The sequence below is a fragment of the Telmatherina bonti genome (assembly GCF_933228915.1).
Source record: "Telmatherina bonti genome assembly, chromosome: 16".
Classification (NCBI taxonomy): domain Eukaryota; kingdom Metazoa; phylum Chordata; class Actinopteri; order Atheriniformes; family Telmatherinidae; genus Telmatherina; species Telmatherina bonti.
This window is the reverse complement of record NC_136614.1, coordinates 25879574-26167931: the sequence shown is the minus strand read 5'-3', so window position 1 is coordinate 26167931 and position 288358 is coordinate 25879574. Positions and strand designations below refer to the sequence as shown.

General features: G+C 39.1%; 2 protein-coding genes across 2 annotated transcripts; one reads left to right on the top strand and one right to left on the bottom strand.

Annotated features, from left to right (window-relative positions):
• Nucleotides 1–49921: 49921 nt before the first annotated feature.
• LOC306767777 (MAM domain-containing glycosylphosphatidylinositol anchor protein 2) lies at nucleotides 49922–262165 on the bottom strand (the record flags this gene model as incomplete). The annotated part of the gene is made up of 18 exons (XM_079255897.1): nucleotides 49922–50010; nucleotides 51296–51392; nucleotides 51877–52007; nucleotides 58472–58633; nucleotides 63001–63156; nucleotides 65885–65905; nucleotides 76960–77137; nucleotides 90190–90338; nucleotides 104528–104800; nucleotides 118693–119013; nucleotides 132375–132612; nucleotides 132712–132803; nucleotides 149215–149484; nucleotides 149675–149807; nucleotides 154801–154997; nucleotides 178446–178620; nucleotides 189539–189678; nucleotides 262093–262165. 18 exons carry the CDS (start codon nucleotides 262163–262165, stop codon nucleotides 49922–49924), a joined length of 2895 nt encoding a protein of 964 aa, XP_079112023.1.
• Nucleotides 204002–217272, top strand: LOC306767595 (low choriolytic enzyme-like; the record flags this gene model as incomplete). The annotated part of the gene is made up of 8 exons (XM_079255670.1): nucleotides 204002–204150; nucleotides 205684–205829; nucleotides 214839–214895; nucleotides 215072–215218; nucleotides 215319–215436; nucleotides 216691–216869; nucleotides 216953–217034; nucleotides 217146–217272. 8 exons carry the CDS (start codon nucleotides 204002–204004, stop codon nucleotides 217270–217272), a joined length of 1005 nt encoding a protein of 334 aa, XP_079111796.1.
• Nucleotides 262166–288358: the final 26193 nt, after the last annotated feature.

Below are 288358 nucleotides of genomic sequence, written 5' to 3'. Positions count from 1 at the left end.
TTATGGAGACAGCAAGCTAACAAAGCGAGAACTTGCTTCATTTTTTTTAATGCTTCATTAAAAAAAAAAAAAAAAAAAAAAAAAAAAACGGCATAAAAATACAGCATAGACATGTAGGAGCTAAAACTTGTAATATAAGTGAAAATCGATCAAAATTTGGGGCAACAGTAGCCAAACTCCAGTAACCTGAATGTTATGGGAGGTTAGTTTATTTTTAACAAACCTAAACGGCATCTACTACAAATTGTAGTTCTTAGTATTAAATAAAGCAATAGCTTTGGCACATCTTAGGTCAATAACTTATTGTTATGAAAATGTCAGCATTAGCCCTTAGCTTATGGGACATTCCAGTAGTATCACTTGACTGGTTGCTACCTTAGTTTCCAGGCTATGAAGATGATGCAGTTAATGTATGGATTTGAATGCATTTTTGCGGCCTAATGAATCCTTTAAGTTAAATGTGATACATGTGGCTGTTGAAGAATGAACTAGAGCTCCTTCATGCTTGACAAAGGTGAGACGCTCTGTAGCACAGAAATTATAGTTATCATTTTGATACTTATTTAATATTTTCAAGAAAAAGAAGAAGTGCATTTATTGCATGCAAACCAGCCTAACTTATATGAAACGTTTAGGGAGTCGTGTTATCTTTGGTCTGTATTTGATTAGCTTCAACTAGCCGCATTTAGCCTCTGCTAAACAGCAATACATAGAGTAGACGTATAGTGCAACCTTCTGCAGCTCATGAGCCAAACAGAGAGTGGGTTTTGCATCTACACTGTTCTTTCAGACTCCACCAAGTAAATCCTTAGCCATTACGTTACTCAAAATTTTGGGAACTCCCTAAGAGGTGAAGTTAATTAACTCAAAACTGGAGGAGAGAATGTCAAGAGGGCGCCAAATTCTTACCAAAGCAAAAACAATTTTAACCACATATGTAAGACCTTTTTCTTATTTTATATTCTTGATATCTTTGCTAATGTCGATTGAATACAATTTTAAAAACCTGCGTTAAAAAAAAAACAAAAAAAAAAAAAACCCACCAAAAACCCAGACAAATTTTATGCCTGAGTGGGTGTGAAAAAACTTTGATGATAAATGGAGTGATCTCTGCAAAAGTGAAGTGACCATTACCAAGGGTACATTGCCATCATGGATTTAAAAGAAGTCATGTACAGAGCATTGCTAATTCAATTGCCTCCACATCATCAAATCCAGTGTGATGAACCTGGCCCTCTCACCTGCAACCTGCATAGCAATCAGCCCTTCTTATGACCCACTCCGCCGACCCCCGCTCGCCCTCTCTCTGCCTACTTCCTCATTAGTGCCTGGCTCTCGATGAAGAAAAATCCATTAGCAATCCTTTTCTCTCACACAGCACAAATCTGGAATTTTCCACTGTTTGTGCATTCACTCAATAATCCTCAGTTATTTGCATGCCCAAAAGCGTAAGCACACTCAATGCTGACTTGATTTATATTTTGCTGTCACTGTTCTTACTCATGGCATTCTGTTTGCTTCTTTCCACAGCTTCACACACTTCAATCCCACTCTTCCTCAACATGCCTGTGAAATACCCAGAGAGCCCGCATACATGCTTCCTCCCACGCACCACTCCTCTGGCACACGATGCATCTTGGCTGAGAGGAAGATGATGCTCAAAAGATCTTCCTGCTTCTTGGATCTAAATTGGACAGTCCTGAACTCTGCACTTCACAGGATGTCCTGTGGTTACAAACATGAAAAGGTGAGGACCCCACACAATGCGGTGCTTCACACATTAAGTTTGCGGGGGAATTTTGCCGCTCCCAGGATGAGGAGGATTGGATAATCAGAGGATATTCAGCAGCACATATGTCTCACGTGAGTGATCATGTTATCCATCGCCAAAACGAGTGGAGAAATTGCAACATAATATAGCAGTGAGATAGCAGGCCTAAGTTGAGTTGGGGAGCTTAACATATTGTATTTATGTAAATCTATATGTCTCTCTCTCTCTCTCTCTCTCACTATATATATATATATATATATATATATATATATATATATATATATATATATATGTATATATATGTGTGTGTGTGTGTGTGTGTGTGTGTGTGTGTGTGTGTGTGTGTGTGTGTGTGTGTGTGTATAATGATTATTTAAAAAGAAATATACCACAATGATCGTAAAAATGCAGCCCACAATTACTGAAATAGATTAGGGAAATGTATAACGATAGTGGTGCCAGCACAGATGAATTAAATCTGATGGTGTAAGCATTCAATTGATCTGTTTATTTATTTATTTACTTTTTTGTACCTGCATCGCCCTGAAGCAGCATGATACAAACTAGACTAAATCACACCAATTAGGTAGCTGTGATAGAGCCGCCTCCTCTTAATCTTTGTCTCCTAATTAGCCATTTTTGTGCTGCAATTTTTCCTAATTGAAAATGTCATGAAAATGTGTTCAGCACAAACAAAGCATAGCTAATTGTGCATGAAACAATGGTAGGCGTGAGGAATGATTTAGCTTGTAAGTGTGAGTATAGTATTGGTTAGTAAGTATGTGCATACAGAGCTCTGTATGTTAAGCAGTGACTGACCAGTGATGGATTTTTGGGTTTTGAGCACATTAACAGTTGTGCTTGTATTATATTATTACTACTCATTCTGCCAACTAATACTACTTGGCAGGCAGGAAATAATTAGCATATTTAGAAATCAATTAATATTAAATTAGACACTACTTGTAGCCACTTTTAGGTATAAATGAGCTGTTTTCATGCTATTGATGCTGTTGGGAGAAAGCACGCCAAAATGCATGAGCTATGTGGCTGCTTTGAGAAAGGTCTCCTCCCCTCACATCTTCCTTCATTAGCGACGATTTGGGCTCCACATAGTGCTGCAAAATCATCAAATGCTTTTTTTTAAATAATAATAAAACCAGATGAAATGTTGACAGAAATTTATTTGTGTACAATATTTAGTCAAAGCAGTTGAATAAAGTTTGACAGGTAGACTGTTGCTTCATCGAGGCAGAATGTGACATGAAGCTGATGGGCAAGGCCCAGAGTCTGGATGCTGGTGGTGGGCGTCATCTTGAGAAACTAGAATGCACTCTCTGGAAGGAGAAGAACTGAGTTGAAAACTAATGAAAAATGACCTGATTGGCTCGGTGAGAGAAAATACAAAGGGCACTGGACCAGACCGTGATGTCACAATTTAATATTGAAGATTTGATGGCGTGGGAAACAAGGCAAAAAAGAGAAAAAGAGTTGATGGACCAGGTCTGAACTTTCAGCAAAGCTTCATTTGTGTTGTCACAACTCTGGTCCAATGATCTTCATGTCTGTTGCTTTTCGAGCCAATTAGTTTGATCCCTGTTCTTTAAAACTCTCTGTGCTGTCTTCTCCCACCGGGCTAAATTTCTAGCAGCCCGCCTCTTTCCCATCTCCACATCTTGCTGACACCAGAGGAGCCTCATCAGAAGTGTTTGCCACTTCCTTTCGCTGCTCAGCTACCACCCACATCTAAAACCCATGGAGTCCTATCCTGTCGCCATCCTTCGTGGTCCATCAAAATGATGCATCAAAGTGTACTTGCTGAAACAAAATGGTTTAAAATTCTCCTCTTGTGCATCAACACATTTCTTACACAGCTTCTTAACTGTTGTGTTTTTCACTGAAATGCCGCTGTGTGGTTTATATTTTACTTGCGATCATGGGAAGTGGATCTCCAGTATGAAAGGTGCTGCTGACAGAAGAAGGAATCCAACAGGTTTGTGAGTCAGCAAGGGCTTTTTTCTTTTGTTGTTGCTTTTTTTTTTCTTTTAGTAATGTTAGCACACAAACATCTGTGCTCTGAACTGTTTTAAAAAGAAATATATAAACTGCTCGTCCAATCTCGATGCAAAATGGGGAGCAGTCTCAAAGCAAATAACATTATGTTTGTACTGATGAACATGAAATCTGTATAATTATTATTATTATTTTCCTGGCATGCATGATTTCCATTGTCACGTATTTCAACAGGATGTTTGGATAAGGCAACATCAATGGTAAGCATAAGACTCTGATATGTCTTTTCCGCTAGACAGTTATGTGTTTAGCTACATTATAATGCAACCCCTCAACGATGGACTATGTCGCCTTGTCTTTTTTGGAAGCATATCAGGAAATGTGATGACACTGTCTTCCTCCATGCAGCTGTTTTCATGTTGAATTGGCATGGGAAAGTGTTGTCTGTCAACACAAATCAACCAGCAAACACACTGACATTCATTATGCACATTTCTGGGCACATCGCTGCCCCACAGCATCCTGTGGCTGAGAAACTGCTCTTCATCATTTTTTTCCCCAGACCAAGGCATCATGCGGCGGCTGTGTTTTTGTTTTACGGCACCGTGTCACATGCCAGAAACCGGACATCCGTACGCTGGCCATTTTGGACACTCACCTTGACTGAATCATCAAAGAAACATGACATTAACAAGGACATTATCAGTGGACACAAACAAAGAAAGCGAGAAAGTGACAAAGCAGAAGATGAGATAGATGGATAGATGCTCCTGCGTCTGAATAACAGGCTAATGTAAGAACAGTTATTTTAAGCATTTTTTTCTTTTATTTTTATTTATTTTTATTTCCATGTTTGTTTTTATATTTTTTCCATTACGTTCAAATAAACTTTCTAAATCAAATCAATGAAAACATCACATTGATTTTTACTTGGTGGAGAGACGGAGCTGAGAGACGAGACAGGTCAAATGTGATAGATGCCAAATTAGCCCGTGTTAGGGGGCACTGAAATACAAATATTATTTTCAGTAAGCTCAGTAGCAAAACTTTAAACACAACAGAATTGCAGAAAACAGTACCAAATTATTCAGAAATAATAAAAATCATGAAACAACATCAGGAGATTATTTTGTGTTTTTATAATAGCCTCCATAGATATGTCATTTTATGGTTTTTGTTGTGTTTTCTTCCTTTTTAGTTGTATTTGTTTAAGAAAAAGACCCTCTGACTTTAAATATTTCCCATTGAAGATGCTGTGAGCACATATGTCAGAATATCATAAAATGCTCCGAACTTCCACAGCAACTGCGACTGTGGACGTGGATTGCAAATAAAGTGCTCAGGGTCTTTCTCAGGCGGCAGTCTTCCAGTGAGGTAATGGAGCTGCACCATCATAAAGAGGGTCTCTAATTTCAAATGTGCCACTGTATGAAAATCAGGAAACATATGAACTCTAATGTTCATTATAAATGTTTTTTTTTTTTAATTTTTTTTTTAAGAAAATGTCAAAACTTAGTAGGTTGCTTTAAAAATCAATGTTCACTGACCTAAGTGAAGGCAATAATGAAAATAAACTATTGGTTCTTATAGTTAGTGGATTATAAAAGCAAAGTTTTTTATATTTTAGTGAAAATGAGCCAGCTGACCTGATTAAATCAGTGAGACCATGTTATGACCATATGTCTTCCACATACTAACAAAGGCCAAATGGGGGTATGTGAAGGTTCCAGCTGTCATTTCAGCAGTGCCAGGATATCAACTACACCTCAACCTAACCTTGTCATACTTCCCATTGCACACACCATGGCTGGCCCTTCTCCTATTTTACAGTCTCTGGGGTTAAAAGCCTATGGCCTTTCTTCAGACTAAGCCTTGATCATGCAGATAATGACTTTGGGGAGCAAGTCAGGCTGCGGGACTCGAGGATACTCTGTGCACATAACAGGCAGCAGATGGGAAAAAAGACTGTCAGGATGACAAGTGCACATTTTCACCAGGCAGGAGCTTATGATATAATGTCTACTCATTCCCAAATTATTAAAAAAGGATGGGCAGATCAAGGCTTGCATTTGTGTAGATGTCACAGCCAAGTCTTAGCCTCTGGGAACTAGCCTGACTGAAATATATTTGTGAAAGATCTGTGAATAATGTGGGGATTTTTGTTGAACTCTAATTATGTAACAATGTTACAACTCACAGTCATAGCTTTGGGTGAGGTCAATCCTTTTTCCATGTCACACAGAACAGACCAAATTCAACTTTTTGTCAAGGACAGCAGAGCTAAAACTGTCTCCGAGTCTGCAAAATTTACTTGTGTTCAGTAGATTTAGTGCATGAATAGTAATGGAGGTCACTTCTTCTGAAGGCACAAGAGGCAGAGCTGCTCTGACACACTTGCACTAAGTCAGAGATGTCAGGGCAAATTCATTCCCTTTTTGTTTCATTATATTTGGTGCCCTGCTTCTTTCCAATGCCCTCTTTTGTGCATTCAGGCAATTTAGAAGGGTGCCCATTCTCCAGAGGTGATACAATTTCCTGCTTCTCTTGAGTCCCCCAGTCAACATGTCTCACTCTAAATCATAGTCAAACCTCAAGCTCATTACTAGCTGTAATCATGCAGGGAGAGAGGTGGGTAACATATTCATATGGGAAAAACTTGGCTGTCAAGTGGCGTGCAGCACATGCAAAATGACACCACAGTTTTACCAGAAACTCAAGCTATCTGAGACTGCAGTCTTTTTTTTTCTACTGTAAGCCTGAAATGAAGAGGAATCCCAGCCATTTTGTCTCTTCATGCTCATTTTATAGCCAAAGCACTCAACATCAGAGAATTTTACGACCAGTTTTATTTCCAGCTTTGTCTCTATCCTCTCAAAGGTTGATACTATGTTTTTTTCTCATTGTCATCAAACTCCATCAAACAGTCTGCGATGAATAGATATTAACAAGTACCGATTGTATACTCCGCAGTGTAGCACTCCAACTTCTGAAAATCCATAAATAAGGTGCACTACTGCAGCAGCAGACATTTTCTTTCATTATACTGAAGCACTGTGCTTTATTCCCATGTGCACATTGCTGCGGCCATAAATAATGACTAGGTCATCTAATGTGTGCCAATCAGTGGCTGCAAATTCACTATTCATTTGTTTTAGGGATGTGGGAAACAAAGTACAGTCCCTGGCTGCTTCAGGGACTTCTTTTAGAAGGTGAAACTACACAATTTGACCTATTTTTAAAGTTAATTCCTAAAAAGGAATGAATGGATTTTGGACAGTCATGAACTGCTTAGATATACTCCCAAAAAAACTCTGATAGACAGGGTGGATTTGTTTACAGTCAGTAAAATGCAGCTGCAAGGTGCAGGGTAATAGCTAAGGTGATGCATCGTATCTCTTTTAACAATACTAATGTACTCTAAAGGAACCTAATTGTGTTATTAACCAAAGATAAACATTGTGGCCGTGCATGGTTTGCATGGATGTAACACATCTCAGTGCAGAGCCTGGCTTGTCCGCCAGGAGAACTGTGCAGATGGCCACAGCTGTGACACTTTGGCATGACCCTCCTCCTGTGCCGGCCAGTGTAAACGCTGCAGCTGTGGTGAGCCTCTGCCACACTCTCCAGCTTAGTCCTTCTCAGTCAATGCTCTTTTCCTCTCAAACACACACAAGCAAACAAGCTCCTAGTCTCTGAGGAAAACATATCTTCATCTGTGAACTCAGAGAAAAACAAACTGCCGTCAGAAAGCAACATATGGCCCACTTCTAATGGAACACATCTCCTGGGCTCTGGCTGATGCTGTAGCATAAAGGACCCATTGACTTGAATGTTTAGAGCCTGAGGTGGGATTATTTGCCATATATTACAGTTTGCACAGTTTTTAGCGTTGCATAATTTCCTCTGAGGTTAATAAGGGTCTTTATCAGCTTTAAATTCAAAGGAAGCATCAAAGATGAATTTGGCAGCGAAGAGACTCACAAAAACTCTGCTTTATATGTGTATTGCTGGTGAAGTGAAATTATTTACTAGCATAACCTTGAAGAGGGGATGTTTCTTGAGTAGGAGGGAGAAACAGATAGCAAACAAAAGAATACGACTGTGAGAGATGATCTTAGATTGGATATACACGACATAAATAGCAAAATAGTTGCAGAGCGGCAGCAGAGAATGTTGGCAATGTACTATAAAAGCTGAAGGAACACTAAAAGCAGATTAGACAATAAATAATTGTTAGACGAGATGGCAAACAAAAGCAACAGGACAGTAAAATAAGACAGTAAAACCATGACAAACCAGAAACAGGTAAACTGGAAAAACACAGCTGTGATCACAGTTAAAAGGTTGTGTTGCAAGACATTCAATCAAATACATAAATGAAGCGATAGCATTAATCCACAGTCAACAGTTAGTGTAAATAGTGATTATGCTACTCATTTGTAAACACACATATAGAATGCAGAGTGCAGGCAGATGGAAAAGGTCTGGATGTTGATGCTGCCCTTAACTGTCTCACCTGATCTGCTCCACATTTACAAAGAGCCAAATCCAATCTTAGGATTTACAAGCAACAGAAGATTGTGTCAGGACAGAGGGCCAGAGGTGGTGCCAAGAGCAGATGGGTGTCTTGTAGGGTACGAGCTGAAAACTGATGTTACTTGTTCCTGCTTTCTAAAAATAACTGTCTTGACCCAATCACCACTGGCAAGATGAAAAATAAAATATCATAGCTTCCCTGCAGCTTCTTCTGAGACTCGCAGTGAAATGAGGTTTGCTGAGCTTCTGCTTTCAGGGCTGCCATACAATTCAACAAGGTGTTGGAAACATTCTGCAGAGAATTTGGTCCATATTGACATCATAGCATCACACAGTTTCTGCAAATTTGTTGGTTGCACATCCATGATAAGAATCTTCCATTCCACCACATCCCAAAAGCCCTCTCTTGAGAAATGGTGACTGTGGTTGCTACTGGAGTACAGCAAACTCGTCACACTCAAGAAACCAGTTTCAGTTGATTAGAATTTCGGGACATGGTGCATTATTATGTTCAAAGTTGACATAAATAAATGGGTCAATGTGGCCATAAGTGCCATTTTTGCACTTCAACATGCTAAAAAATGGGAAGGAAGCCAGGATATCTTTTCCAATGCATCCTTCTTTCTTTGGCACCCTCTCATTGGTGTCCCATGCTCACTGATCCAATCCAAAGATTGACACATTGCAGTCTGTTGCCATTACTTCCCATGAAACTTGCAACTAAGAACAAAGTTGCAACAATGTCCTGTTCAAATATACTGTGTGTATTTGTTGTTTAAAACCACATGGTGAGAAAAAAGAATCCAGACTGCTGGATGTTTGCCATTCTCTTTGTTTCTATGTCACATTATGCTTTGTTTTAATTCAAGGAAGATAAGTTTTTGGTTTCTGTGGAAACAATAGAGATCAAGACTGACCGTATTGAACCACACCAAACTGTCTCATCCTGAGCCAGACCCCTTGATTGAAATGGGGCTATTTGGGGACGGACTGGTCAGCAACAGCACTAAGGTCGGATGTGGTGTTTAAATAATGCTCAAGTGGTCCCCAAATACCACCTGCTGTGCCATGCAGCTGATTCAGAGAACCACCCACCTTCTCTAAAGACAGTTCATGATGGATGGCTTCTGTTATGGCTGACTCTCTTCCCCTACACACCAGCCGTGTGGGAACTGCTAGCATCCTCTGGCTCTTTTTATGACACACTCCTCAACAAAGCTGTTTCGGGCTACAGCTCTTACTTTAGCATTTAGATATTCACGTCCTGGATGAGATAGAATGTCTGTAAAGAGGTTATGAATGCATACGTGTTCATGTATGTGTGTGGGTAGTCATTCAACTTCAGCTTTGTATATTGAGCAAGTACCTGAAATGTCTTATTTTATAATTCAAGGTACATAGCTGCTAAGATGAATATCCTGCTATGGAACATTCAGAAACAGATAAAAAAAAAAAACAAAAAAAAAAAACCCTAAATTTAATATGTGATTAATCACGAGTTAAACAAGGACACTCGTGCAATTGATCGCTGTTAAACAAATGCCATCCAGCAGTGGAAAAAACGCTTAGAAGGTTCATTTCTAAACTATTCTTTGAGTGAAGAGATAGTTTAACTTCTATAGTTTAAGTATCTCAACTTGGTAATTACATTTCTGACCACATTCTAACAAAACAGATTATTTTCATTTGCAAAAATTCAGATACTGAAGCACATGTGTGCTCTATGTCACTGTTTCTCAAATGGAGGTACGCATACCCCTGGGGGTACTTAAAGGCTAAGTGAATTTTTTGAAAACAAATACCTTTTTATGTTTTCTTTAAAATATCCTTAGATAAAATCAAATAAAATAATATAAAATTACAGAAACATTTAATATATTTCAACAAATGTAAGTGTGCATTCATAAACTGGATTTACATTTAGACTCACACCATTTCATTCCTCCTAAAATCCCACATTCAGACATGAATTGAACCCTATCTGTTAGGAGCCAAATCATATTCGTCAGTCAACAATTCATCAACAATTGTCATTGTTTTGCATGGTTAAAGTTTAATAAACTAAACACAAATGACAAAGTGCTGTATTTCATGTTTCTTTCTTAACCAAAAGTATTTTGTAGTGGTGGGGGTACTTGTCTAAAAATCTTTTTTTTACAAGGGGTACTGTGTTGCTAAAAGGTTGAGAAGATGTGAGAATAAGTGTCTGAGGGCTAGCTGCCCTGACTTTTGCCTGCACAGTTTCTTAACACAGTTATGAACTCATAAAGCCACCGTTTTCCTGCCACCATGCTTCACAGCTTGGATAATGTTTTAGTGTTGATGTATGGTGTCTTTCTGCCTCCAATAACAGTTGAACAACAGTTTAACCAGTTGCTCTCAGCTTGTGTGATCTGTAAAGGGCAACTGTTTGAGGTAAAGCTGAAGCAGTCTTGTGATTCTGATGCAGTCTTCAGAAATACTTTGACAACCTTACTCAGCTTCTTGCATCTCTGCGATGGTTCATCCTTGGCCTGTTTCATCTTACACATTGACCAATATTTCTTGAGAAGAAAACTGAACTTTTGATTGCTTTTAAATCTAAGAAGAAGCTCTTGTTTTGAAGCCATGGTTTTAGTGCCATTTCCATACTTTTGTCCTGTTTTCACTGACTGTGTTGCTATGACAGCCAACAATATGAACGCTCTACAATATGAACAGCTGGAACTTGGCTGCAGCTTTTCTCTCCCATTCAGGCATTAATGAGTTTGCGTAGGATGTTGAGCAACAAGATTATATTCCACTTCATCCTGAATTGCTAAAATGCCGGCATGTGCATTTCAAAGTAAAGGTAGGAGAAAACATCCTATTTTTCTTTAGACTGGTCTGTTCTCTATGGAACCAAAAAGCTGTACATGCCTTACTTGAGAAAATTGTGTTCACATTGAGCTATTACTCACAATTTAGGTTCACTGCCAGCATTCAGGGCCAGCAATTAGCAGCCTGGTGTGCCCTTTATGTGGTGACATGGAAAGTGAGGGAGTGTTATGCTTAACCCGTGTGAATGTGGTTGTGGTCCAATCAGACTTAGCTTTTACATGTGTGTTTATTATCCGCCAAGGAGATTATGTTTTCGTCTGAGTTTGTTTGTTTGTCTATTAGTAATATTACTTAAAAAGTTATGGATGGATTTTGATGAAATCTTTGGGATATGTTGGGGGTGTCACAAAGAACAAATCATGAAATTTTGGTGAAGAGCCGGAAGAGATCCTGAATTCTGGTTTTTAAATAAAAAGTACAAAGCAGACGCCGCGTCACTGGCTACCACGTCATCGTATGCAGTAGGTGTGTGCGTAATGAGCGTAACTTTGGCTATGATTGGCCGATCTGTATGACCGACCCCTTTCTAATTGTGTGATACGGTAGAATCGCACTGATGTCATCATGTTTACCTAAATGTGACCAATCGACACCGACAAAGCAGGAAATGTTTGTGACGCTGAATGACTGACACCTGTTGTCGTCCAATCAAACTGATGTTACCGGGCGCAAAATTGGGATTTTGTCCGCCTAAGTACTCCCGAAGAACAGTGAGAAACGTAGTTGCTTTACTGAACGCAGTTTTATGTAGGTGGATTAAAGTTTTGGTGGTAAAACAGCAAAGGTGAGACAGAATATGTAATGATGTTTTTATAAACGTGATGCATAAATTCAGCCTTCTTGAGTGAATCTTGGTCATAGCGACATTAAACTGGTATGTTTGGAATCTGTGGGATGTGTGCTTTCAGTAGAGGTGATGTTTGTTGGGTGGACAAAAGGGTCCAATATTTTTTTTTACATATTTCTGCGGACTTTGTTTACTTGGTCTTTTAATTACCTCCCCCAAGGAGGTTATGTTTTTCCCAGAGTTTGTTTGTTTGTTTGTCTGTTAGCAACATTACTCAAAAAGATATGGATGGATTTTGATTAGATTTTCAGGATATGTTGGGGGTCTCACAAGGAATAAATGATGAAATTTTAGTGGATATCCGGAAGAGATGCTGGATTCTGGATCACTTTGAAGTTATGTTGGGTGTTAATCACAATATGCCTGGCGAAGGTCTGCGCTCTCCGAGTGCTTTTCTAGTTATAGATGTTTTATGCTTATTTAATTGTTTATAGTTACCACTTTGTTTGCTGTGAGTCTTTTTGCATTGATCATACTTTGCATGTAGGTATATAATAGTTAACTTTACTTTAATTGCACAATCCTAAAATGTACAACATGCTTGCGTGTTGAAGTTGTACTTTTCCCTTCATGACAGTTCATTTTAAATCATAAAAGAGGACAGAAGATTGATATGAAAGTGAGAAGAGTTTATTTTCCGACATGGAAACACGCTTATGTACTGTTTCAGTTATTATAGAACTTGTGTTACAGTGTTAAAGTAGTTCTGGTTCGATACTGTGGTATGAAGCCTACATATTGCTTTTCATCTGCAATGAAAAATTTAGAACATGCGTTATATCACCATCTGTCCCACAGAGACATAAATATCAAAGCACATTCTCTTGGTTTTGCTTCAAAACATCCATACAATTCTCTTTCTACTTCTCCCTGACATCACAGGCATTCACTGATGCAACTTGTATGCATATTCCACACGCAAATCCAGCACGTACATAGAAAATTTACAGTAAGTGTTGCAGCAGTGGCGTGAGAGTAAACTAGTGCTAACTCCTCCTTTTTTTATTTGCCTGCCTGACATCAAGTCCTCCCTGCTCATAAATGAACATAGATGCTTCTGTAATAGAAGCTGCTAACTCAAAGACCATCTCTATTGTAGCCAAGACAGTGCGGGGTATGATATATATTCCCTGCTGATATGAAAAACAAGTGGGAAGAGCTGAGGGATTGTCTGGGCCCTCTTATCTGACTTCTGAGAACCTTCATCATGCTCCCACCCAGCTCCCCCTTCTGTGCTCACTCTTGCCGCTCTTCTTTCTCCCACTCTCCTGATCGTCACAGTGATAGCACAGAGTGATGAAGGGGGAGGTATCCATTCTGGAGGGATAACAATGTGTGCTTAAGTCTCCTAACTAACACACCCATATTCACAAAATCCCCTTGATGGTGTTCTTAGATCAGCCTATTTGTTATACATAGTCTTCTTTTCTCATGTGCAAAAGATGTTAAAAGAGACTCAGTGTTGCCTCAGCATTATTCACCACTAACTGTACAGTATAAGATGTGAATGTGGAACAGCAGCCTACATTAAACATGGTTTATTCATTGTCTTTTGGGATGGACATGGATTTTAGGCCAAACAAGCATAATGCACATTAGTAATGATGAATGAACACTAAAAAAAGACACACACAAAAAAACCGAAACAACTGATATCTAAATTCTACGACAAGTTTCTTCAGGTTCATTCTGGAGAACAATTGTTTCATAAGATTCAACGTTATAGAAATATATTGCATTTGAATAAAAAAAAAATGTATATGTATATGCTTGAAAAGTTCCATGTGAGCAAACACCTCCGTCTTTGATGTTTGATTCTCCAGGAGAGAGTATGAAGCTTGGTGAAAGTCCCCTCCCAATTTTCTAAATTTCAAGGTTTTTATCAGGAGTTCCTTTTTCTACTGCAGGGATTTTCTTTTATTTACCTGCAGCTTTAAAGATCCTTTGTGCATTTCCACAGACTTTTCCTCAATCCAAAAATTTCCCAGAAAAAAATGAGCTTGTGGAGGGATGGGACTGTTCAGATTCCCTGAAATCCTTGAAAGTCTTGGAAAACTTCAGATCAGCTTTTCTTCCGTGTGGCGCCAGTGTACGACTGCAAGTATGTTTTTTATTACTTTGACAAACTTAACTCAGCGTTTTGAGCGTGCTGCCCTTTTTAATGTTTCATTTTGAGAATGTATATTATGGTGATTGTCACTGCCATTATATTTACAGTTGTACATCACTGGTGAAATTGATGTGATAAGATGTAAGAAAACTCTGAAATCTTCACTTCCCACTTGTGGATGTACAGCTCAACAACTATGCCTATGTTGTGCATGTATGGAGTGTGTGGGCAGTAACATTTGACAATGTTTGACATATGTACATGGTTCTGTATGTAAATAAGGCATTAATGAGCCTTAATTGTGGCTAGTTTACCATCCATCTAGCTTTCTGTCTCTTCTCTGAACTCTCCCCTGCCAATACAAGTCAGTCTGGTTATTATCTTAGCTCTTGCTCCGTCACTTTCTTTCTGCTCCCTATTCTTTGATAATGTCTACATCGGTTTCTTTGCTGAATCATCTATGGTGTTTAACCAAAACAGCAAGTGTGTGGATATCTAGTTGCTGTTTAACATGGTTCTGTAGAGCAATACACAGCTGTCACAGGCTTTGATGCCGTCAACTACAACTGTAATGCAAAAATATATTAATACTCTGCACTCTATATCAGCTGATGCACCATGCTTGCTGGGGGCTTTGTTTGACAACCACATACAAGGAATAAAGGATCTGTTTATATGCATCAGAGTATACCTGCCTAAGACATCACATGCAAGCGAAACACAGAAAACGGTGGTGTTCTTTTACCTGAAAGTATTTGTTACTTGCATATTTCTGTCTGGACCCATTGTGTAATGAGTCGCCTGTTTGCATCAATTGGGTCTTTATTTCCCCTTCATCACTTAGATAACAGTTATCAGTAAAAGCCTGGAGCCATCTTGGCATTTAATGGCTGATGATGAGTCATCTAATAACCTCTCCTGGCATCCACGTGTCTGCTGCAGCCAGGTCGTGTTCTGCAGTTCTGTTCAAGTCCTCTTGACAATTACACACTCACACTCACTTCCAAAAAACAACTGTGTCACAACCACATTCGATCTCGAGGTCACCTTTCTAAAGGAAAAAGCTGGACCAGTGGGTTATTGTAAGAACGTAGAAATACAAAGAGACCACACAAAAACTTCAGTATAATCACAAAGCCACACATTGTAGAAGAAGTAAGTGCCACAGTTTGAACACCCACATATACATCCCCATCCAAAAAACACACACATATACACACAGTAATTAAACACAAACCTCAGAGAATAAGAAAGCTTGAATATGGAATCTATTGTTATGGGCCTTAAGTCAGCAGGCAGCTTGTTCCAGAGAGCAGGGCCATAGTTAATTGAAGGCACACACTCACCAGATGTGGATTTAATTCTGGGTACAGCAAGAAGATGATTGGCTTATAATCAAGTCAGAGTTACAATATTCAGCCAAGTCATTTAATGTAATAAAGACTACTAAAAAACTCCGTCCATTTCTTAGACACCAGTTGGGAATGGTAGCCCTTTGCCATGTTTCATGTTTGACAGGTTTCATGTATGAACACCACACAGAGGACTCTTATTTGAACAATTTGTTATTTGCCATAATATTATTTAGACCTTTATTCTTCCCTTTCCCTTGATTATTGGTCAAAAATATGCCGTGTTAGGACAATAACATGGTAAATATTTAAATTAGTCATTTCAGGTCCAGATTTATGACTGCTTGGGGTCTCAGGTGTTAGAGCTGCTTGTCTTGTGACCTGACGGTCTATATTTTGAGTCCTGCTCCCATGTCTATGCAGAGTATGATTGTTCTGCAGTTCAGAAAAATTCTGCTGCTCAGGAAAAATATGTATGAATTATGGAATAAATTTCCAGAAATGATTTAATTACTCCCATTTTTTAGCTTGATCCCTTATTTTAAATCTCACCTGTTGATTTTTGTGTATCTGTCCACCAACAGATAAAAAAGACAGATGTGATACAATCGTCTTCTGGGCTGTATTTTGCCATGATGACTCACACACTCATATACACACACACCGTCACATCCCAGAAGCCAGTCGTTTCCTGCTTTGCATAAACCAATAATGTAATGGAGAAAAGGCAATTCCCTGATGAACTCTGTAATGAGTAAATTAAAAATATTACAGATGAAGAACATATCAAACTTTTAAAGTCCCTTCAATCTAAGACCGTAAAGAAATGTAATGGCAGTCAATAGACGTAATGTTGCAAATTCATTGAACAAATAAGATGAGTTGCTTGCAGTTACACCAATTGACTTCAATAAGAACTGAGGGTGAGCTGGCTTGAGTTTTGTTGTGATGGATTTTAACTGAGCCTGCTAAGTCGCTCGATGAGCTCACCCTGCTCTGCACTGTGGGCAGTAGAAGGGTGGGGGTGGCTTTGTTTTGACACAAAACTTCCTTTGACGCCTCAGGGATAAGGTGACCTCAACAAAAAGAACAGAGGGAGAATGTTATCTTGGTGCAGAGGCCATGTGTGTGTTGAGAATGTGTATGATGGTACAGATGTAGATAAATAGCTCAGTGTGATGATGCCAACTGAAGCAGCTAACATGCCACGGTTGGCACAAAGGATGCCTGAGGCAGATCGCAGTCAGCACAATCAAGTTGTGGGTGGATTTATTCCTAATGCATTATCTAGAGTTAAAATAATAATGTTCAACCAGAACTGAATGATAAGCCAGAAGCACATATGTATTTCTTAACATATGTGTATTTCTGGGTCTTAAAACTAAAATTGAGATTGAAGCTGCTTCAGACTGTTTGCTATTTAACTAGTGGCCAACAGTGTGCGACACATTTGGTCAGAATGATTAAGAAATTTACTGTAATTCTCAGTTAAATTGCTAAATTACACAACAGTAGTGACTCCTCCATAGTGCAGCAAGTCCATACTGCAACCAGGCAGATGTAGGGCACAACAATACGTTGAACAATGTGCATTTAAATGAATGAAGTCAGAGCTCTGTTGCTGAGTTTCAGACCACCTGACATTATTGTCTTTATTTCCAGCCAGCTTCAAATTCTAGTTGACCTACTTTTGTTGCTATCAGAAAAATGCTTTTTAAAATAATTTTTTGGCAATTAAACAAACAGTTCTCACCATCATAGTTTGTTTAACTTAAAATGTTAGGTAATAATGTTATATCAGTTCTTTGGTAAAGGATTTATATCCTGTCTTACAAAATGACTTCTGATTAGTTTTATACTTCCTTTTCTCCAGACGGGAATTAGAAGTTATAAGAAGTTATTAGAAGCTGTTCGTCAGAGGAGTTGGAGAACTTGGGTCCAGCTCTTTGCAACAAATCAGCACTGAATAATATGCGGCCAAGGCGATAGTGTGGTATCTATTGTTTCTGTATTTTAATAAAGGAACTATTGTGGGGAGGGAATAAAAAACAGCAAAAATCTAAAACCAAAAAAAATGCAGCTTGCACCACTACATGGCACCTATCTGATGTCCTCTTCTGTTTGATTTCTTGCTTGTTTTGTTCTCTTTCTCAGATGTGAGTCACTTTGGATGAAAGCATGACCTAAATGACTGCAGAAAAGAATAAAAGTTTGTCATTAAATGCAAAAGTAATAAAGCATGTGGAAAAAAATAATTTTAATAAAGAATGGCGCCAGAACATTGCAAGTTGAAAAATAAGGTACATTAAGTATGTGACAATAAAACTTAACAATCTACTTACAAATGGGGCAAATGATCTAGATAAATATGGCATATATGGACCTACACACCCAAGGGGCAGAAATACAGGAATGTGGATCGGAAATCCCAAATTCAAAATGGGAGATACTCCCATTGGTGGTGGATAATGGCAACTGCCAATACCCAGTGGGACTTCTAAACCCAGACTGATACACTGGGGACAGATAAACTGGGCATTGTAGTGGTTGACACACAACAAAAGAAGGCAGTAGTGATAGATGTGCTCATCCCTAGAAACAGCAACATCAAGAAGAGGGAGCGAGAAAAACTTTAAAGAATACAGAGGGGAATACCAAGAGGATGTTCAGAAGATACTGTATAGGAACAGCGGTGCCAGTGGTAATTGGATCGTGACCCCCACAAACTAGGAGAATGGCTCCAACAGATCCTAAGAACCTCTGTCCAGAAAATTGCAGTCCTAGAACAGAGAAGAAACTGCATATAATCTTTAAGCTCCCAGAAGCAGGACGGCAATGTGTTGGCTTCCCCAACTTTACTTAAATGCATAGTCAGCTAAAAGACCAGGCCATTCTTCTTGTAAGATTTCAATGTCTGATATAGCTGCTCAGTGGAGTTGAGATATGGTGTCTGGAAAGCCAATAGCACAACTCAAAAGTTTCATGCTATGAAATTATTGGTGTGTTCATTCTGCGCTGCACTATGAGTAGTAGCAGGGTAACAGGAGACTTCTTTTGACGCCTCAGGGATGAGGTGACCTCAAACAAAAACAAAAAGAAGGATAATGCAATCTTGGTGCAGAGGCCGGCAGTGCCCTCAGGACACGGCAACAGGTTGGGCAATTGATTGCATTTATCAAGTGAACTTTAAATTTTACTATTTAAAAAGAAAAAAAGTTCCAATTGGTTCCAGCTGGTATCAGCTGTAATGCTGCAGATTTAACATAAAATAGAATTTTTAATTTATAAATAATATCAATCTAATCGTTTTACCTAATAATCAGGCTGTGAGGCCAAGATAAAAAAAACCTACAAAGCAGTATTATGGTTCTGACCCATGGATCAAAATATCTGACCAAACAGCACAAATGGTGTGCATAGATGTTTCCATTCACACACGTTTAAATCCTGTTAAACATAAAAAATGCATTGGAATGATCAGTAACTAACCTGCACAAGTACTTTACATTGGTTTATTTTTGAGGAAAGCTACAAGAAGTCAGCCAAACTCATCCTGTTTATGTTGTGCAACTTTACTTCTGTCAAACATAAAAAAACAAACAAACAAACATCTGCAGCATGTAACATACTGGAAATGTAGCTGTGATTTACTTAGAGTGAGTTTTTTCCAGCTGTAGACGATGCCTTCAGAGGTAGAGGAGAAGGTGGGACACATGGATCTTTGGTGGCTGTCTTGCCAGGTCTCTTCAGATTACTGAAACCATGCAAACTTTGCAGAGGCCATGGATGTGTTTTGAACATGTATAAATATGTAGACAAATAGAAATCGGATGGTTGCATTTGTCCCTTTTATGATATCAAGTGTATATTTATACAATGATGGACACATCTTGTTTCTCATGTTTGCATTTGGTCATATTTTGTTCTTCTTTCCGTCTCTCTTAGGGATCCTACCTTTGTCTTTTATCTGAGCGTTTCAAGCTTAATAACTTCCTAGTCATTTTTATTGTTTCACTGACTGACATGTAATTAACAGCACAGGACAAAACTGGTGGAAAATTCATAAAAACAGAAACAACCAACAATTCCTGCACAGTTGGTGCTTTGGGGATGAGATGACAACCTGCCAAGCTTTCACCATTGTTTTAGGCCACTCTGTCGAAACAGACTCTGCTGGGGGCTGTGGTTGTTTGTTTCAAGGCTTTCTTTGTGTTCGACATCAACTACACCATGCAGTGCCTCTCCATCTGGGAGCTTCTCCAACATGCTGTGTATAATATTGATGGACATGAGTCCTGATTTATGATGATGTTCGGGAGGAAAGAAGTGTTCATCTCACAGTAAAAGATCATAAAGGTTTTTTTTGTATTTTATTTCAGGAGACATGTGGACACCAATTTACGGGCATTTTTTAATGAAATGTCTACAACATAGTTTGTTCTCAATGTTACAGCAAGATAGTACAATATTAGTACATTTTCCACCATGAATTTACTGTGTTAACATTGATCTGTTACTGGGTGTGGAGTGACCAACTCACTCCAATGCACCTCAGCAACTGGAGCACATTATTACCACATTGGAGATCAAACAGCACAGAGAACCTTAACCCAACCCTAGTTCATACGCTAAATTCTCCATCACATATCAGCTCCATAAACTTTGGGCATTGGTAAATGGACTTGTGCTTGTATAGCACTTTTCCAGAAGTGCCAACCACTCAAAGTACTTTACACTACATGTCACACTGGGAAACCTGGAAATGATCCACCAACTTTCCAGCTGGAAGACGACTGCTCATCCTAAAGCTGCTTTCATGCTTCTGTGTTTTGTTGAAGTTTTTAGGAGCTAATCCTTATAGTTGTTGCTTAACTTGGCTCATTTCCACCAAAAGACAATAAACATATTATTGCAATGGCGAACATGCTGTTGGTGCACTGAATGAGAAATAACAAAATTGGATTTTCTAGTGGAAACTTTGAATATCAGACATTTTTTATTTCTACAAATAAATGCATAAATGCTACAAAGCCCAGAAAAATGATTGCAGAGGTGTTCAATTATTGTACATTTCTCATGGTAATGCTGTTATTGGAGGATACAGCTCGTGTTTTAAGGTCTCTGGACTATGAGGCGAAAGTTTTCAGATGTTCAGTGAAGAGGTTAGTGACATGTCTTCGGTTAAAAAAAAAAAAAGAATAAAGAAGCATGAAATAAGTGGTTACTTTTTAATATAGTATTTGTTTATCGTTTTATTATTTTTGACAATACTGGGCAAAACTAATAATATCTATTCATCCATTATTGTGCCTTTTCTGGTTTTTCACACTAAAAAAACAGAAAAACCCTGCATCATTTACTGAACAACATGGATAGCCCATGTTTGTAATTCTCTTCGAAGCAAGGGGCAATCTGGTTATTGTGATGTTTAAAACCAAACCTTTGGATATGACTACAATCTGTCCCACAATAATTCATCGCTCTACCTCTTTCAAACAACGTCACTCAGCTTACTGGTTGCGCTGCTGCACAGTGGGCCGATCCGGTGGGATGCAAAGGAGGCTTCATCTAGAAGGGGACAGTACATCAGCTGGACACTAATCGGCTGACTCACCTTCACAATGCTCCCCTCTGGGATGGGCCAGAGGACTACCGAAGGGGAAAGGCGGAGTGAAATCAGACTGTGAGCGATTAGGTTAATGAAAGAGGAAAATGGAGTGAAAGGACAGGCAAAGGTGGTCCTAAGGCAAATAAGTTTAGAGGAGAGCTGAACCAATTGCACTGACAGCTTGAGAGAAGAGCATTGAGTTACTGATTGACAGAGAAGAAATGAGAGCCAGGATACACTGTCAGCAGGTGAAAGAAGCACTTTGAAATGTTCTATTTTGAACCCTTATTTATATAAACTGCTAGGAGGTTAATGAAGGCACCGGTGTCACACAAAAGTTTTACAGCTGTCTGGTTCAACTGACTACCTGTATGTTTAGATAAAATCTACTTTTACAGCTCTGCTGGGCAGAAGTTAAGTGAAAACAAAACTGTATTGTTCAGAAGCCCACAACACTGGCAGGAATCCAATTACTCTTATTCTTTTTTGTGGTTAGATGTGACTTCTGAGTCTATGCAGCTAAAATACACAAGTACAAGAAGTATTGATATGATTTAAATCTATATAATTAATTAAACATAAATATAATAAATGTTGCACATGACTTACCCAGAGATTGGTCTCTTCAATCTGTTACATCCAGGCATCTGCCGTGAGCTCTTGGGTGAAGGAGGCAGACAGTCGCAAATTGCTATGGACACGCCACTGATAATTTATATGTCTAGGCAGATGCTAAGTGCCTGCTTAATCTAACAAAAAGATTGTAAGACACCATTAAAAAAACTTGCAAAGCTTGCTAAATGATTCAATAGAAGTTGATAGAAATCACCAGACTCCCACATTTCACTTTATATGTTATAAAAACCAGTAGCATATGTTGACATTTTCCTCTCAACAAAAAGAAGTAGAAATTGTTTACACCTCTGTAGCAGGGTCATCCTGCCAGTGAGTCAACTAGCTTCAGAGTGAAGCATTAATTTACTAATTCTTTTGAATGTACAATTGACAGTTGATATAATACAGTAATGTGAAAAGGCAGCGTAGTGACCTGACTTTTTACTTGAAGAACTTTTATATGGGCAAACTGACAAAACAAATCCTTGTAACCATATGAGAGGAAAAGGGCTGTGTCTTCATCAGAGGGTGTGGCCTTGAGCGTAATACAGCAAGTTACTTGTACAGCTTCTCTGCCTGGCCAGGAGGAGGTGCTGTTGAGTCGTTTTTAATTAAGCTATGAAAAGCACGAAATGCCATGACTTTTAAATCAATAGACACTACAGGCTTTAAGAAGCTATAATTTGAATGGTTATATAAAAAATAATGATAAAAGAATGTGATTAAAATAAAAACTAATTTTTAAAATGGTATAAATTATGGAATAATTTATGAAAAAATTGAACTTAATCCTTTCTGCCGAGGGTAGGCACTGCCTACCCTGACTGCACACCAATGGATACATGCTGGTCAGGACCCTTGTTGTCACATTGCAGCATTATTATACAAAGGTTTTTAAAGGTATAGTTTAACTGGAAAAAAAAAAACTTTATTTAAAACCAAGCAGTATGTCAGATTTACCACTGTTTGACATCTCATTCTGCAAAAAGTACTTAAAGCACATGTGGAGAGCCAAAAACAAAGTTAAATTTTGGCATGACAAAGGTAAACATAGTTTTTTCTGTGTTGCCTGTTTGACCTTTTCTCTTTGATGACAGTAGACGGGGCCAGCGTAACGTTGTGTGAAAGACATCGGCCCTGTGACACAGCTGATGGCTGACTTCTTGTTGCTGTATACGGAAGCGTTAATGTGGTTTCGTCAACTGGTTATGTGGACAGATGACTATGAGTCCCAATTTGGTTGTTGAATACTTTTATGACCTCTGAGAAAGTTATCAGCGTGCCTTTCCCATCACTCCTCGACTGAAATGGAATTGAATGAGATCTAGTTACCAGCTAAAACGAGTCAAACAGTTAACTGCGAGTCTGACGTCAGCACTAAGGTTAGGAGGCAGAAGTTTGAGAGGGTAACGTGTGTATGCAACCAGGTCCTGAGCAGACCTAATTATAGACAGTATTTCATAACATTACACTGACATAGCCAGTGGCATCGGCCAGTTTTTATCGCCTTGGGAATGAAAACAGGTTGCCTAAAGACAGATGTGAAATTTCTTTCTCTTACTGAGAAGCTTAGTGTTTGGTTTTACAAGCCTCTGCCAATTCATAGACACAAATAACTACACATAATTTGACAGGTACTTGCCCTAAAGTTAAGGATAAAAAAAACCCCCAAAAAAACCCACCACAATTATAGAATACCTTATAACTAATCAGTTCCTCAAGGATTTCCCAGCATAGTCTGATTTAGCTTTTGTGAAAAGTTTAGACAAAGTTTGCAGTGTTTTGTCTTGTAAAAACTGCCTGAAAGCTATTTAAAATATTATTTGTTGTTTTGTACATTTGCTCATCTATTCTCTATACTGCTTATTCCAATTCATGGTCATTGTTAAGCTGAAACCTATCCCAGCAGTTAACAGGCGAGAGGATACACCGTGGACAGGTTGACAGTCCATTGCAGGGAAAAGAGAACAACAACATCTCACACTCGCTCTCATTCACTGGAAAACATTTGACCGTGCGATGGACTGGCAACCTGACTCTCGGCCAATGATTGGCAGGATAGGCTCCAGCTTCCCTGCAACCCTTAATTGGACGAAATGGTTAAGAAAATGAATGAATGAATGAATGAATGAATGAATGAACGTTACTGTCAACTGATAACTTTTATTTGTGTTTGACCATAACAGGTAAACCTAAAGTAATTGGTCAAAAGTAAGATTTTTTTATGACTTTTAGCTACAATGAAGCCTGAATGATGATAATTGGTGGGGAGAACTTAGTGTGGTTCTAGCATTTTGTATGTCCAGGAACATGTATGGTTATTTGTCCAATAAAGTATTAAGCTTTATTATATATATATATATATATATATATATATATATATATATATATATATATATATATATATATATATATATATATATATATTTATTAAAATAAATTTATGGGACAAATATATAGTGTTATAGCTCAATATCTCAGTAACTGTCACTATAAGCAGAAAAAGTTTTAAAACTTATCAGCAAGCAAAAACTGAATCTTCATGAAGTGTTCTTTAATAATGTCAAACTTCATGATTACTGGTTATCAGTGAATTCAGACAGTTATTTCAGCACAAAGTGATTCGTGTTGCCATTTAGCTGCTGACTTTTCAGTCTCTGGCATTTAAACAGGTTTTTATCTACAACCCTTTTACTTGATTAGCAGAAGCCTGCTTCAGCGTATCAGGAGAGCAAACAACAGTGGCTGATGTGTTTTCCGTATTTGGGGTAATCATCCAAAGGTAGCCTGGAGGTATAACATTTATTGCAACAGTCGATTATGACATGATAAATGGATGCACATATACGGTCAGAAAGAAATCCATTTTCTGCATGTTTCTGCAGCAGAAGGGAACCGAGCTTTGGTAAAATTGAATTTAAAGTAAACATGTTTTTACATTTGCTTTTTGTGCATTTAAATACATTTTTAGACTAATGAGAAGTGACAGTGGTGATTACTGAAATTTGCACCTTTGCATGAATATGTGAGCTTTGCCCCAGGACATAATTATCAAGGCTATCCTTGTGTATCAATTGACTGCATATATTAATGAGTTGGTTTTATTTTCTTAAGCAGTGAAGTGCAAACCATGCACACGGTGTTTTGGTTGATGAAAAATCACAAACATTCAGCAGAGTGTGAAATAAATTCTCCTGTGATTTGTGTCCTAATCGAAAGGAAAAGAACTCCACTGAGGAACGTAGTGTCACCATATTTCATCAAATAGTTATCAAACAGTTGTTGCTTCACATTTTAGAGATGACAAATTTCACATTTGGAGATCAGAGGAGTTGCAGGATGGAGCTACACACACAGTTGTCAAACTTAACAACTGAACAACTGAGCTGTGTAACCGCGGATGTTTTGATACGTCAAAATGAAATGTCATTTTAGACTTTAATCACGGTTTTCTCACATGTCAAGTCACAGTTTTACACATTACAAACTTGGTAAGATTATGGACTACAATGAGCTCAGTTAGGGTTAAGCTGAGTTTATTATTTGTTTATTGTTTTTATCTGTTTTTATATTTTATGGTTTTAGATTTTATTGTTTTCTTTTTTTTTATATTGTTTTATGTTTTAATATGTTAATTATATTATGCTTAGCACTTTGTTCAGCAGTAGCTGTCAGAAAGTGCTTTATAAATAAAGTTGACTTGACTTGGCTTAAGCTTTACATGGATAACTTCAATAATTTCCTTGCCATAAGCTTAAAACTGTTCTTCTTGACCTGATTTCCTGGTAAATAAGAAAGGGTTGTGCATCTTGGACTCCTTTATCTGCAATCAATAGTCAGCTCCTCTGTGTTGTTGAAGGTTGTTTTCTGTGCATAAAACAGCAAGATTGACAATTTCCTCTCCTCTTCCTATGAAGTGCCATTACTCTTTGAAGTGACTTTGTCGGTGAATAGAAGAGGCTGAGCATTTAAATCATTACCCTGGGGAGCTTTGATGTAGAGCTCTGGAGTGGAGTAGGTGTGAGAGCCAATCTAAACTATCTGAAGGTCTGTTTGCGAGGAAGTCCAAAGTCCAGTAAAGTACTGGAATCATCCTTAACTGAATGCCTGTGGGAGTTGGACCACACTGTTTAACATACTGTTCATGCAACTGTATCTATTAGTAGTATAACAAAATAGTTGATGAGTTTTGATGCTTAACATGATCCCTGGGTTGAAAGTGTGAATGAGGATTCTTCATCAGGTTCCAGATGGGTCAAGCTTTGAAAACATTTTAATCTTAAAGGGGTGCTATTATGGTATTTCGAGTTTTCTGAGCTTTCTACAGTGTTACTGTGTTGAATCCTCATCAGACATGTGAATGGCACTGTTTTTCATCACCTAAACACGTGTTCGAGTTTGAGTTTGAGTTCCAGCACTCTCTCTGTTCGGTTTCCATGGTGATGAAAAATGTGTTGTTTTAGAGAGTTTTTTCTACTTGGAAATCCTTGTGACGTCCCGGGGGATAAGGTTCGGTGATTGGTTACCTTCTACTGGTTAACAAGGGCATGTACAAATACATCAGGCGGGTGGAAAACGTGGGATAAAGTTATTTCCAACGATGGCTGGTGAGTTTACCAAAGAGAGACATCCTGCTGCATTCGTTGCTGTGGGTTGCTGTTTTCCACTTCGTTTTCAGGGTCTGATTCAGGTTCCAACATGTAGGGCTGTATGCTATGTGTTGACATTGTATTTTATTTTTTTATTGAGTTCATATTAGCCTAATCCTTCTGTTTATGAGATGTTACAATGACGGCGAAAGCAGTGGCGGTGCGCGCTCCCGATGTAGTGCAGTGGTGGGAGGCGGAGCTTAATGCGGAAGAGTCTCAAACCACTCTGTAGGCTGATCTGACAGCCTACAGAGAGGGTCGGTCTGAAGTAAATAAAGCCATTTGTGACAATAACTCGATCAACCCCAGCCCTTCTGGTCTCAGAAAAAAAAAAAAATTAGCCTGAAATGCACATAATAGTTCCACTTTACAGACTGAAGCTACCACCAAAAAGTCTGCTTGAAAGCTGGAAAAGCTCAGTAATTTATTCAGTCTGTTTCTTTGTGCTGCCTTTCCACCTGCTTCCTTGTGTGTGTGTAAATACTAAAACCTGTGATTCACTGTGATGACCCTGAAGGATCCCAATCTACATTGTGATAAATCCCACAGGATGTGTGGGATCTCATGCCACGTGAAATTTCTCTCAATATTATTTTCTTTTATTTAGCTGGTTCACTGAAAATAAACTACAGTGACAGAAGTTTGGTATTTTGGAAGCTTTAAGCAATGTGTTGGAATAAACAAATAAGCCTGAGGGGAAGTTTAACCCTATAACTTACTGTTCAGGTGAGGGATTTAAAGGACAGTAACAAACAAATAATGCAATGTTCCCCATAGTTTTCAGACACTTCTTTCAATGCCTTTGTGTCTCCCAGTTGAAAAATACAAACTTTTATGAACCACCTCTTGAATTGCTATTTGCTGCTTAATACCAGCTATACTGATCTCCATTTACAACTATCAGCGCATTTTATGTTGAGTTTATGTCTTGGATGGACTTTCTTTACACCCCAAACAAACAAGCTATGGGAGATCTTAGCTGCCTTGTAAAGTGGTAAAACAACAACTTGTTGAGTGCTGGAAATGTTTCTGAAGCATTTCTTTCATTTAATCTCTGTGGCAGGTTTGCACTCCCACCAGCACAAACATGGTCTGCTACTTAAGTATTCCATTTTAAATGCAAGGAACTCCGTGTGCCTTTAGTTTTCTTTTCTTTGTTTCAAGGTGGATAAAAGCTTCCTGCAAGGTGTCTAGAAAAGGACAATCTTGTTTGAATTCTGTGTAGGTGATGGAGTATATGTGATTGCCAGGCCTGTCACCGTTGCCGCAGCCTTAAAGCATTGTTCAGATTGGGCCTGTCACTGTGCTGATTTTCGAGAAGCATTCATTATCATGATAAACTCCCAGCAATGTTCCACATGAGCCAATTTTTCTCAAACCATAGACTCCTTTGGGTTATTTTAGACACCTCAGGACATCACAGATTTCATCTTGGAATACAAAGTAGACAAAACTATACCTCAATTTACCTTTTCTGTAAAAAAAAAAAAAAAAAAAAAGGCATAAAATAGCTTCAAAAGATAAGCTATTTTCTCCCAGATATATGTATTGATTTTCAGAGCACTCATCCTACAGAATATGGAGTGGGCTTAACTATCCACGAGAACGACGATCAAAATAGTCTATTTTTACCTGCTGCTGCCTTCCATCTCAGCTGGAGAAAAATTAGACAGCCCAATGAATGTCAAATCCGGCTCAACATGAAAATGCTCGTGAACAAATATCTTTAGCAAACTCACAAATTCACCTCACACTACAGTGCAGACATGTCTCTCACAGAGGATCAGCAACCTCTCATAAAGCAACACTGCAGAGTTCACAACCACTGTTGTCAGGTGACTGGAAATGCTCTCAGCAGGGGCTTCTTGATCCGTTAGAAAAATAAAAAAAAAAAAACAACAAAAAAATCCCTTTGAAAAACTAGTGTTCACATGTGTCAAAGGTTATGCCTGAATGAGAAGTGTCTGATTTTATAGAATTAATAGACGAGAAGAGATTTTCTTTTCTGGCTGAGGAAAAAGGGTAAAACATCCTAAAAAGGTAGACATTGTCCACTGATTTATTTATTTATTTAGCTTTTTCCTTGCTCCTGCAGGATCCACTAAGTGGTTTTACAGTAAGCTAGTGCCACTTCATCCCCAGCAGCATCTCGCTGCACTTTCACAAGAGTGTGAAATATAATTGGACACCTGCACCCAAGAAGGACCAAAAATAGCTCTGTGTTTACACTAGAGCTCCGAGGAGAGAGAGCAGAGCCGCCTGAGTATCACTGTTAACCTTTGTTAGACTGTTAGGCTGTTTCATTACTCACGTCTGATTGCCCCTCCGCAGCACAGAAATACAAATCCACCCTTTGTTCCTGAGAGCAAAGTGGAATTTCAACTGCTTTTGTATGTCTTTGTTGAAATCTCAAGCTTGCACTAATGTTAATGCAAATTAGATTTCGTGCCCTGCATTTATTTAAGCACAGCTCATTCACAAGGAATTTCCAGGAAAGTTCAAGGATGAATTCAGTATGAGGATGGATAGAACAGTGAGTAAAGTTACACTACCTTCTACCTACTTTTACATTTTCTATACGTCTCTTTTGTTCTTGACTTCAAGCTATCCCAGTTATCCGCTTAGCAAACCACAATTTTTTCATAATCGTAACCTAGCTAAGCACTGCCAGTTAAACGAGAAACAGAAAAAAAGAGTTAATCTCTCAAACAGAACTGAAGCAGGGTCTGTTGGACGCAGCAGAGCGAGGAGGCTTGCCCCACTATTTACAGTTCTCTCTTGATCAATAGATGCTCCAGGCAGTGAAAACTTCACTGAACCAGATCTACATCTCCACCTCTTACCCCCAGGGACCCAGAGATGGCTCTCAGCACACAATTAAAATTTCACACTTGATTGCATTTCACAGACTGTCAATATCAGGATAATGACTAATACCGAAGTTTAAAGTAAACATAAAGTAAGAGGTGGCTAAAATGCTATCAAAAGAGAGACACAAAAGTACAAATGTGTTTGAAAAGTGTGATTCAGTTGTGTTGCGATTGCATTAAAGTGTGGAGTTCCCTTTTCTTTCTCTCGGTTTGGCTTTCTTGTATGTTTCCAACTGCTTCAAAGTCAGTGGTGTTTAACATCTGTGCATGTGTGCAAGGTACTAAAATTTACTGCAAAGTGAGGCTCACTTCAGACAACACAAAAGCAAACAGAATTCAGAATTACAACTTTAATCCAAGCTATATAACGTAATAAGTAATAAGTCAATAAATATGTAAAAAGTATTTACTGGCTTCACCATCTATCAGTATATTTAGCTGATGGTGCTGCCTTGGGGCTGAAAGAGTTTACACAGCTAACTTCTTTACATAGAGACGTTAATCAGCCATTATATCTTGTATTGAGGCCCTGAAACTGTCCGCAGTCCCATCAATACTAGTAAACTCCTCTAACTTAGAAAGTGTTTTTATCAGAAACTGGGTTCAAACCAATTCTCAGGACACAGTGCAATATTTTCCCTTCATGTGGTTTCTGGCTCTAGCTCCATGAATAGACTGCTCATCCTTCAGTCAGAATGTGAAGAAATTCAATCCTCATCTTCCTGCTCAATACTGAAGTATTAATACTGAACAGCACAGTCAAATTTACTTCACCAACTGAATGGTTGTAAATTTTATTCCTGAAGAAAAACAACACTTGTAGAAACATATTTCATGAATAGATCTGTTAGATCTACGTTCTTTAACTCCAACCATCAGGGGCCACTTTCCTTCTAATGTTTCTTTTCTTCACCTAACCAAGCTCTAATTAATGGGCCATTCTCGGACTTCTGGCAAACTATTTTATTTTAATCAGTTGGAGCAGGGAAACATCTAAAACCTTGGAGTTAAAGGACTTTGAAAGAGAACCTCTGTAATGCTGTAAGTTTAGCAGAGGGATCATGAATTTTATATTACTGTGATGACATTATTTAATGAAGACCTGCATTTGTAACTTCTACGGCCAAAAATAAAACTGGCAAAAATGTTTGGAGACAGTTTAGAGACAATTTAATTGCTTTTAAATTGCTCCGTAGAGGAAAATTAAACACGGTTTTAATTAAGGTAATTACTAGCATGCGAACATGTGACCACATGATCAGATTTAGAAAGCATTATATTTACTCCACCTTGTCTGGCCAGGTTTTGGCAGTAGACGTGATACAACAAATAGAGCTTGTAATTGTCTGGCATTAAATATAGCTGGATAAAAAAAGCTGAACATACAACCTGCTCAGTCATACAGTTTGCAGGGTGAGCTCAGTCACAAAATCTCAACACAGTCAATGACCAAAGTAAAACTTTTAACTACAGTACCAGTTTAATTTAGTTTAGTTTATGTAGGATCCCCATTAGCTGTAGCAAGCTACAGATATTCTTCCTGCGGTCCGGCACAATTATAACATCAAAAAACAAAAACTTGTAAAAGTTACACAGCACATCAGCACTTCTGTTCAATCATAGAATACAAGCTATTTACATACTCAAATCCATCTAATTACATCCATTATTGCATACTAAATGCATGCATGTCATTCATGTTATATCCAGTACTCAATCGTATTCTATCATATAAACAGTTTACTGTAATACACACCCTATTCATGCACTAAATATGCTGACTCATAATTGAAATCAACCTATATAAACTAAAACCAGCCAAACGTTTGGACAGACTTTTTCATTGGATTTAATTGGAAAGTGTGTCCAAACTTTTGAACGGCAATGTAAATGACATGTACAGATGCAGTAAAAAAATCTGGTCACAATTTCTATATTAGACGAACACAGATAACATCAATGCAATGAAAAAAAAAATCTGAAATGTGTTGTTAACGTTAAAGTTACTCTGAGAAAACCTTGCTATTTTATGACTGCTTATTGACACCATGAAGGAAAATAAAAGTCCATAACTTTTCACGCTAAATCATTGTCACAATTTGCATCATGGTGAAGGATAAATTTGTCAAATATCTAACCAACTTCACCACTTTACACCGTGGGAAACAAGATGATTTGTTCATTTGCTACTTAACACCAACAAAGTGTTCGCTTCACAGCCAAAAGCGCTTCCAGGTTTTTCCTTTGATGGCAGCAACACTTTTAGCCTGTCGTTCAAGGTCAACAGGCAGTCTGCAAAAGGAAATCCCATCATGGGGATGTTGAGTGAAACAGCATGAAGGTGCCGTTATTTCTTTGATATGAAAAGCTAAGTGTAGCAGCAGAGCCGGTGGCAGAACGCCTGCTTTGTTTACCTCACTATACAGAGGGGCATCTTCTGCTGCATAAAAAAAAAAAAAAAAAAAAAAATCTTGCTTCTTCTCAGTTACTTCCTGCCTGATGTTGAAGGAGAGGGTTGTTGTATAGTGCAGCTACAACCATAAACCTTTATAAAATATGAGCTTAAGACTAACTTATGTGTAATGAGTTACCATGAGGATCCGTAATTACAGCCACACACAAGGAGTTCTGGACAAATGACCAGTTTATTGGCGAAGGAGTATGAGCTGAAGATCAATCCGGGTGACTGGTCTGCAGAAGAAACCAGGCTCCAGCTGGGAGCTAAACGGAATGGCAAATTACTCGTCCAGGCAAAGGCAAGGCTTGGAGATCCAAAGACAAGCAGGGTCGGTAACCAGAAGATCCGAAAAGTAGCGGTGTCCGTCGAGGGCAAGGCAAGGAGGGTAAACCGGGGGCATGAAGCAGAAGGTCGGCAACTGAGGAACAATCCGTAGAAAGCTGGAACACAACTAGACATAAGTCTGATTATTATCTGGCAGAGAAGGAGAGATTGGAGGGAGCTTAAGTAGGCAGTGAGAAAAGGAAACCAGGTGAACTGAATGAGACCGCAGAGGCAATTAGGAAGCCAGCAGGTGGATCGAGTTACCAATGATGAACGCCAGGAGATCAGGATGGCAAAAACATGACATTATGCCAACATTGGTGGCACAGCACTCATGTCCTAACTGTGAAAACATTATTTCAATAGTTTTAAAACAATCATAGTTCTCGTCAAATTTATTCTTTTTTCAACACAACCATCATATTTGTGGTAATTTTCCAGGTAATCTTCGTCATATGTAAATACAGCATGTTACAGTGGAACTTTGTCTTTCCATGGTTTCCTTTAGGCCGTTACATCGCTGAGTTTAGGGAAAGAAATCAAAACTACATGGTTAAGATTTGAAATTGATCACAATAACAGAAAAATTTTCTATGCTTCTAAAAATATAATATTAAGAATATATCATATCACTGTGCACATACAGGAGCTACTCTGTGGATGGCAGGATTGCTTTATGGTTAGGATTGCGTTGAGAGCTTAGAGTTGTGCCCTCAGCATTTCTAGTTTCATATATTTGCCAGGTGGCAAACCCATTTTTGGCAGGGTCAGTAAGGACTTTTGTTTTTGTTATTCTGGCACAAATTCATTTCAAGCATTTAATACGTTTTAGGTGATGGACGGACAGAGCAGTGGGCAAACAATGTCAACCGTCGAGTCACACTGGCATGGCAGAGAGAAAAAGAAAATTACATGAATACGCATGAGTGACAACTCCAGGCATTGTCAATGTCTTGGTACCAACGAAATGTGACAGGCAGAGGTATGACAATGACAACACCCATGAATTCTGTGCACTTTATTCCTGGTTGTTTTTCTTCACCCAGTAAAAGGTTTAGTCCTCTGGGAGAAGAGCTGGGACTGGAAAGCTGCTTTGTTCCTCTCAAGATGAAACCACCACAGCTGCAGAGCAAATCTGTGTCTTCCTGTCAAAATAAAGAAAGTAAATGAAAACGGTCTCAAGCAACTTGACAGTCACTTAATTAGAGGAGAGATTTGGAATGAATTTGACTGAATTCATAAAGATCTCATTTTTAGATAGGGTAAACATTGGTTCACTGCGGTGTAAGATACTATTTCAAACCTTGCAAAGCTGAAAGTTGAATCAGCAGAATTTGCCAAAGTCTTGTTATGATTTCCAGCCAGATAGAGAGTGGGGGGGGGGGGGGGGGCTCAGACACACAGTTGAAATATGTTAGCACTGCAAAGCTATCTGGTCTGTGATAGATGAAGAATTGCTCAGTGATTTACAATGTGTCTGGCTGTCCATATCTACAGTGTCTGTTTGTCTGACCACTCTGGTAAAAACAAAAACAGAAGGAAACAACTGCTTGCTCTAAAGTTGTCATCTAATGCTAAAAGGTGCTCTGCAGCTATTTTCTGTCCTTCACAGGAAACTTCAATGAAAACAGAACAAGCAAAAATGACTGAAATAAGAGTAGAATGAAGTTGTAATGCATGAATTTTATTTAAGTTACCTTTTAACTTTTTAAGTATATTTGTCTTCTGTCTTGGAGTAAAATCATAGTGGAAAGAGAACAAAAAGACAAACTAACAATTTTTCCTGTACATTTATCTTACAACAAGACTTTTTTTTTTTTTTTTTTTTTTCAATTTTACATAGCACAATGTGTCAGGGTAAAGTTATCCCATTCCTTAAAGCTGCTTTAATCAGTCCATGAAAGCATGAAAGTGTCACATGTGAAACCCACAGAAACTACCCTTAGATCTTTAACAATAAGCATAACATTGTGCTTTTTGCATCAACACAAAATTATAGGTGAAAGATACATGGCAATGTCTGTCTGTAAGGGGGTTTATAGTTTTAAACGATTGCTACATGAGAAAAATTATGCGGTTTTCCAAAAGCACACAAAGAAAAGATTTGCGAATCTTTGTAACACGATAAAGATAAAAAAACTTTTTGTTGTTAAGTAAGGTTCTTTCAGTTCTTATTAGTACTAAAAACACTTTTCTTGTATGCAAAACTCTCTTCAGGTCTGTTTACCGATTCTCTACAACAACTTTCTTGTGTTAGCATTTTGCAAGAGAAACAGATTTATCTGATATATATTTAAATCCACCCTCTACCTGAAATGTTCTCCTTGCCGCTGGCTGAAATGCAAGCCCAAAGCAGTGTTTTACAGCTGAAGAGGAGTTTGTTTCAGAAAAATCTCTCATTCTTCTTCCAATAAAATATTTGTTTGCATGACATAATCTTGTTCAGGTGTCTGTATGCAAAAGTTGTTCACCAAATATTTAGATCACCACTTTTGTTACTTTCATGAAGAAGAAACCAAACCCCTTGATTGAGTCATCTTCCCTCTAAGACCTTCCACGAGTCGTCCTCACTTAATGTTTGCTGTTTTGGAAAATGTGTCATTTTCATATATCTTGTTTCTGCTGTAAGCTAGGCAGGTGTTTCAAAGAGCCTGTTGTTTCTGATTATTCAGACAAGGTTTAATAACTTGCCTCTCCCAACACAGACTGCGTGTGGAGTGGCGATTTCCTGATGAATATTAGCGTTACAAGCTCTATAATGTCTGAAACTTTGGTTGTATGCATGCATGTATGTGTTTATAATAACAAATAAAAAACTAAAAAGGGATAACTTTACAACCAATAAAGGATGTGCAGCTTTATCCTGCAAAATGAATCTCCTGCCAGTACTGTGTCAGCCTCGCTGCTCGCCATCTGTAAAAGACAGGTAAAGATGAGGTACAACTAAGGGAGAAAAGAAATTGCAGATTTTTATCAAACCAAATCTGAGACAAATTAGAGACGTGACTTTGCAAGTAGGGGACTTGAAGTAAATGTAAACTGAAATTCCTCGGCTCATATTTATGGTACTGAGATAAGAGAGTGCTGGGGGAGGATCCTCATGGCGCTGTGTAATCAGGACACAGTGATGAGAAAAGGTCATTTGTGCTAATGCAACATTTTTTATCCCGTGAGAAAGACGTCAGTGCTGATAGATGATCCAAAGGTCACCTGTGTCATCACGCCCAATCTGTCCTGTTGGGTGATGCAGAACAGATCTGATGAGTGCCCTCCACAGTTTGCGCTCCATCGGGGAACACGTTAGCAAACAGCTCATCTGGTGGGCGGGTAAAGGCCTGGGTGGAGCTCGCTCCCTCACATGATGAACAACCTTCCGGCAACCTTGCTCACAAGCTCCGACGGAGATGACAGCACCGCGGAGTTGAGGGAATCCTGTGCGTTTAACTTTCATTCATTTCCTTTCTGACACGGTAAACATCTGGGAGTAGATTCATGTTCTTTTGATCTGTATCAGCAACTTTAACAGCAATGAAAAGCCTGTGCCCTCACACCCGAGACGCTGCTCAGACAAACACACAACTCACACTGAGCAAATGAATCACCTACTTGATATGCACAGAAGCAGTAATCATTATCTAGCAAGCTCATAAGCATTATACTCACAGCATTCCAGTAAACAAAGCTTATGAAATCACTTTTTGTCAATTAGCTCGGTGAGAAATGATCTAGAGAAAAAAATATGAACATTACAGATGTGATTTGGGAAATAAAGAGCAGCATTGTCTTTATTCGTGCGCTTTGCTATGCCTGAATTAATCTGTAAATCATTATACAGTTAGGGCTGATGAAATGACAAACACAAAGCTCTGCCAGTGAATGCAAAAGGGAATATTTACTCTGAGAAATCAGACTTACATGTTTGATTTAAACCGTCAACGGATTTTTTTCTGGTCTTATCTAAAGACGAGTATTCACAACTGCAGAGAAACTTTCTGTTCTGCAGAAACGGGTCACGCTTTCCCCATGAGGGAACTACATGAAAAACCACGCCAGGAGGTAATCTATCTTATATGCGAGACAGTATTATAGTACAACAAAAAAAACCCCATAATTTGCCTTACAGGGTGGCACTCACTGTCATCAAAGCTGAATCAGGAAAAAAAAAAAGCTAAGATTAACCAGTTTCTCTTCTTCTGTTAAATCACCTGAAAGGATTAAACTGAAAGAGTAAAGCAGCTTGCGGTGCTGAAGTACCCTGCATCTGTCCTGCATATAGCAGGTTCATTACTGCATTACAACAGCTGGAACCCCTTTTAGAGCAGATGTGGGAAAAGGTGACTGCAGTTCTTTTTAGAGTATATTTAGTTTCTTTTGTATTTCTATCTAGTGGCCACAATTCAAAGGAAGATCTGATGTCTTCCTCCTGTGACGTGCGCTCTTATCAAACGACGCAGATGTCTGAGTGGATGCCAGCGGGCTCAGGTCTGTGATGAGAACTCCTAGTTATGAGCGGTGGCACCCGGTGCTAGCGCTGGCTAGCGCTGGCTAGCACCGGGGAAAGAAATCAAAATAAATTATTCAGCCTGAAATTTTGCATCATCACGGCTCAGATGGCAGCACATGAGAGGGATTCATTTATGCAACATCTATGAGGGCACACGGAGAGATGTCTAAAAGCCATAAGCTGAGGTAGAAGTGCTCGTAATGTGTATGTGTGGAGAGGCAAGTCACAGCTCATAATGGACGACTTGATAATGCGAAATGCAGCGGGAAGTCTTTGTATTAAAAATGATTAAAAACAACACCAACAATACAAAACAAGACACATAAGCCTCCTGGATTTTTTACTCTTTTTTCCACTGAATTTTGATGATAAGATGCGTTGTCGTAAAGTCTTTGTGGTCTTTTGTAAAAACCTGCATATCCTCATTTCAAAATCAATAACCTGTGCTTATTAAGATGGAAAATGATGCTCTGCAGCGCTGTAGTAAGAGTCCCAGCCAATAAATCACATGCACTCCCAGTGGTGTGACTCTTATAGGTGTGTTGCATTTACGTTTTGCAAGCAACTAACTTTAAATCTGAGTTGAATGCAAATTAGTTTCAACGCAACACTTTCTGATGGTGGATCAGTGAGGTGTGTGAGTTTGTATTGATGATGTGCTGAACTGTACGGGCCTCAGATGTGCCTGTTGCACATGTGCCTGAACTGAATGACTTTGAGTGGATGGACATTGTTTGACTGACACGGGGAGCCATGTCAGAGGAGAATTAGTGGCTCATTAGCATTCCATGACATTTTCCCATCCGTCCAGAAAGCAGTGGCAGCCTGTAAACAAAGTGTCGTTGCGGTGCATGGCAAGGAGAAAAGGGAATAGAATTTAATGTAAAATGGCATTGTTCGGTGACTAAGATACCAGGTGCACATTTTAATGTGGCTCTGCAGGGCAACCTCTGGCTGGCTGAAACAGAAGAGGGAGACGATAAGGAAGAGAACGAATGGAACATGCAGCAGGGTAATTGAAAGCGCTTGTGGATTTAAAGGCCAAATGCTACCAGGGGTTATCAGCAGCAGAAACAATATGTTTGTGTTTATGGAACTAACTTATTTTCCATAGAAAAAAGGGGTTTTGTCATCCTTTAGAGAAGGCACCCGAGATAGAAATGAGATCATAAAGGCCACGGTCAAACTTTAAACTGCCTTTAAAATGCTGTTGAAAATGACTCATAGCGCCTTGCTTACAGGAGCAGTGTGTGGATTGTGTACCTGACAACCTTTTAAATAAATGTGCTCCACTTACCGCCAGCAGGTCCCTTTACCGTAATTGTTTGTGTCCTGATACGAACTATGTAATGTGGTGTTGATCTTATTTTCTGCATAAATCTGCATGCACTGTGAGATATGACTTGATATCAGTAAAAAGCCTTATCACTGATGCAGAGTGTAACACAGGTTTTACTGATTTTATATCATAGAGTTGCCAATTCCCACAACAACAAGGAAGTGTACAAAAATTGCAATGGTTTTGTCATGTTAGAAGAATGCACGTACACAAAGGTATGCCCACACATCCTAGACAAATACACACAGCCATAGCATCCTCTGCATTGGTGAGCAGCCTTAGGGAAGCCCTGAGGCTAAAAGGACAAAGATGACAAAATATGCATCTCATAAAACCTCCACTGCCCTACTGTTTCCCCTGGGTAGGATGCAGGCAAATAACACAACTGGCAGATGCCTCTATTTTGGTAAACAGTAAACTTACCTTTCATGTGTGCAGTATAGACACAGCTCAGCTCTGGGAGTAAAGCTACCATATTGTGGAAATTGCCCTGTGACATGTCTGTAAATCTGTGAATTTTCTACAACATATGCCATATATGCAATAAATTGCAAAAGAATATGTTTTAAATTTAAAATGTGTAGTTTTTCTTTAGATCCTGCATCATTAAAGGACACCTAAAACAATTTTTGGTAAAAGATTATCTTGTAATTAAAAAAAAAAAAAAAAATCAAGGAATAGCTGTCAAACTTACCTTAGTATATAGCAATCATGTTATTACATTTTATTGGATTTTTTACAGGTTATAGGGACAGGACACAAGTTGCATTATCAGTGAATTGTATGTAGAAAATAACTTTTTGATTCACTGACTGGTAGATGACAAAAACAATTGTGATACCCTGCTAAGTCATGAACATCAGCACATGTGAGCTGCTTGCACACACCCACTGCTGTTTTACTTCTGTATTAGGAGACTTAAAAGAAAAACATTTGAGATACACAGATTTTAAATTTCCCTCTAAGAAATTAATATATGTCATTACAGCTGTCAAATCTCTAATTGCTGCCTAAACAATCAAGATTTTACTTTGACAGCCTTGAAAATGATTAACTGTAGGTTAACACAAAGTCCATGTACCACATCAGTCACAACTGTAGACTCCTTTTGACGTCTGACTACAGAATAACTAAATTAGAAGAAGTTGTGCTGGGAATTTGGCTATTTTAACGTAGGGTATATTGGAGCAGAAGCAAACAAATGAAAATAACTGGCCTAAAATGATTTGCAACTTGGCTGTGTAAGAAAATTTTAAATAAATGTCAATACATTTCAAAAAACAAAACTAGATTTTATTGGAGTTGAGCAGCAGAATACTATAAAGTGATAGTGGGCTAACTTGTAGTCTGAATGGATTACATTTCAATCGAAATTTTAGCCTTTTTTTGTCATAAGACAACACCAATGGAAAGGAAGAATTTGTGAATGAGTACAGCGTTATGACGGTTTTTGAATTGACTGAATAACAGAGAAACTACTTGTACTAACAAACAAACAGAACAGAGGAGACATACTGACATGCTAATATATTAGTTATGGCTCCATTTAGCAACATTTGGCTAATTCTCCAGAAGGCTGTGACTACTTTAGAAAAGGAAATTGTTGATGACACTAATAAAAGCAGCTTTATTTTTGACCTTACATACAAATTTAGTTAGAAGATTTCTTGTGATGATGAGACGATGAAGACTATAATAACCATTAGCTAAACTGGCAGCAGTTAGCTTGGCGTGTCTTTACTTTTGGAAAGAAAATGAGTTCCCACTTTTCTCTATTGTATCACTCCATTACAAGGGATGATTTGTAGCATTTCAGTCATAAACAATATGCTGCAATAATGTTAACCAAAGACCAATTATTTTTATAAAGGTAGGTAACTTTACTGGTGACCATCCTGTCTCGTGCCTGTTAGCTGCTGGGATAAGCTCCAGCCCCGCACCGCCCCCCGCATCCCCCCCCCCCCCCCCCCCCAAGACCCTGTTTGGGACTAACTGCCTGACGGGCAGATGGATAGTCAACTTGTATTTCTTGCAATTGGGCTTTCTGAACTATCAATATTCGGACCTCAAGAAATACTTTTTTTTTTTTTTTTTTTACAGTTTTATGGTTACATTTAATATCTTGTAATAACTTTTTTTTAATGACAGTTTCATGTTTATGATTAATATTATTATGTCTGGTCACATTCAGTACAATGTAGTTTTCAGTCTTTCAGTCAGAGGAGTTGCTCTGTGAAACATGCTAATATAAATATTGTGGGTGTTTGTTAGGTGCAACATACTTCAATATTTCCTCTGCCGACATTTGTCCTTTCACTGTTTTTTTTTCGGGGTTGACTCAAATCTGTCATGATGCTAGTATTAATGTTACCTCTTTTCTAGGTTTGTTTTGTCATTTTACCTGTTGATCATTACCTGTTAAACTGTTGGTGGGGATGGGTGTTGTTTCATTGCCACCATGATACCTTGAAATTCACCTAAATGGACGACTATCATGGGTTTTGGTGTCGAAAACACCATTGAATTTTTCTGACCTTGGGGTTATTAGGGAATTAGTTTGTTGGTTTCCTTACATGATTAGCATGTCAAGAAGGAAAACTGGAGTGTACAGGAGCTTCTGTTCATGTTGACTCCATAAGCTTCCCTCACTTGTCAGTCTCCTGCTGACTAACCTTTGGATGACTTTCAAGTCCCTCCGCATGCATTGTTATTCCTCCGTCTTTCCCTCAGATGTCTTTTTTCCTCTCCACAATAAACTCTCATGCTCTCAACTCTGAGAGTAAAAAGAGGCTCTCCTCAGATGGACCACAAACTGGGAAGTACCGTCAAAGGAACAATTTGCACAACACAAAAGCTTTTGTTTTCAGTCCTTTAAGAAGGAGACAGGTGGTCACTGTGGGAATAACTTGGCTTTCTGTCTAAAAACTAAAGGGCAGAGTGTATACAAGGCACAGAAATAAAAAAAAAGGATTTGTATCTGTGCTGTTGCTATTGTGTTTTCATGTCTACATTTGGCCATTTTTTTTTTCAATGTGCTTTAGTACTTTTACATTGATTTCTTGAGATACAGTGGACATTATAAAGTCTGCCAAAAAGCTTATTTTACTCCTAATGTATTCAAAGAGAAGTGATTTCTCACCCCAGTTTTTTTTAAACACAACTGCGGGCCAGTACAGTTGATGCTTGCTGACTGGTGCCAATTAGAAAAAGGTTATTTATTCATGTGACCAGCTGATCTGTCTTATAAAAGTCTGACTCAAAAAAACAAATCTGAGACAGAAATATTATCACAGCTTTGAAAGTATCAACTTTAAAACACATCTGACATAATAACATTGGATGCTACATGAACTTCTGTCCTTTTTCCTGCTTCATTAGTTCACTCCAGAGACAAACACAATTCGTCACATGAGCCACACAAAATATAGCTTTTGCTGACTTAAGCTTGATTTATGCTTCTATTTTAGCTTTTTCTTCTTTCCGGCTGTTCCCTTGAAGGGTCAGCACAGCAAATCACTCGCCTATATCTAATCCTCTGCATTCTCTTCTCTTACGCCAACCAACTCCATGCCCTCTCTCGCCACATTAGGCCTCCTCTTTGGTCTTTCTCCAGGCCTCCTGCCTGGCGGTTCCAACCCTGGCATCCTTCTAACATTATATTCACTCTCTCTACTCAGTTCATGCTCAATACCACCTTAGTCTAGCTCCTTTGTCTCCAAAACATCTACATTGTGTTGTCCTTCTCATGTACGTATTCCTGATACTATCCAGCTATATTATCCATTCATTCATTATCTGAACCGCTTAATCCAATCAAGGGTTGCGGGGTAGCTGGAGCCTTTCCCAGCAACCTTTGGGTGAGAGGCGGGGTACACCCTGGACAGGTCGCCGGCTATATTAGTTTAATGGTATTAATGCTTCTCCAGTGTGTATGCATTGGGCTGTGATGGCTTTGTTTGTGGGTTCATGATTTTCTTTATATACTTTATATACCTCTGTTTCATTGAGTCAGTTTTGAGCAAAAATGACAGATGAAATGGGAGGAATACATGGGAAATATTATACATAAGTGTATATCATAGACTGTACATAAAGAGATGGACAGAGCATCTGTGACGTCACCCATGGGTTTCTGAAGAGCTGAACTGAAGCTCGGTGGGCGGTTCCTACCATCGCCATCTTGGCAGCGTCATGCATGTCGTCTCGCCCGGAAAATACAAATATGGGCCAGGGGGTGGAGCTGAGAGGGGACCCATGAGCGTCATGGAGGATGATTGACATCGAGCGAACTTCGAGCTTTCTGTAGCTAAAAGCTAACCAAGCTAACCCGGAGATAACAGGAGCTAACCAGCTAACGGAGCGGGCTAGTTAACGTTGTTAACTGGCTAAAAACCGCGGTTGTTCTGCGTTCTTCTGACTTGAACCCGGAGATCGGTACCTGTCAATCAAAAGGACACGTCCCTAAATATGCCGAACTTGGAGATTAAATGACTTTAAAATAGGTGAATTAGAAAAAAATTCACTCCCCCCACAGTTGTCATGAAGGTAAACTTGACCTTTTTAACCGAGAATAGATTTTTGAACCAGGCTGTAAACATGTTTATTTCTGCCGTGAAGTTGGTCTTTTTAACATGGGAGTCTATAGGAATTTGCTCTGTTTTTCCGCCCCTAGTGGATGAAGGGGAAATTGCAGTTTTATGCACTTCCGCATGGGCTTCACTTTTCACCGCCAGAGGTTGCCGCTTGATGTATATGTAGACTAGACTCCTGGAAAAGATAAGATGGTGTAGCTACCAAGGCAGAAAACAGGTCATTTTGTTCTCATCACGAGAAGGAAGGAACACTGTGCTTTTCTTCTAGTGTGGGAGCACATGAACAATTTCATAAAGGAAAGACCTCCAGTCCCCATCCACCACCACGCTGGAGCAAATACACCCTGAGACTACAGGAAGCCCTACAGGGTCTCTGCCATCACTGTGCTAATACAGTGAAGCAATCATGTTACAGATTTCTAACTATACAGTATATTTTGCAACATAGTATGTTATAAAGTGCTGAGATTAAAAAGAAAAAAGCTAAATAAAACAAAAACATACATTTTTTGGCTCAGAGTTTGAAAGGCTGCTCAAGCAGCGAGCCTCTTGGGACTGAGTCCATCCATTGTACCGGAACCCAGCTCACCCACCCAGCATCCCATGTCTGCCTGCTTCTCAGTGTAAATAAATTAAATACTAGAGGGTGTCGCCTCCCATAAGACATGCTTCACTGCCCACACATCAGGACACTCTGCCACTTCATGTGCCGTGTAACACACTCAGATTGTTGATGAGAAAAATCAGCTTGTTTTAACTTGTTTTCTTTTCTTACAGTCACCGTATAGCAGCTCATCCTTACAGGGTTAGGGTTAGGGTTAGGTTTCATATAGTTAGGTTTCAGCAGTTTCATATAGAACAATGTCCAACACATAAAATATTCCTTTTCTTTATTTTTTTTTTCATTAGTTGCAGGTATGGCACAAAAAAATGGGTGATAAATCCAAATAAATGCAATGAGAAAAAAAAACCAACTGATCATTCGTACATAGATATAGAGCACAAAACAGAGAAGAGTGACAGGTCATCGTTACAGGATGTCTGCACAGAACAAGATAAATAACATCACTGAAACACAGCTTTTGCAACAACCTTGATTTTACAGCACTGAATTTAATAATTTCCACTGGATTTTTTTTTTTTTTTTAATATTAAATTGAAATGGAAGGTGTGTGGGTCTCTTAAACGGATATCTACATCTGTCTCCCTGCATGGAGTCAGTTGCAATGCTGGGAAAGAACTGGAGTCTGTAAAGGCCCGTGATTACTGACCAGAGTGGGTAAGAGAGAAAGAGAGGACAGAGAGAAGAAGAAATCCACCAACAACGAAGACAGCTGTAACGCCAGAGAGATACTGCACCAAGAGGTGGCAGGTTTCTCTCTTGTAACGTTGTCACACTGAGCCGCCGCGCCATCAAATAGTGACATTCGGATTCTTCCCTGACAGTGGAAAAGGAGATTGGATTTTTTTAGTGAGATGCGGCAACCTCTCAGTGTTGTGTGGAAGTGAAACTCACATTAAGGGGACTATTTTGGTCTTCTAAAACTGCAGTAGCAACAGTTCCAGTTGAATATCAGAGAGGTTTTTGTTTCCATTTGACTCCTGACTGCGAGAAATTCACAGCAACTAAAAAATTTTTTCGAAGCGGTTCGTTGTTCACCGCAACACTCCCCCACTTTGGCACCGGATCTCTTTAATGAATAAATATCAGGAAGGAAGGGTGATAACAGGGCTGCTGTTCGATCACTTCAGTGGAACTGGATGTTTTTTTTGTTTTTGTGGGGGAGCAAAAATGGCATTATGAATGGCACGATGTGACAAAGCCCTTTTTAGGTTGAACAGAACATGAGAATATTTCCATTCGGATGTTCAGGCTGTTCCTTTTAGACACCTTTTAAACATGAGAATTTATGCTGTTAAATGCAAGGTACGGACAATATATCGTCAGGTAATTACATTTATAACTAAATCAGCAAATACGCAGAAAATTAAGTAGAATTTCTTTAAAAAATACCTCTCTTGTTAAATCACAGGATGAAACATTTTGTGTTTAGCTTCGCGACCGAACGGCATTCCACCCTTTCAGCCAGTTTCTTTTTCATCTTATACTCTGTAATATTACGAGGTATGCACTTTTGGGAATTAAGGCAAAACTTTCTTCTAAATTACATTTTGTCCCATAGCAGCCAGTCATGGTTCTACTCACATGGATAAATTTAATCAAATTTACCAAAGAACTGGGAAATTGTTTCTAGATATTTCATGTTGCTGTAATTATTTTCAATCTATGGCCCACAAAAACTCCAACAGACCTCATCTTCGAAACGCTACAGTACTTCTAATTTAATGGCATTAAGGTAAGCACTGGGTACATTCATGCACAACTGCTTTATTCGTTCATGTATTCATCAAAGTCAAGATGGAGTAACTGAGGCTTTTTAAAATTTATTTATCATTTTTCATTTATTCTTTAGATGAACCAGCGTTTAAGCTGTGTATTTCTTCTATAGTCTGGGACATTATTATATCTAACAAGCCATTTTCTTTTCCCTCTCTGAGCCAGTTTTACGGGACACAGCGTGAAAAGATTAAAGATAGACTTTTTTTTGACAGAGAAAAAACTATTTCATGTTTGCTGTGACCAATGTAATAAAATGCAATAGACACCTTATTTGTATTAATGAGCAATATTTGTCATGGCTGCAAGCCTTTTTTCCCCCCTGAACTTGAAGTCTAAGATACACACCTCTGTACTTTCAAGTGATTTCATTTGATTTCTGAATATTTGAAGACCTTATTACATCGATATAATAAGATATGGGACTGGGAGTAGTGTAAAACAACAGTGTGAACTTACGGTTTCATAAAGTATCCTTAATCTGAGCAGAAACTATAGCGAATGTAATTGTACATGGGTAAAACACATAATTGGTGAAATCTTTTGAATCCTAAATGCAAATAATTTAAGAGTGGAAATGATTCAAGTTGTTGTATAGAGGAGTGATAGGCTGCTTTCAAAACCACCTGCTCCACCAGCTGGATTGATCTGAACAAATTGTACCGTGCAGAAAGAAGTTGGTAAAGAAAAAAAAAGTAGAATTTTTTATAAACTAAAAATATCCAGATTCATTTAAAAAAAAAAAAAAAAAACCTTCCCCTATCAGACTTGTCTACAAAAGAAGTTTATAGAATGGTTTTTTTTTTAGACTAAACTGTACTCATTAGATATTACATTTTTGCTATAATGACTATATTGAGCAGAAAGCACATATAGGAAATATATTAGACTGCTGAGAGGGTTGATAATAAAAAACAAAGAAATAAGAGCTACTTTAGTCTTGTAGTTGCAAATGAACTTACTGTACGTACCACTGCTCGAGTGGTGAAAGAAAGGATAAAAAAAGACACCAAAAAGAGTCTAAATGTTTAAGCCCACTGATTAAAAAACAAAAAATATTCAAGATCTGGCATTTAGCTTGAGTATCCGAAAAAATCTTGAAGAAACTCTTAATTTCCTGATTTTTGTTTATAAACACTTCACACGTTCCACAACTGCAGAGGCCTGTTATCCTAACCAGTTTACTCATACAAAGACTTACATTTGCACTTTGAAGGAGCTAATAGGACTTTTGTTAAAAACTGAACCAGCTGAGAAAGTAAGCTTCTCTTCTGTCTGACATTGCTCATATCGCAGACATTAAAGGAGTGAATTGCACAGAACTGAAAATCAGGGGCATTGAGAGCTGCGCCATTATGAAAATAAGCAATTTGACTGTTTTGTAGTGTGGTTGTAGCCCAAAAGTTTTTCTTAACATAAATGTAAACATTGAAATTAGATGAATTTACCCATCATTTTATAATACACATCATAAAACTGGTATAAATGTGAGGTCTGTCGTAGAGTTTGCAGGCTAGTATTGATGTCTTTTCATTACAGGCAAGTTAAATAAACAGCAGCTCAAAATACTCTGGAAATCTATAGTTTTCTTTTATAAACTTGAAGAGAAAATTTGTTATTTTCATATGTTTCAAAGAAGGTTGATACCATTTTTGTTTATGTTTATTGATCATGAACATCACCAACCAGTTAGCTGAGCATAGCAAAATGACTGGGTGCTGGGGAGAGGGCAACTAGTCTGGTACTGGTCGCAAAATCTGGCTATGAGCACATGTAAAGCCTTTATATGAACAAACATTTCATGTTTTATCCATAGTTTAACCATAATTTGAAAATATAGAAGTGCAGTTTGTGGTTTTTAGAGGATTAATCAGGAGCGGTAACTTTCTTTGACTCCCCCTGAAAAGAGCAGCAAGTCATTGTTTTAAAACGATTTTTTATTAGGGATGAAACAGACAAGGTAAAATGAGTTATTTAGTAACTTTTGGAGGTGTTGTCAGATTTTGTAACTTCCTTTGAGTTTTAAGCTATGCTAGCTGACTCCTGGCTGTAGCGTCACAATAATACATAAACATACACCTCAAACAAATTCTCCATAATGTTAAGTCCTTTGGCAACAATACCAAATGCAATGTTTTATTTAAACTTTGTGGTAATTTCAGTATAAATCAGGTACTCGGGTATGTAAAAGAAACAGTTACAAATTAAACCTATGTAGACTCATATCTGTAGTTTGTTACAGTGAAAAGCCACTTTTGCACATTGTGTTACCAACTATACCACTGGAGGGTGTATGGAGCTATGGGCAAGCTAGAAAATTGATTTGATCTGAGCCTTGAATTTAGGAAAGTCTGCATCAAACAGTTTTTTGTTGGCGTGTCATAAACAACCCATAAAGGTCTGAAAGTCCTCATCATCCACCGCACACAGAAAAACATATGATTCAGTAAAACATTACATCTAGTAAGACTGTAAGATCAACAACGCCCAGAAAGTCCACTTACATTCAGTGTGATCTGTAACTTGAAATGAAAATGACTGAAATGATTAAAATAATAAAAATAAAAATAAAAAAAAAAAAAAAAAAAGAAACTGATAACAGATTGTATCTGAGATGATTATGTCTCGGTAACAAAATCACACAGACCAAAATATTACACTAAGGGTGCCCTGAAAATGCTCATCATTCTGCTCTGTTTTGCGTAGCATATTTATCTTCTTTACATTGTATCGATTTCTTTTCACAACTATTGTACACAGCTTTATGCATGCACAAACACACAACCCACTCAGACTAATCCAGGCTTTAACTGAGAGGCTCCATATGCTGAACCACAACACCCAGTTGGCATTCGTGGGATTTCTTTATACTTCCGATTGCCTTGATATTCCTTAGTGTTGCCGTTACACTATAAATAACTATAAGTAAAAAAAAAAAAAAAAGGTAAATTTGCTGTTAAATAGAGATTTGAGTATTGAGAAAGCCTGAATTTGTATGAGTAGGTCATGCATGTGCAGAGAAATAAAAAAAAAAAAGGACTTTTATATGTTGAGACCTTAAACTGTATGTTGTGCTTCCTGTACTCCAACATAAAACATTTATCATAAACCTTTGAATAGAGCTTCTTTAACATTTACAAGTTATACATTTACCAAATTGTTTTGCTTCTTATGCTTCCATCAGCTTTGATATTTTAGCAATGCAAAGGGAGACAACAAGAAGAGAAAGTAAGTTAAGTCATCTTCAAAAAAACAAAACAAAAAAAAAAAAAAGAAAAAGAGAAACAAGACACAAGTCCTCAAAACATTTCTCATAACCAACAATGAACGGAATTCTTCATTTTCTTATTTTCTCTTTTTTACAATACATTTTTTTTTTTTAAAAACCCCGCTGGTTAAGGTTATGGTCTCAGGTAGATCTTCCACAGTCAATCTTCACAGTTTGTGTAAAAGCAGAGAAACATTCTCGCTAGAGTAATAAAATATCATGACTATTATTGTGGTCATCATCATCTTTTATTTTCATATTGTTCCATATAAATGTTGGAGGATACGGATGAGACGCGTCACCCTAATGAAGAGCTTGCAGCCCCAAAGTTCCTGCTCTCCTCCCTGTACAACGCAATGTTTTATTCCACAGTTGTTCTTCTCGCTTGTTAAAAAAATGCTCTCCCGCAGGGAGGGAGAATTATGAGAAGAGAGAGTAGGGTATTCATTCCATGAAATGTCTTTATCCGTCTGATCAGAAAAAAAACAGAAAAAACGAAGAGAAAGAAAAATCCTCAGCCTCACTTTCACCGTTTTCGCTCTTTGTTTTTACCCTCTCCAAACCTGTGCTCGGGGTCTACCAGCGCTGCCCGGTTGGCTGCCCTTACCTAGAACTCGTGCGTATGCCTAGGCGCATGTGCACACGCAAACACGCGCCCTTGCATCTGCACAAACACACACAGTCACAGGCAACTGTCCCTGTGAGGAATGTAATCTGGGTTTAGCTCAGCCCCACACTCCCTCTGAACACGCATGCCCTCCTTTCAGCACTTGTGGGGCAAAAGAAACATAGAAAATAGCCCATCAGAGGAAACATGAACAGAGACTTGTTCGATGTTGATTAACACCCAGGCTCACGATTCGGTTTGTAATCTGAAGGCACTTTGTTTCATGGCAGAAAGTAAAGTGGCTTCTTGTTTCACAGGCAGACTGACTGAATATTTAAGTCAGACTCCTCTAATCGGACCTTTCGCTACGTTCTGCCTCTTCCATCTTTCCCTCCACTCTTCTTTTTCTCCTCAACCAAACCACATTTCAGCTCCTAAGCTTGAACTTCTTGCTTCCATCCATTCCAGCTGTCTACACCTGCGCTGATTTTTTTCTGCATTTATTATTCTGCCATCATACCGTCGGTTGGCCACTTGGACTCGTGAGCACAGTGTTAAAAGATACATAGGCAGCTACAAGGGAGGAAGCAGACAGAACTAAATGTTGCCCGAGTCCATGTTTTTCTACAGAGCAGCACCAAGCAGATAAAGAAATGCCAGGGTGTGACGTGAGGCTGGGCTAGAGTGAAAAACAAGTGTCAGTGATTGGCATCTGGTGCAAGGAAATGAAGATAAAGAAACACAGAGAAAGGTCTGATTCCATGTGTTTGTAAGCAGGGAAATGTTACTTAATATTCAAAAAGTCCGCTGTGTCTGTATTCGGCCGGCATCCAAAGATATTCCCATAGCTTCATAAAAGTAGTCTTGTGCTTTTCAAACTGTTCTCCCTCAATGCTCGCAAACTCCTCCGCCAAAGTCCAGGCTGATTCGTCGCCCACCTGTCTTTGTGCTCATAAACACATCCCAAGTCCTGCACTGGGGGGTTGTATTCCTTTAAAGAGCTCCCGTCAAAAGAGAATATTTAAGTTTTGTTTTTCTTTCAGAAAAGTTGCCCCCCCCCCCCCCTCCCCCCTGTGGTCTGCGGCCCATCTGGGGACCCTACTGCTTTCAGGATGCATGAATCTTTGGTGATCGGATGCCGAGGGTATAGCTCACAGATGGCGGGTCTGAACATTCGCCTCTGAGATGACAGGGAGAAGGGTCACCTCTGACCCTCCAGGAGGGTCAGCACCAAGATGACACATAGCAGCCATATATGGGAGTATGTGGTCAGGCCCTTGGCGTCGTCATCTAAGGCAGAAAAGAAAAAAACACACACACACACACAAAAGTAGTAACTGTGAGTTTTCTGTGCTTGGAGGAAGAAATGACGATTTTGTCCAGATACAAAAACAGAATAGTAAAACAATTAATCAGCATTTGTGGAAAAATTCCTTCGGAACTTGAATGCTGAGTTTCTTGGAATTTAGTTTCTTGTTTGTCCATCAAATATGAAGCCTTGTGTGTGTGCAGGATTGAGTTTTGCGTCAGTGTGTTCAGATGGGAACAAGCAATATTACAACATCAGTAGCTCTAAACAGTATTTTGTCTGATTCAGTTCCACCATCATGATTATGTATTTCCCTACTTATAGCAAGCATTTAACCAGCAAAAATAATGTGTGTTACCTCCTGTAGAAAACTACTCTGTTACCAAATAAACAGACTTAACAGAGACTTTAAGCAAAACTGCTAATAAATAATTCCCCATAATGCACCAATAACCTATGTGAGACCCTAAAACCGTCACACTGAACCATTCTCCAGAAAAAAATGAGCAACTGTGTTAGTAAGAAGTCACCTCTGATAGGTCCTTATGAGATATTTCTCAATTTTTCTGCCTTATATCACCGAAAGCCATGCAAGATTCATCATGTGAGATTGAATTGCATTATTCATACTACTCTGTCCTCAGCCTCGGCGACTACTGCTTTTTACTCCAAATGAATTTATGCAGTCGCTTTATACATATAATGACAAATAACTTGTAGAACAATAATATTGTGGTAATAAAAAGAATACATCTTGCAGACCAGTTTACCGCTCCTGATTTTCCTTTGGACTAATGGTTATAATCCACTACTGACATAAATAATTAAGAAAGATTGCCCTGATTTGTTTACGGTACGCTAATCGTCTAAGTTTGAGTGGCTTCTGGAAATGATTTTCCTTCCAATCATAAATAACAGGAATTAAATCAAAGGAACAGAGTCTGTCTGGCTAACAATATGACCTTGTCAACTGCGGGCCATTTTATGCGGCCCATTTTCTCCTTTTACCTTCTGTTTGTTCCTCTGGCACAATTACAGTTCTCCACTCAGCCAGCAGCATGGCTATCGTTCATGTAATTACAACCTAGTTGCTATGGCAACCGTGTTTTCACCACGAGAGGGTAGTTCAGTGCTGCTGCCAACTGTCTGAGATTAGATCCCCCTCCCGTAAATCTCGGCTTTGTCTGGTGATGCAAAGAGAACCCGGAGCTTAGATAAGAGGGACAGAAGATGTGAAGGGGTAGGTGGATGTGTGGGGCCACTCACTGGGCTGTGAGTCTTCACACTCCCCCTCCTTCAGCGTGATATCATCGATGGCAATGTCCCCTTCGATGCCTGGACCGCGGATACCTTCAAGAACAACCTGTGGAGAATAAAACACCTTATTATATGTCCAGCCCAGATAAACCACAAAAACAAGGAAATTAGCTTAACAAGATAAAATCTGAGTCGGTACACAGTGCAATTTAGCCTAATCGCCCTTTTGAAATTATTACAGCAGGTGGCAACATTGTGTGTTTGTGGTTTGAACAATTAACCACAAGTGTAGGATGAAAAAAAATGGAGAAAAAAAAATGATTTGACTAAAACTGGAAGACCAATAAAAATTCACCTTGTTGTGAAGTGAAAGCTTCCCGGTGGCAAAACATGAGCAACATTGTTTTCTCGTTGCTGAAAAATGACTATTTGTTGTCCACTTCTCCGCCTGATAATAAAGCTTGTGATGTGCTACATCTGTATGCAGCCCCCAAAGGAAACAAATACCTCACAAACAGGAGAAAGTAGAACAGGAAGGAGAGCTCTGCGGCTGCTCCCTGGACTGATTAGTTTTTTTCTTCTGGTCTCACCTGGAAGGACGACGTTGGATGGATGCTTACTTTGGCCTGCTTCCACCGTTCACCTTGGTTACCACTTTGCGACCACACAGGACTCTCTGAGGTCGTTTGGCCCTTCTGCTTTAGGAAGGCGTTAAGTGTTCCTACGTGGAGGAAATAAAGAGCAACTTACACACTCCAGTGCACACACCCACACACACCAGTGTGATTTCAATATCTACATCATTTTGCAACAGTGAACTCCGTTTAACTTGGTGAATCTCAACCCGAGGGTTGCGATTAGTCCAAGATACTTGCCATTCTCTTACCTCTTGCAGCAACTAATTGGTTTAAGTGGAGGAATAAAGACATATGACTGAACTTTTGCCATTTTCCCCACCGTTTGCTCCCTATCGATGGCTAATTAGGCATCTTACATCCAACCTGAGCTGTTGGCTCTCTCCAGCCAAAGCAAAAGATGATCTTATGATGACTCTTGCCTCGTTCTTTCTTTTAATATTCTTGCATTTCTTTTCTGAATTAGTGATGTCGCGTGTTCAAAACAGCCAGTGTGTTTTCTAGCATGAAGCGAAACTGTGCTGCAACGCCACGCAGCTTTATGGATGAAAAGGTTGTATAGAGAGGTTTTTCAGCCTTGGGCTGCTGCTGGACAGCAGCGTCTCCAGAAATACACATGATACATGTCACTGTGTCATCGAACAAGTCTGAAATGGGGAGTTTTACGGTCAGAAAGTTAGATAATGCATCTTTAAAGTAACTAAACCTTCTTAACCACCTTCATCCTAGGTGAGGCCACAACCACTCACCCTGAAAACTGAAAGGGAATCAGGTGAATCTCACACTGGTGGAACAAACTTTGTAAAAATAATACTGATAAAATAATGATAATACACATATAATAATAATAATAATAATAATAATAATAATAATAATAATAATAATCAGAAATGGCAGATATATCCTGACCAATTTAATCATTTAGAAACTGGTCTGCATCCAGTGGCTTCAGAGCTGCTTTGCAATGTTTCCATCAGTCAGCTGGGAGGAAATAGTCTTTCCAAAGCACACATCAACAGAAATCTGCATATGGCCACCATGACGTTGCTTTCTTTGTTGTAACATGGCAAGCAGGTTTGAGGAGCAGCTACAGGACAAAGTGCAAAGAGACCATGTAATGCTTCGCTTGCCATCAGACAGCTCTTTCTGACAGGTACCTGAAGCTTCTCTAATGCTCTTCTCAAATCTACCAGACATCTTTAAGGAAAAATGTCATTTTCCCAACAGAACACAGAAGTTACTGCCTCAGCATGTGAGTTAATGAGTTAGTTAATGTGAAAATGAAAGCGAGCGGGGCGGCTAGGGGGCTTCCTGATCCTGACTGTAGTAACCTCAACAAGGTTTATTTTTATGCTCCAAACCCTGTTTTGTCCAAAGAAAGAAAGAAAGAGTTGTGTATCCAGAGACCCACAAATCACACTGCATGACAGGTTAAAATCAAGCCATGAAGATGAGAGAATCTCTGTAGACTTAAAAGATGACATTATGGCACAGGGGCATGGAGTATAAAACAATTTCTAATGATTCAAGAGTTCCCAGAGGCACACTAGCTTCAAACGTAAAAAAGAAGGACCTTTGGATCTACCAGCTGTCTGCCCAGAGTTGATTGTCCTGCCACGTTAAATAACCCCCAATAAACCCCAAAAGTTACTTTTAAAAAAGCTGCGATGTCTTCTGAAGATATGACATTGAAGCTGAGCCCGTCAGCAGGACTACATTTTCATCATTAATCACTAAACAAACAGTGTGAACCAGGAGCTAGGAAATTCTCTAATGAGGGTAAAATCTAGGATTTTGTTGCATCTTGTGTGCAGTTTTCACTGTAGCATCCATACAGTGAAGCATGGTAGTGGCTGCACTATGGTGTGGGGTTGCTTGGTTTGTATTTGATCAAACAGTAAGATGAGCAAATCAGGGAATAGGCACTTTTCAGAGATATAATTATAAAGAGATCTCAGAACACGCAACATAAGGAGTTGAAACCGTGACCACAAGTTCATTTTTGTTCTTTTATTTATCGTGAATCTTCTCCTTGATACCACCCACAATGAAAGAGTCCATTGTGCATTCAAGTTCCACTCCAAGATAAATTGGACTTTAAGGTTAATATTCACAGTGTTTCCTGTATTTCAGATTTATATATTCTCACACATGCCAAGCAGAGCCAAAGGTTAAACTCGAGTCATATGAATTGATACATTTATTAAGCAAAAGCTCTGCAAGCGATTATAAATTATTCCGTAGCTAAAGGTAACTGAAGTTAAGTATCACTAATGGGCAATGTGTGATGAGAATTTTTGCTGAATGTAAATAAGTTCCCTGTGGAAGACAGTTCTTAATTCATCATTGGTAACAGACTCTTTCCACACAGTTCACTTTCCTTTTTATCTCTGCTGGTTTTCCACTCAGGAGAAACTACTTATTGTCAAGTCTGCATGTAAGAATGCTGCGTGGCAGATGCATTTCAACCGCATTCACGTTTAACTCTTAAAATAATGCAAACATGTTGTCTCTTACTGTTACAGGGACGGCTATGAGGTTTAAATTGAAAGCTCCCTTCAGTGAGACCTCCTGTCAGGCCTTGGGCTTTGATATAAAACCGGAGGCTGACGACACTGAGTGCAATAGTATTATCTTCTCTATGAAGCACACCAATTGTGCTATTCATTTATTTATTTTTTATTTTCCAAGCGGGTGGGTGTGAGATAGTGTAGTATCCTTTTCTATGGGCCCCAGCAGGAGCAGTACCCAAAGACCCAAATCAGGTTAGCATTAACACAACTGCCAAGCTCAGCGAGACCACTGCATTGAAGTCAAGTGAATTTCCCAACTGTGCTAAGCAGCATCTGTGCGTTGACACAACGGCAGCAGCGACTGGGACTGCAGCTTGGCTCTTGATGCATCTTTGCCTCAGCGAGGTGTCTCATTACAGCTCAACCCCCTCAAACAAAACATCCGTGTGAAGCAACCAGGGAAAAAAAAAACTCTACTGTATATGCCTCTGTTCATATTCACTCATCAGCACAGTATACACTTTCCCCCACGACAGCACAATCTCCTGTGAGAGATGAGCTCACGCGCAGAACATGACCTGCGGTTTCATCTCCTGTTGAAGTGTTTAGGATGTAGGAAGATTCCTGCTGAGCTGGCTCGCATTTTCTTTGAACTCATTGCAATGTAGGTGGTTGTGTCGGTGTCATCACATCCTGAGCAAAGGCATGTGCTGTATATACTTCGGAGAACCTGTGTTAAAATGAATACCTTTGGCAGACACTTGTGAAATTTAAAGAGATCTGAGACCAGAAAGATGTGAATGTGGTGAAAAGTGACCAGAAAGATGTGAATGTGATGAAAAGTGAGAAGTAGCTTGAGGAAATGTTCAATTATGTAATAAGGATGAAAAAGGTACAGTACCACCTTCCTTGCTAATAAAAAAAAAGACTATTGCTACTAAGAAGGTCAGATTTAAAAAAAAAAAAGACTCAGTCGGGGTGCTTGCCTGGAGACTTAATCCTATAAACAAATCCATTGTGGGCTCTAAAGGCAAACTTTGATGTGTGCTTCAGTAATTGAGTGTGACCTTGTCTCAGGTAGCCCCCCGCTAGCAAACTGTAGAGGAATTTCTTTGAGGTTTAGCAACTGTTCTCATCAGTGTGTAGGCGAGACTCCTTATCGACTGATTCTGGCCTTTAGTGCTTCCACGCCAGCTTGACTCTGACTCACCTCAACAGCACAGTCCCAACGAGCATCACACACCCAGAACATCAAGATGGAGCTGTGCCACGTTTGACAGTTCTGCGAGTCACATCTTGAAATATATACATAAAATAGTCCTTTAGCTATTTAAAACTTTTTTTTTTTTGTGAAAAACATTTATATTGGTAGAAAAAAGCACTCCCAAGTTTAGGGTGTATTTCTCCCATGGCAGCAGAAGCAGCATACGAAATGGAAAGTAGCTTTGGAGGATCTGAGCTAGGATTCAAGTCATTGACATTTAGCCCATTCATCATAACACGCCACAGCCTGGGCTGGGTTTCACCATGGATGGGGAGGGGAGCGAAGACAGGGTCTGGCTGGCGATCAATTTGAGCAAATTGGAAATGTCACGGCCTACTCAACCTCGGCAGTGAGCCGGAGGAGCTTTCATCTCCCTGCTGAGTCGCCCTCCAACACCTCTATCCTTATATTCTCGCGGCCGCCCCCGCTTCCGTTTCTCCAGATGTTTGGTCCAGCCCACCTGCTTGGGCACTTCCTCTGAGGAAGTCCCAAAAGTTGTGTGACTAAATCGTAGGCTTTAGGCAAGCCAGCGTGCTGCTGGAAGAGTCAGTTCTGTTAAAACAACCCAGACAAGTTTGATCATTCATTTCATTGCAGATTGCCTGAACTAATCATATTTAAAGTTTCGTCCCATCACATTTCAGGGGTTGCAACAATTTCCAGAAACAGCTGGGGTGCAAAAGTGTTTAATGAACTTCTGATTTGGATTTTTTTTTTTCAAAGATTGAATCATTGTCATTATCTGAGATGATCAATTAAAAGCTGTCCATAAGATTGAGAAGGAAATTTCTCCAAATTTAAGAAAATTAACAAAAAAAATTTTCGGAAATTTTTATGGAAGTTTGACAAGTATTAAAAAGGAGAAAGTTGATACAAAATAGTATATTACTTCTATCACTTCTATGACAACAACTACTACTACTACTACAAACAATAATAATAATAACAATGATGATAAAGATAAATAAAAACTATCTTACATGCCAGCAAATTGTTGAATTTAAGTATAAACAACCTGAAACAAAAACATCACAACAATATAAAACAACCAGAATCTAATAAACTGTGTGTGCTGCACGGTCGAACACACACACATAGACACCCAGCTAATCTCTTTATTCGGATGTAAGTCAGATTATGCGTGTGCATCACTTTTTAAGTTTAAAAAAGCTTAAAAATATTCAGGGAAAGGCAGAATATTTTCTGACTCTGCTGAAATTGTCCTGTTGAATCTTAAGACATTTGTCTTCTCTCATAATAATTCAGAAAAAAAGGACTCTCAATAACAGCTGTAAAATCAGAGAGAGAGAGCGAGCTGGGATGGGATGTAAATATTGATGTTGCATGAAAACATTCACTGATTTTATTGCAATAATCCATAGTTAACCTGAAAAAAAGACCTATTACTTTTGCAATTTTCAAAGCTATTTATATCAATAATGAAAGCCATTAAAAAAATCAATTGCAGTTTAGGTTAATAATGCACAAAAGAGTGTATTTAAGGTGGGAGAAAGTAAACGAGTTAGTGGAAGTGGTTGGGGCTGCAGCAGCAGGTCCAGCAGAAGCTCAGAAACACAAAGCAGGTGGAGGGTGGAGATTGCTATGATCCAATGTCTCAGCAGAACACTGCAGATGAAGCCAAATGCTCGCCGTAAATGTCTGCTCAAAAGAGGGAGCTTAGCTGCCAACATCAGCTTCAGTTGCCACTACGGCTCTCTTTTTCTCTCTACCTTCTTTATCTGAACACATTTTTTTATAAACCAAAATAAATATTTCAGCAAACATTCTGCTGCATTAGCTTTCTGTTTGATGCCACTGTATTTTCGTCTCCAAAAACCCACAAGACAAAGAACACAGGAGGCTTCGTGTGTGTTCTTACAGATAGGTGTAATGCCCTTGTGTGTGTGTGTGTGTGTGGCTGCAGTGGTTTGAATGACATTTGGGTGGTGCCCCTTCACCTGCTTCATAAACACGAGTTGCAGCTTATAATAGGAGATAAACCTGAGATGAGATTTCACCACAACAGACCTTGAGCAAAGTGTAAGTGCCTGTTTTTGTGCTGCAGACCTATTTGTGCTCCCAACTCCCAGATGCACAAACACTACAAACAGCATATACTCAGAGCAGGAGTGCTTGTGCCTGGCTGATTTGGTCCCTGGCGAAGAGAGTCTCTCGTAAACCACAGAGTGCTCCTTCAGTTGCTGCGTTATCTTCAAATGGACCATACGAGGTTGTTATCTCCATTCAGAGATGAATGTAGGAGCTAATGCCCAGGATGGGCGAGTGCACCTTTGAAGGGGCTTGTTGCAAAAATAAGATTTCTTTCCCTGGAAACATCTGTCAGCTGCATTTAGTAAATTTAAGCTTGAAAGCACAAAACTCCAAGCTTTAGCCACTGTGGGGACAAGCTTTGTGGAAATGACTAAAAATGTGTTCCTTACAGGGAAAAGCTGCTGTCGCTCTTTCTTTTCTCTGCAGGCGTGACTGCTGTCCTTCCTCTCCAGCAAACAAACAAAATACACAAAACTGTGCGATGCAAAAGTAGTGGACAGAGACGTCAGGAATTTCATCTACAGGTCTAAGTTTAAAAGCCAGCGAGGTTTCCCATAGATCCTTGGTAATGTACATCCTTATGCAACAGTGAGCGGTTGGGAGGTGCTACTGCTGCTTTAGCGACCAACAGCACGGAGCAGTGGCGCCGCTCTCTTTTATGATTGGTAATGATCTAATTAAGATAATCTTACCCAGAGATGATGCCATTCAGGTGTCTTACCTATGTGTTTTCCAAACATGTGGTAGTAGAAACCAAAGCAGTAGGCAGGTGGGTTTGTGATGCCGTAAGGGTTTTTGGGTGCAATGTTGAAAAATGGGCTAATGAGCCGTGCCTGGTCCCCGTCTTTGCGTGGTCTCGATGTCTCAATGTACATGTAGAAACCTTCGAACACAGAAATTCACACATATAATGAGGTAATGCATTATAAGCAAAATATATTTATTCAAACCAGTTTACTTATGTTCAGGATCAAATCAATTTTCCTTTACTGGACATCAGACAGTAAAGCAATATTCATAGAAATGATAATAATTGCACCAAGGGTTCTGCCAACACACACACACACACACACACACACACACACAAAATGCTCCATTTATTACTGTATGCTGCATTAGTACAGGAACATGTTGACCCCAGGGGAATTACTACATACTTTTTCCCGGTCCACAAACCGACCACTTTGCTTTTAAAGCCTGACAATGGAGAATATAATAACCTGGACCAGTTTAATTCAAGACATACAAAGAGACTGCACCTAAAAAAGGAGTCAAAGCCGACCGATTGTCAATTGTTAAAAGGAATGGTATATCACTGTAGAAAAGAACAGAGATGCTATACACACTGAACTTCTGTACTGGCCCAAGTTTAGCCCCAAATTCTTCCAATTCCATGGCCAAGTCTTGTGGCAGACTCAATCTTACACTGCCATGATGTTTAAAGAATAAACAGCACATTAGCTGAACATGTGTTGTGGTTAGCACAACACACAGGAGAAAGTCACCATGCATTAGTGGGAAAACAGCAAATATTCTTCATAAATATAAGCTTGACACTAACATAAACTGCAAAAGCCTAACAGAAATGAAACCTTCCATACCAAAGATAAGGCGCAAGTCTTTCTCTGAACTTCCTCTTCCACTAGTCACAATAGCCTGGGGCCAATTGGGGTGATAACAGCAGGGTTAAATCTATGCTCCCTCGGTTTGACAGTCGTGCTCAGCAGACAGCCCTCTGATTGTGTCTAAGGCAAAAAATCTGAAGCCAATCTGTGCCTTGCCACAGGAAAAAGTAGGAGGTGTGCGGCTTCACACCCCTCCAGCCAAAATCAAATGGAAAAATCTCCCTCTGTTGAATCTCATATTGGATAATTGTAAGCAGAGAGGAATGGGGCTGATAATGAAATGCTGGACATTCTGAAACCATTAGATGATTAAAGCCAATGTATTATTTACTGCTTCAGCTGCTCCTGGTGCCACAGCAGCATAATGGACATTTATATTCCATTACAGATAACTTCCATCAGAGCATCCATATAGAATCCTCTGATGGATTCATACATATCTGATTTTATTAATTCGTTATTTTTAAGCAACAACTTTCAGGAACGGCTGCGCACATGACGGCTACTGAATACAACTAATACAATAGATGCAGAGATGGAGATGCAGAGGCTCAATTTTTATGATTATTTTAAAGAATATATTATAAAGACTGATCATTGTTCGACTGTGCTTTGTTAAGCAATCAGTGACACAATGAGCACAGCAGTAACCATCTATTATGCAGATGGGAACAGAATCATTCAAACTTCTTTCAGTATTTGACTAAATGCCAGTTTTAATGGCATGTTTACAAATGAGGGTACAACGTAATCAAATTGTCATGTTACTGTATTTTTTATCTTGCCACATCATTTACCAATAATGAGGTACACTCTCAAAAATAGAGGTACAAGATAAGGACATTTCTGTACCTATAGGTACATTTTAAAGAAATGTTCTCTCAAAAGTACAATACTGGTCTTTAAGAGCCCAGAAGCACACCTTCAGAGTACGAAAAAGGGTTCAAAGTGACATAAAGTACAAATTTGTACCATTTCGACCATAAGGGTACCTGCAGCATTGAAAAATGTAATGTTAATGGCTGTAATGTTACAAACTAGAGCAGAGTTGAGTGATGACAGTAGTACTACTTAACAGTCATTTACTACACCAGACAATGAAGGCCAGATGCTGCAAACTAAGTGTATGGCTGGTCAGTATTTTGAGTTTTTGAAGATTATTTCTAGATTAAAGATAAGATAATATTGCTAAGTTGCATGGACCAGGCCTAATGCTGTGAAAACATAAAAAAAACATAACTTGATAAGGTGAGGTTGAACTTGATAAGGTACAAAAATAGACCAGAACTGAAGGGTACAGAAATGTCTCTCAAAAGAGTACACCCCCAGCGACAAGCATTCGTACCTTTTTAGGTACAAGATGGTACCTCTATTTTTGAGTGTGTAATCACAGTGCTTTCCTGTTAATGAGATTTATGAATTTGTGCATGGATTACATCAGAAATAAGAGTGGTGTCCATTTAAACGTGTATCAACAACCTGAGAGAACGTCTGCAGAGCCAGAGAGAGAACTGGGAAAAATGATCACTATCTAAACAGCACAAATCCATAGAAAAGACGTTGAAAGGAGGGCTTTGTTCATTGTCAACACTTGATTTGGGAGCTGTAATGATTGACCACACCCTTGTATGTTGGTGCGATGAGGCAGAGCTTAGCCTGAAGCAGTCACATTTCCATCACAAAAAGCTAAGGGAATGTCACAACGCCCACTTAAACCACAAGGTAACCCACACATTACCAGAATACATGGATACACTGAACCAAGCTGAGGCCTGACCCAGACATACTGTCCTAATCACTACACCACCATGGGGCGGGTCGCGTTGGGAAAGGACAGGTATAACATGCCCTCTTAAGGCTTTTTCACATGTAATTATATATAAATATATGTGTACATACATGTTCCAAATCCCGCAAATGTTCTCCGTTCAGATTATTTTATAAAGTTGCTGCATAATGATTGGAGGCTAAAACTGAGTTATTTTGTTTGTTTTTATATTGGAAAATCTAAAAAATCCATTAAGTTATTAAATAATCTAAAGGCATTTCATGAAACACACTTAATTTTTTTTTTTTTTTTAACATTTTTCCTCCAACCCATTGAGCTTTTATGTTGACATAATGAGGAGCCAGCGTGACGGCATTCAAACCATAATGGTCAACTTTTGCCCAAAAGTCATTGACTGTGCAGAACTAAGGTTAACTTTGATCAAACTCTGGTGTGTGTCAGTTGTCTGAAAGCGGCAAAATATTTGGCTAAACAAAGGCTTTGATGGGATGAATTGATTAGTCATAAAAACAAAGTCCATGGGCATCTGGTGTTTGGTGAATTAAGCCTTTATGTCTCTGTTTTTGTCTGCTTTTATTTTCTACTGCTAATGCTTTCAAGATAGGACAGATGCAGATAAACCCCAGCTGAGAAATATTATGTTAATTATCTTTTAGTTAGTCAGTGCAGACGTTATTGTTAATGTATCTTTATGGTGTTGTACTATTCTTTTTTAAGTGTGTTATAAGTAGTCCAAGTCTATTTCAAGGCTGTTTATACTGTATGGAAATTCCAATTCAATGCAGCCTCATTTAACATAAACCACTTTTCACGTCATTCTTGTAAAGGAAAGATTTGGACTTGCTTTTTGTTGAATATCTAAGTAAACTAAATAATTATATAACTGATCACTTGTCCCAGTAATCATTTGAATGACCCTTTAGAACATTGATCAGGCAAGAATACAGCTTAAAATGGTGACTTTATCATCAAAATGTTTCAATTGACAACAAGTTGTATAGGGTGAACATAGATGACACTTTCAGTGGATTTAGTCTAAAACAATATTTAACCTTGTTATGAAATCATCTGCTGCATTTTGTCCATTTTAAGGTTTCTCTGACAGTAACGGGTACTGGAAAGTTGCTTAAAGGACAAAAGCACGTCCAAGCAGTTTTTCTTTGGCTTTGCACTGCAGAGGGTGGAAGGGAGGAAGTGATGAAGCAGAAAGGTAATGCTTGCTAGATTAATCATCTCCCAGTTCCACCATCGCATGCAGGCTCAACACAGTTTGTTTTGTTTAATGCTTAAAAGGCTGTTCAAGTCGCTGGGCAATTACATCGCAGATAGTTCCACTTATGTAGAGATAGTGGTGTCCCCATTTACTGTCTGCAATACAGATGCAAGAAAGAGCGGGGCTCTTTTTTCTGTTATAATAATTATATAAAAAAGTTTGTATATAGGACTGTGGCAACATCCTGAATCTTTTTGTGCAACTATTTTGAGTGTTTGATATGTGCGACACAGTTCTGGCTTCACCTGCTGCTTCTGAATGTTACTCAAACAATAAATTGGAGAAAAATCATCTCAACAAACACAAATAACTTTTAGACAAACTTTTAGAAGCAGATGACTCAGACACTGAATGGAATACTTTTTGATCGGGCTCAGAGATAAGTCCTGTTGTCAGATAATGACAAAGTGATGAAAGTTACTAACCATCACTTGCTTTTTTTTTAGCAAACTTTTTCTGCATCTGTTATTGTGTTGTTTTGCAGTTAAAAGTAAAATAAAAGCAGCAGTCTAAATGCTTTGGAAAGTCAGATTCTTAATGCTAAAACATTTCCATCTACTTACCCTGCTTCGAACCGGTGTGGTCGGCGCTAGGTCCGGTGTTGGGCGTGTACTTGGTGTCACGAGTGGCAGCGCTGTGCCTTGTCCAATCGAAATCATCGTTCTTGTCCTGGGTGAACATGCAGATCGGCTCTTCCTCAAAGCTGCAGTGGAACTCCCCTGATGAGCAGGAGAGCAGAACCAGAGTCTTACATCTCCATCATCAGAAAACAGTGAGAAGTTACAAACTGCCTGGAAGCTACAGCGCTGCATGTGAGCAGCATGACACCTACTATATATTTATGAGATTTCCCGCTGTGTGTGTGTGTGTGTGTGTGTGTGTCTCAGGGGTATCCACAACAGCCTAATTCATAATTACATCTTTGCAATCCGGTGCACAGGATTTCTAAATTAAGATATGACCTCTATCTGACTACACTGTGTGTGTGTGTGTGTGTGTGTGTTTTGTGTGTTTTATTAGATTTCCCTAATAAAAATGTTTGTTTAATTAATTTCATCAACACTTAACAAAAATGTGTGTGTGGCGGTCCAGTGAGGCTTGATGGATAAAATTCAGCCTTGGGGAAAAAAATTCAATACAAATCACGTTTGAGAATTTTGAAAACAAATTCTTCATAAAGGTTTTTATTTGACATGAAAAAGGATTTCATGAATCTCTTGAGCTGCCTGCGATTTTGAACGATTCTCCTTGAAGAGGGCTGTGTGTGAAACTTGCGTGATTGTCCTTGGGTGTTTTGTAAAGCCTCACAGCACTCTGTGTAATCAGTTTGTAAAACTGACACCATGTCCCTCCTTCTCCATCAAATTCCATCTTCTAGTTGGTGAGCAGGTAGAGATATTGAGTTCCCCCTGCTCTACCTTCTCAAGACTCTGTTTCTCTTCACGCCCCTTTGACTGCAATTTTGTTTTTTAAACAGTGACGAGTGCAGAGGGAATGAAAATGCGCGTGTGTGTGTGTGTATATTTTAAAGCACTGAAACTGTGATTGTAAGTCGTACATGAGGTTATGATGGGTCGCATTGAGAGGAATGTCTAACAGTGAATATGCTAATGAAGACTTGGATATCTCTCTCACACACACACACACACACGGATCTAACACATTCGGTTTAATGAGGGCGAAGCAGCAGGATCAGCAGTGTCAAAACCCCCATTTAATCCATGTAACAAACAAAGCAAAACACATAACCAGAGGACGTAGTGCTGCTGAGCAACGTCCTTAAAGAGACAGCAAAACAGGTGCATTTAGATTCAGGATGGAGAAAATGTGCTCTAATAAATATTCATTGATTTATTAAAACGTAGCTGGGAGCAGTTTGGAGTGGTGACCTTGAGAGGAGTAGGATCTGCAGCTTTTACTCAGGTAATAGAGGTAACATAGGTTGAGGTAGAGTGTAGGTGGACGGAGCGGAGGATGGAAGTGGGCAGTGCTACGAGATACTGGCCGAGTTGTAGAAGTGGAGGAAAGAGCTCCGTTTTCAGGCACTCTTGACTCTTTTCCTTATAGGCATGCAAATGAAATGAAGGGCTTGTGCGAGACATTAACACCCCCATCCAGTGTGAGCTAAACTAAATGTTTTTTGCCTTCTGCGCCCCGGGAGAAATACAAGGATTTGGAGGATAGGTAGGGGAAGGAGGGAGGAAGAGGAGGCATTTAGGTAGGAGAGTTTCCTGCAGGGATTTGGATAATGATGTTGGTGATTAGGATGTTTGTTATTATCTTGGCAATGTTTGCGTGAACACCCACCAAAATATTAATTTATATAAATATATAAACTGCAACACACAGCAGCACACAGTAAACAATGATTAAGTGTGGGTTCTCAAGGCGTGAATAATGTGGAATTTGTAAAGTTTCAACAGTGAAATCCACAATAAATGAGACTAAACATTCAAAGAAAATAAACACATATGGCACAGAGGCGTGCATAAACTGTGCTCACAAGACGCAGGACATGCAAATATAGAGTACTGTGCAAAAAGGTGGAAACGTTCCTCATTTCTTTTAAAGCGATTTTTTGAAACAAATTAAAAAGGAACATCGACGGATATAAAGGGTATATGATAAGACAGAGTTTGTGCAGCTCAAATGAGCTCGAAAAGTCCATATTTGTTTTACAAGCTTTTATCCTTCTTCTCAATTTGAAGCCTCTCAGACAAGCTTTCCTGTCGTTTCTGCAGAAGTTTTCATTAACAGTTCTAAAGGCTTCTTGAAGGACTTCCCAGAGTGGATGGATGAATCTCCGGCTCTGCTAATTTGTTTGTCTCTTTTTCATATTTTTCCTTTAATGCCTGCTACTTCTTATGTCCTTCTTTTGTCCAGTTTTCCATTTTAAAGACAAACTGCATACCGGTTTGAGACATTAAAAAAGTTTTCAGGTGTAGAAATACATTTACAGGCCTTTCACGTTGTGCTATCACTCTTAGTTTTGCTAAGTTGTATTTTATCTACAGATATACATAAAAAGACAACTATTGCTCAAAACCACTTTAAATTGCAAGATTGCAAGAAAGCTTGTCTGCTTGGGTGCAAAATGTAAAGAAATGAATTTTGCACAGTGCTCTACTACTGTACAAACAAACTAAATCTAGCAGCGCCTCAGCTATCCTGCAGAATGTGGCAGCATGCAGAACAGAGCAATAGGCCTGAATGGCAGGGCAAAGGGAAGGAAGTATGATGGGATCTAAAAGAGCCCAACATGTCGAGATGCAGTTTTATTCATAGCTCTTAAGGGAAGGCCTTGCTATTCATAGTTTGCTCTACTTAACAATAATATAACATGCTCAGTGTCAGATCTCTATGGAAAGAAGTCCCCCCCCACTGTTTTCACAGATTGTGTTAGAACAGAAGGGACAAGTTAGGCAAAGTGAGGTGCGCATTACTTACTCAGGTGAGGGTTGATGGGAGCTGTGAAGGAGAATTGCCAGAGACAATCGTTACCACAGAATATCATCGCTGTCATTACATGACACACTTATTAAATAGAAATGTGCACAGAGGAATGCAGAAGAGCAGAAGTCCTTAAACTGGTTCACGCTATACATAAAAAAAAAAAACCCTGCTCCATAACTGCTGTCTGCTCTGTAGGTTACACAGAATGTTACACAAGCAAATACATCGAAGCGGATGCCCTTTCATCTAGTTTTTCGTCTCCTGGCATGTTGCAGAGCTAATAAAAGCCTACATATGTAAAACATTGCTCAGAGGAGGCTAGGAGCAGCAAGTGTGTTAGTGCTGCAGCAATCATCTGCCACACAATACAACAATTACCGAGCAGAGCAAAGGGGGGGTGTCTGGGGTTTGAAGAGGAAAAGGTGACAGCAGCCATTCTCAGCCTGCTATCTGAAGTAAAAGACAGGATTAGGAAGACCTGCCTGATCACATTAATAACTTATAGCTGCTCATCATTACTGCCATTTACCGTCAGCGCAGATGTTCTTGCCCAAGGTGACTTCCACTTAAAGCACTGAGCTTATTTTACGCTTCCATTAAGAAGCCACCAAATCATAGAAAATGAATAATAATCACAAGAGTCGGTCGCTCACCTCACTGCAACATCGTTGCAACATTGGTGTTTACAAAACCGCCGCCATGACAACTTGAAACATTCCCCTGGTCGCATCTTTTAAAACAGACGTGAGAGTCGTTCTGCATTCTGTCCACCCGAACCACAGTTCAATGCCTCCCTCATTGATAATTTAAGAGGCTGCAGCCGCAGCAAACACATAAAGGTCAAGGGTACCACGCCGAGTTGCAACAAGCCAGTTAGTTGGCACTTCACTTTTTGCAGAGTAAATACCATTTAACCTGTCAAGAAGATTCATGAGGGTTTTCATGATCGATTTCCAAACAGATGAGACACATCAGCTTTGCTACGAAACTACGTTGCTGCATGATTTATGAAACTTTCCTCTTCATGGGGCGAATTGATTCTAATCCAGCCAATTAAAGTGAGTAATAACAAATCATTTCTACAAAGGAAAACAGGTACTGAAGAGAGGGAGGTAGTGTAGCTCTGATGGAAAAGTGATTCCTGGTCGTTGTCGTGCTGCTCACGGACAAATGACTAAAGACCAGAATTCAAACGCAGCAAAGCAGACTTGTTTTTACACTGTGTGCCCTCCGCCTTGTAACGTTTTATGTTAAGGACTCCTACATCCCGACAATCACTGCTTCGTACTGAGACCGCAGTGGACTGAACAGAGGAGAACAGTTTACAGAGGAAGAGAAATCACCAAGGCTGTTGCAGAGAAAACGTTTAAATGACATCTTGCAGCCTCAGGCTCGAGAAAAGGATGCTGAGTTTTCCGACAAAACTCTCGGCCTCCCTCCTGCTTGCTCGCTTCTTCCCTCGCAACCTTCTTTTCCCTTCAACTCGCCTCACCTCCTCCCAAATCTTTCCTGTCCCTCATCCCCGCCACCTCCTTCTTCCTTCCAACGCTGCAGCTATGAAAGTATATTCCTTTGTCATATTTCTTACCTGCAGCTTCGACTGACTGACTCACTGTATGTGTGTGTGTGTGTGTGTGTGTGTGTGTGTGTGTGTGTGTGTGTGAGAAACGTCTTTACCCCCACTGAGGAAGCCAAGCTGAGCACTGAACAGACCCGGAGGCTACTTTGGTACCGTTGTGCATACACACACACTCTTGAAAACACACATGCACTAACAGATAATTAAATTTGCATTATGGATGGCTGTGTTGAATATAGAAAGAAACAAAGGGCAAAATAAATCGACAAAATAGACAGAGATCTACTCTAGAATCTAGAGTCAAGGATTCTTCTAAGAAATGTTTAAGTATGTACTCCTGAAAACACAATGGAGAACTTTATTGCTCTCCTTAACAAGCTCTGCGTTGTTGAAGCGTTGGTGTGAAAAGCTCAGAAGCAAACTGAAAATGCTTTAACTCTGCTCCTTCCAGGCAAAAATCAACCGAACAAACAAAAAAAAATTCAAATAAATGGGAAGGATGAAATGTAATTGTTATAGTTGCATCATGTCTGGAGGGATATTAACCTAGTCTGTCGAAAACTTGGTTTAAAAGGCGCTTGTCAATCTGACCTATGGCTTTTAAACATCTAATGCAGGACTGACTTCCATCCAAAGCGCCTTATTCGGATAGAAACACAAAGCGAGCTTGGTGACCGCCAAAGGACATTGGTCCATTGAGGCTGTGCTGACTTCATCTTGGCAAGAATCCACTGGCCTCCGGCTTTATAACAAAGCAGCAGACAATTCTACAGCTGCAGTCAAGTGTCCTCGTACACAACAACAGCCTTCTTCTCTTTTTACCAGACTCATATAATCCACACTTTGGAAAAAAAATCTCATCTATAATGTTTAAGGGGTCTGGGTTGGTGCTCTGTGATGGCTTTACAGCTCAAACCATGAGTTGGAATAATAACAGTTTGGGTAAATGTAATCCAGTAATCTTGCTTTCCCATCTCCGTGACTGAAATAACAAGAACAACATCCCTCTCTGCTGTCCTTCAACTAAAATCTTGCTCTGAGGATGTAGAGCCCTTCGCAGACCCTGTCATTTCTCATAAATAACCATGGACACACCCTTACACAGCCAGCGCAACAGTCTAAAACATGCCTGTGTGTTATTCTGCTCTTGCATCAGTGCTCATGTCTAAAACACATTTATGCAAGCAAGGGAAGTTCCTAATGGACTCCCACGTGGATCGACTTTGAGCTGACTTCAAGTAGGAAGCTGAAGCCAAAAAAGTGTGCAAGCCAAACACACAGAAAAGGACGAAATCAAATCATATATGTCGCCTGACTTTGCACAACAGCAATGAGAACAGCTCAAATCAATCCCAATCCTGCCGCCTGCGCCACAGGAGCAGATTTCAAAGGAATGTCAAACAGAGCAGGAATACAATTCAGGATTCACAGAAGAGTACCTGATACAGGGGCTGAACAGGCAAACGGGAAAAAAAAGAAAACACTCTGTTGCAGCCTCGCACCACTGGTAAGCTTAGATTAGCACAAAAAAACACCAGGAAATGAGGAGAGTCTGTTACCTTAAATCCTTTAGGAGGTAAAGAAGTCCATCTTTCTGCAAACTCCAGAAGCTCACTAATTAATATATCTAATGTAATTTTAGAGAAAAAAAAAAGAACCCATAAAAACTACTATAACTCAGAGATGTTTCATGCTACTGAGCTGCCGAGCAAGAAGAAACTCCAGGGAGTTGCTACTCCCAGTCTTGCTGTTTCATTCGGTTTCCAGTCTTTGTTCAAATCTGGGCTAACTGTCTGAATGAAGAGCTTATATTTAATGGATACATATGAAGGGAGTACTGATCGTCTCATATCCAGCTTGTTAGAACATTTTGATTGCATTTCTTTCAACAGAGCATTTTATGACAATATTCCTTAATATTTCAAAAATCATATCTGCTGAACTACACTTTATCTTGTAGAAAACTAAGCCCTCAAAAGGGATTTTGCATTTAAGTACAGGGTATTATCACATTTACATTATGAGCTCAGAGTCTGTTGCAGTAGTTCTGCTTTTCAGGTCTTTTTCTTTGTATTCTCGACACTTTCTGCTGATTTTAGACACATCACACATTATCCTTCCAGCAGCTAGAAGAGGCAGGGTAACCCACCAGTTCTTATTCCACAATGGATGTCCTTGCATCATGACCAGTTTGTATAACTTATTGAAAACAATTGACTTTATTTTTCAATGGATATTTGCTGAAGACGCCATCAGCTACATCTAGGATTTTGGTACAGTAACATAAGTATTTACTGACTCAGTGTTATTTATATTCCAATCGATGGTTTTAATACAGTAAAACACAGTAAATATATCCAACCATCCTTCCATCCATCCATCCATCCATCCATCCTTCCATCCATCCATCCATCCATCCAGCCATACATCCATCCATTTTCTTAACACTTAGCCCAATTAAAGGTGGTGGGACAGTAAGTATACAGTAAATAAATCCAACCATCCTTCCATCCATCTTCTTAATACCTAGTCCAATTAAAGGTGGTGGCAGAGTAAATATATGATTTTTTATGATCACCCTGGTCTTGGATAACAAAAAAATGTATTTCTTTGCTGAACTCAGCACTTATAAACTTGATATAACTTAAAAAAAAACCAAAAAAACAAAAATAGTTAAATATAATACTGTATAAGACCATCATGACAGCATCGCAGGCTCAGTGCTGTCACCAGACCACCACTGGTCAAACAACATCTCAGAGAAAGAGGAACTTGTGTTTGATTTAAAACTGAAGAAAGGTTTGTTACTGTAAAAGTTCCTCTGAGATGCATTAAAACAGAATATTAGGAAACAACAGATGTGTTGTATCATGCTGCTGTTAAGGCCAACGGGAAGCTGAAGCAGAAGATCCTGCATTGTGGACTGAAAACCAGCCAGAGAGAGAAAAAAGGGAAGAAAGATGAGCAACACCAAACAGATGCTGAGTTTGTCACTGCAGCAAAATTTAAGAGAGCATCTTCAGTGCATGGTGACACAACCATTCGTCATCTTACAGCTAGGGACACTGTAACCGCTTTTGCATTTTCATGCCAAGTCACAGAAAAGCTGCTGCCACTGGCTTCAAGTGCATCACAATAATTGCTCAGCCGACTGGGCAATGATGAGGAAATCTCTCATACTTGCATCTTGGACTCCTTATGTTAAAATAAGACAGCGGTGTTTAACACAACATACATCAAACAAACCATGAGTCCCTTTTTCTTTTCTGTAATTTTTTGAGTCATAGGGAACCAGAAGGTGTCCGAGGGTTTTACATGAGAGGCAGGTAGGGCCAGTTTCACCTTGCAACTCTAAACCCACAATCAGGTATACAAAGAATACAAAAACATGCTCATAATCACGATTAAAGGAGACATTTGACTCTGCCTGACTTTTTCTTCTCTGGCTAGAAGCATTTGGGCTGGATACAGATACATTTTCATCTTAAAAACAAAGTTTTCCTCTACAAATATAACTTTATGGTTAGATAATCAGACATATGATATAGAGAAACATACAGATTAATTATAACCACATTTTAAAAACCCTTCAGTACAGCAAGACTTTTAAATGTTTCTGAAATATGATGCTACTTTTGGTAAACAGATGCCCCACCAGTTCATTTTCTCCTCTGAGATCTCAGCAGAGGCCATAACAAACCACATTTCATCGGTCAGTCGGGACACTGAATGTGACACATTCTCAGATCGGAGAGGATTTGGCTCCGACTCACATTAACCTGATCTGGAGTGTGGAAGAACAAAGCAGCCCTGGAGTCATAATTACTCCAGAATCTCATTGGGCAGACGATTTAAACACCAAACTTACTTTGTTTCTCTCCCTCTCCCTTTTCTCCTCAGTCCCTACTTGGCTGCTTTCACATCTCCTCCTTCGTCTCTCTCTTTCTTAATTAGCCACAACTGTTATGAGTTCGGTTTGTTGGATTCAATTTGATTCACTTCATCTGAATCATATCCAAAGTTCAGCACAGACCACACGAAAGGACAGAAAGCACAGCGGCAGGGAGAGTTCTGCTGTCTCTCTGCCGTCTCTTTCTCTTCAGTTCTCTTTACAACAGCTATGATGAGCTGCAGTGAAAGTGGTTTATACACAACTGCAGAAGAACTCAGCAGCCAGGGATAGACAGAAAGCGGTTTATCAGAATAAACACCTCAAACACCTGTACATCTGTTCACTGGAACTGCTGGGCCAACTGTGGATACTTCAATAAAACTTTCTTTGAATTTCAGCCAGGATGCCATCCAACAGGCTGAAGAGTCAAACTGTATCTGCAACAAGTTGTTCTATTCTGTAGAGAATACGGTGCATTTTAAAGTATTTACTGGTTTGATGTATCTTACAGAACACATATGATGTTCTCCTGACGGCTGGTTTTAGCTGCTTCAGGCTATTCTTTTCGAGTTTAGCCTTACTTGTATCTTCTTTCCTAAGTGTTTTCCCTTTTTAACCTCTTTCACACTGGATGAAAACCAAGCAAAACAACAACAACAATGGTCAGATCAACATCTACCAACGTCTCGCTTTTGTTTCAGTGAGAAGTGGTGCCTTCGTGTACCTCTGGCGCTGGTTCAGAGTTGGTTTAAAGCTAGCTTTGTAAAACACCGGCCAAGATCGGCTTTGGTTTTCTACAGCCAGAATACCATCACAGAACCACTTTGTTGTACTAAATGTCTCCTGACATACACATCCTTTCATTTTTTTTTTTTTTATACAATACTGTTGGTAGTGAGAGATCCAGTTCATCTTCCCAGATCAGTGTTTGTTTCTATCTCTCTATAAACTGATATCTTCATATCACCAATCTAGTTTAGATACACTGCTTTAAACAACAGATGGTGTTTGTGAACGCTTTTCGCAAAGCCAATTAGCGTTTCCAAATGCTGACAGATATTTATGAACGGTGCAGCCAGCAGGATTTATTCAGGTTGTTTTTGGGGCGAGATGCATAAACACCAGCTGGAGATATTAAAAAATCCAGCATTCATAAAAGTATCTGAGTTTTATTTATTCATTTAAAAAGACTACAAACCGCACTGACTTTCGATTTTTGTGACAATAACCACTGTGCACAGAAACTTTTTGTCTTGTGTCAAACCGGCTCCCCATCTGTTTATGGACTAAAATAACAAACAATGTAATATGTTTATTAAATTGTTATTGAGTTGGTCGAAATATACATATACTTTTTTCTGACTGTTTCATTTATTTTTAATGTGTTTAATTCCAACTGCCTGCTCCGTCTGCCCTCAAATTCTCCACAGGGAAAAAATAAAGTTTCTTTGAATTGAATTAAAGTTTTAACTGAATTAACCAAATATGATGCAATAAATTGTTGTTGTGTCATTGTTTTGCACAGCGTCATGACTGAGTGACAACTACCTATTGTCCTATACTACCACTGTTTGGCATCCTAAGCATCCATCCATTCATTGTCTTTTCCATTTATTCAGGATTCAGAATTCAGGATTGCGGGAAGCTGGGCAATTATTGGACGAGAGGCAGGGTTCCCCCTGGACAGGTACCCAGTCCACCACAGGGCCAACACAGAAAGACAACAACAGTTTAGCTGGTCTGGTTGGTTTCTAAACCAAACACTGATATTAAATATTACTGATATTAGATTACTGATATTAAATCATTAGTCTCTGACCCAGTAAAGACCCTACTAGTGCTGCACCAGCTCTTTAAGGATGAACTCAACGCTTTTGCAGATGAAACACAAAGAAGTGGCTCTAAGTAAGGCTCTAGTTCTGATAATCAAATGAAGGAAAATCATGTGGACAGTAATTTTTCACTTTTCAGGCACAACAGTGTTCAACAATATCCTGAGGTCAATGAAGGCTTCTCATCATCTGTAAGTTTTGTAACTTGTTGTCAAATTGTTTGGACAGCTGTGGACCTTGAATCTTTGTTCAGTCTGAACTGTGTTGGAAGAACTTTGAAAAAAAAAAAAAAGATATAAAAAAGTGACAGCATTAAAGCTGGGGTAGGTGATGTTGGGGAGCTAGCAAGATTTGAAAGTGGCACCCCGTCTTAGCTCCTCCCTTCTGGTTTCGATTCTTGCGCAATCCAAGGCCTTTTTATTCGCAGCTGTTTCCACCAATGATTCTTTTTTTCTCAGTTGTTTACCGGGAGGAGGTGAATAAACCAAGCCGGCTATCAGGTATGCACTGCGGGAGGGGGAGAAGGGGAGCCTGGAGAAGAAGCTTGCGAAACATTCAAAATGACCAACTTTTACAGATTTACAGTAAACTGAGGGGTCGAACTATATTTCTTATTGTTTATGATTACAACATGTATAGACTACTATCTGGACGAGGAACCACTTCACCCAGAGTAAAAAAAAAAAAAAAATAAAAAAAAAACAACTCTGAGCAAGATTACCTACCCCAGGTTTAACATGATCAAAGGTCCCCATGCTGCTTTCAAAGTATTCATGATGTTGCATGGGACAAATAACAAAGAGAACACTTAGGGGAAAGGAAACTCATTTTTATTGCCTTCTTTTTGAGCAGATTTAAACTAGAAGGTGAAGAAAAACCAACACAACTCATTTTGGTTTAAACAAGCATTTTTTGAGCCACTCTGCAGGAATCTCTGGCTCAGCTGTGCTTGTTGACCCCACCAACCTGCCTGGTGTTTCACGTTTCTCTCCTCTCTTTCCCCTTCCCTCTCTTTACAGCAAGGAGAAGCAGTCAGCTTTCTTCCCTGGGTCTCATTCTGTTGCAGATTTCTTCATGTAAAAAGGTTAATTGACCTGATGTTGCCTTGATCTGTTGTTGGGTAACAACCCCTTAGTTTGTGTGGACTTATAGTAAGTAAAGGCTAATAAGGGTCCAAAACAATCACAGACCCTAAACCTTACATTTTCCTCTTTCCCGTTGCAAGATTTGTGGCTTTTGATCAGAGGATGTCTAAGGCTGCATGGTGGCGTAGTGGTCGCACTGCAGCCTCAGAGTGAGAACGTTTGTTGGTTCGGGCCTCGCAGGTACTCTAGCTTACTCCCACCATCCAAAGGCATGAATGTTAAGTGAATTGATCAGTAAATTCTCCCTGGTACTGATTGTTAGCATGAGTGCTTGTTTGGCTCTGTGATAGACTGGCGACCTGTCCAGGGTCTACCTTACCTCTCACCCCATGACTGTAGGAATAGTCTCCAGCTTCTCTGGAACCCTTATTTGGACTAAGGAGTATAGAAAAGAACGAGTAATGTCCATTCTTTGTGTTTATATTCTTTTTCAAATTTTATTTCCTTTCTCTCTTTATTATCCTGTACTGGGGTCCAGACCATTTGAGCTAAATAAAGCTCCTAAATTAGTAAAATTACCTTGCTTTTTAAAATTACACAAGAAAGCCATAATAAAAGCAGACTGACTTCATCAAATACTAAAGAAATGAGCTTTGAGGCTTTGTTTTAAATTACTTCAGCACAGAAAAAACTGGACTAGACTTTATGAAAATTAAAAAAAACATAAAACACACAATATATTGTGGCACTGAAGGCAACACATACTTCAATTTTGTGGCTTTTCTTTTTTTTTTTTTAAATGGCTAATTTTAAAGACGTAAAAGTTCAACAATATCCAACAAAAGTTTCTAAAAACATTTATTGAATATTTTCTGAACAGTTGTAATTTTCCCTCCGCAGACCCACAAGTTAGTCTGTTTTTTTTTTTTTTTTAAGATTCTTGTTGAACTCGTTTCTTTTTTTCTTTTTCCTCTTTATAAATCCTTCCAACCATTTTTGCCTAACACTGTTACACACTAAGCAAGGACTAAGAAGCTGGTTTGCTTTGTTGAGGTGGCAAGAATAGGAACAAATTTTTCTGGGGTGGGGTGAGGCTTTGTGCAAGGCGGTGTGTGTGTGTGTCTTACATGCATGATTTTTACATTTTTTGCTTCCTTCTTTTCTGTATTAACCCCATTTACTTGGACTTTATAACCAATCACAACAGTTACTGGATATTATATCAGAAAAAGGTCAACAACAACAATTTGGGTGTGGAAAAAATAATTCTATATAAATATATGTGTGTGTATATATATATATATATATATATATATATATATATATAATTATTTTGGAAAAATATTAGATTTTTCTGTTTTTGTAGAGCTGGGGTGTCCAAAGTCTGTCCTCGAGGGCCGCTGTCCTGCAGGTTTTTGATGTATCTCTGCTCCAACACACCTGGCTTACATGGCAATGAAAGATTAACTTGAGTCAGGTGTGCTGGAGCAGGGATGCGTGGAAAACCTGCAGGATAGTGGCTGTCAAAGCTGGACACCTTTATTGTAACAGCCTGTAACCTGATGACATTTTTTAATGAAGAAAATATTTTCTACAATTTAACTACAGCTCTTCAGTTAGTACATTTACACTTTAGTTCTTTTTAGTGTTGTCTATTTATCAATCAGCATTTCTGTACATGCATCCACTTCTGTTTCTACCTATTCTCTGTCTGTTAACCTTTCTTAATCTCTTTTCTTTATCTGCTCACCTGACAAGTTTCGTTTGGACAACTTACTGATTTTTCTCCAAGATTTTTTCATTTTATTTTAATTTCACATCAAATGACAAACCTTTGCTCTCCAGAAGTCAGATTCCACCTCCACATCTTAAAAACAAGACTACGCCTGTCACTATGTTTGGGGAAACCCTGTTGAGGAAAGGACTCCACTTCTTTTCTTTCAGATGTGCTTTGTGAACTTTGCAAGGATTACAACCTTTGGATATGAAATAAAAAATATATAAATGGAAGAAACTTGGGGCTATATGAGAAACATCCCAGGAGACATACTACATTCTCAGGTGGAAAAAAAGATGGATTCACATCTAAAGATGATATTGTTTAGGGGCAAACGGAGTAAAGCAAAACATGATTCATTTCTAACCAGTTTTACTAAGTCTTATGACCCAAATGACATGTTTGAGTCATCTGATGTTTTAATGTCATAATGAACTCTTCAGCATGCAAACAAAAAGTCAGCCTTTACCCCCATCCAGAATAGATCTGACTCAAGTAATAAAGGTCACAGCAAGAGATTAGTCAGTTGATCAGCATTCATTTGGCTCAAACTGCCGAGCAGCAAAGCAGCCGGATTTCAGGCTATCCTCTGATGTCTGAATGTGTCCCATGAGTTTCAAATCACTTTAATGTGTTCACTTTGTCCTTTTCATCCTCATATGTGTCATCCATAATAGATAATCATCATGATCATCAAAATAGCTGCTGATACCACAGTGAACGGTTCATATTCGTCCATGTACTGGTGAACATGTTTCATTACAGATCATCACAACTTGAGCTTTATTGAAGAGGATTATCAGCTGGAGCTGCACTTCTTCACAGCACCACATCTGCATCAGACCACATGACACGCTGCAAAAGCACAAACAACAAAAAAGCAATAACACACTGTAGAACTTACCGCTGTAGGTGACAATTCGGATTTCAGAGTCACCCTCTCCAAAGCGTGTGATGGGGGTGAGGCGCACCTCGTAGGCTTCGGGCTTTATCAGCTCAGTCAGGTTATGTGTCATGAGCTCTCCTTTGTTGATTGGTCCATCCATAGGGATCTCCTGCTCCCACCAGCGCTGCTGCCCCATCTGGATGGGAGGATGAACCACAAGTAGTTTGGATAATTAAAACTCATCATGGTGCTCTGTGATCTGTTTACACAACATGTACAATAATGTACATTTAATGCGTTACTGAACTGCAAAGTAATCTTTAAGCTGGAAGCAACATTTTTGTCTGTTTGCTGTGTTAGTAAATATCACAAAAAACTGCAAACCTCCAAAATCTTGGTTGTTTACACCACCTTCTGACATAATTTATGATTTAAGGTGCTCTCATGTGTTTTGGTTTACTAACATAGTTTATTTTTTAGGCTTTTATGAAACATTGGAAGGGGGAGTTATGTAGTGTCTGATCTTTAGCATTATGCAAGCATTAGAACCAAACTTATGTGTACTAACTTCATCTTTCCATGCTCCCTAAATAGTCAACTCCACATGTAGAAGTCTTATGACTGGTTCCAGCTCAGGAAAGTTTTTGTCTGCTTTTCAATATAAAGAAAGCTGATACAAACAGTTTGTGGGATTTCAACGACTGGCTTTAGGAGCCCTCACAGATCTGTTTGTGATGCCACATTTTAAGTAATAAATCTGTTCATTATTCATATAGCTGGTGTCTGGAGATCTGATTACTTCCCAAACATCTACACGACATGTCTCAGGCAATAAACATTGTCTCCACAAGCAGCAAGTGGCCAAAAATCAGTTTTCAGTCAAACAACTCAAAACAAATGACCAAAGTTGAAGATCATAATAAGCGGATTGCAACTTGAAATGAAACTTTGTTGACTTCAATAAGCACATGAAAACTTTCTGCATTCATAAATTACTATTTAAATTACTACTACTATTACTTTTGTCAACAAAAACTTGGCCACGTACATAGGGGTTGGAATTAGTTTCTAAAGCAGGTCTGCACCTTGAGGGAAAACTTGCAAATGAATTCAGATTATAATGATAAAAGACTTTTCAGTAAGTGTAGTGTTGAGAATCAATAAAAATCTCAAAAGTGTTTTCTTTTATTCATCATGTGACAATAATCATTATGCACAGAAATATTTTGGCCTGTGTCTAACCTGCTCACCATCTGCTTATGGACTAAAACTTAAAGTGGAACTATTATGTGCATTTCAGGCTAATTTATTTTTTATTTCTGAGACCAGAAGGGCTGGAATTGATCGAGTTATTGTCACAAATGGCTTTATTTACTTCAGACCGACCCTCTCCGTAGGCTGTCAGATCAGCCTGTGGGCAAAACGAGTGGATTGAGACTCTTCCACATTAAGCCCCGCCTCCCGCCACTTCACTACATCGGGAGCTCACACCGCAACTGCTTTCGCCGTCATTGTAACATCTCATAAACAGAAGGATTAGGCTAATATGAACTCAATAAAAAACAAAATACAATGTCAACACATAGCATACAGCCCTACATGTTGGAACCTGAATCAGACCCTGAAAACGAAGTGGAAAACAGCAACCCACAGCAACGAATGCAGCAGGATGTCTCTCTTTGGTAAACTCACCAGCCATCGTTGGAAATAACTTTATCCAACGTTTTCCACCCGCCTGATGTATTTGTACATGCCCTGGTTAACCAGTAGAAGGTAACCAATCATCGAACCTTATCCCCCGGGACGTCACAAGGATTTCCAAGTAGAAAAAAACTCTCTAAAACGACACGTTTTTTGTCGCCATGGAAACCGAACGGAGAGCGTGCTGGAACTCAAACTCAAACTGTGTGTTTAGTTTGTGTTTAGGTGATAAAAAACAGTGCTGTTCAAATGTCTGATGAGGATTCAACACTGTAACACTGTAGAAAGCTCAGAAAACTCCAAATACCATAATAGCACCCCTTTAATCTCAAATTGGACCATATATAAATTGATTTATTCTACTGTTTACTTTTAATATATTTAATTTCAACTGCCTGCCCTATGTGTCCTCTAATTGCCCCATGGGGAAAAATAGTCTCTGAATTGAATTTAATGAAACTGCAATAAATACATAGCGATATGTTGTCGTTCTGTTGCTGTTGTGCATGGTGTCATGTCTGAGTGACAACTGCTTCTCCTGATTCATTTACAATGAATTATAGCTTTTGTGTCTGGATTGGGTGACATTGTGTGTCACATTTTTACACAGTCACATCTGTTTCATTCCCCGAAAGATTCTACACAATGAATTACAATGTTTTGCTGTTGCCTTCAACTTTAAGGTGATAAGAACTTTATTTTAAATATTGTTTCCTGCACTTTGAGCAGCACAAGAACACACATGCTATGGCTTAGCAACCTCACGTGACATGCAGAAATCTAACTGCTTAGTGTGGTGTGATACAATATGATCTCAAAGAGACCAAATAAAGGTTTACGGTGCACTAAAGATAGAAGAGAAGTGTGGGTATATTTTATCCTTGAGAATCGGTTTCAGAGAGAGAGACCTGCCCAGAGATAAGTTACTGCTGGTGCATCACAATTAGCGGCTGTTGTGCTCTTCTCAGCACAGGGAAAATAAGGAGTGAGCTGCTAGCACAGAGAGACACAGATGAAGTGAATGAAGGTGTGATTGCAGTGAGGCAGAGTCAGTGAGTACGTGTGTGAACAATACCAATTAAGTAATTACTCAGAGTCTGCATGATCTGCAATTAAGCGGTGCAAGTTTTCATCACCATTAGCTTGCAGGTAAATAGATTGTTTTGTCTGTCACAGGTAATTACAGATGTTACACAGATGTTGTCTCTACCTAACCTCTATTTTAGGTTTTTGCCTTGCTATTAAGTACCCAACGCATGGCTGTTAAATTGCAATAAATTACACAGTATTGGTCTGATTATGTGTCTTTGTGTCTGTTTGGATTCTGTTAAAAGAGGGTGTATAATGTTCAGCAGACAGTGAGGATGAAAACAATGTTACTACATAAATGTTGACAGTAAGCTGCAGTTTTCTCTGTAGAGATGAATCAGCCTGACCTAAGGGTTTTGCTATGTGGTAATACAGAGAGCCTGTATCGTCTAGAAGATATGATCTATACTTGTAACAAATGACACTGTAGGTTATGCTGTGCGTTTAGCACTTGTCACAATGCAAATTCACATTCGACAAAAATAAAAAACAAAACAATCTTAATCTGCCTGTGTTGACATTACATTTTGCATGTGTGATGCTTTTTAATTCAAATATACAAATCAATTCATATTAAATGATAGCAGATGTGAAAAGCTAAATGTTGCTGCATAAATCCCAAAATATTATCATTCAAGAGTTAAAAGAAAGAAACTGATTTGCTTGCATTTCTTTACTTGTGCCACTAGGTGTCTCTCCCACCTTACACACAAAACCTCTTACGTTTATATCGATCAAACCTTCCTAGTTGAGGACAATCCAAAAACATCGAGGGTGGGAATTAAAAACTTTTTACACAACTGTGAAACGAAGAGAACAGGAAAAAAAGGATACTAAAATATAATTGGTCTGCCTTCATTTCAAAGTTTTAGATGAGACCAGTTTTCTCACAATGAAATATTCATTCGCAACCTTCATCTTTTCTTGAAGCTGTTACTTCCTCGGTCCTCTGAAATACCTTTTTTCAATATGATGAGAAAAAAAGAACCTGTGGCCTGGGAATTGAATGTAAAAATGAAATTTAATATTTTATACATGTCATTTGAAAGACAATTTGTATTCATTTACAGTATTAGCTATGTAACATTTTAAGCTTTTTCTTCCTATGCTGGCTGACTGACTGAAAATGCTCCTCTTGTTTGCAGCCGTCCTGGCTCTTGACATGTTTTCCACTGTGATTTAAAAAGAAAAAGAATTACCTTTTGTTCACCAAGCAAATGCGCACGAACTTCGGTTTTACTTTGAAGCCAGCGAGGAGGCTTGTAGCAGATTTTGAGGGTGTACTTTCCCTTCAAGTCCCATTCACTGAGCACAGCATTAATTCAGGCAGAACATTGCTGTTTAATTCTGCCTTTACAATGACTGACTTTTCATCAGCTGTTTGACTACAAGCTAACCATAAAGCATGACATAAGTATACTCATGTCATGCAAGTATAAAGTGTGCCTCGAATACTTTGTATACTTGCAGGTTTAAGCTGCCTATGTACCGTGGATTTATGTCTCAAGGATTTCATGTTGAATTCAGATTTTTTCCTGCAGCTTCTTGTCAGTTTATATTAAATAAAACAGCAAATGCTTTAAGGGTTCCATTATTGGGGAGTGCAGATGAAGGTTCTTGAGGCAGCCAGGATGAATAAATGAAACTAACTTTAATAAAAATGGAAAATGAACAAAGGCTGACAGGGAAGGCAAACAAGTGAAGAAAAAAACAGAGAATAACCTAACAAAAGAAATAAAAATAAAAGGAAGCAGAAGCAAAGCAAGGAAGGTAAGGCAGACAAAGGGATGGAAAGAAAAGATGGAGTTAAAAACATCCAAAGTTCTGCTGTATTTGACACCACCTGGAACTTCTGATCTCAGAACTAAGAACTGGCCAATAGGCAGCAGGTTATATAGTTGGAAAAACAGCTGGCAAAAGTTTCCCATCCCAAAAATTTACCCGGCACATTTTATAATACAGTGTATATGATTCTTAGTAAAATCTTTAAATATGATAGAAAAGAAATGAGAACAAATAAATCTACTCCGCATTAGATTTGATGGCAATGAGAAGAATTTCAGTAGCTAATTGAGGCTTTAAATGTGGAATTATGTATAATTTAAAGAATACATTTGCACAAGTTTACAGCCTTAACACTCAGTGTTTCCAATTTGTTTTGATGGCACACTGACATGTACATTACTAGTCTCATCGTCGCCTTGCAGCATCTTGGTGAGAGACCACGCTTTTTTTCCCCCAACATGCCAGCAACTGGATATCAACACATTAGCTGTTCTAAACACTCTATGGCTGATTCAGCAAAGAAATTATTGGGCATTATTGGAAGAAGAAAGGAAAAGAAATAAAGAGAATGTCACAAAGGAAAAGGCAACATCAGACTGACTTTTACTGACTAGAACTCAGAGAGAAGAGCCAGAAAGCTAGATGGATGCTGAATTAGTTGTTAATAGGATACACGTTTTGAAGACTGGATGTAGATTCTTTCTGAGGGAAAATGGGAAAGAAAGAGAGCAAAAGCCTTGAGGAAGAGACTGAGATGTCTGGCCAAGGCTTTGTGCAGGATGGGCTAAAATGACTCTCACAATTCTGAAACAATGCAGAATGAGTCAAAAGGATTTTTAAACAGACAAAATAGTTTTTAAGGTGGCTTACTGTTGTGGATCTGTGTTCTGACTCAGAGTGTAGTCATGGCTAGTTCTGAATGAGGGCTTTATAGCAGGCAGGCACACCCCCATCTTTCTGATACTACGTAGCCTGTATGGTATGCAGTACCATACCAGATTAATTTCACTCGTGTGTTTATTCCAGTTCAGGCTAGCAGGGAAGCTGGAACCTACACCAGCAATTAGCAAATGAGAGGAATTTTAGTTCAAAGTCCTGTCCAGATCATTGCAGGGCCAACACAGTGACAAAGAACCACTCTCACATTCGTTCTTAGTGAAATTTTATATTGACCAATGTTTGTGGATGGTGGGAGGAAGCTGGAGTGCTCTCAACGTTTCTCTTCACCCCAGACTTCACCTACAACACCAACATCTCCAGAAGTTCTCTGATGACTCTGCTGTTGTGGGCTGTGTGTCTCTTGGGAAAAAGCTGGACTATAGGTCAGTCATTAAGGACTTTGTTTACTGGTGCAAATGCAACCAAGGAGATGGTGATTGACCTCCGGAGAAGGAGACCACCTCACACCCCAGTGAACATCCAGGGGGAGACTCGCCTCCACCTTCTGAGAAGACTAAGGTCCTTTGGAGTATGCAGGCCTATCTTAAGGACATTTCATGACTCTGTGGTAGCATCTGCTGTTCTCTATGCTGTTGTCTGCTGAGGAGACAGCAGAACTGATCGGGACAAGACACTCAACAAGTTGGTCATAAAGGCCAGCTCTGTCCTGGGCTGCCTACTGGACTCTGTGGGGGTGGTGGGTGAGAAGAAGATGTTGGCCAAATTTACATCAACAGATCACCATTATTTATATTTCACTGTGCAACACCTCTGATTTTTCCACTGTGAGATTAAATAAAGTCTTAGTCTAAGTCTACTCAGAAAGAAGCCACAGATACACGAGGAGAACATGCAAACTCCATACAGGAAGGCCGCAGTTCGAACCTCCCCACAGCTGAGCCTTGAAAGAGTGCCCTACTTGGTGTGAGGCCATAGTGCTAAACACCACACCACCGTGCAGCCCATCAATGCCAGTTTATAACGTGATAATAATGGTTTCTCCTGGGCTGAAGTAAATGTCCCTGTTTGGGACCAAAGCTCTTAGTGCTCTGATTATCATCAGCATCACTATTCCCTTTATTTTTCACATCTTTTCTACATTCTATTTCTCAGCCTCTAATAGTGTTCAGTGTCCGTGGGTTATTTCTTCTTGATGTTGCATGTTGCTAGATCAGACAGCAAACAGTCCAAATTCTGTTTGCTACGACAATGATTTACCTGATTAACCCACACCTGTTGTTCAGTCTAGACCTGCAAGTCCCACATGATCTGTTATCAGTCATTCTGGCTGACTGACAAGGTTCTGCATTCTTGTGAGACTACTTGGATTTGGGGCTGCATACATGGCTGCATCTTATCAGTTATTGACTTTATCTTTGTTATCTATTATCATTATCTTTTGCATCAGTTTGCACTGAAAATCTTTGTTTAAAATTGCACACAATCGGATACTTGTTTCCTGCTCCCTGGTGGATACCAGGAACCAGAAGGTTACAATACAAAATTTTGACTTATCACATGGTAATAAATGGCTATTTTTTATTTTTTTATTTATTTTTTTTTACATTTTGTTAAAAGGGACCAATAAAGAGTTCAGTTTAAAAAAAATCTTAAAGCTTTTAGGGGGTGACATTATTTGTTTCTGTCCTATTAACTTTATTTCTTATGTTTCCCACAGAAATAAACTGCCATGTGGATTTAACATCATATAATTGTGGCAGGTTTTCTCGCAGGTTTTATATCAACTTCACCAAACAGTGAGACTGATCAAAGTGATAGGAATCGCCAAAAGGAACATAGAATGATCAAACTCACAGCGTAATATCAGACAAGATCTGATCTGCTGCAGCTTGCCTGCAGGTAATTAGCATGGCTCTTATTGATCTGCTTTCTCACCGTTCTTGTCAGCTCAACCAAAGAGGAGAAAAAAGGGAGCTGAAGCAGTATGAAGAGTAAAAAGATGCTGTTTTAAAACTGCAACATGCTCGCGACAGAAAGTTTGATGGTTGGATTATAGAGAAGAAGGTCTCATTTATATGTCACCAAGTTAAAGATTAAACATTCTTCTCAACATTTTAAGCAAGATCATAAAGTTATTGAGTCTGTATTCTTCAGTTTTACAGAAAAATGAATGAAAAGATTGTAGCAAGATGGACAATCATACATTTCAGCCATAAGATACATTTTTTCAAAGGTCTCAGCTTGTTAAAATGATGACTTTACTTACAGTCAAACAAAACATTTATATTATAAGATAAATTTGATTTAGACCTTACTCTGCCATGTAAAAAGCTATTTCTGATCACCTACATCAAAACAATGTTATATTAAGAGTAAGCTATAATCAAATTGAGCTATGTGGAGTTTACTCAACTAATTCAGTTTTTGGCATGCATCACAGATAGCCAGGACGGCTGCTGGTTGACATAAACACACTTATGCAAAGTAGAAACCCAATTTATGCTGGGTAGTTTGAATGATAAAGAGAAAATACAGCCATGCATGGGTGCAATTGCCGGCATAATGTGGGTGTGACTCATGAACTAGATTATGCTTTCCGAGAAAAGCAGAATATGCAGGAATATAAACAGGATACTTAAAAATGATATAGATGTCATATCAGATATTGGTTCTTTTACTAAGTAAATGAATGGATTATAACATAATTACAGTAAAAAACAAACTGTAACAGAATGCTGTGATTTACAAATCTCATAAGCAATGTTTTTTTTTTTTTGTTTTTTCTTTTACAATTTATCATAGCAAACACATTAATGGTGATAAGGATTTCTGAAGATTGACATGAGAAATTTGGGTAATTTTTTTCATGTTTTAGTAAATACTTATCTTCTCAAAAAATGGAGAAAGTTGTGAGATGAAGACAGACGTTTTTAGATGACAGTAAAGTGTTACTGTTCTTACATACAGTATTTTGTTTTTTTACATTTAGGTTTAACTTTAGCTTAATTTTTTCTTCTTTTTTTTTTAACATGGCTTGAGATCAAACTCATTGCACCAGCAGTGCCATGTATATTAAGTGTTGTAAAGATTGTACTTTTTACAGGATCGTCCCTTTTGCACAAAGATGTTTCCAGATTTCTGGACATTTTTTGCGCTAATTCGCAGTTTATAGAAAATGTACACATAGAAATTTTTAGAGGACATGTATTTTTCAATCATCCACAGTTTTGCTGACAGCTTTTTTGAGCAGATTGTTGAACTTACTAAGACACTCTCTAAGGGGCTCCTTTCATACCCGAGGAAATAACTGACCTGTTGCCAATAAATCTAATTAGTTAAACATGTTCATCCATGTTGGAATTGTACTTTGATTCCTCAAATCCTTGCACACCCATTAGTCTGGACTGCCTGGCTCTCACAGAAAGATTGCCTGATGCCACTGTGCAGTAGAGGCTGTAAGTGGATAGCTGTGGAACTTCAAACGGCACTTTCCTCCGTCTGAAATGATGGAGCGAAATTGCAGTTGACAGGACCTGCAGAAGTGGAGCTCAGATCTGTAAAACCAAGAAAGCATTTGGAGAGAACTTCTTGCTAAATTACTACAAAAACAAATCAAAACCTTTTAACTGCAAAAAGTTGAATAAGAATAAAAAAAATCAGAGAAAGATTTTTTAGACTCTGGACTGGGGGTGCAGAGACACCGCAGGACAGACAGACGTCATACCAGCAAAACATGAAAGATAACCTGAAGATCGAGTTGCCTTTTGCAGGAAGAATGGGAAAAAAATTCCCCAGCAACAACTGAAAGATTGAAAAGGATTATTGTATTTATTGTGATTCCTACCAAACGATGTTCATTTTTGTTGCTTTGAACTTTCAAAAGAAGTATTTTTACGCAAAATATTGAAGAAATGAGACACTCCAACTTACTGCTTTTTGGAAATCAGATCACTCAAACATTTAGTGCCATGAATTTTGACCACGTCTGTGTGTATGGGCTATAAGAGCTAGATCATTCTGTACAGAGTGCAGACAGACAATCAAGCTCCTGGAAAGAGAAGAAGGTTTTGAAGCGTAGCTACAGTATCAAAACAAGGTCAGATGTCACAGCTTTCCACTGCATCCTTGACAAGTGCAGTGATTTGTGTTTTGTGCTTCTCACTGCCTTTCAGCTACAGCTTCATTCCCATTTCGCATGCAGTCAGACTGTCTCTCATGAGGGCACTGGACGAGAACATAAAACAATCCGTAACAAAGTCAAGAAGGTCTCCCAGTTCTGAGAATTCATTCAGAGGCAGTGGGAGAAAATGATAATAATTTTCAGGGCATGGCAGGGGAGCTGCTGGCGGATCTATAAATAGATTGAAGTGGTGAGGTCTGCGTGTTAGAGCGCTTTTTGTTTCTTTCTTGCTTTTTGCTGCACCTCTCTTTCATATTTTGTCTGGGGTGGGGGTTACCTAAACGTTCTTTATTTCCAAACGATGACTTCACTCCTACTCTTTTCTTTTTCTTTTCTCTCATTTCATCTTGCCTTGCCACTTTCTATCCCCAAGTCGTCCTCACCGAAACGCATTCAAAAAGAATCTTATTATCAGTCTGAATCAATACTAAACACTGACAGAATCAATAACGGAGGGTATCATGTTTGGTAAATGTTGCAAATCCTCCTTGCAGATAAGAATTTCTTTCATCCAAAACACTAGAAGATTGGCTGTTATGCCTCAAAGGAAGGAAATAATGGTCACGCACTGTAACCTCGTGAGAGTTTGAGAAAAAAAAAATCATTTGCTCAAGCATTCTTTAAATGTACCACACTGAGTTGTGGGGGAAAAAAAAAGGTTTTTAGGAGGATGTCTGAACTTCAGTTTGTCTGATTTAGCACAGCTGCAGAAATAACCGACATAGTACCAGTTCAAAATAGAACAAATGTAGATTCTTCTCTTGTTTTCAGACAAACAAGCACAAATGTGCCAATGAGCCAATATGCAAAGCAATTCTTACAAAATGGAGCTGAGACAGAAGATGTAAAAATCACAGCACAAACACAACATGTTAGAATGAGTTTTCAAGCTTCAGTTCCTTACGGGTGCAGTTAAAAACAAATGAAATATTTGTCACTGCAAAAACATCTATCTGTCTGTCTGTCTGTCTAGCATACATGGCTTGTTATTTAATTGCATGTATGGTGTTCATGATATTCTGCATTTTGGAGTTAACAGTCTGGAAGCTGAAGGTTGACAGAGCTAAGCTGTGTGATTTTCAGATTCAGACTGATTAACAGGTGATCACATACGAACCAGGCATCATGGTGGTCCACACACTACAGAAGTGATAGAACAGACAACAGCAAAATCAAGAAAAGAAACTGGAAAAACTTGAGATATAGCAAGGACTAATGGAAATGGTTTTGAAAAAATGTGAAAAAGCAATATACATGTGTATTCAATATACATGTGTATTCATCCTCAGATTTACTCATAACTTCCCTTTAAAGAAAAAAAAACCAGCTATAGCGGAAATAAGTTGAAATTGACAAAAATAATACAGTTTTTTTCAGGCGCTTTGGTGCATTTCTCACAACAGAATTAAGATTTGTACAATAGTTAGTGTGTTTCTCAAAACAATTAATACAAACTGCAGAACCTGGTGGATAACCTGCAAAAGCAAGTTACCTGCTAAACCTGATTCTTTAAAAGCAAGTTTTTAAGTCAATAAAACTGTCAGAGCATCTAAATGAAAAGTATTGTCACCACTGAGAACTAACAAGCTACTCAAATGGCTTAGTCATGTTTTCACTGTGACACTCTGCATTGTGAGTGTTTTTAATGCAAAACAGAGATCTTAGAGAAACAACTTAAAAATGTCCAAGACATCACTACACACTGGGTGTACAGCCATCTGAAATCAACTTTACATATTACTGGTTTTATAAAAGTAACTGAATGCATGAAAAACAAGACATCTGATCCACATTTTACTTTGTAAAGTCTTTGCCTTCTGATAGTAATTTACTCACAGCATTATACGAAGCACAGAAAGAAACACACTTTAAAGGAAAGGAACTGAACATACTTAAAACTCCTGTCTAAAATTATATATGCATTGCAACAGCTATATATATGGCTGCTGCGATGTAGCAAGGAAAGTATCTCCTTGAGTGGCGAATCCACCCTCTGCAGGACATTTTGAATAGTAGTTTAATTGTTTTGTACCTAATGACTCAAGCAATGAAATATTTGTTTATGGGGATTATGGGTATCCTGCACTTGTAAGTATACAGTAGTTCATTTTAACGGATACGACCAAAGCAAGTGACATAAAAAATGTGAAATGCTTCTCTGATGTGCTGAAAGGACTAATTGTTGTGGAGTTTGAACTCATAGTTATGAGAATATTGATGCCATTGTGAGAAATGCACCAGAGCGACACTGAAAGACGGTAATCAACAAAAATGTCATTGAAATCGTGATTTATCTTTTGAATTGTGGTTCAAAAGCAATACTTTAAAAATAAACAAACAAAAAAGCAAACGAACAATGAACTAAGCTACATCTCAATGTGGCTTCTGCACCTGCTGACAGGTATTTTAGTCCACTGCTTATCATAAAGTCTGTCGTCATGGCAGTGCTTTTAATAGAAAAGGACATCTTGCAACAATGTGGTCAATGCAAATAAATATTTTTTATTTTATCGGTTTATCTGCAGTCTTTCGCAGGGCCATCACAGTGAGACAAACAACCAACTCACTTAAAGGAAGAATTTAAAGCAATCAATTAACCTAAGAAGAACCTGAGAGGAAGGGTAAGTAATCTGATAGAACGTGTGGAGAACATGCAAATCCCACAAAACAAGGTCCCCGTTTGAGGACTGGACAAAATTGGACAATTTTTTTCATTCATAATCAATGATTTTCTTTAATTTTTTTTCAGCCCAGATAGAACTATAACTATATTCAGACAATAAACACAATGTTGATGTTTCGTTCCTATGGTACTGCATTCATCAGTGATAGTCAAATTTAAGCTGCCTGCAAAATGGAGCTCATTCAAAGTTTCTAAAAGCGGTATCGCACTTGCTCCTGAAAATAATAATAAAAAAAAAGATTATGAAACACAAATTTGCTTTATGCTGGGACTGGAAAGAAAAAGGTAGAGAGGGAAAAGAGAGGAAAGGACGCAGAGAGGAAAGGATGCATTGATTGCCACAAGAGAAAATACAACCATCCTCATCCATCAATGCTGTCTGCCTGTCATCTGCTGAATTTACTGGAGAAGCAGGGAAACCAGAGATATGCTTGCTTATTCTTACCACGGAGTTCCACTTATACCCTCAGATGGATTGCAAAAAATAGGAGAAGTTTGAGGAAACTGCAGGGTATGTTCAAGCAACTGCCCATAACAGGCTGTCAGAAATATTGTCTGAGCCACAAAGAGCCATTGACAGCTTTAAAAACTGCATTCTGAAAGCAACAAGATTAAAATGGGTTTAAAACAAAGTAGCTCTGCCAGTGAGCTACAACTAAGCACAAGTAAACACTTAAAATAATGGTTTGTGCTTCTATAGTGCAGAAACCAACCATCACCTCTGAGGAATTTAAAAGAAACCAACCAGTGGATGTGACTCAATAATTATAGCTTCTGAACTCAACACCTCAAGCTATAAAAACCTCGTGATAAAAGTCCCGGAGAGCAGGTGAGAATGAGTAATAGCTTTAAAAGCTTACTTTAAAGCGGCCAGGAGGGTCAGAATTCAGTCAAGTCTTTCCAGGCCTACCTGTCTGATGCCCAATCTGTAGGCAACGATGCGGTCCACAGCGTTGGGATTTTTCTGGGTCCATTGCAGCTTGAAGCCGTAGACTCTGGGTTTGTTCTGCCAGAGAGGGCTGTAGGTATCATAGTAGAACTCAGGGGCATAGGCTTTACCTAAAGAGAGCATATTAGTAGATTACTTTGAGTATAATGTTGATTGAAGAAAACAGTTGAGCTTTTTTCAGATATGACATGATGGCATCGATAAGTAACCGAAGAGTGGTTTCTATGAGAGGGAAGAACTTCCTTCTATGTGACCTCAAGGCTTTTTACCTTTGCAATCACAAAAAGCCGAAGCTTCTTTTTTTTTTTTCTTCAGTCAGGAGGGTCCAATTAAGATTCCAGATCTCTTCTCATAACATGTAACGTATGGAAAGTCTGTTTTAAGTCCCTATGAGTACAGTTATTCTCTTCATCCACCAGAAAGAAGAACTACTTCTATGTAAGCAGGAGCCTGCTCGCAAATGGCTAATAACAGTAAACCGTGGCTTTCTGCAGTGTGGCCCGCAACTTCCAAACTCCAACAAAAGAGATCAAGTTTAGAGCAAGAAGAGAAGGAGCATGAGTGGAAAACAACAGGACAAAGATGGCTTAGAAGGTCTAAGGAGAAACTCGGAGGAAAAATGGAGGAGAGTTTATTGAGTTTTGCCAGTTCGGCTTCTGTGCCCACATTGAACATGATGCAAGTTTGTTAATAGTTAACTGCTATTTCTATAACCAGAGCAAGCTCACAAGAGTTCTTTTCATTTTTCTCAGCCCTTGATGCCAAAAGATTTGATTGATTTTTAACCTCTCCAGTGAATATTCTGGCTGGATTTTTTTTTAATACTATCCACCATCAGATGACACCATCAGTCCAGGCAGTGTCTTTGGAGAGGGACCAGATGAGAGGAGGAACCACTACAGTCACCAACCTGCACTTCCCCCCTGAATTCTGGATCAGTCCAGTCAAACCCATCAGAAGTGGGTCATTTCAGTCCAAACAGAACCTTCTGAAGACATAGGATGACCCCTTTCCTCTCCTACATGCTGTGAAAATGGTTGGGATGTTATCATAGTCTGATCCTAAGCGTTCCATATTATGACTAAATTTAGATTTTAATCACAAACATCAGTACGTCTGTTTTCTTTTAAGAGTCGATGACATCTAAACACACATGGATGATATGATGTTTCTCACATGTAAGGCTTGTGATTGGTCCAAATGTGAACTCAGGAATGTCTGTGTTCTCTATAAGGGAGCAGACCGAGGGTCTGTATAATTTTTTCACACTTGGCTTGGGAGTAATCACAAATTCTTTTTGTAAAAAACTTTTTGAATATTCATGAAGTTGGTATCCAGAGACCTTTTTACATACAAGCTACTGTCTTCATGTAACCTGCCTCAGACGAACACCTGATCACACACTGGATAGTGAAGTAACGTTCCTTCTGAAGAACTGAGCTTACGTCTTAGACCATCACATTGAGCACTTCCAGATTCAGAACATTAAATAACACCACAATATAATTCATTTATGTTTTTTTTTTTAATTTATTCTGGTATTATTTTACGTGTGATTTTTGTTTGAACATCATATTCACATATCTTCAAATAATGTTTAATTTGAATCATTTTTCTTTTATTTTATTATTCATATGTTATCTTATGTAGCCTTTTGATAAGTTAAAATAAAAATTCATATTCTTAGTTCTTTGTGTTTTCCTTTGTGTCATGATTAATGTCAATTCAAGCAAGAAGTCTACAAATCAGTGTCTTGAGACTAATTAGTTTATTGAATCATATAAATCATAATATCTTTCTCCTGTTAAACAGGAGTGATGACATAATTAGTTATGAAATATTAGTATTTAATCATATTTACTTGATGCTACACCAACTTATTATCTGAAAACTTTTTCCAACTTAAAAAACAAATGGATTGAATAGTTTTTTATATTTATAGGCATATTAAAAGTCTCATATCAGTTAGACTAACTCAATAATCCATTTTTTCTGAAGTCATGTAAATATTGCGAGAGGCGAGCCATTTACTGGTGTTCAGGTCATGTAAAGAGCAAGAAAATTTAATATAAAATCACTCGAGCATCTAATTTGAGTTAATGGTGGTTTTAAGGATGCAAGCAAATAATGTCTGACTACAGACGTCTGCACTAAAAATGATTTCCCAGCAGGATTACGCACCGACATGACATTTTGCTCCTTAGGAGGGGAAAAAAAAGAAACTGCTGATCTTTGAGACAATAAATCAGTATGAATATGAAGGAAATTAATAAACATCTTTTATATTTTATAATTTCACTGTAATTAGGGGCAGTTGTAATACAATGAAATAGAGCGCCGATTATTTTTACGAAATCAGCTTTTTATTCTTTTAAAAACTGCTTCAGTGTTTCTTTAAGCTGAAAGTCATGTTAAAAATGTGCATTGCACCTTGTAAATGTTCCTTTTTGTAACATGAAATGACTTCTTTCGAGCCAAAGAGCCTGTTTAGTGCGACAAAGATGTGCATTATCTTTTATCTCCTGTTTGTTCTGTTTCCATCGTCTCCATGTCATCACTCCCTTTTTGTTGCAGCACTGACCCACATTCTCCTCCACGGATCATTAAAACTTCAACTTATGTTACATGACATAAACTGCTTTCATGATATTGAATCAAAGCCTGGATCATAAATGTAACTATATCCTAAGGGTCGGCGTCATGCAGGGCCAGATTTTATCCGTGCGCCGCGTCCCGGTGCTCACGCTGCCTGCCAGTAAAAATGAATTCATACAGCTAAATCTGGGCATCCAGCGCCAGCCTTTTCTTCTCAATGACATTGTTTACTTTGTTGGGATCTTTGAGGATTTATTTTCTACAGAATTGTGGCGCGAACTGAATAAATCCTTCAAGTTTTCCACTCGCAGTGAGCGAGCTGATTTCTGACAGCTGAAGAAGGCACAGACATGAACGCTGCATTTTAATCAAGATCCAGAAACAAGCCTTACAGGATGACCTTCCAGGGAAAGAATAGTAATTCACCTCAATGACATTTCCCTGTGTTTGTCCCTCTGCTGTTCGGGCTTGTTTACTGAAGGATGACAATACCCGCAGCAGATGATTTTTAATGGCCACGGAAAAGACAGTAGAGCGACCATTGTTACTGCAAACAAAAGCAGCGCTGGGACACGGCGAGGATTATCTGTGTTTCGCACCACTAGGAAAAAAGAACACATGATTTATGTCAGTAATTATTTCAGCCATTTTTCTTTAAGCTGTTAGGGTAGCGCATTTAACCCAAGTTCCTCAATGGTTTAATAGATCTTTAAGATATTTCATAATCGACTCTTACAGGTGTGCTGGAATATTTTCGTTCCTCAGATAGTAAGTATAATAAACATTGGAGAAAATAAATAAACACAGTAAATTTAAAGTGTCTGTCCCTGCATACAGTGAGCTACTAAATATCTTTTATGGTTTATTCTTTTGCGCCACAAACCAGCTTTATTGGGCCTATTAAAAACCATAATGAGTCATACTTTCTGCATTGTGTGGCATGTTTACACCACCCACTTCTACACCACTGTGCTGTGGTAAAATATAAGTCTGAATATTAAAATAAAAGTCTGTTAAGTTGGAGAGTGTTATGAGTGGATGGCAAAGAAGTTTTTTGGTAAACAGAAACAGTGGCTGCATGGTCGAGGGGTGCAGAGATGAGCAAAACATTTGTGGCAAGCATGCGAGAGGCACAACTGGAAAGACAAAACAGAAAGGTAGACTTGACAGGGAAATAAATAAAATTAAAAAAAAGAAAAAAAAAAGAAATATAAAATAAAACCTTCTTGAAGATTTATCACACCGCGCACCGTACTGTTCCACTGTACAGCCAGCTGCACAAATGTGACCTTTATGGAAGAGTCATGAATAGAAATCCTTCCCTGCATTCTCACATTAATATTTATCTTCAGCAAATTGAATTCATGTGGTTTAAGTCGAGCTTTTATAAAGGCATGCTAGGATAAAAAATACTGCAGAATTTAATGGAAAAAAGAAAGAAAATACTTGCTTTATAACATTATGTTTACATTGCAGGCAGTCATACAGGAAACACTTCACCAGTAGAGAGAATGGTTCAATTATTAACCACAAATTCATGAAATAAAGAGTGGAATGTTCATCAATCAGGCTTTTATTAATTTTCTTAACCACTTAGTCCCATTAGGGGTTGTGGGTATTGCCATTTAGTTAAAAAAAAAAAAAAAAAAAAAAAAAAAAAAAAAAAAGGGATAAATAAATAAGAAAGGATCAGAAGAGAAGGATGACGAAAATTCACCTCAAAATCCACAAAGGACAGTCTCAAGAGGTGTAAGCAGAAGGTTGTGTTAGAACCTTCATGGTTAACTTACGCATAACAGAAAATCGGCTGATGGGCCTGAATGAATCCCTACATGCAAGACAAACCAGAACATTAAATAAACAAGCACATGCTTTTTTTAACAGAATGTTGTCGTTTCCCTTTTGGCTTTTCCCTCTGAAGGGGTCTCCATGTGTTTTATGCCGGATGCTCTTCCAGACGTAACCCCCTGCATTTAACTGGACTTGGGACCGGCTCTCAGAGAACAATTGTGTCTCTTTGGCTAAACAGCAGCGAAGGGGAGCAGGAATCAAACCCCAGACCATCAGGTCACAAGACAAGCAGCTCTACAAACTACCACATACCCCCCAAGCTTTTTCCAGGATATTCTGATGGTTACATAAGAACTGATACTGGAAGCAAATATTTTTAGGCAATTGATATATATATATATATAAATATATATATTTTTTTTTTCTTTTTTAGAATTTTTAAACCTTAAAAGATAGTTTTGACTATAAAATCATATTTAATCCATTTTTCTGTTTGATGTCGGAGAACGTCATCATTTTGTCTGTTTATTTACAAAAGCAGACGTCTTCAAAACTTTGGCTTTTTTAAAAATGTCTTTTTTAATCTTATTTTCTTACATCTATATAAAGGATACATACACATTAACGGGTATAAATACATAAATGCAAACGTAAACGTGCCACAGAATGGATTAGCAGCTCGTTTTCGTCAGAATGCCTTTCGGCAGAAACATGTAATGTTTGTGTTGCACATCTGTTAACTGTTAACATTCAGAAAATTGAGCTAAATCTATTAAAGAAAATTATATAAAAAATAACTTCACTTAAAATAACTGTTCACTTAAATTACAAATCATGTAGAAACCCACACTGTAAAAAGATGAAACATGAAATTCTGTTTTATTTGAAATGTTTTTTTTAAACTCTAAAGCAAGAAGAGTTTATTTGTAAAGCACAATTTACATACTAAATGTATTTTAATATTATTTATAATTATTTGCAGTTTGTTATTTTTTTATTCTCAGGTTTTAATCCTTATTGCTTTTAATGTTTTTTTTAAATTTTTTTTTTTTATTGTGGGTTTTCAGGTTCCTTTCATCCCTTGGCAGAACACTGCAGGTTACTCCAATAATTACAGGATAAAATCAAATTAAATTTTATTGATCAAGTTCTTGTCATGACAAAAAGCAACACAATGTGCTGTTTTACACAGTAACAACAGTTTAGGCAAACTGAAATAAAAACATTAATATGAGGCCAAAATATAATAATTTCTAAGGTGCTTTGTTGGAATTAATAGACTTCTAAATATGGTGTATACATTTTAAGACATTTATTATTAGAGTATCTAAGTAAGCATAACTTAAAATACTAAGACTGGAGACATAATCAGGTTACAAGATGCTTTGAAGATCTTGTGTTTTGTTGTTTCAACTCAATTTTCTGTATTTTTTTCCATAATACCCAATTCTTACAACATATCAGAAAATTTGATGTTTCACATAGTGTTTGATGGGCCTGATTAATCCTCATAATTGTCCACAATAAGTCATAATCAATCGTCCACAAACAGTGTGTTTTGTTCTGCATTTGGACCATAAATCAGCTTAATGATGCTTTTGGGCTTCCAACTGCAAATCACTTGGCTTTTATGTGGATAAATCTATTTAAAATACAATATTGTGGTCTGGTGAAAAAGAAGTCTCATTCATCACCCTGATAAAAATCGCCGAGAGAAAAACAAACAAGAACTGGCAACAGAAATAGTGCTGATGATTAAACGATGCAAATGACTTGAAAATGTTTCATATTTTGTGTTGATGTTAGAAAAGAATCCCAGGAGAGTATCAGCAGTCTATTGGGTGAGCGGTTCTGATATTAACTGATGGTGCTGTCACACAAGCTGTCTTCATGTCTCACTGACATGAACAAACAAAAAAGGAAAAGAAAAAGAAAAAGCATACAGGGATAATTACTGTCTGCACCTCGCTTGGCACTTTCTTGCTGTATGGAGCCAGCTGTGTTTACTGCACACCGTACAGCCGGTGTTACATAAGCCTGCCTAGGAGATAGTGACAGATTCATGCATGCAGTTTAAATAGGAAAAGAAGAGTAGGAGTTTGCAGCAGAGCAAAGTCGGAAAAGGATAATTAAGCAGAGTCATGCATTCACTCAGATCCAGCACCATCTGATGTGATACGGTGTGTATTGCTTTTGAAATATCCTTCAACTGAACACTAAAAAATATCAACCTATTTTATCAGGGTGTCATGTTTGAATAATAATATGTCTTGGAAAAGAAAACATAGACAAAAGTCTTCATAATGAATTCAACCTAACCAAATCAGTGAAATGATATTTCCTTAAATGTTATGTGTGGCAAAAGACATTATCTAACCCACTTAACACTGCTTGAACTGGAAAACTTGGGGTGGGAGACATCAAACATAAAGCATGGAGGCCTAATTGATTTGTTTAAAATCCTGTTTAGAACTGCATATCCAATGTCATGATTCATAAGAGCTCGGCAAAAGCTTTCAGGCAACAAGATGACCTTATTTGCAGACTTTCTTTTGCTTTTCAAGGGTTTCAAAACATATTTTCATCTTCAGGAAAACATTCAGTCGTCATTTTGTTTATGGAAGGAAAAACTGACAGAAGCTTTTGTGGCAGAAATGATGGCTGCATGTGGACATATAGCTTAAGAAGACAAACCCACAATGCCAAAGGTAAATGTGGATTCACATTAGAAGAAGTACACCAACAGCATGAAAGAGGAAGGCATAAACAACATTTCTGCTCCTTTCCAGCTCTTAGAATGATGTAAACACAACTTCAGGTGAATTAATAGCAGCACATTTCATGCTACACTGTCTTGCTATTAAAAAACAACTAAGCTAAAATGCAGAAGTAGTGTGTCACCACTTTTACCAGCAAGATGCACAGACAATCAGGAAGTTTAATTTATTTTATTTGACTCAGAAAATTAGAAACTGAAAAAACAATCTTTTGTTTTCAATTCCTAAACCAAAAAAAAAAAAAAAAAAAAAAATGCAGGGAATCCTCATGAAGTAAGTGTCTGTGTTCTTCGTATTCACTTTTCCCCTCACTATGAAAGACACTGCAGAACTTTTGCCATTTTCCACGTCATGCGTCCCTTATCAATGGCTAATTCGGCATCCGTCTTGCCTTCTACCTGACCTGTTCGCTCTCTGCAGCCAGCCACTTGTCCCTGTCATGTGTTCGAAACAGTGTGTTTTCTACATGAAGCGAAACTCATGCAACGTCATGCGGCATCCAGGATGAAAAAGTTTTACAGTGCAGTTTTGCAGCCTCAGGATGCTCCTGGGCTGCAGAAATGCACATGATAGATGTTGATGTGTTATCAAACAAGTCCGAAATGCGAAGATCCAAACGTTACGTAATGCGTCTTTAAAGCTTTACATTATTGCTGAGCAGGTCCTTGCATGCAGTCTTGATGCAGTTAAGAAAATGGTACAAATCTTATCTTCACCTCTGAGTTTCACAGACAAAACACAGTTGCAATGGTTGACCCACACGCAGTTACTCCCACTGGTGTGTGTGGGATTTCACGCCCTGTATTGACATTCAAATGTATGGTTCTAGTTTTAGCATGACCTTTAAACAGTACGGTCTAAATGAAAACAGAACTTACAACAAATGACTAAAATGAATGAAAATCTAAGCACATTATTGTTTATTTCTGCTACTACGCACAGCAAGAAGGTCGCTGGTTCGAGTCTCGGCCGAGGGAGGCTTGCACGGTGTGGAGTCTGGATTTTTTCCCAGTGTATGCATGGATTCTCTATGGGTTCTTCCCACCATCCAAAACATGCATGTTAAGTTAATTGGTTACTGTAAATTGTCCCTATGACTGAATGTGAGGATGATTGGCTGTTTGTCTCTCTGTGTTGGTCGTGCAATGGACTGGCAACCTGTCCAGAGTGTACCCTGCCTCTTTCCCAATGATTGCTGGGATAGACCCCAGCTTCCTTTGACCCTGAACTGGAACTGGTGGTTAAGGAAATGGATGGATGGATGGATGGATAGAAGGATGGATGGATGGTTAGAAGAATGGAAGGATGGATGAATGCATTAAGTGGCCAGTAGTGATCAGTTCATGCCTCTAGTGGGCATGACCTGTGGGACTATTAAAGAGTCTGGCAGGAGGGTGCGGACCCATCAGGATGTTATGCAATAAAAAGTTTTGTGATAAAGACAGTTTTCAGTATCAAGAAGAAAAAGTTTCTCCATCTGATAACTGATATCTCCAGGATATGGAATTACAAAATTACACAATTTTGTAGGACAACAGCAGAGAGAACTTCAGGGTCAGGCCGCTGGTAACTTTCCAATTACTGACCGTTATTTGATATACTCCTCCCAATGACTCAACGTTTGATTTTGGGGACAGATCCGAAAACAATTTTTCGTTTTTTCATTTCAGTGAAAAGGCTAAATGTCTGTATGTACAGGGGTCAACCACACAGTACAGCTTCATTCATTCATTATCCTAACCGCTTAGTCCGATTAAGGGTCACGGGGAAGCTGGAGCCAGCAATCTCTGGGCAAGAGGCGGGGTACATGCTGGACAAATCGCCAGTCCATCGCAGGGCCCACAGTACAGCTTGAATTAGATTAGTCATTTTCTGAATGATTATCGGGCAGATTTAATTAGTTGAGGTTGTTTGTAGACATTTTTTTTTTTTTACCCCAAAACCATTTTAACATCCCAGCATAGAATTGGATTTGAACAGCGGTCTGGACTTCCACTGTATCATGGAAACACACTGACTCTGTTCCAGCCATTCTGTTTTAGATTTGTGACTCTGCTTGGGATCTTTGTCCAGTTGCCTGCCTGATTTTTCTGTCAAGACAGTTGGCCACAAATTTGCCTGTGTACTTTGGCACACTGAGGAGATAACGCTGTACTTAATGGCCTTGAGGTGTTCGGGTCCTGTCACAACAAAACAAACAATGTTGTAGCCATAAGTGGTGCTGTGCATTATGACCAAACATTGCCACTTTGATGCCATCTGTCCCCAGCCTTGTGGTCTGTTTAGATGCAACTTTGCTATGTTATTTTTAGAGAAAAGAGGCTTTCTCCTGACTTTTTGTCCAAACAAGCTGTACATCCATCAATCCATTCTCCATTCCCGCTTAATCTAATTGAAGGGCTGCAGTCTACGGAGCCAGCTGCTATCAGGCGACAGGCCATCACAAGGATAAATGAGACAAACAGCTACACACACCCACATCAATTAATCACATATTTACCCAATCACCAATTCACCAAACATGGATGTTTTTGAATACTGGAGACGGCCAAGGTACCCGGTGAGATTTGGGGATTTTTGTAGTTTCTCTGAATATTTCATTGTCCGAAATTGAGTAGAACTTCTTTCAACATCCAGTCCGGTGAATCTGAATATTTTTTAGTAGTTAATAGAAATTGTAGAAGGATGGTTTTACAACCCCAGAACCTCTGAAGCTGCTGGGCAGCAGCAGCTGTCTGCTGATGTCTTTCTTTCTTGGCATCATCGAACATACTTTATACCATAATTCTGCAAAGCAGTAAAAGTTTATGGCACATTAACAACAGCCTTTTTGATTCAAATCCGAGTCCGTTTGCTTGGAAAGTCCGCTTTGTGTGAGGAATTGTGAGTGCGCCTACAAACACATGGCCCTGGCCTGTTTCAAGCATACCAAATAAAGGAAGCAGACGACTAAAAACAGTCACTTCCTGCATTTGACATACCATTGCATTATGAGTAAATACAAAGAGACTGCGTTAAAAGTCCTCTGCCTCATCTGTTGTTCATACTGCATCCTTTGTTGCCTGGCTCTGAATTCCCCTTTTTATTCCTATGCAAGCAACAAGGATGCAGCTTTCACTTAAAAGTATACTTACTATTTTGCTAAATAGAACGAGCTATGAAATGTCATGTATCGTGGTTGATCTCAGCTTTATCTTCCCCTGGTACCAAAACCAAATCAGTTTTTCTTCTTTTAACTGTATGAGAATTTTAAAACTCACTACCAGGTTGTGACATGAAGCTAATGATGATTTACTTCTACCTTTTCTTTAAACTTTTTTCTTCCTCAAATAGTTTATTAAAATAGATAATATAGAATCTAAACACAAAAAAAGACAAATACAAGTCAAAGGCAGCATTATTTATATGTTGCCTTTTTACTAAGGCCACAGAACATTATGTATAATAATCAACAGGATGCCTCAATGTCAGTGTGTCTTTGAGGCACAAGTCTTCAGACTAACGATGGTGAGGAGTTTTCTTAACATGACAAAATAGCAAAAAAAAAAAAAAAAAAAATCAAATAAAAAGGCAAAAGAAGCTTTTTTAAAATGAATCCAAAAGATCCAACAAAAACAAAAACATACTAAATTTCTGTTTTTCGAAATGTGAAATTAAGCCTAAGAGGTGAAATGAAATCAAATAGATTGTCTACCATTTCTTCTAATATTTCCACCAAAAAAAAAAGACTTTGACTTAACAATGTGCATCATTTACTTAGTACAGCCTTCTGTAGCTTTCAAACGTCAATCAAACTGAGGAAGACTCACAATTTGGGATGAATATGGGAATATCTCATTTCTGTTGACCATTCTTCAGGGTTTTCTAAGCCTTGCAGGCACATGAAAGTGTGATTATAAGTGGGTGGAATAAATCAAATTTTAGTTCTGTGCTCCATGACCTGTGTTTCACTTTATCAGAAAACATTTACAGCTCATGGACAGGGAGACGAGGGACCTGTGGGTATAAATCATTGGCTGACTGGAAGAAACAATGAGTGATAATTTAAGAAAAGATAGGCAGCCCTCAACCCCCCCGATCCTGTCTCTGCTGAGGAGAGCATTTGCTGAAAACTCAGGGTTTCGATAGCAGAGAGTCTGAGCCAAAGCTCAGTGGAATGTATTACATCCCTGCAAGGGGGTCTCTCTCATGGCATCATTTAATGGCCCAACTTGGCCATTATAGCCAACTCGCAGATGTCCCAATAGCTTGGCACATGCGCACTTTCATGTGCATGTGCCACATTGGACTTTCATGCACACACTCTCCTATGGCAAAATGTACTTTCATGGCTGACAGCTTTTATATAGGCCTGAGAATGGCTCTTTGCCCAATTTTGGTGTGTGTGCATGTCTCTTGGCATGGAAGAAAATCTGCTGGGCATGCCATGTTGCTTTGATCTGTGCGTTTAGTGGCTGCAGGCCAGCACCCTGACTGATATGGTTATTATACACTAACACAGCCCAAGAAGACGTCATGGACAGAGGTTAATGTCCATTGGGATAGTCTCAAAAGTCAGTAAACCAAAACTCCACCAAACTGCATGAGGCAAAGCAAACATTTAAGAGAAAGATCATGGGGCTATGTGCTTCCTATTTCTGTCTGTGGCATATTAATCATTTCAGCTGCACAAACTGGTACGAAAATCCTGTCTATTGAGTTTTGGGATAAATTGCAAAATCTTGAAGATTGTGAACTGGGGTTAAGGGAGCGGGGCATGGCAGATTTCATAGATGATGGGAGGAACCAAAGTAGATTTTCTGCACTATGCTCTTAGACTCAGGGGGTTACTAAAAGAGCCTCCATACCTTTGGCAACCACTGAGTCCAGATGGTTGGAATCTGGAGCATTGGGCGGGAGGAATGAAGTGGTGCGGGAGAGGGTGGGTGGGGGCAGTGAGAGGGAAGGAGGGATGGAAGATTAAAGGGGGAAGAAAGAGAGAGGAAATGGAAAGAAAGATGGAGCCAGAGAAATAGCAGGCAAAACCATAAACCCCTCTCAGAAAAACAAATGTATGGGGACTATCTGCTCCTGTCTTTCTGCTCCAGCTGCTTTACCAGGAAGGTCTGATTTATGACACGCACCAACTGATTGTCCACTCGCCTTTCAACAAGCAAGATAGAAGGGAGATTCTTTCCAGAAGGATGAAGAATGAGGACAAAAATCAGAGACAATGAATGATGAAGGAAGCACAAAAAATAAGTACTGGAGAGGTGGGATTGGGTGGGAGAGATGAAGATATACCAGAATGGATTTAAAAAGGAAAGCAACCTGAGCGGCAAAGGATCAAAGTGACAGATACTCCTTGTGTGACCCTGTGGCTCGTGTCTCTAATGGGAGGTCTGCAAGATTGAAACCTTTGCCAAAGTTCCTGAGGTCAGTCTATGTGGCCAAACTCATTTGGTCTTGTCATAACAACCAACGAGGAGATGGACAGGTGGTGTTCAAAATGAAAAAAAAAAAAGAAGATAAAGCACTGTAGGGTTAGAACTACTGCCTTGTGGAGCTGCAGTCTACATCCATGTCTGCTCAGTACCACATAAAATAAAAAATGCAGATTTTGAACATATCTATCAAAATAAATGAACAAATTTATGTAACAATGCAAGTGTGCGATATCACAAATATAATTTATAATTTTCTCTCACAGGTGGTGGTGGTGGAAAAAAGGTATGCATTTTGGATGTCTTACTGTCATTTATAAAATTGAAAGTTACCTAATGGTAAATATAGACATCCATGACTAGTGTGACCAACTAAGCAACCAACTAAATGTAAAATTTGGTCTTTGCCTCCTGGTCTGTTCTTTAGATATAAAATCTTATTATGACATTTAGCATTTTTTGCAGATAATCAAAAGGTCACAATTCAGCAAAACTTTTGACCTTTTGGACACAAAATATCCTTTGCATGTTTTTTTTGCAAAAAACAAAAAATAGTTTCAGACACTCCAGAACTAGAAATATTTAGAAAATAACTAATTCTCACATTTTGGTGTAAAATTGGTTCAAATAACGTGATCATCATCATAAATACCCCCCCCCCCCCCCCCCCCCCCACACACACACACACACACACACCACCACCACCACCACCACCACCCCACTACCTCTGAGAGTAGAGTTCTACTTGTATCAACACTGAGAGTCTCAAATAAAACAAAGGACATTGTTAGATTACAAACCAGCAACAAGCCACACTTTCAGATCCCTGTTAGTCATAAACAGATGTTATTACTGCTTTATGCTTTATGTCTTTCTGCCACAGCTTTTGCACAGCAGATGTGCTTTTGTGAAGAAGAAAAAAAATAGAAGTTACTAAAAGAAAGTTGAACTGACTATTTTGAAGTTTGCTGAGTTTAGTTTCCATTAATGTCACTCCAACCAGTCATCAGAGAGAGAAAAAAAAAAAAAACACATCTTGCCAGTTCTGCTTGTACAAAGGTTTTCAGCTGTGTAGCAATCAAGTTTTTTCTTTCTTTTTATAAAAACTTTTTTTTTTTTTTTTTTTTTTTTTAAAAAGGGTGTTATCTTGATTGTCCTTTTCAGTCAAAACACCTGAACCAGTGGGATCAAACTTGATGTCCCTTGTTGCAGAGAAAGAAAAAAAAAAAAAAAAAAAACCTCGTGGCAAAAACATAGCTTTGGCAAGAGTTGTTTTTCCTGAGTTTAACAACTGGATGCAAATCAAGTCCTTGAAATGACAACTGTTCCAATAACTGAGAGAAGACTAATAACAATAACCAGTGTCCTCTAAACTCTACCTTGACAGAAGTCTGATGACAAGCCCTCCTCTGCTTTGTTTGTTGTCAGAGCTGCCGAGCAGCAACTGGTTTTGACTGAACTACAACATGATGTTACACGGTTTAGCCCTCTAGAGATCTTTGCTCCAGTCCGCAAAACTGTGAAAGAAGGTGCCTTCTGACATCCCTGCTAAAGCATTTACCTCAACCCAACACAAAACCAGCAGATTAGAGCAGATATGTACCACTATAAGTGTCAAGAATAACAGATAAGAGCACAATATTCTGAGAAATCGATTCCAGGTAGCATCAAAAATCAAAAAGACAAAACTATTTCAGAACAAGTGTTCCTTACCTGTAACCTGGAAGGTGCATTTTCCAGCTCCGGCCTCATTGATAACGTTACAGGTGTACTCGCCCCAGCCTTCTCGATTCAGGCTGCGGATGGTGTACTCCGTCTCGTCTCGTTGGGCGTCAAAGGCTCCAGCATGGAGTAGCCGGTTAGAGAGTAGCCACTCAAATCGCAGTACACGTGAGGGGTGGGCTCGCAGCACCCTGCAGGTCATCACCACGGGCCTCCCAAGGCCCTGACGCATCTCTTTGTAAACAGGCTCCACTGTCGGAGGGTCTGAATGGGAGACAGGAAGCCTCAGACAAACTCAGATGACATTTGATATTGAAGCGAGGTTGTCGGTGCAGAGATATCAAAAGATACAAAATACTTTGACTAAATTGGAAAAAAAAAAAAGAGAAAAGAGAATGTGGGAGGATGATGTCGATTCATGACAGATATGATTCAGGTGAAGGCCCTTTTGGAAAAATAGATAGTCTGACCTTAAAATATACAAATAAAAAACATTGGGCTGACATAAAAGATGGTCAGGATTCAGCTAAGCTATAAGGGTTACATGTGGGACTGTGTGTATATATATATATATATATATATATATATATATATATATAAAATGTCAACAAGGATTCCTGACTATGTAGTTGATGAGACTAATGGAGGACAAAATCTAATTCTGTTTAAGAACAAAAAATAAACAATATCTAATTCATTCACACACAGAGATCATCATTTTAATGGGGCAAAGTAACAAAGTTACATGGGCCGAAGCTGTATAAAAAATGAGAAGATTAAGCATATTGTAAGTAAACTAAAAATCTCTGCTCCAAGTCAATACATTTCAGAAATAGATGAAGAATGAAAACAATTGTGAGGGGACAAGCAATGCTGCAGGATCAATTTTCCAACAAAACTAGAACAATGACTTGAATAAGAATCAGTCATGCTTCACAGAAAACTTGTAACAGAATGATGAAGTGCACCTCAGGTTCTCAAAATGGAAAATTAATAACTTATTTGGGTATCTGACAGCCTTCACCTCTTCCCACATAGACAACCTGCTGGTGAATTATTCAACCAGCCGAATGGCCTTGATGGAACCCCGACTCCGCATCGGCAAAATTTAAAACGTGCAAAGCTTAGAATTTAGCCCATGTTTAATGTTTACTAGATATGTATGGGGATGTATGTGTGTGTGTGTGTATTTAATCATATGTAGGTGCTTGTGTGTGTGCAAGAAGTAGAACAGTTCTGAATAATTTCCCCATTTTAAGCGTCTTTGCTCGTTACATGCAAATGTAGATGCTGGCAAAAGTTGAGCAAATCTACATAAGAAACAATGGTGTACGCAGAGGAGATAGAATGACACGGAGCCCCTTAATTGCTCTGAAATTTGCATAATTCTTGACGAAGGAGAGCTGGTAGCTTTAACCAGGGCTGGAAATGCCATTTTTCAAAATGTAATCGGTTACAGATCACTGATTACCTGATTGAAATTGTAATCTGCAACATAATCTTCTACATTATTCACATTCAGTAATATAATCTAATTACTGAGCTTTCACAACTTGATATGATGTGCAATTAAATGAGCAGTGTATTAAAATTTACAGCATGTATTTGATAACACATTTATGCAATTATTTTCAACATTAATCTGCCAATATTTAGATCTTTTAAAGAGATTAACGTGTTGCAATTTGACTTTGTCAGTTTTAGCAACTGAGGATTTCATTTCATTTCATTTTTTTTGTTGCTTGTGAAAGCGCTACATCCTGATTTACTGCTGTACGCAAAACATTTTAAGAATGCACTGAGGCAAGGCAGCATCTGAAAGATGTGAACTTTTGTTGCATCATTTGTTTTGGACGCTGGAAGAGAATATTTGAGCTTTATTTATGCCCTCTTTACTAATGTAAACAGGTACATGTTTCAAACACTGTCAAGCATCACTGTCTACATAACTGTGTGCTTTGGGTTGGCGTGGGTGTGAGACAATACATCCACTGGAGGGCAATGCAGACAATGCAATGCAGTTCAATTTAGAGCTCTGATGTTAGTCTAATTAGTGATGTAGTATTATAAACCGCTTGGTTACGCATCCGCAAGCTCTCTAAAAACATTTTGAAATGTGCTCAAAATGAAGGCAGAGAGATGACCTAAACTTTGCAGCATGCAACTCAGTGCCAATTGTGTCATTATGCACCGACAACAAAAGCATGTCGTTATTTTTGTCCCTGATGGAGCCATGGAAGAGTCTTTTCTGAGGTGGCGAAGGTGTTGGAGATAGGGAGTATTTATTATGCAAAAAGACATTATCAGAACGTACTAGAGTTTGTAAAGTCGCTTCATTCTTCACAGACTTGAAGAAATCATGAAAATCATTCAAAGAAATTCACAGTCATAACATAAAACAGTCAAAAATGGGATTTTAACATCCTGAGCCCTCAATGCTAATTATCACTCAACTCGCCACATCCTGTAGCTCACTCAGGGGCTAAAATGCTTAATGACACACCATTAGGTTGGATAATGACTGGTAGAAATGTGAAAAATGGTAAATCATTCCACCAGGGGTGAAGGAACTAGTAAACACTGAATCCTTTAAAAAAAAGTTAGTACTTAAAAGTTTGTCTCCTTCACCTGATGCTTCTAATAAGGCTGAGAACAGAGTGGTTTTCATCCTCGCTAAGAGAAACAGCAATCAGTTCCTCCATCATCAAAGTCTTTCCTTGGCTTTCACCATAACCCAAAGGCTTATCTTGGACTTTAAACGAAGGGTCTGAAAGTCTACTTATCACATTAAAATTGAAGGGTTTTGTGCAGCAATGAACCACAGCCAACTCCACAACCTCCCTGAGTGGCACTACACCAAATTGCTGTAAGTGCAGCTCCATTCACATAGAAAAATGAAAAAAAAAAAAAAAAAAAAAGGAGGGGAAAAAATCTCTTATGTAACCAAAACATCCTTTAAACAAGGACGCATGCCTCATCTCCCTCCTGTGCATTTCCTGTGAAACAGCTGCCCAAGGAATACGACCAGAAAGGAACAGAAAGGTCCTGTGTGATATTCCCTGAGCACTGCTCACCATGGTTAGAGTAGCAGCAGGGGCGATGAGAGCCTACAGTTGCTGTAATGTCACACAGGCTGGGGGGAAAAGGAAAAAAAAACAGAGTACTGCCTGATGTGTAATCCATCATCACTCACCAGTGGATAGCTTGACACTAATATGGAGAAAAACATCATTTAGGGTGCATGGAAGCCTTTCCCCCGATGGTTTGTTTATACTGACATCTGCTGTAAAGATGCCTGGACAAAGACATGGCAGCACATCGGAGAAATATTCCTGTTTTTGCATACATATGGGAAGATAAGCTTGAATTTCTGTTGCCCCTGTACTTCCACAATACAGCTTGACAACTTAAAAATAAACTTCAATCTTCCAAAAATGGGTCTCATTTTTCCTTTATGTGCTTCAGCAAAGTGCATAAGGAGAAGGACATACAACTCCTGTGGGCAAGCCTGCAAGAGCAGATTGCGGTGTACAGTGTGTGCACAGAAAGTGTGTAAGAGTGCCAGCAATCCTTCTTTATGACTGAAGAGGTGTCAAGCATTTATCTGCCCCCCCTGGTTTGTCTCTAATCCTTATTGGTCTCAAAGTTTTCCCTCAGGGATCAGTGGATGGCAGCGGTGGAAGGACTCAATAAAAATACTCTATTATGAGTAAAAGTCCATTCAAAGTCCTTAATCAAACAACATGAGCTTTTTAGCAGCAATATGTACTCTAAAGAATGAAAGATAAAGGCACTTAGTGGAGTACACTGAGTGCTGCTGACATGGCTCTAATGGGCCTTTTCATGTTTTTACTCTAAACGTCCACATAAAGCCTGCATTTACAAAAAGGTTCAAATAACACAAGGCTGGTCTAAACATATAAATGGCTGTTCTTTAAGACAGGCTGGTTAAAAAGAGCACTAAATTTCAAGTTGGGACCAGTTCAAGATTAAGTCACACTATTTACACTATGTTTGTAGGGGTGCAGTACAGATAACCCATGTTTTTGGGCCGTGGTTTTTGTTTAGTTTCAGTTTTTCTATGCATTTTATGCATGAAGAGATTTTTTTTTTTTTTTTTTTTTTGAAGTGCCTAAATTTAATTTTTATTTTGTTGGTAAAAGTAGAATTTTACAGTAGAAAGAAATGATATCGCTGTACTAAACACAAGATCACCTTCAGTAATGAATATTAAACAGTGAATGATATAATACTTTTTATTAAGTTGTAATACCAAATTTGTTGCATAAAATATGTATAAAAAGTTGTCTTTTTTTTTGTGTTGCATTTTTAGTGCTTTTGTCTGTTGCTTGACTGTCTTTTGTTCAAGACGTGTTTCATCTAGATGTTTACAGTGGAGATACTTGGTCTTATTACCTGTTTCATTTAGTGTAGGAGGACACATTTCAAAACACATTTGCCGAGATAAATTTGTGTTAACTGTTCCAACTCTTTCCTTGTTGTTCTCAACAGCAAAAACAAAACAATGACATTTTAAAAATCTAGACAAACAAGTGCAACTTCAAACTTCCAACTTATAACTCTATTAGAGCCATTTTCCTGTGTGTATGTTGCTGCTGCGTGAGGTTCGAGCCTCTTGTGAGTCCTTTTAGATGCGGGGCGGGCATCCGCTGCACAGCTGCTCATATAGAATAAATAAAAGATACCTGCTTTCACATCAGTCTCCAAAAGGCTCCAAATAACATCAGAAAAAGTTGCTAGATTGTCTGCAGTCGTTTTTGGGAAAATATGTCACTAGAGAGGCTTGAAACGTTCCTAAATGGTTATCTAAGTTGAAACACTGTATGTGTGTGATAAACATCCAGCAGATGCAGTTTTGTAGACTGCACCAGCAGGTGCTCCATGTCTGTCGTGCTCTCAGTGTGAATTGCCGTGCTCGAGGTCGGAAGACACAGCCTGAATGCAGCGAACACGCACCCAGTAGAATCTGGACATAAGGAGCGAGTGGATGCATGGCGGACAATCGAGTCAGTAACTACCCAATTTGTTGCATCCCTAATAATTTTAAATAATTTGGGCATCAAGAAAAATACTGTTGCACGAACCCCAGACACCACGCCCACTGTCAAGCTCGGTGGTGGCAGCATCATGCTGTGCAGATATTCATTAGAATTAAGAAAATGAATGAGATTAAATACTGGGAGGATCACCTTCTAGGAGGACAATAACCATAAGCATCCTACTAATGGGAAATTTAGGGTTTAAACTATTTAAATGCATTAAAATAGTTCAGTAAAACTCTAGATCTTAATCCAATTTAGAATATTTGGCAGAACTTGCTTGTGTATACCAACAGAATATTCATGTGACAGGAGCTGGAGCCGTTTTGCTTTGAAGAACAGTCAAAAATCCCACAGGCCAGATGTGCCAAGCTCTTAGAGAGAGAAGAGGCCTGCAGCTGTAACTGCTGCAAAATGAGGCTCTACAAAGTACTCACTCAGTATAGCAGACCTGTTGGAGGCCCTCCCCCATTTCTCTACATCAAGTTGTGTTAATATGTTGATTTTTTTTTTTTCTTTTTAGCTAAAAACACCCACTTTCATTAAAATGACAGGTTGGAATGAAAAAAAAAAGTCAGAATGAATTTTATCACAAGTCACTGTTTTCCCTGTTGACGATATCAGTAGAGGAACATCATGAACTTGTCTTGAAATGAGATAAATATATATTTCTTGTGCACTTCATGCAAATGTCTTGAATTAAATGTATTCTCATTTTGATTTTCAATACAAAAGTAGGTTTCACTTGTTTGCTTTTCCATTGATAATCTATTTAAATTATGCTACAGCTAGAATTAGTTTTCTAGACAAGGTACACTACCAGTCAAAGGTCTGGACACACCTTCCCATTGGATTTAATGGGAAAGTGTGTCCAAACTTTTGACTGGTAGTGTATATGTAGATAGATGGGTCCAAACAGTTGCATTTCTCCCTGTTTGTCAGGCCTGCTTACTTCAAGAACGATGATCAGGAATACATGAGCATTTGTGATGAATCAATAATGTTGCATTGACAGAAATATCAAAGTACAAGATTATGATATTAAGGGTGCATTAACATCAAGATAGTGCACTAGACTCTGTCCACCCATGCAGAAGAAGATTGCATTCACGCTGCACTTTAGTCAAACGTGCCAAACCATTAGAATAATATATCCCCATCCCCACCAAAGGTGGCGCTGCACTAGTATTTAACAAAAGAGAGAACAAGACCCACATGAAGAAGAAAACTCTGTTGCGAGTTAAACATACATCATGAAAGTGTCCCTGTTTTGGGCTTTTTATGTTGTCTTATGCAAGTATGTTGTAGAAATACACTGCAACAATGGACGCAGTACGAACACCAGACGAGGCAAAGGTCTCTTATTGCAATCGCTATGTATTTGCCTGCAATGCAATGCTACAACAAATGCAGAAAGTGACTTTTTTCGTACTGAATCAGAATTTGTTTGGCGCATTCACATTTCCCCAAACGAAGTCTGCTTTTCTGGGAAGCAGATTCTTGCCAGCAAACGGACCAGGATTTGAATCAAATAGACTGATATGAATGTGCCCTCAGACTAGAGGAAGTTAAGCACCTGAGAACTTTATCTGAGGCCAGATTATGTTCATTTAGATCTCTCAACATAAAGAGCCTAACAAAGGTTTAAGAGGACATCAATACTGTGTTTTGTTTATGTGTTATTGATTTTATCACTTGTTTGTCTCTATCAATGCAAGTATTGTCTCTCTTTGGACCCACCTTCCACTTAAATTAGAACAATATCTCCAGCCATCTTTTACATCTATACACATGGTTCTTGCTGTCTGTAGCCTTATAATGGTGTTATATAATTTACTCTCTTTCTGTATCTAAAATGAAAATTTCAAGGTCTGATTAATTCTGATATGACATTAAATCTACCATCCCTGAAACTCAAATCTTTGCTCTTCACACTGACTAAAAAAAAACAACTGTTGACTTTCATTTACGGTAGCTAAGCAACACTCACAAAGTGGAACACCTAATGTGACTCTTGTACTGATTAGTTTGTGCCATTGCAATGAATATAAGGCAGTATGTGGAAACTGTCTTGTGGAAAATGAAGGTTTAAGTATGAACTGAGGGATGAAAAAAATGCAGAAATGTAGGCAACATGTTTTTGTCACTTTGAGTTGAATAAATATACATTATAGGATCATTGACACTGACATAAAAATATTTCATTATCAGTGAGGGCTGTATGCTGGTTCATGAATAACGTATCTACCACCATATGCATTTGGTATAAATAAGAATATATAAATAAATTGATGAAAATGTGTATACGTTAATCTGGGGGGCATAGCAGTTGCTTGCTGATTTTTCCCTTTTTGAGTATATATAATATGTGCTATATCAGAGCATTATTTTGAAAAGTGGCGAATTTGTCTATGTAACATTTCCCTACACACCTCTAACAGCTTTAATGCATGAGGGAGGATAAAAGGAAAAACAAAGGTGGTCTATTTGAATGGAAGCTACAACATTCTTGTGGGAAATTAACCTTTGTGGCATCACGTGCTTCAACATCGATTCTTGATAGAGGGGAAAAAAAAAAAAAAAAAACTTTCATCAGGAAGCAGAGCAGATATACACAGAATATGAAATGATAACCCTGATTCATGTGTTTTATATTGAGTCTCTGTATTGAATAATGTACAGAGGATGCTGCTGCGCACCATCGCGCCCTCCTCTCCTCCCTCCCTTAATCCAGAGTCGCTGCAATCAAACTCATTCACCACCTGCATTACCATATTGTTATTAAAATGTGTGGATAATTTATGAACTTAAATCTACAATTAATGATAATCAATGTGGATTCTCCAGTGCAAGGAGACGCCCAGTGATCCGCTAATAGTTTTAGCTCAGTCACCGACCACGTTATGAATTATTCTGTCTCAGTCGTGTGCAGGCTTGTGTCTTCGCACCACTTGCAGAATTCCCTGACCTTTTCTACTGCGGATGCGATGCGGCTGATCAATTCAATGTTGTCCCACAAAATAAAGGTTATTAAAATTTCATCCCGAAATGCTGTGTTTGAGCCTTACTCTAATGCAAAAGATTAATTTTCTGACATTAGGTTAAGCTGATGGGGATCACCATTACATAACAGGGAGCCTCAGGGACTAGCATCGCGGCCCCTCTGGATGCAAAATGGTGAAATTAATTAAAAACAATAATCGCGTGATTCTGCTCATTACTTTTGCCCAGACAGAAGCTCTTTATCCTGTCTGTTTGATGCATGTCAGAAAGTGAGTCGGTTGCTGAAGGGGACAGCTGATTGGTTGCATCCAGCAGGTGTCATAGAGGTTGTGGGGAGGAACAGAAGGGGAAGTCTGGATAAAAGATTCTTATGCATCTGGGCTGAAGTAGAACTTGATAACTCTCACTCTGACAGACAGTATCTAGGACAGAAGACCACTCTGTACCTCTTCCTTCTCGCTCTCTCTCTCTCTCTCTCTCTCTCTGTGTCTTCACTCCCTCTTTCAAGCCTCTGGACCATGCCAAGTCAGTTTGACTAAGAACATTAGGGTGTCACAGCTTGGGATTTGGCTTTTGCAATTCTATTAGAGCGACGACTCTAAAGGCGGGCGGCTTCCTCTCCCTCTACCTCTCCTCCTGGCATTGCCTCTGCCAACCAACAGATGCAGGTTTTTACACATCAAAGCTGTTGACTTGCCAGAGTCGTTCCTTCACGCCTCTAATGCTCTTTTCTTCAGAGGACTGTACCTCGGTCCCTTGATCAAGTTACTAAACGCGGCTTTGCACATGGCTCACCACCAAAGGCGGGTGTCTCACACTGGGACCTGGAAATGCAGGCGAGAAAAACACCTCAGAGGGATTGGCTTGTGCTTACACACCATAAGACAGGCCAAGAGAGGGATTGGGGAGGGGGCATACTGATAGGCATTTGGAGCAGACAACAAAAGAAAGGCCAGCCTGTGTTAATAAAGTAAATTCTCAAGCTGAGGAAAATGAACAAAGGTCTAGGTGTTTGGCAAACGTCGGGTGCAGCATGTGCTGATGCGAGCACGTGGTGGGATGCATTTATTCAATATACCCCAAGAGTGTCAAAGCAATCTAACGGCTCAAGTGCTTTTTCAACTCAGGCTTTGATGCCGGCTATTGATAAAAAAAAAAAAAAAAAAAAAAACATCATTCTGACAAAGAAAACTGGCTCCAAAGCAAAGAACATGGCAGAATGATTGATTTATCAAACCCAAAACCCTAATAAGTCTCCTCATTATGCGTTCCGCTTTGAAGACGGAGAGCAGATGAAAGTGTCCTATGATATGAAGAACCACGGCACGATAGAGGTGCTTTATTAAAATAATACTACATAATCTGAAATAATTGCACTCTGAGAACGAGTCTGGTTGAAAGGAAGAGAGAATTATTTGAGAGAATTGACGCGCATCACAGTGTGCCTCGCGCAGTGCATGTGTCATCCTATGATGCAACCACATGCCAATGAAAATCTAAGTAAGAAAAAGAACAGATTAAGTGCATGAATATTTCTCAGCCGAAACTTTTGGTGCAGTCACCTGCTCCTTGCTTTTTGAGGCAGGATTTCTCTGTCTGAGCATCACTAGAAACATGTGTTGGATGTTTGCTGCTCGAGACAGGGTGGTGGTTTTTCATGCCTCATTGTAAGAGAACAGAAAACTCTCCTAAGGTGGTTTTAGTATTAGTTTATGTCTACAAACGGTCATAGAGATCTATAAAAAAAAAAGTTTTTAAACTTTTATTTCCCTTTAGATTTAGCTATAAAAGTCAGTAATGTAAAGCCATTGCGTGCTTCATGGCTTCTTCAATTAGAAAAAACAAAAAAACAAAAACACTTTTCCCCTCTATTCCTCAGATATCACCTGTCATGCTAAACTTGAAACAATTTGTAGTGAGATTGATTTAAATCACCAGTTCCTTTTAGTCCTATTAGTTTCATCTTGCTTGCTCTCTCAACTTTATGATTAGTGTCTATCAACTCTGACATTTCACCCATACTGAGGCGTAACTCTGCAAAAGGCTGCCTGGCTTCTGTCCAAACCTTCCATATGCTCTTTATATCAGATGTCGACAGATCCACAGATTGGTGAGTCTTGGTCCAGCTGTGCCAACAAGAACTGAATACACATTTGAAGCCCTTTCATAATAAACGAAGGAAGAAATTGGAGTTCCTTGGTTATTTTATAGGTTACTTTACCATAGTAGCCTAGACACAAGCATCTGCTGAATAACTGTAATATATAAGTTTGTCTTGGAACTTTTATTTGAAAGTACCACTACACTGTGTTTGAAGTATCTGCTCCCCTTCGTTCTTGTGTTTAACAGTATGATCTGAGTCTTGCAATTGTCCGCATCGTGTGCTAATCATTTAGAGTCCTGATCCGGTCTGTTTCTGAGCAGTAGCAGGGAAAGATTTGGTTTCCCCATACACATCACTTTTGCAGAATCCGTCAACGTGTCTGTTAAGTTTTGGCAAGCAATCTAGCCAAACTGAATTTTATCCTGCAATTGATGGGTTGACAGGTACTGATTTAAAGGCACGGTCTGAACAACAGTCCTTCAGGGTTCGTGAGACATTGGCTACAGTTACAGGATGTTTTCTTAATTCGGAATTAATAATTTGGAATTAAAGTATTCTCTTACGAGTTTACATGAAAATGATAATTCCGAATGAAGGTTTACATGAAACACGTCCTTTTCGTGTTTATCCATTTTCGGTTTATAGGTCAGGTTTACCTTCATGACTGTGGGGGGAGTGAATTTTTTCCTAACTTGCCCATTTTAAAGTAATTAAATCTCGAATTTCGGCATATTTAGAGGTGTGTCCTTTTGATTGACAGGTACCAATGTCTGGCTTCAAGTAAGAAGAACGAAGAACAACAGCGGTTTTTAGAAGGTTAGCAACGTGACTTAGCTTTAGCCCGCTTACCTCCGTTGGCTGGTTAGCTCCTGTTATCTCGGGGTTAGCGCTTAGCTACAGAAAGCTCAGAGTTCGCTCAATGTTAATCATCCGCCATGACGCTCACAGCTCCCCTCTCAGTTCCACCTCTTTGTTCATATTTATATTTTCCGGGCAATACGATGCGCATGATGCTGCCAAGATGGCGACGGTGGGACCGCCCACCGAGCTTCAGTTCAGCTCTTCAGAAACCTACGGATGACATCACAGAGGCTCCGTCCATCTCTTTATATACAGTCTATGATTCAAATGCACGGAATGTATACCCATGGCTGCTCTTCCTTAATTCCAAGTCCAGTCCTTGTTTGCTTAAGAGCAGTGTCATGTCTATATGTAACAGACATGCTAGCAAAAAGGATGTTTTAAATAGTGCCTTTAGGAAAATGTAGAAATTTATAATACAGTTTGACAGATAATAAACAATGTTTTTGGCTAACAAGCTGATTCCCAAAGAGCTATTAGCTGAAGACTGAGGATGTCTCAGCATACTGTGTGGTGTAGTTTAAAAAATAAATAAATAAATAAATAAATAAATAAATAAATAAAGTAAATGGACAGGTGGAGGAAAAAAAATATCCAGCAAAATGACAAATGAGTTAAAAGATAAATCTTGACCATCTACTGTTCACTGAAGCTCAATTAGATGGTCTTCATGGAAGGAGGGCTGTCAAGAATCCATTGTTATGGAAGGGAAAAAGGGGACAAAAGAACTGTGGCAATTGGTCTTATAGAGTGATAAATCCTTCCCAGGATCAATGCATTAATATTCTTGAAGCGGTGTGTGACAGAGAACAGAAAAAAGGCAGTAAACGTACAAACTGGTTTGGCGAGTAATCTTCAAGGTGCCTGGAAAACCTTCATGAACACTACTTAAAACATGGCAGGAACTTAAGATTAGGCAAGAAAGGCAACGTTTTAACCATGACTGAATGGCTAAAAGCCTAAATCTGAAAACATTTTAAAAGAAATGATGGATGGTAAACTCCAGCCTCCTGAATTAAATTTGTGGTAATTCTTGCCAAGTTATTTATTTACCTCTTAAAAATGAACAGGCTTTCATGACAAAGTTTTCAGAAAATAAACTAAACGGATTTCAAAATGTATTATTGGTCATTTTTATATTTATTACGGTTAAGCAGATGTGATGTGCAACATGTGTTTTGGCAGCAGGGGCTGAAAATAAAATCAGATTTTCATAATTGCTGTGCAATTACCTCTGTTGACCAAAAAGCTTCTGGAAAGCGGTTATTTGTTTTTGGTCCCCCCCCCCCCCGCTGTAATTTGTTACAAATGTTAGCCAGAATGCAGCGTATGTTCCCTCTGCTCTCCAAATGGAAGTTGGGTTGTTGTGACCTACTACTGCATGTGGCAGTAAACTGGTCTCTAGTGAAAGGAAGCCGAGGCGGAAACCACGTCATTCATTTTTTAACTGTTATTGAAATATGGAACAAGAGGAAATTCTTTGCATGGGGATAAAGTTTGAACTACAGCAGCTGTTTGCTTAGTCTAATGTGGGTCTTCTTATAAAAATAAATAAGAGGTAATTTGTTTACTGAATTTTGGATTGAACACTTGTTTATCCCACAACATCCGCCTTGCATGAAGCAGCATATCCACTGAGAGTGGATAATTAATGAGGGGCATCTTAGAGTCTAAAGCCTTTGTTTACTTTTTGGTGTCAGCACTGGTGCGCAACAAAGCCACTAACCTTTGATATTGGCTGTCATCGTGGCATAATCACTATCAATTCAGCTCAAAATTCAATATAGTCTTCCTCAAAGCACATGAAAACTTCAATTAATTCCCTCTACTCAACGATGGGGGTAACAACAAAGCTGAAAACGTGAGTGCCATAGCAAAGAGTACTTTGAAACTCTTGAAAAAACAAGGGGGGGAATTATGTGCTAATCCTTGTCAGGGAAAGCAGAACAGAGGCTGCTCTTGTTCCTCTTCAATCAAAATATTTGTAGTGGCTGTGTGAAGTTCATCTCGAAACAAAAACATTGGTTAAACTGTAGATGTAAATTTGTTTCATAATTTACACTTCAGAAATTGATGGGCATTTTTTTTTTTCTTTCGATGTTTTAAGTCCAAATACAAGGGCACAAAACATGACAGCCAACACAGAGCGCAGGAGTCTTCATCTGTTTCTTAAAGTATTTTAAGACAGACATAATGTTGCACAGGTTCTTTGCAGATGAGGAAGTAACTCTGAAACTGGAAATGACTGAATGTATGGATTAACTGCTTTAACTAGGCCAAGCAGAAACAATGCAAGCTATGAGATTCAGTTTCTCAAGTTCCTATAATCGCTTGCCAGAAAATGGTAAGCACCCTACATGAATCACTTTCATTTCCTTCCTCACCATCTTCCGTTCTGTCTTTGGTGGAGAAAAACATCCCCAGTGCTGTGAGAGAGTGACACCGCTTTGATTTCCTAGAGTTCATTCAAAATATTCCTTTCAAATGTCCACAAATGAACACAAAATGAATAGCAGTGGGAATAAATTAGCAGCACACTAATTAGCCGTCAAGCCATCTTTGAATGTCAACGATTAAAAGAGAGGAAGGAGTTTCTCAATGAGTGGCAGAGGTGGGGGGTCTGAGGCCTGGGGATGTAGCATACAGTCTTTGGGTCTTCACACACACACACACACACAGGGACACACACACACACTCACGAACAAACACACGAAGAGATCTTAACAAGTGTGGACATGAGTATCTCAAGCTTGGTGCCTCTGTTAATATTAGTTCTGCTCACTTCACACTCAGCAGATAAAGTCCTCCCCTTTGTGTAAAAGGTGGAGTCAGAGCTGTTTCCTTTCAGATCCGACTGGCAGTACCAGGGGAGTGGGCTCATTTCACAGCCTTCAGAATGAAATTGGATGGGCGTGAATAGAAAGACATGGGTGAATGTTCAATTTTGGTCACAGTGGACTAGAAACCGTAAAGATTAATTACACTTCACACAAAGAAAATACATCACAGGAACAAATGACACAACATCTGTAACGGTATACTTTATATCACTTTAACAAGCAGCAATGAAAGGCATTTACACGTCAGTTTAGAGACAAATGGAACATACCTACGTTCTGTCTACTTACATTGTACGATCAGCTCCACTATTGCCTCCCGTGGCTTCACGTTGAACCCGTTATACTGGCTGGTCTGGCACCGGTACGAGCCCGTCATCTCCCTGGATACATTAACAATCCGCAGCACGCCATCGTAGCTCTCCATCTGCATGCTGCCATCCGGCATGGGGGCCTCCTTATCCGAGCGCGACCATAGTATGATGGGTTTGGGCTTCCCTGAAACAAGGCACTCCAGCTCCACTGTGTCACCCTCACGGGCCACCAGGGGGGACTTGCCCCGAGGGACTGTCAGGTTGGGGGGAACTAAGAAAGAGAAAAACAAAGGAGGGACTGATATGGGGCTCTAGAAAGTCTGCAGGCGGGATAAGTTGAAATGGTCAACGTAGGGGAGATGTGGCGAAAAATGTATGCAAGGGGAAGCGAATGAGCATCCAGGTTGCAATGGCAATGAAGCAGAATCTCAGCAACACACACAGCTTGTATGGAAGGACCATGCAGTTATTAGCAGCAGCAATGGCTAAAAGCCAGGAGCAGACAGTTTAAGCATGAGCGACATGTAAAACCATCATGAAGGGCAGCGATGATTTAAATGTTATCAAGCAATGGCACACAATGACCTATGCAATGGCGAACTGACAAGCAGATGCAAATAATCAATAATCCCAACAAACCAAACCTGAAAAAAAATCAAGTTCAGATACTGGAACGCTCAAGGTATTCAACTCATACTCTAAACTTGAGACTGAAAGTCTTATTTGCACATCTGAGCTTACAATTCCATCATATCTGAAGAAGCATGAAGATTAGGCAAATTAGTCCAACAGGGGATTACGCCGAGTCTGGGACACAGTGTTCACAAACAAGGAGTCAGTTCTGTCATTGTACTTTAACAACTGTACTCATCCATGACTGATGTTCAAGTGGATTTAATAACCAGATGAAAGTCAAACAAGCAAAGGTGAATGAGAAGACTAAAACCGGGAATTCTCTAAAGTCACAATTATCTCCTGCGTATCTGTTGCTTTACTCAGTTCAGCGTTGTGCAGTAACAATAAATAAATGTAAAACCTTACAGAAAGCAGAGTACTGAAGAATTTTATTCTAAAACCCAACTCCATGTTGCCAGATGTTAGATAAGAAGACAGATTCCATAATCAAACTTACACACTTAATTTCAAACAAGCAGATAGGAATATAGATTCAGCTTGCTGGAGAGGGGGAGCGAGATGTGTCACAGGGAGACGACAAGACTCATCTCATTTTGTCTTGACCTATTTACAGCTTTACCATAAAACAATGGAACAATGGAAGCCAGCATTACAGTATAAACTGCACATTGATGAAAAGTAACCTCTGCAAACATTAGTCACTGTAGTCAAGTGTTTTATCAGCTTGAAGAGGGTCAACATTTTTCCAACAAGAGCCAACAGTGTCCAGAAGACCTCTACCAACCACTGCAAGTCAAGGTTTTATCAGTTGGATTTGAGGTAGCATGATCTTTTACTGTGAGAGCTACATGCCCTCATATATTTTGAAGTTGTGGGATGCTTGAAAAGAGGGTTAGAGTGGAGTCGTATGGGCCGCTCCGCACACTAAACAAGTTGTAATGAAAAGAGCTGTAAAACCACAGTGGAAGTGGGACCTGCACAGATTCGAATAATCACATGCATTTCCTTAAGAACTTGGCAAACTTGTAAAACAAGAATCTGTTTAAATGAACACCTTCAACCCTAATGTATCTAAGAGAGGCAAATGAAAATCACTTAAAATGTCGACTTAGTCGTACAGTAGCTTCTTGTCTGGAACTAAAGTATCTACTTTTCTGAGCCATCTGATTGAACCTGTATTTTCTGACGATGCAACTCTCAAAGAAAGAACATTTTTGTCACCAGAATTTTTTTAACCAAAGAGTGACCCTCATCCTTGTAATATGCCATCAGCAGGAGCCATTACAATCAACAGTGAAAGCGTTTTGTTATTTTCGTTGTGACATTTTCATCCTAATGTTTCTCTTGATACTGCACTCTTATCACAAAACTATTTCTCAAGATGTTTTTGGCCATTTTCATCATTTCAACATTCATACTTGCACTGTGGAAATCACTTGCCTTTGCATTTCACTTTAATGTCCCCGCCATCCTCCTTTTACCCTGCTCCAGATGCATTACCAAACAAATCCGTGCATTCACAACAGAAACCTCCAAAAGGTGATAAAACATCAATGCAGACTTACCGAAATGGCACTTTATCTTGTTTTATAGACATTTTAGACCCTGACTGAGCAACAGTTATATTCATTCATTATCCGAACAGCTTAAGGGTCGCGGTGGAGCTGGAGCCTATCCCAGCAGTCTTTGGGCGAGAGGCGGGGTATACCCTGGACAGCTCGCCAGTCCATCGGAGGGCTAACACAAAGAGACACACAACCTATTGGCAATTTGGAGTAACATGCATGTCTTTGGACAGTGGAAAGAAGCCAGAGTACCCAGAGATAACCCACGCATACACAGGGAAAACATGCAAACTCCACACAGAATGGCCACTGGCCAAGCCTCCCACCCTCCAGCCAAGGATCAAACCAGCAACCTTCTTGCTGTGAGACCACAATGTTAACCACTATGCCACCATGCAGCCCCCGACAGTTTTATTAAGAACAACAAAAAGAAAAGAAGACGAAGATTAGAAGTTGATGCATTCTGAGTAATGGACCCATTTTCTGATTAACTTGCGTGTCCAGGAGCGTGTGGACATTCATTTGTCGTCAGTTTGGAGAGCAGGAAATCTACCAGGTTGGACCAAGCAGTGCGATTTCTCATCAAGCATACTGGCCAAGTAAATTTGTTTAATTAGTGAACCTGGCAAACTGCGTCGGGTCCTAGTGTGCTGTGTATGTGCATGTGCGTTCATGCGACTTTGTGCAAGTCCAAACCACCAGCGCAGCCCAACACTATTTTATAGCACTGCTCCCAAAAATAGTTTACAGCCAGCAATTCACGGTCTGATAATCTCCTCTGCAATGATGAAACCCTGGTGTGCTTCCCTGATGATTTCTGAATCACTGTCATTCTGTCCAAACAATGCTGCAGCTGGAATGGAATCAAGCCATATTGAAGTTTCATGGTGATGAAATCAAAAGCAATCTCAAGAAACAAGAGTCCAGCTATAATTCTTTTGAGACATTTTCATTTTGTTTGGGGTGAAACTATAAAATCTGCCACCATTTCTTAGCGCTTGAACTGTTTTTTGACAGAGAGGAGCACAACATGCACTTGTGCTTCTTTATTCCCAGATTATGCTTAATCACATGCTCAGCACAAAGGAAACAGTAACTACCACAACAGTAAAATGAGGTCGTAGAGGTTCCTGCAAGAAGCCTTAAAATGAAAGAAGATATGCCCCAACCCCCCAACCTTCTCTTCCCAGTTTTTCAAAGCTCAACATGAACATATCTTATCTGCAACAGCTGCAAAGTTTGATGATTTTAGCCACTTGGGGGTAGTAGAAGCATACACCAGTCAACATAATGTGGCAAATGCATTAGAAAACATGTACATACTCATTGAAACTCAAGAGTTCAAAGCAACAGCAGCAATCATTTGGATATGTATTGGAGTTGCAAAATCAGAATACTGAATTAAAAGGTGCTAAAATGCTTTGGAGTTCTGCAAATTCGTAGTTATTATGTGTTTTATATAAAATCTATTTGAAGGGAATTGTAATGCAACAGATGACAAGCAACTAGTAGGGCATCAATAGAGCAGAAATGATCACCTTTATTAAGAATACCAATGAACGCTCGTTTTATTTTGTTTGCATTTGCCTGTTTTTATTCACACCTGGTCTAAATTAAAGTAGCCAGGTGTCATGTGTTGACATTTTTTCTTTCCACTGCAAATTTCCCCCCACATTCCTTCTAAACTTCCTCAGGTCCAAACAGCAACATGACAGCAGGCAGAAAGCAGCAAGCATCCGGTAGCGTGCGGAGGAGAGCTGTATTCACTGACTTGCACATCGTTACACCTGGCCTCACCACTGGCCAGATTAGACAGGCAATAACAGTTGTCTGCCTACTGGCTTTGGCAGCACAAATAATGGCTATCAACTGCCACTGTCTCTCACCTCACCATCATGGAAGAGCTAACAGGCATACATGCAGACTGACACTCATCCTACTCTCTTGCTTACTCTGTATTTTATCCTTCCTTCTGCTATCTCTTTCCTGGTGACCACCCTGTCTTTGCGTGTGAGACTGACCACTGAGATGCTCAGTGTGGCAGAGAGCCTGCTGCTGGTCTTCACTGTGCTCTCATTGTGCCAAAGCTTTCCAAATGCCAGTGATGCCTGCAGGACATGCATGTTGTGTCTGAACGCATGTGCACTGTGCATCTATATGATTTGGTGCCTCTGCGTGTGCATTTGCATGTTCACATACACATTTGTGAGGGTTTCTCATCTCACCCACGGGTGACGCCACGCTGTGATCCTGCCTCAGTTTCTCAATGGACTGGACGTTATTGACTGAAAGCACTGCCTGCATTTGTCTGTGACTGTGTGTACTTGTGTACTTTGCAGGCTTAATTCAAAACAAGGACCTCCGAGTCTGGCCTCAGCACTGTCACAGATCTCCAAAGTCTCAGCTGGATTAATCCTTCAAGTGTAGAAGGCGGATAGCTGAAGGCTTTCAGCAGGAATTTGCAAAACAAGGAAATATTTGGCTATTTGCATTTTCTTACAGCGAAAAAAGATCCAGAATGGTGTGTATAAATGTCTTTGAGAATAAACATTCCCACTGCTCCCTTTTCTAGTAAGCACTATGGCATCACTCCCCATCACCATGGCAACATAGCATTCTCAACTACTGCAAACCCTGCAGTGTGTGCCTGTATGTGTGAGACTATGTGCTCAGACAGCCTGAAAGCCAATGAGTTGGTCACAATGTGACAGGACTCTATGTTCCTCTGAGCTGTGGACCTCTTGGGGGCAGTCCCGTGGGTCCCACTGTGGGCATGTTTATGAAAGTGTGTGTTTATGATTGTGATGGGGGCTGCATCTGCACCCTGAGGTGATGAAGTGTAAAAAAAATACCCACAGATGTGTTAAAATTGGCTTTGTGCACCAATACACTGATAAACTACTGTGTGTCTGTGTGTGTTTTGAGCTTTGTTTCTTTTTTTCTTTTTTTTAACTTGTCTTACAATCATCCTTTCAAGCTTGTCATGAATTATGGGGCCCAGAATGTAGAGCAGCAGGCTTTCAATGCCAATCTTCCCATGGGTTTGTTTGATTTGTTGCTATAATGCTCACTGTATTGTTGCTTCTCTGTTTTTGCAAACATCTATTAAATCAAGCAGGGTAAAAGAAACGTCCTGCTTAAAATGCATAAAAAACACACCTCTGGTAACATAACCCTTTTCTCGTGTGAAGCATGGAGTAGTTCCCCTCAAAGGAACAGAGTTTATGTGCATCACTCGTGGGAGCTTGACAGTAGTTAATGAGGGAGAAGAGTCATCTCTTATTCAGGTTTCTGTCCCTGTTCGTCTCAGCTGGACACTGTGGTGATTTCCCAGATGGCCTACTCCATAAAGTCTGACTGCAGGTGGTGCAGTTGAGGCTATAGTGCGTACAAAGGGCAAATGTGCTGACTTACCTTGTCGGATTTACATATTTTATGTATAAATGTGAAAATTTGTCACATCACACATACATAAACCTAAGACTGCAGTTCCAGCTGTTTCCCTCTGGTTTTACCTGAACTAGCTCTCACACACACACTTAGTTTGTAGTCTTTACACGGACAGTTTCAGTATCTGCTGTCCATTTAGAGGGAGAAAAAAGAGTATCACAGGTGCTGTGGTGGCTTATGCTGCCGAGCTGTTGTATACATCATCCTGGAAATGACATGACTGTCATCTACTGTTGCCATATGACCGATTTCTCAGGACAGCATCCCAGCTGTGGGACAGCTGTTGAGTCCCTTCATCCCAGTTCACAGCTCACTAGGCTTGTTTCCGGACCTTCACTGGCTTATTGCAGACATCTGTTCTTTGGGAGACACTTACAACTTCAATTTCAAACTCAGAGAAATTTAATTTTCTGCTTTGTGTGTAACTGCACACACACACACATTGTGTGTTGTGTGCCATATTTTTTCTCAGTTTTTGTAATTATTGATGAAATAGGTCGTCATTTAGATGTAGATGGATTTTGTGGATCATTGTGCATTCCCTCTGTGAATGTGAAATTACAGCAGACACAAAATGCTTCGTAATGTATAATTCACTAAGACCCTCAACTAAACAACACCAGCCTGCCAATCTGACCATCGAAGTGGGATTATGGGATGTAAGTGTAGAGTAAAAAGAGGTGTTTAATTGTGAAAAATGCCATAAACACTATATTTGTTGACAAAATCATATCTTAATGTGTACTCAATATGATTACAGCTGTACCATACATGAACTTATCACTGCCTGGGAGAAACATTTTTGGGGGCAGGGGTGTGGTGCACATCTGTGGATCTGTGGATCCGTGGGTTACATACAAAAGCAAATAATGGGGTTCTTGTGTCATTACTAACACGTCATTAACTTAATACTAATTTTATCAGGCCAAAGTAACACTATCTTATATTTAAAAATCAAAAACAAAAAAGCCTTGTGTTATAAAGTAGTTATAAGTATTCAGTGTCCTGCCCAGAGTAAAAAGCAATCTGATCCTACTCAGTTTGAAGCATCAGGGAGGAATTCTTATGAAGAATCTAAGCGAGCAGCTGCCTCGAACATGGTCAAAGAAGTGCTTTCCAAAACAAGTCAGACCTTAAGTATTTCATAGCAGTTTAGTGGATTTTTTAAACTGATTCACTTTTCCAAAAATGATTTATTAAGTCAATATTTTTTTCTATTTTTTACCTTTTATTATCTACACTGAAGAACAACTGTGTTGTTGTGTTGCTGAATAATGTGCTGTCCAATCTTTCCACTGATCAGTCCATTAGAATAATGTGAACTAATGTGAAAATTCCTGGCAAAAATACATAACTTCTCCTCTTTAATAATAATAATTAGTGTTCTTTTATACATTGTTGAAAAGTATAACTTGCCAAAATCCCCTGCAGTATTCTGTTTTGATATTTAATCTTGTTTTAAGTTTCTTGGTGGATCGATAGATTGGATTCCCCTGCAGGAACAAGTGAAAAGCAACAGATATCTACAGTTTTTACACTTTATTCTTTTTGCACTACCAGTGATCTCAGTAGTGCAATGTCACCCATGCATAGTAACAACAGCTTTCCACCTCCTCCTTGTACTGGTCAGGATACTGGCCATATATTGCTGTGTGAAGCTACAATCCTCATAAAGGTCAATTCGAAATGGAGATATGGGATCACTTCTAGCTCCAAGATTTCATTTTCATAAATGCTGAATCTGTCTATCAAATAAGGGTCAATTAGGTGTCAGTCACACATCCATGCCTGACACACACCTGGCAGCATCTGGATCTCAATACAAGAGTGAATTCAAACTGGTGAATATTGCAGGGTAATTAGGGACTTTATTTCCTTTTGGACATGTACAGTTGTGTTGATCTTTCCACAAATGCACAATTCATACAAGGTATGCCTTTTATGAACTGACACTCTGCGAGGTGATGATACAGACAATGTATAGGACAAGACTCATTGATGCCTTCGAAGTATAGAAATGATCTACAAAATCAAATTTTCATTTAGTACAAAGTTTGTCTTGGCCAAAAAATATAAAGTCGACTGAACCAAAATAAACTGGTCAACACACTGTTTTCAACAGACTTAGGGTTGTGCTTTTTTAATCAGGTAGAATTTTCCAGATAGCAGCTTCCCTTGTACAAAATCATTTAATGAAACCATCAGTTATCATATGAAACTGACCAGTTCTTGATGGCCATGGACCACTAAGCAAAACAAAAACAAGACACACTTCAGTAGGAAAAAGCATCTGGTGCAGCACTGAACTCATTTCACAACAATGAAAAAGAACTAACATGATGCTCACATCTTCACTTCCACTCCATGAAACACCCACATGACCACAGAGCAAAAAAGAGAAAAGCAACACACAACATGTTTTCCATCACAGTGACCAAACAGCAGTTGAACCATTGCATCCTGTGGGTGAGTCAGGATGAAAACCAGGTTTCCTTCTTAGGAGGGTCAGCGATTTTCTTGTTCTAACAAGTATAAAAGAGTGGTTAAACGCCAGTGGTCATGCTGTCCCTGTTCTAGTCACATGTATGCTCACCCTAATGATGGCTACTCATAGTGAATCAGAGTCAAACAGACAACAGGGCGTATGAAAGGAGGCTAGATAGATGAGCAGGCCTGTCACGAGCTTCTCATGACTCACATTCACGTCAGAGAAAAAGGGCTGGACAGTGTGTTTGTCAAAACCAGCTTCTTTTAAAATCAGATGAGCGGTTAAGTGATTCAGTTATTCTTAAGAGTGACAGAAACACCAGTACTGCCAAGCAGGGCTTCAGGTGTGAGCTGGACGCTAAAGGGATTCATCAAATGTGAGTTTGTCCATCACAAATAAGAGGTGACTTTCAGTTTTCACATTTTATGTGCATCTATCACACCGAGGATGAACTACTGTCATCAGCCGAAGCCTAAATCTATCAGACTTATCACACCACAACGGTTTATAAGACTAATTTGGTTTAGACTTCACTGCTACAGTAATTATAATAATGCCAGTGCAATAAGGACTTATCAGCCATCAGCAAAGTCCATGTTGAAAACTAGCTTTAAGGGTCAACTATCCATCTGTAATAAGTCAAACAGACTTTATCTCTACAGAATCCCCCAAAGAGCTCCAATATGAATCCAAATAACATTTCAGTCACAGTCGTTGAGTCCAATAATCACATCATCTAACAATAATTCAAGACAAACCTGCCATGATGTGAAGTTTTGTGTTTTCTTTAGTTCCTGGCTTCCTGCTATATTTTGTAGTTTTTCCTGTTTAGTTCCCTTGTGTCTGATTTCCTGTTTTACTTTAGTTCATTCACTTCACCTGTGTCTCATTTTGTTCATGTGTATTTAGACATCTTGGTTTCTGTTCCCAGTGCTGGTCCGTTGCTCCTGCTCGTGCTTTTATTAGCTTCCTGTGTCAAGTCTTTTGGAATAAACATTTAGATTCAGCATTCCTGCCCCCGGTCCTGCATTTGGGTCCACACGTCCTCCACCCCTTGTGACAAACCCCACTCAGTTCACGTTTAACTCACACATTGGAAAACAGGAAGAGAAGTTTATTGGATGTTTTCTTTTCCTTTTGTCAATCTCCAGTCCTGGTTCATAACAAAGTACTAGCCTTGGGATGTCTGTGAGCCATGTCAAGTAAAGATGTGGGAATTTAACAAATCATTGTAAAATATTCATGTTGTCTTGCAAGAACTGAAAAAGGGAAACACTGAGTTCTGAGGGGTGTCTAACTCCAGTCCTGGAGGACCGGTTTTTGTCGTTTCCCTCGACCAATGCAGCTGATTCGAATCAAATGCATCCAGCAGCTTCTTGGCAACCTGTTTTTAAGTTTTGGTCAGGTGTGTTGGAGCATGGAGACAACAAAAACCTTCATGATACCGGCCCTCGAGGACTGGAGTTTGACACCTGTGGTTTAAATGGAACAACTGGGAGATGGAGACCTGCTGTGGGCGGGGCTTGGCATAAGCCCTGGTTTGGAAGTGGGAACTTTGACTGATGCTGGAAAAGCCCCACTGTTTCCATACTAAAGCCACAAATGCCTTCCAGCCACCTCCCCAGCATGAAACCCTGGCAGACCTGCAGTGTAATCTCCTCTAAACACTTTTATTAAGACTTTTAATTGCAGCTTGGGCTTCTCCCTTCAGGAAAACAGGCAGAGGAACAAAAACAGGGCTTATTCACCCCATAAAAAGCTGCAGGCATACGGCAAAGCAGAGGTGCTCCAGTACATAGCAGCTACGGCGTGCTGCTCAGCCGAGTCACTTCACTGATTCATGGCATCACTCTGACTGACAGAACGCTGCACATAACAAGCATTTACCAGCAACAGCCCACTCACTTCCAGGTAGAGCATCAGGAATTTAAAAGAAAGACGAAACAAAATCCACTATATTATCCCTGATGACAGAAACATCACCATGCCAATGCAACCCCTTTCACACAATTTCATACTCCACATCCGTCTGGAACAGCGAAAGCTTAAGAAGCAATCAAATCTAAGCCGTAAGGAAACCTTTCATTTCATATGATCACAATAGAGTCAGTCATTTCCTTGGTTATTTCCTCAGTCAGACAGCAGCTTTTTATTTTTATTTCTTTATTTCTTTTTTTTTTGCACATTAAAGGATGTGTGCTAATGCATTGGCATCGCTCAGGCACTCCAACAGAAGTGTCTGCACTACTTAAAAGATAATGAGGAAACAATCTTGGCAGATGCGATTGATCCCACTGTTTTATAGCACAGGGATTATCAAAGGATTATCTAATGGTAATTATGCACCCAAGGTCGACACACCGCTTTCATGTTCACGCTGTGAGTGGCAGCAAAGGTGTGTGTATGCGTGATAGAAAGACAAGATGGTGAATAAAGGTAAGAGTGCTCGAATGTGTATAAATGTGTTTGCATACTTCTACGCCGTCTGAATAGGAGAAGAAGAAAGCTCGCTATGAAGCGTATCACTGCTTAGCTGCAGAGAATCACACGACCGAGAATTTACTTATCTGTTCCAAACAGGCACCAGTAAACTGAAAAAAAACAAAAAAACAAAAAACAAAAGCAGATATATCTACTTTGCCAGTAGCAACAACAACTCTGGGAATCCCCCAGATGGATAATCTGGAAATCTAGGAGGAGTAAGAAGCAGGACGCTCCCCAGTCTTGGTGGATTTGGGGGTGTGGATTTGATCAAAAGACATCCCTTGGTGGAGTCAAGCACAGTGAAACACACATTTTCAGCTCGCTGGTTGACCTCACACTAGACATTGTAGATAAAGACTGCTGTATCTGTACCATTATATATGTAATTGCTTTTCTCTCTAACTGCTGCATTACATTACCGCCGTAACGCCCGTTTTCACTAAGTTTGCTTCACTGTTAACATGACTAAATGTGCTAAACTGCAATTTTCTACAAGGTCAGTCTGTTTAGTTGCCTGTCAAACAGGTTTAGACTCATAAAATCTGACAGGGAAGGTGTTGATTGTTAAAACCAAACAAGAAAAAAATAGATGTTTGACAGCACTTTCTCCTTTAATCACTGTCTTTGAGACTGAATACTTGTTCTGTCGTCTAGACACCTACACCTCGCCTTCTTTTGAAACAACTGATGTACAGTAGAACAGCAGAGAACTGAACAGGCAGCGGACGGCTGCTGTGAAACTCTCTTTGCGATTAGGAAACAGCGCAACATGCCATGGAGCTACAGTGATGTGGAGCAGCAGACGAGGTGGACTGGTTTGGTGTATAATTAACATGCTGTATAGAGATGTCAGTTGGAACAGTGGTGAAAGCAGCCAACTTGATGGAAGGACAATGGATGTTAAGAGTCTGATTAGTCGGGCTGATGAAGTCAGTTCTGGTTCAAACATGCCCAACGTTAGCAGTCACCGTAAGACAGTGAAGACTGTGAAACCGTTTAAAACAATAGTGTTGAGCAGGGATCACTGTAAACTCGACAACAGACGGTATTTATTACCCTTCACTCAAATCATACTCAGAACTCTGCAGACAGTTTGGTTTAATCTCTTGAGGATTTAGGAAATCTGCAATGCACATAAAGCCAGATACAGCAGCGGTGTATCTCTATATGGTTGACAGGACAAAAGGAGTCATCAAGATTTTGTTTCTCTATTACTGATCAATCACTATGATATTTGATTATTTTATTATTTATTTGTATTTTTATTTTTTTATTTTTTTATTTGATGATATTTAGTCATGTTGTATGTTTTACAAATGCACCAGTTTAGCGTTCCTCAAAAGGAGGTTGCATTGTGGGTAATGTGGTTCTAAAATGCTTTCTGGATGCATATGATTAACCAGTCCAGACAGGGGTTATTAAACTACTAATCAGCCATTTATTGTCCAATTAGCTCCAAGTTCCACAAGTTTTTATATTTATCTTTGAAGTGTTCAGTGTTTTAGAAGTGGAAATAAAAAGTCAGAAGATGCAAAATTACAACATCATCTCTGTACTTTCTCTCTCCCCAGCGGTGGAAGCAAGTTTTGTGCTTGGTTTGCTTGTTGTATTGTCACTTCAAATACTCTGGTCATAAAAAATAAATGAATAAATAAACCTGAACTCAGTGCATTTAAATAGAATAGAGCAGGTTTTTCTTGCTGCATCAGCTGGATTTCATATTTGATCCCAGCTCAAATCACAGATGAAACTGCATGAACACCAAGACTTTTTGCGACGGCAGTAAAATGACATTGTACAGATTGGTAAAGGAATGCATTCACTGGAAACTTTGTACACGTCTTTTCAAGCCAGGACTGATGCACCTTCGTTGTACAGACCTAACATGAGGGGGTCAGGGTCGACCCGCCACTAATGCACCTGTAAGCCAGCAATAGTGGAGGGAAGACAGACTAAATGGACTGTAACAGTGCTTTTCCAGCTTGATGCGTGAATGCACACACAGATGCAGGGCTGACTTTCCACTTTATGATACGTATGAATCAGCAGAAGATTAGCTGGTTAAAAATGACATGCAGCCAGTCTGCGTTAAACTGAAAGGCATTCAAGAGCACTAATTTCCCCACATTTTACTCATATTGCAATAATTTCATTATATTATGTTTCCATAGCAACGAGGACAGACATGGATGGCAATGTTTCCGCTTATTTAATACTTTTTATGTGATGTCTAAACTATTTTAACTTCTACCCCATGTCTCTTATGCTGATAAAAAAAATTAAAATGGCTTTAAAACTAAAAATGTTTGTCAGTCATTAATATTTCATCAGCTTGCAGATAATCCACACACTTACACTGCAGCATTGCATTACACTGTCAACAATGACAAAACAAAACGCTTTAATCACTGTCAGAGAGCACAAGTCTGTGCAGCAGCTATGAAACCTCAGCAGATAAAACCAAAACTGTCTGCGTTGTTACAAACCACTAAAGGTAGAAAGGAAAATATATGCATTTGGAATTTGAGTTAATAGTCCTTTAAATGGGAACTTGACTCTTTTCCAAAGCTGATCTTACTGTTTTAATAAAATCTCTACACTCCATATCTATCACAAACCAACTTGGCAGCTGCAATGTGGCAAAATGCTGCCAGGAATGGCTTTATGAGCAGTAACACTTGTCATCACAAAATATTTCCCTGCTTTAATCGTGCTGCGTGTTTAATAAATACCAAGGCAAACCTTTCAGGCATGATGAGCCTGACCATTAGCAAGAAAATTCCTGTTTAACTTTGACCTAGTGGACTTTAACATGCCTGTAACCTCATGGGGTTCATTATAACAGTGTTTTATCTCCTGTTTTTACCAGTAAAACCATGGTTTGCATCGTGGTACCCCAACAGATAAAACTGTAGCGAAACTACAACAGCAAGAGATCTTTTATCTAACCAAGGCTTCTGCGTGTGACTAACGGGGAGGTGTACGTGTGGGGAGGCGTGAAGATGCGACATTGACACAAAGGGGTGTGAGGCTCACCAGTTGTGGAGGAGATGTTGACGTCAATGCTGATCTCCGGGATGCCTCCTCCCTTCAGCGCCGCCACACAGGTGTACGTGCCAAAATCTGTAAACTTGAGGTCTATGATGTCCAGGTTGGTGGTTCCGGGGGAGATGTCGGGGTCTGTTTGGGTGATGACCATACGCTCCGAGCTCCGCAGGGCGCGACCATTCTTCAACCAGCTAAATGTCAGCTCCTCTGGGGGCGTTGCTTCCACCTAAAACACGCAACTTTTTCCTTATTTGGGCCATAAAGGCAAACAGCTTGCATCACAGTGCTGTTAAAAGCATGCATGTGTGTCTTTCTGTTATCACACCTGACAGGAAATCTTGACTTCACGGCCAATCTGGATGTTGTCGTCATTGTGGTAGGGATCAGGGGTGATCCAGAAACGTCCTTTTTTCAAGGCTGTGAAGGTAAATTGTATTAGTTAGGAACTCATTTAGAGCTTAAACACCTGCTGCTTTGACTTTAAACATCTGGAGCAAAGATATTCATGGCACGTTATGGCTCTTTTTGTTATATCAATGTGGTTTTTGTATCAGATGTAATCTAATAGTCTTTCCCTTTGTAGAGTTTTGTTTTCCCAGCTCTTTAACTCTATTCAGTCTCCACACTTCAGCTACACATGATGCATCTCCTTAAGGTACCCGTAAACTGCACCTGCCTCTGCATATTTCTCTGTTATTGTTCAGTTTTTTCATGATCACCGCATGGTGAACAAACTCTCAAAAAAGGTTAAAAATGTTTCATTTTTGCTAAAGCAACTGGCAATTCCTCACACATGCATTTTATTTTATTTCATTTGACCATTTTCTGCCTTTATTTTTTTTCTTTTTAAAGTTTGTTTCCAGTGTAACCTTTTTAATACTTCCTGCATCCCCCTGTAATCCTTTTAAAATTGAATGTAAGGCACTATTAACATACAAAAAAACTTTTTTGCCTGGTCGAACAGAGTTGCTGCTGAATTACCAAACTCCTTGGATTAGTCAATATACTGATGTTTTAACTGAACAAAATCTGTTAATTGCTAATGGAGATAATTCTTGGCAGAATTAGGGTAAAAAAATCCTATAAGGCTTTAGGCAAAAGCGCTAATGATGACAGGGCACATGCATCTCTTGTGTGTTATAACTTTAGCTTCCATAACAGCTGGTCAAACGGAGATCTTTTAGGATGCTGCAAAATTGGCTGAATTATTTTTTCATGTTAAAGCTTTAAACAGGCTTTAAGATTGATAGCTACTAAAGAAATGGCACTGGATCTGGAAACACAAAGTGTGCAGTCAGAGAGGTACCGAACATAATATCCAGCATTTCTAATCCAGTTTGGTTTGCAAACCCCCTTTTTAATAATATTGCTTCTGTGAATGGAAAATAGAAGATGATTTCATTATAATGCATGCTGTATTGGCTCCAAACCTCACATCTACTGTTCAATTTATCTCCTCTCATAAAAAAAAAAAAAAAAAAAAAAAAAAAAAGCTGACGGCACCATTGAAATCTTTTCATCTACCAATGCCCAAGTGACATTATCATATTCAGTTTGGTGAAGGCAAAGCAAAAACAAAACCTGCATGTCAGATTTAAACACAGGAAATTGAATGTGCAAAACAAATTGTGAAGCCTGCCAAGCAGCGCGCTGAAGGAGAGATGAATGACACACGCCTCCTTGACGTGATCTTCCTCCTCACATCTGAAATCAGTGTCGGCAGGCAGAGAATTCTATTCCTGACACGTGTCAGATACAAAAATTGCAACCGTGTCAATGCTCTCCAAACACTCCTTTGCATTCCAATTCATTCTTGTATCACATGTGCATTTATGCTCCAAGATAACACCTACCAGACATGATGGCTGTAATTCAAAATGTGTCACTTACTGGATTAGCGTGAAAAAAGTGTCTGTGACCTTTATGGATAAAGAAACACTGCATTACCAGCAACCTACGGTCCTTTCTCATTTAGCCCAGCATCACTGTGTGCATGTGCTAGCCTACATGGATTGCAGTTCCCTTAAATTCATCAGACACAGTCTGAGATTAATGAGACAAAACAAAGTTCATTGCGGAAACCCTTAAGCATGTCTGTTAGGACCAGCAGGTTTGCACCATGGTGAATGTCAGGTAGAGAAAAACATCTCGAGGCAGAGTTGTATGTCAACTCAGTGAGGCAGAGTTCTCCATGTTGACAGTTTGAAAAGGCTTTTGTGTCCCAGTGACAACTTAAGAAGAGTTGGTAGCCACTTTATAAGGACACGTAATGTATTCAGACACACACACACATATTTCTGCACATCTGTGCGAGTCACCGCACTGTCGCAGGTGACAGCGGATAAATATTAGGATTAAGCTTCTTTTCTACATTTCTCCAGCTCAAAAGTGTTCCCCCAGCTTTAAGGGACTGTCACACAGCTGGGCTTCAAACAATAACGGATCCGGTTCTGCTTAACTGTGCGACCACACGTAGTTCCACTCATGGAGATGTCAGTCAGAAAAAACTAACATAGCTTTTTCTTTTCACCTGCTCAGGTTATTTCTTTTTACGCTGTTCGGAATGATGAGAGAGAAGAAAAAGCATTCAAGGAGCAAAGCAAACAACTGGCTCTGCTCTAGTGAGGGAGAAAAAAAAAGAAGTTGGCACCTCTTTCTTCCTTGGCAGGTCTTGGACTGTTTATGTCTGTGATTGGACTGTGAGATCGTCTCATTACAGAATCACCTTTAACACAGTGCTCCGTTATGCTGACTCCGTGTGTGTGTGTGCCACTGTAAACGTAGAAACTCTGAAAACAATCAATTTTAAATTAAGCCACGAAGCTTCAAAAATGTTAATAAGTCCAGGAGATGATGTAAAGGTGACAAAAAAAAAAACAAGACGGCAAACTTAACAAACTCTTCTTGCTGACAGTTTTAGACCTTTAAGATAGATAAATTAGCTTAAACTCAGTATGAGCAACATAACATTTATAACAAACCACTGTCCTTAACAGATACAGATAATTCACCCTCATTCTTGACATGCCTGCTCATTAAAATTCAGATAGTTGCCTGCAAATTATACATCATTACTCTAAGAATATCTGGAGCGATATAAAGCTGGAGTGGTATATGCCTTAACTTGATATTTTGTGGAATCATATATTAAAATGAGAGTATTTCTTGCACGATGTGAATAGACTGAACAAAATATACAGATGAATTAACCCACTGATGGTTTAACTGTAAAATACATGACAAAATCCATCAAAGACAGCATAACAATGCATAAAATCACATGTGTAAGGTGGAGCCGTCTTTCCAGACTCATCTGAGGCGAAACAACAGTCTTCATTAAGTAGGACTCAGGGTTTGAGGTTTGGTCTCCCCCAACTTTCCGGTAGATGATTAACGAGTCTGCATGTGCTCTGCTGTCACCTTTATGAGCCAAGCTTTGGGCCATTTTCATTTTAACAAATTGCCTCAGTTTTTTCCCCTGTCATGTTATTGATATCATCACCAGCAATACGTAGTCGGTGTCCAGCCTGCTCACCCCCAAAAAAAGAGTCTTTCATTCATTGGTGTGATGGTTGTCGCTCTCTGTTCATTGAGGCTCCACTTCTGAAGCAAAGCCGACATTCAGAACCAGTTTATCCATGTCTAATCCCAGAAGCTCTGACTACCATACTGAAAACTGGTGCCAGAACTGGACCAATGTTCTAGAAGTTGGGTTTTAGAGACCAGCTGTACCAATTAAAATATTGTGACCACCATCTTTAAAAATCCATTCAGTGCAGCTTTTCATCTGATCCATTTGTAAAATAATCTGTATATGCATCCTTACAATACATGGATCCTGTATTTTCACTACTTAATGCAAAATCTGGGGTAATAAGTGTCTTTCTGCCTTTTTTTCTCATTTTATTTGATTTGTAATGTGGAGCAACCACACTGTTTCCTAAATGAATCAGATGGCTGTGTATATCGCTGTCACAGTAGAAAAGGTACAGTAATTGGCTTTTTGCTGCATTTAAAATGCACTACGTGGTTCGGGGTTTTAATACATGATGGTAAAAGGGAAAAGCTTTTTTTCACCCACATCAATGGACAATTTTGCATAGTCAAACATAACAGAATAAATACACTGACAATTTCAAATATATGCAAGGCTACAGGGAATGGGTGTGAAGCTTAATGGGCTGAAAGCTCAAGGTGATATAACAGACCTCGCTGCCAGCTTCATTTGGCTTTATGAGAACGACCCTGCTGTTTGCTCATCTGAACTCAACATAAAAATAATTTAAAAAAAAAAAGTCATAAAAGTAGACAGTAGCAAAGTCCCCCCTTTCAAAATGCACGATTCCTATTTGCATTTGAGGGTCAACCCAATGAAGCTATTAGCATGAATGCTAACAGCACGTGTGCAGTCCTTCTCCTGCAACAAGTCCATTATCATATATATAGTGCTCTCCATCTTCTTGAAAATGTATGATTAAGAAATTCTTGACTGATGAAGGGAAGTGCAGGGAGGTCCACTCTGACCTCCGCGTCACACTCCGATTTTTAATATCTATGATAATACCAACAAAACAAAAAAAAGTTATCGTACTGATCAGAACATGTAAAAGAATTTTATTTTCATTTAATACCACTACAGAATCTAAATATCCACAAGTACTTCTTTTGCTAGGATTAGGAAAAAGTTTGCTTTAAGGTGAAAGGCTGAGTGCAGGATTTTCTCAAAGTGAAGATGATGCACAGGTCCAGTGAATGAAAGAAATCCATAGTCGTGCATTGCATGCACACCGATTTGCAGAAATTGCCGGTTGTGTCCTTGTACTCACTATGTGGTTCCCGAGTTTTCCCAGGATTTCTTCGCAATAACTCAGACTTCTCTTATTTCTACAACACCGCACTCATGCATATTTCAGAATAGGTTCCCTCATCGTCCCCCTTCACATTCAGAAATCCTTTCCTAACATTTTATCCAACCATAAATAATAAATAGCAAGTAGGGACTCCTGTAAATCGACTACATTTGTGTACTAGAGATAAGTGGACATTACTTCCCCTGGCTGTTGTAAATACTGTTGGCCAGCTGCGGTGACGAAAATGGTGTCTGCTCCTTTATGCATGGGAGAGAATCTAAAACCTGAGATTTGTGTGTATGTGTGTGTGTGTGTGAGAGAGAGAGAGAGAGTGAAAGAGAGAGAAGTACAGAGTTGAGAGACTTAATGGGATGACGCTGCATTGTCACCCCTTCAGAACACAACAAAAGTTACATGAATCATTAAACAGGGCTCGACTTGGAAACAGAACTTTCCCATTTGCTCTGAAGGTAAACTGTGTCTGCTGTGACCGCTGTCACACAATTTTCACAACATCATGAATAATATCACGCAGGAGCACCACGTTGTGTTTATGCAGTATAAATTAGTGAGTGCATAGATATACACGCATAATTAAGACCGGTCATGAAATATATAAAGAAAATGATTTGAACTATTTGAAGATGTCGGACTCGGCGACGCTCTTCCTCATCACAGCTCAGATAATCTCCTTATATATGTAACATGTCGTGCCACAGGTGGATTGTACTTTTTAACTGTGGGTTTCAGATTCTACACTCAGACAGCAGTCTATAATAAGCTGATCATGTTTTCAGTGTGGAAGTGGAGGGGGATTGGCTGGACAGAGACAGGTTGAATGAGGGACTTAGCGAGCTCAGAGGAACATGCAGCCCAGAGCTACAGATGTGGATCTCATTAGTTGCCCCATAGACTGAACTTTTACATCTTTAGCTTTTGTGTGTATATGATTAAAAACTGTTGGCTTTCTTACCAGAGCCATTGCTAAGGTAATGATTAATCTCCTATTCTAATTTCTCAGAATCCTCCATGAATTTTATCCAAACATTCACGCTAGAAATTAGAAAAGGAAGGTGGTGAAATTTTGTTTCACAAAATACTTTCTTTTGAGTTACGGCATGTAGCTAAAACCGTTTCATCCTCAAAGATTTTTTTTTTCCTTTCATGCAAAGTTGCAAAAGGATCTTCTACCGCAAACCGATGAGAAGAACAGGTGGTCACAAAAAGCCACCTGCTTGTGTCTCCTCTCAGCACTGGAGTCTGGATAAATGAAAGTACTTGAATGCATCGCGGAGATGTTGCCCAGCTGCTGCTTAGCGCATACAGGCTCTGCCTGTGCAAGTATATAGCTCAACAATGCAAAAGAGGGCGGTTCATTATACACAGTAGGAACTTGGCCAACGTTATAAATTAAAAATGAACAAATATACAAACATATTCCTGTTCACCATAGCCATAAAAATGTCGCGTAGAGCTCCTCTTTCTTTAATCATGATTATGAGTGAGTGTTTACTTTCTTCACTTCATGTGGACGTTATACTGAGGAGTTTTGCTTGTTTTGGAGAAATGAATATGTCAAATGAAAGGTGCATAATGTCACATGTTGGCTAAGCTTCTGTTTTCCATCATCACTGCTGCTTGCCTTCTTCCGCATCCATTTGCTGACACACAGAACAGACTGCAATGCCAGGCTTTCTGTCTTGCTTTTGTTATCATGTAGTGTAGAATATCTGCATGGAATCTAATCTATCACAAATAAGATTTATTCGATTGCTGTGCACAGTACTATTTCTGACCAATCAGAGCAGACTAGTATCTATTTTTGTAGCATTTCAGAGAGGTAGCAAGATGTACAACAGCAATGTTCCGCTTGAGAAAAAAAGACTAATTTTTTAAAGCTTCTATACCTCCTTTATTAGATCTCCTACATTTAACCAATAAATTTAAATAAGAAATCCTTAAATGACTTTATATGCATCAAAGATTGACCAAAAGAGAATTTTAAAGACCCAAAAGGGAAATCTTTAGTTTCCAACTATGTAGAATCTCCATTAATAAATAAAACAACAAATGAAAGGAAGAATTTAAACGCCTGTTTTGGGATATATCTGGTTAACTCTAAAAAGCAATGCAAGTACTTTATCACTGGTTCTGAGACCTAAAACATAAGTCAACACATGCACAAACAAATTTTTCATGCATTATTGATGACTTTTGGAAGCTGCTTCCCTTTTATCCCCATGCGAGCTTCCTGTCATTGAACCCTGAGTGTGGCGGTGTGCCAAAATGTGACATCCACCAAAACATCCACCGCAGGAACTCCTGTCTTCACCGTAATATCAAGAGGAAAATGGGGGTTCTGTTTGTTCTCAGGTTTTTCTTGCACATCTCGCCTTCCCTTTTTCGTTTGAGAGGTTGCGTGCAGTTCAGCTGTGACACAGTGAATGTTTGAGATATTATGCTGATCATTCATGTACACAAATATATGTTGCCTTTCTTGCTGCAAACTGAAATGTTTTTGCCTGTAGGGTGCCTCTTTTTGATTTTCCATGTCTTTCATACCTTGTGGGAATAAAGGGTGGCCTTTCTATGAAAAGCACAGATAATTACACAAAGAGAAAAAAAGCCCTAGTTGAGCTCTTTTTCTATACAGAGCTTGTGTCATACGGTGGGATTACAATAGCCCCTCAGGAGAACCTCTTAGCAGGCCATGTTCACAGCTCTGACACACTGGCTATTATGAGCACATGCTCATACATCAATGAATGCATTTAACAACACAACAAACAAAAATATATATCTAAACATGTCATTTTTTCACTTTTGTTTCCCTTAGGGTCTGGTTTGTCTGACAGAGTGACTCTTAATCATCATCCTCATATATACCCATCGACCCCTCCCATATTTTTACTCAGTCCTATCAGCAAGCATGAGAGACCCGGCATTCAGCATCATGTAAGAGCGTTTCTCTGGGGTCAGATGGACATGTCTCAAAAATAAAGAATACGCACCTCATGTGCATTTCTCAAGGATGCAAAAGGACAACAGGCAGCAGAATGGTTCGAAACATGGGCCGTGCTGCCGGTCAGACACCTTTAATTTTAAACATCGCTCCATGCTCTTTACACAAGCACCCTTACTTTCCTCATGCATCAGCTGCTGTGTTCACACACGTCCAGCGCTCGGTGGAGGGGAGAAACGGAGTCCTGAATTCCACTCTCAACCTTCATTCTGACCTCCACTTTGAAATGGTGTGAAGAAAATGTTGTTTTTTTTTATTTCTCCTAGACAAAAGTGAGATACTCGCAAAACCAAATAAGTTGATGGCTTAATTTTCAACTTTCTTATCTTTTTTTTTCCTTCCAAAACTGAGATCCTGAAAGACTAAAATTGCTGTGTTTTAGGTCTAGAAAGAGATCTCATAAAGCTGTCAGATAATTCTCAGTCTTTTGTGACTTTTGTTGATTTCATGAAAGAGTTCTCCGTGTGAAGTCAGTCCTTTCTCCTTTCTAACTTCTGTTTAAACCTAATTCATCAATCTCAGGCTGAGCACAGGCAGAGCGAATGAAAAGTTCTACACACTTTTATACATAAAAAATATGAATAAACTGCAATAAAGTTACTGTTTTATTTCAATATGAGAATACATTTCTGTGCTACCAGCTGTCACTTCCGTACAAGCAGATGTTGTCTCAGAGCTTAGTCGCCTTACAGCTGGCTGTGGCTATGAGACCCACAATACTGGGCTCGTACAGGGTCCAGTTAGTAAAAGCTGAGACTACAGAAGGGGGAACATAGCTGCAAACGTGTATTTCATTTTAAATATTTCATTATTTTCACCAAAATGGTAAAATGTTCAGTTCCAGCATGTGAACTGTTTCTGCTGGGCTGGTGAGATTTGGAAATCATCGCATTGTGCTCGTTTTTACAGTTTACAGTGTCTCAACTTCTTTTGGGATTACGGTTGTATTTCTAAAAAAGATCAAAGATTTATCATTCTGTAATATCAAACCCTCCCTTCACCAATTACAACAGCTTGAGAAACATATTTTTTTTAAAAAATTGTTAGACAAAAGAGCACTCTGGATGAAATTCACTTGAAGTGCATGCTGCTAGCTAATATTTGTCATTTCAGGAGAGTAAAGTTGGACAGATATAAGGGCATCACGGTGATGTGGTGTTGCCTTACTGCAAGAAGGTCTCAGGTTTCTGCCTTTCTGTGCAGACTTTGCATGTTCACTTCAGGTACGCCAGTTCCCTCCCACTGTCCAAAGACATGCGTGTTGGGTTAATTGGTTACTCTAAATTCTCCCTAGGAGTGAATGTTGTTTGTCTGTTGGCCCTGCGATGAACTGGCAGCTTGTCAAGGGTGTACTCTGCCTCTTGCCTGTAAATTGCTGGGATAGGCTCCAACTTTCTGGTAACTGTGAATTGAAAGAAGTATAGAAAATGGATAAATGTCTCCTTTGTGGCTCCATCATTGCTCATTTTGTTTTTTAAGGAGACTTTAAAAGTTTTGCAAGGTGTCTCCTTTCCACCTCACATATGACTCCTATTGCTAAAGTTATGTCTCACCTTATTTCTCCTGGAGAATTTTAGGAGAAATATATCAGAAGAATGTGAGAAAATATTGAAAATAAAATGAGTTTGAAGTGAAAATAACATTTCTGTCTTCTGAGATTCGAAAGAGAAAAACAGTGCACTGTAAATTTTTCCTCTGGGAAAGCACATAAAGTTGTTGCCTGCACCAGCAATCAAGCATTTCCTCACATACACAACAAACCTGGACTTATGGACAACGGGTAAGACTGCAACACAGGAGATGGTTCCGCTTGTGCCAATCCTGGACGTCCAGCCACTGAATTTGGCATTCATGAATGGAAATATATTCAGCTTTTGCCCTGAATTTAATCCAAAGCAAATGTGATAAGAGTCATTCATGTGTTGATTTACATGCTGACAGAGAGGTTTTTACCAGGCACTTCATGATTGTTTTCTCCCCAGCGAACTGTTTAAATATAAACAACAGGAAGCCCTCAATGCAAAAAAAAAAAAGATTGCATTTTTTTGTTTCTCTATAAACAACAGCAAGCTTCCAATCAGAGCTGCGAGCGGGGATGGCAGCTGTTTGACTCTGTCTGCCATGACACTCACATAGCGTGCACGCGTGTGGGCGTGCGCAATTAGCCGTGTCTGCATTAGCAGACGGAAATGAAGGCTGCGTTGGATGTTGAAGCCTCATACCTGAATTTGTCAGCAAATCCTGGAGGAATTCGTCGTGAAAATCTGATGACAAGTCTCCGCTGTTTGATTTAGCATCTTTGATAGCGACACTGTTGCTCATTTCTCTTCATCACACGGAGCGAAAATGCACTGCTTTGCAAAAAAAAAAAAAAAAGAGAAAACATGCATGGAAAGTCCGCTGTGTGGGTGTGTGTGTGGGGAGACATGAAAACAAAATGCCAGGCCAGCTTCCCATTTCAATGCCGTCTACAGACAGTTCTGTCTCAATTTACCAATCCCACATTTTTAAAGCTGCATATTTCTCTTCCATATGCAACCCACACACACACACACAAAGACAGAAGCAGCCAGTATTTTTTCAATTCTACACTAACAGAAATGGTGTTGCTAGCGATGGAATAGAGTGACAGGGTGAAGCAGGGTACCGACCTGCATTTGAAGGTGTTTTACAGACCCCTTAATCCATAAAAAGGATCTTGTCAGCAGGGCAATGTGCTTGCCAGTGGCCCGCTGGGCTGGCTATAGACATGGCCAAGCCCTGGAAGGCAGTCTGGCTGGTGGGACAGTATGGTCAGAGTAACTACCATCTGCTGGGGAGAGATGTGTGTTTTCACACAAACAGCCCCCTTTGGCCACAGCAGTTTGTTGGGGGCTTCTCAACCCCCGAAACAGAAGGAGGAACAAGCTGAGATAAGCAGCAAGGAGGCCACAGGACGACCCTGACAAACATGCACATTAAACTCTCTGGGGCACATCTGAATGATCACACATATCAGGTACAGATAAGGCATAAGTGCAGGAATACGTGCACAAACGTGCACAGGAGGATGACTTTCCAATCAAAAGTGAAATTTCATACGTTTCAGCCAACATAGTGATGCAGTTACAAGTCATATACTTCTGACTGACAGGCTTTTGCATTAGGCACACATTGGTATTCCTTCCTTCTCAGCCTTATAACACACCCACACACACCCACACACACACACACACACACACACACACACACACACACACACACACACACACACACACACACACACAAACAGTCACTCAAAGTCTGACTGTAACCTAATGTGAAGCCTTGAACAAGAGATTTAATCTGACCACGGCATTATTTGCGAGAAAAATAGATTAAAAAGGAAAAAAGCACCAGAAAATGGGAACACAGATAATATTTTAATTATAATGAAAATATACATTTTTTAATTATAATTATAATGAAACACTAGAAAAACTACAGTAAGTGGTGCACTAAGTGAAACATACACATTAAATAGGTCGAAAGTCATTAAGGGGAAAGTTAATCTATTTGTACGTGTTTTATTTGCAGGCTAAAAGAAAAAAAAAACAAGGTTAAACTCATTTTGCCCCCTTAAAACTATTCCCTCCCTCCATTTGTATTTTCACTCGCACAGCTAGCTGCTGAGCTGCTCCTCAGACAGCCTCAGTTTGAGCTGGTGAGCAAAGTAAAAGCAGAAATAGGCAACTCAGAAGACAAAGAAACACAAGTCTTATGAATGAGAGTAAAATCATTGACTGGCAACAAAGTCAGTAAACTCACCAGGATGCAGGCGGACATGTTCCTTTTTCTGAATGAGGCAAAAGGAGATTTAAAGAAAACGTGAAGTTTCCCTAAAAGATTAAAACCCAGAGGAGCAAACACACGTTTTTAGACTAAATGTCAATTGTATGTTTGGGATTCTACCCACAAGAATAAAACAAGTTTTTCTTAAAACATTTGTTTACTTCTAAAAGTATATAGTTAAGAAATCTATTTGGGTTGGACTTGCAGATATTAATCTCAACGACTCCTGGGCTGAATTCATCACATGTAATCAGACCACCACACATTGATAGCATTTAAACAGCAACATGGCTGTATATCTGTAAAGTCATCGAGGTGCGTTGCGATCGCAGAGCTGCATATGTGTCACTGACAGCTCATTAGACTCAGGACGTTGATCCTGAGATGTGTGACACAATGCTAATCCCACCCCTCCTCACATCCCCAGCCCCATGCCTAGTCCATCAGCCTGTCGCACAAACAGAACAGAAGAGCAGCGTTGCATTTGTTGTCAAAGCTTCCACAGAGCCGAGCCCAAAAATTCACTTTGACTTCACCAACATTATGTAGAACAGTTTGATCATGTGACACTCACGCCACCGCCTTACATTAGGTGGCTGTGTGTATTTATTGATCTTCTGACAAGAGTAACTATTCATTGATCTGATGAGAAAGTTCCCGATTTATTTCCTGCTTTCATTGATCCTTAATTTCCTCGGCCACATATTGATTTGTTGTGTCATTTGAGCATCCCCTTTCCTCCTGTCATCAGTTTAGATGGTTTCCCTTCTAATTTCTTCTAAGAGCTGTGTTGGCTCATCGATTGGATATTCTTTATTGCAATTTGTCCATTTATCTATGAGCCCAGCCTCTCTGGAAGAGCTTTGTTTAACTTTCTGTGGTTAGTTACTGAGTAAAAACTTATGTCTATTAAACTTGGACAGAAAAAATATAAAGAACAATGATGATCATTTAACATTGTCTAATGCTAGGAGAACCTGCTAAAAGGCACAATTCTGATAAGCAATAACATTAGATCGGCTAAACCACTCACGATCTATTCAATGTCTATTCAATGTATATATATATATATATGTATATATATATATATATATATATATATATATATATATATATATATATATATATATATATATATATATATATATACATATATATAATTTATAAAACACTATTTGCTTTGTTTCTGTCGTAATGGATGATATTCAATAGGATCCCGTAGGAGAGCTATTGTGAGCTCCAGATGTCTGACACATAAATGACTGCTATATTTATTGCGATGATCACCTGCACTGAGCGTGCTCTGACTTATTTGCTCCCGCGGGACACCTGACATCGTCTCTTTGATGTAAGCCTCTCAGTTCTTAAGTCCTCAGCTGTATGGGCATTTTCACTATACATAAGATGGGTTTATCTGTCAGGGGGACCATTAGAAATGATTTGTTGGTGATTTGATTTTCATCCCACAGAGTATAAGGATGCTTAAATAAAAACTTTCAAACAGGCTGAGCATGGAGGCGACCTGATGATGGAGCTGTGACATAATAACTGAGATGAAAGGAGAAAACTGGGGTGAACTTACATTTCTGAGCTCTTCTGCTAAGTCCGATTTAAATATGCTCATGTGTGTGTGTGTGTGTTTGTGTGATATTCTCTGGAAAGTTAAAATGCAAAGCAAAACATATTTTTTGCATTAGAATTGTTGTTTGAATGCTGTTTTCTTTGTAGGGCTTTCACTAATTAATGAATCTTTTTTGTTCACCTGCAAGAGGTTCCTGCAGCTTCACATGTAGGGCACCTTGATCTTTCATACTGCACACACATTAGTCAGTTTCCTCTTGTATTCTGCGGCATCTGCACATGTTTTTTTTTTTTTTTAAACATGTTCTTTTTGGATGGTAAATTCTTTAAAATTTGAGTATACATATCATTGAACAGATTCATATTGAAAAGCATTCATCCACCATTAGGTATTTACTTTGCCAATAAACTGTCATTATGGCAGGAATGCAAAAAGTAGCACTCAGAAAATGGTTGTTCCCGTAATGAGCTCCAGCTTGATCATGTGCTCCTCTGCCTCCTGTGCCACTCAGGTAAAGAGTAGCTTGGGAAATAATGTTCTCCTGATAATAACTAAACAGCCACCAATGACCCTTGTCCTGTTCTCGTTAAACTGGTGTTAACCACTCCTGAAATCGGTGCGTTTTAATTAAGGAGCTCACACTCGTTTGCCTCTTGCACCGCCCTTGATTGTCTATAAGTAATCACAGCTTTATTAAAACTCTAGCATCTTGTCTTTCTGAGATAAGCATGTCACATAGGGACTTGGAAGAAAAAAAACATACTGAAACATAAATTAGACTTTGAAGAAAATCACAGAATGCATAAATGTTGTTTCATATGTGAGGAAAGTAAATAAAGAGGTCATGTTATGCTTTGGGCTTTTTTTTACTCTTTCTTCTTTCCATGAGCTATTTTTGTGCATTTAAATGTCTATGAGGTTGTGATGCCCAAAGTCCATACCAAAAGGAGTTTTTCTCTCTCCAACAGAGAATACACATCCTGAGGCCACATGCATAAAACTCTGTGTGGTTTCATGACTGAAACTGTCCCGATACACAGCAGCAGAAGTAGGGATGAGCTTTGATACATATATGAATTTGGTTTGTGTGGTTGTCATTTATAAAATGTCTTTCAGCCCAAAGTGAATGCATCCACTTTTTAAATGACTCATTTGCATTTAAAAGCAATGTTTGCACCACAACTAAATAAACGTGTAAGCTGAAGGAGCAACAGAGAAGATTTGGAGTTTTACCAAATTATTTTCTAGAAAATGGTTATCAAGCTTCGGTTTCGAGTACAAAACTAAGATTGTTTGGGTAAAAAACATAAAAAGAATGGAAAAAAAGAGAACATTTTAGAGCAAAGGGTCCTCCAAAGGTGAAGAAGATACAAGGGAATTGTAAACGTGGAAAAACTTGCACAGACATGAGGGATAAAAGAAGAATGTAAAGTTCTCATGCTGGCAAGAAACCAGCGCTTTGCAGATTATTTACTGTGATACAGTTCCTGTGGCTGATGGCATTTTTCCAAATTTACGCTTGCAATGTAGTCATGTTAACATCTGCCAACTACCAATAAGATCTCTCAAGCAGCAGATTACATGTTTATATGTTTTATTGTTACAGTTAATGTAAATAGCTTGCTTTATACGTAAAAAAACAAAAGAAACACAATATTGAGAAACAGAAAAAATCTACCCCAAAGAAAACAACTACCATTAAAAGGTCTTTTTGTGAAAGTAACGTGAATAATAGTTATGAATGAACTAAAAACATGTTTTTGAGTCATTTTGAGTGCCAATAGGTTTCTATGTTGACACATCTACTGAACTCTGCATCTATATTTGTCCATCTGCGCTACCTCTTCGAAAAAGGATTGTGCATACATAATGTATTCTTTATTTAATCTAACCTTAACATGTTTATGATATCATTGGCTTTTGTTGCAAACAATTACGTTTTAGTTGTTCTTCCGTAATCCGTCATACCAATGCGCTCAGGTGGAAAAGACTCACATCCTCCCAGTTACAATTGCTACATTTACATGGGAGTTTTAATTCCTGTTTAATTACGAATAAAAGGTAATTATGCTTTAAACTGATGAAAAATTAACATGTAAACACTTAATTCCTAATGCAAATTTCTATTCTGAATTAAACTTAATTCCGATGTAAGTGGCTGGTTTATTCGCGTTTTAATCCCAAACTATTTAATACCTCTGTCTTGGAGTTGAGTGTAGCATGGATTTATGGGATTTTCTTCAGCTCCACATAGAATTTGCAGAAAGATTATAGGTAGGACATCCTGATGGGACAGGATGAAACTCCTGCATTATGTTACACAGTTAAGCATATGGCCTGTGTTGGGTCAAACAGTAAGACGTTTGGTGTTTTGTTTTTTTTTGTTGTTGTTGTTGTTTTTAATTACCCTTGAAGTCCTAAAGTGCCATTTGGCCCAACTGTCTATCTAAAATCTAAATATTTTCTCACTTTTTTAAGTTACATGAGCAATGTCCAGTCAGTCTGCTTCACTCATTGCACAAGTTACTTAAAGTACCTAAAATCAGGCCCCTAAAAGACTTTAGATTTACAAATATCACATTATAATATATATATATATATATATATATATATATATATATATATATATATATATATATATATATACATATATATATATATATATATATATATATATATATATATATATATATATATATATTTTTTTTTTTTTTTATCCACAAATGAAGGCAAACCAGATGTGAATATGCTTCTGTGATGTGCTTTATACATGATTTAAGGACTGTACTGCTATTTAAACTCGATACAAATCAATTTGCATGTTCTCAATTATTTACACTTATGAAGATTATATGGTTGAAAATACAAGTTAAGCAAAGTTACCAGAGAATATTATGCAAGGAAAGGAAAGTGGACCCAAAATTGTCAGTTTCCATCTAATTTTTTTCTTTTTCTTTTTTTGCAATCAGAAGACACAGAACTGCTTCAAAGCCTAGTTTGCAGCAACAGCGTGTTACTTTAAAGCCTGTTTTATGTTCTCTTATTGACTCTGTTGTTGTTCGCAGACAACTCTGTCAACCTGTCATAGACATTTGATTCACTTTGCCTCTGGGACTGGATGTTTTGATGAGGAAGTCTGATGTCATCATCTCTTCGGACATCTCTCTGACTTACATACCTCTTTGCTCAGTTTTTTCTAGTGGCTCAAGCTGACTTTAAACACCGACAGGAAATCATCTCTTTATTTTTCCTTTTGGAAAGCTTCATTCGTCTACAGTTATGAATGGTAGTAATTAAATCTCGAGTCAGTATGATGAAAAGTTAATTGTTTCTCTAAATAACCTAAAGACGTTTAAAGAGAAAAACCTGTTTGTCTGTTTTCGCCAGCAGCAGCCATTCCCAGTCGTTCCCAGTCAAAGATAATCTCCTGTTTTATCTTCAGGGTACAGAATGAAATTATCTGATTTATGTTAATAGCGCATTCGGTTTTAAATACCTAAACACGTATAATCCGGACGAATTTAAGATTTTGTATATTTTTGCACACAGTCATGCCTTTCTTACCTCGAACCACAATGGTGGTGGACTTCTTGGCTGGGTTCCCCACGTTATTGCTGGCCACGCAACTGTAGATCCCCGCCTCATCCGATGTGATGGCCGGTAGCGTGAGGGTTCCACCTTTCACCACGCTTCTCTGCGGCAGGCTGTCATTGGTGCTGACCCATGTGAGGATTGGGGGAGGCTCCCCCCCAGTGGTGATGCACACTAGGGATACCGTCTGACCTGGATTTACCACGATAGGATCCTCCACCAGCAGCTTGATGGATGGAGAGGCTGCACAGAAAGAAGTGTGTTGTGTGCATGGAAAACAATCTTCACTGTTAAATTTGTTCTGCTTTGTGCATTATGGGTTTATGTACATAACTCTCTACTTTAAATATAATTTTTTAAAAGAAAGTGTTTTTAGATGTAATGAACAAGATGTGATGAACAATGCGGGAAAATTAGTATTCCTCCTGAGTACCTGTCTTATTTGTAAGCCTGAAGATAACACTCCGGTCAGGAATCCCACACACATTTCTGACTGAGGAGATGCAGCTGTAGTTGGCATAGTCCTGAGGACGCAGGTTCTTCAGCTTCAGTATCTTTGTTTCCCCCTGCAGCTCAGACCAAACCAACAGTGGTATGCAAATGTGTGCAGAAACACCAACATAATCAAGTAGAAGACATGCCAAAAACTAGATCCTGGAAAGGCAGCGACAAAGGCCAAACAGCTCTAAAGAAAGGTCAAAGAGATGAATATGTATGTAATTTTACTGAAGACACAATGGAGAAAAGAAAATAGGTGAATTTAAAATATATATATATATATATATATAAGACTAAAACATGAACAATGCTTAGATTTAAAAAGAAAAGAAAGAAAAAAGTCAGCTAGCAAAATACTTCTGGTTGGATTACTGATTACTTCACAGAAAAGGCCTGCAGTATTTTCGGTGCCAAGCTCCAGAAATATGGATGAGCTCAGTAGGGGATCTCTCCACAGAAATGGCTATCTCATGGAGAATATGTGTTTGATTCCAACTGGGCCTGTCAGCCAGAAGCCTCACCCAAAAGGTTATGATGAGGATGTAAACCTTTGATCTGGCTGACTCCAGGGTGTGGGTGTAGCGATGAGGAGGAGAGCAGGGAGGCAGATTAAAACGTGAGTCAGACACATGCTGCAGCCGTCCAAAAAAAACCCCACGGAAATCACTGATGTCTTTCAAAGCCTTTTCACACACACGGAGGCGCGAGGATAACATCATTGTACCACATTAGCCATGGAACCCACATTCTACCATCTTTATTTTTCCGTCACCTCCTCTGCTTTGAAGGAGATACCAGGGAATGAGGTTTGTAGTGTTCTGAGTGCAAACTCAAAGTCAGTGCAGGGGGAGGTGGAAGGGAGCAAGTGGAAGGAAAAGCCATTGGGAAAATGCAAATAGGCAACAGAAGAAAGAAAAAATAAAAATGAGTGAAACCAAATTAGACTGGGGGCATGATGATGAGCATATTAATGAGAAAATTGAACACTGAAGTACCCAAAAGCTCCAAGATGGTGAATCAATAGCAGCTAGTGAAGGGTGAAGATGTTATGAACAGACGTGGGAAACATTTTCTGTCCAGCTTTATTTTCAAGCTTCAGCATCCTCTTTAAGATGAAAGAAACTAAACTTTAACCTGAAATCTTTGGCTGTGAAGACCAAATGAAGGAACTCATGCTAGAATATTCTCACTTCTCACACACCAAAGGTATGTGAGGAAAAAAGAAACCTTTTTTTTTTATTAAATCTGTAAAAAAAAAAAAAAAAAAAAAAAAAAAAAAACATTTAGAAAAGCTGTCATTGTTTCATTAATCAATACTTTATTGATTCTTGATACTGATACAAACAGCAGAAAGTTGCCTTTCTGTGAAATAAACAAACAAAAAATAAACTATCCATTAACATGAGACATTACTTCAGGGATTGTTTTTTTTTTTTTTTTTTTTTTTTTTTTAATGCTTTTTGAGTTTATTAATGACCTAACACAAAGCTGGACTGGCCGTTCAGATCAATCCGCAACCATCTTGTTTCCATTTACAACTTACTGAATGGCTTGTAAATCTAATCATCTAAAAGCAAACTCTTCCTAATGGCTCATAGGACACATTAAAAATCACAGCAGAGCATTGCTATTATAGCAACTTAATGGGTATCAGCTTTATTTAATAATATCAGTAAATTTAGAATATAATGACCATGTAATGTTATTTTCTTGCAACATGGCACCAATGAAGTTTTCAGCATCCGATGTTCATGTTGAGATTAAACTTCAGTCCTGAAATGAATTTTGTTTTCAGACATGTTTTAAGTTTCATTTGCAGTCGTCTTTTTAAGAAGTTCTTTGGCTCTTGTTGCCATTTTTTGTTGGTCTTTTCATGCATATTTGTTTAGTTGAGCTGCTCTTGCTGCTGGGATTGAGCAGTTAAAGTGAAAAAGTGAAGAATTTTCCTCAACCTGGCAATCCCACAGTTTTTGTAACTCTTATGTAATGCATCATCACTTATGCATGAATCAAGTAATTTAGAAAAAATGAATGAGGCCATTTAATACATCTATATTTTATTGTTTTAAAAAGAGTTTTTGTTAAAAAATTACAGTAGAAAATGTTTTTGTTGACATTAACTGTATAACATCCATAATTCTTCAAAATCTAAGAAAAGTTCTATCATTAAGAGAGAGAATTATACCTTAAACAATTGTGCAATTCTCTGGCACATTGTGGGAAGAATAAGGGCATGAGATGTGGGAGTAGCAGAACAGACAAGGTTTCTACGTTAAAACTGCAGCTCTGAGCGGGGGTATTATTGTCCGACCCTGTTCTCTGTACGGTTTGAAATGCTACCGCTGCATTTCTGCAGCATCACTGGGGATATAAAACATTTGCAAGGCTGGAAAAAAGGTGCAGAAGTTAGGAGGAAATGAAGAATAATGAAGGTAAGAAGGTAGAAAGCTGAACTTGACAACAAATCCTTTGCACCAAACTGCAAACCCGATGAGAGAAAAACAGACTCATCTCATGTGTCGCTTTTATTTGGGTCCTCTGTGAACAAGCCCCTCCTTTAACCGACAATGCTTTTAGACAAGTTCACATATAGTGTGAAAGATAATGTTATCTGTTACTTCTATTCGCAAATTACAAAGCTTTCCGCCAGGGTTGTTTGCAAAGGTCAGAATCACGCAATGCTAATCTCTGGGTTTTGGGTTGTGCTCTAATTTTCAGTCACAATTAAAGCTGTAATAGATGGGAGGCGATGAAAACACAAGAGGACGGGAAAAGAGGTATGAAGTACAGGATGAAGTGGAGTAAGCCTAGTTGTGCGACTTCATTCTCATCCACTCACTTCATTAGTTCACAGCCATCTTTCTCCATTTGGCCAAACATCAATTTCACTTCCTTTTTCTCTCTTTCTTTATTTCCTAAGCTTCCTTTCCACTCTCATTTTTTCTCCTTTCACATATAGTTTCATCCCCTCTGATGCCGAAGCTCCATGTACAAATCCCATTCAACTGAGTCAATTCACAAACCTACAATTCCCTTACAAGTGATTGAACAATCTCAATCAGTTCTTTGTTGATGGCAATAAATCCCTTTTGGGACAAAGCTTCTCAATTTTTCGACGGTAAAAAAAAATCCACTTGCTAGACAGACTTACATCTGCGGTTTCCCAATATGCATGTAAACCGTGAAACTGGGTTAGAGAAATCTGGTTCCGCTATTCATTGGCTTAATGAGTTCTCGTTTCATTGTTCTACTGGTCTCATTGTTGGGGGGAGTCGGCCTTGAGGAAGGTTTGGACACAAACAGAAGTCTTTATTTTCTACATATAAAGGAATAAAACCAACAATTGTGATATTTTCTATTGCACAATATTGTCTTTGAAAGTAAATGTTGATCTGTTAATAAGAAGCTGAGGATCATTACATTTGTGGTGAAAATATGTGATGTGATAACACATCACACTCTTTACTCATTGCAAAAAGAAGCTGATGAAGGTTGTCATTTGCACAGTTTTTCTGTATGTTTGAGGCGAACTGAGATATGCAGCCTTAATATATTCCATCAATAATCTGTTTAATCTTATTGCAATTAATGCATACTGTCATAAATTTGTGAACATAATTGTAAATAGCTTTATCCATTTATCTGTTGTGACATCTTTTTAACATAAAATCCCAGCGACAATCATCTAAACCCGTTTTATAAAATACTGCTGTAACTATAATAAAGTTGGCTTGAGTTTCCATTTTTTTCCCTTTATTTTGCTTCTGCAGCCACAGCTGCAGGATTCAGAGGATCCAACATTCGTTTCTGAACAGTAATGAGTTTGCTTTGAAACTGTTGTTCGTGTTGCAAATATGTAAATTACTCCTGCTACCCTTGATTTTATTTCATATCAATTATTCAGTGCATTTTTGTCATTGATATTTGAAATATACTTGTGGTTTTGCTTGTTTTGTGTTTTTCGTTTTGATTGTTTTTCAATGTTTACTTTTCAGGAAGATGGTCAGAATTATTAGTAAAGTTGTGTGATAAATGCAGAACCTTAAATATATTCACAAAGAAATGCAATAAATTGGTTTCGTTGTTAACATTAAAGCATTTGATGTCACTGTTGATGTGGAAAAATCTGGATTCAGCTTGTACCGTAATTTGCTCTGTGGGCAAAGTTAGAGGACCCCGCTGAATAATTACAAGCTATTTTATATAATATTTATAGGATGCGGCCAATATGGGAACAAATAAAGAAAAAAAAGTAAATCTCTTTGGTTAGGCAGTGAAATATTTTCTTATCAATGATGCCACAAGCGAAAGAACATTTTATGTATAGAAGAGGTTTTATTATGATCTGGGCTCTATATGCTATTCCTTGTCAAATGATGTGAAAAAAATAAATAAATAAAAAATAAAAGAAACAGGCTGAACTGTTATTCTGAAATTGCATTATGAAAAAAAAAAAAGTAAATGGTCTAGGAGGGTCTTTTTAAGCAGGACAAAAACCTGAAGCATGCATTCAACATCATAAACATGCTAAAAAGCTGTTTTGATGGTAAGTTTTAACCTGAATCTTATTTGAACCTTTTGGATAGACATCAAATCTCTTTTTTAAAGAAGGCCATGGCCATCTTAAATAAACACTGAAAAAAAAAAAAAAAGCTAAGAAAGGCTAAAAAGTTTTTTTTTTTACACTGTTATGTTGTTCAAAAGATGTTAATAATTGTATTTCATGTAAGTTTATGTGATTTTTTAGATTAACACATCTGAATAATGAAATTTGTCCTTATTCAATAACCGAACATTTTAACAGCTTTTTATCATACAACTTATTTCATGCAAATAGATATATTTTTTTTTGATTAAGATAGTAAATAACTGAACAAAACTGCTGTAACAGCAAACTGTTTCATGCAAAAAAACAACAACAATTTTTCCAGTTGTACAACTCACATCATGACCACTAAAGTAAACATCATGACTTCTTGCAGATTACATGTCAAATAATATTTTAAGGCATTTAGGGGCAGATTTTTTCATGACCTCTATGTCATGTTGCGTCTGTCTTACCTGTGTGAAAAATGGTTCATAGATCTCAACGCCTTTGTCTGAGCCCTGCGTCAAGACCTCTCTCCCACGATGCCAGCTGTAGCGAACAGGTGGGTTGGAATTGGCCACACAGCGAAGGAATACAGTCCTCTCATAGTAGAACTGCTCTTTAGCCTCTCCTATACTCTGGTGCACCGTAACCACCGGGTCATCCAGGTCTGTGAAAAGATCACACAGAAAAAAAACCTCCAGTGAAGGCTTTAACCAAACATGTGTGAGAACAAGACTGGGCTCTATTGAAGACATTTAAAAAATAACTTTTTTGTCTGACAGAAATACATTAAATCTTTATATTTATCGGTTAACAAAAATACAATCTAACAAATGTTCTGCTTTTTGCTTGCACTTAAAGGTCCGGCTGAAAGGATCAGAATTCTCATCACATTAGAGGAGCCGGTTATCGGCATGCATTTTGGGGTCGATATGAAAAAGGAGGTGAGATGCCCACTACTTTAACTACTTAAGTCAATAGGATGCAGCCCAAGGGCACATTGACTTCCCAGTCAAATCGAGCTGCTGTGTGCTCCAAGCCGCACTCCATTGTGAGCTTTAAACAAGAGAAAGGATGACAACAGCCGCACACAAAATGATGTTTGATGTCCATCACTTCAAAGATTACTGTTTGGCTGGCCTCCGCTCTGATTTAGACACTCTGTGATTTGACACATCCATCCGTTTCCCAGCAGATTTGAGAGAAGTTTTACCCAAACACTAGACAGCTGGTTATTTGAGAAAGCGCTCGTGGTTGATTAAATGGATTCAAAGTTAATCATCTTACTCGGCTATCGCATTAAGCCCTTGCAAATGGTGTTCATCATAGTGGTGCTGTCTTTTAGCATGCTAATACTCGCCTTTTAGATTATGTCCATTTGCACGCTCAAAGAACATGGGGAGCTAGCTGTTTCCCTTTCATCTCCGTCTGAGATGCAATCAGTTTTTAACACCAGCAAAAAAGCAATTTAAGGCTGAGGATAAGAGAAGCTAATGCAAGTTATCCCTCCTGCTAAAATTCAAACCGATAAAGGCTGACCTTTCCCATATAAAGGGGAATGTGATTGAGTATATTAATGAGGAAGTTAGTGTACCTGTAAGGGAGCATCAAGGTGCATGGCTGAGCCGGTAGGTAAATATGTGTGTGAAGCTTACAGTAAATGAATGCCCAAATCTTTAATGATTATAGGTCCCCAGAGGAAAACTGCACACACCTCAGGTTTTATTAATGGATGGATTCATTGCTTTTAATTTGGGAGCTTTGGCCCATGGTGGATTTGCTGAGGATCGGGTCCTAATCAAGGCACCTGCAGGCCGCAGTCGACGGCATCCAGCCTGGACGCACCAGAGAATGCTGATTCCTCAGTTTCATTAAAGACGTGTTCTGCCCTACAGCCCCTTAATCAAAATCTAGCAGCGGTCAATACTTCATCCAGGATCCATTACAGTGTCTCAGGTAAGAGCAATTACCTTTGAGGAGGGGGCGGGGAGACAAAACAGGGGTGGGTGACAACGCTGCGGAGGAGACTGAGCAATCGCAGGGCCGTTTTAGAGGCGCAGATTGGTCTAAGTAAATACACTGATTCATTATGGAGAGGAGGGAGAGAGTATGAATCCTACATCTTATCTGTGACTCGGCCCAGCTTCTGTCTCATCTGTTTCCTGCTTCAAACAGTCAATTTACCAGGTCTGGCAAAAAAACGCAGTGATTCATTGACAGAGCTATCTACTTTGCGATACACGTGTATTTTAACGGTAGTACCTGTTAAGAGGCTGTGGCTGTGTGTTTGTGAGTGTGTGTGTGTGTGTGTGTGTTAGCTGTGGACTGGTTTTAGCTATTAATAGGACCAAAATGATATGCAGCGAGGAAGTGGATGCTAGAAGCATAGAGATAAATATGGAAATATGGAAATGTACGAACTGGATTAAAATTTGATGAATTTCAAACAAAATTCCACCTCCACCATCACTCTTTCTCCCGTAAGGATGTTGTGTGTGTGTGTGTGTGTGTGTGTGTGTGTGTGTGTGTGTGTGTGTGTGTGTGTGTGTCACTCTTGTGCAATTAGCTTCTTAAGTCACGCTTGACTGATTGTGAAGCTTAAATCCTCGAGCCCAGAGGAAAACTGCGCTGTACAGGCATCCTGCGCCAGAGTTGTTAGGGTTTGTAATTGCAGGTTTATGGCTTCACAGGCCAGTAAATCTTCCCATGTACAGCTAAACGCTCCGGTGCACTAACCGTAGCATCATTCCCGCTCACCTCTACCAACCATGACAAGTCTCAAATCTCTGAGTTTCTCCGATATGGAATGGGGTTGCTAGCATGACACACAAATCTGCAAATGCTCAACGCAACGCTTGCGTGAGTCAGAGGAGGTCTCACAAGAGATGCATTAAAACACGCTTTAACACCCAGTTTTATCTGCAATCTTTCCGTTCTTTTAAAGTCAGAAAACCTCAAACAACACCTGCAGATGATGACGCTCCCATGTGAATACCAGAAAGCAGACTATGACTTTAGAGGCCTACCAACACATTTGTTGGACAAATAGGTGCGGCTGAGTGGTTTGGATAAAAGAATAGACAAAAACTAAAGAAGACACTTCATTATCACATCAAACCTCAGCTCATCCCTTTCATGTCTAAACCCTCTCTCTCTAAAACGGTGAACACCTGCCTGAAAACATGTGCATTACTCCACTCCACCTATCCACACGTACACAAAACACACAATTATACACAGATTCAGACCTTTGGGGTTGTCCTTTAGCTGTTAATTCCATGCAAGTTGTGTATTTTTTCTTAGCTTTGATCTCTTTCAGTCTAAACACCTGATTTTGCTGAAGTCACTGGAGAATGGCGTAGCGGCCATCAGCCACAAGCGACAGAAGCATGCAAATTATATCACCTAATGACTGTCCCAGCGGGAGCTGCTGACCTGAATGACGTTCGTGCCCGTCAGGAGTTGTGTCATGTGACAGAAAAAAAGGTAGAATAGGGCATGATAAAAAACCCAAAATATGGCATAAAGATCTTGTGGACACAAATCAGGCACTTCCATCAAAATTGCAGCAAATTTGTTTTTTCCTGCAAACTTCACTGAGTTTAAGCCGCAATTCCTCCAAAAATTTCAAGTTCTACAAGAATCATGTGACTTTAGTTTTTCTTATACTGTTATGAACTTTGACTTTGTTTTTGTTCAACCAATAATGAAATGATATGATATGTTGTGCTGTGGAAATTGTGTTCACAAGCGAAGCAACAATTTTTCACATTGACAATGTAACTGTGGATATTTTGTTCCTTGAACTAGTGGGGAAAATCAGGACCACAGCCAAACTAATGAACAACAGTGGAGCCCCGCATTTAAAGTGACAGGTGAGTCTCCTGAACAGCATCTAACATGTTTATTGTGAACATTAAACAATACATGAGTACAGGAACACCAGGTGACACTACTGTATGATGAATTATGTTCTCCACACATTATGTTTCTCCAGAATCCACCATAGTGAAAAAAAAAAGAAACAGAGAAGAGGTAAATAGAAACGAAGAATTCAGCCACAATGACTTCTGATACGCAAGATAGTAGATATGAAATATAGAAAAAAGGCTATCTGATACCAAAAAGAAGCTTATAATAATGCAAAATAAGGAATTACACTTACTAATGTAATGATCGAAGAAGCAGACAAAGGTTACGCCCACCGTGAACTATCGATTCCCTTCGTTCTTTTTAAGCAAGTTGTATAAATGTAGTGCAGCAATAACTGCTCTGCTCAATACGACTGCAAGTTCATATTTTCAATGCTGCACACTTTAACCTCTGCTCATACCATAGTCTTTCTTATTCCATCCCTTTGATTCCATCCTTCTGATTTGCGCCTGTGCACATAATTTTGGGTCCACTGGTTTAAATCAACAAAGGAATAATGTGCAAATATTTGAGTGAGTTAAACGCTGGGCTGCACTCAGTCTTGATCAGTCAATAACTGTGCTCTTCATTTTCGTGCATGTTCTGTATTTTAAATGCTCATTCAGCATTCTATCTTATTCTTCAAAGTTCATCTTCTCTTCAGAGATTCTTCAAATGATGAAAGCCAGAAGTGTCATCTACCTGATGAAGAAAGATGGTGCAAGTTGAAGAGGGTAAATTTATATACAGTCAGAGTGGGTGTAACATGAAGGAGGATGCAGAAAGAAATCTTGGAAAGAGTATTACTTTCAGGCTTCTATATTCTAAGCTCAAGTATGAAATCAGAACAAATGAGGAACAACAAGGAATTCATTTCCTCTGTAGTCGCTGAAAATGTCTGTGTGGACAGTTGCATTTGTCCAAAATTGCAACTGTCTTTAAGGGAGAGCTCCAGATAATACAGCGTAAAATCAGAAGAAAATTACAAATGGCAAACGGCATCACAATGCTGGACGCAATCACGCCACACTGAGTAAGGCGGCACAAATAAAACATGATGTATTGTTGATGGTATGTAATTTCCATCAGCCAAACATTGCACTTGCATGCATCTCATCTGCGCAGATCAGAAGGTTAATAAGCTACATTAGTGAAATATGACATCCACCCCAGGTGGGATGAACATGTGAAACCAACATGTAATTTACTGTCAGAACATTTGCTTTCCTTCCATCTCTCAGCTCTTTGGTAACAGTGACCTCTACGTCATGGATACACTCCATGATAACTGCCTCCTGCTATACGGATCTATTTAGTGTCAGCTGCTGCTTCATTCTGAAGTGTGATTGTGGTGGCGGATGGATGTGTTTGGAAGCTTGGTGAGTGCATGATGCATCTATTTCTGCAATAAGTCCACTCTGGCGGTGGTGCCTGTGTAGCAGAGATATCTCAGTGAAGTGAATATCATTCTCAGAGCCATGAAATATGAGCAGCAGCAGCTTTATGTGCAGGACTGCTCTTTCCCTCGCCCGGATAGAAGAAAAAGAGAGAGAGAACAGAGAGCTTCATCACATTTGTTGTGTGACATCCCAATGTGACAATGGAAAAAAAAAAAAAAAATCTCTATGTTGACACAAACGCTGATCAGCCACAACATTAAAATCTGCTGGGAAAATCTGCATCTTGGCAGTACAAATCATGTTTCTCTGACACTTCTTATTTATTTTATTTTTTTTCTTATTTTGCCAACCAATTATAATTCTCCAGAAAACAACATTCCCCTACTTTACTGGCCTCCCCCCCAGCAGAACACCAATGGGCCCAAATATAGGTTCAGGAAGGGTTCAAAGAATACAACAGTCCAAAGTGTTGACTAAAGTCCAAACATCCAAAACACCAATCCCAAAGGATCCAATGGACAGTAAACACAATCAATGAAAACAACCACCCAATAACAGAGCTAACAGGAAGCAGTGCTTATGCCCTTACACCACCAGCCTTTTGGACAGTGTCCACACCATGAATGGACAGAATGATAAAAACCTTGTCCTACATGGTAAAGAACCATTATAACATGAAATCTTTAGTCCTAACAAACAGGCTCATGTCAAACTGATAAGTCATGCATACAATATGCAAGCTGTGTGCACAAATCTGTCAATTATTTGTTGGGCTTTCAAATAACTTCACAGAACAAAGAAGACCCCGTTTCTCATGCCAGTTAATGCTCATCACCATATGGTGTCTGGGCTACTGTGCAACTCTGTAGTAGTAAAAAAAAAATGTACTGACTGATATATTAATAAATATACAAATAAAAAAAAAAATAAATAAAAAAAAAAAGGTTGGTATTTACTGGATAATATCATGGAAGGAGAAAACACCATTAGATGACAATGAATGTTATTGGTATATTACTCATGCAAAGAGCAATTGATAGAATCTCTTACTGGTTACTTAGAACATACACGTGGCAAAGAGCAATAGCATATGATCATTACAGCAATTTATGCCTGATTCTAAAACATTCACCACCTTTAGGATGCTCCATAACAGTCCTTTTAAATCTAATTCATGAGCATTCATGCAGTATGCTTACTCACATCAAAGTATCAACCTCTAAACTCCTAATAAAACAGTTGTTAGCTGTTTATATTAATCTTTTTTTCCATCTTAAAGGAATTTATTGTCATTTTTGAGAGATAACTTTGCCAGGCTGCTTACAGACGTTGCATTAAGAGTTGTAATGCTAAAGGGGTTTTTCTTTGCTGAGATTTGAGACTTTGTGAATCATCTGGTGTTTTCCCGGCACCTTACTGCATTTAGCAAGAGCTCCCAGCTGAAAACTTATACAATTTTAGGTTCTCATTCATCATTTTCCCTTGTTGCTCAGTTCTCACTTGTTCTTACTTGTTAGCTTTTTTCTTTTATTTTCCTTCACACCTGCGCCCTAGTTGATTGCTCCTCCCTGTGTAAGCTATATGTGGTAAAATCTTTGTTGCTTGAGTTATATGTCAAGATAGAATTTTCAGTGGTTTTTTTTTATTATATTTTTTTTTAATTCGAGTGCATTCATACCTCTGTGGAATCGCCCTTTGGTTCATGCTGTCTGAAATAACAATGATCCTTCTTTTCAAAATGGCAACTGTGGGGTGAGACTTTTCTTGAAGAACTAGCATTGTGACAGTTTACATATTCAGGTGGTATTCAGTCACACTTGGCATTTGAACCAGTACATTAATAATCTCAGCCAAAGAAAACCAAAGAGGGAGGAATTATATACTAACACCATTTTGTGAGGTAGCTTGTAGTGCGTGATGATAACATCTAACTAATAGGATGGATGTTAGCAGTCAAATCCAAAGGCTGTACAGACAGACTTAAATGTTTTTATGTTCTCATATTAAAGCATAAGTGTAGTTTCTACTATCGGCCAGACAAAAAGGGATATATTTTCACTCATAATCAGTATTTTGCAGTTGTAAGTTGTTGTACACTTGACTTGTATTAGCAAGAAATAGGAGTCCAAATAGTGAAGAAGGCATGCACAATTTCCTTTATTTAGATTGTAACTAAATAAACAAGATGGGTGTGAAAATGTGGAAGATCAGTCAATTAATGCCATGAGTGGTTATTTGCAAGTATGTGTGGAAATATTACAAAAATATCCAAACACAACTAAGTTGTGGTTGCCATGTGGATGAAAGCGGGTTACTCATGATAATAAGACCAAAGAAAAACCAGTGTGATGAACCATCGAATAAGGATTATTCTAAATTATATTGTCCAGTTCCTTCATTTAATAGAGCCACAATTTCAAATATTAATCTAAATAATATTCTCTGCATCATGTCTTCATTGGCACACAAAAACAAGCTGCTTAGAATGAGTAGTGAACTAGGACGAAACTATTTCTGCAAAAACAATAAAGGGCACGCTTAATTGACTCATAATATAACATATAATAGGCATCCACTTTGTTTTACCTCTGGTTGCATGAATGTCCACGCTGAAGTGTGTTTTTCAATAAAGCCCAGTCGACTCTTTAGGTTCGGTTGCTTCGTGTGGGTAAATCCAACCTACTTATTACCCACAAACACCTTAAAATCTGTAGCTCTGAACTGAATTCCAATCACTGGATCATTTTCAAGTGGTCAAAGTTACTATTTTCCATACTGGAAGCAGACCTTTGCTATTTCAGGTTCATTAAGATTACTTTTCTTTTACTGAGACTCGGCCAGGAATCTTAACCCGATTGAGCAAGTGGAATTAAGACCTGTGTAAAGCAGCGCTCTGCCATGGCTGCTGGTTGGCATGCTTCTTTGGTATTCCTGTAACAAGTCATGAATTATTCATTTCATACTTCCACAGTCATGTATTTACTTGTTGTCATGTCCCTGCAGGGTAAGGAAGAAAAATATGTCTCTCTTTTACTATTAGATCTTCTTTGTTTGACTGTCTCTATGTCTGACATTGTCACAGCCTTTTCTTCTAAGTCTATCTGGAGCCATCATTGGAAATGCACTAAGTATAAAGGTAATGGTTAATAACTCTCTCCGAGACCACAGTCATCAAGCCTGGTTAGGTGTAATTACTGCCAATTAAGTAGCTATGCAAAATGGAGTCAATGGGGTGATAGTGAATGACAAACCCTTCCACGCTCTTTGAAGTGGAATGACCCAAATGGACACAGAGGAGAATGGCCTTGTTAGTATTGTACGACGACTCTCTAATGTGTGTGAGCGCATGGTGTTTTCCTCTACCAGGATAAAGTCATCTTGTGCTTTAACTGTGCTATCGCTTTAAGAGCTGAAGCTTGTTAAAACACCTGCACCTTCATCTTCTTCAGGTTTTCAGATTATTCCTGTCTTTGGAGATACACTACATGTCTGTGTGTGTAAAACTGGACACCAACGTGTGCGTGAGTGTGTATACGCGTGGACATTACGTGTGATAAATGGAAGGGCAGACGTCAGCAGCATCACTACACAGGCTGCAACCCTTCACTTCCTCCTGGTGATGGAAATGGGGAAATAATGAGGAACCAGTTCAGCTATGTGTGTGTTTGTGTTTGTGTCTGTATGTGTGCCAGAGGTGAGGAGTAATGAATCTCCTCTTCATCCTCTCCCTTGGACAGTTTTGTCTGCCTCTGCCCATCTCTTCTCTAATTCATCTCCCTAGAAAACAAGCAGGCCAGAGAGCACTGGTCTGAACAACAACACCTAGAAACTCACCATTAGGGCTGGAGGAAAAGCACCAGTGACAAGATGGAGTTCTTTTCTGGTTTCAGCCTAATGACTTTCTGCTTTGCTTGGTCTGGACAAAGATCACCCAAGGATGTAGAATCTTTCCTGAATAATGAATCAATGATATTTTATTATTAAATAATGATGATTCATCCTGCTGATGTTGCAGGTTAAATTTTTCTTCACTTTTATATCAATAATTATGATGAACCTTCAATATGCAACCAGATTATTATATTTGAGGTTATATTTGAGAAAAAATAAAGCTATTCGAAGGCACAGAATGGATGTATTGATTGTAGCAGGCATATTTGTGAGGTATGATCATATGGACAGGACAGAGCAGAGCCACAAAGATCCATGAGTTGCATTAGCAGTTCCTATTGTCTGTTGTCTTTCTGTCCTCTTCCCCCCACACAGCAGAGGCAGATGGCTGCCTGTCCTTGAGCTGGGTTCTGCCGGGAGTTTTTTTCCTTCCCACTGTCGCCAATGTGCTTGCTCAGGATGGGAGATTGAGTTGGAGCTTCCGACTCAATCTGTTGTTTTCCTTATGCAGGCTATTATGAATTGGCTTTCTTTTTCTTTTTTTTTCCTGTCTGTAAAGCGTCTTGAGATGGCATTGCCGTGATTTGACGCTATATAAATAAAGTTGAATTAAATTGAATAACTGAGAGATAAAAGTCTTTGATAAACTGGCTTGTTAAAAACAGTATGTCAGCCTCTACTTGGTTAAAGCACAGATCTGGATTGGCTTTGGAATGTCCCTCCAAATACTGACTGTATCAGTAAAAGTCCTTATTAAGTCCTTATATTGTTTAAATGGCCACCCAGTGATGACACAAACCGTCCATGGCATCAACCGTATTCAGCATTAAATTTCTTTAATTTAGGGATACAATTTTATGTTATAATAAATGGCTCTAGGGTTAAATAAAACCTTTTATACTCATTAAAATAGCATTCCGCATGGGTTTTTGCCTTTGAATATCTGTCCTTGTAAGATTTCTTCATACAACATAATATAACTCACATACAGAAAGCAAATGCAGTTTAACTCAATATTTCACATTTTTAAATGCATATTATGAAAGAAGAAACTTTTATGAGTTTCAGACCACATATTTGAGTGTCTGAAGTCATTACCAACACAAGATCAAACATAATAATCCAAACCTTGCACTTTGAGATTTGTCAGTCTTGAGCGGCCATGAATGGACTTGATATACATATATATATATATATATATATATATATATATATATATATATATATATATATACATATATATATATATATATATATATATATATATATATATATATATATATATATATATATATACATATATATATATATATATATATATATATATATATATATATATATATATATATGTATATATATATATATATATATATATATATATATACCAGGTACCAATTCCACAAGGAATGACCCAGATTAATGGCTATTCTCATCAAGTTCATTGCAAACCTGTTGTTGAAGCATTTTTTTTCTCAACTGGGTGAATACAGATTCATCCATCACACGCAAGGAAGTGGGATCTGCAGACCAGGATTGAGAAACACTGTTATAGTTTTCAACTTCACACTTGGAGCTCAGAGTACAACCTTGATTTCAAAAGAGCTGTGATGCTGCATGAAATAGTTTGTAAGGTAAATAAATAAAAAAAATACTGCAGCCATCTATAAATGTCGTTACAAAATATTTGGTTAGGAGGATGCGCAGCGTGATGAAAACTATGACCATCCCTCAATGTTTTGGAGATACTTTTGTCGAAGTTAATTGAGGGCTTTCTGATTCCTGTTGTGAATTAAGTAATGGTGTATTCACATTTTACAGTACATTCTATCTTTTTTAAGAAAAACAGTTTACATTGTTTCATACCTCTTTGACGTGTGGTAGTCTGAGCTCAGTTCGCTGTGTGTGCAGTTGGGTGTTCACTGCATGCTGATGTTTTAATTTTGTTTTTTTGTCAAATGAATGAATTTCAAGTCAAACAAATTTTCTTTCTGGTTTGTATTATAAAACTGATCAATCAGGCGCCGTATATGACAAAAGGGCGCTTCGGTATTTTTAGTATTTAGGCTCAAAGAATCTTCCCTCTGTCACATCATTGATAGCACAAGAATTGAAGGTCTAATGATACACACAAACAGTAAACAGTATCAAGGTGAGATCACTTTAACAATGACAGCAACAGTCCAGTCTAAAGTCAAGAATAATAGGAACCTCAACAGTTGTCTTCTTTATTTTGACCAAATTGTGTCACATGCATATCATGAAGACCTCAGTACAGTGTAAAAATGACATGTCTCCTTTAAGGTAAGAAGAATTCTCGACCAATATCCTTTTTAGCTTTGCCCATGTCCAGAAACTGGCAACAAGATCATCGTAATTTATAGTTTAATAGTGGCTAAATAACAGTAACAAGATAATAGTTTGCTGACGATGTTGCCTTTCACAGCTGGTGAAAAGGTACTAGAAAAAGCGGATTCGAATAGAAAATCTACCACAAATGATCACATTAGCACACACAACACAAAGCGGCTGCAGTTTCTTAAAACTATTAATGGTGAGGAAAAACAAGGCAAGAGGTTGACTCCACTCTGATTAAGCGACCACTCCCTAGAGAAAGTCCTTGAAAGAGTAATGGGCAGTCATGAACTGGCTTTACTTCCATTAACCACACCGACAAACATTTACATAATGTACACATAATGTGCTGATTCATTCTGTCCTGATTCAAACAAGGCTCAGATAACTGACCATGGCTGCATCGCACCATTCATCACACCCGGTCATTTACATCCAAAAGCATTTAACAGGCACCAAACATATATCTATGCCTACATATATCAGAGAAACTTTTTAGGAAGTTCGACATCATATCACGCAATCTCAGATCTCAAGGTCTGACAGCTATTTGTGGTAAATCATAGTACTTTATGGTACTTCAGGAAGTTCCCATCAGTATGTAAACACTTTTTGCATTGAACATATTCACTGTAAAATAAATACAGAAACAGAAACTGGACAATTGTATATTTTCCAAATTTGTGCGTTAGCACATGTTTGTGACTTGATACCTCACCTGAAGAACAAATATATGCTTTTTATATTCTGATATATGTTGCAACAGTTGCAATAGTCATGCATTTTCAAGTTTCTCCTCATCCATTGCTTTTGCAATTGACAGAGGTTAAAAAAAAAAGGAAAAAAAAATCCTACAGGAGAAGATTAACAGAGACAGCGCTGCCAAATTTCACTTTCCAGCTTGAGCGAGACTGGCATATGTGCGCGTGTCTGACGAGGTTGGGGCTTCACATTTCTGCCAAGGGAGGATGAATTTTAAATGCTTCATTAAAATATGAGCATCCACATATGACTTTCCATTCATCTATAAACCTACAAAATCTGGACACACATACACACCCAGAAACTGCAAGAGACAAGGACAAAAAAAACCTGAGACGTTTGTCCTTTCAGTATTATTGGGTGAACTGACCATTTTCTTGTACCAGCAAGGTAGAAGGAAAAATAAAAAGCTTAGGTATATTTCAGGATATATAGAATACCCAAACATTTCATTCAAATTATCCTGAATCTTTTCTGCATTGCAAGCCAGGTCTTTGGAGAAAAAAAGAAGAAAAAAAAAAACAATGCCTCATGATAATTTAACATTATAAACAAATAGGAGAAGAAAACATTTAATTTCTTCCTGTCTGTTGCCGTACTTTCTTGCATGAGAGTGTGTGAAACTGCATTTTGATCAGCAAATGGGAAAAACTCAAACAGTTTTGATTTTACAGGGTAAAATCAGATTTTTACCTACAGAACTAAAACCTGAGGCTGCAGCTCTGATAAAGTTTTTATAGAAGGTATCTGGACTTCATCACTTGGTTGCTAAATGTGTTTCGTGTCTCTTCTACAGTTCTGACTGACTGCTTGTGAGTTTCAGGCTTACACACTGCTGTAATGACATTTAGGCAAGAGATGTTGAAGTAACACATGTTTTCATGTTCATTCGGTTGGAAGCTTGGATAATTGTTTCCTGTGAGGTTGTTAATCAACCTGACCAACTTGTTACATGTTTCAGTCAACTGATCCAAGGTGAAAATTAAACTCGATGAAAGCTTCTAATGGAAATCAGGACTCAAGTTATGGAGCGCCATTTTATATTTAATTGTCTGGATGACTGCGTCTTATCAGCTGATTGTGCAACAGATTACCCAATAGGCATATCTTTGGTATTAGATGCTAATCTATCTCATCTTAATGTTGAAAATAAAAGGTGACTGATAGTACTACTTCGGTTTGGAAAGCTTAAAGCAAGTCTTTGAAGATGGTGGATCTTATTGCTGTTTCAGTTACTGAAATTAAACGTTAATTTATACTAATATTCTGCAGATTCATTGCATTCAAGGACAGCAAAATATTTTGATGCGCCTAATTAATTCAAGTTTTAAATTTTTTTTTTTTTTGAGTGTTTTATTACTGCTACATCTAGTGCATCTCATTGTCAACCAAACAAATAACATACTTGTCTTGAGATTTTCTCAAAGGTTACCATTGTTGGTTGGGACACCACTGCTTTACTTACTGGTTCCCAAACAATTTTTTTCAATGACATGAATGCTGCTTTAGTAAAACAACTCGGCTTTAAATGACAGCTAATTGGTTTATTTTGAAAGTAACCAACAGGCTTTTCTTTGTGTTCAGGATAAGAAAAATCTCCAAGTGGTTTTGTAACTTGTTTGGCCTGATGCTCCATAAAATTAGATGAAAATAATTTGATACATGCAAGACTGTGGTCTCTTCATTCCCATCATTGATTGGTAATACTTGACTATTACCTGATCAACCAGGGGCAGATGTGCTCCATCATATTTCTTCTCTTTTTTTAGTACTTGAAGTCTCATGTTTATTCATCATAATTTTCCAATGGTACCTTTACAAATTTGTCCAGTGCCAAAATCCCAAGTTTTATTTAGCCTTGGTGCGCCACCCTAGTAATAACCCTGGGCCTGCCTCCAAGGTTAGGAACCACTGCTTTATTCATTCACTATCATATATATATATATATATATATATATATATATATATATATATATATATATATATATATATATATATATATGTGTGTGTGTGTGTGTGTGTGTGTGTGTGTGTATACACTGTAAAAAACACTGTAAACCTGGCGAAACTGAGATTAAACCACAAGTCAACCACATTAAAAACAATAACTAAAACAAAATTAAAAATCGGAGAAAGAGATATAGGAGCCCTTAAATGAAAAAAGAGGACTGCAACATTAATTTTCTTCTATACTGTTGTGCATTTTCATAATTGGTTCACAAGTTCTTACACAGACTGTACAGATTCTTTAGGTGTATGTTAAAATGTACAGATGTATAAACACCAAAGTATTTTACAGCTTTGTTTAATGCTTCCTGCTGCTATACTTTTGTTTTTATGAAAAGAACTTTGAACTGTTTTTGCACCTGAAATGTGCTTAAATAAACCTGTATTGCTTTGCCGTCCGTGGCATTTTTTTTAAAATTGGTGGGCAATGTTCAAACAAACTGTGTACACTGTGTCTGGACCAATACTTCTGCACAATTCAATATGAATTTATATCAATCAACTTCAACAAGAAAGAAATCATGTTCAGTGAATTAAAATGTGCAATAGCTGCAATGTGGCACAGTAACAGCTCTAGAACAGTTTTATTTCTCAGATTATGAACCTAATTTCTCTAAATGTCAGAAAAAGGAAAATTTAACTTCATTCCTAAGCAATGCTACTTTATAAAACTGCATTCCAACGCCGTACTAACAAGAAACTTTAATGGTAGACTGACTTTCACTTTGCACATTCCTGGATATGTCATTGTCTTGACAATGAAAACCTGTATTTCACAACCTTTTCTTTACACCCCGAGCTGTCATGTGACATTTGCATGATGTTTAACAGCAATGCTGTCATGCTCTGGCAACTGGATATCAACACAATGGCCACTTTGAAAATGCACCATGGCTGATTTAGTGAAGAAACCCAAGAGGACACAGGAATCTAGGAATAAGGAAAAGAACAAGAGACAGAGCAAGAAAAAAGATAAAGATTCAACATTGACCTGAATTTTACTTCCTTGAGAGAGCTCAGAGAAGAGACCAAATACAAGACAAATGCTGAATCAAGCTTTGATAGGGACCACCAAAATTCAAAAATCCACTAAACACTGTAGTGCATCATTAAATACAGTGAAGTTGGTCAGTGAAAAGACTAAAAACCATTCCTGAGAACTTGTGTCTGCTAATATAAGGTTAAAAACAACAACAACAGCAACAACAAAAAAACCAACAAACAAACAAAAAAAAAAAACCCTGCAGATTTCATTTTCCATTGGATTGTAGAAATGAGGTTTGTTTCTTAAGGGCCATATTTTAATTTCTGTCTTAAATTGTTTAACTTCCAGCCACTGGTTGGTAAGGTTTAAGAAAAGATCAAAGTTTAGGCTTAACAACATGATACAGACATAAGGAAAGATCTATTTTCACTTTCAGTTTAGTCTTCAGCTTACCAGGAAAATGACTCCCAGAACAAGAATATACTGAAAACACGTTGGTATTTCAGAGTTTCAGTCTTTTAAGCCAGGGATCCCCAATCCTGGTCCTCAAGGACCGGTGTCCTGCAGGTTTTCCAAGTGTTCCTTCTGGAACACTCCTGACTCGGACTCAGACAAGCTTTGCACGTGTCTGCTAAATACACACTGATTTGAATCAGGTGTGTTGCAGCAGGGACACTTGGAAAACCTGCAGGACACCGGTGCTCGAGGACCCGGATTGGGGATCCCTGTTTTATACTGTCCTTATTTTATTTTCAACTAAACACATAAATTTGTAGTTCTCTGGAAATCCTCTCTAGTAAAAATGCCAATAAAAATACACAATGAGAAGCAAAATTCATCTCACATTGTGCCTATCACGGTAAAGAAAGCTTACTAGTGCCACACTGGATCATGACATTAGACATAGACTGTGACATAGAAATGATCGGCCGGAAGTGTTAAAACGTTACTATGGAAAAATGGGTAAAAAAGTAGATAATCTGTTTATCCATATAAAGGTTAAAGTAAATCCATTAATGATTAGAAGAAGGTTCACCAGTTAACAGCTGAATCTCCATCCAATTTGAGCCATAACTCAGCCTATTGAACTTGCCTCCGGCATCTGCCATATGCAACTGACTTCACCAATCAATAGGCTCCCCTGAGATAACCATCTTACTCACTTCCCTGTGTATACACCTAAATACACTACCAAGTCTCTGCTTTAAGATATCTCTCTCCAGGGTATACAAAGCAAGCAGACTCCAGACACCAGTAATGAGAAGAGATATATGAGTTAATAGGAAGTGCATGAACCTCGGCCAAATCTAGTTTTTTTTTTTTTTTCCCAGTGTCCTGTGCTTCTGTGAGTCAACACTTTCTCCAATTAACCTCTACCTTCTCTTTATCTACACACATTTACTCCAGCACATTCTAGCAGGGCACTGCGAATTGGACACCCGATGTGATCAGTAAGAGCCAAGTTCTGCTGACCGACTGGATAAAGCAAAGCCAGCACGTCCGCAAAACAAACACCATCATCTGCGGGTTGGTCTCTGAGCTCCTTCATGAACTCCATCGAGGGCGGGCAAACATAAAGCAGACACACTTCCTCAAGTCACCCGGCTTGCTGTTGCACAGTGTTGCACAGCTAAGTAAGCGTATGCCAAGACAAGTTAAGCCTTGACATGTTTGTGTGAGTCAAGACCTCACTGGTGGAGAGTGTGTTCATGCATAAGCATGTGCTTGAACCCATTGGGCAGCCTTCTATTTTTGTTTCCTTTTGCACGGATCAGCACACAAAGAAATGGACACACACATTCACACATCTACAATCTAGACGGACGCTGCCGTTGCCAAAAAAGAGGCTCCGTCTGGAGCGCTTGTGCTGATAAACAAACACACAAAATCAACACACAATATCTTCATTAAAATTCTCTGGCTTCTGCACCAGCAGTCTAAAATAAGGCCTGCTCAAGTCTCTTCACTGATAACACAGAGAAGCAGGCTTTTGTCTTGTTTTAATCGTTTTGAAGGACCGTAGTGAGAAATATCAGGGAAGATGCATGGGGAGGCGTCACTGAACTATGAAAAGCCCAGCGAGTTGGTTTCCACAACATGTCCCGCACCTGATCCTTTCTGTTCTACCTCCAGTCACAAACGACCGTCTCGCCAGACAGCATTACTATCATCTAGTCATAGCTGGCAGGACGAGAAGAAGATCTGTCTTTTTTGCCAAAAACTAACAGTTGGATAAAAAAAAAGGTTTAAAAAATGTCAAAACCTAAAACTGAGAAATGCACGAGAGGCTCCCACAGACCCAAGTGTCCTACTTTATATTTGAAGAGGCAAGAAGCAAATAGGCTCTGTTCCATTTGCTGTTATATGTTGGGGTTGATCTGATCCCAAGTGGATGGCTCACAGTAGCTGTGCTCACACTTGTTTCAGAATGTCCTGAACTGCATCCCAACTAACGTCATATCAATCTATATCAACACACTAATTCAGTGAACAAAGATCAATAATTAAAACCCTGATCGGACATCCATATATTAGTATTCAAAAGAAGATGCAACATCAAATTATTGTCCATTGTTTTGCGATTAAACTGGTGATTTACACCATTAGTTTAGACATTTACAAAGTCCATGTTTACCTGAGTTACAACTGCTTAGTCAAGTTACAGGGAAACTGGAGTCTATCCCAGCAACCCTCGGTGAGGTCACCATTCCTTCATAGGGCCACCCGAGTCACATTTACTGCAGAATTAGTTCTGCCATCTCAGTAAGTTCAGTTGCGTAACAGAAGTGAAATGAGCAAAGTAAAGGAGCACAACCTCACAGTGCTCAGTGACAGCAGGCCTGATAAAGAGACGGATTTGGATTTTGTTTGGCTCAAGCATTCAACGTCAGTCCGTCTTTCTTGTTTTCTACACAACCTAGCTGTGGTTGCCACACTCAAACTTTTAAACATTTTGCCTCAGAAGAACCTTCGTCAGTTCCCATAGATGATGGCGAATGATGGTAAAAATTGTGGTAAACTGCGAGGCTTTCACATTTCTGAAGTTCTAGTCTGAGTGGAGACCAATTAAACCCAGAAGGCCCAATCCACAACAACCAGTTGTGATGAAAGGATGAAACCATGTCAGTGAAACAGCTGTTTTATTACAGCTGTAGTTTTTAATAAAACTACGTGATGACACGACAGTTTCCAGCAAGAGGACAGCCAGTTAAAACAGCAGTCTATTTTTTGATGTCTTTCTCAACTAAATTATCTTATAAAGCAAGAACATAATATTTTATCCATCGTGTATTAACATTTACAGTGAGTCAGCACCTTCTTTCTTTATTAACTCATTTTTTATTGGTTGCAGGCTGATGGTCACATATTTATGGGTCAGACTTAAAAGGCAGCTTCTACGTAGGTGTTTATGGAAAATATACACAAATAAAAGACTCCTTAAGCACATTTCTTTACATTTTGCTTCATTTGTTAACACTGATACAACTGACTGTTTCTTTATCAGAAAATCCAGTAATTCTGGAGTTAAAAAAAAAAAAAATCCATTCAGTCTTTTATTAGACCTGGTTGTGATAACGTCTTCTGAAGAAAAGACCAGGCAGCAGGAACAGAGACACTGTTTCTACACTGTCCAGGAACGCCTTCCATCTGATCTTCATCTCTCATGTCTGTTCTTTCACTTTTCTTCTCCATCAAACACAAAGTTGAATGAATGCTACTTTAATCTTCATCACTGTAATAAAGTTTTGATTTTAATTTAAGTAACAAATGACTCTTTTTGGAAATATTTAACAAGTCCACACAATGATTGTTGGTGGTTTTGAGATGAATGGTTGAATCATGAGTGCAAAGATTTATTGTGTGCATGTTCGTAAACACCAGGCCAGATTTTTTTTGTCCCAGTCGATTCTTAATGGAGTCTTTATTTTAGAGACTCGTTTACTTTATTGTTTTTGTTATGCTTTTATTATTTTTTCATGTATTTGTGCAGCACTTTTGTAACCTCTAGTGCTTTATAAATAAAGTTTTGACTGACTCAGGTGCACCTTATATGGGTGGTCCCAGCATTCCTCAGTACAGCATGTGATGTAATGTGAATGTAAGTGTCCAGGACCACATCTAAATTACTCTGAGCAATCAGATCTAAACGTGTCCTCCATCCATACGGAGTGCATCATCATCTGGATTAAGTGTCCATTCCATCAATAACCTAAACTCCCTATGTGAAAAGGAAGCAAGTATAATTCACTCTCAGACTTCCTTTATGTTCTTTTTCTGTTTTTATGGATATTTATTTTTTTAATTTTGTTTTCTGTTTTCTAGGGGGCTTATTTAACTTCCATTTTTTGGGGTCTGTCACCTCAGTGGTCATTGGTACCTCTGGCCAAGTTTCTAGAAACATCCTGCAATAAGCTGCCCCTGCAGAACTCTTAAGCCCCCCCCCCTCGATTGGTCACTCAATGAAACATTAGATGCTGCAGCAAAATTAATGCAGCTGAAATTAAATGAGAACACTGAAAAGAGTCCCCTGTAGGAAAAAGAAGAGAGCAGCTTAAGCTTCAAATCGATCAGTGAAGGAGTTGGGCAGGTTTCTTTATTAACTTTGTAGAGGACTTTCCCCGTAGACCTAACAGTGGACGAACACAACTGAGGTGTCAGCAGGTATACAATGTGCTTAGACAGGCTTCTGAGCTTTGTAAATACGTTAAGTTGGGGCTTGCTATATAGCTAATATCAGCTCCTCTGGGCAGCCAGGATGAGTTATTACCATCAATTATTCTGCACTGGTTTTCTTGGCTGCTCCAGAAGAACATCTATAAAACTTTTAATCTTCATCTGTTTTTTTTTTTTTGTTTGTTTTTTTCCCCTGCAGGTATCTTTATTATCAGGCCTAACAAAGATGATGGCACCAGTGGCAACAGTACTCTCATGCGAAATGTTTCAGAATACGGAGAGTATTTTCCACACAGAAAAATGATGCAGCCCGTTTTAACTTCTTGTCTTCCTTTCAGAAGTAAACAAAGACATGTGAAATAAACTTTATAAAAGACAGAAAACACAACTCAAGGTGGTGTTGTTGGGAGGTCCGGTACTAGAACACCAATTCAGAAATGAATTAAAATTTTGTAGCTATAAACCACTAAAAATAACATGTGCTACAGAGGTCCATCAATTAAATTTACCCACGGGGGACAGCTGTAACGTTGCTCTGTGGGAATATTGTGCTTTTGTCAGTTGTGCAACATAATGCAGTTCCTGTGAAGAACACACATAATGTGTTACAAGGCCAGATGCAAGGATATAATAACGAGAGGCATTCCAAATGCTGCCATGCAGAAAATATGTACGCAATATTTATCCTTTAACATCTGAACAAACGTGATAAAAGATCACATTGCAGCACTTTATCATTCATCACTTCTGTTATTTATTATGAAGACCTTTGGATTTTTGCAGTAAAGTCATTGGACTTGGCACAACTATGATGTATACATTTTAGAAATTCTGCAAAGTTCACAAAGCAAAATTACATTCATGGGCGAGGTGCACAGATAATTGTTCTGCAGAACCGAAGCATCAAGCAAAGAGGCAGTGGTCAGTTTGTCTACACCTGTACAAAAGCCACAACTAGACAATGACGCTTTGTGAGAAACCAAGCTCTCCTTCCTCGTGTTATCTGGCTTCGTTTCCATGTCTGCTCCCTGAGCTCTTTAGTGCAGCCAAGGTGAAATGGTGGGAATGGAGGGAACAAGGTCTGACTGTCAGCTGCTGAGATGTGTTCAGCACCGATCTCCTGTACTGCTAAGGCCTTTCACAAGCTTTCCAAACCGGTTTCAATTCCACAACCCCTGCCCACGTGTCAGACCAAATAAACAGGTACAAGAAAGTAGCACACACATCGGGAGAGAATAAGACAGAGACATGAAAGAAAAGAGCCAAGAGCAGGGGAAACCAGTGAGTAGTGTTGCTCATGTGTCTGCGAGAGAGACATCCTAAGAGGAACTAAACCCTGGCGGTTCAGTCAGGTGTTATCACAACACAACTTTCACTTTTGAACGTCTGCAGCTTGATGAGTCGCATCTTTCTCAACCAAACCATTAGAATGAATCATTATAATCCTTTGTTATGATTTGCCTTCATTATGTTTTCCCCTCTGTCTGTAAAGCGTCTTGAGATGGCATTGCCGTGATTTGACGCTATATAAATAAAGTTGAATTGAATTGAATTGAATTAGCAGGGGATGCTAATGTTACAGAAGTTATGATTATTATTTCAAACTCACATCATTAACATCTACTTCAGAATTTTTATACATCAAGCTGACAATATACTGTGAGAGATGTTTAGGGCATCATTGAATGTCAGTCATCTTTGTGTTTTAGGTGTGATGACCTGTCGGCAATGTTAGAAACTCTTTTTTTATTGTTGTTTTTTATGTGTAATGTGGTGTTAGTTATTCTATTTACCATGCATTCAGGTTAAAATTATATTTACTCTTTTTATCTGTGGTTTATCTGTTTTGTACTAAATAAAAACCTCATAAAATTTTCTCTTTTCAGAGTCGGGAGGTTATTCTGATGGGTGTCTATAACAACTCTACCTTAAAAAAGGAGTTAAACCAGTTAAAATAAGATATGTAGATTCTTTTTAGCTTTCAATACTTATTTGAGGGGATGCACAGTGGTGTGTTGGTTAAGACCATTACCTCACATTAAGTATCTGATTTGAACTTTATCTGGGGTCTGTCTGCGGAAGAAAGTGCATGAATTCTCTTCGGGTATTCGTCTTCCTCACAAAGCATGCATGTTAGGTTAACTGGTGCTTTCAAATTTACCTCAGGAGTGAGTGGTGTTTGTCTATGTGTGTTGGCCATGTGATGAGCAGGCAACTTGTCTACGAAGAACCCTGTTTCTCACCTGATAGCAGCTGGGATAAGCTCCAGCTTAATGATCCTTTATTAAAATAAGCATGTGTAGCCAATGTATGGAGGGATGCTTAATGAAATCATATTTGAAATAAATAACCCCACACTGTTTTCATTTGAAACAAAACAGGTTCTTTTGTAGTCTTAAAAAATTCAAACTGTGTTTTGATTGATATTGATATTGTTTGGTGGTGGTGGTGGTGGTAGGGTTACAGTAGCCGAGTATAAAGCTTGTTACATACTCCACAAGAAAGGAAAACTTTTTTCTTGTTCTCGAAGTCCCGAGAAGAAAATCACGTCATTTTGTTGCCGCAGACGTGTTTGAAGGCAGTTCTCGACACATCGGGCTGGCAGAACTTTTTTCTTGTGGGGCTCCAAGAAGTGTGGGTGGGTGTGGTTAACACAGCCAAGCATGAAGTTGCAGCTTCCGCATTTTTGCTGATGCAGGAAAAACGGATTGTTTTTTATAAAACAGTTGATTGAAGTGTCCCAAGAAGAAAGTCCCAACATGTTTACAACGTGTGGTATTAAAACGCACAGCTGCGTGTAAAACCCACACTGCTGTGGATGAAATTTCTCGTTAAACATGAAACAATCGGGTTCATTGGACATGAAAGCAGACATCGCCGCCTGCAATGATCCTTCCCCGCTGCAGACGAAGCTTCTCGTGGAGTATGAATGCACCTGACGATAAAGAATTTATTTTCTTTTTCTTGCAGCCTCAAGGGCAAAAACATAGTTGTCGCTTCTCGTGGAATAAAAGATCATAACTCACAATTAATATAAAATGAATGAAATCAGTGTTCAGCAACTCATCAGTGAATCAAATGAATTTAAGTTCAACTGGAAAAGGATCAAGGACATTGATATTCAGTGCAGAAACAGTTTGCTCCACCACCTCTTCATTTCTTTTTTAAGAACTGGGTGGTCGTCAAAGAGACATGAATTTTCTTTAAGAAGCTCGACATTAAAAAGAAAACAGGGATCTCTCCTGAGGAATAGCAGCAGTGGTGAAAAATTCAGGAGGCCGCTCAGAAATCTTTCAAAGACAAAAAGCATGTGACCATAAATGTATCTCAAGAGAATTTTTTTGTGGCTGCAACATCAAGACCCGAGGTCTCCCTTTCACTGGAAATTTACCTTTTAGCTTCCCGACATGCTTATTGTTGGATATAAACCCTGAATTTGGCTGTGTCTGCACAAACAGCCGTAAAAAGGTCAGCTTGGTGTCTGCGGAGACGAAGCAGCTGCCCTCATGTCTCCACAGTTGAGGTGAAATAGGTGAATCAATGCCAAATCAATAATGAAATTTCAATAAATCGCTGTTTTCTTTGACAGACACTAACAAACCTTCCCTCCATGTTGTGCAGACATAAACTAGAAAGGTTGCACATGCAGACAGTGTAGGGATAATAAAAGCCTTTTAGCTTAACTAACATCCGCAGGGGAGGAGTGGGGTCTCTTTGGGTTCTCAACCCCTAAACAAATTTTCAATTAAAGCAGCAAAACCTGGAACACAGTTGCATTATATCAGTTCATCTGTGCTCCATCTGCTTGAATTTACATTTCTCTTTGTCTTGACTGATTAAAAAGAAAATAAATTAGAAATTAATATTACAGCACCTGTTTAATTTTATGTTCCAGTTAATTTGCGGGGACTTTAAACAGATTAAATATGAAAAGACTTAGCAGCTAAATGCGCTGTTTGTGGTGTAATGTTTTACTAAACTGCAAGGAGTCTGGCTCTGGTGAATCTGTGAACAGAAACCTTTGTTTGGCTGACGAATGCCTGGTATGTGACACAGAAAAGAATAAGGCTCCTCTTAACAGTAACAAATGCATTTAACATCTTGATATATCCAAACACATTAATGCACTTACAGTAGACATCCACCCTGATGGACTTGATAGCTGGAGATCCGAGGCCGTTTTCAGCCTTGCAGTAGTAGCGCCCCCCCTGTGTCCTGAGGATCTTTGCAATGTGCAGTGTCTCGTTGAACACACTGGAGTCCTGGAAGCGGTCTGACACACTGCCAGCTGTCTTTGTCCATCGGATCTGAGGAGAAAAAAGGGGAGCCGTGACTACATTTGCAAGTTTTACTTCAAGCCGTCATCTTCCATTAAAGTGGGTGCGCAGTGGACTGTGCAGGCAAATATTGCTCTAGGTATCAAACAAGGAGATTTTACAATATATTTTTTAAAACAAAAGTCAGGAGCTCCATAGAAAAAACAAAACATACAGCAAATATAAAAGAGGAAGTAAGTAGAAACTTGAGTGCTGAGTTTGAATGAAAGCTAATAACATCAACCTCCTTTGTTCAGGCAAAAGATGTCCTGGAAGCACCAGTTAGCTTGCAGACAGCAAGCTAAAAAACTTGGAGCACTTGGCCAATAAACCATCTTCCACCTCCATTCTGTGGCATCACACTTTGATTTATAAACAAAACAAACAAGGAGGTTGACTTTGTACAGAGCAAACACTTTGAGATAAAGGTACCTTGTCACTACTAGCTCGAAAGAATCTCACCACTTCTGGTCTTTATGCTAAGCTAACACAACTGTTAGCTATATGTTGCTACATGAGCTTTTGACAAATAATTTAACAGTGTTAGTTCTATCCAAATCCCAGTCCACAGGTAGTAAGCCTGTTTCTTAAATCACAAAACAGAAAAAAGATTAAGAAGAAATACACCGAGGTATCATTTCAGTGATTAATGGTCCAACAGCATTTTTATTAGCAGGTTGAATTTTAGGCATAGCACATTTGCTATATTCACATTTTTAACATGTTTTAATCCCTCAACCTGTTATAAAGCAAAATTGCTGCAATGCTAAATGCCATGGTACAAATAGTTGATTTGACAGCTAAAAATCTGTTCCGCACAAGGCTGACCTTAGCACTGCTGTCTCAGCATGAGTACCTCTCACTAACTGATGAGACCCAGTTAGCCCATGGCATTGAAGTGTAATGAAAGGTAAAATAGTGTTACACTCCAACATGAAGTTGTAATTGACTCTCTATCGTCTCCCTCTCCTGTCCTCATTAAAGTATACAGCATGAACAGGTACTGTGACAACTCTGGCCCGGGGGCCATGCAGCCAGAACCACCGAGCAGAAAGCTCCTTTCAATCCCTCACCGTAAGTAAGCCACAGATTGGACTGGCTTTTCCCACAGAGCCTCACATTTCTCTGTCTAGGCAGGGGAAGCTATGAATTAGAACCCAATATCGCCTCACTGGATGGTGATAGCATCATCTTGGATGCTGATAACATCCCATTTTACAGAGATAGGATCAGATGGAACAGGGATATCATGGCATGCAGGGATGGGGATTGGGCGCTATCACAGCAATTGCTGCTGTGTTGCTATAGCTGTGGGGTTTTAACCATGGCGGTTTCAACCTGAGGTTACGACAGTTTAAAGTTTGCTCATATTCCAAACAGATTTGGGAGAGGAAATGAAAGGGTGGGTGGCCAAAAATCTGATAATGACACCCATGTTTTGGAGCTCTGGGGGGAGAAGATGGCGAGGAGAGGAGCGCACACACAGCAATAGTCAAAGTTTATCAGAGTTTCAGAGTCTCTGTCTGGCTTGCGGGGTTTCTGTTCAGTGTGGTAGAAATAAATTGGCTACCCCAAAATTCAAAGGCAGTTTGCGTGTGTGTGTGTGTGTGTGTGTATCACTTCTCCCTTTCATCAACGTCTTTCTCTAGAAAAAACAAAAGACGCAGAGTCTTGTATTCACACTGTTTCTCTGTCCAGTGCCTCCCCACAGACATTATTGCCATTAAAAATAAATGCTCCCCATTGAGCTGACTGCAAGACGGAGCTGCACTGGGTCTGTACCCGATGAGACGCTGGGAGAAGGCACTCCATGAAAAACCCCAATGTCAGCAAGGGATCAACACTAACTCTCCACTGCTGGAAAATCTGGATGCCTATTATGTTTTTCTTTGGGACGTCTTGAGTTCATCAAAAACAAGCCCTGGAGTTAAAGAAGTCATGAGTATAAATTAGACCGAGCAAGTTTTTGAATTCTGTGTCACTCTCTTGCTGCATGCTGGATCCTCTCATGCAAACACAAATTTTTGAATTCTGTGTCACTCTCTTGCTGCATGCTGGATCCTCTCATGCAAACACAAAGCAAGCTTTTTTTTTTTTTTTTTTTTTTTTTTTTATGGCAAACTCAGCAGAACCCAGTCTTCTCTCAGCTTATACCCCCAGTCGTTTTCTTTGCCTTTTGTGTAAAGAGCTTTGAGTTTTAGGAAAACGCTGTATCAATAAGTACATTGTTGGAGTGACACTAAGAAGGGGGTATTCAAACAAGTCTTTATATTCCGAAAAGGGAGGAGAGTGTTTCTGTTTGTTCACACAGGCAGTAGACCACCGTATTGGGCAGCTATCAGCTCTCCCTGCTCCTCAGGCTATTTTTATGCCTCAGCTCCTTTGACTTTTTACATCTAAGCATTTCTTCTCTACAGGGGGAGTCATGAAGCGTGCCTGGTGAGAACGGTTTGGCCCGATCAACTCTGCGTACTGCAATGCAAATACTCATGATTTTAGAGTTTGGATATATAATATAATATCTTATATATATAATATATAATATCTTCCCCTAACCCCCCTTCGAAAGCTTGAAGTTTTTTTTTGTTTTTGTTTTGTTTTTTGACCTAGTTTTCTACTTCATTCAAACACTGATGTTCCACCCTAAAACTGTTTTACGGTTAAAAACATGTTCTTCTTGCCCCTCTCTTGCATTTCAATGCAGTAACTCCTAAAAAAAAAATCGATGTGGGGTCGGATTTATTCGTTTCACTTTTGATATTCCACCATTTTCTTCTCTCTTTTTTGTAAGAAACCTGACACTAATTAGTTCAACAGGCAAAAGCAGAGTCATAACCACAGCAAAGCAAGTCCTTCTTAAATCAGACATCCCCAATTGAAAGATCAACATTTGCTTGCACAGAAAGCTTGTCTAGATTAGCATCCAACGGAAAATCCCAGCCGTGTTTGAGACCGCGCCCGCTGCGATGTCACGGCAAGCTCTAATTAAAATGCGTCCACTATCTGTTGTTATGCGGGGATCATATGCTAGAGCACGCTTCTTTGGTGAATCTTCCCGCGACGCCTGCTGTGACGTTTCCCTTCTCTCCAACTACAGAACCGGTTTCTAATTGCTTGCCATCTTTCCTTTTAGGCGCTGATGGTGGTCTGTGCTGCTCGGTGGTGCAGACAAGTGTTGCTGAGCATGACAATCGAGTGATCAGAAGAAACAACAGGAGGTCCAGATCCCAAACTGTCAGCACATATTCTCTCCAGGTCTGTATAAGAAAGTGCTGGCCCTCATAAAAGCAGGATAATCATATCAAACGTGCAGCCGTGCAGTCTTTCATGTCAGAATCAGAATCAAAGAGGAAACGCACACTGACATACATAAAAAAACAGAAATTAATCAGATTGTGCAAGCCTGCTGGAGTTGAACTATGCTTGACTACTGCTATTTGGTTTATTTTTAAGACAACCGTGGGTGTCTTGGATTATAGTGAACAGAAAACTTGAGCTGGTGCTCCTGCTGGCATTGCTGTGTGTGTGGCAAACAATGACCAAAATAGAAGGTTAAACATTTTTTTTTGTTTTGTTTTGTTTTTTTTTTAGACCAAAAAAAACAAAAAAACAAAAGAAAGTACCATCTGCTTGAGACACCAGCACTGTCAGCCAACCGTCATGGGAGCATCCAAAACAGATCACATACTCCAATTGGTCTGTATGAAGGGAAACGTCCAAAGGCCTGAGGTCAGTCTATTTGTACTTGCTGACCCGTGGAGCTGTGAGCTAAAACTGGTGGGCAAATAATTAAAACAAAAATAAAAAATAATGAAATAAAGGGGTGTTTGCAATGTGGCGTTGCTGGCTACTGAAACCTGGTTCTCAAACAAAGTAGTGTGGACATAATGGACAGAGACCAGAGCAAAGGAGACGAGGGCAGATGGCTTCATCATCAGGGATTCTTTGATGTCTGTTCATAGCATCAAAGACAATGAATAAATCTGGAGAAGAGTGAGCATGCAAGCACGAACAAATAAAGCTGTATATATTTGGTTCAGTCATGAAGGAAGCGATAGAGTGAAAAGTAATATACAGACAAAGAAAAACAGTTTTTCTTTGTCATATTTATATTTATTTAGTTAAATCGGGGGCTGAATCTAACATTTATGTTTTTATCACTGATTCATGTTTTCATTTAAAATCTTCCTGAATGATTCATTCCCTGAGCAGTAAAATGATGACAAAAACAGTGCTAAATGCCCCACAGGTTGCAAAAAAAAAAAAAAAAACAGACATTTTTAAATGACTTTCATATATTTATTTTACATTTATAAAAACATGGAAAACACATTATTTCATAATTTCATTTCAGCTGTTTCAATAATGTATGCTAAGGCACGCTGAAGTTTCAGTCACAAAAGTTTTCTGAATTTAAATGTCTTCTCTGAGTAATTGTAACACACAGACAAGCTAAGTGAGATTTTTGCTTCAGCGATGAATAAACGATCGTGCTTTGTTGTTCTGCAGTTACTTTCAGCTTTGGTAGTGTTGGCTTTTCTGATGCTGTGTTTAAAGATGTCTTTAAGTGACACTGAAGAGTTCTTGTAAATTTGATCATATGGATAATCATATAATTACATATAATTACATACATAATCATATAATTATGTGACAACACATATAAACTTAAGTGAATTCCTTTTTGTGAACCTTTAAAGTTTATATATATATATATATATATATATATATATATATATATATATATATATATACACACACACATATATATATATATATATATATATATATATATATATATGTATATATATATATATATATATATATATATATATATATGCATGTATGTGTGTATCAGTGTCATCTTACTTCTGTTTTGAGTTTCCCTGCACTAGAAATTAGAGGATATGTGTGTCTTCTATGTCTTTTATGCACCTAAGGACAAGGTTGCTGTATGCCATGTGTTTGTGCATCACTATTTTATATAAGTTCTATCTTCATCATGTCAAAAGCCCTACATGAACCAATACTTCTCATTGTTCAACCCTTTAAAGCCCAACCTAAGAACAACTGGGGAGTAATTATTTTTTAACGCGTTGTTTTGGCCCTTTTACAAAATATGCAATAAAAATTTTAAGAATTTAATTTTTGGTATTTTTACAATTTATCACCATGTGATAGGTCATAATTATTACTGTTTAATATTCTGCTTTCTGGTATTCACAGGGATGCTGGAGACCACTATTATATTGGTGTACATCATGGTTTTTAGTAAAGTTTCTACCACAAAGTGATGCAAAATGACTCAGAAACTGTATGTCTCAAATATGACACATTTAGCTTGATAGGGTTAATTTCCTTTATCTATGTCCTTTAGCTCATGGAACTTCACTTTTCACTTGTGGCTACTAACGTCCAAAATTAAAATAGCCCGAAATAAATTTTTTTACATGCAACAATGCTAGTTTTCAGAGACCATACATGTTACATGTTAAATGCAACAAGAACTAAACTGGGGTTCCCACCTTGCAAGTTTTTCTATAAGTAAGTTTGAAATGACACAGACTTACCAACTGTTTAACTTCGCTCATGACAGACAAAAGAAGGACTCACCTATTCAGGAAAATTGAATGTTTTTTATGTTCAACCAATGGGTGTTTTTCCCTGCTTCCCACTAATCCTTCCATCTGCACTTCACATCCACGGTACAGAATTTGAAGTAATCGGCCCCTGTTCTGAGTCACAATCTTTTTGGCACAGTTAAGCACAGCAGTTCCACCGTGAAATGCCAGCCCAGCGAGGGAGCAGCAGAAACGCACATATCAGTTGGTGTGAGGACGGTTAATCCTGCGACAGACAACTTCTGCTGCCGTGAGTGTGTGATGTGTTCTTGAGTGTGCATGTCTGTGTGTGTTTGGATGCCTATATGACTATTAGAAAGACTGTTTTTCCTCCAAGGTGGGCGGATGGGAACAGAGCACACAGAGAAGCCCATTGCAAAGAAGCTGCTGCCTGGTTGGACACAATCCAGATAGTCCCACCAGTGGGAAGGCCTACGGGGGTGTGTATGTAATTTAAGAAGTGCGCATATTGATAGACATGTGAAGGATTAAACAGTAGTGAAATTGCCAACCGTGGTCCAAGTTACTCTGTAGTTAGTCCTTTGTGGTGCTACACCTGGCAAAACAGCCTTCCATCCATGTGTGTTTCCAGGAGCTGATTGTTGTCAAAGACTGACTGAAATCTGGATGTTAATGATGAAAAAACACTATTTTGTGTTTTTAATGCTGAAGTAATTGCCGCTCTTTACAGTGACTGAGCTGAGTGGTTTGGACCCATGAGACATATGGCCCTTTTCCATTAGGATCAGCTTGTCTCAACTTAACTTGCCTCGGCTCTGTTTTAGGGTTTTCCACTCGGCTTTTGTACCCCTTTACCGGTACCTTCTATGTAACTCCCCAGCCCAGGTTCTAACCAAGCTGAGTCAGGTTGTGTGTGACGTTGCCAGACTGCATGCTGCTATTGGTCACACACGCGGCCAATTAGGGGTCAGTGAGGGACATCTCTGGAAGAGCGACTCCAACTGGCAAGTTGTTTACATTTTGTGAAAAAGCAATGGCGCAATAAAAGTCTGTTCTGTGGTCCAACACTGAGGTGGAGACATTTCTTTGCTTGGTTGATGAGGAAAGGATACAGAGGGAACTAGATGAAGCGACACAAAATGAAAAACATCTATCAAGAGCTTTCCGACATAATGGCTATGGGTACCAAAGGAGTTTTCAGCAGTTTCAAGAGAAGCTGAAAAAGCTCCAAAGTGACTATCGGCAGGTCAAGGACCACAATAATCGGAGTGGATCAAACAGACAAGACTGGAAGTGGTTTCAACAAATGGATACAATTTATGGTCTTTTTGGCTAAACTTTTTCTTTCCTCCGTTGCTGCTCAGTTTTCTTCTGCAGTTGCCTCCATTTTGGCTTTTTAGCTGCTTTGCAATGAGGTCAGAGGTGCATAGCTGTCAGCTATTGGACTGGGATGTACAGAAACAAACACAGTGGTCCTGGATCAGCTAAAACATTTTTATGTTCGTCACGAAGCTTGAAATTTTTTAATTGCAATCTAAATTTGTTTTATTTAACAGCATCAGAGAGAATCCAGGATTGTGCCTGCGTACGTGTTTGTGTGTGTGTGTGTGTTTCAAATGTCTTTTATTCATGTAAAGAGTAAGATGTAAATTATACCTTATGTGATGATCAGGCAGCCATTAGGACCAGCTTTTCAAGTGACGCCACATTAAACTTATGCTGGCTGTTATTGACGGTTCAATAATCCAAACATCACAGGTTTCAAAATAATGTCGTTGTCGAGCATGACGAAGATAAATCCTGTGTGAGCTCAACTTGGCCGATTTGTGTTTATTGCTCAGACATGCAGCTTTAAAGTCAACAAACTTAATTACAGTGGGTCAAAAAGCCTCAGGAAAAATCCTCCTTTTTTTTTTTTGCAGAGGAACCAAAGTGCCTGCTACATTTTAGTAAATAGAAATGTTTTATAATCCCAGATTAGCAGAGAATTACTGCCTCTAACTTTGGTGGCATTAACGTTTAAGATAAGATGGAACTATATTTTTTCCTTAGAAAAAAAACATTAGAGCTAAAGAGGCTCAGTGAGTTTAACACTTTTCATTTTATTTTATTTATTGTAGATAACTTTGCAAATTATAGACATCTGAAATGACTATGTTACTTTGATCTTTTCTTTATTTTTTTTTCTTGATGTATTCATGCACCTACTTTTTATCATTAATTTAGTGTGTGATCTCAGTCCTCTGTTTAGTTTTTATGCCTCTCTTTATGTCTCTTTATCCCTGCAGGATTTCATCAACACATTGTGCAGTGTTTTTTTTTTTTGTTGGTTTTTTTTTTGTCCTTTTTCTCTTTAAAAAAAAACAAAAGAAAAAGAAACAAAACAAAATAAAAGAGTTATATTACATGTGGCTTGAACAATACTAATATCAAAAGAAAGTAATCGCACATAGTACACATTCAACAGAAGGATGATGACAGTTGAAAGTTCCCAACACATAATCCCACATGCGTCCCATGATAGAAATAACTTGTGCTGATAAATGTAAATAAATCAGGTGAACTGGTTCTTTATGGTCATCCTTTGATCTGCAAATGATCATAAATGGTGACTGAATCAAAAAGAGGTAACGTAGTGGTGTGGACAAATATCTGATTGTATGAGGGTGAATTGGAAGTTTGGAACTCTGTAAAAACAAAAAGCAGTGTTGCAGCCAGCGTTCACATACAAAACAATGTTTGCAGAAAATTGTACAATTTCAAAACTCAAGTTTCAAGGTTTCAACATTTTTTTTTTTTTTTTTGCAAATGCGCAGACAGAAATTTTCTGATCTTGTCGGAAGATTTCAGAAGTTTTTGCAAACTAATGTGGTGGGATCACAATGCTTTAAAAAAAAAAAAAAAACTGTTAAAATGTCAACTTGAAATCAGCAAGGCTGGAACAAGGGGTTTGTATCTCTGAAATTGTGAGGCTGACACTGTAATAAGCATGTTACACTTATGGAAAATAAAACTGCTTGTACAAAATTATGCTTGCAGAGATTCAAATTGTTTTTCAGACATTCAAAATACTTTTCAAGGTTTCAAAGGTTTTTTTAAGACTTGCAGAACTTTATTACAGGTTTTCCATTTTAAACATAGACTTTTAAGGTTTCAAAATGTTTTCTTTCAATGTCAGATTATGACAGGATTCTCATCCATAAGTATAAAAAGACCTTCGTGTTTTGCCCAATGCTGGAGAACCTTTGGACGAAATTGTCAATAAGGTTTTACAATAAACTATTCCAGCAAGCTCGTTTTGTTCCATCTCATATAACGTGTCTGATTTGAAAGCTGAACATTTTAACCAGTGCCACTTCTTCTTATTTCTTTTTGTTTGTCACACAAGAACTATACTGTGCAACACTGCGCCAACAGTTTCCATTGATACTTTGTTGTTTGCTATGTCTGGTTATACATCCACAAGCTCTCTGAAAACATATCAAAATATGTATGTAAAGTGCACCGAAGACGGACAGAAGCTTCTGTCCATATGCATATTTAGCAAAAGGTGTAAATGATGCTGTGGAGTATTAAATATGTATAAAGTGGGCCCACTTCAAATCTAAGGTTTTTATCCTGAATTAATAATAGCAAATATCTTATAAATTAGTTTTACATTTAAAAAAAACATGCACAAAGACTTTGCTGTTTATTTTTTCTTGCAGTTTTTCCCCTTACCTAATTAATATCCTGTGACAACTGTATTAGATAAATCCCATACTGGAGGAATTAGACTAAACCTGAACAGCAAGCATTTGCTAGTGTTACATGTGCATGAAATGTAGAAGCATGTGAGCGTAGGAGAGAGATACAAATAGAAGGAAAATGCATTTTGTTAGTTTGACAGTGCAATAATGAAATCTAAGCCCACGCAATGCGAATGCTCTGCAACCATTTCAAAGAACTGGTGGCTGTTTTTCATATTTTTGAAAGACCAGGAAACTCAATTAAAATGAAGGAATTGGAGAAGACAACTTTTTAGCGATTAACATTTAATTCGATGGAAAAGATCAACCATTCTTGCTCTACCTATCCATTTCCAATCGGATGGTGTGCCGCTGAGGTTTGTCACCTCGTGTTGGTCCACAACCACCTCAGATATTTAGTACAAGCAAGTCCCCTGCCAGGTCCAGAGGGGAACAAAGCTGACACAAGCCAAAGTCCGGAGAGACACAGTCGAGGCCCGCTGTGCCGGGGGATCTGTGTGAGTATCATAATGACTCCGTTTCAAAGGAGAGCCCAACTCTCTTACCACAGCCATGCAGAGCTTTTGATCTTCCACTTTCTAGTCCTCTCTCCCCCTTCCCTTTCCTCTTCTCTCTCTCTCTGCATAGTTTTGAAATAATCTTTTATATAATGGAAAGATAGAGATGAGGGGGCGCAGAGTCCCTCCACTCTCAAAGAAGAACAGTGTGCATCTGCGACTCGCTAATTTAAGAGGTTTCACCTTTTCAATTGAAATCTAAAAATCAATATGCTCTTTTGCTTTGACATCCAAAAGGGCAAGTGTATGGACTAACAGCGATGCCCATCAAAAGGTTGAATGGTATTACTTGATGCAAATGAGCTCTGTCCTCTGTGGAAATAGAGGAGAATTGTATGTAACTTGTGTTGTGAGGTAAATTGGATACAAATGACAAAAAGGTTAGTGTGGGCAAAACCTGCAGAAATTCTTATAAGAACAAACTGTGATGATAAGAAAGCACACGGAAAATCTGACACACATCAGGATCAAACTCATTTGAAATTCTTCTAACAAGAAGTTAAGACCATGTTTGGTGCTTGCTTCTCATCTTATTAGTTCAGTTCTTAGAAGCAGAAAGAAGCAACAAATACAAAACCCAGTTTCTCCAAGAAAAAAACTCAAAAAGTTTTGTTCGGCCTAAAACTTCAGATCGCAACTGCGAAAACGAGTGAGAGAAAATGTGTGTTTAGACGCTGAGCACCCATGTGCATTCACATGACCCAGAGCCGTTTCACTGTGGCCTGTTTCTCACTCATTATGGTTTGTTTTGGCAGATGTTTCTGCTGTTTCGTTCCTGCGTTCTCATTAGGCTTTCATTATCAACATGCAGGTGCACAGTGCAACATAAACCATCAATAATTAAAGGATTAATCTTTTAAGCTGGTTCAGCACAGAGATATGTGGTGCACCTCAGAATTAAATGAGAGCTTGCTGAAAGAATGACAGATGGAGGCAAAATTACCATCTTATACAGCAACATCTTCATGCATTACTGCGTCTTGTTATTTAAAGCGGAAGTACGTTGTTTTTGTGTCCTAACCTGCGGTCGAGGGTGACCTGTTACCAGACAGGTGAGTTCGAGGGTCTCTCCTTCTCTGATGGTGTAGACTCTCTCTGTGTGGCGCTCCTCTTCAACATTGCAGGCATGTCCCGAGTGTATAATGCGGACATTCGGAGGTGCTAGAGGGAAACAGGAGAAAGTGTGTTAGTATTCAAGCCATTTCTGAGGGAATGGGTAGTTTAGCGCAGTCCAATGTGTATTGATTAAAAGCGTGTCTGACTCAAAACTCACGCTTCATGCAAACATTACTGGTTCAACCAGGAAAGCACAAATACGGAGGTGTTTGCACGAGGATAAAAAAATAGGAAAAATAACATTCACCTTTGAAAAAAATGCTACTACAGCAAATAAATCAAGTAATTTTTCTTTGATGTTAATCATGTATGTCACCGTGTTATGTCACCTGAGTTGTCTTTTCCTTTGATATGATTTGATTTCACAGCTCATGTAGCTTCATGGATTTTCATTTATGCACACCTATATAACGGTCCCACCACATCATGGCAATCAGGTATAAACTTTGACTGAGTCATCAAAACACCTGGATTCTTTTATTTTTCTCTATTTCCGCTGTAGATTTGCTTCTAAGAGATCAATGTTCCCTTTTACGTGCATGTTTCGGCTAACCACTAGCTCTCAGACAGATGCTTTCCCATTTTACTCCAGGCTATTTTTGAATATAGTTAATGGCTTGCAAAGAGTCTACTTCCTGTTGCTGTAAAAGCAGCCCGAATCATCACCACCCCCATCACTGTGCTTGATATAATGCATTTGTGCCAATAAATTGTGATATGGTTCCATTAAATGCAGTGCTGTGCATTATAACCTTATAATAACAATCACCTTCCATGCCAAGAACGTGTTGACGTGCTGACCTTGTGGTAACGTATTGTGTCATTTCCTGTTGCCTAGCGTGTGTCACTGTGGATTGCTACGAGCCGTTGGCTCCTTTAACTTCTTTCTAACTTCTATCTATTGTTAACCAACCACTCACTTTAGTGCACAATATCTTCCCAAACCACTGTTCTATATATTGCATTTATTTTCGGGATCTTTGGATTTCTGTTTACTTGACTTAAACAGCTCAAGCACTCGGTTTTAGCATGGCTGCTAGCTCTCTTCCCACACCCCGGTCCCCTGCCTTTTCTTGCTCGGTGTGTCTGATGTTTAGCTACTCCTCCGCCTCCTTTAGTGATAACAGTAGGTGTATTAAGTGTAGCAGCTTGGCAGCTTTAGAGGCGAGGCTATGTGAGTTAGAAGCCCAGCTCCGCACTCAGTTAGGGAAGCAGTTAGTTAGCAAGCCCCCATTAGCCAGTGCGGAGCTACCAGCCAGGGCAGCTAGCCCACTTAGCGGTCCCTCAGCAGTTCCCGCGCAGCCAGGAGCCGAGGTGGGCTGGATGACGGTCAGGCGGAAGCGTAGCCCCAAACCAAAACCCACTGGCCACCACCGACCTGTTCACGTTTCTAACAGATTTTCCCCGCTCGGCGACACACCCGCTGAGGCAGAAACCCTGATTATAGGTAGTTCCATAGTCAGAAACGTGGCACTAGAGACACCGGGGACCATAGTCAAATGCATTCCTGGGGCCAGAGCGGGCGACGTCGAATCGTATTTGAAACTACTGGCTAAGGCTAAACGTAAATACTGTAAGATTGTAATTCACGTCGGCAGTAACGACACCCGGTTACGCCAATCGGAGGTCACTAAAATTAATGTTGCTTCAGTGTGTAACTTTGCCAAGAGCATGTCGGACTCCGTAGTTTTCTCTGGTCCCTTGCCAAATTTAATCACAGATGACATGTTTAGCCACATGTCATCTTTCAACCGCTGGTTGTCTAGGTGGTGTCCCGATAACAACGTGGGTTTTATAGATAATTGGAGCGCTTTTTGGGGAAAGCCTGGTCTTATTAGGAGAGATGGCATCCATCCCACGTTGGATGGAGCCGCTCTCTTATCTAGCAATATGGACTCTTTTATTAGTCAGCTAAATTTACAACTCAGGGTTGGGACCAGGAGGCAGAATTGTAGTCCTACACACATTTCTGCAGCTTCCCACCTGCCGCCGCCCACCCAAAACCCCATTCCGACCTTATACAACTCCCCAGTAGTAAGAATTAAACAACACAAAAACACTTTTGGGGTTAATCGTGAAAACCTCATACAAATAAAAACAATAGATCGAATAAAATCTGAAAATAAGACAATAAAATGTGGCCTATTGAATATCAGATCCCTCCCAAATAAGTCTTTATTCGTCAATGACTTGATATGTGATCACCACATTGATTTATTCTGTCTTACGGAAACCTGGTTACAGCAAGAGGATTATGTTAGTATTAATTAAGCTACGCCAGCTAACTATTTAAACTTTCACATTCCTAGAACTACAGCCAGAGGAGGAGGTGTTGCAGCTATTTTTCTGTCAGAATTTTTAATTAATCCTAAGCACAAAACTAACTATAAATCCTTTGAATTCCTGGCATTAAATTTATCTCATCCAAAATGGAATTCAGAGAAACTGCTCCTTTTAGCATTAGTGTATCGCCCACCTGGACCTTACTCCGAGTTTCTGACCGAATTCTCTGATCTCTTGTCTGAGTTAGTGCTGACTACTGATAAAGTCATTGTACTAGGTGATTTTAATATTCATGTTGACGATGAAAATGATAGTTTAAACATTTCCTTTAGCTCTATTCTAAACTCAATTGGGTTTTCACAAAATGTTAATAGTGCCACTCACTGTCATGGTCATACTCTTGATCTTGTTCTAACATATGGTATTGAGACTAATAAGCTCAAAGTATTACCTTAAAACCTGTCTTGTCCGATCACTTCTTATTAACCTTTGAATTCGCTTTATTTGATTACTCACTGACCAAAAATAAATTCTACTATAGTAGATGTTTATCAGACAATAATATTACAAAATTTAAACAATCAATTGAATCAATTTTTTCACATCTACCATGTGTTAGCATGACTGAGAGTCCCCCTTTAAGCTTCACTCCTGCTCAGATTGATCAACATGCTGAGACTATAATGGCTTCAATGCGTACAACCTTGGATAATGTTGCCCCCCTAAAGAAGAAGAAATTAGGTAAGATTATGAAGGCTCCTTGGTTTAATTCCCAGCTTCGAGCTCTAAAACAGGTGTCAAGGGATTTGGAAAACAAATGGCGATCATCAAGATTAGAGGAGTCTCGCTTAACCTGGAAAGAAAGTTTAATTGTATACAAAAAGCCTTAAGTACGGCAAGAACAGCTTATTATTCATCATTGATAAAGGAAAACAAAAACAACCCTCGGTTTCTTTTCAGCACTGTAGCTAGGCTTACCAGGAGCCAGAGCGCTGTGGAGCCATGTGTTCCTTTCTCACTTAGCTGTGATGATTTCATGTATTTCAGGAATAAAATTTATACTATTAGAGATCAAATTCACAATACTCTTCCTTCTACCTATAATGTTGAGCCTGTTGTGGTCTCCGAAGCATCCTTAGTACCAGGATCTGACTTGTGTCTAAATAGTTTCTGTCCTGTCCAACCTTCTGAATTAACTAAAATAATAGCTTCATCTAAACCATCCACCTGTATCTTAGACCCTCTCCCAACAAGCCTTTTTAAGGACATTTTCCCTTTAATTAATACATCACTACTAAATCTTATCAATATGTCTTTAGTGACAGGATATGTACCACAATCATTTAAAACTGCTGCAATCAAGCCTTTACTTAAAAAGCAATCTCTGGATCCAGAGGTGATAGCAAATTATAGACCTATATCTAACCTCCCGTTTATGTCCAAAATTCTGGAGAAAATAGTTTCAGTTCAGCTACATGCCCACCTGAGCAGAAATAATTTATGCGAGGAGTTTCAGTCAGGATTTAGAGCTCATCATAGTACTGAGACAGCATTGGTGAAAGTTACTAATGACCTTCTTTATGGCCTCAGACAAAGGACTTGTGTCCGTACTTATCTTGCTTGATCTTAGTGCTGCATTTGATACAGTTGATCATAACATTCTGTTACAAAGACTACAACAGGTGATTGGAATTACAGGTACAGCGTTAAGCTGGTTTAAATCGTATTTATCTGGTAGACTTCAGTTTGTTCATGTAAATGACAAGTCCTCCTCACAAACTACAGTAAGTCATGGAGTTCCTCAAGGTTCTGTACTTGGACCAGTACTCTTTGCGCTATATATGCTCCCTTTAGGCAAAATTATTAGACAGCATGGAATAAACTTTCATTGTCATGCAGATGATACTCAAATATACTTATCCTTTAAACCAGATGAAACAAATCAACCCGATAGGCTACAAATTTGTCTCATAGACATAAAGACTTGGATGTCTAAAGATTTTCTCCTCTTAAACTCAGATAAGACTGAAGTAATTCTCGCTGGATCTGAAAAACTCAGAGCTAAATTTTCCGGTTTTGTAATGAACCTGGATGGCATTACTTTAGCTTCCAGTGCTACAGTGAGAAACCTTGGAGTAATATTTGACCCTGACCTGTCCTTTGGCCCACATATTAAGCAGGTTACTAAAACAGCCTTCTTTCATTTATGTAATATAGCCAAAATTAGGAACATTCTGTCTCAGAGTGATGCAGAAAAACTGGTTCACGCTTTTGTTACTTCGAGACTAGATTACTGTAACTCTCTATTACTGGGCTGTCCTAAATATGCCCTGAAAAGCCTTCAGCTGATCCAGAATTCTGCAGCCAGAGTCCTGACCAGAACCAGCATGAGAGATCATATTTCTCCAGTTTTAGCCTCTCTTCATTGGCTGCCTGTTGAATCTAGAATAGAATTTAAAATCCTTCTCCTTACATATAAAGCCCCCCACAGCCAGGCACCACTATTTATCAAAGACCTCATAGTTCCTTATATACCAACCAGAGTACTTCATTCACAGACTGCAGGCTTACTTGTGGTTCCGAGAGTCTCAAAGAGCCGAGCAGGAGGCAGAGCCTTTGGTTATCAGGCCCCTCTCTTATGGAATAAGCTCCCAGTTAGTGTTAGGGAAGCAGACACCCTCCCCACCTTTAAGACTAGGCTGAAGACTTATCTTTTTGATAAGTCCTATAGCTAGGGATGGTTAGCATCCCTTAGTTATGCTGCTACAGGTTTAGACTGCTGAGGGACATTTCCTGATACACTGAGCTTCTTTCTTTTTCTCCTTATCTCTCTCTTTTATCCCACCCCCAATAACAGTGTTGCATCATTAACATGTATGTCTCCTGTTTCAGCAGGTCTCCCTGGCCAGGAGTAGCAGTTCCTGTTGTCTGTTGTCTTTCTGTCCTCTTCCCCCCACACAGCAGAGGCAGATGGCTGCCTGTCCTTGAGCTGGGTTATGCCGGAGGTTTCCTTCCTGTTAAAAGGGAGTTTTTTCCTCCCCACTGTTGCCAGTGTGCTTGCTCAGGATGGAAGATTGAGTTGGACTCAACTCAATCTGTTGATTTCCTTATATAGGCTATTATGAATTGGCTTTCATTATGTTTTCCTCACTGTCTGTTAAGCGTCTTGATATGGCATTGCCGTGATATGATGCTATATAAATAAAGTCGAATTGAATTGAATTGAATTATAACTAGGCATCTTAGTGTTGGTCTGACGCATGAATGAACGGTGTTACAGTAGATGTGTGGTTTTCTTTAGATGCTGATTATTACTGGGCAGAAGAAGTTTTGTTCTGTTAGCCCATTCGGTTAAACCACAATTGTTCAAATTTTTTCATTAATCTTATTTTCCAGAGCTTCAGCATTTAGCATGCTAACAGAGACCTGCACAGTCTGACATGAACAAGCGTTGCTCTTGAATTCCTTGCAGTTTCTCTATCTAATTTCTCCAAATAACAAAGTCTGATGTTGGCTTGGATTTGCCAAAATGCTCACTGTTGGAAAAATGGACGGCTATCTGCAACACCCTCCACTTATGAATCGTATTTCTAGCTTTGTAATGACGAGGTCATTACCAGGTTATTGGGCAGCAATGAGGGCTTTTTCAGGATCATTATAAATTATAGACAAAGACTGCAGTTTTCTCTCACCAACACAACTTAGAATGTTACTCTATATATTTTGTATGTAAATGCAAGAAGAAAATCTACATAAAAATGTCTGTCTTTGTTGTTTTTCATCCAGAAACAGTGAGAGCACCTGCAGCGTTTTTGATGCAGCCTCAGATGTACTGACATCATGAGATGTGACAGCACTAAACTGTTTCCTACATTTCTTTGTGTGATTTTGAATCTATGTTTGACCCTGAAACCCCATCTAAAGTATTTTGTAGACTTTTGCTAATGCATTTCGACTTGTAGAATAATACAGCACTTTGCTGACCTTCAAAAAGAAAACTGGTGGGAGTATATAAGGCACTGTGTCAGTCTCAGAAAAATTTGAATCAAAGCTCAGTGCAGTTATTTGCCAGCATGGTTTTAATATAAAATCACATATAAAGTTTGTTTCCTTTAACAAAAGATAATGACAAAGTAACGATGACAAAATTTTTTTAATAAAGCATCTTTATCTAAATATTTCACCCTTTACCTTGATATGGGCAGGATGACTTGAGCAGGATTTTACCCCATGCTGTATTTAATTTGCAACATCAAACTACACACAGCTGTTTGTTCACAGCTTTAGTTACAGCACTGCTGTGAAACAATCAGGACATTTCAATATGTCTGCACCCTGACAAAACAGCAGGATGCAAATGGTCACGGCTAAACTGAGGAGAGGAAAGAGTCATCCCAAGTGAACCACTAAAAATGTTCATTTCCACTGAGCTGTGAAAACACAGTTGCATGTAATTGACCCCTGACAGTACCAGCATCTGTTCAGCATTTACTTCTCTCCAACTTCCATGATTAGGGAAGAGGTTTGGGATGGGATGAGTTCGGGAACGGATATGATGAAGAGGAGGAGTTCAAAATGGTGAAAAATCAAAATCAAGAAAAAAAAAAGAGAAAATACTGCAAAGAGGTCCAGGCGGCGGCTCAGCTTTTCATGTTGGATGAGCAGCTTCCTGTGTGGGCCTGTCTTGGCAGTCAGCCCCAGCAGCAGCCTCAGCTCTACCTCCATCCAGCCTGCCACGCTAATGAGCTCAGCGACACTCCTCCCTGACGCTGCACCGGGAGTCTCAGCCAGACTGTACCCTTAGCCACCCGTCCCACCCTGATACAAGACATGCTGTTTGTCTCCCTCAGCATGTTTAGCTTAATGCTCTGTCATACTTGTCCTGCTTGTTTAAAGGCTAAACAGATCAATGAGCACTAATACAGATGGTAATCATAAAACCCTGTTGGATTGTTCATCCTCTTCCTCTTCATTGTTTTCCCATCCCATTTGGACATGAATACACTTGTGGTGTATTCTGTAGAGAGGGTAGGGGCATGAGAAATAGGCTCAGTGTAAAGGGGCTTCATGCAAGGCTTAGAAACAAGACCCCCGGGCATGAGCTAAACAAAGTGCCAGTGCTATTTACTTCAATGAGCTAGTGTCTCTTCAGCATGCTATCAGTCCTAGAGGAAACACCCATAATTAATGATCTTTAACTGCTATCGCAGCTACTGCAACAGCACATCACATAAACATGCATGTATTTTTTATGCGGACAACACTAGGCTTGAAGCCACAAAAGCAAATAACCCTTTGTTGAGCATACATAATGAGGACACTTATGTTGTAATAGTCACACATATCCTTAAGTAGCGAAGACCTGCTCTTTCATATCACTTGGCCCAAAGCGTGAACTAAATTCTCTGTCATTACTCTATAATTTCCTGCTTGTTCAGTTTTTGTAAAAAGCCACTTCATACCCCACCGACAGTGGCTACGCAAAATGTACTAAGAAAATGTGTGAGAATGGGCGAAGAGACACACGTGCTGCTGGATTTAAGACTTAGTCTTCACAGACTGAGGTGTCAAAACACTGACACATCTGAGATAAAAGATCGAGGAGATAGAGGTAATGGACAGAAACCACAGAAGGCCAGAGACAGCTGCTTATATCCTTAACATCTAAACCTAACAACATACAAGTTCATTATGAGGACTTGGATGGAGCTCTTTTACTGGCTCAGTCTCCTCTGACCGATTGCAAGATTCAGCTAAAGAATATCAATTATTTCCCTCAAATATGCAGCTTATGTCTGTTATTTAAAGTGGAACTATTGTGTGCATTTCAGGCTAATTTATTTTTATTTCTGAGCCCAGAAGGGCTGGGATTGATCGAGTAATTGTCACAAATTGCTTTATTTACTTCAAACCAACCCTCTCCGTAGGCTGTCAGATCAGCCTGTGGGCAAAACGAGTGGATTGAGACGCTTCCGCATTAAGCCCCGCCTCCCGCCACTGCACTACATCGGGAGCGCGCACCGCAACTGCTTTCGCTGTCATTGTAACATCTCATAAACAGAAGGATTAGGCTAATATGAACTCCAAAAAAAAAAAAAAAAATACAATGTCAACACATAGCATACAGCCCTACATGTTGGAACCTGAATCAGACCCTGAAAACGAAGTGGAAAACAGCAACCCACAGCAAGGAATGCAGCAGGATGTCTCTCTTTGGTAAACTCACCAGCCATCGTTGGAAATAACTTTATCCGACGTTTTCCACCCGCCTGATGTATTTGTACATGCCCTGGTTAACCAGTAGAAGGTAACCAATCACCGAACCTTATCCCCCGGGACGTCACAAGGATTTCCAAGTAGAAAAAACTCTCTAAAATGACGCGTGCTGGAACTCAAACTCAAATTCAAACATGTGTTTAGGTGATAAAAAACAGTGCCGTTCACATGTCTGATGAGGATTCAACACTGTAACACTGTAGAAAGCTCAGAAAACTTGAAATACCATCATAGCACCCCTTTAAAACCCATTGGGGTGAAAAACACCTTTCAACACTGTATTTTAGTTATAAAATCAGTTTGCTGCAGCTCCTTTTTCCACAAATTTGTATTTAGTCCATGATTATGGATTCAGATTTGAGGATTTGCATTTAAATAGTGCTTTTCCATTCATACTGGCTGCTCAAAGCGCTTTACACTACATGTCACAGTCACCCATTCACACACACTCATACCCTGATAGGCACAACGGAGGGCAAAGTCAGGCTTCAGTTTCTTGCCCAAGGACACTTAGGCATGAAGTCACTCATCTTCCAACCTTACGATTGGAAGACGTCTGCTCCTCCACTTTTTTGCCTGATATATTTGGATTATACCTGATGTTTTTCTTTTTACACAATCTCTTCTTAAATGCATGAAAATCCTCAGTGTAATGTGGAAGGAAAATGAACTCAATATTACAGGAAAGCTGGATGGAAGCATCATGATAGGTGAACACTAACAAAATAAGGAGAGTGTTAAGTTAAAATATGGTCTGGTAGTCCCTTTTTTTAAAGTTGCCAGAACCACATAAATTATTGATTGTTTCTACATTACACAGCTTTCCATCATTTCAGGCCAAATGGGACAGAATAAGATAAAGTTTTCACTTAGAAATGTTCCAAAAATGGTGATAAGTTTGACTGTCTTGCCAGGAAACAAGCTCAAAACACTTTATTTATGATATTCTCTTTGACAGCTTTCTTTTGTTTATTTGTTTCAGAATTTGTTTGTCTTTTTCCACTTTTGGTTTGGATTTTGTCTTGGAAAAGCCAAACATTGCTAGATATTAAATATGTCCCAATAGTAATGAAGTTTAATTCTGCATGTAACTTAGATGTGGATGTCAATGTATTTGTTCCTTGTCGTTCCAACCATCCACAGACACATGAGCCTGAACTCTCCACACACAGAACGTCCTGATAACTAGAGTTTAAACAGAAAACAAAGTAGAAGACCTGCAGGCTAGAGCAAAGAGCATCTGATGTTCCTCCACATAAAAAAAAAAAATAGCAACATCATTGTCCTTTTGCAGAAATGGAGAAAACAAGAGAATGACGGAGCACATTCCAGTTTGCATGTTATATGCTCAGCTTTGTGTTTTCTCTTCTTAATCCTACTGAACATGCATGCAGGCATGTGTGTTAGGTTGTGATTGAGTGCGCATAATGTTATTGCGCAGAGAATGAGCGGACAGTCAACTGCCCGGCTTTCTTTGACCTCAGCTGGGGGCGATGGAGACGGCTTTATCCACAACCATCAATGGAAATGAAATTGGATTTGGCTAAAAGCAAACTCGGCACCACAGTCCTGGAGTGGCGGCACAGCAGAGGGCCTTCTTGGCAATGGCCAAAGACTCCAAATTTGACAAACAAATGAATGGGGAAAATAAAAAAAAAAACCACTCCAACAGCTGGGGCTTGTTGCCGCTGTGGGTTTAATGTCCTCAGACTAACCCCTGAGGACTACTAACAATATCCTGCTACTGCTCTGGCACCATAATCACCTTCTTGCGACGGGGGTGCCAAATAGGAGAGAATCGGGAGAGAATTAGAAACAGGTTGATGAAAATGGGGAAAAACAAAAGAAGACAGTAACACTTTTGAGAACAGTTGTTTTTTTTTTTCTTATAAACTATATTATTAAATCTCTGCAGGAACACCAAAATAAAAAAAATAAAAAAAGTCACACAGAAACAAATGTGCATTTGCCATTGACCATACCCTAATGTGTGTGTCCAAATGTTTCAATAAGTACTGTGTATGCCCAAAATAAAGAATACTGAAAGTGATTATTAAAACAGATTACAATGTAGTCAACAACAAGTACCAAATGTAGCAATGCAACATTTACTCTTAGTCTGTTTATTTCATGAAGACAATGAAAAATACTGTCAGTAATTAGATCAATGAAACTGATCCCATGTTTGAGACGCTGCCTTCAAGCTTCAGGTTGTTCAGCTGTGGGCTTCTGTTTTCGCACAAATGTTGACATAAAATTTATTTATGAGTGTGGTGGAAAAACTCCAGAACATCATCCAGACTGGCTTCATTTTTAAACTAGTTTATTTCAACAGTATCCTGACTGATCCCCCTTCACAACAAACACCTCCGTGGGTACGATGCTAAAGCATTACAGCAGCTCTGGTAGAGATACTTCACTCAACACAACTACTGGTTATTGGAAACAGTGAAAATTTAAAAACCAAGACATGAACTTAAAACCTGAAGCTGAGTCTATAAAGACATCTTTTGAATAGCTTTATAATTGCATAATAATTAAAGGATTTAATGATGATGAAACGTTTATGATCAAACTAAGAAAACGTGAAAACAACAACAGGATATAACATAGTCAAACCTCGGATCAGTAGTGGGATGATAAACATGAACTCGTGATAATACACACCCAACCCAAGTGGTAGAGATGGCTCAGGCAGGTTTACTTTCACAAACTTTTCATAAAATTCACTGAAGTCACTGAAAAGTAATTTGCACTACCAAACAGTAGTAAATATTTAAAGAGTCAAGTAACATCTTTTGATATCGTGAAAACATAGCATGAACTGAGATTAACCAACTAATTCTACTGGTACTGCATAGCAGTTGTTATAAAACCAAATCTTTCCCAAAATCTGAAAGTGTGACAGCGAATCAAACAGCTGGAGATATCAAATCTGTTGTCATGTACATGTCCTCCGCGGCGAAGCACAGCATTTCCATTTGTCATATCAGTGGGAATTCAGTGGATTTTTACCTTTAAGGATGGGTAAACATGGTCCATAGTCAAAGGTGTCACACACCGAATTCGATTATTTTCTCTGCTTCACCCTGTGCCTTTGGAAAGTGTGAGCTCACACTGCAGCCAGCCCTTCCGACTGTATAATTGAGAAGCAACTCATCCATGGGGTCATCCATGTGTGTAAGGCCTTGAAATGGTTCGCCAGCAGCACATGCATATTATTACATCAGGAGTTGTCAGAGAGTATTGATTACACACTGTAATGCACTCGCATGCTCTCCTCAGCCTACACTGTTATTGTAAATGAGACTGTGTATGGATCTGCCTTTGCCCCATCAGCATAGATCATCTATCACACGGTGCATATTGTGACTGAAAAATACAGATGTTCTGGGAGGTGCAGAGCAAAAAAGACACTGCACGTTTGTCCAGACAATGAAAAAATAAATAAATAAATAAAGAGAGGTTTTGTTGTTTTGATGGTTCAAGAGAAGTTGAGTCGAAAAAGTTTACCGATGCAGCAGAAGGGTGTGTTTGTCCATGGATTCAACAGACACGGATGAAAACAAGAGTACAAAACAAACTGTCCACAGCTGTGACCCTCAAGTTCTGTTTGGAGCTAAACTCTTATAAACACAAGAATCCAAACACAGACACGGGGAACCATAAAGTCCCAAACACACACACACACCTTTTATATCAAGAATTGGGCCATTTGTGCCAGAGCAACACAGAGACAGCAGAAAATGAAAAGCAGAAATGCCTATAAGAGGTAGATGTATGGAAATTTAGAAGAGAGATTCAGCTTGCACCCATATTCTGGCACCTGGCAGCAGGGTTTCCTCAGCTTGACTGCATATAGCTACATCCATTATGTTCATGCAAGCTTTATGACATGTGCGCTAATGTGAGGACACATCAACATGCTGTCACAGTGCATTTATTCTACACTGTAGTGATTAGTTAGATGTTTGACTCTAACCCCAGTGAAAATGCGTGGCTTTTAGTCCTTACTGCTATCTAGTACTGAGCTTGAAATTGTGCTGCGATACTGCATGCACTGTCCATGGTGCTGAAACAGCCAACAGCCGATACTTTAATCATGCAAGGAAAACCCGCTAGGAGGAAAAAAAAGGGGTGCTATGCTTGCTGCCCACACACAGCAAGGAAATGTTACATAATGTCATGTTTTATTTAGTACTACTTAGCGCACGCTAGAGTCTCACAGACCATCTCCAATTCACCATTGCTGACTTTAGTGAAATATTTCCCCACTTGAAGCATTTTTTGCTGTTATTTATTTCATAGCTGCACATGTTCAAACATGAACTGAGCATTTAGTGAAAAGTAAATGTATCAGGAACATTTCTGATGATGAAATAGCCATATCTTTAAGAGAAAAAAAAGCCAAAGGGGAAAAGTGCTGCAGGCTGCCTGCTATTGTCAAGTTTTGCAGCTACTGCAAGCAAATAGAGCAATTTTAGGATGCAGGCCTGAAAGCAGTAGTAGATATTTCACTTTATTATTATTATTATTATTATTATTATTATTATTATTATTATTATTATTATTATTATTATTATTATTATTATGTGTGTTTTTGTTTTAATATATGTAATGCACTTTGTGCTGCTTCATGTATGAAAGGTGAGGTACAAATACATTTTGATTTGATTTGATCTGAAAGATATGCATGGGTCTATAGTAAAATCCAAAGAAAGAGAAAAAAAAAGGAATGAAACAAAATAAAATTCACACTATCATGAATCTACGTGTATAGCCTGAATTACCAACTATTCCACGACTCTGAGTAAAACTTAACTGAGCTTAATGCAGGATCACTCAGAGATCCAGATACACTATTTGTAGGAGTCCTTTAACCTTTCCATACAATGCCTGTTTCAACTTAAGATGCAGGTACGTGTTATGGAGTCATGAAAGTGGACACAACCGCAGCTCCTTCATTGAGCAAACACAGATGTCCTTGGTTTGTATAAGCCAGAACAGCTTTATGAGGACTAAAATTATCGGCCTTAACAATTGCCTGCTGGTAAATCTAAAGTCTCGTCAACAGCAGACCTCAACAGTAAAACATCTCTATAACTGAGGTATGGAGCCACATTTTGCCTACAAACTATGAAAAACAGTCCAAGAAATACAATGCTACAGTTAAGTAAGCCTTTGTTGGTTTTTTCCTGCTCCGTTCTACTATCATCTCCATTCACAGTGCCATGTTGGCAGAGTGGCCCTGTTGTGGCAGTTTGATTTCCCTAAACAACACTAATCGGACATCTGTAGGGAAGGATAAAGCCCAGATTGGCTGTAACTGTGCAGCAGTTATCTGTTGATAGGCCTAACTCGGGCCAACAGTCACACGATTGGCTAACGAAAGGCAACAGCTTTCTATATGGTTGGTTAGCACAGTGAGCCAGCAACAGCTCACTGAGGACAGAATATCTGGCAACCCTCTGAAGATTGGGCGCTGCCCGCCAAGAAACTGTCTGGTGATTGGCTGCCATGACTCCAGAGTGAACCGATTGTTTTATCAACGCCCACAGCGCAAGCTGGCTGGCAGTGCTGCCTGCTTGCTGGCTTTGCAATATGCAGCTATCCATAACACTTTCAGGGGGCATATGTCCATGTCTTTGAGTGCAAAAGTGTGGGATTGTGTCTGTTGTGTATGAGAGGGTGCATGTGTGTGTTGTGAGTGTGTGTGGGGCTGTATACCATCTATAACTTTTCCATCGGGGAGTTGTGCTAAGCCCTGCCAGCAGGCTCTAACGCCTCATTATTCTAAGCCAGGCATGGAATGGGTTTTAGAGATCTCTCAGTGAAATGTGGAAATGTGGGATACAGGTCTTCCAATATCAGCAGCAGAGACCTGGGAAATGCCTCTTCAGCTCAAGTCAGCTTCACTGCCACACTTCATCAGAAAGCCAACCACCGAAGGGGCACACAGTGAGAGATCACAAAACGCAGCTGTTACGTTGTTACTGTCTTCTGGAAATTAATTTTTGCTTCTGATAGTTTTTCAGCTTTAATGAGTTTAAAATATTTCGACTGAGCCTTGTTAACTGAAGGGCGCTTATTCAATGCTGTGTTGAATGCAGCTCAGAATGATGGAAAATAACAGCGCCTAAAGGGTCATCTGGGGATTTTCCACATCTGGTAGTAAAAGAACCCTCACATGCACTGACTAGAGAGCATAAATGGAGGAGAGGAACAATGATTGCTAGATAAAAAGGGAAAGTGAAGAATTATTGCCCAAAGATTTACAGACCAACAGACTTCTGTGTATTCCAAACAAATATTGATACAAATTGCATTTTTATTTTGAAATCCCAATTAAAGAAAAATGACACCACTGTGCCTAAAATATAGAAAATCAGCTGTATTTGCACAAGGTGTCAATTTATTAACAATTTGGAAGACAAACTGACAGATGTTAACTCTTAAAGGTGGAGTATGTAAGATTTTCAATATTTTCAAAATAAATTAACTAATAAAAAAGCACTTTTTTTTTTTTTTTTACTGGTAGGCAAACATTTAAGAATGGTCTTTGTCATTAATTAAACTTGTAATTTAATAACACATCAAATATGGACAGACTGGAACCTACATGTTAAAAAAAAAACTCTAATTATGATTGTAGGTATTTTTTAGTTAATTTTTTTTAAAAGATTGAAAATCTTACATTCTCCACCTTTAATAGAAAGCATTATGAGAAGTCACCTGCACATGTAAGTGCAACAACCATGTGGTGCTAATGCTACTGCGCCTACAGCACTCACACCGTAATCTTAAATGCTCCAACTAGCTTTACTAAAGCAAACAAGACAGCAGCTTATAAAAGCATGCTGGTTTGGAAGATAAGAGTCCTCTGCTGTGAAATAAGTAAGTAAATGTTTACTAAGAGTGACCATTTATACTGCAAGGTGTGACTGAAGTACATTAGCCCGATGTGACGTACAGATACCTGCTAAGCACAGTTTATCCACATAATGCTGACACACAGCAAGCTTATAGGTGTGTACCTGGGATGTTTTCTTCTTGAAATTTCTGTTATTTCTGAAAATTAAAGGGATATTCAGCTGTTATTCTGCACATGTTTTCTCTGTTTTTAAAGGGTGTGTGTGTGCTGATTGTACTGACTGATAAAAACAGATAAAGTTATTGTCTGCATGACGTACATCAGGGGGATAAAAAGTCGCATTTTTAAACATTAAACTGTTTTATGTTGTCTTAAAAGTTTGAAATGATCCTGTTATGTACAGAAAGACGGTGTTCTGACCAGCTGCGTCTCCGTCTGGGCAGCTTCAGTGTATCAGACTGAGAGTCTCCGTGCAGAGTGTGAGAATGGCAGAAAAGATCATCGGGACATCTTTCGCCTCCATCTGAGGTGTTGCACAGAAACACGGCTTGACCAGAGCTCAGAGCCTCCTCAGGGACCCTACACACCCCCATAATAGCTGTTTTTCTCACTGCCCTCAGAGAACAGGTTTTCAGCATCTGCATCAAAATAGCCGGCTTCTTCAACAACGTCTCACCCCAAGACATCAAGCTGACCTCCCATTGTGCTAAATTACCAAATCCCCATCAGCTCCTGATTACTGTACTTTGTGTGCACCCCCCAACAAGTAGGTTGAATTGACTGTAATTTTCTTGTGCAAGAGCACTGTCTGAGGTACCAGTCGTGCGATATTGTGTCATTTCTGACTGTTACCATGACACTCCTTTGTAACGCAACAGCCCTCTCATACTGGTTGGGCCTGGTTTGGCTTTGTTTCATTGTTCTGTTTCCTTTTGCAGGGATTGGCCGGTGGAGTCATTTCAGATGATTGGTAGTGTTCAGAAAGTCCCTTTACAATTTACCCACTTCATCAAAAAAGGAAAAAAGATAACTGCTGGTAAATTATTACAAAAGAAGAAGCAAATGTTTCGGTTTTATATCGGTTTTCCTCTGATGCTCTTGGTTGTCCACTCCTCCCTTTATCCAACATTCTTCCTGTCTCCAGAAATGTCTTCTGCCATAGAAAAATGGAGGATATGATGGTGAATATCATCCATAATTATTTCTTTAGTTTTGTTGACTGTGTGTATCCAATTTAGTTACATTGAACCACAACACACATTGTGCATCTCCTTGAGAAGAAGCATTTTTTTTGTGTTTTATTAAATAGCAGCTCTTTCTTTATGAGCAAACCTGAAATACTCTAATAATGTAATGTTATTTTGAACGTTATTAACCACTGAGTCCATAGAAGAAACTTGAGTAATTTATGTCATCACTTGTCTTAGTAATATTTTTTTTTTAAACTTTTGTATGGACATATATATATATATATATATATATAAATACACATGTATGTATTATATGTGTCTGTGTGTGTTTGTGTGTGTGGGTGTGTGTGTATATGTCATATTCTTTATTTTACTTACTTAATTAACTTAATTTTGTCACTTCGTTCACTGTTAACAGGAAATAATGCTGAATGACAATAAAGTCTAAGTCTCTATTGGAGTGCTAACAGACAGGGTTTATATCAGTTACTGTGGCCTTAAGGAGAGGGGGGGGCTTGCAACTTCTTCTCTAACATCCTCAGCTGGGAAATTGTGGGTGGGCACAACAAATGACTCACACTCTTCTCCTCTCTCATAATAAGATCTGATGTGCCTCTGAGAAAGGCACATAAGTCCAGTGCCAATGAAGACACTGAAAAGCATTTTTTTTCTAGAAAGTCCCATCAAGATGATTAAAAATTAGCAGCTTATTGTGTTGAGATCCATTTTTTTTCTTGTTTTTTTGTTTAAACAGTTGTCATATGGGTAGTATTTACTTTTTTTAAATTTCTTTTTTAATTATTATTATTACTTTAAGCCCAAAGATCTTTTGTCATTTGTCAAATGTGCATCTAAAAAGACCTGGCTTTCCATCCATTGAACATCATCCCCCGGACGGACTTTGCAACCTGCTTGCGGCTTCATCAATCGCACTGCAACAATAATGCAGTTGATTCAATTTGCATGCCTTTTACAAGTGTGGTAATTCAAACCAATTAAGATTGTGTTCATATTCAGCACATTTGTCCCTGTTTGTCTGAATGTCAATTAGTGTGAACACAATGTTTACTCTCTCAGATTGGCTCCAGTATACAGATCAAAGAGGGAGTAAAATAAATCAATTACTCCGAGTTGTGAATGCTGTAAAAACAATTTGTCATGTGTGAGAAAATAACAGGAGAAAAATCTGATTAATTTGAGGACGTAGCAAAACATAATGAACTTGATGACAAGGGATGAATGCATCATATGAAATAATTATATTAAATAATATTTCAACCTGTAGTGAGATGTTGCCTATTGGGTTGGGGGGGGGGGGGGGGGGGGGTCGAGTATAAAAGGCATCAGCGTCCAGTCAGGCAACCAACTACTGCAGGAGAGGGGAAGTAAGAAGCTGCTAGCAGAGCATAGAGCGGTTATCATGGCCATGAACCTTCTGGCACACACTTCTACTGAACACCACTGTAGCAACTCTAAATGTTAAGCACATTGTTTAATAGTCCATTACACAAATTGATATTGCTCATTGACTGTTGTCCTTGGCTGCCCACGCAGTGTCAGAGGAAAAAAAAGACAGAGATGTACCATAGTGCAGGAAGAGGCTAAGAGGCTAAGCCATCAGTGTTTGATGTGCAGGAACAATGTGCCAGAACTTCCCATCTGCTCTACTTCGTCTTGCCACATCCTAAATCCAATTCCCAACACCAGTGATGTTACTGGGAAATGAGACCTTTAGCATTCAGCCTGTTATGTAGGGGCTGCGGCTACTGATTTTTCTGTCTATGAACTGCAAGAAAACAGCAGGAAATTGTTTCAAAGTGCCTTTAAATTACTATATCAACCATTAACCCATTTTAAGAGAGATTTAAATATATAAAAGGCCAAATTATGATGAATTAAGAAAGTGTTGGTGATTGCTTGTCAAGAGTGACAACTGAAATGGAGGACATGAAAAAAAAACAGATCACAGCTAAAAACCTAAATCTTTTTATGATACAGAAAGGTAAGAAAAATTATAAGTTAATTGTTTATTTTTTTATTTAATTTTTAATCTTATTTAAATAACCAATGAAATTGAGGTTGTGTCATGGTGTTGGTTAATAACGTAGGAAGACAATCCAGTTTTTCATACTGAATATGTCTGCATTCCTGATAAAAACACCCCTAGTTGCACGTTTCTCTAACACAGTATGATTTGTAAAACACATGTAAAATTTCAACAAAAATAAATCTCTAAACAGAAGGGAAATGCTGTCTAAATGAGTAACCAATGTAGAAAACCTACCGAACGATTAAATATGATTATTTCTGATTTTATTTAGAATTAATTATATATAATCTGCTACTGTGTTCGAGATATAAACTATTTAAGATTTTTTTAATCCTGCTTTCAAATCTAACTCCAACTCCTAGAAATGCTTTCTGTCAAGTAAAAACAAACATAGAAAACAAATCAAGTATTTTTGCTTGCAAATGTTTAGTTTTCAACATCATCCAGGACAGAAATGCTTAAGAAACATTTTCAGCCTTCTGGCACTTTTTTTAATTAATTTTGTTTTGTTTGTTTGTTTGTTTTTAATGAAAGCAAAAAAAAAAAAAAACCTTGTATTTTGAAGCAATATAATTAACTAGCAAGGACATTTTATTAGTTTAGTGATTCAAATAAAGTTATCTAACATTACTTTTAAATGTGATCAAATCAATGAAAACAAACTGTTTACTTTACTGAAATAAGTCACAACGATGTCTGTCAGAAAAATCCAAAAGTTCTGCATTAAATGACTAGAAGAAGCTTTTTTTCTTATCTATATGATCATTTGTGAAACATAGTGAAACGGCGCTTTGTCACTCGTGACTTTTAACTTTGGCAAATTAGATTTCCAGCACAGAGGACCCCGAGGTGACCGGCGTGTGTCAATGTGAAAATCCCTGCAAAGTTAAATATGCAATCACTTAACTGAAAGCTTAAAGAAACATCCAGGGAAGAACAAATGCAACCATGAAAAAATAAAGAGGAAATCTGACAGACGGAGAACAGGTTTGGAGTAATAACTGTAGAAGACAGAAAACAGGCGTAAAGGAAAGGCAGGAAGCAAAACGTGCAGAGGTGTAGAAGCTCAAGATGTTTACAAACAAAACCGAAGCTGACAGTAAACACACAGAACAAACAAACAGCTTCTCAGTGTCGGCTGCCAAACTCTTCATTAAAACACAAACAGGTTCATTCTCTTCACCGCTGACAGGATGAGAAATGTTAATATTTGTACAGCACGGTGGCGTAGTGGTTAGCACTGCGGCCTCGCAGCAAGGTCACTGCTGCCGTTGTTGGAAAGGGCGGAGAGAGGTGGGGGGGGGGGGGGGTGATCAAATGTATGTATTGCTGTTTTTTGTTTTTTATTTTACTTTTTTAAAAAATTTATATTATTTATTTACATCTTCCCCGCGAGCCCTGAACGGAGTAAGCGGGTTGGATAGTGAATGAATGAATGAATTTACATCTTACAAACAAATAATTTTTTAAAAAGCATATTCAACTGTGGCCTCACAGCAGGAAGGTTGCTGGTTTGAGCCTCGGCTGGGGGGGGGAGGCATGTTCACCATCTATCCCATTTCTGGATCTACTGTTTTTAATCTGAATCCGTGATGCTTTTTTCATATGTTCATTCATAATGTGTGTTCATTATGTAAAGCAATCTGAGCTACTTTTGTATGAAAAGTGCACTATAAATAAAGTTTTGATTTGATTGGATAAAAGGAAAACAAACTTTATTTCACTGACATAAGTCAAAGCGTTACACACACAAAGCTTCCCCATATAAACATATATTCATTTTTCTTTATATTTACTACTTTTTTTGGACAATTTGCTTTACTTTTACATGGTAATGTGTTGCGAAATGTTCCCTCACATAAATGATTTTATTAATATTCCATCTGTAAACAGACGCTACAGTGTTTTTTGTGTTTAACGCGCAAGTTAAAAATCAAAGAAATCGTTGTACACAGATCCCTGCTGACTTTATACACGACAGAACTAGATCAGCCCAGAGAGAAAAGTGTGTTTTTTAAAAAAATCATAAAGGTCGGAAAAGGATGACAGAGAAAGTTAAATGTAACACGTGGGAAGTCTGACAATAAACTGTTTTTTCCTTAGACTACTGGTATTTTTCTGAAGCTTCTCCTCCAGTTAAATTGTATTAAGGGGAAAAATCTTCTCTTTTTTTTTTTTTTTTTTTTTTTTCTTTTTTTAATAGGGCAAGCAATAGACTTGTATTAAATTAAAACCGACCCGCTTCTCCTTGCAATTGGAGAGGTTTTAGGTATAAAGTCTAACTGAATGGATGGGTCATACATCACTGGGCTTTATTGTGCTTTGCTGTGACTCTAAAACACAAATTGTGTTACCTGTGCACCCACGCAGATCGCCTGATTGGAAAGGCACGAGCATTAAGGCGACACTTACACACATATAAAAAGGTACATAGACTGTCACGGCTTTCCTGCGCCTAATTTAAATCTTGTAAAATTTACAAATGAATATTGTTTTGCAGAGGGCTGAACTCGCAGTGAAGGTCCACACATGCAGCACCTCCGACACAGAAAACACACTCACACACACACGCCGCAATTTTTGTTCCCTGACAATAAATGCCACATTATTGTGATGTACAGCGGAGGAGCGCATCATATAAAGGTCGGCATGATGGAATCGCTCTGTGAAGCTGCTGGCCTTGACACGGGAAATCAGATCCTAAAACTGTTTATGGTGCCGTGAAGACAGACAGCATCCCTCTTTTCCTGTAAACAATGCTGTGGAAGCTCATGATTTATGAGCAAGGCAGCCGATAAGTCTGAATAATCATCACTGCAAACAATCCATTTTTAGACTCAGAGGGTTTTTTTGTTCATTTCTGTCTGGTGGCCGAGGACTGAACTTTGGGATGGAGATAATCTCTATTATTAGTTAATAACCAAGATTTTATTATGATAGAAAAAAAGAGTTTATACACAGCATAAAACAAACAAATAAAAGGAAAAGTAAGGATTTTAAAGGCTACATTAGCAGTTTAGTACAGTAACTTAAAACTTAGTATTTTCTTAAAGGCAAACAAAACATTTAAATGTAAGTGCTTTCAAATCTGCCTACTTCCCCCAGTAAAACAAGCCACGTTAAACAAAAAGCAGACAGTTATAAAAAGAATAAAATAAAAAGCATTTGATTTGGAAACAAAGAGGAAAACACTCATTATTTTACATATTCTTTCCACTAAACGTTGCAGAATAGAGCTGTAATAGACGGCTTTTACTTCCAGATTGACCCGTTTGCAGACCGAAGAACATTAAAGCGCTTTTACATCCGTTCACCGCAGCAAAGCAGCTTTTTTCTTTTTCTTTTCTCCAAACAGATTAAACTTCAGTAGCTTCTCATTAAGTCAGACATAGGAGATAAACTGCATCCTGACAGGAAGACAAAAATACTTACGACAGAATTATAGTTTGTATCCAATGTAAACAATGATTAGACTTTTTAAAACTACACTGTAACATAAACGTAGGTTTGAGACAAGTTTATATATGTTACTGTTAAAAAAGAATATTAGCTGACCTTAAATCCAAGATAATTTGTAAAACAAGTTTGCTTCAGGTTTTCTCTGTGGCTCGACTCAGTGTGGAAGGAGAATGAATCAATAGCTCAATAGTCTTTGTCGTGTTTTTCCATCTGGAAATACTTCAGTTATTTTTTATTCATCAAGCTTATTTTCTTTCAAAACATAAATTTACATGTGTTTCCTCGAGAATAGTAAGATTCAAACTTACATGTTAAAGCTGAGAGGAGAGACAGACGTCTTTTATATTCATGTCAGATTGTGCAGAAGAAAATTCGTGTGACGTGTTCAGTTCTCAGAAAGGTTGTCAATATTGCCGGGAAGTGTTGAATGACACCGTAGGAGTCTGAGAAGTCACAGTAAGCTCCAGGGACACATTTTGTAAAAGTGTGTTATGTAGTCAATCATATAACTCAGACAAAACCTTTTAGCATTGCACACTGCCAGCTGGATCAGGCATGAATTGTTGAATTATTGGTGAATAGATCAGAAGGATATGCACACACAGGCAAACACATGATGCGCCCAATCCAACCCCAAAACAACAGAGCCCCACCACAAAACATATCCCAGATAAAGCCCTGTCTACACACCATTTGGCCAAAGAGTTTCAGCCCAACTCCCATCAATTCTGAGAAACCAGAGAGGAGAAGAATGCAAACAAAGGGCTGTTTCTGTGGAGGGAGATGCACCAGCACACCGTTCAGCTGAGTCATTAGACATGACTTACAGAGATTACTTTAGTAAGACTGTATAAGCTGTTTTTATTTATTTCTTTTTCTTTTTTTTTTTTTGTCTGTTTTTAAGCTTTAAAGTAGTGTCTGTGAGTCTGTAAGTTTCATTTTTATTCAAATGTTTAGAGACACCTGCTCATGTGAAACAAACATGTCCCAACTTTTTTCTTCTCAAATAGATTAACATAACCAAACTTTTGATTCTCACTGTTTTTTTTTTAGTTGGGTGTTTTTTTTTTTTGTTTTTTTTTTTGTTTTTTTTGATTTTCTGCTTTACAACAGCTTACAAGCAAATACTGTGTAACTTTACGTACATGATCGCTCTGGTTACATGCAACAGTAAACATACATCTACACAATTAATATGTCAATCAATTAGTTAAGATTTACTGAGATAAAAATTTGTTGCAATTCATCAGATACAAAAGATTTATTTTCTAATAAGTTCAACAGTTTTTTCACAATTAACAATATAATGTTTTACAATCAATGCATAATAACTTTAACTTTGCCGTATTATGTTAATTGTTCTGACAACATGGGAAAATCTGGAAATTTGTTGACGGGCAAAGGCAGGAGCTCAGACCGGGGAACGACCAGACTGTGGAAATGAGACGTCAGCTCTTTTTATAAAAGTTTCTTATGCATTATTTGCTGCTTAAATGTAAGCAGTTATTGCATCTGATACTTCAGATACTTCCACGTTCCTCCAGTTTTGGATAGATAAATATTATCACTCACATTGACTGTTGGTAAGATGACGTATAAATGCTGCATAATGAGCAACAAGATGTCAGTGCTGATGTAGAACAACATATATGGTGCATTAACTTGCACTTGGGCTTCTGAGGTTTACCCAGATTAGAGTTAGCTTGCGCTAAATAACTGTTAGAGTATGTTTGATTATTTTTTAGGGGACCAATCAGATTTGATACTGTAACTTGTTGCCGATTATTTCTTGGTACGTTTTCTATGTAAACACAAAGCAGAGTTCATTGGGCAGCAGCTCCTTCAGAGAGACAATTCATAGCCTTAACTTTCATTTCATTCCATCATTTATTCATTTTTTTTTACCGCTTAATCCAATTAAGGGTCACGGGGAAGCTGTAGCCTGGCAGCGTTTGGGCGGCAGGCAGAGTACATCATGGACAGGCCATCACAGGACTTTCATTTCTAAATTCATAATCTATCATTCTTTAAATTACTCCAAGAAACATTCAAACCACTGTACGGTATGCAGAAAAACGTTTGGAAAAAAGAGATAATGAAAAAGGAAGTCAGCAATACAGTTGTTCGAAAGAAATTGACAAATCAAGTTGATTTTAGTTGCAAATCTTTGCAAAACTTCGCATGAAGCAGATAGTTTTGCTTCTAAAAAATAAAAAGACTGATGATGACTTGCAGACCATCCAAACTATTGTTAATTTATTGCATATTAAGGAAAGATTGTTCTGATTTACTTAGTTAGGCTTGGTAAGGAACTGCTTACCTGAAGTCACCACCTGTAAACACTTGTGTGTTTCAAGTGTTGCATTTGTTATCTTTAGGATAAAACATCAGGCCAAGGCCAGATCTTATGAGTCAGCTCCCTGCTGGTTATAAATGCCACCAGAAATCGGATGCTAAGCGAGCCGACAGCAGCCTGTGGTCACTGTAATCCTCCCAGAACCAGATTATCTCTGTGTGGAAACAGTGAGGAAGGGGTGGTAAGGGCACTCCCATCAGCTGTGTGTCTAAGACACAACCTGGTGAACCCCCTCCATAAATCCACAAAGACACACCTTGACAGCTGGCATTAAAACTCTTTGCTGACCGAGCTTCAGCATCAGTTCAGGTGAGAAGAGCAAAGTGTCAGAAGACTTAGCAGCTGGAAATGAAAATGGACATTACTGGAAGAGTTTCACTTCTGCTGTTGCTGCTTCTGGGCTTCTGTAGTGCTCAGCCTGGAGATGTAAGACCAACTGACTCTCTGAATGTAAAGAATCAGGATGCAACCAGTGCATGTAATGAGCAACATGCCTCCCGTATTATCGATTTACTTCTGAATGAACACCATCGTATGTGAGGTAAAGTACTGTTAAACAAATGAAATTACTAACTTCTTTTTTTTTTTTTTTTTTTCTTTTTCAGGATCATGGTGGTGGTGTTGGTAGGTGACTACACGTAAAATTCATCGGTCCATATCAAACTGTTTGGCATTGTAAACAGCAAATTTTTATGACTTCCGTTTTTTTATGTTAATCAGAAAAGTCAGCAGCTGAATCTGAGGACATGAGCACAACCATCCTCAGGATGAACAATGGTGAGTCTTCAGTGCTGCTTAAAGTTACAGAGAAACATGTCTGCACACTATTTATTCATAATCAATTCCAAAAAAGGGCAGGAAAATGGTGATTATTTTTCTATAACCCCCTCGGTCAATTGTTGTGTCTTTTTTATATAACATTAATTTATTCTTTATTGTATTTATTTGTACAGGATCTAATGAGATGCTGCTGGAGGGAGACCTGCTCATTCCAAGAACCAGGACGGCAATGAAGTGCATGAACAAAGAGTACAGCTGTCTGTGGCCAAAGTCTTGGAATGGGAAAGTGGAAATCCCTTTTATTCTAAGTGATCAATATGGTAGGTTTCACGTTTAACTGGGCTACATCTCAAACTGAATTAATACATGTATAACGGGCGTTTTTTTAACATACTGACTCGCTTTGGTCCATAACCACAGACAACTTGGAGAAGAGTACGATTCTACGTGCCATGAAGGGATTTGAACCGAGAACTTGTATTCGCTTTATTCCTCGCAGAAATGAGAGAGTTTATCTAAGCATTGAACCAAAATATGGGTAAGTTAATATCTGTGTATCTGTATTTGAAAGGAGAAAGTATATGTAGGTCTGATTATGCAGAACTAGAGGGTCACTGGATAAAAATGTACCTAAATCATGTCAAGATTGGGATCCCCAATGTTTGTGCTGAGGAAAAATGTCTCCAGGGATTCTCTTATGCAGAACCACCTGTCTGCCACGGTGACTGTTTCACTAAGCAAATGAAAGCGTGTTTAGCAAAATTACATGTGGATATTTTTCTGGGGGTTTTCAGTTTTGAAACTTTCAGTGTCTGAGCGCAGGAGGTTTCCTGTACACGTATATTTATTGTTTTGTGTTTCGAATATGTGGCTTGTTGTGCTCGACGTAACCTGCTGCCGATTTTGGCCAAGACACTCAAAAAAGATTTCAAATCTTAACAAATTTTTAAATCTAAGAATTTTTACAAAAATGTAATCAATTAAAGATTAACTACAAAAAATATGCAACGATAAAGTCTTTATCAATCAGTTAAACCAACCGCATGTAGTCACTTGACAATATTTCTTATGTCTGGATCAGGCTACACAATTTGAGCTGACTTTGACCCGACAGACACGTCGCAGACCAAGGTTCACTGTTGTGCCTGATTATGGATTGCAGAAGAAGCTTCTTTACCCTGTGTAGTGTTACAAAATGAAAAACCGGTGATCTGTCATCCAGTATGCTTCATGACCGTAACACAGACACTCTGGGATGTAAAAATGTTATTTGTGTCCTATGATGTGTTGCTTCATATTTAACAAATTTATGACGCCTTAACTGTTAATCTGATATAGTGACCATTGTGACAAAAAAAAAAGTACGTAGTCTGATCCAGACGTTACTCTTTTATAAATATGTAGTGAAAACTGGGACATAAAAAGCAACAAAACATGCACGGTATTTTACAGTTATACAACATGATGATAACATGAAGTGATAAAATTCAAAAAGACCGTAGAAGATTGCACACAACAACAATTTACATGTTTCCAGCTGTAAATCTTTAAAACATGCCAGCAGTGGACGGGGGTGGGGGTGCGATCTTTTCAAACTATTGCTTTTAAGCACATTAAATTATGTACAGTCATTAAATATAGAAAAAGAAAGCTTTATCTTTAGCTGTCTTCAATGTTGCCCCTTGCATAAGAAAATAATCTGTGATTTACTCATTTAATGTATGCATAGAACATAAATATATGATTAAAATGCCTTTTACAGCTTCCCTTTTCTCTCTTTGACTCCTTTTAGCTGTTTTTCTTTGTTGGGTCATATTGGAGATAAGCAGGTGTTGTCTCTGCAGCGGTTTGGCTGCATAGATTACGGCATCATCCAGCACGAGTTGCTGCACGCTTTGGGTTTCTACCATGAACACACTCGTAGCGACCGTGACCAGTATGTCAGGATCAACTGGGACAACATCAAGGAATGTAAGACCATTGTGGCACCATTCAGTGACAGAATGAGGCAGATTTGCTCTTTAATTTGTAATTTATTGGCCTTTCTGCTCCAGATTATCTGCAGAATTTCAAGAAGATGGACACAGATAATCTCGGGACTTCATACGATTATTCCTCTATAATGCAGTATGGAAAGTAAGTTTGACCACCCATACCTGTCCAGATAAAACAAAAAAAAAAAAAAAAAGCACAAAACCAATTTCTTACCAACCTGTGAGTTATATCTTGTTGCAACATCATTTTTAGAACTGCCTTTGGGAAGACTGGACAGGAAACCATAACTCCCATCCCCGACTCCTCCGTTCCAATTGGCCAGAGGAACGGCTTGTCCGATATCGACATTCAGCGGATCAACAAGCTCTACAAATGCTGAAACAGAGCTGAATGTAGAGAGTTTGGGTTGAGTCGGACAGTGTGAAGTAAAGCATTGAAATTTCCTGAATCTTCTTTGAGTGTTATGTTCTTGACATCATATGTGCACATACTTAAAGTTCTGTCAACATAGTAAAATGTGCATTTAAATGAAGACATCAAAGGCATAATATGAAGACTTTAAATAAAAATGAAGGCTTAGTAGTTATTCAGCCTCAGCTCATTTGGCAGAATTTTATGTTGACATATTGTGTTTCTGCCAAGTCTGGATCATCTCCTAATTATAACCCACGAGTTTCATTCTTATAAGGCATCAAACTTCCGTCCCCAAGGGCCACTCTTCTGTAGGTCAAGTTCAACTTTTTAACTCAAGTTGGCTGTGCTGAAGCAGGGAAGCATAAAAAACCTGCAATGATAGCAATGATAAAGGATTGGTATCCATCTGGTATGTACTTGTTGCAGTATCTGACATTGATCATGTTGGTTAACGTCAGACTTTCATTATCAGCCAGTATATAAGTAAACTTGACACGTCACAGATGCAGCATATCCTGTTGTTTTCACCTATGTGCTACATCACCCTATACTGCGATTGTCACAATACTAAAATTTTAAACGATACTAAGGGCGGTATAGTCCCCTTTCAAACTGACTCTGGTCTGCTTCCATAGATGATGCGGTTCTGTCTGGATTTGTGTCGACGCGCAAATCAGGTGAAGCATTGCTTCAAAGTCCAAAGTCTGATCTTACTTTTCAGTATTCCAGGCACTATTTTCATCAGTGCCTCATCAAAATAGTTGGAAGTGGCCGCTCTAAGTATGGCATTTAAGTATCGATACCAGTGTAAATTATTATATATAATTAGATACTACATTTTAGTATCGATTAGAATCGGAGTACCGATTTATTTGACAACACTACCTTATACTATACCAGTGTTACTCAATTCTGGTCCTCAGACCCCCCTCTGCCCTGTCTGTTTTTAGACATGATCCTACTCCAAAGCACCTGAGTCAGATTATTGAACTGCCTCATCAAGTTCTCTGCAGCCTGTTAATGAGCCTTTATTTCATTCGTGTGTTAAAGTAGGGTTGCCTATAAAACATGCAGGGCAGGGGGGTCCCGAGGACCGTAAATGAGAAACACTGTACCTATAATTTGTTTGTGGACATGTCTGGTGTTACCATGTTGTCAGTGCAGTAGGAAACCTTCAATATGCACTTTAAATTCTGTTGAAACGCCAAATGATTTTAGTATTTGATATGATTTTACAGTCTTTATGAGTGTTATTTTTTTGTAAGAGAATGAAGGTGCAACATAATAAAAAGAAACTAATGGAATTAGATAGAAATTAAAACTGCATGAGGGACAATAATTCAGTTCCATTTTGCTTGATCAAGTTTGGGATTTGGACGCTTGTATCCAAGTGAATCAGTGCTCTAGTGGACTCTTTGAGGCTGACTTTGCAGAACTGAGCCTCTGATCAGAGACACAGATGTGGAAGGATCAGATAAACCCCTCCTCTTTTGTGCTTTAACCCTGCGGGCATGTTTTTTTTTTCTCCCACTTGGCCACATCCTCACACTTTTGAATGTTTACTTTTTGGTTCTTGGGTCATTCTTCTGTATGCCATCCAATAAAACGAAAGCTGATGGGTTTTGAGAAAAGTGTAGCGGGGAGTTTTGGGTGAATTAAGGAGGCGAGCCGGGAAGAAAGAACAGAATCTTATTAAGCAAATCTCCCCTCCTCCCATCATGTATGAGTGCACTATCATGACAGCGCTGCATGTTTTTCTCCAGTGTTCTGGCTTAAATGAAACTAAAGAGGTCCATGGCACCAGTGGCGCTCTGACTAAGCCGGCAAGTTTGAATAGTTCAGATGGACACAGGGCTTTAATGTTTCATAAAGTAGTTTCAGTTCATATCAATCGTTCTGCACATGAAATATTCAAAATCTACTTGTTTATTGAAATATTTAATACTCTGACTCTGTTCGTGATCCAAGAATCTCCGGGAGAATTTCAGCCAGCTTTAAATTAAAGCATTTCTGCAAAACTTGATTAAAATAAGATTACAGATGAGCCCCGAATCCCAAGACGGAAGCGTAAACAGGCCACCACTGGAACAGACTGTAGCTGCGAATCGCTCGGTGTTCAGTGAGACGGGAATCTAATGAGAGTGATCTCTGAACTATGAGGCTGACATACATTTTAAATACGATGAATGAATATTTTATCTTTCCCTTAATTGTTAAAACATTTTGACCCTCTTCATTTATGTTCAGGTAAAGGCTTGTATAAAACACACGTGACATGGAAACCTGATCTCCGTTAACTAACATTTAGCGTTACTGACAGTTTTAATAAAAGCAATAAAGCATATTATGTACAGCTGCTTCAGATGCTCTTTGACTGGACTTTAAAGGGCAGTGTGTACATGACCAGCAGGGTCTCCTTTAGGATGTCTACTCTAATGAGAGCCGGCCGAGTGGAGCCAAATGCAGTGCGATGTGTGATGTCACCGGTAATACGCTGGCAGGCTATAGCCGCTGGCTGGCTGAGCGGCTCTTACCACCATGTTATTAACACAGATCAGTGTACCTGCCTTTCTTCAAACATGATAAGCTTCAGCAGACAGCTCTACGCAGTTCACTGCAGAGCTGCCTGTTGCAAAGCGGTAGGAAATTAAAGTGTTTGCTCAGGCTGATGCGACCACCCTTTCAGAGTTGAATGGATTCCACCAGTCGGAAAAAAAGAAAAACTAAATTGTTTCACGCTTTCAGATGAATCAGTTACTTTTCATAGGTTTGTTTGGTTATTGGTCTGGCTAGCTTTTACTGTATTGTTTGGTCACAAGATACTTTTATAAAAGTAAATGTGTTTTTTCTATGGAAGGTCTACGTTGTGCTTTTGGTCTGATTGTTAATCTGTTATGATTGGTCACAAACCAATGACTCCAGCAAGAATTATGCAGTAAAATAGCTTATTAAAATCTATTTGCTTGCAACATTTTGGGTTTGAAGTTGGTTACTAACGGTGCTGAGAAAGCAAACCATTTATCCAGCCTGCAGAAGCAGTCTAACATAATCTTAGCACAAAGTAGGGAAAATTGTGTTTGGTTAAATATTTCTCCCCCTTTAATAATACCAGTCATTATACACAGTTAGAAAGCCTGATTAGTCACCTTTACAGTGAGGCATACGCTTGTAGATTGTGCCTTTGTGGAATAACAAACACAGCTAAACATGAGTGAGATTCTAGTGCTGCCAGATGTGTCTGACGCAGATGTAACACTGATACCTGACTGACAGCTGACTTTGCTGAGGTCCCTCTTAGAGTAAAATAATAAAGAGTAAAAATGGTCAATATATGTTATTTTTTGCCAATTACTGCAGGAATGTGCAATTCTCCCGTCCACCACGGAACTCTGAAGAGGAATGAATACCAAAAGGTGAATGTTGGTGGCTTTTTAGTTCATTTTGGGGGAAACAAAACACACATTTGCTTGTGGATGTGCTCATTTCACTGAAGCACAATCCTTACTAATTATATCTTTTACAGATGTTGGATCTTTAATCATATTAAAGTCTAAACTTTTAAATGAGGATAGTCAGTCTTACTAAACGTTGTTAGTGAAATTGCCTTGTTAATACACAGTAAGGCTAACGGGTAAAACAGAATTGTATGTATGTCTGGAGATACTTATAAGACTGAACACTACGTAGGTGTAGATGGATCTCAGCCCACTCAGTGCTTTATTTGTCGCATTTATGATTCCCACAGTAACTAATGACCAGCGTTTTCTCACACAACAATGAACAGGAAATCCAGCCAAACGCTGCTGATTTTGAAGCTGCAAAAGCATGACAGAAATTAACAACATAATGATAGGTTTTCTATATCTATGTGGGGTAAAGAATAAGTAGCAAGTCACATGTGAGCATGTGCTACTCACAACAGGAACACACCTCGGTTAGAGGCAGGTGTTATTACCTTTGAAATGCAGATTCATGAATTTGACAAGTGCAGTTTCTTGAGGAAAATAAGAAGGTAGCTACTGAATACATGAAAACCACTGTGCCGTGGGAGATCATCAGGTGTGCCCTGAGAAATTTCCTAATTTCACCTCATTGCTCTAAAAAGCAGCTCTGTGTTCATCCAAACAGGCCCTGGGGAATGATAATAAAATTCCTCTTGTGTTGGTTTCTATTCAAGAAGTTTTGATGAGATGAACTTTTTAATAATATGGACTTAAAAAAATAAAAAAAGAAAAATGGTTTGTGGTGTGCCTTGTGATTTTTCAGTGAAAAAAAGTGTGACTCAGCTCAAAAAATGTTGAAAAACACTGTGCTAAGTCCTTTAAAGGTCTGGTTGTTTGACATCCAGCGGTTCGGATGTTGGTGAAAAGCTTCCGTGTCTGCAAATATTGTTTCCATGCTGTTCATAAACGAATCCCTTTCAGGAACTGCTCTGGTCTAAATGACAATTCCCCCCATGCTCCCGCTCATCACAAGGCAAATCCTAAAGCGGAGGCTTGTATTTAGTTTAGATTGTTTAAAACAGTATATTAGTTGTCAAGTTAAAACATGCAGCATAGCACAAAAACATCACAGTTTCTGAGTCCTCTTATGAATCTAGAAATAAATTAAACATCACATCATAAGACTATACGGATAAATAAATACATTTAAAAAAAAATAGAAGAAAAAATTAAATCAAATCCTCAGCGTCATAAAAATCTTCTAATAACATCAGACAGTTTGTCCTTGGTTTGTTTGATTTTTATTTTTCCATTCTGCTTCAAAACCTAACCTGGGTCAGAAGTGAGTCAGGTGTCGAGTGTCTCCTGTGAGAAGGATGAAAGCAAACCTCATGAAAACAAGTGGATTTAGTTACGCATGCAATCAAAAGTAATAACAGATTGGCATTAAAGTCTTTGTTGTTGTCTTGCAGGAGCCAGTGGAAATTATTAGCAAGCTGAGAGATGCAGAAGAAACTATCATGAACTATTGCTGAAGGATTTATGACGCTCTCCACATCTGAGGAGGCTGAGGAGCCACATTGAAACTTCTGAGATGACTGAAACCAGAATAACACCTTGACAAGTTCTGATCTGTTGTCAGTGCATCCTCATAAGAGATGAATATTTCATCATTTCTTTTTTTTTTTTTTACACTGAGCTCATGGCTGGCGCGGTTTTAACTGAAAAAAAGGTTCATTCAAGAATGCGGTGGTTAAAAGACTCTATGGATCAAAAAGAAAAAAATGTATGCAAGCGAGTTCAATACATGTAAATTGTCTTTGCGGGTCATGTGGCAAAAGCCTGTGTCAAAGAGAAGGGATGTTTAAACAGGCCTTTGTAAATGTGTAAATGAGGCTGAGGCATTAATCCACAATCCCTTTGAGCTGTGTTCACAGAACTGCACCGCATCTCTGTTTGTCAACGCTGAGGAATTGCAGCTGTCGAAAATGATGCGGTCCCATTAGTGACGGAATCCAAGCTGCGACGGAGCCAGACAGAAAGCTGCTGTGGGGACAAGATGATAACAAGGTACTCATTGGAGATGTGAGGGATGGTGTTTGCGCATCACTCTCTGTGTCTGTCTGATGGGACCAGGGCAGAAGAGGAGATGGAGGGGTTAAGATAAATACAGAGCAAGGAAAGCGTGCAGAATGAGAAAGCGAGAGTTAAGCGAGAAAACGGATGGGAGGGGGGGGGGGGAGATAAGATGAGACAAATAAAGAGGGGAACAATGGGACTGCGGAGCAAGAGGGAGTGACTGGGAGAGTAATCACGGAAGGTAACACTGAAACACACAAATCAAAGCGGTGACTGGAATAAGTGAGTTCAGCAGAGACAGAGAGAGAAGGAGCAGAACGCCCAGTGGCTTGTTCCCTGAAAGATTGGCAGGTTTATTCACACAGTTACTGATGGCTCATTCTGCAGATTGTTTCACCTCTGAGCTAAACTGTGTGCATAGCTGGATAAAGACAAAGACAAACGAAGCAAAACAGGCTGTTGCATTCAGCGTTACACGTGATGCCACGCAGCAGAAGCAACTTTTCACACTGATCCTGATTAAGTGTGTTTAGCTCAGTTTTTAGAACTTGTGAGAAAGATTTGACGATGTTTTGGTTTATATTTATGCCGAAATTAGGAAAATTTTAGGGAGTTGGAAAACATTAAGCCACTGAAATGGGTAAAAAATCAAAGCAGGTAAGTGTTCGTCAGCTGATGCAAAATAATATGAATAAAACTGAAGGTATCGTAACTGCACTGTTAGCAGCAAGTTATCATCTCACAGCATAAGAGATGTGAAAAAGGTAACTGGACAAAACAGTTGTCAACAATGAAACTCTGGCATGTTGACTGATTACTTAAATGGGGTGCTATTATGGTATTTGGAGTTTTCTGAGCTTTCTACAGTGTTACAGTGTTGAATCCTCATCAGATATGTGAACAGCACTGTTTTTTTATCACCTAAATGCATGTTTGAGTTTGAGTTCCAGCACTCGCTCCGTTCGGTTTCCATGGCGTCGAAAAACACGTCATTTTAGAGAGTTTTTTCTACTTGTAAATCCTTGTGACGTCCCGGGGTATAAGGTTTGGTGATTGGTTACCTTCTACTGGTTAACAAGGGCATGTACAAATACATCAGGCGGGTGGAAAACGTGGGATAAAGTTATTTCCAACGATGGCTGGTGAGTTTACCAAAGAGAGACATCCTGCTGCATTCCTTGCTGTGGGTTGCTGTTTTCCACTTCGTTTTCAGGGTCTGATTCAGGTTCCAACATGTAGGGCTGTATGCTATGTGTTGACATTATATTTTGTTTTTTATTGAGTTCATATTAGCCTAATCCTTCTGTTTATGAGATGTTACAATGACGGCGAAAGCAGTTGCGGTGCGCGCTCCCGATGTAGTGCAGTGGCAGGAGGCGGGGCTTAATGCGGAAGAGTCTCAATCCACTCGTTTTGCCCACAGGCTGATCTGACAGCCTACAGAGAGGGTCGGTCTGAAGTAAATAAAGCAATTTGTGACAATTACTCGATAAATCCCAGCCCTTCTGGTCTCAGAAATAAAAATAAATTAGCCTGAAATGCACATAATAGTTCCACTTAAAGATAATCAGTTATTTTTCATAATGGTCTTAGTCCTTTTTCCTCTGTATACTTTGAGTAAAATAAACAAAAGCATCAAATTTTCATGCAATTATTAAAAGTTTGCAATGTGTCAAATAATAACGCTACTGAAATGTCATAACAGTCCTGAGTCTGATTGTCACATGGTCCTCTGCTGTTCCCCTGAGATATGGTGCAGTCGTGACGTTGTTTAAGATGATTTATTTGTGGCAATCCACCAACGTGCAGCAATATATACAGTGAAAAACAAGTACAATATTTACAATGTGTACATTTCATACACTGCATGCTCGCCAGCTCAATCGCGCTCCAATTCTCTCTGTTACGCTCTCAGTACTCCACAATTCTCACCAACTCTCCACCACTCCACACCGTTCTACGCTGGATGATCGTCATAAGAAGGTAAAGCCCCGCCCCAACAGGAACTTCCCCAATGACCACCTTTTAACTGGAATTCCTCAGTTCCTCATGATGCCCCACAACAATTACACATAACTAAATTTTCCATACATTACACACATCTGAACACCATTATTGTACACAAGTTATATACAACAATAAACTCGGCGCAGTGCGGCGTTCAGTGCGTCCTGTGTCGGTGACATCACTGCTGCACTGTGACCTACTCTGGCCATTTAAACCTCGTTTCCATTCATCCCCAGCGGACATGGCAGACACCCAGGTAAGATTCCCTCCAATAATCTGTTACCAGTGCAACCACTAGTTGCTTAATAGTTATATTGCTAGCAGGTGTAATGTCCAGAATGTGAGGCTATGTGGGACTGCAGGTGTAGTGCTGGGGATAAAACCATCTGTAACAGGTAGGTGGGTGTGGGTGTGGGCGTCTGTGACAAGGTGGCCTTGTCACACTGATGCAAAATTATCAGAACTTTTTAACAGCAGATAGTACATAAATCACTTTCAGCAGTGCGGTGTCCTCCCTTTAAAACGACCACACAGGCAAATCCCATGCAGAGAATTTGGGGAAAAAAACACAACATGAACTGTTATAATAAAACTCTGTATATTAAATTTGACAATTAATAATGCAGGGTTCTCAAACTCCCGTCCTTGATGGCTGCATTCTGACAGATTGTCAATGTTTCCCTGGTCCAACACACCTGACTGAAATTAATAGATCATTGTGAAAATGTTGACTGGTTGATTCAGGTGCGTTGGACCAAAGGAAACAACAAGAACCTGATTGCAGCCCTCAAGGGCTGAAGTTTGAGTGGAAAGCCTGCATTAGTGGAAAGAACCATTTACACTTGGTAGTTTACCTATAAAGAAACAAATGCTATTCAGTCAAATCCACCAACATCCACTGAATTCATGCTTTTTGCTCTGACAAATAAGTTTAAAGCATTTTACAGAAACTTTAATTAAACACACACACCAAAAATAAAAGTCAGAAACTCTTTAAATCCAGCATTTGTTTACACTCATGTTAACTTGCCGGCAGCCTTCTTTATCCATGGATTTGTTTGTACATCACAGCAGTCTGTCCGCTTGTTCAGTCAAGTAGTTTACAAGCGACAGTAAAGTATATAATAGTCCACAAACAGACACTGTTTAGTTTCTTCCAAACAATGTTGCATCACACAACTCAATAGAAATCCATCCGCACAGAAGCAAAGAGAGAAAACTAATTCATGTAACAAGGAAAGCATAAACCAGCATAAACTAGAATCTGTTTTTCCCCTGATTTTTAATCCTGCTTTAGCACACTCTCTGGGTCATTGTCAACAATGGATCTATTAAGCTGCAATCAAAGAAGCACCATTTCACAGCAGCCTTAAACAGTCACATTTCCTTCAAATACGCAGTCAATGTACCAAACCCCAAAGTTTCTGTTCCTCGCTTACAAAAAGAGACAGGACCAAAATAGCCACTGCAAAGCTTGTTTCTCCACCTTCATATAAGAAGAGTCTGATTTAAACATGCAGAATAAAGGTGGGATTTTATAATTTCACCAATATGAACATAATTACTGCCTTCAAATTTGGCAGTTACATGCGGTAATTACTCAGGTTGTATAAGTCTAAATCGATGACAGCTTCAGACCCCCGTGAAGTCCTCCAAGCTTTTAATTCCATGTTATTATTACTAGAACATCCTTTGAATTCGATAGCAGGAAAAGTAGATAATTATAGCTTTAGACTGCAATTTGCCACGTTTGTGCTTCGGGGACTTGCCAGTATGCCAGTGTAGGTGTATCGTGGTCATCTGACATCTGTTTCATATTTCTGGTTGATTGTATAACACCAGTTGCTTTGGGAGGTTTTTTTTTTTTCTTCTGTAGTTTTTTTTTTTTTCTTTTAAATCAGTGGTGAAAGCTAATGAATTGCATTGGATTATAATTTGCTGAAGAATCACATAAAAAGGCCAAACAGACATTTATGAGCCGATGAAAAGATAAAGCAATCCCCAGCTGCATGGAGACTGATCCCCAACGGTGGAACATTTACTTTTTCAAAGTGTTGCACATGTTTAGAGTTTCAGTGCTCCCAGATACATCCATAAGGGGAAATTATGTTCCTTTTTTTTCTTTTTTTTTAATCTAAATGTTTCTTTGTTTACAATGTAACGTTCCTGAGAGGACAAAATGTCCCTGCAGAGATTTGCTGCACATTTATGATATTTTTAACTTTGTATACTTGTATATCGGCCAATTAAAACTGTAATTAATGCAGCCCCGTTGTGCTTGCAGGAACATTTGAAACTCAATGCATATGACGAACAACCAACCAGGATAGGGCTACTTGCAGAAGCAGCTGCACATCCATAAACAAAACACAAAGGTCAAAAGTCTGTGATTGTGCTTTAAAAATGTTATTTCTATGAAATTCACTTTGATGGCAGGTTTGTGAGCTCTGCTCTCTGCTGATTCTGTTTCTCTGCACATCCGTTTGCCCCCGATGTACTTCCATCATCCTCCTGCAGACAATTGGAAAATGTAATTTCTTCTCGTTGAACGAATGGGTTGGAGAGCAACTGAATGTCCACTTGGGCGAGGCATGTCTTTGTCTTGGAGCAAAGCGCACAGTCCACAAGGACGCGCTATATCAGCAGAAAGGTCAAACACCGTGTAGTGCACAGGGAGACTTTTATAAGGACATCTCGTCCGTTTCTTTGTCCAGTCAGTGCATGGGGGAACCAATGACAATTGAAGTAATACCATTTTTGCAGACTGGGGAAATGGGTTTTATCTTTTTGTGTGAAGAATAACTTCCTGCCTTTGGTTTGCATTGTGCACATGACTCCACTCATTCACAGCAAACTTGAATTACAGTCTGCATTCATTGTCAAAGCCCATCCTTTGATAATGTGTACTCACAGGAGGTCACAAGTCAGAAAGTTAGACAAAGCATTAAAGGCAAGGGAGAGAGGAATACTTTCAGCAGCTGGAAGTAACATCATTATTGTGTGTTTATTTCAGACAAAGATGTAAAGCACATTGTCGGTTGTAGCTTTGTGCCAGCAGCAAAAGGCTTTCAACCGCAAAAAAACACACAACAGCGTAATTTACTGAAGCATCTACCACCACAGCACAGCAGCGGCCTGAGATCTGCCGAAAACAGCGATGATAACGACAACAAAACTGTGCCAACAGGGACAACTCCGCTGCCAGTGATGCATGCATTCCATATAAAACGACAAAAACTGTATATTTTTTATATTTCAGAACGAAACAATGTGGTGGAGGAATGTTAAGTAAACAAACTCCGAAGAGGCGCATAGCTGCCAGGTTTGATAGACTGAGATGTTTGCTGTTGTGCCATTTTGGTGAATGTTAAGCTCTAGTGCCATGTTGAAAACTGTTCAAATGAAGAAATAAGTTCAAAGAGAAGGCAACAAAACAAGTTGCACATCTTTCTTTAAAAGACATTTGATGCCTGTTTAAAGGTGAGATATCTGTAAAAGCACAAGTCATTCAATCAGAGTGATTAAACAGGTCAATTGTCATCTACCCATAAAGCAACCCATAAAGGTACTTATCAATATTTAATTGTGTTTTGCTGCCACTGTGGGCAGTGTCATAAAAATGTGGAGTAATCTGACCGGCTGACTGCTCTTGGTTATGCCGATGCTGTTGATGGTGCTATAGCTTTACTATACTATGAAAAACACAAAGTGAACATACTGCGGATGCTTTTTGTGGTGAGTTCCACATGTTCAATAACATGATACGTCACGATAAAATAGTTGCCATCACGTGGTTAAGTTTTGGCAAAAACATCATTTCCAACCTATACATCTAATTTGTAAAGGTTGGAAGGCGATCATTTTTGGGGCCAAAATTCATTCCCTTTGATAGGACACTATTTTGCCAGTAGCCTTGGTGACAAGTCAGCTAAGTAACACTTGACTTTGTCACTACCCGGTTGGGCTGAGACTATAACATCACAGTTGGAAATCCACTCTACGTGTTAGGGCTAAAACCATAGACCGTACATGAAAGATAGACGAAGCCTTCGGCGGTAAAAAGAGAAGCCTATGCAGAAGTGCATAAAACTGCAGTTCCCCCTTCATCCGCTAGGGGCTGGTTGCAAAACAGAGCAAATCCCCATAGACTCCCATGTTAAAAAGGCCAACTTCACAGCAGAAATAAACATGTTTACAGCCTGGTTAAAAATACATTTCTGTTTATTCGGTCAGGTTTACCTTCATGACAACTATGGGGGGAGTGAATTTTTTTCTAACTTGCCCGTTTAAAAGTAATTTAATCTCGAAGCTCGGCATATTTAGGGGCGTGTCCTTTTGATTGACAGGTACCCAACCTCCCGCTTCAAGTCAGAAGAACGTAGAACAGCCGCAATTTTTAGCCAGTGAACAACGTGACTTAGCTTTAACCCGCTTACCTCCGTTAGCTGGTTAGCTCCTGTTATCTCCGGGTTAGCTCGGTTAGTTCTTAGCTACAGAAAGCTTGGAGTTTGCTCGATGTCATTCATCCACCATGACACTCTCAGCTCTACCTCTTTGCCCATATATGTATTTTCCGGGCGAGGCAGCACGCATGCCTCTGCCAAGATGGCGATGGTAGGAACCGCCCACCGAGCTTCAATTCAGCTCTTCAGAAACCTATGGGTGACATCACGGAGGCTACGTCCAACTTTTTATTTACAGTTTATGGCTAAAACACATGATCAAGTTCATCAGAATAATTTTGATACTCACTGGGTAAAGGATGACAAAAAAAAGTAAAGGAAAGGCGTTGTCATCAGTTTCGTTGCCAGAACATCTGAAAAATCCATGTTTTTCAAACCCAGCCACACCGTCAAACAGAAATTGTTTGGACCTGACTCCACATTCTCAAAAATACAACCTGGAGCATGCAGTTCAGTGCAGTGAGGACTGTAATGAGCTCTACACGGGAAACCCAACAGCCACTCAGACAGATGGCTCAACACAGAGGGGCCAACTCATCAGGCCAGGACTTCACTCTTTTTGTGCATCTTAATGATAATGATCTTGGACAGAGAAGACAAGTGGTTTGAGTTGGAAGTGAAACATGCCATTTATGTCAGAGTACAGAAACCTTCACTTTACAGCAGAGGAGGACTGAGACATCACCTCTCCCACACCTACAATACCATCATTTTAGTTATCTCAAGGTGCTTGACAACATGTTTTCACACTTAGCCTCAAGTGAAATGGACAGTGTTCACAGGTGAGTCATAACTCTCAACAATGGCTGTAGACTCTAAAACATCAGTGGTTTCATGGGCTAATTCAGTGAATTTTCCCACTCTCTCCACCAGAATTGATGATCTTCTATGAACGAGAGCAAAATGTCTTCAAGAAATTCAACCAACTCCAGTTGACTTCACCCAATGGATGCCATGACCTGGATAAAGTTGGACCCACACAAATATAGTCACATGAGATTCATGCCATGACTAATAGAGGCCGCATTCTTTTGATTCTAATACTGCTGTCAGGTTGTTTTTTTTTTATTGAAAATATGAACAAATGATCCACTGTCTTTTTTTCTTTCTTTTTATTTTTAGAAATAACTTTTGACCCTTCTGTCAATTTTGTAACAAAATATGTAAAAAAAAAAAATAACTTGTACGTTGTATGTGTTTTGTGTGAAATATCACACTGGAGTGCAGAAGTTGGTAAGAAACTACCAACAGATCTAATACAAGAAAAATTCCTGCCCAAGTAAAGAAAACAGGAACAATGTGGAGGCTTGTGGGTGTACCCTTCTGCTCTCGGTGTATTACATCTGACAGAGCGGGGAAGTAGAGAACAAAGGATGCCATAGTTCCTCTGACAGCCCTTGACATCAGTTTTAAAGATCTGCAATACTGCTCTTTCCAAGCTGTATTTAAAGTAAAGGCAAGCAGTCGTCCGAGGTTTATTTAAAACTATAGTGAGAAGCTCATAATATTTTAAGGAGGCATGCTTAGAAACAAGGCGGTGATGGTCTTGGTGCTGTACAAAAGTGCAAACACTCATCCACTTATATTTAGTTAATCAATTCTGATTATAAATCCACTTCTCACTTTGTTTGAGTATGATTTTTCTTGCTGCCACTGCTGATGTGTATACTGTATACAAATTAAAATGAGCACCAGATTCCAAAACAGGGAGTGGTTTTTAAAACCTAGAAAGATGATTCAGCAGTGGTAAGATGTTCAAATAGCTAGCTCTGATGGCGACAATCCCGCTCACCATGGAGAGCCCAATGTGTTTACAGTTATGGGATGTAGGAGTCTTTAAAACATCAGGCTGGCGTTCAGTTTCCATCACGGTTTCATGCATAAGAAGCACAATTTTCTTAGTAGCTCAGGGTTTCTTTCACTGAGGTAGTTGTTTAGCAAGGGCAGTCTTCCACACCAGTTAGCATAAGACACTAATTGAAATAAAGTTTTTTTTTTCCTCCCTTTTCCACAACTAAGTTGACATGTTGTATGCCAGAATGATACCCCCTGTGATGAGAGGCTCATTAGACCATGAAATTGGGCAGTGTTACCTTGTCTTGTATAAGAAATTCCATGGAGAAAAACGAGAAAATACAGAGAAAGGGGGGGCAGATAAAAAGTCTGTTGTAAATTGGTGCTGCTTCCATGTGTTTTTGTACAACTGTCAAAATGTGACCATAATCTTTGGACTGCATTTTCTAACCCATGATATCTCTTTGTTTCTCGCTGTTTTGCACCTTTTTTCTCAGAAGCAGATTTGAGGGCATCTAGCGAAATTAAACACTGCAGGAGTAAGCGGGGGGGGGGGGGGGGGGGGGGGTTGAGCATTGAGGTTGTCAGTAATTAAAATGTTTTAATCCCTTATTAATTTTAGATTCATTTTAGTCAAGGAATCAATGGAAAGTTCACCCAAATGAAAGCCATTTAACACATTTGTAGATGCAGTTAAGGAGGAATAGTGGTTGTACCAAGCAGTGCACTGGTGTTGCTTCTGGGCAAGATGCTGAAACACGCTTTGCTTCAGATGCATTTATTAGCATGAATAAATGTATGAATGATGGAGAAACGTAACTGCATTGCTTATAGATGGTATACACTGTACAGACCAAGAGGCGTTGGGTGAATGTTTCTTGCTTCTGACTTGCGTAACATAAATGTCTCATTTCAGCCCTTTCCTTAAAGACCTCATTGTGGGTAGCAGAGCTGCGACACAGTTTAAGGCTTTCACCATGAGGGACAGCTACAATTCTGCAGTTGTCCTGTGGATACCAAGGCCTAGCCATCACACCTCCTGCTGTAGCCTGCTGAGAAGTAAAGGGGGAAATGACTAGATGCCCAGACAATGGTGAATATCCTTAGGCTTCAGGAGACCCCATGCTGAAGCTTTAGGAAAAGTGGAGGAAGGTGGGTGGCATGAATCAGTGGGACAGCAAATACCCATTCACATCATGGTGTGACAATAACAATAAGAATAAAAAGTCAAGATGATAAAAATTAAAGAAAAATTAGTTTGTGTGTCCTTGTCACTATTCAGTAAAGTTTAACTTACTGATAAAACAATATGGTAAACACTCGAGATGAGAGGAGTTTATTTGTTAGAGGCCAGTAAAGAGCATAATAAACATGATACACCCAAAGTCTGTGCTAAAGAAGAGAGTGAAGTTGTATAGAACTGCAATAGGACCTACACAAAAGTTGCAGGGATTTTGCTTGGCTCATGGGTCAATTTCACTGTGCTGCTTCTCATGTTTAATACTCTGTTGTGTCTTTGAATAATGGCAGCTTTTCAGTGGTAATCACGCAGTTCCTGCTGCTGTAGTTGAACTTTGCTGCAGACCACCTGAGCTGGGCCACGACCACCAACATAGCGTTACATATGGATGTTGCATTAAAGACACTAGAAGCAGTGACAACTTCCTGTGGTTTACTTGGCACAATCTGGAAAAAAGTATCCTATCTTGCTGGCAGAGTCACAAACATGCACATACAACACCATTTTGTCACTTTTTTTTATTGTTAAAATGTTTAAAGAAAAAAACAACAGTAATTTTAAAGAACTTTTACTATTTTTTTTCAAAATTGCACCAGGTACCAGGTCTTTCACCAAGCGCTCCAGTTTCCTTAAGAAAAAACCATCAACAGCTTTTGGTTTAAAGTCCTGGGAAATGAACCAACTTGTGTTAAATCTAAAAAAACTTGAAGTCAAAGTGCTGTATTTCTACTTTTGTAAATAAAATCTAACATACAAGATGAGAGATGCAGAAAAAGGAAAGTAACTAATTAAAGTCTATAGAATCACTTAAACACAGATAAGTTATGGACGAATGAAGGAATGTGAATAAATGATGCATTTACTGACGGGGGGGGGGGGGAGTATTTTTTTGACAATGTGTTTATGTACAAATGAATTTGAATTCTTGGTGCTGATGATGCAAGAATTTTTTCAAGCGAAGCACTTGGTTTGGTATTGGGGAAAGGAGGAGAAAACAAGTGAATCATCTAGTAAAGGACAACTTTAATCATCTGTTAAAAAACAATGTATCCCTTCCTAAATGTTCAGACATATTTTACACCTGTACAAAAGATCAATGCAGTTACCACTGATTCAAGGTGGGGGCCCAAAAATTACTTTTACAAGTTCAGTATCCAGGCAACTTTGAAAAGTCCCTCAGAAAAACTCTCCAGTCTTCTGTGCATAAGTAGATTATTATGGCGTCACACTGCAGCTGGCCTTTGGATGAGGAGTCGTGAAAATATAAAACCTCTGGCAATGACAGTCGCTGACAAAGAGGCACAAAAATAACAGGAAATAACAGAGTGCTAAAACAGTATGCTGAACAGTACAGTGTATGATACAACGCACTAAAAGTGGTAGCCCTGATGTTAAGTATGCCTGATTTGATGTGTTAATTGTCCTGTGACAAGGTCCTTCAATCAGAAGATCTCAAAGAGAAAGCTTAGTCACTTCCCTCTCCAGAGTTGAGCTCATGCATGAACGTAGCAACAGTATCCAAGGCTTCAATGAGCTCTTAGCCACAAACAGTAACAGCTTTTTTCAATTTGAGCATGAAGTGAAATGTTCAGTGCACCACCATGCCGGTGAGGGAGTTCTACCTGACCAGAGCTGAGTGATAAACTTTCACCTTAGCATATAAAACACTTTTAGCCCCCCTGGTGTAAAAACTGCAACGTTTTGGAAGTAGTTGTATGAGAGGGGCTCGAAGGAACTGAAAGAAAAAAACAAAAAAAACAAAAAGAGGTGGTGCTCCTTGGAGTGTAAAATGTGAGGTTTTGGCAGTGTGTAGAAAGGGAAGATAGCGGGGGAGACGAGAAGGAGCACAGGGGTAATTTAACTCTGATCCGAGTGCATTGTCGTGAAACCTGTCGAGGGAAGCCCATGCATCACACTGTAGCAACGTCCAGAGAGCTGTGTTAAGATTGATCACCTCACAGCCTGCTTTAATTTAAAGTCAATGGCATCTATAGATACCTGTCAAAAGGGACCAACGTGTAATGTCTCCTCACTGGCCAAGACCCTCACTTCTCCAACTGAAGAGCCACCAAATGCCAAGTGGAGCTTTCGCAGCCCAATCAGTCCAGGAAGAAAGGGAGCAGGGAGGGAGTGGGCATAGCAATCACTCACCTGAGTGTATTATTTCTAGGAGAAGGTGACAGAAAGTGTAGCATTCATTGGTGATTTGTGTGGAAGATGGATTACAGAAGGTGGAGCGGTTTGGATAGTTGACCGCTTACAGAAGGCAAATGTAACTTGAGGGGAAATCAATGTTTGATGTCCAGAATCTGGATTATAACATTATGTTACCCATAGTTTATGTGGTAGCAAAATGCTTCCTTTTTTTTCGCCGCAGCTGTGAACATTTGGAGCGTTGTTGCTGAACTCTTTTCCCTTCGCTCTTGTGTGTATTTTTGGAGCTCTTAATCATTTTGCTGTGTTCTTAACTTTTTTGCATTAATCTAAACACTTGAGGAGATCCACTGAGACTATTACAAATGAAAAGTGATCCAAGTGTAAAAATGCAAGCAAGTATGGAACTTTCTTTGCATTAATTACATCATATCTCACAGGGATGCAGGATCACAGCCTTGAAATTTTTCATATCCTTCAGCATTGCGTGATATTTTTGGCAAAGACCATATGGTCTCTGTAAACCACTAAATTACTTAAGTGCAAGTTTGCATCCAATATTTTTCACAATCATGACTTAAATGTACTCATTTAAGCATTTGTTTCAGTAAAAATGCAAAAACTAAATAAATAATTAAACGCCAATGACATAAATTTAAAAAATGCAATTAATGCTAATCTTGCATAATCGTAATATATATAGATATATATAACACCTTAACTATTTGCTGCAAAAAAATAAACAAATAAATAATTCTCCTCACTGAATATTACCGTCCTCAAACTGTTCTCCTCTACTAATAAACAGAAGCTGATTTTGTCTCCAACTAGGACTGAGTTATCATTAAAGCAGACCCTCAGGGTCCCTGCTGGCGAGACTGTACCCTGATTTGTTATCGTGACCTCTACTCTTGCATTTATAATACAGGACCTTGCCCTGGAGGCCACAGCAAGGACCCATAGGGCTTCAGGAAGCAAGTAGCCTGCAGGGAAGTTATGAATATTTCACAACTCTTTGGGTTAAAGGTCATATACTAGAGGCACTACACATCCACACAGACATACATTTGGGAAAGTTATGTATTCAATGTATTTGGAATGTGGATTCTACAGTGAATACATACCGGTGCGTGAACATACATGCGCATAAAGTGATGAGTACTAGAGAGGAAACCACAAGTATGGTTTTTGTTACATTCTGCTCAGATCTTATTTGGTTTTCTTTTTTCTTTTTTTTTGGTTTTTCTTTTTGTTTTTTGTTTTTTTTTTTTACTTACGGTGCCTTTTTAACAAGCAGTTATGCCAGGAATTCCAGCTGCAAATGTGCAGATTGCAGTTACACATCCAAGTTTTTCAGACATTTAAGTGTTGGTTTGTTTACTGCTTTACTAGGATTTGATGATTGCAACAAACCAGAGAGGCACGGGTAATTATAGATAAAGAATATCTTTGAATTTAGTTACAAAAAGCAGCAAAAAACATCATTCATCGTCCATGCCAGTTTTTGGCACGGATAGGGTGAAGAATCCAGAAGCGTGAGAGACTGAAGCAGCCTCTTTGGTGCCACCATCAGATGCAGTTCTGGGAGGATAGGATTCTTGTACTGATTTCTTTTCCTATAGTCGCTCATTTATGAAGTAGTCTCTCTGTTATCTCTTTATTTAGCATTACATTCAGTTTTAGGTATTAATTTTATAATAATAATAATAATAAGAAGAAGAAGAAAAGAAATCTACAAGTAGCTTTGTTGTACTCTTTATGTGGTAAGAAAGTATCCAGTTCTGCAACCCATTAGCAATAGTAAAAGCCAACATTGGTAACTCATTTAACAACAATCCACGTCTCAACTTTCTGTTCACAATGTTATTATTTCAGGTTAATGGTGATAAAGATCTTTCTTAATTACTTTCCTGAATCTTTGACTGTAAAGGTAATAAATGAGAAAAATAAAACAGTCAAAACTCATTTGTGAAACCATGCTTTTTGTTCTACCTTGCTTGCAGAAAGTACGGTCAATCCTGAGCTGTAACTCATATAGACAAGCTCACATGATCTTAAGGGCTGCAAAGGAGAAGGAACAACTGTGACAGATCAAATAGTACCACCCCCCCCCTCTGAAAAACTAAAGAAAGGAAATGTGTTCATACAAGAGGAGGACAAAATCAATTGTTTGCAACATATTTGTGGCCATTACGAGATGGCCTTGAGCAAACTAAAAATCATGACACACACTGCGAAGGAGGTGCATGTGTCTGTTTTGTTCATTTCACGCACAGTAAACTGTGCCTGATTGTGCCCTGTCACCCTGTTGCTCTAAATCTCTGTCTGCACACACAGACCTGTGCATACGCAGACATATTTTGCATGGGCATGGGGCTATCTGCCATACAGAATCACATTTTTGGATACACTCCATTTCACACTGTAAGTGAGATAAGTGCCTTTGCCCTGATCATTCATCCAGAAAACACAGGGGGGCGGGGGGAGTAAATCAGTGTCCAGGCATAGAGCATAAAGGTTCAAAGGGAAGGTCTGATGTTCAAGTCAAAGTATATAAAATCCAAGCAAGAAGTAACCACCAGATACCAATGCAGATGTTTAAACGTGTACTTCTATGTCTACCAAGTTGCATGTGATCTGGAAGAGGCCACGTTTAATAGTAATAAAGTGGCTTTTACTCCACATTTACGCTTAACTAAACAGATGTCCAGTCAAGGTAGCTGGACATAATCCAACTCTATTAGAATAATCTAAATTGGATAGGTGTTTTATTTGTCCCCATAAAGTCCAGCCATTTCAACTGGTCTGCTCTAATAAAATTCCGGTAACTATTTTCTATCAGCGATGCTGGGCTCACCACTAGTTGACAGTCCAACCAATCTACCAGGAAAGCTCCCAGTATGCCTGCAAGGCAAATTTCTGCTTCATCAACGATAACCACAAGAACGACTCACAGTAGCTTCAGAATGCTAGTAAAATCACTGCAGAGATGAAGAGTAACCAGATTATTAAGACCTTCACATGAATGTAACCAGCTCTAGCGATGCAGAGAAATTACATCTTTGCTTGCACAGAGAGCTGACTGAAAATTGCACATTGTACTTTATGCTGCCGTGGGCAGTCACATGCCATGACACAGAAACTTGCAAAGCGTATCCATAAAATGACATCTCGAACATACGCCTGGCACGCCGACATATCCAAAGCTGCCGGCTCAACACGGGCTCTCCCGTCAGGAGAGTTTCAAAGGCCAACTTAGTTTGCAGATCACGAAGACTCTTAAAGTCTCCTGCATTACATTTCATCGCCACACACAGAACTAAATATGTGCCTATTTGCATGTACATTACACGTTAAGCTTGAGAGCGCTCAAATCAAACTGTTTCCTGCTCTGTACTTAACGGCCCACTCTATGGCACGGGTATGACAGAGCTTCTCTAATAGTCGGTGCTTAGTGAAAGTAGGCATCCCTGAAATGTGAAAATCAATCATGGATGACAGCTCATTTGGGCTATCTACCAGGCAAAGGCAGAGAAAGGGAATAAAAAGGGTAGAATTTCCAATTACACAGTCGTCCCATTTGCTCCATGGATATGTGTCACCTCTGGCGGACATTGCTAATGCCTCTATCTACTTGTATAACAGGCATCCTGTGGGTGTAACTTTTTCAATGGAGTTAGTATCAGATGAACAAACTGAAAGCTACATGTTAAAGCCGGTTCTGGTACTTTTATGAGGAAACCATCCAACATTTCTGGTAGGTGCTGTCCTCCTGTCAAAGACTGACAGGCAAATGATCCCGTTTAGCTAGATGAACCTGGCTATCTTTAGCTCATTAGACTAAATAAAGAGCGGCATGCTGTTCTGTCAAACAGCTGTCACAAGCAATATGCTGTTTAAAGTTCATTATGGCACATAGTGCTTGAGACAAAAGTTCATCTCCAAATGCCACCAACAAATCAGAAGATGAGATCACTGCGCCCCAGACACGCAGCAGCTAACATGACCTATTTAACCTTCTCGCAAGCCTTGCAAACCCCACAATCTGTTCACTGGCCTTCCTGTCATCCATAGATGGAGTGCAACGGTGGCCCGCCATAGAGTCAAACTGCTCAAAACTAATACAATCTAATAAAACACAAGAGTCATTTTCCCTCTTTTTTTGCCCTCCTTCCGTATATCCTGGCGGAAGCACCGTAATTTATATGAGCTGTGGTGGCGGCTCTCAGTATGTGATGAGCGAAAGGCACCTTGGGGAATTTTATGATCCATGACGAAGCGTCCAGGATCATTTTGGATGTATGCATGTGTCACTGCATATTAATAATGGCCTCTGTCTCATGAAAGCGCCAGCACACCTTCAAAGGAGATAATTTAATCTTCTCCCTGCTGAGCCTCCTCTACGCTCCACGCCTGCTAATACTTTCCCTCAGAATCTCAGTCAAAAGAGCCATCTCTTACATTGTGCACCTTGGCTTTAGGAAGATAAAAAAAGAAGAAACAGGAAATGATAGAGGAAGTAAAGCCATCTAGGAGAAGGAAATAAGCCTGAGATTCTGAACGCCGCTGAGACAGATAAACATGGAGGTGATGGAAAAACTCTTTTCTTCTCTTTACATATGTAAATTGAGTGGTCATACAATGTTACCCAGGAGATTGCTGGAGGGAATTTTCTTTTTCTTTTTTTTATTTTTTTCTTACTCGTTGACTTATCTATGAGCTGCTGAGAAGCTACCGCTTGAAAAGTTTCTCATTAAAAATTCCCATCCTGCATTCCTGTTTTCTCCTCTGTCCCCACTCATGTACCGTGAGCTCACAAACAAGCAAAAGAACAAGGCAGGCTGCTCTTGAGTCAGTTCCATATGCCCTTTATCTAAAAGAAAGATTTTATTCTCTTTAAAGAGCTCACACCCCCCGGCGAAGCCAACAAATGAGGAGAACATTGTTGGATCCTGGACTTGTTTATATGGGACAGCATGGGGAGTGCAGTCAAAGCTGCAGCTGAGTGGCTGCACAGCACCCTGCCAAGTCCAACTCAGCCACAATCCTTCACCCTTCGCTTTTGATAAATACAGGGGCGAATGACTGCATGGAGGATAACAGTTCGCAGTGAGATGCAAAAGATGGGGCACTAAAATGTCTACTGTTGCAATTAGCTGATTAATAAATTAATTCATCAATGAATTTATCAAGCTGTTTTAAGCACAATATAAACACACCAACTGACAAAAATTTTGCTGCAAATACGTTTAAAATTCTGCAGCAAGTGATGAATGTGAATGCAGCGCTATGCAAAACAATGAACAGCATTCACAGACAGATGAAGAAATACAAAATCTCAAACAGCACTGATTTTACATCTCTGTTCTGGGCCCTTTTTTTTTTTTTTTTTTTACTTTTCAGCTGTGTTAAGCAGAATAACTGGCATGGGATTTTTTGCCCATAAAAGCCTTGATGTTTAGCAGGTCCAGTTGTTCATAGCTCTGCACCCAAGAACCAAAGTAAGCAGGTTTTTGTTCACTATTTGGTTCCAGTGTGTCACCAGAAGTTTGAAGTTACATGAAGCAGAGAGAGCTGGTTTTAGTAAGGCTCTGGCTAAGAACCAGCACTGGAAATGGTTTGCTGGAAGAATTCTCTGAATGACTATTGTTTGCATTGGGTGGAGACAGAGGCAGCCAAGCTTAATGAGGTTTGGGCAATAAACCTTTAGTCACAAGATACCTCGCCTCTGGTTTAGGCATTCAGTTTGGGTTCAGAAAGCAGACATGCGCTTTACCTTTAACATTAGGCTTTTAATATTTCTTTTTGATAAATATCATCGTTAGAGCTAGCTTGGTGAGCCATAGCTGTCACTTTAGTTAAGCAGCTAAACACTTGCTGGGGATGTTCCGTGTTTCATTTTTTTTTCCTCTTCATACCATTTAGTAACATGACATTATTTTTGTCATTAGTTTGTGTCTGTCTTTTTCTTTATCAGCAGGTGATGTTATGGCGTTTGTTGATCCATTTTTCTTGGAAGTACTTGACAGATCTGACTGGTCACCAAAACAGGTTATGCTGGAGAATTTTACTTCCTGTTTAAAAAAAAAGGATTTTTTTCTTTCGACTGTCGCCGCATGCATGCTCAGGCAGGTGGACTGAACTTAAAAGATGATTTAATGCAGTTTGTTGGCTTTCTTACAGGTAAATATTTTTATTTTTATAAATTAGCCTAAATGAAAACAGCTATGATAAATTGGACTAATGTGGATCATCTGTTTTAAGTGGATTGTAATTAAAAAGCAGGATTGAACTGTCTGTAGGTTACTTTATTGTGAATTGGCACTATACAAATAAAGTTGAATCAAAGTGAAAGGGCACTGTTTGGCTCCACCCATGTTACTCGGAGGTCCATTTTACAGGCAAACAGAGAATTGATCTTTAATTAAGCCTACAAGGTCTTATTGCTTTGCACTCCACCTTGATCTCCATCTTTGCTGTTGTACTTTTTTGTTCCTCACATTATGACATCAAGAAGTGTCAACCTCGAATCTGTACCCTCTTGCCCTTTATAATAATAACTAGAGAAAAATAATTCACTACCTAAGCAAGCCACTCAAATTCTGAGACCTGGGAAAAAGTTGTAAAAGATTTAAAATGAGCACCAATTTGTCGAGGTTGTTTCAAATGAAAGAAACCTTGAGGTTCTCACATGCATGCAACCCCTTTAAATGTGCTTCACTGTCATGGCCGAAGGAAGCACACAAAAATTTAACCTCTTTCCAGAGGAAGTTGTCTCTAATGAAACCTGCAATAGAGACATCCCATTATGTACAGATTTTTGCCAGTGTTGTCTCTGTACAGCAGTGAAGCATTCACTGCATGTAAACAGCAGCCTTGTGTTCGGGTCCACAATAACAAGCAGCTTTTAATAATAACAGTAATGTCAGCTGATGATGCAAGTGCATTAAGACTCGTAAACCTGAGAAAAGAACCATTAATAGTCCATTTACAAATTGTTCCTACACAGAAAAAGTTAAATGGACGTCAAATCAATGCAAATATGAACTAAGTCCATTAAAATGCCATAAAGAACATTCTCCATAATAACACTCAAGCTTGATCTCTCTGTCTTGATTTGTGTTGCTAGGAATTAAATAATTTTGAAAAGCCTTAAAAAATAACATGTGAAACCTTTGCCTTTAGTGCACTGAATAGCAGCAATTACAGGTGATTTTTTTTTCACTCTTTGAAAATGAGGTCCATTATCTGGTTCTTTCCTTTTAGTGTATAAATGCCATCTTATTGATGGTGCCAGTATCTAGAGGGCAACACATATAGGCAGACAGCTAAAACACAGAAAATACAGACTGTCTTATATTTTTGGTCTGCAGGGGTCTGGATTAAAAGGCCAAAAACAAGCTGAGAAAAAAAATGAAGAGCGCTTTGCAAATATTAGACAAAGACTTACACACACCCTCTCACAAAGCTGTACTAACACCATGAACAGGGGCATTAATCTACACATATTCAATGAGCCCTGAAAAAGGGCTATACTTCCGTAAATCTGATTTAGTCTTACCCTCAGTTGGAGGGAAGTGCCTAATGGAGTGTCTTATCTCATACACTTTATCAACCCTTGGTGTCACTACAGTGCAGGAACAGATCGGGCAAAGCAGACTGTTCCAGGAGTTCAGAGATGGATCTTTTTTGACATGCCAACTTTTTATATATCTTAGGGGCCACTGCAGAGATGACTGCAGAGTTTTCCACACAGCCAGGGCTACACATTGTGTATAAGCAACATACAGCTTCAAGACGACGACTAAAGAGCTACGAGGAGAAGGCAAATTATTCTGTTGCAGTGGCAAAGTTGAGGGTCTATTGGAGGGTTTACAGAGTTACAGGGCATCTATGCATGTTCAGACTAACAAACTGTACATTTAAAGGAGAAACTGAAAGAATTAAAAGATGGTTGCTTAAGATGCATGTGTAATTATTTCTTAATTACACATGTATTCTTTGTTGCCTGCATAACTGGAACTGCATCAGTCGTATACTGAACATGTATTGTTGTGGCAGCTATGCATGGAAGAATTGTGTCCTGAAGGGATTAGTCTTTTTTGTCATGAATGGCTGTGACAATATCTGATTATATTTGTATGTATGACTTACGCATGGTCAAAACAATTTGCTATAATAAATGATTTTAACTTTGTTGAAATGTTTAAAAACAATAAAAACACAAATGAAAGTAATTTGTAATTCTGTTAAATGGCTTAAAAAAACAAACATATGGTCCTGATTCATGAGCAGACATAAGTATCTAAGATAATAAATTCTGTAGTTAGTGGTTTTACTTTATGAAGTCCTTTATGGTATTTCTATTCTTGTTGCTCAAATAGTTTGTTGTCATTGTTTTCAGGTTTATTTTATATTTGTTTTAACTTTTTAACACTTAACTGCAGTAGTTCCAGTAGTCTCTGTCTGCTCTGTCTGCTGGATTGTTGCTCCGCGGATCATCCATGTCTGACAGTGCTGGAGGTCCATGGTTGTAGTGTGGGACCTGATCTGAGTGGCTTCTGTCGTGACGTGTTGGTGGGCTGGCTCCTGCTGTAAATGGATCCCCAAAGTGTTGCTTTCTCAGAACACCGTCAAACCAGATGTTCATTTCTTTTTACATCTAGATTCAATTAAGTAACAGAAACTAGAGATTGGAGTTCATGTTGGTGTAGAAGGAGAGAGAAAAGGGGGTAAATGCTTTTTTGTTTGTGTGTGTGATTGTGTGTCTGTGATTTTGATTGTGTGTGAAGATGTAAGTGATTTGAAATTGCTGCTGTATAATCTGGTCTGTGAAGGTGGAAAGATTTTTTTCATTTTATGATGTAGAAATTGATTTTTGTGTAAAGAACTTTCTGTTGCTGGTTGCATGAAAAGCGCTTTACAAATAAAGTTTGATTTGATTTGATCTGATTTTCTCTCAAATGTGCCTTCCAAACTGACAAGATGAAAGACTGAACAAATAAGCAAAAAAGAAAATAAAAGGTAATTTGCACATTATTTATATGATATGGCTATTTTCCTCTTCATTTCTGTGTCAGAACATTGTTCTGCCCAACACTATGTTCATACTGTTTAATCACAACATCAAACTAGAAAAGCACTCAGAGAATGCAAACCTCCCCCAAGGCCTTTAAAAAGTTCCTGGATCCAAACGGTGATCCGGATCACCATCAAAATTAAATCAGTTCATGCTTTTTACATTTCCAACAAGTCCTGAAAATTTCATGAAAATCCGTCCATAACTTTTTGAGTTATGTTGCACACAGACAGACAGACAAACAAACAGATAAACGCTGGCAAAAACATAACCTCTTTGGTTGAGGTAATTATTCATACTTGATTTGTGCGTCACTGTTTGGACTTCCCATGACTTGTCCGATGTTTTAGACTACATTAAACATGTTTTCAACGGACTTTCAACAGCTCTCTTAAAGAATTAAATATGTTGTATAATGTCTTGGATTTATGGACCAATAAAAACCTATCCAAAAATCTAGTTCAGCTTCCTTAAAAAGAGTTTTAGTTATCTCTTTTTTGTATTGCTGGATACTATGACACAATTCAGATACTTCCACAGTAGTTCCCCTCTCGGCGCTTTAATGTTGTTATCATGACTTACTCCCACCTTTGCTGCAGGAAATAACCTCGTTACATGCAGAACAAGCCATTTAATGATAAAATAAATGAGTCGTAGGCCTTCTCCCTCTTGTTTGCACTGCATGAGCATGTGCATTTGACAGAGCAAGCGCAGGGGAGTAAAATGTACAAAGGCAAATAGCAAACCCAAGTAAGTGATTCTCTCTGGCCATTTTAAAGAATGGTTTTTCATTCACTCATTTTTGTCTTAGTAAAGTGTGTTTATGGCATTGACAAAATTCCCTGCTGTCTTTAAGGTTACTTTATGTCACCATACTCTCACCTCCCCCCAAGAGTACGGAGGAGGTGAGAGGAAGAAAGCCTAAGCCTGTCACCACAGTTTAGATCAGTGTCCTGCCTCTGGCCACCGCTGCCTTTTACACCCTTTGCCCTCCATCCAAACCCCCAGAGGAGTATTATGCAACTTAAGAAACAAGGTCACAAAAATATCCAGAGATGAATGAAGAAAAATAAACAGGAACAGAAAGATAATAAAGAAAAAATAAAAGATTCAGCAAGACCCGTGGAAGGAGAGGCTCTTTAAATCCAAAACATATAAAAGCCCATGTAGCCACATTTACACAGAGACATGCACAAAGATGACATTCACACATACTCATGTCAGACCCTGGCAGCTGGAGACACCGTGATAGTTTCAACAGGTCATGAGCCATGTTTGTTCATGAGTGTGTTGTCCGGCTGCATGCAAAGCAGTGGATCATAGTTTAGGACTCATTTTTTCCCGCTTTAAAGATCAAATCTCGTGAACAAGGCATCCTCTTGGGAAAGAAACCTTTTTCTGACCCCGTCTTTGTCATGCATAATTAATGGAACCTCCAGTTAAAAAGATAACCTTGCCGATAGTGTACTAAAGAAACGCCACGCATTCTGCATTTCACAGGGGATTAACGTTAATAACAATAATAATAATAACTGGTTACTTAAAGCAGACAGCAATTATATAGTGACTCATGTCTTACACTCTCTGTATAGAAAAATACTTGACCTTTAATGTAGGTGTATACTTTAAATCCCTTCTATTGCATGTGCAGAACTTCAAGGATCAGGCAATGCTTTGAGCAAAAGCCTATTAATTTGCATAATATCAGGTAATTCTTTAGGCTGTTTAAATTAAGTGCATTGAACTTTTTCCACATGAAAAGTATTCTCTTCATGGCTCTATCCCGCTCTCTCTTCAAACTTCACTGTAATATGTTTCTGAGCTAATCAGACCCTTAGAGGCAGACAGAAGCAAAAAAGCACAAATCTAGTTTTGCTTCATTGTCATATGACCCCCCCCCCCCCCTCAAATGAACATGTTTTGGTCTCAAAACATGTTCATTATATTCTGGGCAGGGTGAACTTTTTTAGTCTCCCAAGAACTTTATTTACATTGTTTTAGCTACCATGCTAGCAGCTAATGCTAGCTTGTTGTGGTTTTGCAGCTAATACTGATAACTGTGAAGCAGGTTTATTTTATTTATTTATTATATCATTTTCATTCAGAAGTGTTAAGTGGATTCTTCATTACACCATAAAAAAAACAAATTAATTGAATAATTTAATAGTTTGTTTTGATCCAGATTGAGATATTTTGGCGACTGGAAATATATTATCTTCGCAGGATTATAACATAGAAAGTGACATCTGATTGTAGATGGTACAGTAGACAGTAATTATTATATACAAACAAATAAATAAAACAACCACAATTCCAGCAACATGAAAATAATGTAGGCATGAAAATATTCAAGTTGTATGAACTTTCCTGCAATGTCATGTTGACCTGCAATCAGTTTAGCTACATATACAAACACAGCAGCTAATCTCTCCATGAGACTCTAGTATGATAAGATTATACTTTCCCAGTCTAGTAAATTCTCATTTACTAGTATATCAACAAACTCTAGAAAAACGACACTTAAATTTGGTCTAGGCTATATCTCCATCCATCTGGGGCGATTTAACTCTGTGTCTTTTAACTGAATTTCCATCACATGTGTGATAGAAAAATCAACAATTGTGGTCTTCAGGACGGTAGTAATCATGGTGTGAATTCTCAGCTTTATGTTCCTGTATGCATGTGTAGGGTCATGTCATTACATGTTAATGGCCTCTCCTCCTGGTGCTACAGCGGAGCAGAGAGACGGAGGCTGTGATGAAGAGAACAGGGAACCATTTGATGTTTGCCAGTTGAAAGAATAAGCCTTCCTTTGGGTTGTGCTTTCCAAACAAGCTTGCTGGGATTGAAAGAGTGCTTGCCTATGGCTAAAGGGGATTTTTGGTGGGCGTCACACATCCAATTACCTCGGTAGCATCACAAAAAATCTATGGGGAATGCACACAAACACAAAGATATTCACAATCACACAAGCTCACCCATGCATACATCAACATGTTAGACACCCACAACAGGAGGCTCTCACCATGGAGGGCTGGAGGGCTGAAGCCAAATTTTTCTATTTTGCCTCTGCTGCATCAGTTGGCACAGAATTCATGAATATTATCAGCATGTTTTGATATGTGGCTTATGATATAAATATGGATAGCAATATGGAAACACCACCCAGGTTCCACCTCTTTGGAAAGCATCGCTAATGCATTCAGAGATGCTATTACTGCATTTGCATGGGTTTGCCTGATGAGCCAAGAAGATGTGCAGATCCACTGATATTCTGAGGTTTATTGAGGAATTTCAAAGCTATCTTGAAGTGTTCTGTTGTACGGCAAAGCTGCTCTTTCAAGCTGTTTCTCACTGGGAAACTTTATTAATAATACAGTCCAGCAAATACAAAAGACCCAGGAAAACCCAACTCATTCAAAGCCTGACATGGTGGAATGAATACATTTAAGACGTGCTTTTTTTTGTCCACTTCTACCTTCACTGGTTAATAGATTGTATATTCCCTCCTTTCTTAAAACAGAGTCCTGAGTCTATTGGGAAATCACGCACTGCACAAACCACTGCCATTTCATTTAGCTGCACATTTATACTTATTTATTCTATTCAATATTGCAATGAAATGACCAAAAGTATAATATTTGTTTTATCAAAGATAAGACTTTTTATCAATATTTCTTCTGTACTTATTTATGTGCGTCAATAGCTACATTTACATGGAGCATTTATAATCTAATCAAACACTCAACATGAACAAAAATGTGTCATGTAATCACCACAGCTGATCCGATTTGCCACGATTGGAAAGAATTTTCAATCGATCGAGAGGGGTACTTTAAACCTTTCACGATCGGGTCTGCAGGTAAAATTAACAATGGGTATGGTTACATGATGTCATTGAATTTGAATTAATAATTTGGAATTAAATAATTCAGAATTAACTTATTCTCCCACGAGTTTCCATGAAAATAACTCTGGATGGAGGTTTACATGAAACATGTCCTTACTTAATTCCTCTTTAGAGCGGCGGGTTGGAAGGGTTCTGATTGGACAGAGGGTGCACTTGACACATGACGTATACCAGAAATGAACAAAGTTTGGTCCCTGCTTCTCGTCCTTTCTGTCGTAACTTGTAAAAACTACATAATAAGTACTAGTTATTAGTAGTTAGTTAGTAGTAGTATTTTTAAAATTAATTTGAAGTACCAGCGCAACACGAGCATACTTCACTTTTTGCACCAACTGAGGAGAAGAAAGATAGACCACCAAACACGGGAGGGAAAACAAAGCGTGTCATCGGGACAGGACAAGGTAACGAACTTAGACTTATTCAGGTTTACATGACAGGAATTAAATAGTTCTGAATTAAAATGCGAATAAACCAGCCACTTGCATCAGAATTAAGTTTTATTCCGAATAGAAATTTATATTAGGATTTAAGTGTTTACATGGTCATTTTTCATCAGTTTGAAGCGAAATTAACTTTTATTCGGAATTAAACAGGAATTAAAACTCCCATGTAAATGTAGCACATGTTACACACTCATTCCGATTGCTTTGTGTTGAATGATGTTTTGATAAATGGCTGAACCAGGTGGCTGTTACATGGCACTAATTTTTCAGACTTAAACAAAAGCGACAGCAAAACAGAACTGTAGTTGATGCGATTTCAGAGGGAAGCTTAAAGATTATTAAGCATTCTGACTGTCGATATGTTCAAAATAAAAGAAAAAAAATCTAATTTTTATTCATACAAAAAGATTCTGTATTTGTCTATATCATAATGATTGTATCGAATCTGTCCATTAGGTAAATACAACTGAATGGATCACTGCACCTAGCTTCCAAGTTAAAATGTCAGCTGAAATCTCTAGACTCATTTCAGTCCAATAGATGGAATATTTGTCCTTGTAAATGTAGCCAGTGGGAGGAAAATTTCATTTTGTTAATATACTAATAGCACACAAAAGGAAAGCTTACCGGTAGATACACCAATGCTTAGAAGTTTTGGGCCACACCAAGTTTCTGTCATTAGGTAAACAGGAACAAATGTGGTGATTTTTTTAAATTTTGTCTTCAGGAATATCTCCCCAGGTTTTTTGAAGAATATCTCAAAGCTTTATCCCAGCCTATCTCAGCTGCTACTAGATGAGAGGCAGCATGTCCACTGAACAGGCCACCAGTCCTTTATGGAGCCAAAAGACAAACAACCACTCTCATGCATTCCAGGGAAGAATTTAGAAACACAACACCCCGCAACCCTCTCCGTCCTATTTCCGATGAGTTCTCAACAAACACCAGATGGATCAATAACATCAGTTCGTCTGTCACATTTGGATTTTTTTTGTTTAGTCTTACCCTTCCTGTTAATAGGGAGTTTTTCCTCTCCACTGTCACCCATGTTCAGGATGGGGGATTGGATCACAGTCAAGATTCGAAGCAATCTGTTGGTTTTCCTTAACTAGGCTATTTATTATGAATTGACTTGAATTCATGTGTCTGGAAACTGCACTGAAATGACATTGTTGTGAAGTGGTGCTATACAAATAAAGCTGAATTAAAATAAACTGAACTGAACTTCATTTTGTCCTCAAATTTTCACTCAGCAAACCATGCTACTATATGAACACACAAGTGTTCATTCAGTAGATCTTTGGATATCACATTTGTGCAAAGTTACAGTTTTACATCTTTCAAATTACTTTTTAAATGCAATATCTTCAGTGGAAATGCCACAAAATAGTCACGAACAACTGTGGTGTCGTTGTGACATGGTTACAGTTTACAGCTTTACTAATTTGTCTTTTCAAATATGTGCAGAGAAACACTGGTTCTTTCCCTGACTTACATATCTTTGTTGTTCCAAACAAATACTTCTCTTGCCAAGCTCTTTTGACATATTATGACTCTCAAAAGAAAGCACAGACCCAAGTCTTCAGTTTCCGCCTAATTGAGGATTTATTCCAACATACAAGCAGGAAAGTGTAAGAAATGGGTCTGGTCTCAGAGTCACAGCTTCTCATGCTCTGTTAAACATCCTCTGTTTTCCTTTTCCCAGAAACTGGTGTTATAATAAGGCTTTCCAAATACAGAAATGCTTCTGTATTTATGTGAATATCAAGTCTTTCTTGATGTTATTCCAACTTGTGAATTTAAACTGCACAACAACGACTGACCCCCTTCTTTTGCTGTGAAGTCTAGATGGATTTTGAGTCAAGAAGAATTCTGCACTGTGCAGCCCTGAAATCCTTCTAGGCATAAACAAGAGAGGATAAGAAAAGAAAAAAAAAAACGTTACATTTTTAGTCTCTAATTATTTTAACTTCGCCATTTCTATGCTTCAATGATTCATAAGTCGGTGTTAAGAGGCTTAATAAACAGCATTCGCCTGAAAATACGAGGTCAGTGCTGAAAATGGTACAAAAAGACAGCCATTGTCCTGAGAATTATTTAGCAAAACCTTCACAAAGTCTGCAGAACTATTGCTCAATATCACTATAAAAGATTGCATGAATGCCTGGTTGTTTGGAAGCAAACTGTGAAAGAAATGAGGGGCAGTGTAAATGTGCTGTACGTAACTTTTTATTTGTCAAATATTCAGTGCTGATTGATGTTTGTTTCTAACAAAAAAAAAAAAGAACCAAAAGAAAAGGGCTGAACGATGGTGCGGTTGTCAGCACCATACCCTAACAGCAAGAAGGTCACTGGTTTGAGCCTCAACTGGGTGGTTCAAATAGTGTCTTTTCAGGTGTGCATTCTCTCTGGGTACTCCGACTTCCTCCCACTGTCCAAAGACATGCATGTTAGGTTGATTACTAACTCTAAATTCTCCCTTGGAGTAAGTGTGAGTTATTGTTAGTCTCTCGCCTGCTAATTGCCAGGATAGGCAGCTTCCTTGGGACCCTGAATTGAACTACCTGGTATAGTTTAGAACACCAATACTGCCAATGTTGTGACACTAAATAAAATGTAGACACAGCATGCATTAAATGCCGGTGTTGTAAAAGCAGTTCCCAAAAAATGACTACTGACATGTAATTTCACACAATCAACCTTGCAAACCCCAAACAATTCTGGATTTTAGCTGGAGAATAGACAAAGATGCACTGGAAGGACACTTTTCTGCTTATTATAAAGGTCTTTTAAAGAAAATGCATCAATTTAGACACAAATACAACCAATAGTTTGGTTTTTAGGGAAACAACACAAACAGAAAGAGACCCCTGCAATTATGCACGTAATAGAAAAAAGCCTGTTTAAGAACATAAGGGAATAAACGTTTCTCGTTTTATACATAGAAATCACATCTCACTAGATGATACATTAACTTCAAGTGTCACCAGATATGAAAAGAGGAAAAATTAATTGAGGAACAGCATCTTATTTCCAACCTGAACCAGTGTTGTACATAATACGATTTCACCATGCAAAAGCCATTTTGAATTAATCAGTCATTTGACTTGTGTTTACAATCCAAGCATTCAATTTAGTAAAAAAAAAAACAAAAAAAAAAAACATGTTTCTTCAAGTGAGTCCTTGTAATTATTCGACCTGCCTATCAAATAAAAACATTTGGGCGCAAAATGTGAAAGTGAGTGGCTCATAGGGGAAAAAAAGGGAAAGAAATCTGTGTCATGAATACATGATGCAAGCCTTGTTGAAGCCAGGGGAGAAGGAGCCAAATCAAGCACACCTCATGCAGAGCTGACACACATAGACTGGGTCAAGTGCCAAAATTGGACAGCTCCTAACTGAAGGCCAAATCTTTAATTTCTATGTAGATGCACCAGACTGTGCCGAGACTCAGCAAGAGGTAAATTGTTTTCTTTTTTTTTTTTTCTTTTTTCATCTTGTCGATTTATTTGTCTATAATTGTGTGTTTTACAGGAGTGACAAATATCCCAGCATTCAAGCTGAAGAGATCTCCCACATCCTCATTGGGTCAGTGAGAATATTTCTCTCCCAGCTATGGAACACCGTGTTACTTTGCTTTTAATGATTTTTCAACCAAGTCTCTTGTGTTCATTATTTTCTTTTAATGCACTTATGAACAAAGTCGATCTTAAGTCCTGTCAGCAGCAGGTGTGGGCTACAAAAACCCACAGGGAGCAAATATCAATCAAGGTAAAAGGGGAAAAGAAAAAAAAAAAAGAAGTTCCAACAGCAAAGCTTTTGCTGCAGCAGCTGGAATAAAGATGAGGGAAGATGGCAGACATTCAGAGCCTGGGTGAGAACTCGGAGATCTGCATTAAATTTCTCTTTGAGACTTCTTTCTCCGCTGAGTTAAATCTCAGTGAAGTGCTTTGCCTACTTCAGATAACTCTGCTTGCTTTACCATTGGAAGCCATTAACTGACAGTGCACGACTTGAGGTTATCCCCATGGGTCTAAAAGCCTCTGGGATGTACTGTGTCTGCTGGGGAGATGAAGAGCACATAACACTAAAGAGATTAGTTATTACTGTGCAAGTTTCTGTTAGAAGAATAAGGTTTTTAGAGGCTATTGAGGGAGACGCAGAAAGCTAAATAATATTAAAAGAAAAAGAGGGCTTAGCAGGTGGATGGAGAACCATTTACAGAGGAGGGTAGGATGTGGATAAAGTAAGCACACATAATGACTGCATCATGCTCACAGGAGCTGGGAGGCACGTTCGCCATCCAGGATGAGTCCTGCTCAGATTGGCTGATGTGAGACTGCGGTCATAAATCACATTGTTAAATTAATATCTCAGCAAAGTGTTGCCCTAGAAAGATGAAAAAAAAAAGCGTGCACATGCACGCAGAAAAACAAGCACACATCCTCCCACATTCGCTCTAACTGCATGTTTCGCGCCCGCTGAAAATTTTCCCAGAGCTTCTGCAGAGCCGCTGCACAATTCCACACACTCAGCCTCCTGCAGGGGGGAAATTACACCGTCAAACCCGGTGCTTTCGCTTGCATTGTCATTGTCAGGTAGGGTAGAGAGATGTATTCATAATGTCGCCCGTTCCCAAAAGCCTCTCATCCCCCTGCTGTCTCACTGTCTGGCACTACTTTTTTTTTTTTATGCTTTAGACTACTGAAGGCGTCACTGTCAACACGTTTACTTTGCCACTGTTCCTACTTGTCAGAAAAGCTTAAGCATTATTCGCCGCCAGGATAAGTGTGCCCCTTCCTGCGGTTGCCTCACAGCAATGAAATGGTGGTGATTTTTGAAGAGACACATTCAGCCCGAACCTTTTCACACGTGCCGACACCCCACCTCCCCTTCCACGACGCCGCGATCTCATCTGCCCTCGTGCGCAGTCGCGAGGCTGCTGCGAGGACCGTTCGCTCCCGCAATCACTTCACATTTGTTTCAGCGATTGATTTGCTGGCATGCGAAGGGGGGAGAACGAGAGTATGAGCGAGTGGGTAGGCAGCGAGGCAGGGAACAAGGGAAGTCAGGGGACGCGCAATACCGGGCTTACATACTGTCACCATGACAACAGACATCACTTCACAGGAGCAGCACTTAGGATGCCTGTGTGGGCTGAAGTGACAGAGTTGAAGGTTGGCATTAGCCTCTTGTGGGTGCCACGACGTACCATTCCTCTCCTCCTTTCCCAGGGTTTTCATTTACTCTTTTCTTTTAGTCCATCCACATTTCTGCTAAAAGGTGACCTGTTGCTCTTGACAGCTACCTATTGGGATTGCTGAATGATTTGTACTTGATGGGTTGTAAAAGCGGGTCCTGCCAGTTTGGCTTAACTAAGACAATTCAATCAACTGAGAAGAGAGCGGGAAGACAGGAGGATGCATTCATATTCAATGAGACCCTTTCATCGTTTGCGTCACTTTGAAGCTGGCTCGCATGTATAATTCTCTGTGATCTGGAGCAATGCCAATCATGGAAATGATAACTCAAGATACAAAAGTGCATCACGCGCAGTAAAACGGATCTATCTCAGCAGCCAAATCCGTCGTTCATTAAAACAATGAGTATGAATACATATCTTTTAAAGGTGGAGTATGTAAGATTTTCAATATTTTCCAAATAAATTGACTAATGAAATAACTACAAACATAATTAGAAAGTTTCTTGAACATGTAGGTTCCAGTCTTTCCATATCTGATGTGTTATTAAATTACAAGTTTAATTAATGCCAAATGACAAAAAGCAATTTTTTACTGGTAGGAAAACATTTAAGATGGGTCTTTGTCATTAATTAAACTTGTAATTTAATAACACATCAAATATGGAAAGACTGGAACCTACATGTTTTTTTTTTTTTAAAAAAACCTATCTAATTATGATTGTAGTTATTTTTTTAGTTAATTTGTTTTGAAAATATTGAAAATCTTACATACTTCACCTTTAAAAAACTATACATCTAATCAACAGCTAAGGCATGTATTAATAGTTTATATAACGCCATGTTTAAATGTACAATGATCAAGTATATGTGATGATTTAGCCAAAACAATAAAAAAAATAAAAAATAAAAAAAAAAGAAAATTAATTTTAGCAATTTTGTAAAAACCACATGAAACTCATTTTGTCTGAGCTTCTTTAGAAGCATGACTGCACCATTTTTCTTCGTTTTATGCAGAAATGATAAACCTGGCTAAAAGGATTTTCAGCTGCTCTTATCAGCATGCAGCACATACAGTAGCCCTGCTCGGTGCATCTGCTCATGTCGATCCATTTATGTACGCAATGAATACAGAGCAAATGTAAATTATTTACAAGCTGGCCGAACTGTAATGCATACATGAAGAAATGATAATGATTGCATACATGAGTGTAACTTTGTTGCATAAAAATGGGGGGTGGAGGGTGCTAAACCAAAGTTGTCCTGTAAGCACACATATATAATGAGATGTTAATGATACTTACCAGTGTGGGAAAATGTTGGGAGATTGTGTGTGTGTGTGTGTGTGTGTGTGTGTGTGTGTGGGGGGGGGGGGGGGGTCAGTTTTCGGCTTTATACAAGCAGATTATGCCCTTTTTTTCTTTTTTTTTTTTTACCAAAAATCACTACTTGCGAAATGCCATAATAACAAATTAAAGCGCCACAATTTTCACTGATCAAACGTAGCGTGGCACAAAGATAAGAGATTTTCACTTCTTCAAAATTTTAAAAGACACCACAGCGGCTTTTTTTTTTTTTTTTTCTTTTGGACATTTAAACTAGTCAATCTACAATTCTGGTCAGCTGCACATGTATCAGAAAGATGTATGAATGATGGAAATAAGCATTTTTTGTTCATGAAATCCAGCTGTTTCTATGAAGGGGAAATTAAACAATCCTAATGATTGCACCCAGCGTAATTGCAATCAGACAAAATATGAATTAATTATGATGGGCCGATTGAAGATTATGCAAAACAGAACCTTCCTCCAAATGATTTTTTTAGTGAAGTGATTTTGTTAGACCCTAACTTGAAACAGAAAATCAAGTAAATCTGTTTTTCTAGATTGGTATGACCTGCATCAAAGTAAATGGTAAATAGAAGCTACGTGAATTCATACTTTTTGCAGTGGTAGTAAATTACTCAGTAGCTGCTTTTTAAGCCCTTGGGCAGTCAGATGCACTTGTTGCTTCTGTTTAATTTCTATGCGCTGTGTAACATAAGAGATATGATGATGTGCTGTGAGCTTTTCAGCCATACGGGGCAAACACAACAGCATCTCGTCAAAGCCCATCATCTCTTCTGGTCAATATTGCAACAGTTACGAGCAGAAAATGAAATATTCACTTCTTGCATCTGTCTAAATGACTGCGCGAAGTCCCTTTGCAAATGTTCCAGTTTTCTCATCAAACTTGCAACAAAGACTGAAAGTGAGACGCGAGAAGATCCTTCTGGAGCCGAGAAACTAATTACACCCCATTCCTGTTAGGTAGGCAAACCCCTGGCGTGGAAGGGGAAAGAAGTACACAGTGGTATCAGAGGGAGTTTTATCCGAGGCATCTACTGCCTTCCATGTGTCGTGCCACTCCTGCACCGGGACAATTGACCCACCTGGCGTCTTACACCAAGAAATCGCTGCTTTAATTAATTGGACTTTAACCATGTGTCAGTCAACATGAGGAAATTAACACTATTACAAGGACTGAAATTGTTGCAGATAAAAGTGTTCTTGCTGTGCCAAGGTTGGCATGTGAGATCTTCATCTTGTTTTTAATGATCCAGATGATAAATGGGTACTTGAGCAGAAAGTCAGGTGACAAAGATGAGCCTCTGCCAACAACTTGAGCTGCTTTTCTGCCCATTGCTCAACATTATAATAGTGATGTTTGATTAGTGTAAATCCTTGTCTCATTCTTCAGTCTGAGATGCTGTTGAAATCTGGTTCACTGTATGCCACTTCTGCTCTTAAAAGGTTGTGTTTGGCTTCAATAAAAGTACAGAATTACAGAGGAAAGAAGGTCAGAAGGCTGGTTTAGCCTTTCCACTAAACAGGACTTAATGAATGAATGGCTACAAGATCATTAGTAGGAGCTTTATGCCCTGTGCACTGTGTATAGGGGAGGCAAATAGCTCTGGGTTTGGGGATGTGGGCTTAACAGTTCAAGCAGCAAGCCAGGTTACAATAAGCTTCTTTGGCCGCTGTGGGGATTTGGCCTTGAACGATCCAGAGGTAAACTGTCTTCCTGAACTCATCCAAATCCTCACAGTAGGGGAACAAATTGTCTTACATCTGTTCGGGGTCTGTCCAAAGTAGCCAGAACGACATTCTACTTTTTTGTCATGAGAAATATACACACAATGCACATCCATTATGACGATATTTTCCTTTTCGTTATGCAGAATTCAGAATTCAAAAATATTGCTTGTTTTTTTTTAACGCAGATACAGGCTACTGTATGTCTACTGTTAAAATCGATCCCACTGTGCTACCCTAAAGCTTCCAACTCTTCCAAACCAGGGGTATCTTTCAGAAATAACCAAAAGGGGCAGAAAGGGGGCAAATCTGAGAGTGGCATCCTGTCAGTGCAATTGCCACACAGATGCATGTAGCGGCGTGACCTCCCGGTTCACGGTCGAGCAGCGAGTCATCGAGATGTAAGCAGAGGGGGCAATCTGCAGATTTACATAAGAAGTGTATTACCGTCTGAAATATTGACTGTCATATTGATGTCAACAAGGTTATCTCAGCCCTGACAGCGCAGAGCATTTACCGGTCAACGGGGTCGAACGGAGTTATGTTGCATCTTACTAGATATTTCGACCTCTCAGTTGTTGCTGCTTCATATTTGGCGCTCCGCCTGCAGGTTTCCTGATTTTACGGGTTTCAGCAATGAGCTGATAGAAAACGTCTTTAATCCTAATAGAAGAAATGATTAAATCTGTTTCCAGCGTGCAGTATGGCATAATAAAAGAACAGCCGTTTCACCTTAACGCCGCTGCATCGGTGTCAAAGATCACAGACTGACCATTAAGCATAGGAGAACTGCGTCATACTCCAAGTTCAGACAGTGTCTCTGCAGCGTAGATTCAGCATCAGCCTCAGAGGACTGCGTCTAAAGAGAACTGATATTTAGAATGATTAAGTTGGTGCTGTCTGAAGCCCCACCCAGGGGTACGTAGTAATCCCTGACGTGCACAGTAAAATGTTCCACTGCAACAAATAGCTTGTTCTGTCGTAGCCAGCTGTACATTTTGATTTTGGCTCTTACTGAAGCGCGTGTACCGCAGTCGTCCGTCCGCTCTTCCCCTAAGGGAATGGAAGGAGACGCAGGCAGGGGAGAGACAGGCGAGGAAATAGGAACTTCGAGCAGGAGAAGAGATAGAGTTATCCGTAGTCTCATTACGGTGGGAAATGTAAGGGTCCTGATCCAAGGGAATGATGAAGGACTCTGTGGAGGAGGCCTCTGAGAACCAACAAAGACGGCTTTAGTTTCACTGGCAGAATGCATTTGCATAGCTTAGAAGCCAAAGCGTCTGAACCGGGGCTCATGAAAAGAAACCTCAGCAATTGCTTGGACTTCAATGCAAACGAGAGGGAGCAGGAGACAGAAGGAGAACGACAGCAAGAACGAAGGAGAAGTGGGATGTGCGGAGGAGGTGGGGGGGGTAGTAAGAACTTTTCCCTCTTCAGTCGCGCAACACAAATGAGATCAGGAACATCTGCACATCCCATGGAGGTTGTCTCTGACTGACTTTGATGCAAAGGGAGCATGGTGAAGGCGGTACATCTTGGGATAAAATAACAAACACACACAAAAAAAAAAAAAAAAACATCATCGTAAGAGTCATGTTCCATAGTAATCATTTTATATCATTTAAAAGCATTTTAGTTGTCATGTTAATACTCTTTGACAGTATTTAGCAGCTGTGTAGCGCTTACCTTCCAATATGCTAAGATGGTGGAACAGACAGCCAAAGGAATTCTGGTAAACAAAACAGAATCTGGCAGAATAGAGTCCTGATTTTTTTTTTTTTTTTTTTTTTTCAATTAAAAAGATAAAAGAAGAAGGAAGGCAAAACCACAGCAGCAGATATTGTATTTTAGTGGCATCACTCTCTCTCTCTCTTTGGCCTGCAGTAATGGAGGGATGACTAGCCTTCATCAATTCTCTTTAATGACTGTGGCTGCACCACTTAACACGCCAGTACGTGATTTCTTCATTGCTACATCAGGAGCTCAACATTTAGTAGACGGTGATGACGTACGGTGATGCTCAAGGATAAAAATAACCAATGAGAGTCTCATTGCCGCTAAACGTTCCAGTCATCTTCTCTATGGTTGATTAGGAAATGACAGGAGTTAAATCGAAAAGAAACTTCAAGTGCAACTAAAAGGAGATGAAAACTAATAGTCCAATGCAGTCTGTTGTGTAAAAAGAAGAGTATTAAAATGCAACTTGTAGGTCGTTTTGTTAAAATGTGGGTTTAAAAAGGTTACTAGTCATCTTAAATGTGTTTTATGAAACAGGAACACAATATTTCCAGAGGAAACTGCAACCATTATGAATAGTGATGCAGAATTTGTAGGGTTTTTTTTACATTTTTTATTTCACAAAAGCAGTATTTGATACAGCATTGAGTCTTTTCTCCAGCTGAGAATGATAAAGTTTAAAGATCTTTGTAGTTTCAGTTAAGTTTGTGGGTCAGTTCTGCTGCACTTTTCAGCATGGATAATGGTTTTATTAGCAGCTTATTGAGACTCTGCAGACATAACAGGACAGTAAAAATAACGTTAGCAGGTGCTAAATTGTTAAATCAGCAGCATGCTGGCTCAGTTCTCCAGTTTTCCTCAGATGGCAAAATACTTTTCTTCTAATGGCTGACATTGCGTCTGGGCTTCTGAATTCTCCCTTCGGAGCGTGAGAGGTGGTTTATCTCTGCGTTGGCCCTGTGATGGACGGGTGATCTGTCTATGGTGTACCTCACCTCTTTCCTGATTGCAGTTTGAATGGGATCCAGTCTTCTCTGACCCTAAACTGGATTAAGTGGCTTTAGAACTGTTATTCTTTTTTTTTTTTTCAGACTCATGATCAAATGACTGAGGTCACTTAAAGGTACATTGCATAAAAATTACTGACATTTAATGGTAAAGCAGGGCATAGAAATCTCTTCAAATGCCAACAGGGATGGTGGCCATAGTGGCCAAAAGTCTTCCAGGCATCTACATGTTTTCATCTGTGAATAAATCCAGTGGCACCAGGTGCAGCGATGACAGCACTGCAGGTAATTGTTTACATATGAACCGTCTTCTTCTATGTAACTTTTAAAGGATTACTTTTTCTGAACAGTATTCTAGCACCTACCAAAAATAACTTGTACAGCAATTTTAACACAGAGGGTTCTTACTTTACACCCTGAGTTGTTTGTCCATTCAGAGACACCATAGTAAAAGTGGCGGCAGCTGCTTTGTATGAGGACACTCGGCATGTATGGAGCATTCCAAGTGTATAAAACTTTTTTTTGCTTAATATAGTTGTTAATATTTTTTTCTCATTGATCATTGCTATGATATGCAACTACAAAGGTGTCTGTTTTGAATGAAAGGTGTAAAAACGTCTGATACTAAAGCTGGAAATGTAGCAGAGCATGTTCCTGCATTTGAAGCCACTGCTGTTGTTAACTTGCGCGTTGCACTTTAAGTGCTGTATGACCCAAAGACTTGATGATATGACCTTTACAAAAACAATGGCTCTCTATTAAAACTACCGTAGAATGCTGGTCACTAGTACTAATATGATACAAGTACACTTTTTTTTCCCCCATTCTCTCTCATTGTATTAAGTCACTCATACACTGTTTTTTACCTGTGCTGCAGAATCCCTACATCTACCATATGTCAAAGCCTTCTGCAAAGCCACTGGGAGGCAACACAGCATGCATGCAAATGTTTAGCCCCTATCAATAATAAATGTTGACTTTACAATATTGCAAATAAATGTTCATGCACATGGCCTCCCAAGAGCTTTAGAAACGAGGTAAATGTAGGTCGTCGCTAATGGTTCCTTACGGTTTAAAAGAACTGTTGAACATGTAAAAATCTGTCCTACTGTCACCACAATCCCAATATACAACTGAGGGGGGGGGGAGGGGGGGGGAAATCAAGAAAACCCTTTCAGTAAAAATATAATTCATTAAAGGTCTGGTTGAGGGAGGAAGAAACTGGGCTCTTGGGAATTTTCAAGCTGCACAACATACATGCAAACACAGACAGCTAAATGCCCAAACAGCTCCATCTGCTACTGCGGCCCCTCCACCCCTCCCCATCCCTGCCCAGCTCCAACCCTTCCATCCCTTCTGCCGCCGCTGCTGCTACTACAAGCCCACTAGTCTGCACATAGCGCTCTGGCAACACCATATCCAGCATTACGGGATATGATTCCTTCTAATCAGCTTGTGTCTTCATCTGCACGCACACACACACACACACACACACACACACACACACACACACACACACACACACACACACACTGTGGCATGGATGGCTGACCAAGAACCAGCAGCTTTTACATGAGATTTATGTGATCAGATCTGATGAACACAAAATTTTGTCAATATGGATACAGAATATCGTAAGGTCAGTGATTTCTTGACTTATTAATGGCTCATTAGAAGCTCTGCCCTTTTATTTAATGCAAACCAAGAAGAGTTCAATAACGCCCACGCAACAATACTTCCATACAGATCCCTCTCTGCTTGATTAGAGATTTGACAATGAGGAAAAATCAATGAATGTTCAGATTTACTGGATTTGAGCCGCTGCGAGAATATCTTTGCAACAGGTGGAATAAATGGACACATGTCTGAGCAGTCATGCCACAGCTGCAGTGGCATGCACTGATCTGTTCTCTTATTCATCTGCTTCCTCTAGAGATAAAATCCCGGCGCATCATTGGTCAGAGCGCAGCACCATGACTGTTCCTGTCATGCTCACTGTAACCTTTCTTGCAACTCACATTCTGCTGTGACAAAGATCTTCTTAGCAGTCAGCAACGGCCTCTGTAACACACACACACACACACACACACAAAAATCCCACATCTACCTGACCCGGCCATCTTTCTGCTCTGTCTATAGTTCGGCGGGAACTGCTGAAAGATCAGGGCTGAGCCACCTCAAGGTCTCGTCTCTGTCCCAGCGTTGGTGCACATGAATCATTATGTCCTCACAACCCTGCTGCCACTGTGAGGGACTGCTGCTGGTGCTGCGAGGATGACGATACGTTTCAGATATCATCTGTGACACTGGTTGCGCACACGGAGGCAGGAATTTCTGCTCATTTTACAGACTGGGAATGTGATGGAATTCATATAACATCAGATAAAAACCTTGTCTGATTACACAACATCTGAGCACATAAAATAAATTCTAATCATTCCAGTTTTACATGTTCCAGTTGCTGTTAACTTGCAGATTTTAGTCAGCAGTTTTCCTTGTGCCACTTTTGGGTTCACACCCGAATGCCCATTTCAGGCCTTTAAAAAAAAAACAAAAAAACACTTCCCTATAATCACACCTGCAGACATGCAAACATAAGCAGGAGGTCCCCAGATGGATCCACCAGGAAAATTACTCATAACTGTACAAGAGTGCTGAACAGGATGACATTAAAAAAAAAAAAAAAAAAAAAAAAAAACACATCCAACCTGATTTAAGATTAAGTGTCATAAAATAGCCTTTTGTATCACAATAAGAGAAAAATACAGACAACTTATTCTTCAATTGACTTCAAAATAAACAAGGTTCCAGCCCACTAAATTTATCCCTCACACCAACCATTTATAGGGATGGATTGGATGAGAACAGGGCTGTGCACGACTGGCTGCATAAATGATTTTCCTGTATAAACTGGAGGGATATTTGGAGCCCCTGCTTTTGAATCTGACCATCACATCTGGTATGTGACCCAACAGAAGCACTGATGTTGACTGACTTTCCTTTTCTTTTTTTTTTTTTTTTTCCCCAAAGAAGGCAGATAATTAAAGAACCTTGTGATGCTTCAGTGAGCGTAAGAAACTGCTGTCTTGTTTTTTTTTTTTCTACAAGGTCATGATCACATGGTTTATGGAGCAGCCTGCATCGCACAGACTTACCATACGCTCCCTGGCAACGTATGCCTTCAACGACCAGCGCCAGTAGCCCCAAAACTGCGATAATTAGATCCATCCTGTTCACGTTAATCTCTGCATATCCAGCTCTCAGCAGCGAGAAGTCCTTTCCTGGGCGGTGCGGCTGAGGTGCATGTAGACGCGCCACTTCTCCGATTCACGCGTCGATTAATTGAGTCCTACTGTGCACTGGAAAGGCTTTGTTTTTTTGTTTTTTTTAAAAAAAAACAGCCTTTAATCTGAAGTGGCAGGACGCAAACCCACGCTCAGGTTAGGATGTTTATCAGGTGGAGATGCGGAGCGCTCGCGGCACAAAGTCGCCGCGGAGGATGTGAGGAGGCAAGGGGAGTGATCTGCAGAGAGGCCGGCCTTTTTTTCCCCTTTCTCTCTCTCTCTCTCTCCTCTATCTCTCCACAGCTAAATATCTCCTCAAGTCCAGGCAGATGCTCTCCTCTGACAGTCTAAAGTGTGTCCGAGAAGCTCTGTGGAGACCCTCTAGGCACCGAGCCGTGTGTGCGCGAGGGAAGGCTGCGTATCCGCGGACATTGCGTCTCGGTTCCAGCTGTTGTCAGGGCTCGTGCCGCGGATGCTTCCTTTTGCTGTCAGAAGAAGCCGTCATCACCATGTCTCTTCATCAAAAACTGGCCAGATTTCTCACTGTTTTCACCTTCTGAGCGATGAAGCCGTCAAGCTGCTGTTAAAGAGGCTCGCGCGCTCAGACGGTCACATCACAGCATCATCTCTCCCGGCGGCAATGACAAGGGGAGGGTCCAGTCCAGTCCAGTCCAGGGTCCAGTGAGGCACGGAGTGGATGTGTTTGTGTTCTCCTCCCGGCGTTAGAAGACCGCTTTTCTGTTGGGTCCACGCGACGGCGGGAGCTTGGACGTGTCAGCCGTGGTGCCGATTGAGCATCAGTCACGTTGCGCAATACGTGCTACGGAGACCGAGTGGCACCGCAGCCGGTCTGTGGCTACGTCAAGAGGTGCGTGGCTTCCAGCGCTCATCTGTATGGGAGGCTGCGCTCAGCGTCAGGAAAAGGCATGAGAGGCGCAGCTGCTGCGAGGGGAGGGAGGAGAGGAGGAGGAGGAGAAGAGATGGAACCATTGGAATTCAGGAGCTTTGACAGACCTTTGCAATCTCCACCAAACACAGTCTTCAGACCTGTCTGTTCCTGTTTCACCATTCTGCCTTCATCAGACAGGGAGGAGGAGATGCTGTGTGTCGTGTAGCATTCATTTGCTGCATGAGATGTCTTTGACATGAAGTGGAGAGGTGTCTGTGTTAGTCTATTCAGCACACACTTCGGCTGCTGCAAGCTTCTACCTTTCTTTTGTTTAGTTTATTTGGCAACTGAGGCCTCCTAAGTTTTAAAAGGATGTGGTTGAGTTCCCAAATGGGGCCTAAGAGCCTGAAGGGGCCCTGCAGGCAGGTAGCTCCAAGGAGGCTATTGCAAACTGAGAAACATATGTAATTATATTCCCTTTTGTTATATATAGTCACACACACACACACACACACACACACACACACACACAAAAGAAAACAACTATCCTCACCACCGGCTTCAGCCTCGCAGAGCTGTGATCATATGGAGAAATTCAAAGAAATAATACAATTACACTGTAATTGGCTCCACTCATTGTCTTTCTTCTGAGGAGGTAAAGGGTTCTAAAAGCTGTGCTATGACTGTTTCCTAGCAACAACTTTTAATTGAATGATTTTAAATAGTGATGTGTTTTCCCCTCCGAAGAGGGCAAAATGTGTCGTTCTTGTCAAACAGGGAACATCAGTGGTCTAAAAGCACGATCCCAAGTTAAATGAAGACAAATGGCTGTGAATCAAAACACTCTGTAATTCAAGCTAATAAGTTCATGCAAGACATATATATATATATATATATATATATATATATATATATATATATATATATATATATATATATATATATATATATATATATAAAATGATGGTTAAAAAGTGACCTCACACCCAGATAGTATGGAGATTAAACTCAGCCACCCAAGCTGAAGTGGGCAGCTTGATCAACCTCCCCTCAAAGCTGTATATTTGTTTTGACAAGTAATCTATCTGATACTGAGTGAAAGAGTGAAGACTTTCCTGAATGCAAAAAAAAACAAAGAAACAAAAACAAAAACAAAAACATTCTTCACTGATTGTGGCAGAAAAGAAATTCCGCTTGAAGCACAGAGACTGCCTTCAGTGGCTCAATGGCTGAAGGGGGGGGGGGGGGGGGGGGGGGGGGGGGGGGTTAGTATAGGGGTGCTTTGGCGCCCTCTACAGGACTTCACTCAGCTGATCTGTAATCAAATCTGTGAACAAGCTATAATTTTAATTGCACATACTTCCTTTTACTTTCAGAATTTAAGATGACGTGATGGTGCTTTCATTGCTTTATGAGACGCCATTCACTAACAGTCAGTTGAGCCGTCAACACACACGTGAAGGAAGAGAAAAGTGAAAGGAACTCAGAGATAATCTCATTTGAATTAAATGCACACTAGAGAAACATTTTGGCAGTTTATTCCAGTGACCTGCTTTGGTTTGTTTCAAGGTGTTATTTTATTTATTTATTTATTTTTTTTTTTACATGATTCTTCTTTCCACTTTCCATCTCTTAGTGTATATGCATATGTATCTGATTCTGGATGTTTAACAAGAGTGCTTCTTTCACTTTAGAACAGATTTAGTCTCAAGGTTTTATATTTATCACTTGGCCATATTTAAAAAGGGTAGAAATGAGTAAAAGTTTCCTAGAATATCCTTATAAGTTTTAAAAAAAAATGTGTGTTTTATTACTTATTCTCCATCTGCTTGATGCTAATCATTCTGTGTATTACTGTACCTTTGCATCACCCATCCAATATGGACCAGCGTGAGCGACCACTGGGGGAAGCTTACACTGTAATTCCCCATCTGTCTATTGTGGATAAGTCTGCTCTCCGCTGCCGGTTTTCTCCTTCCCTTGTGGAATATAAAGCAACCTTTATACCCAAGATGTCTAATGCTGCTACAATACACTGGAAATGGGAGAGATGCAATTATGAGGCCCATTGTGAGTCCAGTGACTACATATAGCATCACAGAGGGATTTATAAATATAATTTGTGTCTTCTAGTGGCTACAATGACATTATGCTAAATTTATTCTGTTGTAAAGTGCACATGAGGTGTTGAAAACTGTATGAAGCAAGATGATGTGACATTTTGGGAAAGCCTCTCTGGGTTTGGCATGTATCTTCAAACACAAGCTAAATAACATGAAGGTGAAATGCAAGGCCAGGGTCAGCCAGAGAGATGTGCCTTGCTGTGAGTGTGAGGAAAGAACAGCGGGGGGGGCTTATGGCTTTGGTATTCTGACAATATTCTGCTCCGGTTGGCATCGCACATGAACGAATCTCAAATGGAACAACATGTATTTTTCCATCTCAGTGGCATGAAAGTCATATAACAGCCAGCCACCTGTGGAAGCGTTTTCACATACTGCTGTAACTCAGACCTTGTCAAGCCATTTTTTAATTATTTATTTTATTTGATTGTTTTTTTGCGTCAGCATCACTGCTGGAATGTGACATCTGAAGTGAATCATTATTTTAAACTAAAGAGAGACGTGGTTTCGGTACACTCTGCTGGAATTGCGAGATAGAAATAACACATTGGGATTCCAAAGATATTTAAAGTCTGAATTGCCAGTAGTTGCCTTTTTTTATTTTTTTCTGCACAACAAGAAGAGTAATTTAACTAGCTGCTGAAACCTGCAACATCCAACCGAGGGACACATTTTCCACCACTGACTAAAAAAGAACTGCAAGACTGAATCTTTATAAACTGCATGACACTACAAACTTAGAGGACACAGCCAAGCATCCCTGCTATTTGCCACTGCTGATGGAAATTTCACTTAGAAGTTCAGTCCAACACGCTCTCGCAAAGTTGTTTTAAAAGGGTTTGCAAATAACCGAGCTTCTCTGCGCCACACTTCACATACTGTATGTCAGTGTTGTGCCTGTGGCTTATCCATGCAATTAGAAAGATGAAAACCCAAAGCGCAATCTTTATTGGCGTAGAAATCTTTGAACTGGATAATGCCTAGCTGGTTGAATCCTTGTCAACAAGGAAAAACAAACAAAAAAGAAACTTAAAATCACGACACAGTTTAATATGATGTCATTCTGCACCAAGTAATGAGTCAGTTCATAGTTGCAGGTTGTCATAGTAACACAACCCCCTCCCTGGCTCTGGACCTTTCATGGAGTTTACTGTAGCCAACAGAAACAATAATGATGGTCAGAACAAACTATGTACAGACGACACAGATACAGCTTGAACATGCAGTCAACTATAAATCTGAATTTATTGTGACGGCCTGGCTTAACTGTTTTTCTTTTGTTCGTAGGTGGGTGTGCTATGGGCGGTTCCAGAACTTGGTGGATTATGTGAACGGGTTTAAACAAAGGCTGATTGTGGCGTGCAATTTAGCAAAAGAGCGATTGGACATGGCTCAGGATAAAATGAAACGCCTGTATGACCGTAAAGCTGAGCATCGGGAGTTTGAGCCAGGTGATCAGGTGCTGGCTTTGCTGCCTGTTGTTGGTTCCCCTTTTCAGGCGAGGTACACGGGTCCTTTTGTGGTGGCAGAAAAAGTGTCAGACTTGAATTACATGATTGAGACTCCTGGGCGCAGAAAATCCAGGAAGTTGTGTCATATTAACTTTTTGAAGCCTTATTATCAACGTGAGACTGGGTTTCACCCGAATGGATTTAGTCCTGCTGTTGCTATCTGTCGAGACACCGAGGATGACGGGGTGCCTGAACCTGATGATGGATTACTTGTTGGTCGCCTGAGGAACTCTGCAGCACTTGGTAATCTGGAGATGCTTTTGTCACATCTCCCAGGTCCGCAACGAGAGGAACTTGGGGCATTGATACGCCGTTATCCTGGTTTGTTTGGGGATGTCCCTTCATGTACAAGCTGGGCAGAACATGACATTGATGTTGGGGATGCATCACCGATTAAACAGCAATATTACCGTATGTCTCCTCAAAAACGGGCTTTGTTGGAGCGTGAAGTCGACTACATGCTCCAGAATGATATTGCTTGTCCCTCGTCATCAAGTTGGGCATCTCCATGTATTTTAGTGCCAAAACCTGACAACACTCCACGTTTTTGCACTGACTTTAGGAGGATAAATGCAGTAACGAAGGCAGATTCTTTTCCGTTGCCGCGAGTCGATGACTGTGTTGACCAAGTGGGCTCTGCCAGGTTTGTTAGCAAGTTTGACTTGTTAAAAGGATATTGGCAGGTTCCTTTGTCCCAGCGTGCACAGGAAATAGCATCCTTCATTACTCCCTCGGGACTTTTTTCATATAAGGTCATGCCATTTGGGCTGCGAAATGCCCCTGCAACATTTCAGCGGCTAATGAACAGAGTGGTGGCTGGTTTGGATGGCTGTGCTGTCTATTTAGATGACCTGGTTGTCTGTAGTGATACTTGGCATTCCCATCTCCAGAGGATTCGTGCACTGTTTGAGAGGCTGTCAGAGGCACACCTCACTGTCAATCTGGCTAAGTGCGAGTTTGCCCGGGCCACCGTTACTTATCTTGGTCGGGTGGTTGGACAGGGTGAAGTGAAACCCGTCGCTGCAAAGGTGGAAGCTATTGCAGGTTTTCCTCAACCAACTACAAAACGGGAGCTTCAGACGTTTTTGGGGCTGGTGGGGTATTACAGGGGGTTTTGCCATAATTTCTCCACAGTGGTTTTCCCGTTGTCTGAGCTGTTGAAAATGAGGGCTAAGTTTATTTGGTCAGCAGCCTGCCAACAGGCTTTTGACAATAAAAAGTCTCTGTTGTGTTCATCTCCAGTGCTGTTGGCGCCACATTTTGGCCGACCGTTTGAGCTCCAGGTAGATGCCAGCTTGGTTGGGGCAGGTGCAATTCTCCTTCAAAGGGATGACCAAGGTTTGGCAAGACCTGTGTGCTTCTTTTCTAGGAAGTTCAATGCATATCAACAGAACTATTCTGTAATAGAAAAGGAAGCTTTAGCTTTGGTTTGGGCACTACAACATTTTGAGGTGTACGTGGGTGCTACAACTCCTCTGGTGGTTTTTACAGACCACAATCCTTTGACTTTTCTCAAGTCCCTGAAATGTCCCAACCAGAGGTTGATGAGATGGGCTCTGTTTCTGCAAGCCTATAATCTGGATATTAGGCATATTAAGGGGACAGAAAATCTAATGGCTGATGCTTTGTCTCGTGCCCCTTTGCCCCTGAACGCAAACGTTTGACATTGTCGTTGTTTGTAATCTTTTTTGCTGTTGTTTTCAGCCCACTCTGTTTGAAGATTTAAATGTGCTTCTCAGGTACCGGAGTTGCTGTGTTCTGATGGGGAGGTTGTTGACACCACAGCATTGAGGTTATATCTTCCTGTGTTTCAAATGTTCCTGCTCCAAGTGGTGAAGGACTTTACCTTTTGTGGCCAGATATTATGTTTTTGGGGGGAAGTGTGACGGCCTGGCTTAACTGTTTTTCTTTTGTTCATAGGTGGGTGTGCTATGCGCGGTTCCAGTGATCAGAGCATCTGGCTGTAGCACACCTGCCTATATAAGGCTGTGAGCTGTTTTGCTCTGCCCTCTCTCAGCCCACAGCTTGGTTTGTTCAGACACTGACTTGCAACCACTTTACACCACTGATTTCCACGTTTACACGCTGCATTCACCTACTTTGCGTTATTTCTTTAAATAAATACATCTGTGTGTATTTACAGCGTGGTCTTCCCTCATTGTTGTCACGGCCTTCCGTGCCGGTCGTGACATTATGTTTACAGAGTTAAAGCCTGATTTTCCAAATGAGTTGGGATGTTATGTGACACGTGAATTAATGCAGAGCAACAAATTGCTAATGGATTATTCAGCATATTTATCATGAAAAAAGAAAGGATGTTTTTATTTGTGGTCCACCTTTCACAAAAAAAAGATAAGAAAACCCTACATGAACATGAATAGATGCAAAAATAAAAACTTTTAACTCCATAGATACATAAAAAATCACTTTACTTAAAAGCAAGCTTGAATAAAAATTCATCAAGTGCTTTATGAAAGAATCAACAGTTTCTAAAATTCTGAGAAATATACACGCAAAGACGCGTTGAGGTGCATTCAGTTTTTTTTTCTCTGTAAATCATTTGTGTGTTTCATTCACATGCAGCAGTGTTTTCGGAAGCCTGAAAACACTCATTTTGCACAGTTTTTTGGTAGTTGCATGAAGGGGCTCCTCAGGGAAAATAGGTTGGGAACCACTGATTTAGTTGATAACCCTGCCTTTGCACAGTGCCGTCTGTCCCTGAAAATAAATCCCAGTTCTTCAGTCTCACTGCCTTCTGCCTTCTTTTCTCCCTTCACTGTGGCTCATGACAATATTTGATGTCAGCTGCTTCACAAGTGAAAACAGCTCATTTTGATGCTGCTCTCATATTAATGCTTATTAATTAAAAGGGTACATGAATAAACTGGGAATGCAATCAAGAATTGACTGGTACATTTGAAGAAATATATTTGCTGATATATCGTTAAAGAAAATCAATATTCATTTTATCCAATTTAAAGAATTCAGGTACACCCAGAATCAGTCCATAAAAGGGCAAACATAGAGGCAAACTGTCATGCATGCTCACAGTCATCCTTACCATCAATTCAGAATAACAAATTCATCCAACATGTATGTTTCACTGCTGTAGCAGAAGTCTGAGGAACCAAAAAAAGATGACAGTGGAACTAGGAATCCTACCATCAGGCAACGTGCTAACAATGACACCATGCAGCCATAAACTGCAGACAGAAATTTTAAATATCCTGCAGAATTAAAAACCAAACCTTTTGGACAAAAATTCATTTAAAAAGACAACTCAATGATGCAGATTTAGATTTTAAAAAATTAAATAAAATTAGGGACATTTCATGAAAACTTAAAATGAGTTAAGATGTAGAGACAGACAGACAGCTAGATAGATAGATAGATAGATAGATAGATAGATAGATAGATAGATAGATAGATAGATAGATAGATAGATAGATAGATAGATAGATAGATAGATAGATAACTTTATTAATCCCCATGAGCATACGGTCCCATTTCTGTTAAATCTTATAACCTGCATAGATTTGATGATGAATAGCTTTTAGAACATGATATAAATCTGAGTTCAACAGAAAACTGACTCCCCCAGTTTATTCATGTTAAAAGCCACACAAGAGGATTTCTTCACTTTAAATCTAAATGAGAGCAAAAAGCCAAAACTGGCATTTCAGAGGAGGATTTGCAGAACACCTGCAAAACCCAGCTGAGCGTCTCAAGTTCAGGACGCTGGAAGGAGTTTGCATGGAGAAAGAAGATGAGATGATTAGATTCACCCTGAAGATAAAAAAAGATTCAGAAAAGTCTGACTCGACATCTTCTGAGACTACCCGGCTGTTTGGCTTAACTAGACTGAAAGAGTAAAAAGAAATGACCAACTTCATAATAACAGCCAACGTGATTTCTGTACGATGTATCTGGGAAATATCTCCTCTGATTAATTCTGGTGATGGGAACATGTCGCAGTAAGTCTCCTTCCAGTAAAACGATTCATAACAAGAACGTTATTTACTGAAGAACATTTATTCATTCATTTTCTTAACCGCTTTGTCCCATTATGGGTTTCAGGAAAGCTGGAGCCTATCCCAGTAATGATTGGGTGAGAGGCAGGGTACACCCTGGACAGGTCACCAGTCCATCACAGGACCAACACAAAGACAAACAACACTCATTCCTGGGGACAATTCACCTAATGTGCATGTGTTGAAATCGAATCAGCCTTATTTGTCATTGGAAGGTGGGAGGAAGCCAAAGAGAACACACGCACACACACACACACACACACACACACACACACACACACAGGGAGAACATGCAAACCCCACACAGAACAGCCACTGTTCCAACTTCCCGCCGACTTCGAACCAGCGACCTTCTAGCTGTGAGGCCACTACATTACTGTGCAGCCCACCACTGCAGAACAAATAAAAGAAAACAAAAGTTTCTTTTTATAAGTTAAAGATATTTACTGGTAGCTCCATCACAGAAAAGGGCCCAAGGCCGTTGAAATGCAAGGCCCTTGACTTTGAAAAGGTTGCACATATGCAGGCATAATCCCAATGAAATACAATTTTATTAAGTAAAATAACACAGTAGTTATACACAGTCTCAGCAAGGACTCTTTGCTATTTATTTCAAAGGGAGAAAATCATTTGTGTGGCTTTCCATCAAGTCGGCTCAGTCTCTTATTTTGGCATTTTGACATGTTAGACAAGTAGTTTAGTACACTTCATTCACAATATACATTCATTTTTATTTCACAACAAATTCCCTGTGACTCTAATAAATCTTAAACTCTGAAACGGCCTTCTTGTGCACAAACTCAGCAAGACCTTTACAATCCAGTTTGGTTGTAATCCTTTCCATCTGATGGCAGGGTAAGTCTGTTCTGTGACATGTTGGTGCAAAAATAGTTTTCAATTAGTTTCCGTGTTACTGGAAAAGCTAATAGGATCCTGAGCGCAGGATCTCCCAGTTACAGAAAAGTCCTTCAATCCCTTTGAGGTAACAAAGAGTTTTAAAGGCTTGTTGTTCCCTTCGGGGTTATCTCAAGAGGTATCCTCGGTTGTGTGAAGACGTCCGGTGCATTTATAATGTAAGATTCAGACATGCTTACAGCATCGCTCAGTCTTGTGCAGTCTGCTTCATCACATGCAGATTGTTCAGATCAAAAGGAAATCCAAACATGTTGTCAAACTTGTAAATGTATTTAAAACACGTATGGTGATCCGTGAGGGGCCTGGTCCACTGTCACATCACTATAGTTTGTTATATTCCCCTGCTCGCATTCTGGAGTAGGCTACATTCATTTTTATTTTCAGCATGTTTGCTTTCCACTTGTGGTGTTGCTTTTATTTCAGGTTCAGTGTTCATATCAGAAGCAATCTGTATTACTGTTACAGATACAAATCCAGTGTCTCTGTATTTTTGCATAAAGTCAAGTAATCCATCTAGGTGTGATAAGGCCACGTCAGACTCCACGTGCTCTGACTGAGGTGTCTTCCTGATGGTGTTCATCGCAACCAAAATATCATCACATATCACCGTAGACATGATAAAGTCAAAGGTTTGCATTTCATTAGCTGGACTGTCCGGCTCAACTGAAGCGGATCAGTATTGAAATGGCACATGCCTCATCATAAAATATTTGTCATCATCATCCTCAGTGCCCATGTTCCCGTCCTGCTGTTGTTTATGCCTGTTGGGATCTGCTACCATGTTGGTGTGAGCGATGCTAGTTGTTGCCACCACATTAGCATGTTCAGACCTGCTAGCTTTGGGGATCTGCTTAACAAGAGCTTGTCGGTTACTGAAAAAATGATGGCTTATTTAAACCTCGGTCAAGGCACAATTAGCATTAACCCTTGTGTGGTGTTTGTATTTTTGTTACTTAGCCAATGTTCATGTGTGCGGTGCACCCGCTAGAGTTTTTGGGTTTCAAAACAAGACAATCAAACAATTTTATGTGAAAATACTCAACAGATGTTTACTTAATCACAATTACAAGCCATATGAACAGCAATCATGGTTAATATCTGCCCTTTACCTTTTATAGAACACATTGAACACTCATTTTTTAAGCAGTAAGCCAGTTCTTGAGCCGTATCATACATGTATAATGGAATTATGAAATACAGTGACACTTTTAGTTTTTGTTCTTCGTTACAGCTTCTAAATAATTTGCATCCATGCTCTTAGTTTCATTGTTTTTTCAAGCCTAATTTCATGGCAAAACATGAAATAGTCATGAAATGGAAAACTTTTGTGCTGATGAACACTAATTATGAGACCAAACAGACTAACTGAGCAAAAAACTCCCAACTCTGCAGCAACAACTATTTTTATGTTGCAGTTTAACTCAAACCTCAATATTTTCCTCATCTTAACAAAGTCATTTTCAGTGCCTAACCATAACCAAGTGTTTTTTTTTTTGTTTTTTTAAACATGTATAACAGTGAGGAAAGCATGACTACAAGTAAATGGACACATTGCCTGAATCCAAAAGAGGATTTCTAAAGAAAAGTTACCTTAAAATACAAACTGAACTGTTGTTTGGCTTGAAAATTTTGTGGGTTTTTTTGGTTTTTTTTTTGTTTTGTTTTGTTTTTTTACTATTTCATGAAAACTTGTAATTTTTGTTCTGTTGCATTTATTTGTTTTGTCCAGTGGGGAAATACCAGAATATGGGAAGGGAAAATCATGTTTGTGGAAAATAACTGATAAATTATGTGACTAGAAAATATTTTGCTTCGGGACTGCATTGCTTTTTTTTTTTTTTTTTTTTTTTACAAGCTGTGCTAACCTGTATTGTTACTGTATTGTGGTTTTATTGTTCAGTGTCCTTGATTGTTTTGAGAGGCACTTTCAAATTATATGTATTAGTGTTATTATTTTTACAGAAAAGGAATTTTAAAATCAGAACTTGGCCAACATATTTTGTCTGTTTGTTGAAAAATGACCCTCATTACTCTCTGTGGTATTCCACATTCTTGTGGAATAAGTGCAAAGCCATATTGTGTAACTAGTGGGCCTATAAACATGGGTACAAACCGTATTATATACAACTGTTTCAGTGGAGTCAGAGCAACAGGTTCTGCTTTCTTCCTACAACAAACTTCCAATCAACCATTACCTTTTTATTTGTTGTGCCTCTTTTTGTCTTGGATCAAGATGACTGAGAAGCTACGAATATTGCGGCTTCCAAACCACCATTACCACCGAGAGTTCAGGTCCTCAGGTTTGCTTCTTTGTGACGTGTGAGGAAGTTCTCTGACAGATACGATGATATCCAAGGGTTGTGTTTTATGTACCTTTATTGCGTTTCCCATGCTATAACAGCGCAATCAAGATGGATAAATGGATTGTTTTAACCAGGGAGATAAACAGACAGAAATTATGAATGAATGCGTGGATAGGGGTCAACAAAATTATGGCGACTACCCAACCCTTCCTCTCTCATCTGCTTCCCAGGTAAGTATGCGCCTTTATACACCTCTGTGCATGCACACACCCAATCACACACAAACCACCACCTCTGCCACACACACGCAACACACACTAATGCACCATGCACCTTCTCCTTATCTATGTCTCCTACAACAAAGAAATATAAAGAAAATTCCGTACACTGAATTGTGACACAGTTTAATTTGTATCACAGTTTCAAGATTAAAGCTGCTTTCATTTGTATTTAGTAAATCATATTGGAGATGATTTGGTTGCCAAAGTTTGGCCACCGATGGGAACCATCTTGCATTATTTTGCTAAGAGAATCTGTTCCACATTGGATCTTTTTGCTTTAGTAGCGAAAAGCAACTGACTCCATTAAGATGCCTGATTTTTGTATGCTGTTCAGAAAACCGTCATCCTCTGCAGTCGTTTTACATGAATTAGCGTAGGATCCCTAGCTGGGCGGCAGGCCTTGGTCTGACTGTAAAAATAAAAGGCACTTCTGACAGGCATGACGTGTGTTTCTATTGTACAAATGTTCCCTCATGCACCCCCGTTTTCCCTGGGTTGAAGCACTCTGACACGCTCAGTATTCACAGCACCAGGAAGCCTGTCGGCTGTATTTACACACATAACTGGGGTGAAAAGAGGTAGATTTCACAAGGAGGTGCAGTGGTTCATGGAAGCTGGCGTCAAGACGCCGTCAGAATCCAGAAACCACAGCCCTTTGTTGCGTCCCCCAGAGAGATTTCAGGGGTGGTCTCCACACGAGTTGAGCTGCCAATGGAGTCAGGTTGGTGGTGCAAATTTCCATGTACATCAGAAGCTTTGTAAAACATGCCAGCTGTGTGTGAAGCGCTCATGAGGGTATTCCAGACATGTCCATTTGTCACAAGGATGGATTATATTTTATTTGAATTGCTCACAAGAAATTTTTTATGACACTCCTCAAAAGTACAACAGGATTAGAATCTCTGCAGATCAGTTCATCCATCTGTCTATATTGTGATTAAAGGAGGCTTTTACGCCTCCCTTAATTCAGCCGTACTGCAGCCATTCAGTTTAACACGAGAGAACTTCCTAATGGCCTATTGATCAACGAGCTCCCAGGTGATTCATTCCAACTCATCAGATTGATTCTGTCATGGCTGTTTTGGTGAGACAGCACAGAGTTAGCATGGCATGCTAATTAAGCCCCTATGAACTTACTTCTCTAATTAAATAGGTTGGGACCAATCATACAGAAACAATGACAATTTGTTTTATTATAGAGGGCTGTAAAGTTGTGATGGATGTTCATGGAGAAAATTCACAAATACAATCTGCTCAGTTGTTGAGAATATGATGACACCATCTGGGATTATGCCTACATTTAAAGATTCATACAGTCTATAAAAAAATTTACTGTTTTTATGAACACTAATAGTGGCTCCAAGGTATTTGTAACTGGTTTATTAATTAATCTTACAAAACAAACTGTAATACAAAAATATAAAAAGTTAAACTTCTTCCAGAAAATGAGGTGTTTATTGATGAAGGCCTACAATTTATAACTTTATTAATAAAATATGGGCCAAGAGAAAAACTGCGGTGCAATTATGAATTACATTGTCAAAAGAAGGTATTTTAATTCTAACAATAAATGTATTCTAATCCAAAGTAAAGTGACTGGTAAACTAAACCATGAACTGAAAAATATGTGTGTGTTATTAACGGAACACAAGTCAAAGCAAAACGATGCAAAACTTGCACTTTTTTATGAATCATTTAGAATTTTTCTACTGATTTTGATTTTTTTCTCACTTTTCTATAATATTTGACAGAATGATCCAACTTTTTTCCACCACCTTGTTTTTTTTTAATTTATTTATTCCTTTTATTTAAAAAAAAAAAAAAGTTAATTAATTTATTGTTTTGCAATTTGACCAAATTTTACTTTGGATCTTATGATTTCCATATATTAAACTAAAAATTTGTTAAGAATCTAACCAATCGAACCCACTCTAGCATGTTCGTGCCAACACATCTTTAAACATATAATGTATTCTTATTTTAAATAGAGCAGAAAATATTGTAGAAAAATGAACTTGTTAAATTCAGAATTACTAAAACTGTCTAATTCAGTTAATCAAAAATATATTTTATTCCAGTTTATTTCATTCATTCATAATTCTAACTGCTTATTCCGATCAAGGGCCGCAGGGAAACTGGAACCTATTCCAGCAGTCTTTGGGCAAAAGGCAGTGTACACCCTGGACAGCTCACCAGCCCATCACAGGGCCACACAGAGACAAACAACCACTCACACTCACACCCACTCCTAGGGACAATTTAGAGTAACCAATTAACCTTACATGCATGTCTTTGGATGGTTGGAGGAAGCCGGAGAACCTGGAGAGAAATGCAAACTCCACAAAGAAAGGCCACTGTCTAAACTTTCCCCCAGCTGAGGATCGAACCAGCAACCTTCATGAGGCCACAGTGCTAACCACCATGCCACCGTGCAGCCCCCAGTTTATTTCAATTCTGTATATTTCAATACAATACAATATGTCTATTTGTAGACACTATTTTGGAACATGTAGGTGTATATACGTTGGTTTTGCAGAAGTTGGGATGACTAAATAGTCCAAAATCCCCATGCTGGGTGTGGTGGGGTAATATACAGTAGATGCAGATAATAGAGGATACATTTATGCAAAAATAACTGATTAAAAGCAGAGCAGCATATCAGCTTCTAAACCTTCTTGCAAAGCTTTCAGTTTCATTTTTAGCTTTCTGAGAAAGGTAAAGAGTGTATATGCTACAGGCAGCACGTCCATTAAACAGATGAAGAAGTGCTGAAACAGTCGTGCTAACTGCATGTGTGTATGATTGTTGTGTGTTGCACAAACAGCTGGTGCAGTCAACTGAACACAGAGAGAGCTGGCAGAAAACACATCATGTTTAAGGTTACGATGTTGCATAAGAGGTGCTATACCGTTGTCAGTGAGAATGCCAAGTGGTATGCATTATGTTCGTATATACACACACACCTTGTTTGGCTAGTTAAATCACTGTAATATCACTCCATTACGGGCGTCACCATAGCAAACAACAAGGAACAATACAAAAAGGTACAATACACAGTTATAACGCACAACAAGTAAGTTAAATTTACCAGAAATCTCTACCGGTGTACAAAAACAGAATTTGCATGGACACAATGTCTGACAGTGGGAAGGTCCGGTGCTTGTACTAATGCAGACAATCCAAAGAGAATTGTTCAGGCAATTTGATTGATTGCCACCTTTATGCTGATTAAAATAAATAAATTAATAAAAGTGCCTCACCTTTCACCAAAAACTAAGAAGGAGCCAGAATGATATTTGGCAATGCGAGATAGTTCATTTCAAAGTGAATGTAACAATTGTGCATTCCTGGAACTCATGCATGAAACCAACCTTATTATCAAGTTACCATTAGCTTGGGAGGAAAAAAAAACAATTTACTGTCTGTGAATCACAATTTTTCTTCACAATTTTACTGTGAGTCAAGAGTCATGACTCACAAAGATACTGTAGAAACACTAAGGAGTAAATACATGGTAGGAACCACGTGCTCACACTTTTATATTATTTAATTTATATGATCATATATATATATATATGATCATATTTATGCAATGCAACGAGTATGTATTTAGTAACATGCAACACATCTGCATTGAACATTTAATCAATCAAATCAAACAAATAAGAATTTATTGATAAAGCACTTTTCATGCAACCAGCAACACAAAGTGCTTTACATATAGAAACAATGTCTGCATATTAAAATATAGCCTTAACACACCAAAGTACTCTTTTAAAAACACACACCACATAATGTTTTTACTCATACATGGATGCAGCATTCCTCCTCCTGAAAAAAGTTATTTGTCAGCATCTGGCTTGACACTGTTGTAATAGAAACTCTATTTGCTCTATTTGTTAAATACATTCAGAACATGCAACGCTAAATCTTTGCATTTGCATGCAAATAGTGCACAATTTAGTAAAAAACCAATCTAGTAACCACTTTATAAATTATATATTTTGCCTTTATTGCATATGCATGCAAAATTGACAGTGTTGCCAATCTTTTTCTTATCATACCATTCCGTATTATGTTTAAAGTAAATGAACATGTTTGCTATTACAGCAGCTTCCTCAATATCAGATGCTTTTCAACAACCCACCTTTCAGCCGAACACTGTAATAGTTCCATGTTTCCGTTTTCATTGATTAAAAAAAAAAAAAAATTTAAATCGAATTAGATTTAGTCAAAAAAGATTTAGTCAGACCAAACCAAATTCTATAACGAGTTTAGTTTGCTGATTTTCAATGTACTTATTCATATCTCCTGGAACAATACTAATCATCATCTCTTGGTGCATCTTTGTGTTCGATTAAAATGAAGAGTTCATCCTCTGGTTCAGTGTTTTGTCAAATACTCTTGGATTTCCCATGCTGTGCTAATAAGTATACTCATATTCTAAATAAAGAGCGAACCTTCTCAACGCCACAGTAAGTGCAATCGCCAGTTTAGTATGCAGTGCTTCTTGGCTCAGTGTCTGGGAATGTAATTATCTCTGTAAAAAGGGTAAAGTGAAGATATTATAGCTGCACGGGGCCCAAAGCATAAATCTTCATAGCAGATTTCATTCTTGGTACATTCATTACACTAAATATTACACTTGACAGACACCAAATTATATTCCCAACTTTACATAAAACTGAAGATAAACAGTGACAGAAAATCCTCATTGAAAAATTACATTCTGTTTGTTGTTGTTTTCTTTTCTTTTTTTTCTTTTTACCTGGCCTCAGATCAGCTAAATTACACACTGATCTAACCTTTACCACTCAAAATGCCATTAGTAATCACGGTGTTTGCACCTGTGTGGGAGATAATTGGGTGTTTCATGAGAAAGATGCAATTACATTGTAATTATTTTCTTTATCTAGCGCTGATCCTGTGTCTGATACTGTGAGAAAGCCCTATTGTGAATTTTTGAGCTCTATGAAACCACTGTAAAGCCAGGGGCAACGGCACAAAGCAATGAAGTATGGGTAAAACGGTGAGTGTGTGAATGAAATACAAACACCATTCCATTTAGAAGGACAGGAAACGCCATAGATATAAATGAAAAAGAGCCACAATCACTTTAGGCTGACTTGCAAGCAAACAAATTAATTATTTATGAACAATGAATATTGCATATTGCTCTCAAAATTGTTGTTGCTTCCACTTCATAAGCCGGCAGATTTGATTTACACGGCTGGATATTCACTTCTATGGAGGCTGAATTCTAATCACTTTTCTGTGTTGGGACGTGGAGCAGAAAGAGTCAGTAATATTCACTTGACATCTGAAGTAGGAAAAGGCTTTTAAAAAATGTAAAATGTCATCAGACGTTTCTTATTCTAAAAAAAAAAGTTAAATGATTTGCTTTTCATTTTTCATGGCATGCAACATCATCGTGCACCCACGATTGGAAACAAAAAAAAAAAAAGAACCTTTTACCGTGACCTCAGTTATGTTTATGTTTCTATCATCCGTGGCAGAAATAAACATGTTCCTCCAGCGACATCCCTTATTTTCACCCAACATTGCTTTCTGATGTGCTCACTTCAAAAAGTAATGGAGTGGTCAAACAAAGCTTGATCAGCCGCTGTGTTACCGTTGGCTTTTTCTATTGTCCACTGTGGTTCAGATGTGGGTAATAATGGCTTTGCCATCTGCTCACCTGCTTGTCCTTTACAACCTCTTTTTTTTTTTTTTTTTTTTTTTTTTTTTTTTTGCAATTGGCTTAAAATGAAAGCATAAATTCAGAGCGCATACTCGTGTTTATTCCTGGCATGCATTCGCTCTGGCTCCAGATGTACCATACCACATAGTCAATTGTTCTGAAAAGCTTTTCCAACGTTCAGAGGTAATTACCCCTATCCAAGTCGGTCAGATCTTTTTTTTTGTTGTTGTTTTAAATAAGAAAATAATCAACATTCTGCATCAGATGATAAAAACAGAAACAGCCGTATTACATTTATCCCAAAGTTACGTTCATCTTCAAACTGCTGTACCTGTTCAGCCTGTGCCAGAGTGGATTTGACAAAATGTCAACTGTGAGCGGGTCACTAGTCTATCACACTATAAAGACTGACAACTACAAGCAATTTTGTTTCCACGGCAGCTAACATGAGCGTGTCAGAACAACAGGAGCAAAATTGCTCACACACTGTCAGCCCACACATGTGAATATACTGCATGTACACCAAAAAAAAAGAAAAAAGGCTCAAACTTCCTGCAAAGAGCAGCTGATTATATATCTGTTCACATGAGACAATAAGCATGGATGGCTGAATTAGCTAAATATTCATAGTGCCCTCAGATGATGAAACTAAATTTTGCTCAGTGTAGAGATTCAGCTGAATGGAGTTCTATTTACACTTTGCGACTGTTTTGACGTTTTTCTTTGGGCAGTTTCACTCATCACTTAGGTTTCTGAGGGCTGGATATTAACCAAGGTTAAACCTCTTTTCTGATGCTGCTGAAAAGGAGGCTGCACTCAAAAATATAAATTTGGCAAGATGTAAATGTAACTACATTAAATCTGCAATATTCAATAATAAAAACATGAGTTTGTATGTGCACCAGTTTTAGTTTGTAAGCTATATTCAATGTAACTTTCTTGAATGAATGTGTTTAAGATATCCCAGCTAACCTTTGTATGGACAGATGCACAACAAATAACAACCTTGTTTCATTTACTTTCCTCTGATTTTGTCTTGTGGGACGAGCTACTATGTGATTCTGCTGAACTTGTGAGAGGAGGACTGATGTTTTCTGGAAAAAAAAGTCATTTTGATGGTAAGAATGGAATTAATAAGGCATATTTAGTTTAATTAATAAAGCAGTTTTAGGATGCAGTGGCCTTATTTTTGCACTTTGCATTTGTTCACAGACCTCTGTTGTTTGATACTTTTGAGTAGTTGGAAAACACTTAATTGTCATTTTGCAGTAGAGTCACCATTTTACGTAATGTGCTTTGGTTATTCCAGTGAAACCATCAGGCAGGACAGTTATGCTCCAAATATGACACACTTTGGGTTCAGGTCATTAAATGTCATTGAAATGATAAATGGAGTTGTACTTATAAGACATATTGACCACTCGAGGCGCTTGACACTACATGGCACATTCACCCATTCACACCCTGATGCTAAAGCAGGGTTTAGTGTCTTGCCCAAGGACACTTAAGCATGCTGTCAGAGGAAACTTGTAATCAGTCTGCCGACCTTGCGATTGGAAGATGACTGCTTTTCCACCTGAGCTACAGCTGCCTGATGTCAGTGTGTTTTATATGAATTAGTTGATGTTAAAATGTTAGTATGCATGTACTGTCATTTCCATTGCAACTCTCAGAAGTACTGCCTCTCTGTAAATTGATGAGAGGCAAATGAAGAGTGCTTTGCAAAGATTAACACACGCAAAGAACATATCTAATGATTCTTAACCACTTGGTGGAATGAAACACATTTTAATTTTAATAAGGCTGCACTTTCTTTGCGCCATTACCTCCCAGCTGTCTACATCGGCAGGGTTATCCACAGCTAATATCATCTCTATAACACTCTGAAATTTCAATCAATGTTAAAGATGTTATAAATGAAAAACATGTCTCATATGTGTCATTGTTTCCAAAGTATTTTCTGCAGTGATGGAAGAACTGCAACCAAGACCATGAAAACAGCAAGGCCTATTAAAAAAAAAAAACCCTCTTCCACACAGCACTGTTAGAAAAAAAAAAGAACAAAAAAAAAAAAAAAAAAAACCCTGACCAGAGGAAAATGCACACACACAGCATGCATGCAACTTTTTTTTTTTTTTTTGACAGGATTGACAACTAAGCTCATAAAACTTCCTCCCCTTGTGTCCCTGGTGAAGCAGCACCATCAAATACAAGAGCATATTCTCTCACCACTCTCCCACTTTGTTCTCCAAGCTGTCAAAGCAATTTGAGGTTTTACCGTGTCCGGTGCAGAACCTGTTATGGTTCCATTTACTCGTGTCAGAGTGTTGTTTCGTTTAGCAGAGCACTCTCTAAGACCATCAAACACGTTTCTGAGAACAGTGAGACGCTGTACATTTACATGCACACATGTAAAAAAAGTCCCAATTGCAGGATTAGCAACACTAACCCAGTTATGTTGAACATTGTAAAAATTAAAACAAAAGTACATATTCTGATGTTAGGTTTACCAGTTTAACCCTAGTTATTAAAATACACACTGTAAACAGTTTCTAGCACGCCGCGTTGGGTGATCTCACCTCTGATAAATCTGTACAACTCCAGTATCAACTACATTTTTGCCTCTCTGGATTTAATAGGAGTAATTTTATCATCCTTAATAAGTTGTGTTGCTTAGTTCTTTACTTTTAAGATTATATCTAGGACTAGTAGGGGTACATTCACACCAGGATGTTCAAAGAAGGCTGAAATGGGTAGGGAATGGCAAAAAAAAATTGCACTTTGCTCTTTCTTTCACACAACACCTAACTTTACAGCTGCTTCCTAATGGCGATATTTCCTGTAATGACCACTGACCAAGGGGGGTGGGGACTAAATAAAATCCTGTTTATCATTTAGCCAGGACTGAAAACAGCTCATTCACTGCAAGTAAACAATGGCACAATCCAAATTACTGCACTCTCAGAGTTTTTGTCTTCACTTCGGTGTTCAAATCAAACCTGTTTTTACAAAAATCAGTCCAGTGTGAGCAGGAGGCAGGAGGAGCGGCGGCATCCAGCACATTCCATCCCACTTCCTCTCTGTGGTTTACCGGATGCTCCATTTGCTTTCCTTCACAAGCAGACCGCGCCAGGGATCACTGCAAGTGAACTGAGACCCCACCGTTTCAAAGGAAAAAGGGTCGAACAGTTAGAGAAGTAAACCAAGCTGCAAACCTGCGTTTATTGATTTATATTTTTATGGTCATACTAAGTAAACAAGTGTATTGCCACACGTATGTTTTAACATTTAAAAAACTCATTCTGTGATCATGAAGCGATATGCACTAACATATTGGACTTGGCTGCACTTGCCATCAGTCAAACACTGCAGCATGACTGGTTTGACAGCAGCAGCCAAACTTTGTCCATGAACACAGAGCCTGGGGGGAATGGTCTCTTTTGCTATGTGTCATGGACTGTTAGAAATAAGTCCTTGCTTCATGACAGGTAGAAGATGATAAGAAATATATATATATCACCAGGTCCCTTTGTTACACGGAAAGCTTTGTAGTCTGTGGACTTACGCAATGCTGGATGTTACTGATGTGAATATTGCAGTACTCAGCTAAGTGATCAGGAACTATTTGTCTAAGTGTGCCAATGGGAGACTTATGTGAACTGAACCAGACATAGGATGCCAACATTTTAAATATTTATACTCCACTGTAGTATAAACAACAGTAACCATGATTATTTAACCTTCATAACACAGCAGCATCTGTTGGACTTCGTCTGAAAATTGAAATTTCCTTCCTAACACCTGGGAGACGATTCACTCTGAGCTGGCAACAAAAGAAAGTAACATTTAATTAAATAGCAAACTCGCATCATTCTGCTTATATTCACTGCTCTCAGCGCCTGCAGCGGCTTTTGCTACTGCATCCAAACAACCGAGAAGTCATTTCAGCCTGGTTTGGGCTCATTTGATGTACAGCATGTTGAGCAAAAGGTACATTTTAAAATTCCCTTGTAGATTTTTCTGAACTCTCATTTTGTAAATCTTCCCGCAGAGCTAATTACGAAATTAGATTTAATCTTTTCCGACATGCTGATGCAAAACGCATCAGGGATAAAGCGTGAATTATTTTTCATATTGTCTCATTTGGAAGCGCACACTCTGCATGTGTGCAAATGTACCACACAATAAGGATGTGAATGCATCAATGAAAATTTCAGTGGAAGCAGAAGATTATCTCTGGTAAATATGTACTTACTTCTTGTCGTCATTCATCACATTCTCTAGCTGTCATTTAACTGCCGGGCAGACATCCAACACTATAAACTAAAATGCTGAATAAATGTAACAAAAGAGCATTCTGCCACAGGCTTCAGAATAAAGTTTCACAGACATTCGCTGTAAGTGGATTGCATTTGGCAGTTTTACTGCCTACACTTTGACTAACTGCTCCAAAACTGGTTACTTTGATTTATTTCAAATTGGTTCATGTTTACCTTTTTTGCCCACTATGAGCAAGTTGGAAAACAGTGAAAATAATGAAAAATCTCTGAGCTTGACGACTGAATCGTGCATATGTGCCACATGTAATCACCTCCATTTTTCTTCATAGATATACATCGCTGTAAGTGCTCATGCTTGTGTGCACATGCCAGCTTCAGTGTATTTTCCCCAGTGTTAGTGGGGTCAGGGTCGGTTGTACTTGGTATATGTGTCGACATGATAGGTACGCCTCTGGAGAGCACACCCCAGCAGAACTGTGATATGTGAAGGGGGGGGGAGCTAATTATGGTGTCACACAGGTTCAATGTGCTGCCCTCAGCACTGTTGACCGAACACTTCTAATGGGACATGCAGGTGCCAAAGAACATGGGAAAACGCATAGAGGGCTGCTTGATAAATAGATAATCACGTCAGTTTCCCCGTCTTCCTCTCTGGCTGATTAAAGCCTGCTCAGGCTTGCATTCATTAATGAGCAAAAGTAGCAGCTCTCACCATAGGAAGCTGATCACAGTGACACCCAAATGCGTCTCACTCCTGCCAGAGTTTACGACTGTTCTGTTGTTTTCATAAATAATTCTCAAAACAGCGGAACATTGGAAATGCATGGGAATAAGAGCGTGGCTGTGGAGGAGAGAATAAGTGAAGGGGGCAGCCTGCAATGAATTATAGTACACTCCCTGTCTGCATACAAATCTGCGATGAGAGACAGAGAGGACAACAACAGATTTAACAGCTCAGTGAGCTCCTGAGGATGCTGCAAGCTGGCAGCTCCAATCTTCTCCCTTTCTCCCTCTACATCCCGCTCTTTCCGAGGTAGACTCCCTGGTGATGACGGCGGCTGTGGTGAAGCAGCAGCTGCAGGCCAGCTGTCATGCCGTTGGAAGGAGAAGTTAGAAGGGCTGCCAGCACAAGCAGTCAGAGACCTGCCGGTGAGGCTGAGGAACCTCTGAGGTGCTCTCCTTTCTGCTCAGTATCACGTTACGGAGGAACATCACACAGGGCGCATCTGTACCATATGAGAATTTCAACAGGCTGCATTCTCTTTCCTGCTCAAGCTTCCTGACTGCATGCTCAGAAATCCAGTTCAGCGCAGCAGGATCGTGATGAGCACTTGTGTCGAGGAGTTCTGCAGGGAACGGTCATGAAACATTAAACTCTCAAGGTAAATTGCAGAAAAAGGCATCAAATGAAAACTGTGCTTTTAGAATAATGCATTTCAGTGGGAGGCTTCTTTTAGGTGGAGCAGCTGACAGCAGATAGAAAAAAACCCCAGAATTTCAAATCCAATAGACATTCCTTTGCTTTGGACAGCAGCCCATGACGACTGTTTTGTGTGTTTGTTTGTTTTTATGACAACTGTATTTGTAACCATCATGGCATGATGGTTAGAAAATCATCTGGTCAAGCAGAGGCATTTACCAGATGTCTGTAAGGTACTGTTGTGGAAAATGCCAGTTTATTGGAGGAGAAAACAAGAGATTAGTTCTCGTACAGCCTCACAGAGTTATCTAGGAAAAAAGTCCTTTTAGATCAGAGTGAACTTTGGAGAAGAACATTAAATCCAGCTCTAACTGGTTTAGAGTGGCCAGTTTCTCTGTCTGAAACACCAAAATACCAGAAGGATGAAGAAATGACTTCCTTTACTGGCAGGAATATTTCTGCAAAACTGTGTTTTTTCTGTATTACATTTGTATGAGGGTGTGTTGAAAGGAGGTGATAAAGGGCAAGGAGAGACTGGCGTTGGACCTGCTAAAGTCTTTTACAGGACTTTGCTGTATCATGCACCAAGTTCTCTCTTCAAATCTCTGACAGGTATTGGATGACAATCCTGCTGTAATCTGAAACCCAAAAACATTAAAAGCTGTCAATGTTTTTCCAATCTGATAACATTCATTCATTCATTCATTCATTTTCCGAACCGCTTGATCCAATTCAGGGTCGCGGGGAAGCTGGAGCCTATCCCAGCCGGCTTTGGGCGACAGGCAGGGTACACCCTGGACAGCTCGCCAGTCCATCGCAGGGCAATCTGATAACAATAGTTAATATATTTCATACTGAGCAATACAGACGGGTCTACGTCTTCTGTTTTGCTGATCCTTTGAGGGGAGTTTGGGGGCGGTTGGGAAAGTGGGGTTCCCCTTCTCTGTTTACATCACCTTACGAGCATGTATTTTCTGCTACAGTATAAATCTACCTGCATAGGAAGTGAAAATCAATAGACAATGTACTGGAGAACGTGTGAAGATCTCAGATGTGCATGAAACAAATTTGATTCACTTGCATGAAAGTCAAGGGTTAACTCTTCCCCACATCCCGCAGCATCTATTCATGGGTTTCATGTGACGTCACTATGTTTCAATGGCGCCATCTTTAGGACAATCCTGAGACCGGACTGGGCTGCTAATAATACTGAGAATACCAAGAATCATCCATAAATAACCTCCTTTGATTCCATCCAGTGCCAGATGATCAGGATATCATGAGATTATCTGGATATTTTGATATCAGTTATAATCGTACCTGTCAAGTACCTGGTTTTGGCCAGGAAACTCACATTTTTTACCCCTTTTTCCTGCCTTATCATTTCGCTGTAAATAGTCCATATGATGTATAATATGGAGAGGAAAATAAACTTCCAACACCTGGCCTCTTGATGTGTGGCAGGTCCCAGACAGTTCCCCTTGTTTTAAAATCCAGAACTTGACAGGTATGATTAAATCAAACAATTGATGAATAAATAATAATAGCTGCTGACGCTACTTTTATAGTTGTTTTTTCGCAGAGCAAACTAATGCACTTGTAAATAAACACTTAAACAAAAAAAGATAGCAAATGTAATTCTTCTCACAGTTTTATTCAGCATTAAAAGCGAGTAAAGTAGAGAATAAAGACTCTGAGCCTGTCTGAAAACGGATCCGATATGAACTCAGCTGCTGTCTGCGACACAACATACCTTTCCTGTGATGAAGGAAAGATTTTTGTCCACCAGGTGATGAAGTTTGGCTTCAGTTACCATCGTGATGTGAAGTAGCAGTCGGCGTCGGCACTCTAGAATTCCCTAAGGGATTCACCAGTGTGTGTGTGTGTGTGTGTGTGGGGGGGAGAAAAAAAGCCTTTTTTCTCTCTAGCAGAGAGATGTCTGATTGCCATCTTTCTGTGGAACAGTTAGTAGTAGAAGGTCATTCATTTGTCTGCCACAGGAAAACATGACGTAAGTGAAACCCATGAATAAAAACACTTTTTTTATCTTCAGCTCTTTTTTCACCTTCAATTCATACACACAATGAACTGCCGCATATTAACAGTACTATGCCAATAGCAAGCGGTAACAGGGAAATATACTTTATTATGACTCTTCTTTGGTTCAGTCTTGGATCTTCTGTTGTTTCATTCTTTGTTCTGTTATTTTAAAGCTACAAAGTAATGTACTTTGCAGGAGTGTTGCTAGGATTTAAAGAAAGGTGGGTGTTATCCCTCAGGAGATGTCATGCATACAAAGCCGCCCCCCACTTCACTTTGTCTTTGGCTGCACATGTTAACATTATTTAGCTGTTTATTTTACCTGAACAGTATAACTTCACTCTAAGCTAAACAAACAATAATAGAAGTCAACATCAGATGTCCATGCTGATGATCCATGCACAGCACACTAAGTGGCTGCCAAATGAATCTTAACATAAGCTTTCCTTCCCTGCAGAGTCCAGAAGACAGAAGCTGCATGAGGTCTTTTGGACATGATCAGCATTAGCCATTCGCTTGAGAGGTTGCCACAGTTTAATTTTTCCTTGCAGCTTTGAATTTTTTTTTTTTTTTTTGTGGCACAGTTGTAAGGAAAGACTCGGTGGGTCATCAGGCTTCACATGCGCATCACTAGGATCTCTTG